Below are 288358 nucleotides of genomic sequence, written 5' to 3' on the forward strand. Positions count from 1 at the left end.
TTAAAATGAGTGAGCCTAATTATGAACATGTATATATTTTAATTATGTAAAAATAATAATTGTGCTTTTATTGTCATTGCACAAAGAAGAATGACATTTTTGTCCTTGAAATTAATGCATCTGTTGCAGTGAACACACATATACACACACACGCATACACACCAGTGCACTATGTTTACTTTCATTCAGTCAGTGGTCTACTTAATTTAGAGTGGATTCCACCTTAAGTAAAATATGGCAAATATAAGACATTATTACCCACCTATGGAGCAGGAATGAAGCAATATCCTCATCACTTTTTATGATTTTTACCGCTATCTGTCGGCTATCTGTCATTTCTATGCCATGAGCAGAGAAAGGAAGCATGTCAGGTCAGACACTGGGGCTTTGTAAATATATTAAACCAGTTTCCAGACAGAGACCAGACAGGAGAGCTAGCAAATGTTGAGGAAACATCTTCTGAATTTTATAAAAAGTGTTTTTTGATTACAGTCATGAATGCTACCTGCATTTCAGCTGTGGACGTTGAATGAGGAGACAGTGTTGTTTCTTCACTCCCCCCACACTCATTTTGCTGCCAGCCATGGGATTCAAACCAGTGACCTTCTGGTCCCAAACCTGCTTTTCTAACTATTAGGCCAATATTTGAAACAATGTAATCTTTGAACAGACCAGTAAAAGCGAAGATATCATATGCAGGTTAAACTAACTGAATCTTATTGACAATTTGAACTTCATTTATTCATTATCTGTAAGCACTTATCCAGTTCAGGGTTGCGGTGGTTCCGGAGCCTACCTGGAATCACTGGACGCAAGGCAGGAATACACCCTGGAGGGGGCACCAGTCCTTCACAGGGGAACACACACATGTACGGATACTTTTAAGAAGCCGATCCACCTGTTTTTGGACTGTGAGAGGAAACCCATATGGACACAGAGAGAACACACCAAACTCCTCACAGACAGTCACCCAGAGTGGGACTTGAACCCACAAGCTCCAGGTCCTGTGTGACTGCGACACTACCTGCTGCGCCACTGTGCCACCTTACAATTTGAACCTTGAGCAAAATGTGAAGTGCATCATGTGAATCCCTCTTGATTGAGTCTATCTGACACTGTTGGTCAGCTTGATGCTCTGCTGGACCGCTATAACTGAAGCATTTTCAGTGTTAAGAAAGTGATTGCATCTCCTTTTTACTCCTTGATGTAAGTTGCTTTTGACAATATTGGTCATAACGTTCTTATAGATTTATTCGGCCCTGTCCCCAAATGACTCTGGTCCCACTGACACACAAGTGCCTTGAGCACATGACTAACAGGATGAGACAGAACTCTCTACCGTTGAAAAAAAGATTTTTCTATTGGGGATTTCTGGCTGGTTTGTAAAAACTGAAAGCGACTTTGTTTAAAACACCCAGTATAATGGATTTATAACAGGTTAATTCATAAGTGGGTTTATACACTGCTTAAAAAATCATCAAAATGTCTTACCAAGTCAGTTCAACTTCAGGGATCTCAGTCTGTCCAGTTAGGAAGCATCAGGTATTGCTTTTGGATGTCAGGCAACATCCAAAAAGGGACTTGTTTTGCAGGGAGTGGCCACAGACATTTAATCTCTCCTTATCCTTCCTGAGTGATTCTTATTTAATTTTACATTTTAGAAGAAGACAAAACACCTTTATAAAGGCTGTAGATCCATGGGTTCATTGACATAGGGAATTGTGGTAAACGGAGATGCTGGTGCTGTTGTCTCACTGCTCACACATGATCTCTCAGGTTTGTTGATGTTGGAACAGGGGGGATGCCCTCATACCTGTTACCTACTGTACTACTTCTCTCCTCGTAGTTTGGCTGTTGTAGTTAGACCTGCTGGAGTCACTCGCCATACTCACATAATATTCATATTCTGTGTAATCCATAAATACAAACTGAACTAATGCCACCTCTCTAGCCCCTTCAAGTTAATGACCCCCCTCCTGTTTGAGGGACACTGATGGAAGACTGGCTGCAGGAGGCTCCTGCTCACCTGCCTTGAGAACAGTTCTCTGCCCTCTATTCACAGTATCTGCTACACTCTGTACCTTCACACCACGTCTGTGGCACCTGTCGTCACCATGCAGCTGCTCCTGGATATTGGATGGGACTGATTCAGCTCACACCCCCCCCTAAAGACCTCCATGATTTATACAGACTCCAAGGCTGCTTCTACCTGCAGTTTTAAATTAAAACTCTATTGTTTATAATTTGTTTGACCAGAGGAGGATGGGTCCCCCTTGTGTGTCTTGGTTTCTTTAGATAAATAGACGTAATAAAATTAGACTTAACACTAATTCAAACAAGCTTAAGGTCAAACCCTTTAAAATGTTAAAGCTATAATTTTAAGGTACTATAATATGGTATATTCCTTTAAATACACTATAAAGTCCTGCAATTTTACCTTCATCTGCAGAGATAAAACCTAACACTAAACTAATCCCTAACCCTAACCCTAATCTCCCACTTGCTCGTATCTATTTACTACAGACATCTCTCCCACTTGCTCCCAAATATATGCACTTGGGGGCTGCTGTTGCATAATTCTCTCTTTCCCATGGTATCACATGACACACACCCCACCAAACGTACACACACACACACACACACACACGTTACATTGGGATTGGTTTGTAGTGACCAGCCTCCTGCACTGGGGTTGGCTAGAATCGACCAGCCTCTCGCTGCTGAGTACTGTTCGCTGTGATTGGTAGTTATACAGTGATGATGAATAGGAAGGAATACAACTCTTTGCGCTCGAGCACCTGTCCTGTGCTCAGAATGCTCACTAATTACCACTGCAATTTAGCATGTTTTTGCACATCACTCAGAATTCACTGCAATGCGATTTGTCTATTCTAGTTCATGTTATTCATTTGCAAACTAGAATGAGCTTGAATACTCTGTTACCGATGGGGCGTCAGTGGTGTGAAAGTGATTGGTTTTGATCTGTGTGGAGAACGTGAGGAGGATACTGGACTTGGCCACTGTGTGGGGAGAATTATACCAGTGCTTGGAAGTAAACACTAGGCGGCGGTGTTCTGCAATTTCATAAAGGTACCCAACGAATTTGATGTGCCAGCATTATTGATTTATTCATAAATATGAAAATAAAAATAAAAATAAATAGAAATGTTTTAATTCATTTATTTATAAACAAATACTTTTTAGCGGGCCGGACTGATTATTTTGCCGGACCGTGTGCTCTGCGCTCCTGTCCACCGATTTTTTTAATATTCTGTCTTATACGATAATGGCTATGTAAGTCCCTGAGAGTGGCTTAATGTATAATAATATACGGTAGATATTTAAATTGCTTTACAGTGGTGGAGATAGCACGCTCGGATTGGTTAGGCATAAGTTATATTAGAAAATCGTTGGGCCGCTTATGAATCCGAATTGCTATCCAATAATAGTACGAAACGCAGGACACTACACCCAATCGTAGCCTAGGAGGCAGGACACTAGCAACCAATCCAGGCACAGAAAGCTGGACATTCCCAGCCAGTCCTAGCAGTAGGAGGCGGGATTTCGCCGGAATACGGATGAGGGAAATAAAAAAGGAATAGAAAAACTAATAGCCCCTGAAGAACAACGCCGCTTGTGAAGAAAGAAGCCGGCCCTTCAGGGTTTTTAACCGTTGCAAATCCCTTCACCTAGCGTGTGAGAGAGGATGTGTTCAGTCCGCGAAAGGCGAAAGGAACCGGGAGATGATGTTGGCAGCATCAGCATCAACGGGGCGCTAGGCTAACCGCCCCCTCCCCTCAACCCTCACTACTACCACCACTATTCCCACCACTTTCTCCACAAGCACCTCGCTATTTTTCGTTTTTTACCCTCCCTCGCGGAAAAAAGCAATGCTCGCGTGAGGGATGAGGCTGGAGAGAGGCACGCCAGGCCAGAGCCGCGGCCTACATCTTTTTCCCTTTGCCGGGCTCACCACCGCTAGAGCAAGAGAAGCATCCGCCAACGCTTTGCCACCATCACACCAGCATCTTTGGTAGGGGCACATTCTCTTCCTCCTTTTTTAGTCTTCTCTCTTTTCTTTCTTCTCTCTTTCGCCCTCTCTACCTCTCTCTCTCCTTGCATGAGAAATACGGGCCTGTCATGGCCATTCTCTTACCCCCCATCCGTAGTCATGGCAACCACATCCTGTTAATATCCCCCACACACATACAGACACCTCTACCGTCACCATGTCTCTTTCTCTGTCTCATTTTCCTCTTTTGCTGTTTAAATCAATGGCTTTATTTTTAATGACACATTGCATTGTGGTCGAGTGGCGTTCCTTTTGTTTCCTCCAGCATGATGGAGATTTTTTTTGTTTGACTCTAGTATGGTATGTCAGATTTTTTTTCTTACAAGGCCTTTGCTTATTTTGGACACTTAGCCCTTTTTTTCTTTTCCTTTTTTTCTTTTTGGACACAAGATTGGTTCATTTTGGTGAAAAGGCATTGCTATTATGGATTTCATAGTTTGGGTGTTATAAGGTTGATTTATTAGTAGTATTGGCATATAATGCATTAGAATTTAAATTAAAATATTCTATAATGAAAAGATGTGAGGGATGCATGCCCTTGCCAAGGTTATAGCAAAGCAGAGGAGGTGATAGACAGCTGCAATACTGTATGTTAAAAATCTTTGTTCCATTCAAGTTAGATAGCATTACATTTATTTTATTATCATCCCAAACACTGCAGATATGTATGGATCTATCTTCTGCCTTTTTTTTATCTGAATGCTTTGTGCCAGTGTTTCCAAATACTGATCCCAGAGACCCAATGCATTGTACATTTTACTATTTTCCTCTGCTTCTAACACACCTGACTAACTGATTAGTTCATTAACAGTCCTTTACTGATTTGAAGTGGGTCTGCTAAAGCTGGGAAACACAGAGCAATGGGCCTCCAGCTTTCTCATGTATGTGCTTCTGATCATCAAGTTTAGATTCACCATTCACCATGTACTCATTCTCTTAATACTGGTTCATCTTGACATAGTGGATGAATTGGAACAATTAAAATTCAGCCATGCTTAAAATACTTTATATGTTAATAAAACAACAGGATATAATAAAGCTAACAAAATAAAATCCAGAGATCAATACATCTGCAATAAATGTGCACTTAAATTTAAGGTACGTATCACACTTTATTATAAGGAAGTAACTTACAGAGCAGGTTTTAATCATACCAATGGTAGCTCGTGGACAAGTTAGAATAAGGTTTAATTGCTCTGTGTTTGCTTGAGGGGCAGGTCCAGCAAGGCTTTAACACATTGACTTCACTAACAAAACTTTGTTAGGCTTTATTTTTTTAGTCTTCCTGTCAGTTGTGTGACATCACCCAACAGTGAAGACAAAGTCCAGTGTGGGCATTTCTGTCTTACTTTAAGCCAATAGAAAAGGGCAGGATTCTGTTGGCATGTTCTTGTCTGAAGGAATGTCTCACTCACTGAAATTTGATTCGGCTTGTTATTTTGTTAGTTTACTAGATAGCAGTAATTTATCACATTTTCATTTTTATATAAGTCATTGTTTTAAAATACAGGAAACATTTTCTGTTACTGCTGCAGATATGCATTTTCATTTCAATCAGTGCAGAGCAAACTTTGCTTGATAATTATATAGTTAAATAGTCAGGAAAACAATAGACAGCTTATATAACAGGCTGTGGCAATGTATGATGGTAATGACATATTTTAGTTACATAGTAAATAATATAGTAAAATTGTATTATCAATTCATATTCAAACTTTATTCCTACTGACAAATAAAAAGATAGCAACTGAGTATATCACTAATGTTGGGACAAATCTCATATCTCCATTTATTCATGTTTTGATATAATTTGGAAATTCTAGGTGCTCTAAACATTTGTACATTGTACATAACTAACACTGAAAAATGATTTTCCTTCCCTAAAAAGTTACATATCAGTAAGACAAAGATTTGCTCTGTCAGTGACACTATGCTTAGTCACATTGTGTAACAATGACAAAAGACTTTATACGTTTTTCTGTCATAGTTATACATTTAAACAAAAAGTAAGTTTCACTTGCTGACGTCCTGCAGGTCAGTGAGGAGATCCAGGAGCATGAGCAGGACTCTGTGTGTCGGGAGCAGATGTCAGGGTACAAGCGCATGCGGCGGCAGCATCAGAAGCAGCTGATCGCCCTGGAGAACAGGCTGAAGGCCGAGATGGATGAGCATAAGCTCCGGCTGCAGAAGGAAGTGGAGACCCAGGCTAACAACACCTACATTGAACTGGAGCGGCTGGCAAAGAAACAGGCAGTCCAGATGGAGAAAGAGGTAAAGAAAGCTTTAGTTTTGACAGAGGAGAACATAAGCAGTTATTGATACAAAGCTACTGTATTCATTAGGATCTTTTAATGCCAAACAGCCACTATGGTTACGGAATAGTGTATCTGGCCATGTTCCTGGAAGGTATATTAAAGAATATTAAAATAGTCCCTAAAAATTTAGTCAGATGACAAAAATCTTCCCAGTCTCTGTTTCCCCCTGTCCCAATACTCGCACTTGCACCCTCACACTCCTCATTTGCGCATTTCAGACAAAGTGTGCAAGGCTCTGGGGTGGCCCAGTTCTTTCATTTTCCTCCACAAGGGTGCTCATGAGTGTCCCCTAAGTGTGCATCAGATGACAATTTAGTGAAGGGAATTACCCATGTTCCACTTCGAGCCTGTGATGTTCCTTACAGCAACCAATAGCAAGTCAAGAAAAAAAACCTTTAAGTGTAACAAAACTTTTTTACCTTTAATAAAACAGGTGTGGTTAGAGTCATCCTAAAAATGGCAGTTAAGTTAAGGGAAAAGCCCTGTTAAACATGCCTTAGTGATATAAATATATACCTCCCCATTTCCAGAAAAGTTAGGAAGCTGAGCATAATGTAAATAAAAACAATGCAATGATTTGCATATAAATTACATAATCTTTTTTAATGGTTTCCACATTCTGTTTTAGTTATGTCTTGCACAGCATCCTAGTGTATGTATATACCCACAAAAAATTTTGTCACATGGAATATTCACTCACATGTCAATTTGCATGTAATTGATATAACCTGGGGTTATTTTTACTGGTCGTATTACAGTAGGTAAATGGCTCTGAAATGGGAGCGCACATTCTGGAAACAAATGACTGAAATGGTCTATTCAGACCACCACAGAAAACTAGTGAGAAATCAATATTGAGATAATGTTTTATCATGAAATTCTTACTCTGATTGGCTTAAAGTTGAATAAAGTAGTTCTTCGTGTCTGAAAATATGAAATGATTAATGATATTTCCATACCACCGTGAATCCAAGGCTGAATCATAAATGCCTCTTTACACCCTATGTAGGGCAAAGGGTATGTCATAAAGTTTCAGACAGCGCGTTGTATGTAGGACTTTATATGTAGATACACCCACTTGTATCTACTCTCATTGTCCATTTTTTTGGCTCCAAAGCCCATAGAGGAGGTTACCCTGCATACACTTTAACCCCATTTCACCCTGCTCTTCAATGGTCAGGACCACCACAGAGCAGGTATGATTTGGGTGGTGGATCTTTCTCAGTGCTGCGGTAACAGTGACATGGTTGTGTTAGTGTGTGTTGCACTGGTATGAGTAAATCAGACAAGAGTCCACTGTCCACTCTGTTAGACACACCTACCTCATTGGTAGATGTAAAGTCAGAAACAGTAGTTAATCTGATTGCTGCACAGTTTGCGTTGGTTGTCTTCTAGTCCTACATCAGTGGACACAGGATGATGTTGGCTGGATATTTTTGCCTGTTGGATTATTCTCAGTCCAGCAGTGACACTGAGGGCTTTAAAAATCTTAGCAGCTCTGCTGTGTCTGATCCAGTGTCACTGCAGCACTGAGAATAATCTACCACCCAAGTCATACCTGCTCGGTGGTGGTCCTGACCTTTGAAGTGGGGCAAACACAGTATGCAGAGAATTTGTTAGCCACACTTTGTAATTGTAGAACTACAAAGTGCTCCTATATGGTCAGTGGAGCTGATACATGAGTATAGATACAAGGTAGGTGTTCCTAATCCTGTGATTATTCAGTGTATATGTTTGGCTGTAGGTTGTGTTTCTAGTTGATAGCACTGATGTTGCACAAATAGCAGTGAGAGGAACACATGTATTAATAAATTGTTCATTCATTAATTGTTTGAATTCTACCATTTTCAAAAATAAGCAAAGGAAAGTTTCTGGGGCTTTTTCTGGATCTACATAAAATCAGCTGGAGTAACTTATTTATGTGAGCAGTACCTGTGGTGGAGCGTAACATATTGTCGCTGTCCAATGAAAAACATTTATCTCCAAAGTAGCAACTTAACAGGAGTGGGAAAATAACATCTTAAGAAAGGAAGTCAATATAAAAATGTTACTTTAAGTAATTTTGGAGCATTTCTATTGGCCCATTGATCATTACGTTTTCACACAGTGTGAAGGACAGCTGCTGTTTTTAAATGATACAGTAAACTAAAAACATAAATATGTAGAAACATGTATTTCATTGAACAGTGACGATATACAAATGTTTCTTTCAGTATTTGAATATTGGTATTCAATAACCATAATCGGTTAGCCAAGTGCAGACCTGCTTGTTCACGTCCCTATGAGCCAATGTTGTATTTTTCATTTCAATATGCGCATAATGTAGCAAGCTCTAGTCTTAAAATGAAAAATCCCTCAATTTTGTGCCAACTGCTCTGGAACCGTTGAGGATTTTTAATCTTATTGTTGATTTTTGCCACCTCTCAGTGTGGGCCCGTCTTCCTCCTTGTTTAAGTCTTGTTTTGTGCCTGAGTTTGTTTCTGTCTTGGTTATTTGGTTTATTTTCTCCTTTTTTGTATTTCTGTGTTTTCTCTGTCCCAGTTATCTACTTGTTTCCTGTTTATTGATTCTGCATGCTTTCTCCTCGTGCCCTAGCCACCCCCCTTTCCTCATGTGACTGCTCCAGGGCTTTCTCAATGTGTTCTTGTGTGTTCTTACGTTCTCGTGTTCTTGCTAGACGTCAGTGTCCATTGCCAAAGGTACATTCCAATACTCAAGGACACAAATGCAAAGATCGGTTAAAGCATGTATATGTTTTTCTCGCTTCACCCAGAATTACGAGGATGCATCAGTTCATGACTTGCCAACGAGAATGACCTGAAGATCACCTGTGGCGTCACAAAGTTGCCCTTGCGAGGTGACCTCTCAAGGATATTCTCCTCAAGAAGTCCATTCTTTGTGTTCTTGGTGCTGAGAGACACTTAAGAGGCTTAGGTGTTCCTCGTTTGTTAATGTTTAAAAGCCTGATCGTTCGGTCGGTTAGACACTTGTTTGTTTTACTTTTCTCTCTGCTGCCCCCCCACACCTATGTCTCTTTCTTTGTTACTCTTATTTTCCTTTCATGTTTCTGTCTCTTCTACTTAATCCCACTCTCTCAGTTTCTATAGTATCCCTTTAGTTCAGATTTTACTCTCTGTCCTAGTCTGTTGTAACTTTATGTATATCTTTTTGTCCATTCTTTTGTCTTTGTTTAGAATCCCTATATTTAGGTATTCTTCTGTTTCTCGGTGTGGCTAGGTCTATTCTTCTATAATGCCTTTATTTATCACTAGCCTTGTTTGTTAATTTCATCCATACTTAGATTCTTTTTCTTAGTTTTAGGCCCCATCCACATAGATCCATTTATTTTTAAAACCAGATTTCCCTCTCTCATTTGTGAAAATATCCCTGTCCAGACAGATACGAAAACGGCTGCGTTATCACGTACCTCTTAAAGAGAACATCAAAACACCCACGAAGCACAAGAGCAGCACAGAGGTTTAATCACAAATCACTCCATGCTCCTTATGTATTGCACTAAAAAAGTTATGGAGTTACTAAATGTAGATCAGGGGTGTCAAACCAAATCCATGGAGGGCCTAAACACCATTTTTCATGTGGGCAGGAGGCTAAAACGCAGAGAAAAAAAAATGTTTTTAAAAATAAATGGATCTATTTGGACGGGGACTTTGTGTAGTACCCTTTTAGTTTTCTCTTTCTGTTTATTACATTGTTTCATTGTGTTCGATTGTGCTCGTTTGTTTTTCCAGTTTATTTTGCCTAGTCTTCTTCAGTGTAGTTTCCTGTATCCTCCCAATTACATCCTCCTCTTTACACACCCTGATCTCCCAAAAAGAAAACATCCTGAGCGTCTTTTGAACTTTCTGAACATGCAGCCACATAGTGTTTACTGACATACGCTGTCTCAATAATTAATTCATTCAGGATCTATGACCACTTCATCCTGTTAATGATTGCGGTGGGTCCAGAGTAACATAATTGATACTTGGGGAAGCTTTGACCAAATTGTTAGCGAAATGACTTTGGGACCAGAAGGTTCTCGGTTCAGTCCCTTGACTGTCAGGAAAACAGTTCAAATTTGAACTAATTTAAAGTAAATAATAATAAGGTATATTTTCCCTCCATAGATGAAGGCAACGGCTGCAGAGGAGAAAAGAATACAGCAACAAATCTTGGTCCAACAGAAGAAGGAACTGACCACCTTCTTGGACACACAGAAAAAGCAGTACAGGTTATGCAGAGAGAGAATGAAAGAGGTGGGTGCTCTCTAGGCCTAAATCAGTGCACAAAGGCAGTGAGAGTTTCAGGTTTTAGCCACCATCAGCTACATTCAGTGGACAAAGTACACTGCAGAAAGAGGAGAATCTTGATTCTATACATACTTGTGATCTTGGTTAGACTAAAGCCCCACATAGAAAGACCTTTTCACAGATTATTCAGTGCTTCTTCATTGTTAGTCCTCAAAGTCCCCACACTACACAATCGGCCCTGAATTAAACACCACACGCTTTCTGATCACACGCTCCTCAGAACCTCACAGGAGTTTCAATGCTACATCCCGAGAGCAGGCGTGAGTTTCTCACAACCTTGGGCTGTGTCCGAAAAAGACAGCAGCTGGTAACTTGCATTATTTTTGCCCCACAGGGCAGTATTTTGAAATGAAGGTGTTTGTAACCAAGTCACAGAGAGTTCCATATTTCAGCACATTGCCCGGGCACCTGTACACTAACGCTCCTTCGCCAGAATAAATACCACTTTGGAACAAACACAGGCAGCATTTTAAACGAGCTTTAAATACTGTCACGACTCTGCATCTCCCTCCCTCAGAAAACTGCTTCAGTATCATCACTCTGCTCTTTCAGGCATGACATTCACATGGTGTTTCACACCCAAGAATCGGGGTCCCCCTCACACTACAGGATTCTGAATCCAAAATATTGAACATGTTACATATTTATGATTTATAATCGGGGCAGCCCTGAATGGACAGGGAGAATAGCGGAGGAGTAAAATTGGGATTTTGACTCCTCACGCTACAGGATAATCTGGAAAGATAATTTATGATCACCCTAAAATCAGGGACCTCTTATGATTGTCAGGAGGACTGAATTAGCCTCAAAATCAGCCCGATTATCCGGAAGGGTGAGCCAGGCTTAAGTCAGAATTATCATCCCAGTATTCTGGAGTTTGTATATTGAACTTGAACCTGAAAAATGCACCAATGTATTTAAACCATAATATGTGTTGTGAAAATGCCATAGTTCCTATTAAATTTCAATTTCCAAAATTCTCTTTCAGTTTCAGAATTTGTTTGAAATGTGTTCATAAAGTGTATTTCAGTGCTTCATGCGCAATGATTGCCTTATGTAAAAAATAACAACAGTGAGAAACATGCTTAAACTGCTGTTTCAACAGGAAATGAACGAGGACTCCATCACACCAAAGGAGGAAAAGCTGGAGCGCTTGTCCCGCCACAAGGAGACAGTGCAGCGTTCTCAGGCCGAGGAGGAGGCACAGCTGCTGAATCAGCAGAGGCTGGTTTATGAAAGGAGCTGTCGCGCTCTAAAGAGACGAAGCCTCATCAAAAAGCATGAGTTTGAGCAGGAGCAGATGCGGGAGGCAAGTCATATCATCTGTGGCTGGAATACTTTAACAGACATCTAACATTAGTCACTGATATATTTCATAGATTTTTCTGTGTCTGACACAAGTGCCTCTGTTTATCTCATTTATCTAACTTCTTACACTATATATGTCATTTGTTCTGCTATCTGGTAATTGTCAGTGGAAGATGGCTTAGTTTTTATTCTGTTAATACTCTCTGCATTTCTTCATGTGTTTAAAGAGATTTTTTCCTGTCACTGTCATCATCAACTTGCTCAATATGAATCTGGGCCTCTATAAATCTAACTTGTGACATAATTCTGCTGTTAAAAACTGTAAAACAAAATAAAAAGGCAGATATTTTAGTGAAATGGGGCATGAAGAGGAAATGTGTAATTTTGGTAAAAGTATTGATTAATAAATTGATGAGCTAATGTAATTATTTTTGAATAATTAATAATTTTGAAACTAATGCTATGTTAATATGATGATACCAAAGGTTTAGTCTACCAAAGTTTATTTAAGTCTCGATTTTTAATGGTTTTTAGATGTTTTTGGTTTTAGTTTGTAGATGACAAGTTTGCCTGGTTTTGAACCGTTCAATTCCAGTAACACCCTAAAATAATCTGGTTTCCAAATAAATAATTAAAACAAAAATTTTAATATCTCATCTCAACTTACACACACACACACACACACACACACAGAGACACACACTCACACGCCTATCCATGTTATTTTCATGAAGTCTGTGGAAGACCTCTGGTTCACCATGTCCAGTTATTTTAACTGTTAATAATGTGATAATACAGGCCAGATTAAAATCTCAAATCGATACCTCCAAAATTGTTCATTGGATCATTGGCACAAACAAAACATTTTTTGTACAAGCTCCATCTGCTTTGAACAGTGAAGAAGCCAATCAGCTTTGGTTAAAAAAAATATATATAAAATCAATATATGTATAAATATATTTATATTCATTACATATCATTTTATATTCAATAATACATTTTAACACCTTTTTCATAATCGATAACCAATATATTAATGTGTGTGGGTATGTATGTATGTATATATATATATATATATATATATATATATATATATATATATATATATATATATATATATATATATATATATATATATATATATATATACATACAGGGGTTGGATAATGAAACTGAAACACCTGGTTTTAGTATGGTGTAGGGCCTCCTTTTGCGGCCAATACAGCGTCAATTCGTCTTGGGAATGACATATACAAGTCCTGCACAGTGGTCAGAGGGATTTTAAGCTATTCTTCTTGCAGGATAGTGGCCAGGTAACTATGTGATGTACCCCAAAGTGGCTCAATAATATTTAGATCTGGTGAATGTTCATCAAACACTTTCATGTTCATCTTTCACCAGTCTTGCTGTGTGTATTGGTGCATTGTCATCCTGATACACGTCACCACCTTCAGGATACAATGATTGAACCATTGGATGCACATGGTCTTAATGGTGCAATGTGCAATTAATGAAGATTGGCCACCAGGCTGGTCCAATATAGCCATGAAACCTCCCACACTAAAATGACAGGTGTTTCAGTTTTTATATATATTTATATATATATATATATATAATAAATGATGTAAATATATGTATATTAGTCTCCCACTCACTCCAGAAGACATCATTAAAGTGCGCTGGGTGTGTTATGTCCGGCCACTTTTTTGTGTCCTCCAAACTCTGGATGATAACTCTGAGGAGACTCAGAGTGTAGTATAATGAGAACTTTCTTACTCCTCTTAACTCTGACCAACAGCTAACACAGTGAACATGTAAGAGCCAGTAAATATTTCTGTGTTTCAAAATAAGGTGGATAGCAACATCCTTAACAACGGACTAGCAACAACATCTGTACCATAGCAACATTTGGCAACCAACACCTATACAATAGCAAACCCTTAGCCACTTCCTAGCAACATTTTAGCAACCAACTAGCAACAGCCCCACAGGAAATGGGAACAATTTATGCTGTTTGGGACATGCACTTTTCTAGTTTCTCCATGCTCTCTGTTTGTTCTGCTCTTTTTAACTTCATCTTTACACTGTCACACTGAGGCAGGACAACTCTGAGGTGTCTACACTCTACATAGTATGGAGCACACGATCAGAACCACGTGTTTAGTTAACTAACATAGGCAGCCCAAAAATTGACTCAATTATTTTACTTTTTTTCAGTCACGGTTTGTGGGCTGGTAGGGACCCCAGACACACACATTAATATTAAACTTTATGCAAATTAAGTGTTTTTTTAATTTAATTCACTCTAAACTTAGCTGTTTTAACTGACTAAAATACAAAGAAAAATTGTCTAATGTTTTTAAAGATTAAAAAGATTACTTTTTAAATATAAGCAACTTTAAAAATCACTTCATGGACCACCCTACAAAATAGTTAGGGAATTTCTTTTTCTTGACAGATGTTACAATTTACTGGGAATATTTGCCCATTATTACTACATTTAATACATCAGCTGCTCAGCGGTCACACTGAATATAATTAATAAACAAACCCACACCAGTACAGACCAGAGGCTAGCACAAAAACCAGTCAGACGGAACTTGTATATTTAAACAATAATAATACATTAATAATATAGTTAAAGCATTTTGAATGATGGCCATTTTGAGGAAATCTTAATCCAGCAGGACATGCCTAACTATTCCGTAGAGGTCAGAGGCTGCCAGTTTGTCAAATTCCATAACCTTGGCGGAGGTCACTGAGTTAGTTGAAAAGCCCCAAGGGATTGACCTGGAGTTGATGAAGGCCCTGAATGTTGGGGGATCTTGTGTTTTCACAGATAAAAGACTGGATCGAGGTCTGAACCAAGTTTTGTGTTTTGTTACAATGTATGATTTAGTTTCACTCTGATATTTAGAGAGCGGCTAAAGAATTTCCTACATTATGCCGTTATCGTATACGTCTCCTCATACTTGATATTTTGCCTTTCATTAAGGCAGCATGGTATCGAGTGAAGACATTGAATAAAGTACTTGTTCACTATATAAATCTGTCATAAATATCACCAATGTCCTGTAGTAAAATAATATTACCCCACTTATCCAGGTAAAACTAATCCTGTCTGAAGAGGTCTTAAGATTTTATATGGGTAATCCAGAAGCGCAAAGTGATAGAAAATAACAAGATGATATTGTTGTTTACTGGGTGATGACAACCTGAATCAACTTCCTGTAATTGGTCAGTACCATTCAAAAATAGTGTTTTCACACTGCAAACAATTGGGACCATGGTTCAGTTTGTCTGCACTGAGACCACCACTTTTTGTTGGACCATATTTTCGGGCTTTGGTCCAGACCATTTTCTGAGGCACCTTTCTTGCCTGCTATCTGTGTGGACCAAAGGTCTGGACCAAAGAAGGTATGTTTATAAGCACTCTGCTTATTATCTGCATATTAACATTTTAACATTTAAATAACATTTACAAATACAAAAGTCAGTTCTGTTGGTACGTGAAAATATTAGAAATCTATTGATTTTTATTACATTTTACAGAATGTCCCAAGTTTTCTCGAAATGGTTTTGTAGTCATTAGTGTCTTTAGAGAAATACTGTATTCAACATATTTCTTTAAAAAAATCACTTTTTTAAAGTGATTCTGTATCAGGAATTTGTCTTGTAGTAAGTTTCCTTGGGGAAAAAAGCAGAGAAGGATTAAAGGCCAGTTGTCATTTTAAATGATGATAAATTTGATTGGTCTCTTGCCCTTGCACTTGTCCCAGGAGCTGAACAAAAAGAAAAACCAGAAGGAGATGGAGCACGCTTTGATGATTCGACAGGATGAGTCCACCCAGGACCTTGAGCGCCGGCAGCTGGAGAGCTTGCAGAGGTTGCGCATGGAACTCATCCGTCTGCAGCACCAAACAGAACTTGAGAACCAAGAAGAGTACAACAACCGCCGGCAGAGGGAGCTGCACAGGAAACACGCTTTGGAGCGCCGGCAGCAGCCCAGGAATCTTAAGGTATGTGTTGCAAATTCAGACATAAGCAAAGAAGGTAGGAAACATACCAGTCCATTTCAAAGAAAAACGTTTCTCCATTTTAGTTCATTTTTAGTTTCCTACATCATTTGAACACGAAAAGAGTTACATAATATTACATCTTCGATTGGATACTGCTCCTTTCTACATACACCACAGGTTTTCAATTTAGTTCATTTTTGGAGACTGTGAGGGGCTTTGCAACACTTGCAAACATTTCTCGGCTGATTTTGTTGTGTTTCTGCTCATTCTCATGCTGAACTGTTCACTCACATCCAGGCAGACTGGGGGATTGGTATTTTAATGGAATCCATTATACCATTGATTTTGACAATTGGCCCTTGGGCCACTAGCAGTGAAACAGCCCTCAAGTATCAAAGAACCACCATCATATTTTACAGTGGGCATCACTGAGTCAATTTACAGGCAGTCAATATAGTATATATAAAATAATAATAATCATGCCATGATTAGAATGAATAATTAACATAAGGTAAAACAGCTAAATAATTAATGAAAAGTATCTCATTCTAATTATTTGTAATCAAGTGAACAGCATAAGAATTGTGTGCCGTTGTGTTGCAGAAGTGGTGGTGCCTGTGGCTTTAATGGGAAAAGAAATATCACACCATATTCAGGATTCATCTGGTGAACTTATGTTTATAGGCTGTGTATTCGTTAAATATACTTCTTTATTAATAATTATTTGGAGTAAGCTTATATGCTGCAACTTTGTTTATAATTGTCTGGTTAATTTAGCTTACTGCATCTTTTTATATGTAGGTGTATGTATACTGAGGCTGTTTACTTTTTCTTATGTTGTCTCATAATCATAACCTACCAAAATAAACTTGCTATACTTTAATTCTTACTCTGTGTTTATTTAAAAACACAGCTTAGTGTTGTGAGTTTGAGTCCCACTCCGGGTGACCATCTGTGAGGAGTTTGGTGTGTTCTTCCTGTGTCCATGTTGGTTTCCTTCGGGTGCTCCGGTTTCCTCACACGGTCCACAAAACACACACTCGTAGGTGGATTGGCAATTCAAAGTTGTGAGTGTGTGAGTGAATGTGTGAGTGTGTGTGTTGCCCTGTGAAGGAGTGGGTGTATTCCCGCCTTGCGCCCAATGATTCCAGGTAGGCTCTGGACCCACCACGACCCTGAACTGGATAAGTGGTTACACATAATGAATGAATGGTTAGTGTTGTAGCCCAAATTGGCCAATGCCCACTCTGCCACTGCTAATTCACAGCATGCAAGTTCATGAGTGCAGGCACACTCTCCTTCTTGATTGTACAACTCCATTTTCATTTAACTTACTCACAGTATTTAATGAACAGAGGCTTTCCTTTTTGTCTAGGTGAGCTTTTCTATAACTGTCTTGGAGAGATGGAATCTTTCTTTATCCGTGTCCATGGAGACTGGTCTTATGCAGCGACTACCTTAAGTTGTTTTTACCAGAATTGCTCTTGTTTCAACAAGATGGCTTAGGTGGTGGCCCTTGGTCCTCTTGGCATCTCACACTAACATTCTTATCAGCATATGGTTCACTCTAGCTCTCTACCACAGCATTTGAGATTTTTTGAGCATTTAACACCTTGTAGACATTAGCGCATACATATGGCTGGTGTGCAAGCTGAGATTTTCACTAAGCACTTTGGTTTAAATCATGACTTTGTACGGACTAATAATTAACTCAGCTCCTGCACCAGCTGTTCATGCTCTAGAACATGGTAGAAATGACCAGGACCATTTGGAGCAGTATAGAATCATTTTCTTAAAAATCTGACATAATTTCTAAGGACATGAATACATTTGGCATGGCAGATATGAGTCCAGCCCTTCAGATTATTGAATATGCCTGAAATGACTTGTATAATAAGAAGCAGTTATATTGAAAACAGATCGTTGAATATGTGAAGCATATGTTTTTGATTACTGTGAAGTTGAATGCAAGTATTTTGAAAAGACAAAAATGTGAACATTAAAGTGACCCAAAACATTAAAATTGATTGATTCATTGATTTCATTGATTCAAAATGAAATAAAGGTTTCTGTTTGTGAACAGTAGTATAGATGCAAAAGTGTGTATCATTGCATATATGCTCGATTTACTTTTTAAATTAAAATACATCAATACATTTCATTGATTTTTATATGTTTTTTGTGTTTTGGCATTGAGGTTGATTTTAGAAACTGCAGCAGCTCTTGAGTGATGCGTTTTGAATAGGACCTTCCTAATTCCTTGTGACAGAATTTTTTTTTTTTCTTTTTCACAAAACAGGCTTTGGAGATGCAAATCAAAAAGCAGTTCCAGGACACCTGTAAGGTTCAGAATAAGCAGTATAAAGCTCTGAGGAATCATCAGCTTGAGGTTTCCCCCAAGAGTGACCACAAAGCCTTGCTGAAATCTCTAAAAGAAGAGCAGACCCGCAAACTTGCAGTGCTGGCAGAACAATATGAGCAGAGCATAAATGAAATGATGGCCTCACAGTTGGTAAGAGACTCATGCATATTTATATACTGACAAGAAAGAAGGTCCTCAAATATGTCACATGTACATGATCTGTAGGAAATCCCAAAGTATTCCTTACATCATGTTTTATTTTTTTTTTTTAATTTGGACCATCAGATTTGTTTGCTGGTCAGAGTAAGTAAAGCAAAACATATGCTTCACACCAGTGCGTCACCCGTGATGATCACCTCTCAGCTTTTTGTGCTTAATAATTACTGCTTGGTCACCTCTCAGTTACGTCTGGATGCCGAGCAAGAGGCAGAATGTCAGGCCTTGAAGCGACAGTTACAGCAAGAGATGGAGCTTCTGGATGCCTACCAAAGTAAGACGAAGGCGCAGACTGAGGCCCAGCATGAGCGGGAGGTTCAGAAGTTGGAGCAGAAGGTGTCCTTGCGCAGGGCACACTTGGAGCAGAAAGTAAGTTGTTTAAAGTTAGCTGCTGAAATACGTAAATAATAGTAATATAAGAGCAGTATTTATTACAAAGACATATTGGTATAGCATGAAGTACAATATAACTGTAAATCATAGGATCCCTTCAGTTAAATTTATAGTGTTTTTCCACTGCATGGCATTGGCTCGGCTTGGCTTGGCTTGGCACGGCTCGACACACTTTTTCCTGGTCAGTTTTCCACTAGCACAGCTCCCCCATGAAATGTAACCAGGGGCATTACAAAACCAAGTCTCTTACAGGAACCATGGGCTTTGAAAAGCACAACAATGTCGGCAAAAACATTAACAGCTGTTTACGTGTCATGTATTCACATGTTGTTTTTGTTTTTTGGACTGAACACAGCTCCACACCTCAGTTCTTACAGCAGAGTTGTTGCAGCTCTCGCTGGAGTTTTTCATCATTCGCCAATCCAAGGAGACTTTGAACCTCTTCAAGACACCATGGTATAATATTTGGAGCTGCCATTGTGAGTTAAATAGAAACAAACGTGATTGCTACTGTAACCTGGAGATTTTACAAGCAAGGTCTGTATTTTGTGGTGATTGACAGGTCTCACTTGGCCAATCAGCGATCTGCAAAGTTTACACATCTCATTTAGTACCTTTTTGGCTCGCCTCGTACAAGGTGTGAGCAGGGACAAAAAGTACTCCGTTCCAGGGTCCAGGTACCCGATTTCTAGTGGAAAAGCAAAAAGAGCAGAGTCAAGTCGAGTAGGTTCCATGCAGTGGAAACGTGCCATTAGTGAGTGTTTTTGAGAACTTTTCAAGTGAATGGAGACATGTGCTGCACAGCTGATAAATGATGAATTGGAGAGTGGTTAGAAGTAATATTTTACAGTATGTGATAGACGCTCTTATCCAAAATAACACTAAGTATATCAGCAATTTTGCAGAATTAAGGGCCGCCTTATTGGTATTGCTTGGTTCTCTTACCTAGCAGGGAGATGGATAATAAAATAGTGAAACAAGGTTGTAAATTGCTGCCTTCCAAAATGCTGTTAAGGTAGATCTTATCTCGGAATGTAGCTCAAGGTTTTCACTCAGTGATATCTGGGCTTTTGTTGTGGAAGGTGAGGGATGATATTATTGATGAATATTAATATTCCTGATTATGTTGTAAACACAAATCAGAAGTTATCTAAAGCTAATTTATTATGACTTCACATTTGCATTTTGAAAAAATGTAATTTAGGTTTAATGAGGGGTTTCTCCATATGTTGCCATTGCAATTAAAGCCAGAAAAAAAATAATTATAAAAAATGAAAAATAATACTATTTTTATGTAGATTGAAGAGGAGCTGGCATCACTTCAGAAAGAACGGATGGAAAAAATCAAGCATTTATTTGAGCGCCAAGAGCGGGAGTTGGAGATGTTTGATGCAGAGAGTGCCCGACTAGGATTTGGAAGCTTGGCGTCATTTGACTTTCCCAAGGAGGAAGACAGATGATTGAACCCAGGCTGGCGTGACTATTCAGTGCTGAAGTCTGTGGACACATTGTGCCTGTACTGTCCCTGACTGTTGGATTAACCAAGACCACCTTTACAGTGAGCACGCTGAAATGTCTTCATTCATACTGGCTGGAGCGAAGCTGTAAGGATTTGTTAAGAACGTAACCAGCTACACAAACATGAATGACTTAACAGAGTGCAGTAAGCAAAAGGGATCAATCCAGAAAAACGGACCTTTTCTCCATACCGTCGACACACTTTTGGTATTAAATCAGTAATTCAGAATATTTTAGTACAAGTAAGCACTTTGATATGTTTAAGTATGAACCCAACATGTACAGTAATATATTGTGCGAAAAACGCCTTTGTTGTTCTCAAAGGACATTGCGACTGTAGAATGTGTCTGTCTTCACCGTGGCTATTAGCTGTTTTGTCTTTGTTTATCACAGCGAATGTGAATACTGTTGACAAAAGCTGTAAGCAAAAGCAGATTTTGAAACAGTGTCTGATTTTAAAATAGTGAATATATTGAGAGCATTCAGTTACTTTCATATCGTTGTAAAACATACCTCTTTTTTGAAACAGTAAAAAAATCGAAATGATATAATTTATTCGTTGTTCAGTATCCTAAATTAATTGGCATTAGTTTTATCAGGGTGTGACTTTATTAAAATTAATCAATTCTGTCAGACTCCTTACTGGTATTATTGCATGCACTTTAAAAGACAAATTCAGGTTGTGAAGTGAAGCATGGATCTGTCAGAGATTTTAGCTGTCTGTAAATAAAAGTGGTCCATAGCAGTTTTGTTTTCATGGCTATTGATACTGAACATAAGCTTTATCTTTGATATGAAATTTTGCCAAAATTGCCAAATGCCTTTAAGTTATGTTAATGAATGTTTTGTTTATTTATATATTTTCTTTCTTTTGCCTAGGCAACATCATTGTTTGTTGAATTCTGATTCATTCAATGTAGAGTTCTCACGCTCTTGTACAGGGAAAATGGTGCAATTTGTGTTGTAATGATTTTATATTAATATTTGTATATGATAACCTAAATAGGGGTTTACACATGTATCGGTCAGTCAGAAATATAGGGAAGTCTTATTCAGTGGAGGCCAAGGAAGTTAAACTATTTTTGTAAGCAAAACACTGAGAATTGCCAGTATCACTTGTAATGTGACAACATAATGTGTTCTAATGTGGATGAAGGATTCTGTCTGGCAGGACTCATGGCCAGCTGGCATTTAAGTGATTTAAAAAATATATTAATTAAAAAGTAATTTCTCAAAAGCGGTACTTTTACAAGCAGATCTTAGTCTTAAAAAAAGGATTATGGGGGGCTGGGTCAATTCATCTTTTTAAACCCTTGGGGGGAAAAAAAATCATCTTTTTTAAATTCACTTGCATTACACTATGCATACTTGGCACATAGCGTTGTCTAACTCAAACTAAGGGACACCATTCAGTCAAGTATTTTGTGATTGTCATTACAGGCCTCTTTTTTGAACAAAGCCATTGTTGAAACTGCCATTGCACAAGTGAAATGATATTTTAACGAATAAAACTCAATGAAGTTTTGGTTTACTAATGATATGTGCTGAAAATATAAATACAATTTTGTTTTATTTATTTATGTATTTATTTCCTCTTGCCATTATGGCAAGCCATAACAAGGCTGACAAGATCATTTGTAAATGCAGAGTACTCAGGATATATGTAACTGGGTTAAACAGGAAATGGGCCTATAACGAATAATGTTCGGTTAGAAACAGAGCCGTTGTGTAATGCCATATCCAATATGGCGGATCACATTTTATACTCACTTATTACCCTATATATCCATTGTCTTTGCTGTTAATTATATAAAGTATATGCTTACATGCACATGCCTACACATTATCTGCCAGAAGACCAATTTGTTCATATTATTTTCAGAAAAAAAACTTTTACGTACACTGACAAGATTGGTTTGTACCTTAAAAGGCCCACTGGGCTCCAAAAATAGATACGATAGTCAGGCAGGGTTTTTTTCCATGGTAAACTTGAGCATATGTCTTCAGAATGTTACCTAATACATTAGGAATCGAGTTATTCTTTAATTACAGGATCACTGAGCGTTGGGCCTGCTAATTTGTCATTGATTCAAATTTGCATATAGTACAGACCAGTTGTGATAGTTAGCACAGCTACTACTGATGTTACAAGCATAAGAGATTCTGTTAGTGTCTCCACTTTGAGACATCACACTTTTAAATGAGTCTTAAAAAATACTTTTTATTTTCTTAATACATATTGAAAAAAATCTGAATGACTGCCAGTGGGAAAAATGTTTAAGCTACAGATGCAGCAGATAAAGGTAACATTAAAAAAAACTTGTGTCCTTTTAAAGGATTATCCATTGAAAGTTTGCACTTGCACACCAAAGGTGGTTCTTCCACAGCATTATAGAACTTTCCTTTTAACTGGAAGTTAAAGTTCTGACAGAGAAGACAGATGAAAAGGAAAACAAAAGTAGGCAACATACATTGCATAATAAAATACCGATTAAATACATGGCTAACAAAATAGCTTTCAACTTGTAATGAATAAATTATCTGGGATCTCACCTTAACTGATTTAAAAGCCCAGTGATGCTAGAAGGCCTTTTAGCAGAAAGTTTAGAGGGTGTGGGAAAAGCAAAATCAACAGCTATAGGGGCAGCTTTGGCCTAATGTTTAGAGAAGTAACTTGGGCCCGATTTGATCCAACAAGAAAAATGGGGGCATGGGGAGTGAAGGAACAGCTCTTTCTCCTCCCTCAATATCCGCAACCAAAATGCAACAATAAATATCTAAACCCCAGCTGCTGCCAAGGCGCCATGGCTGGAATCCTACCGCCTCAGGTCTGTGTGTGTTCACATGTCTGTGTCTGTCTATGAGTGTATGTTCACTGCCATGGATGTGTTAAATATGTTGTCCACCAAGAGGAATAATAAATTCTCTCTTCTACTTATTAAATAAGGCAAAAAAGAACAATCCCCTAACTCCTAAACATATTATAACCCACACAACAAGTAGGCAACTTGAGTGCAGACGCTTCTGATCAGGTGAACTGAATGATATAATTAATTAATATTAAACTATGCTCTGTGGCAAATACTAAAAAAATAATAATAATAAAAAAACGCAGGCTCAGCAAATATTGAATCAAGATGGCAGGAATAAACTAGATATGCGTGAAGATACTACCACTGCTTGAAAAAAAAAATTGTGGAAAGTGTTTTCTATGGTAATCTGAGTGGTTGATAAAGTGTTGCCGTGATATCATTAAGCTGTTGCTACCACTGTCTTAATTTAACATCTGTGTTCTCTTTTGTTCAAAATACTACAAGGACCAAACAGCTTTTTCAGAACGATTGAATTCAGTGTCCGTTTCTTTAAATGTCAGCAGAGTTGACAAAGTGAAGAACACGGACGGTACACTTCCTTTTCCTCTCGTGTTTTCACTCACATAAACATAGATCTGATACGTTGATTGGAGATACTCAGATAATGGGGCAATACAATTTGAATGTCCCCCATTGATGTTGTTGCACTGACACCTTGTGGTGAAATTAATTAATGCTTTGTGCTACAGAAAACATTTTATTTTGGAGATTTATACTGGAAGTGCAGAAGTGCATCCATATCCATCTTTTGTTTTCACTCTTGATAAAGCAAAATCTGTAGTTTTTTACAGTATCCTAATCCTGTTTTAGAGTAATTTGGTAGTTCTAGGCTAAGTCTGACCATGTAATACACTTGGATTTCTAGAATGTAGACCTGAAAAAGTCATATTGTGTTGTTGTAGACCTTACATTGTAATTTAATGCAGTCACTGTTTTGCATTTTTGTGGGCATATGTTGATATTCCCTGAATGAATATATTTTTGGTTGTATGCTGCAGTTCCCCTGGCGTAATCTCTCCAGCTCAGCTGAGGGAAATGCATTGAGAAGAGTGCTGGGCCATGGCTGTGCCAGCACATCCATCACCAGGGGTTGGTTATGATGCGGCTAATGTAGCACAAAACATAGTTATAGAAAAAAGGTTGGAAGCATCCTCCCCACTTCAGCAGCCAGGATTGGTGATATCATTTCTTCATCAAATTCCACAATCTGTGCACTTGCACATACAATTCCAAACCTGTTTAAAGAAGTACTACCAGCTATAATCAAACTTCTTCTAAAAACAGTAAACTCTTCTCTTGGTCTAGGTAACACACCTAGAATGAGCAGATATTAGATATTTAGCTAAGAAACAAAATCTTGACCCCAGTGAACTGTCAAATTATAGACTTATTTCTAACCTGTCATTAATATCTAAGACCCTAGAAAAAGCTGTAGCCCAACAGCTCCATTCATATTTACATAGAAATCACATCTATGAAAAAATTAAATCTGGATTCAGGTCATATTATGAGACAAAGACAGCACTTGTTAAATAACAAATTATCGTTTTCTTGCTTCTGTTACTATTTGACCTAACTGCAGCTTTTGATACCATAGACCACACTATCCTCTTAGAAACATTAGAAATCATGGTTGTTATCAAAGGAAAAGCTCTGGTTCAAATCTTCATTCATTCATTGTCTGTAACCACTCATCCAGTTCAGGGTTGCGGTGGGTCCAGAGCCTACCTGGAAACATTGGGTGCAAGGCGGGAATACACCCTGGAGGGGGCGCCAGCCCTTCACAGGGCAACACACACACTTGGTTCAAATCTTATCAAACTTTAAAATTTTAACAGTTTATAAAGGTAAAAGATGTACCATCCCGTTATACAAAAGTGAAATACGGAGTTCCACAAGGTTCTCTTTTAGGACCATTGTTATTCATAATATATAGGCTGCCACTGGGCACTGATATGACATGAGTTTCCACTGTTATGGTAATGATATGCAGCTTTACATATCAGCCAAACAGAACGATAAAAGATAAATAAGTCCAATGACTGTTTAAAAGATGTGAAAAACTGGATGTAAAATAATTTCCTTCTACTGCACCCTGTCAAAACAGATGTTCTGAATTAAGAAATGCCCTATCCTTTCATGACACAGAAACATTAGTTCAGGCGTTTATTATTTCTGTGTAGTAGAAGTAAGACATGACTTTGTAAAGTTAACAGACTTTTTTGATTAAAGAATGTGCAATTCCAGACAATACACTGCTAAGACAGCAAGACCTGGGCTTAGAGAAAGACATTGTTTTGCGGAGCTGCAGAGTCTGTGAAAACACAAGCCAAAGAACTGATCTGTGGAGGCACCTGTACTGTTGAAATGTTAAATAAAAGGACAATAAGAGGCAAACAGAAATAATTTACATGTCAAAAAAGTCAGAGAGATGGTGAAAACTAAATGGGTGATTCCTGGGATTCGGTGCCATTTGGACCTTAAAACTACCAACATGTGTTTTTGGACCATGGGAGGAAACCCACACAGACACAGAGAGAACACGCCAAACTCCTCACAGTCACCCGGAGCAGGACTTGAACCCACAACCTCCAGGTCCTTGGGGCTGTGAGCCTGCGACACTACCGGCTGCGCCACCATGCAGCCCAGAAATGCACATTTAACATCAATGTTTATATAATTATTCTTACTATAGCAAAACACACATGCACTTTATAGAAACACTATGATGTTATGGCACAATGAGGTCTTAGGTGGTAACAGGGTGGACATTTTGACATAAAGTTAGCCATTATCCAGTGCGTGAGCAATACCCGGCTACCACAAAAGTGAAAGTAGACAAAGAATTGTATGCTTTTTAATAGGATTATTTTGAAAGTATTAAATATTACTGCTTTTTCTCATATTTCTCCTAACAGGGTGGACATGTTGTGGTTGACCATGTCAGACTGAGGGGATAAAATGAGGACGAACAAAAAATTATATTTTTTTTCTCTTCAAAAAATATGTTGTAAATTCCAGAAAATTATGTCAGTATGCAAAACAGCACTTCATTTAAAGAGACAATAAAAGGGTGGACAGTAATTTGAGGGACATGCAAAAAACTCTTATAATTGTTGATAAAATAAAACTAATTGAGGAAAACAATATATAGTTTAGAGAGGACTTAAGAAAACTTTAACAATAATAAAAGACTGAAAGATACCTTATATTTCCATCACAAAAACAGAATGCACAACACCAGTGACATGGGAAAATCCATCAGATAAATAAAAAGATAAATAAAAAACGTGTAAAATGTATAAAATAATTTTTTTGGGGGTAGACTGCATTATGTTTAACATTTAATAAGTGTTAATTATTTCAATAGGATTTACAGAAATTATATTGTTTACATTTTTACATAATAAATACAGAGATCAGTACTGGCGACGCAAAAGGCACCGAATTGTAGGAATGACCCAAACATGAGACAGCAGCACCATCATGTGGCCGATATGGGACACTGCGTCCTCCACAATGTCCTGCACGTCGAAAACTGCAATAATTTCTACAACAGCGGTCACTATGCGCGATGCTGCAGGAATAAGTACAAAACACAAAAGAAAGAAAAAGCACTCAGTGAAAGTGAAGAGTTTTATGATGATGCAATATCACAGGGAACACAAACAACAAAAAGAATGGACTCTTCTAAAGACTGTAAATAACAAGTAAATTATGCAGATTTTAACTTAAAATGGCTGCATATGGAGGTGGAGAAAAGAAAATGTGTTGCCAAGGTAACCTACATAAACAAAGACTACACACTGTCTGAACTGATTTAAAAGAGGCCTTATTTTCTGTTTTATATTTTAAAAAATCCTGTTTTATTTACTCCTAAAAGATAGCAAATTATCAACAAATAAAAAAAAATCGGAAAGACTAAATTAGAAGACTACATTTTTTCGCGGTTCTCGCAGAAGAATTTGTGCGGGTATACGCAGACATTATCACTGAATTGTTATTTGAAATTGTTTGAGAATAGGGGCTAGCTATGTTTTATTTTTACAAACAACAAAAGCAAGCTAATTTGCTATACTTTACCTCTCTACGACAGTGTTACAACCTACCAGTGCCCTCTGCTGTTGTTTTTTTTTTAGAATGACCAATAGGTTTTGCAGGGGTGGTCCCTCCTCCACATTCAGGGATACTACTGCTTTCAAAAAAAAAAAAAAATTATGGAATGCAGCTTTTCCTTTTTGCAGGAAATATTTTTTCTTAAAATAATAAAGTTAATAAAGAATATATGCAGAAAGTTATTAATAATTTTGGCATATACATAATGTTAATAATTTCTGCTTGAATTTAGAATTACCCAGTTATTCCATTGTGTCAAAACTTATTTAAAGCAAAAAGTAAACAGTATAAAAATGAAAAACCAATCTTGGGATTTTATTGCGTCTGAATGGGAATAACAGTCTCAAGTGGGAAAGGGATGGAAGAGGCACCAAGAGGTGCCTCCAATAAAAGAGCCCCTTCTGGAGAAAGAGTAGCGCTCATCTGGTTCAGATCCACTTCCGCTGGCAACCTGGAGAATTAAAGACAAATGTGTCAAGCTATGACAATGATGGACAAAATATTTAGAGATTCTGACACTTGGAGCAAGCCTGTGTAAAGCAATCATAAATACTAAAAGATTATGTATAAGTGTGTTGTTCTTACTTGTACTTCCTTGTAAAGCTTCTGGAAATGGTCCCATGTTCACCTTGTATTTCCTTGTGTTTTCCTTTTCCAGAAAAACATAAGATGACTTTAAAATAATGACTGGATTGTACTTCAGCTTAATAACAACTTTATGGAGTTTAAAGCACAGGAGCACCATGCAACAGTCACGTTTTTAACGTTTCCGTTTTATCATCACTGAGATGGATTGGCACCCAGAGATTTCAGGTGGGTTCTTGATTAGGATGAAGAGGTTATAGAAGATGAATAAATTCATTTCATTGCTTCATTAACATGTGAAAAAGTTGCCTGATGTCAGTTGTTCCATTCTAAAGAAAGTTACAGATTAATGATTGTTCATAACTGTAGTGATCAAAGGGTTAATACGTATTTTTAAAAAAAGGTAACTCACAAAGTTTAGATATAATGTCAGATGAATGCTCTTCTGACTCATAACTCATAGCTGCTTCCCTTGCTATAGATGTTGAGGGTCGTGTGCTGAGCCATGCGCATATGGCAGGCTGTTTTGACATTACGTTGTCTAACCCAATTTACATTCCAGATATCTGTAAATCATTTATGAGTAAACATTTATTCATGGTCTGTGAACGCTTGTCCATTTCAGGGTCATGGTGGGTCCACACTCTGTCCTTCGCAGGGCACAACACAGTCACACATTCACACTTATGTACAATTTTGAATGGCCAATCAACCTACCAATGTGTGTTTCTGGACTGTGGGAAGAAACTGGAGCACCTTGAAGAAACCCACGCAGACACTGAGGCCTGAGGCGGTGCTTGAACCCACAGCCCCAGGACCCGCTGTGTGACAGCGTCACTACCTGTTTTACTAAATTCTAAATTAAAACATCTAATTATATATTGAGTGGGTGAACTGCCAGCCTCTAATTAGATTCTTACTAATCAGAATGGCAGTTCAAGATGTCTATGGTTACATTATTCATTCATGTAACCACTTATCCGGTTCAGGGTCACAGTGGGTCTGGAGCCTACCGGGAATCACTGGGCGCAAGGCAGATCTGAATATGTGATTGGCTGATCTTTGTGGTCTTGATCTACATTTCCGTCCAAACAAGAAACGAAGCTAAGAGACCTTGAGATAATATGGGAGACATTTCTGAGGCCCTGAAAGTTAACAGGATGATTTTCTAAGGATGAGATATTAACTGGTATATTGTAGAAAAGATAACGGTTTCACATGTGTTGAAACATGAAGATTGAAAAGTTAGCTAACAGTGTTTACTCTTATTGTTCACAAGGGTCAAGCTAAAGACGTTCATTGTATACTGGGTTCCTAAAAATATCGTTTTGTTCTTAACCTGTTTGTTATTGACTGAAAATATTGAATCACATTTGTTCCAATCCTTAAAAAGGAGTAAATTATTGAGGATCATCCAATCACAACATCCTGCACATGCTGATGTATCTTATAAATGATATTAAATGTTGAACACTTATCCTACTTAGTCCACTCCCACATCATAAGCCCTCAACATTCTTCAGAGGTATAGAGTAAATATAACCCTTACCTGTTATCTCCAAGTAGCAGTCATTAGTTTTGACGGCGATCTCCTCAGCAGTAAAATGACTGACATTCAGTGATATCTTCCAGGTTTTATCATCACACTCAGCTTGTGAGATCTGCATTTGCTCTCCATTTGAAATGGGGATCTCTGGGCAAACAGATGTTACCAGAGGGAAATACAAGAAACCAGGCCAAGGAGATGTTGCAAGGGTTTTCTTGGCTGTATCCAGCTGGGTAACTTCACCTGGTTCAAGGAAAAAGGATGGTCCAGGGCACTGGTCTAAAAGGCTTGACTTAAGGCAGTCTCTGCTCCAGTCCCAGATGCCATCACGTTTGAAGAGAGGACGATGCATGTTTGAAGTCATCTTCTCAAATGAATCCTTTGTTTTAGTCTGACTTAATATTAAACTACAGAAGGAGATTGTTAGGAGACGTTAGCTGTGCTGCTCAGAAAGTCTAGATTATTCAAGTTCTTCTAAGACATGCCCATTCTTTTTATACTGTGGTCATCGTTGTTTTTTTCCCGTCACAAACTTCCCGTTATCCAAGCCATGAACATAAACAAAAGGATGAGGTAGAGATTTCACCCTAATGTTACAATCCGATACACGCACAGAGCAGTGCCTTCTACTGCGTATTAATAGTTCCGACAGCTTAATGGCAAATTCTTGGCAGATGAGAATAGATGCGCCAGAGTTGTTCTCTGGATGGCCTTTGTAATCTGGTCACATCTCATTGCTTTTCACCTCACCACAGTAACTGCAAGCTTGCTGGTAAGGCTGGAACGGTATGTGCATCCTCAAGTCAGCCAAAGAAAATGCTGTTACCTCGTAAACAACCTCAAGAGCCAAACAAAGGCTGCACAGTAAGCAGGGAAGGCACTTACGTAATTCTCATACACTGACACTTATTTGTTAAACCCAATTCTATGTTGTTTACACAGTGTATGGTCAAAGTGTCTATGTAATGCCTATCCAAAGCATGTATAAAAATATTTCTTTAATTGCTATGCTGCCACAAAACGGGACTGACCCTTAATAATCCTTTAAGGAATGACACATTTTGCTGTGTTTTCAAGAAAAGATTTTTTATTTTTAAGTAAAATTGTTTAAAATCCTGAGTTTTGAGTGGGGGATAAAAACAAAGGTATAATAGGAAAAGGAGACAAGCATCAATTCAAGCTTTCTTTAATGTCAGACAGTTACAATAAAGTGTCTCACATCACATACAAGCACATAATACAGGAGAAACTCATCTTATTTGTCCCCTCACACACCCTGCCAAATCTCACACTCAATTTGCATTTGATTCAAGTGATTGTGACAGGCACTTTGCAAAACACATAAGAGCTAGGCAGAACTGAGATCAGTTACAAAAAGGATATAAGAGAAAGTGAAACATATGCAGACATAGTGGGGGCAGTGAAGTGCAGACTACAGAAGCTCGTCCATTGTCCATTGTTTCCAGTTCATGGCACTGCAGGATTTTTTTTCCAGTCCCTGTCTGGGTAAACAGGAACAAGGTATCAGTAAAATCAGTTCAAAAGTAATGCAAAGAAAGTATTAATAAAATTATAAATATATTAACCCTATACATTCAGGGTAAAAATCTAATGTTTACTAGAAACCCTACATATACCCCTAATTTGTTTTGAAATTAAGGGTATAATTATTACAAATTGTAAGGTTTGGACCTTACTGTTTAAAGATTCTGGGTGGCACATGCTTGTAAAATCAAAATATTTACCTTTACCTAATAATCAGAATGGAGAATACCATGTATACTCCTTGAACCAAACCCTGACCAAACTGGCTCAGTATGAATACATTTACACCTCTTTAAAATATATCAATATTACTGCCAGGTGATAAGTCATAAAAACACTTCCTATTCTGAAGAATCATTTCAACTGTCTGTTTATTTTTCCAAATTATACGACCAAATGTATTTAATCTACTTCCTGAATCCTGTTTATGACTGGAAGTGAACTACTTTTCCTGGTGAAGGAGTGGATAAAAGCAGGAAACACACGGCATCATGGTGGCTAGCACGTTAGCCTCTTGGGTTCAAGTCCCATCTGGTTGAAGATTCCATGTTCTCCTCATATCTGTGTGGGTTTTCCTCCAGGGACTACTCCAGTCCAAAAACATGAAATGGCTACTACTAAAACTGCCTTGGTGTGTGTATGAATGAATGCCTGTATGATTGTATGCCTAGATATGGATTGGCACTCTTTCCTGGGTGAACCCCCTAGTGCCAGATTGTTCCTAGTTGAGAGTATGCTGTGCAAGTTTGGCTGCCACTTCTCACAAGTGTGTGTGGATTGAGTGTTGAATGAAATGTGGTTCTGTGAAGAGTTGATTGTAAAGTGTCCTTGGTTATCTAGAAAAAGGTGCTATATAAAAATGACTACAAATAAAATAAATAATCAACAAACAGGAAACTAGAAATGTAATACAGATCAGGTTTTGTTCATAATTGATGAACCAAGTCTCTCTTTTGTCTAAACCAAGAGAAATATTAAAACCCTATAGTGTCATCTAAAGATTAATATTTAAAAGAAAAAAAAAAAAAAAAAAAAAAAAAAAAAAAAAAAAAACACAACACACACCACAGCACAGCTGACCTACCAATGATCATGTTTGCACCATCAGAGCAATAAGGTATACAGAATATAAAGAGAAATAATTTTCTATATATTATTAAACTATTAAATAAACTAGGACTGGCATGTTTAATAAATAATCCAACTAATGTATTCCTCAATTGGAACAGAATAGTCTGAAGTTATTTTGAATATGATTTCTGTGTAATTAAACAATTTGGTAACTGTGGTAAACAACCTGTTAGAAGAAAAGCCATTTAAATGCATGCATCTGTGAATGTCCTATGGGGGCCCAGATAAGGTTCATCTAGATTGCATAAAGCAAATAATTTTTTTTAATTTTTAAACCCACTTGCACTGAAATCATGGGTACCCTACTTGTCATAGTAAATAATACACCAAGTTGTGCTATACACAGGCATGTAGTTTTAGATCTGTTACTTGCAGTGTGCATTGAAAGGAAGATTTTAAATCACATTTTATTGTAGTGTGATAATATAAACAGCTCAGAGTATGTCTACAATAGGAAATAATTCAATTGGCTGGGCAAATAATGTTTGTGAGGATGGGTGGGTCAAAGCAGGTGAGCACCTTAACAGTAGTGACTCAAGACGATCTTTAAACAAAGGGGTTCCCACCAAAGGGGTCTCCAAAAGGATCTGATTTTGCAGTGGTCTGTGCGGCTGGAGCAACCTGCAAGAGGATGTAATGTACCACAATACTCAAGTTACCACAGCATACTTAACATAACTACTTTCATTAACAAAGTACCTCAGTTAAACCAAATAATGCAGTTGTTTATTGAGCTACAGGCCAACTAATTTCTGACTTGGGACAGCCAGGAATAATGGACACAATGCAGCAACCTTACATTTGACAGTCCCTTCTCACCATAATTGTAGGTTGTACTCCAAAAGGGTCACTTCCAAAGGTTTCATCAAAAAGTTTGGCATTTGGTGCAGCAGCTGACTGTGATGGGACTGGGGCTGGATTGGGAGTAAAAGCAGCATCCAGGCTTGGAGCTTGAGCTGGGAGAGCACCTGCAGAGACCTTGTGAAACATGGGATTACCAAGGTCTGGAAAGAAGAGAGTAAATATAATGGAGTTTGCAGTTCACAATTAGAGCATTTCATAACATTTAAGATCACTTCAGTTATTTGCAAATACCAGTATTTTTTGATGAGAGTTGGCTGATGTCAAAGTCATCATGGTCTGCAGCTTCCTGGGGTACACCAACTTTGCTTGAGAAGTATTGATCAAATGAACCATTGGTGCTTGACCCAGAGGCACTTCCAGGTTTAGCCATCTGAAAATCTTTAAACATGTCTTTCCCAGTCTTCTGCTCCTTCTCACCAAGAGGGTCCAAGGCTGTAAAGGCACTTTTAACATGAGGCGGCTCTTCTTTCACTGGGGGCTTTGGTGGAGGTCTTGGAGCGAACAATGAAGGCTGTTGGCCTGCCGTCATTCCTCCTGGAGGGGGGGACATCATGGGTGGAAACTGAGCTGGTTGAAACGGGTTAGTCATGGGACCAGGTGGAGGCCAGTTGCCCAAAGGTGTGGCGGTTGCAGCTAGTTGACCCCAGGGTTGGAGCGCAGGTGTGTGGCTGAATGGAGAAGCTGTCTGTTGTCCCCATTGAGGTACTGAAGGTGCTCCGTATGCAGAGGGCTGTGGAAAGGAGTTGGGCGGTATTCTAGGGACATGGCCTTGGGAGGTCATTGAGGGTGCTGGCTGACCCCATGAATTTGTCCCAGGGATATGAGGAACTGATGGTGATTCCAAGGTCATTGATCCTAAAATGCAGAAATAGAACATTGTTTCTAAGACCACACAACACAAAATTACTAGAGTACTACTGTACGTTGACTATGAATATTTTAGTACATTTACCATTAATCTGGATGTTCCTAATATTAACCAGAGTTCAGTAGAGTTTTAAAATAAAACAACTTTTAATCTTATATTTTCAAAAAACAGAACTATTTAGGTATTTAAATAACTAAACCGCATTACTAGCATTTCCAAGAACCGGTTGTTTCAGAAAAGAAACGTAGATGTAAGAATAGAAACGTGTCAAAAATGTTCTTACTAAACTGATAGGAAACGATCACTGACCAAGAGCAGTTATTGAGGAGGTGTTAGCAGGACTGAACAGATCTTCTGGAATGGAGGATTTGGACTGAGTTGTGGATGCACCATTACTCTGGGAGGATGGAACAAATGGGTTGGTTCCAAACAGGTCATTTCCAGAAGTCTGCAGAAGCATTTGGATATAAATGGGCATGCATATTATTATATATTTAAAAAACACACACACATACAAACACGATCTTGCATTGTGCAGATGGTACTCACCGTACAGTCTTTCTGAAGCATGCAAATTTGGTTGACACACAGTAGATGTTAAATGCATAAGTTTTTCTATGTAAAGAACTTACCTCGTGTTAAAATTTGTTTCTAAAATATATTTTTTTGAATGGACGTTGTCATAGTGCAGATACCTTAATCACTTATGCTAGACTATTAAAAAACTCCCACCACATCATCCCTAGCAGTGAAGCACCACCCATCACCAAGAACATCTAGCAAACACTGAACTACACAATACAACTTCAGCATATTAATTTGCTTTCAATTAATTATTTTGATCACATCAGACATGGTGTGGCCCTGTGGGTGGGGCCCTTTTCCTCAGATAGACCACCATTATTTTGGGACGGCTTGTGTGCAATGTCTCCAAATAAATCAGAGGGTGTAATGTATTTTTGCATTATTATTAATATTTCCATTTTTAAGATAGGGACTGAAACTGCTCAACATCAGCTATAGTTACATGAAGAATAAATATAAAAAAAGACAGGACACTCCATTCAACCATAACTTTACTCTTGCTAAGAACTTGATTGGTAGATGTTATCAGGTAGTTACTTTCATCTGAATTTTACTGAATTGGGCATGCCAAGTTATATTTTAAAAATAAACTTGATTAAAAGAGGCATTACAAATTAAGCTTAAATGCATACTTATGCTACACCTTCAAAAGTCAAATCAAACCTGGAAGATAGTTACCTGTCGGGGGAGGAAAAAAAAAAAAAAAAAAAAAAACACATTCTAAAAAACTCTTGGGGGCTAACAATTCTGGTGTTAGCAGTTACAGGTCAATGCTTCATAGCGGTGTGGAAGTACTTTAATTTGTATTTCAGCATAGCTTTACCTATTTGTATAATGTTACCGGAGTGCTCAAGTTTGATTAGCAGGATGTTTCCCCAAATGCGCTGACATTAACATCTACCACTTGCCAGTATTTTTTACTACCATTTTTCTCCTTTCATTAATAATGTGGGGAGTTGTCTTGTGGATTATACTAGTTGCATGATCTATGCTACTCCTACTACAAACTACTATGAAAGATACAGCCAAATGAGCTCAGGAGTAGAGCACCCCAACACCCGCCCCATAGGAAAGACACAAGTAAACAAAATCCAAATTAAATAATATTAACAGATACAAAATGTAAGTTGTTATAAAGCCTCCAGAAATATTTACATAAAATGACACCCTTTGATTTAATATTTTGTAAATTGTGTCTCCTGTGAAAAGTGCTTGTGTCTATTAGCTATATAATTATAACTTCACTGTGTGGTGTCTTACACATTTGTAGAAATTGCACAAAAGCCACATCGTGCATATCCTTGTTACTCCTCTAGATGGAATAGGCTATGCCCCAATGTTTACTGTAATGCACTTACCCTAGCCATTTAAAAAGTGTTCTCTCAACAGAATCAAACCATGATGTCAAAATATGTATAAAAGTTGCATTGTGTAATTCCAGCCTGGACCCATTATGGAGTTTTACCAACTTGTAAACATTCACCTTTTCTCTCTTACGTATGTGATCACTTTTAGAGTTTGGAGGTGAGAGGATAATGGTTCCATTATTACACACGGGAGAAGTTTGAAACACTGAAAGCTCTGATTGGCTGAGGCTGTTAGAAAGAACAGAGGGGGGCTGCATTGACAGATTCATGAAGGGATTGTTGCCAGGAACCTTAAAGGGGTCATTCATGTTCTTCTGCAAGCTAGGCCCTATTGGCCCATTAAAGAGGCAGTCAGGAAGGTCTGTTCCTTTACTGGATGTTATATCAGACTGGACACCAATAGACAAGAGGGCAGAAAGGGATGCGTCAACTTGGCCAATATCTAGAGCAAATTGTCCATTATCAAGTTGGTCTTGACTGGAATTGGGAACCAGATCTAAAGAGGACAAAGGGGTGTCATTGGGTGTGTTGCAAGGAACAGTGGGATAACAAATGAAAGGGTTTCCTTTAAGGTGGTTCTGATTGGCATCAATCACATCAGCAAGCTCCAGCAACATAACACTGTTGAGCTAAAATTGAAAGAGGACAAAAAGGTAGAAGTATTGGAAAAATGGGAGATCAGTAGGAAAAACGGCAACAGATAAACCATCACTGCTTTTTCCACCATTCTGAGGTAAGAATTAATTAAAAATGGCATAAGCTTAGACACTTCTAGATTGATTAATAAACAAACAAAACACATTAAAATGTACATTTATATAATATGTTCTGGCTATAATTGTTACCGCGGGAGAGGTGATGTCAGGGGGTGTAGACATGTCTCCAAAAATGTCCATCTGATCCACAGTCTAAACACACACACACTGAATGTCAAACTGATAATATTAATAGTTTAGAGCAACTATAAAAAGGACCTTCAAGTTAAAACTTACTTTTAAAGTGCTTACTTCACCATCCAAACTCAATAAGGCATCACCACCATTCTTTAAAACAGAGAAAGTGTTTCAAACATGAAAATAAAAATAAATATTTGAAATACTCAAATGTACATACATACCTCCACCGCTTCATTACTGACATCATTCTGTAAGAAAAGTAATTAGGCATTAACATTAACAATGGAGAAGTGCAACTCCTGCAATTTCACTCAGAGGACAAATTTAGATTTAATCAATGTGGTTAATACTGCGTTAATCTGAATGAAATATGAAAGCATATGAAGAAAATAGTTGAGTAAACGGAAAAATCACAGACAAGAATTTTATTTTTGCCGTAATTGGAGGTAAAAGGAAGCAAAAGAAAAGAATATTCAAAGATGTTAAGCACTGGGGAATAATTTATATCCTTGTCTAAATATTGATTCATCCACAGGGCTGTAAAATATAATCTACAAGTTATATTAATATTCAGCATAAAGAAATGATTCCTACCTTCTCTGCACCCTCTGCTTCCTTATTCCTCGTGTTAAAGATCACCTGGAACAGGTCTTTAAGATCCATAACCAACGGCTCTGCCTAGAAATTTGATGAGAATAAAGAACTTTAAATGTAGATTATATTTTTATTTCTGGGAGAAATTCAATGACCCTTTAAATAACTACTTTGCAATTATTTGTGCACATGGAAAAAATTTGTTTTGACAAAGAAACAAAAAGAGTTTAACATTACTCAATGTAATTCCATAAATATCAATGTGTGTACTTGGACAATTCCAAACTTTGAGGGTGCCCAGTAAAATAACAAAACTCAACTCTATATAGTACACTGGGTGTGTCACGAAATGCTGGCTTTTCATCAAAAAGGAGTAAGAAATGTACATTAGCAAATGCACAAATAGCTGAATTTCATATGATTATGTGTTAAACCAATGTGCACCATTTCTGTGCAGGATCCATTATTAAAACCATGTAGTGCAATATATAAGGAGGAGGGAGTCTTACAAGACTCCCGTTATGAATATTAAAAATGATCCCGATAAGAAGCTGAGTGACAGTGCTATTCACAAGAGAGTAAATTGTTTGAAGCAATTTTCCTCAGATTGCTCAGCAATCTCAGCATCTCGTCTGTCTGTACCTGTTGAGCTGTCTTGATGGCAAAAAACTGGTGCTGGCCCTCTGCTCCACACACATATCCAAAAGCACGATTATCTGTGATATCTCGAGCGATAAAGGAGATCTTGTTAACTGCATGTTCATGTTCAATCACCTGCAGGAAAGAAAGTTACGTCAATCAATATACAGAGGGATGTACGTCAGGAGACTAGATATAGCTGTGAAATATTAAGAAAGCTGTGCTTCTTACACCAGTCTTCTCATCAATAATTTTAATCCCAGTTAGAGAGATATTAAGCCAGATTTTCTGCTTGTGTTTGCCTTGGGAACGAGCAGCTCCTGCCATACCCTACAACACAGTTTGTACTATGGTGTTAGAAGAAATAAGACCACGTAAGTGCAACTTCAGCCAATTATTCAAACACATAGCTACAGTGGGCTAGAGAATATTAAATATCAAATATTAAAAGCAAACAGGTCTGGATTTTCTTAAATCATTAGTATTTGATTTGTACTTTTAGCTTCATCATGGAGTCCTGGCTCATTTTGTCTCCTCTGGCTTCAGGCACATCATCAACACCAATCAGCTTGGCTTTATATCGGACACCATCTCCCTGAAACCTGGCCAGCAGGTACTCATCTGTCTTCTCTGGACCTGAGGTTTAAATAAACACACACTAAGGGTCATTCAAAATTTACATTTACTTTAGAAATGCTAGTATCTCAAACATTACACTTGCACCTCTAGTGTTAAAGCTTGCCTTATATTCTTGTAAAATTGTGGGTAAAACTGCCACAAAACTGACAGATATTTAAAAAAATAAATACATTTAAAAAAGGACCTTTCTTCTTGTCCCTGGAAAAGAACGGGGTCTTATTGGTAGCTGCGGGTTGAGCTGTGGTTGCTCCAGGAGCTACTGTTGTGACCCCAGGGGCAGCAGCAGGCTCTGCAGGCTCAGCAGCAGCTCCCTCAGGGGCTGCAGAAACCACAGCAGTGGGCTCTACGTCTGTGGACATAGTCAGGGTTGCACAAGAAGGAAAGCAAAAGACGAAGGAGACTAAAGGTGTACAGGGCTCCTCAGAACAAGGCGACAAATGCAGTCAGTATTCAGCAAGCACACATTCTCAGGACTTTGCCTACAGGAGAAATGAGGGGAGAAGAGAAATATTTTATTATTATTATTAATAATAAAAAATGCTAGCTGAAAAATAGAAAAATCTCTAAAATGCTTTTCTTCTATGCCATTGTTTAAAAAAAAAAAAAAAAAAAAAAAAAAGTGTAAATATATATAAAAAAGTACAACAGTGGTTTTAAAGTCCAGTCATTCATGTTCCATAAAGATTACATGCTTTTGAATATTTGTAAGACTTCATTAAAAATTGTGTAAAACAAAAAGATAAGAACTGGAGATAAAATGGGATGCATGATCAACAAGTTTAAAATATGTTGCAGTTGCAATCATGTTCCTTCACTAAAAAGCACTGAATACATTCCAGGGGACACCAAAAGGTACTACCACTGACATTTTGAGCGTACACTGTCAGCAAGAAGAGGTTTCCTGCATTCTTGTCAAAAAGGAAGGAAGAAAGTAGGTAAACAATTCCTGAAAAAAGCTGATGTTGTCAGTTTCATGCAGCACTGATGATGTTTTTCTACCCTCATGTCTCCACCTTGTGGGCAACAACTGCATGTTCAGGCAAGTACAAACATGCACATTATAAGTTTTCCCTTGACTGCATATTTATTCTAATCCCCTCCACACAGATCATTCAGAAATGTAAGAAGATGGAGGTCATGTAACTACGTTTAATCCCGACTCATTTCAAATCCCTAGTTTCTATATTTCACAAATAATCTGGGCCTGTTTAACAGATACGCACCAGGCTTTGTGTGAGGGCCTCCCTCTCAGTATTGGGATACTGATTCTCAAGATCTGGTTTAAAGACAACGTCTATGATTGTTCTCGGGTTTGTTTATGTTCAGAAGCTCCACATCCTTCAAAAGGTGGAATGAACTATTTAAGTCTAATCTGCGCATTTTTAATTCATGGCTTGAACTACCACAAACCCATTTGTTACTCATGTTGAGGTTTATAGCTCATTAGACCAATTATGAGCGTGCAAAAAGACCAGAGGACTAGCAAATTGAGGAAACATCCTCAGAAATATTTTTATTTTTAAATAAGTGTTTGATTAAACTGAGAACATCTTTTAAACCTAGTCTTGGAGCAAACAGAATTAAAAATATTGTTTTACAGTTACTGCTCCAACCAAATTTTTTTCAGTCAAATGATTAGATTTAATACATATTTTTCCTAATTGGCAATGGAGTTTAAAATTATGTTACAGTCTAAACATTTTACTGTGTTCATTACCCTGTCCCATGAATGGTTTATTCTTCAAGGTGATCGGGTGAGGAACTACAAAATGGGAAAGGAATTTAAAGCCACATGTACTGCCCAGTCCTGCCTCTGAATAATTATAGTCCATTCAGGATCAAGTTGTGTTCCATTCAGTACCACCTCTTTTGGGGCAAATTCTCTATGGTCTGAAAATTGCCTAGATTGCTCTGATAGATTCATATATAGGCATTTGTTTGTTTTCAAAGTGTAGAGGCTGCAGGGCAATCTCCATGGGTCCTGGGAGGGCCATCCCTATAATGTGCTTTAACAACATGTAACGAGTCATGTTCAAACTGACCCCATACTCGCTGCAATCCATTCCACAGGGTCCCTGTGGGAGTGCCCATGGGAAGCCATTCATGCATTGTCTGAAACCACATATCCAGTTCAGGGTCGCAGTGGGTCTGGAGCCTACCCGGAATTACTGGGCACAAGGCAGGAACACAATCTGGAGGGGGTGCCAGTCCTTCACAGGGCGACACACACCTACGAACAGTTGAGTCGCCACTCCACCTACCAACGTTTGTTTTTCGGACCATGGGAGGAAACCAGAACACCCAGAGGAAACCCACGCGGACACAAGGAGAACACATGAACTCCTCACAGACAGTCACCCAGAACAGGACTGGAACCCACAACCTCCATGTCCCTGGAGCTGTGTGACTGCAACACTACATGCTGTGCCACCATGCTACCTCACTTTGGGAACTTTAGTTTGTTAAATCCCTTCATTCTGAAACATTATGAGGTAAAAGAACACAAATGCTCCAACTTAAACTATTTAATGAAACTCAGAGTTTAACTAGGCGTATTTAGACGCAGAAAAGCCACTAAATGCTGCTGGTCACTAAAACCCAGGGCCAGGTCAGAGAACAAAAACTGAGAATCACTGAGTTGAACTGAAGATTTGTTGTGGAAAGACATTTTCAAAAATAGGCTGTTGTCAGTGACAAACAAAAAAACAAACCCTCTGTGTGCACACTGGAATTCATTTAGGGATGGACTCAGTTATAATAGGCTACAACAAGAATCCCCCTCAGTAGCACATATGCCACAAAACATGATTATGATGGAATGATTAATCAGACCAGGAAACATGAGTCAGAAACATTTCACTAATATACAAAGACCACACACAGCTCAAGTCTAAAATATAAAGAAAAAAACTACAAAATTCTGGAAAGGAAGACATACCTCCAAACGATGTGCCTGGCTGTTCACTGCATTCAAGAAATGCTAAGAACACATGAACCAAGTTTGCCAAAGATCAAAGGTTGGGCAATAAAAAGCAGTTAATTTCATTCCAACAGGTTTTTCTGTTCACTTCTCAGGTGCCACCATATGATTCTCAAGCTCAGTGAACAAAATGAGTATATGTTAGTGATAAATTTCACACACACACTACAGTCATTTTTTGTAACTAAATATGTTCCCTTTGATATACATTTAAAAATAATTTAATGGAATTATTCCACTCATTTGATGAGTCATGAGTGATGCAGTTAAATCACTACACTCGGTTCAGGCCAGTGATTCGTGATTTGACATGCATTTTAATTGCCCACTACAATCCAGCAAACATCCATAGTAAAATATTAAGTCAAATATGACACTTCCTTAGAAAATATAGCAAAATAATGACAATTAAACCCAGTCCATGTCTTTATATCTACCTAGGTTCCTCTACCAAATCTTGTGACTTGTTCATTTATTATGGTTTTAACATTAACTCAATCATCCACCTGATCACATGAGAGACAGCAATGTTCAGTGGCAAGTTTTTTTTTAAAGCTCATCCTGCAAAAGATTTGTAGAATTATATAATATAAATATAATAAAAGCCAAGGGATGGCTTCCAAGATAGGAATTAAGCCTAGTCCTGGACTACACAGCATTTTGAATAGTAATTTTCCATTGAAAGGAGGATATAGTCAAGGACTAAGCCTATTCCCTGTTTATATCACTCCAGTCTGACAGCTACTGTATCACTGCTTTAAAAAAAAAAAAAAAAAAAAAAATTTATAAAATAAAATCAATCAATTAATTTAAAATGGCTGACAATTGTGCTTAGCAAATATACATCATACTTTTGCCCATTATGGATTTACACAATGACCAGCGGTGAGAATAGATGAATGACCATAATGTATCAAAAGTTAAGAACAGTTAATCATCACAGGAATGGCAAAACATCATTAAAAACAATAAAACTTCTAGAAGAGCACATACACACAAGGGGCATGGACTTAGTACTTAGTAATATACGATTATATATATATATATATATATATATATATATATATATATATATATATATATATATATATATATATATAATGTGAATCTTAAAATGTGAGCACTCTGCAGAGGAGGAATGAAAAAGAAAAGTAAGCCACATCAGTCCTATTAATCTACTAAAGAATATGGAAGCAAACAGGAGCAGTTAATCATTCCAGTTTTGGAAATGCATTCAGCATTTTCATATTTCAGGTATGTATTAAAATTAAAATGTATAGTCTATACGTTTAAACCCGTTTATCTCAGTTGGTATAATTGTACATGAAGCCAAACTCTCCCAGTAGGAATACTGTTAACAAAATTAAATCAGTGTTATTGACCTAGCCAATGTTTTTGTAAAAATATTTTCCAGATGTCAAAATTGGTGATTTAAAAAAAGGATCTGGTACATGACTTTGCTTACAAATCTACCTCCATGGCCCACCTTAAGAAAGTTCTGGATAAACATGCAATTACTCTTTCAGGATGACATCAGGCTGTTCAGTAACTAAGCTGCAGATGAATTCCATTAAAATGCAGGTGTCAGCAAGAATTGACTGCACTCAAAAAAACACACTGCTACATCAACTAAGTGTCTAATTTGGTAAAGAAGGTTACATGTTAACTAATTTAACCATTTTAAAGTTGTTGATACATCTTTTTTTCCACTACCTTAGGGGCAAAGCTACTTGAAAGCAAATGGGAAATACTATAATGAGTAGTCATACAATTCCAGTATTATCATTAACAATCTTACAAAGAACACTTAACTGAACTCTTTATTATAGTATTACAGGGGTCTTCATTAAAAAAATCCTTTTAAGAGGATTCCACTTGACATGGAGAGAAAGCGTTGGCCTTTTTTGAAACTATTTCAATTAGATCTATTATATTTCAACGCTAAAATGAGAAATAAAAACTGTTTAAGACTTGTAGCACGTCGCAAGTTTAAAAGGGTTGTTTAAAAAGTCGATTAGCTTCGTATTACCAAGCTATTGGAGATGAACTGCTGAATTAAGATGGCTTTCCACATTTTAAATAATGTTTTAAAATGTCCTTCCAATAGCATCAGAGGACAGAGCTATAGTGACCACCAAACAAAGTCTTAAACGCAGACCCATCAATTTAAAATCGTTTAAAATAAACAAATAAATCAAAAAAATAAGCGTGTATTCACAGAAAAAAGTCAATATTCATATTTTTAAAAACGGAGTAAATAACAGGCAAATTTTAAATACAAATACTGCAACATTTATTGCGCATGCGCTCCACCGCAATCACCTGCAGTCAATTTAGCTGTAAAAACATTTAATAATCTAACGCTACGATCATATAAGCAATTGAAGAGTAGGAAAACTTAAAACTGACAACACGAGGAGTGTTCACAGTTACCTACATATATCTAGACGGCACTGAATTCCATATCCAAGAGAATGACCACAGCAAACGACAGACGGAGATGCTGCACGGACCCTGTCTTTGAGGAGTTAATGAGGGTCAAACCAAAGCTCGGGACCTAACGCAGGTCAAGACGTCTTACCTCACTGCCCCACAGTGAACCACTCGAACACACAGCAGTTTTCAACCCTTGGGCGCCTCCCACTGAACTTTCACAGTCAATAAAGGGTGGGAACAGGAAATTGGGGGGAAAGGCAATAAATATAGGGTTATTTCAGAAAATGATTGTGATTAAAGAATTATTGCATGAACACAAATTAAAAATGGTTCTTTCATTTTCTCTAAATAACACTTTTAGATGTATAGAAGCTCAAAGTCAGAATTGAACCACAAAGGAGTGTTGTGATTCGCATCAATTAAAGTTTTTTTTTCTTGTTTTAATGATTGACCTGCTTTTTCGGTTTCACTGAATTTAATTTAATTTAATTTAATTTAATTTAATTTAATTTAATTAATGTATTTATTTTATTTAAGAAATGCACCCCACTGGTATTAGTTATCTCCACCCCTAGTTTGAAAAAAAAATATTTAAACATTTGATGGATGATATGTAGATCAAACAATACAAAAGAGCTCTAAAATACTCTCTTGTTGAAGGCTCATGTGCTTCTCATATTTTGAGCTTTTTTTCCAGTAACTTTGGACTTGCTGAATGTGATGTGTCGGCAAACTGGGAATATGGCACGGTATCCGAGCCTATAGCACAGTTGAACCAGAGGGGCGCTGTGGTGAAACTGGCCAAAATAATGTTATTTTGGTAATTTGGAAAAAATTTTCAAATTTAAGGCAGCGCTGGTATATTTAATTATTACAGTGTAATGCATTTCAGCTGTTAATTACAAATTATGGTATTATAACTCTTAAGGTCTTCAATAGACCTTTAATGTTTTGTCACATTGTTCTGTATTTTCATGTTTTTTATTGACTTATTTTATTGATATATATATTTAAATAACAAAAGACACAAAAGGTAAAATAGGTTTTTTGAAGTAGAATATAAGTCACACTAATAAACTGTGAAAAATGTCCAGATCTCACCCAAACAATCTGCCCTTCCTCTTACAACATCAGATGTGGTATTGATGCAACTTCTTTTTGGAGAAGGACAGTGAGTCACAACATCTCAGCTCCAGAGAACACTTTCCACACTCACGCTAGTAATGTGTGTAAAGAAAACAATAAATTTAAAAGCACAGTATGATTTGACAATTAACATATGGCAAATATTTTGGGAACAGTGACATTTTTATAGTAAAATAAACAAGTTTTTTCTTTCTTTATTTCTAGCACTTTATTACATTTGTATATACAATCCTTGCTTTTCTTGAGTCTGTGTAAATCAACTGATTCTGATTCCCGGACATTAGCGTGTGGATGGTCCAAGTCACACTGTGTGGGAAGCTCAAGAGAACCCAAGGCTCACATAAATGAAGATCAACTGTGGATGTAAAATATTACTTTTATGTATACGTAAGTGAACACAAACAAATCAAACTGAAAATACAGTCTATCAGGTCTAGGCTCACATGCTGATTGAAGCTTCAGTAATGTTCAGAAGTTCCGGTCTTTTATATTGGAATGGTAAAGCTGAAATTTGTATTTTTTATTCCCTGTTTGATTTACCACAGAAATTCATACCAGAGAAATTCATTTGTAACTTGATTTTTTTTAGCACTTTCTGTGCTATACGATTTGTCTTTATTTTCATACAGTGAGCACTCTCCTGAATATGCCACCAGTTCCACCGTAAGTAACATAAAACTGCAAAAATATATCATATTACCCACCTGTGGAGCAGGAATATAACAATGTTGTCATCTCAGTTTGTACTTTTCAGCATTCTCTCTGTTGTCTAAAACTCCTGATGCCTTTTCTGTGCCGTGAGCAGGGAGATAGCTTAACATATCTGAGACACGTTTCTTTTTTTTTTTTTCTTTTTTTTACTGAAAATGGGGCATTGTAAAAATATTCGACTGGTTTAATCTGAGTTCAGGGTACAGATAATGTTGACATGTTTTTTTTTTGTTTCAGATTACTTGGAACTGACTCTAAATTCAGGAGACCGCTAATTGCATGAAAGTAAACAAAATAATTGAAAATAAAGTTACAAATGAGGGGCAGCACGGTGGTGCAGCAGGTAGCGTACACAGCTACAGGGACCTGGAGGTTGTGGGTTCGATTCCCGCTCCGGGTGACTGTCTGTGAGGAGTCGGTGTGTTCTCCCCATGTCCGCGTGGGTTTCCTCCTGGTGCTACGGTTTCCTCCCACAGTCCAAAAACACACGTTGGTAGGTTGATTGGCGACTTAAAAAGTGACCATAGGTGTGAGTGAATGTGTGTGTGTGTGTTGCCCTGTGAAGGACTGGTGTCCCTGCCAGGGTGTATTCCTGCCTTGCGCCCAATGATTCTAGGTAGGCTCTGGACCCACCATGACCTTGAATTGGATAAGTGGTTACAGACAATGGATGGATGGATGGATGGAAGTTACAAATGAGTTCTTTTGGTAATTCAAATAGTGAATCAAACTTACAGACAAACAAACTTCAGCCACGTATAAACAGTCAGAGCTTCTGAACGTAACCAGACCAGAGACCTTAAAACATTAAAAACCAACAATCATAGACATACATTTTTATCCACTTCCACTGTTTGAAGAATGTTCTTCAGTGATAAACATTCCTGCTGTTTTAAAACCCTGTCCCAATTCCAGTCAGACGTTGCAGCAAATTCATACAACAGTATAAACAGATGGATACAGAAAAATGTTTTTTTTTTCTCTAGAGAAATCCAAGCCTCACAGACTCCAAGCCTGCGAAGGAGCAACTAAGATCTTTTGTGAAAGAATCCTACATTTTTTCCATAACACTGAATGATTCCATATTTTCCTCTACTTGCCCTGGAAAAAAAATATTCAGTTAATCCAAATAATTTAATTTTGATTTGTTTGAGGTATGTTTCACAAAGTCAGACTGTTTAGCTATTAAACAGGCATTGGTTTCTGTCATATATCTGCTACACAGTAACAAACTGTGTGAACACCTTAGTTTGGAGATTCTACAACTTTGTACCACAGGTAATTTAGAGAAACCTTGCAAAAGTAAGAAAGAGTGCAAAAAGAAGCTGAAAAACAGGAAATTTCTCTTTAAAAGAGTCAGTCCAGGGCAACTCATGTCCCTTCACACTTCCTGAGAGGGCCGAGGGGAAGTTGCTCAAAGCAGGGAGGAATAGGAGAAAAAAAGGCTGAAAAGTGTTGTCCTCAGCAGAAGTCATTGGTATAAATGACAGGATCTGTGTCCACAGCCCTCAGCTTGAGCAGGCCTGACCCCATTTACAAGCAGAGTCAGAGTCACATTGCTGCAAATGCCCTGTGTTTCTGAATGCTGACCTGGCAGAAATGAAGTACAGGGTCCCAGCCAGCAGTGTACTATTGGGGGCACGGGACATCTGGCACACTGTTACATTTGAGTGACGTCATCAAGGCCAAGAATGGGCTAATACCTACAGTAAAAGATGTGGCTAAGTGCTCGACAGCCAAAGTCAGACCACATTCAGCATGACGTATGTAACCCACATTTAGAAACAAGAGATTTGGGCTGATTCATGCAGTGCTGGACGACAACCTGGAACTGTGCCTAATATAATTCCTAGTCGTTTTCACTGTCATAGCATGTGATGCGAAGGGACGCTGCCGATCTCTGCTGCCACTGTTCTCCCGGCAGTGTTGTGGTATCAGCTGTAGGCCAATGTCTTCCAGGTGCCATTGACTCCCTTGCGTAGCACCACTGGAGTTATTCTGATCAGTGTGCTCCAGTCCTGTCAGCTTCTTTTTCCTACATCTCTTTCCAGTCACGTGTTCACCATTTCGTTACAGGAAATCTTTCATTTCTGTGGCCGTATCCCTCGCCTAACACCACTGTGACATCCCCTGTGGTGGTAAACTGGGACACAGCCACACTGCTGTTCACTGCTCTTTACTAAAAAAGGACATAGGGAACAAGTGTCCAAATCCATATTTGCGCTTGGTGTATGACAATGGCTCCGGTTTCCTCCCACAGTCCAAAAAAAACACACATTGGCAGGTGGATTGGCGACTCAAAAGTGTCCGTAGGTGTAAGTGTGTGAGTGAATGTGTGTGTGTGTCTGTGTTGCCCTGTGAAGGACTGGCGCCCCCTCTAGGGTGTATTCCTGCCTTGCGCCCAATGATTCTAGGTAGGCTCTGGACCCACCGCGACCCTGAACTGGATAGGCGGTTACAGATAATGAATGAATGAATGAATGTATGACAATGACAAACTGTAGTGCATGCTAAGATTCTACCCCACAACTTCCCAGCCCAGTCCAATGTCACTCAAGCTTCTATGTACTTGTTGGCCCCAAAACACACACAACAAAAGTCCTCAAACAGTTAAGCTCTCTCTGGCAGCAATCTTGCTCCGGTCTGCCCTCGTTGCTGCGTGAGACCCTCACACCCAGTGCATCTCCTATTCACGGGAGACTATTTCCCAGTCAGACCGCTGCGTCCATAGCCACAGCATGCCCTCTGACATCCCAGAGATATGGCTATGACTCACAAATTCTAATGCCCTTTCTACTTAGGGGAGATTATGGATTTGTGACCCATCCCTTCTTATTTAATAAAAGAGCAGTCATTTTTACATGTAACCTGATTCTATCATATTCTTTGCATAAAGTTGCAGAAGTTTAGACAGGAGGATGGAATGGAGCAAAAGTGGTGTGAAAGTGATGTGAAAGTAAAAAAAAAAAGACATTCTGGCACAAGGTTGGAACACTCTGGCAATGATATTGTGGTCTTATTAATTTGTATGAATTTTATGGCTGAGTATATTGTGCAACATTAATAGTTACTGTCAGTCCCTTAACTATCTGTACCTTTGGGAAAGATGGGTAAAATCTAACACAGGAATAAATAATAAGATTTGGCTTTTAATTAAAGGACTGTGAAACAAAATCCCTTACAAGTACAATTGTAATGAAACCACAATTTCACAATGTCCTGCCGTGCCAAGAAATTCTTAAGAACTGAAGCATGTTCCCAACTGTATTTGCGTAGTGCTCAGAAATTAAGACTATCCATTACTTCCCCTTTCACTCGGGTATATGTTGTAACACACAGGTCAAATCCCCAATCATACAACAACAACAGAAGACAAGAGAATACTCTATTGAAATAAAACAAAAGTAAATCTGTCTAAGACTATAAAAATAGCTAATAATACATGAACACACTCAGATCCACTGCCACCAGTGCAATAATAAAGCATCCAATCCACCATAACATGAGTACAGTACATACTCTCCTCTCCACTGACCAGACTGGAGCACTTTGTAGTTCTACAATTACAGACTCAAGTCCATCTTTTGCTCTGCATAAATTATTAGCCTCCTACCACCTTGTTCTTCAATAGTCAGGACCTATACAGAGAAGGTATGATTTGGATGGTGGATCATTCGAAGGCCTGCAGTGACACTGGTGTGGTGGTGTTGTGTTAGTGTGTGCTGCATTGGTAAGAGTGGATAAGACTAATTCACTGCTGGACTGCCCACCAACCGAAAATATATATCCAACAGGATCCTGTGGGCAGCATCCTGTGTCCACTGATGAAGGACTAGAGGACGACCAACACAAACTGTTCCGCAACTGATCAGCTACTGTCTTCAACTTAATATCTACAAGTTGGACCAATGAGATGAGGTGTGTCTAACAGAGTAGACAGTGAGTAGACACAGTGTTTAAAAACTCAAGCAACATTGATGTGTCTGATCCACTTGTACCAGCACAACACACTACCCTCCCACCAGACACACGTCAGTGTCACAGCAGCGCTGATAATGATCCACCACCCAAATCATTATAATAGAAAAATATAACAGTTTATTGACAGTGTACAATAATAAAGAGTTAATAAAACACCAGGAATGTTGGGCCAGACTTCTCTGGAAGCTGGGGCGTAGTTGGGGGTTAGGTGTCTTGCTCTAGGGCACTTCAGCCATGAATGGAAGGAAAGGAAAGCACTGTCTCTTCACTCCCAATATTCTTGCCAGTCATGGGACATGAACCAATAACCTTACAGTCCCAAGTTGCTTCTTTAACCATTAGGCCACACCTGTAACATATAACATCTGTTACCAGACTCATACAGTGATTATCTTTTCACAAAACTCTTTTTACAGACAGCCTCTGATTTAAAGCAAACTGACTTCAAACAAGACATTCAAACACACCTACTTCACATTTAACCAATCATTAATAATCAATCATCATTACCCCCTCCTGGTTTTAATCATGAATACATCATCAGATAATTCCTTGAACTGGATGCACATCATTTACTTGTACTGTGCTGCCACCTATTGCACAGTGCATGCATAATAATTTTGCCAGTGAAAATGATCACAAATATGTAATTATGTAATCATGGGACCAAAATATACTTTTTCAATATCGATTCCCATTTTCCAGTTTCTGTCCTATATTGGTATATGAAAAGTGGTTCACTAATTTTAAACATAACCTCAGCCCCAGTGGAATACTAACCATAGTATTTTTATAAAAAAAATATGCCAAGAGGTATCTTGAGAGGAAATGCCATAAAATACTAATCTATTTCATTTTCAGGAGTAAAAATGATCAAGTACCGCGACCATGAAATGGAAAAGCGGAAAAGAAAATGAATGAATGAATGAAAATGATCAAGTTTAAAAATGAAATGTATTAGCTGAAATTTGTTGGAAAAAAGTGTCCCAGCAAAGATCTTTAAATCTTTAAAACCTTAATTTTATGTAAAATTTAAACCTTATACCTTTTGCTAGCATTAATAAATACGGTCTTCACAACAAAGGAAAACTCACATTCACACACAAACCAAGCAAACATCAAAATTGGGCAATTGAAAATATCTGGCTTTGGACTTTTGTCCAGTTGATATACTTGTTTGTAGTATTGCACCATATCTGTGTAGGTAAGCAAATGCAATATTTGCTTTAGACCTTTCCGAAAAATTACGGCAGCTGATGGACAACTGGGAAAATCCTAGCTTTAGTTAGCTTTTTTTTTTTTATTAATAATTGCTGTACATAGAATCATGTTTTAATTGTATTGTACCCTTCTATAATAAACATTTTAACCAATTCCTAATAAGTACTTACTAGGACATATTAAGTCAATTTATTTAGCAAATCACAAGATCTGACCAGATGAACACAGTCTATCCTGACTACTAAAATATCACATTACAAACATCACTCACAAATCCACATAGTAATATAAATGTAATCTAGATCAGTCATTTGTTATTTATTTACAACATTATAAACAACACTTATGGGGCATATATATATATATATATATCAGAGAGAGAGAGAGAGAGAGAGAGAGAGAGAGAGAGAGAAAGAAATAGATAGATAGATATAAATCCAGTATAGTCAGAAAGAAACCAGATAACCATGAGGTGATTATGTCTGCATTAGTCTTCATGACGCATTAACTCTTTTGACTCTACCTCTTTAAAAAGGTAAATTATTAACGCAGTCCAATGACCAGACATTAAAAGACAAACAAATCCAAACAGACACCAATCATCCAGTTGTAGTCCGGGCCATCCACTCTCACAATGAGGGCTTTAGCCATTCTGTTTTTATTTTGCTTGCTTCAACAAGCTGTTGGAATGGGTTTTGGAGATTTTATGTAAGTATGCTTTCTCTTCAAAAATAAACTAATAGACAAATGTGTATTGATTAAATCATATATTTATCTTATTTAGGTGAATAATAGTGATTACTATCATTACAATGAAAGTTACATAATTGATGCATTTGAATCACATCCTTCAGATTTACACATGCGCTGTGTGCATGCTATAAAGTGGTATACAATTATTTTTCTTGTATCTACGGTTCCATGACCCAACTGTTTAACTGTAGGTCAGGATAATTGCCTTGTTATTATAGCTGTGTTTGCAGTATTTTGCTTTTTTGAAAGACTACTGAATCACAGTTCCATTGGAATGACTTTATGCTGAGTGTGAAAGAAACTGTTTGAATGAATAAAAGTGCAAAAATCTTTATTAATAAAACTGATTTTGTTCTAAGGCAAAGAACCAGAAGGAAGACCAGAGAGGCTGATTCTCCAGCACCCATTGACTGCAAAATGACTGCTTGGTCTCAGTGGGGACCCTGTGACCCTTGCACTAAAACAAAGGTAAAGGAACTACACCAGGTTCTGATCCCAAAATTGGACTGGCAGAGCTCTATTCAAATAGTTTGGTGCTCCATTTGGACTGCGGTCTGCAATTAATTTCAGTGTTCTGAGTGGAGATCATTAAAAACCCAGGTATAAAGCTTTATCGATCACTGCCCACATTCCACATTTCCACATGCCTGTGTAAAACTATTCGCAATCCTATGAAAGCTGTTTTAAAGTCCAAGCTGAAGTATGACTGTTGGAAATGATCAGCAGTGGATCCATCTGGGGCTCAAGACTGAAAGTGTTTTATGGTAGAGCTGGTGTATGATTAGGTGCAGCCGATGCCTGGAGACTATATTCTTGAGCTTCTACTGCTTGGGTGGCATACTGCCAACATTATATATTAAAGAACAAGGCCAACAGTTTCATCCAAGTGCCATTTTCCTTCATGGTTTACATGAATCCTGAGTCCTAGTTGATTGCATTCCGTAGTTTGTTTGTGCAACACGACGTGCACTCAGTGTCGGTGCTTAGGGGTGGGCACTAAAAGATGGGGCCGGTTGCACAAAACACCTTAAGTTTTCCCTTTTAGCCCTTACCCAGTAAACATTTTGTCATTGATTCAACGTTGAAATAACGCACTTGGCTGCCGTGTAATCAACGTTTTCTTAAGATTAAAAATGAAAGTTGAAAAGACATCCAGCCCTGTGAAGGTGCACACTCACACAATCTCGAGTCGCCAATCCACCTACCAACGTGTTTTTGGACTGTGGAAGGAAACCCAAGTGGAGAAGAGGAGAACGAATCTCCTCACAGACAGTCACACCGAGCAGGACTTGAACCCACAACCTCCAGGATGTGACGCTACCTGCTGCGCCACCGCGCTACCCGCACTGTTGAGCTGTGGACATGAAATACCTCATCTGACTGGAAGGATACTGCAGCATAAAATCGGAGAGCAATCATTAACTGCGTTGTAGCAGCAAGACCACAGTTGCAGAAAGCAGCGTGATCCAACATAAGACGGTTAAACAAATCTTTTTAAAATTTAAAATCAACTGCTCGTCATTAGGCGCATCCAGTGGGTTTCACTCTCCTCGGGATACGTTCATTTATCGCCATAAACTCAGCCACGTTGCGGTATCAGAGGTACCTTCATATGTTTTCCTTAATTTTGGTTGCTAAAGTGTTTTGTGCAATGGTTTATAATAATAATAATAATAATAATAATAATAAATAGGGTGGGGCGGCAAGGTGGCGCAGTCACACAGCTCCAGGGACCTGGAGGTTGTGGGTTCGATTCCCGCTGCAGGTGACTGTCTGTGAGGAGTTGGTGTGTTCTCCCCGTGTCCGCGTGGGTTTCCTCCGGGTGCTCCGGTTTCCTCCCACAGTCCAAAAATACACGTTGCAGGTGGATTGGCGACTCAAAAGTGACCGTAGGTGTGAGTGAATGTGTGTCTGTGTTGCCCTGTGAAGGACTGGCGCCCCCTCCAGGGGGTATTCCCGCCTTGCGCCCAATGATTCCAGGTAGGCTCTGGACCCACCGCGACCCTGAATTGGATAAGCGGTTACAGATAATGAATGAATATATAGGGTGACCAGATCTGAGATGGTAAAAAAGAGGACATGTCTCGGGAGGAGGGATGAGCTCTCGTCCCTCGCTTTTCGCCGTTTCGGCATGAGCTTTGCCTAACGTAAACAAGGACTACTGACTACCAATTAAATGTTTACAGAGAAGGTTATCGACCAATAACGGTAGCTCTACAGTCAGACCGTCCAATCGGAAGATTTTAGGCTACTTCACCATGCCCCCTTCTCACTCAAGCGAACCAATCGGAGTAGGGGAGGGCGGGACTAGTTTGTGAACGAAACGCTTCTCGAAGTTCTATGTAAGCTCTAGAAAAACAAAATCCCGGACGTTTGTGTAATTCCACCCGGACATTTTTTAAGTCTAAAAAAGAGGACATGTCCGGGTAAAAGAGGACGTCTGGTCACTCTATAATATACAACCCTTATCAGTGCTTTCTGTAGTGTAGTATGTAAAGTTCCATAGTGTGTTGTTTGGGACAAAGCTTTATTGTCTAACCTTATGTTAATCAAATGCTGTTCCACATAGTTATACATACAATATTTTACTGCCTTAACCACATAGGAATCATTTGGGTATATCGAGGGCTTTCCTTGTGGAAAAAGAGTGTACTTAAAATGTACTATTTTTGGAACATCTAATTTGAACTAAATTAAATTATATTAAATTCCACTGAATATATATTGAGTGTACTAGTCATGTGTTATTTCAGCAACTCTGTAAGTACACTTTAAGTATATTTATAAAGCTTAGTGGGAGGCACTGGAGCCCACTGAAATAACACTATTATGTCCATGTCCAAGATTTGGAGCATCAACAAAACAGTTGATTGATATAGATAGCGATCTGTTTTTTTTTTTTTTTTTTTGTAAACCCATGTAGTGCAAAGATCATATGTGTTATTGTATAATTACTTCAGCATCATTAACAATATTTGTTTGCTCAAGTTCATTTTGAGTTGTATTGGTGATAACACCAAGGGAAGTTGCTGTGTTTTGAGACATGTTGAGGTTTTCTTGAAAAATGGGCTTCGATGCATTTTATTTTTCACAACTCCAACAAAGGATGCATTTTAACATCTGTCTTATTGTGTGTGTGTGTGTGTGTGTGTAGCATCGTTCCAGGGGTATTGAAGTGTTTGGGCAATTTGGAGGCCAAAAATGTATAGAGTCCATTGCAGAAAAAATGCTCTGTACACCAACGACTGAGTGTGTTGAAGATCCTCCACCTGTCTGCAAAGGCCTTCAGTTCCAGTGTGGATCAGGTCAGTAATACTAATGCTTCTTTTTTGATAATTTATATAAAGACAATAAACACTATTAACTCAGAATGCATATATGAAGGGCTGATGCAAAGATCATTCTTATGCAAGGAGTCTTTCTGGACTCCCTTCTACATTTCCAAGCTATAACCAAGTACATCAATGTATCAGTGCCTTCAGAGGATGTGTAGTATCCACCATCCTGCTAGTAGCCCTGGACATTGCTCTTTATCTGTCAGGACTTGAATAAGCAGTCTCTGGAGCACTAAGTAGCAATTTACTTGGGACTGGACCTTAATTATTGATTGAAGTTAATTTTACCCTCTGGATTCCATGAGTTTACCCAATCTGTGACTTTTGGTCTCACTAAATTGACTGGCAGAGTTGGCTAGCATGTGGATTTAAAGTGGCTACAAAATTAGGCACAATTAAGAATAATATATATATATATATATATATATATATATATATATATTTAAAAGAAGCACACACACACACTTACTAATTTTTTTATTAAATTTTACCTCTTTAATTATGCAACATGGAATTTTGGCACGGTGGCGCAGCAGGTAGCGTCGCAGTCACACAGCTCCAGGAACCTGGAGATTGTGGGTTCGATTCCCGCTCCGGGTGACTGTCTGTGAGGAGTTGGTGTGTTCTCCCTGTGTCCGCGTGGGTTTCCTCCGGGTGCTCCGGCTTCCTCCCACAGTCCAAAAACACACGTTGCAGGTGGATTGGCGACTCGAAAGTGTCCGTAGGTGTGTGTGTGTCTGTGTTGCCCTGTGAAGGACTGGTGCCCCCTCCAGGGTGTATACCCGCCTTGCGCCCGATGATTCCAGGTAGGCTCTGGACCCCCCGCGACCCTAACTTGGATAAGCGGTTACAGATAATGGATGGATGGATGGATTATTTTTCCTTCTCTTTCTCTGCCTGTAGGTTTGTGTATTAACAAACGTCTGCAATGCAACGGAGACGATGATTGTGGGGACTTTTCTGATGAGGAAGATTGTGAAAAGGTCCGTCCTGCATGTGGCGACATCCCTGTGAGAGAGTCGGACATTGGCCGGGTTGCTGGATATGGGTCAGTAAATCCAACTTCACTTTTAAAGAAGCATATATGGGAGAGAGCAACAGAATATAATATTGCATACAGTGGCATTGGGAAGAAGGGTGAAAATGTTAAATAATAATAATCTTCCACTAAGGATCTTCCAGAAATAATAAAAGGTCAGTTATTATTTAAAAGGAAGCCAGAGCAACACAAGAATAATGATGGAACTCAAGACTCACATCAAAAGACAAACATTTTATATTATAAAACTGGAAATTTCTCAGGTACACTTATGAAAAAAGCCTGGCACAAAGAGATGGACTGCCACCATCTCCAGAGTGTGTTCCTGCCTTTCACCCTGTGATTTTGCTCACAATATATCAGCCCACTTTAACTTGATCAACAACAAAAAGGGACCATCAAAGGACCACTTCTGACCAAATACTATTATTGTCTTGTGTTTGTTTGAGTGCATCAGACTCAGGAACAATTAGTACACTTACCCACTTAACCAAGACCAAGCTTGATATTTTTGGTTTGATTGATTGATTCCTTTATTAATCTCAAAGCTGGGACATTTACAGTGATACAGCAGCAAAGGGAAAGCAAAAAAGATAATAAATTAAGCTTAAACATTTTGAGTTCTAAAAACTAAGAAGGTGCTTGTAAATAACAATTACAGTAGAAGATGAGCAGCTGTAACTGGCTGCCACTTGTGGAATGCTCTTAAAACTGCAGCCAACATTAGCATAAACTCCAGTCAATGTCATAAGTTTATGCACTAAAGTTAGTGCAGGTGTAATGGCACTAACTTGACTACTGTTATAATTGTACATCTGTTTTTCACGAACAGCATCAACATTCTGGGTTCTGGTCCTCGCATGAACCCATTTAATAACAAAGTTTATAACGGAATGTGTGACCGTGTCAAAGACCCATCCACTCTAGAGTACAACAGAGTACCATGGAACGTAGCGGTCCTGCACTTTGAAGTGAGTGGTTTTTTTTGGCATGTGGAAATCAAAATTCTGTTTTAGCTAATGGAAGTATTGCCAAATATTAATTGATTAATTCATTATCTGTAATGTCTTATCCAATTCAGGGTTGAGTTAAATCACTAAAATGAAAATGTAATTAAATATCAACAGTAAACAGATCACTGGGTTATTCTGTAATAACTCACTTGAGACTTGAATTCCTCCTAGGTTTATTACACATATAGTTGTTCCTCTTAAAATTTTAAGTCTGAAAGCATTAATAAAGTTGATCATTTTAAAATTTATAATATTACATTTTGGGGCAGGGCGGCATGGTGGCGCAGCAAGTAGTAGGAGGTGTTGCAGTCACACAGCTCCAGGGACCTGGAGGTTGTGGGTTTGAGTCTCGCTCCAGGTGACTGTCTGTGAGGAGTGTGGTGTGTTCTCCCTGTGTCCAGTGGGTTTCCTCCAGATGCTCCAGTTTCCTCCCACTGTCCAAAAATGCATGTTGGTAGGTGGATTGGTAACTCAAAAGTGTCTGTAGGTTTGAGTGAATGTGTGTGTGTTGCCCTGTGAAGGACTGGCGCCCCCTCCAGGGTTTATTCCTGCTTTGTGTCCAATGACTTCGGATAGGCTCTGGACCTGGATAAGGGTTACGGACAATGAATGAATGAACACAAAAACACTCAAACAAATTAATCCCATAATCTGGGTTTTTTTTAAAAGAAGTTAGTTTGTTTAAAAGGAAATGTTAGCAATAGGACCGATGAGATATCAACACACTAATAAAGACAAATCCTTTTAGAAATTTGCTGAAAAAGGTTCCAGATGGAAAGTGCTGTGGTAGGAAAGTTTGAATGTAATAATCCAAATGAAAGTCCTGCAAGTCAACCGTAACTCACCTTTGTTATGGCAAAGCAAGTCAAAGCTGACTCTGATTCTTTTACCTTCAGACTCTAGTAGAGGAGTCCAGTTCTAAAGAGGTCTATCAAGACACTCACTCCTTGATTAGAGAGCTGACAAAGGAAACCACTTCCAAATTCTCGCTTGGACTGTCCTTCAAGTTCACACCCACAGAGTCATCTACTCAGTCATCTACTCAGTCATCTAGTCCGAGTAAAGTATCTGTCTCGGGTGCCTCAGGTGGTTTCAATGTGGACACTGAGAAGACAGACATGGTCAAAACCATCTCAGAATACAGCCAAACTAAGGTAAGTATGATGTTGAGGATGTTGTCTTATTTTGAATATTCTTAAGTAAAATATACTGGATTTTAACAATTGTGGTGCTTTTAGTGTCATTAGTACAAATCACAGCTGTTACAAGTTACCAAAAGTTAGTAGAATGCTCTTAGCTCATCTCTTCAGTCTGCTATATGAGAGTGAGTAAGTCAGGTCCAACATGTCTTTTGTAAATATGAACAAATCTTGATTGTTTAAGCTTAGTTGTGATTTCTTGGTTATTCTGCCCACGTTGCCAAACTCTCCCAAGGAATCCCTTTACCATTGCTTTTCTCACTGTGTTGGTTTCAATTGCTCCTCTTTGACTCGGTTAGGGGTCACTGGATTTGCCACAATTACGTATGACTTGAATGAGAGCTGAGCAAACTTAAACCCCTCTCTGCTATCATGGCAGAGTGAATGTCAATTCACCTCTGCTGTGCAGGCCATATGAACCGCTTATAGCATTGGTCATGGGTGCCTGGATCCCTGTAAATATGCCTACCAACCTGGATCCACTGCTGATGCACCAGGCTGGCGAGTCTGAAATCACGCCATCACAGGGCAGTTACTAATTAACAGTATTTTTACAGTACTCAAGTACTTTCTGGACCTGCACATCTCTATAGCTATAGGGTGTGTAACAAGAAATTGCACAATTATATGTTCACCATAAGTTGGGGGGTCAATTTGTCGAATGGGATGGGGTTTGTTTATAAGTGTTACAAAAAGCAGCAGTGTCTCACTTGCCTCGTGCTCTCCAGCTCCAATTCTGACTCTAGGAAATGTTAGCAGAGCGAACCAAAGCCGTGGACTCTGTGGGCCTTAGTCTGGTACCTTTGCCATTGTTGAACCCTTTATCATTTCATTCTTCCCCTACAGACATATTATATGCCGCTTCACTCTGAACTTCTACTGGTGTGAGAATGACATCCAAATTTATCTCAGAATTTAATCTGTTTAACATTCTCCTTGGAAAAATTGGGACATTTGCTTGCCAGAATTCAAGCACTGTATAAAACATAATATTAACTTGTGACTCTCTGACAAGGTCAAAATCATTCTTCAAAAGATCAAATATCTTTTTTCTATCATTGGACTGCCAAATGCCTAAAATGGCATACAAACTGTCATGCTGCTGCGAAAATTAGAGTCCCATGGGCTCAGGAGTACTTCAGAAAACCATTGTCACTTAAAGGAGTAATCTGTTATAGCAAGTGTTTAAAATTGGAACTGCAATATAGATTCAAAACAGTAGAGAGAGCTGTCTGCCCAGTTTGAGGAAAACTGAACCTACACAAATGAGTGCAATACGAGTTTAATTTCTTTAAAACACACAAACCATGGTATTTACACCTTTCAGTTGTCACTTTGTTTAGTTGAAACTCACAAACTATGAAGTTTACACTATACATAAGCGTCTATACTTTAAAAAAAATAGTTTGGAAATGATTTGCTTACCTATTCAGGAGAACATTTCCCAATGCTGTCTTATCTTGTTGCTTCTATGCTGGCTCCATCTTTCAACCACATGGCCAGTATTTAATCTTGTTTTACTACATCTCTGGATATGGATACTTTTAGAATGACACTGAAGATATTTAGGTGTGGTAAAATCTATCATTATCTTTGTTTATTTTGTCATTTCATGGCTACAGGACAAAATGTTTGTATCAGCTGTTGTGTGTACCTGGCAACCCAGTTAGGTGTGAACTGTACTGTGATAGGACAGAGGGTGGGATCTTAGGCAGAAATACGAATATATCCAAAATGGGCTCTTCTCTAAGAGAATATACTGGCTTCAGCACTGCTCTTAGAGACACCAGTGCTTCGACCTAGCCTGTTTCCTTGATCTATGATGACGCACCCTGGACATTTTATGACTGAGAACAGTAAATATATTAAAGATTGCCCCTTTAGTATCAAGACATGCAACATGAAACTATTTTAACAGGGTTCATTTGTGAATGCTGCACAAGTGTTTTCATTTAAAAAGTAATGAACTTATATATTTCTGTTTTCTACAATGCATCCTTCCAATGTAGGGTAAATCATTTGTCAGGGTAAAGGGCAAAGTGCAACTAGGCACCTACAGGATGAGGTCACGAAACTTGGAGGTCTCAGAGATATTCCTTGATGATGTGGATGCACTGCCTGTTGCATACGAAAAAGGCCAGTATTATGGCTTCCTGGAGGACTATGGAACACATTACACCAAAAATGGAAGAGCTGGGGGAGAATATGACCTTGTATATGTGCTCAACAATGATGTAATTACTGAAAAGCGTGAGTATAAATTCCTGACTGGTTTTGCTTCCAGAAGCCTGAAGATGAAATTCATCATGTATCATTTCGATTCAGTGTTTTCCTCATTTGCCTTCCGTAATCACCAAGACATAAATGCAAATAAATGTCAAGCTAAGTATTAATACATTAAGAAATTAAGGAAGGTATTAATATATTAAGGAATACTGCTTCACAATTAAAGATCATTTTAAGAGAATGCTTTGAAAAATTAACACATTTTCACATCTGAGCCTTTGATAAATTATACTTCTTTTGTGCTCTTGTGATTTATGTGCTCTTCTAATTTAATTTAATTTCTCAGACAGTCATTTTTAAAAAAGCATTTGTTAGTTTTTTCTGATTCATACATCATACATTTGCATAAATATGATGCACCTGTATTATTAATGACTCTTTCTTTGGGCTTTCAGAGGTGACAGAGGTCATGCTGAAGGATTGCTTAAAATTTGGTATTAATGCTAAATTTGAGATTGATAGTACTATTGGAAAGTTTGAGCCAGATATAAATACTACGCCAAAAGACAAATGTGAAACAATTACAGACAAGACTACAGGTATGTAAGTGTGGAAAAGTCTACTTCCTAAACAAATAATTACCAAAGTAACAAATAATTCTTGATTAAAGTTACTCTGTAAAAAAGCAATAAGTCTTTTCTGTCCATAGATGGTGGTGGTGAAAAGAAAGCTGTGATTGATAAGGTATTAAGCTCAGTGAAGGGAGGCTCTCCACAGTCAGCTGCAGCCATGAAGTCCCAGCTCAGTAAAGATGGCATTCTGGACTGGCAACACTATGCGGAGTGGGCAAGGACATTGGGACAGCTGCCTGCCCTCATTTACAGCGATGTAAATACCTCACCAGAGTAGCACTTTAAAGTTTATTGCAAATTTGTTTCTTTGATTATAGCTAATCTTCAAATTAGTAGCACTTCTTTTGACTTGAACATTGCTTTCTGGATCTGAGCAGTGGTCCACAACCCTAGCTTTTTATATTTAAAAAAAATGTCCAAAGCAGCTTATGATATTTTAATCATGTCACAATTTTAAAGCTTGCCATTGCAATGTTGAGCTAACGATTTTGGATGTGTTGGCAGCCTGAACCAATCTACAACGCAATTCCTCTGAGTTTCCCGGAGGCTCAGCCCAGGAGAGAGAACCTGATGAGAGCACTGAATGAGTATATAGCAGAGTACAGTGTGTGTAAATGCCAGCCTTGCCATAATGGAGGGACAGTGGCCCTGATAGATGGAGAGTGTGTCTGCTTATGTCCACTGCAATATGAAGGCATTGCGTGCCAAATCATACGTAGTGACCTAATGAAAGGTATGTGTATTGAAGACCACTCAGTTTTTACATGTCATTTTAGATATACACTGTTTAACCATTGCTGCTTTATGGCCTCTGTTTTATATTACCTGACCAACAGTAAAAACCTCTAATATTCTGGGAAAGTTTTATACTTGGGAAGAGTTGGATTGATCATAAAAATAATAATACATACTTAAATTGGTTAAGTGCAATCAAATCCGTATAGAAATATTCCCATGGATTCCTACTGTTATAGTGTGATGGTCCTCATATTATTGGACCTGTAAATGCTTTAAATCATTCCAGAGAATGAGAATTACTCCACAATCTAATGCGGGGGATTTATGTCCTTCTAGCAGCACTGACTGGTGACTATAGGCTCATTTACAGCTGCTCCCAAGTGTCTCATTGCATTTATGCTTTACATTAGTGGTCATACAAGCTGTGCACAATTGATTGTCTGTGGTCATATAGGCTGCACCTTGAAGTTGTGGAATTCCCTAAATTCACAAAGCATGTCTACAAATCTCGAGCTTTGTGCATGTGGGAACACTCTGACAAGCAGCAGCCTTCTGAAATTTCCATAATCTGAATGAATTTAGAATTTGAAATGCTAGTTATGTTTCAGAATAATAATGTTTCTGATAATTTACATATACAGGAAATTACCTTGTGAGTCCAAAGATTTGTAGCAATTAATGTTTTTTGATTCAATAACAATAATGTAAATATTTGCAAAAGTACTAGCATCAAAATTGTCCCTTAACTCACTTTTGTACCCTTTATTGTGATGTAGTAACTAGCCAACCTTAGAGGTGTGTGCAAACTCCTTTGGTCCAAGTGTGATATGTGCTTTAAATGAAATGATGATACTTAAATGAAAATGAACTATCCATTTATGAGTGTTGCAAAATATGCTCAAGGATTCCAATTGTCATCACTCTTCTAGGAACAGTAAATATTGTAAACGAATGCCTTACTGTAAATTGGTGATAAAAATCAGGCTGTACTAATTTTGTATAAGCTTCACTCTCACCAGTCACAGGTCTGATGTAGCTTTCCCCACTCACACAACGTTTCATCAAAACTGGCTCTGTGCACAAAATGAAGCAAAAGCTAGTATCTTCTGTTTTGTCTTTCTGAATATCTTTCTCTGTTGCTTTTCTAGATAAGAGCAAACCAGTTCAACAGGAGGGCAGCTGGTCCTGCTGGTCAGCCTGGTCCAGCTGCAATACTGGACGTATCACTCGTAATCGCACCTGCAATACTGGTGGCATTGAAGGAGCCATATGCAAAGGAGACACCACAAACGAGGACTACTGTTAAATAATGGACGCAAACACACATTGCATACCCTGTGTTCACATTTCACTGTTTCTTGATAAAGCAATTCTTTGTACGGAATGAAATATTTTTTTAAACAACTAAAAAATGTTGAATTTTTACTGTCACCTTTTATAAGCCACAAATTACACCAAACGTCAGTGTGACTGCAGCACTGAGAAGGATCAACCATACAAATCATACCTGCCTGTGGCGGCACTGTCTAGGTCCTGACTATTGGAGAATAAGGTGAAAGGGGAAAAAAGAGCAACCCTGAACACAACCTCATGGAACACTGAGAATAAACACAAGCAAGACCTGTAAGGACAGGTGAACATATTGAACATCAAGGAAACAAAGTACATAAAGGTGACAAGGCACAGGGTACATCTGTAAAATCAGCAAAAGAGAAGGCCAGTACAGAACAAGCAACTATACCAAACAGGAAAGGAGCCCTAAATTATAAGACGGCAAGACATAAGGATCACAACACATGGCAAAACCATAGTCAGTACAAAAGACAGAACAAGCAGAAACAGGGACTGTATAAGGACAAGACACAGGAACATACAGAAGGAAGACCCATAGTAAACATGACAGAACATATGAGGAAAGAAAAACAAAAATCAATACATCTGAGGAAATACAGAACAAATATAATGATCAGACAAATGTAATAAACAGACTTGAAGTTAAATACTTGAGTTGTGTTTTCATTTTCTGCAATAAGTCAGGCTTGTTCAGGCTCTGGGCTCTGTCAGGGATGTGCCGTGTCTCAATTACTGTTCAAGATGTTCATGAACAGAGTGGCGAGGCATAGTCTGGGACAGGAGGTCTTCTATTTGAGTTTAGAAGTGTCATCTCTGCTATTAGTATATGAATTCTTCATACTGGGGCCTTCAGTGTACACTTGAATGATTTGCAGGGCTGAGTGTGAAGTGGTCAGTATGACCTTCAGTCAGAGCCCATGGTTATATCCCAGAAACAAATGGGGTTCTATTACGGGGTGAGAGCCTACCCCAAGTGAAGGAAGTCAAGAATCTTTGAGTCCTGTTAAATGCTGGGTTAAATATGCACTAGCCTAAATAAGTCATAGGAGGAGGGAATTTGAGATTGACTGTAGTTTAGGTACAGAACCTGCTGTGAAGCGGTCTCTGTAAAGGACTGCAATGGTGAAGTTACAGTGGTGAAGAGATACGGCTGGCTGTGTCACCAACAGGCTTGAGTAGTCTCTTAATCTCTTGCAAATTTCTGAAGCAAGAACCATTGCTGATTATAAAGCTCTAGTAAATGTTAGAGTACTGAAAATATTTGGATTTCTCATGGTTTTTATTTATTTGTTTATTTTATGTATTATTATTATTTTTTCTTAGATTATATTTTTACTCTCTTCAAAATAAAAGTCTACAGGAAATGCCTACCGTCCAGTTCCAGGGGCCTTTGCCCTTCAGATTAATCAGAAACAGTGGCTAACTGCTATCAGATCCTTGTTCCAACATCTGGCATAAACCTTCTTCAGAAAATGCTGTTACTACAGGAAAAGGACAAGTGACTATATTATATAAGGTTTATATAGCACTTTTCAAGAACCCTAATATTTTAAAAAGACATCTACAACCATTTGGACTTGTAGTATATGCTAAAGTTTAAAATGTGTAGTTTTTCTCTTTGCTGATTCAGACTACTAAGGGTAGCTACTACTACCCTTATTAGCTGGTGTTGACTTTATAGTGAAGTTTGACTCTGATACCAGTTAGCTAGTGGCCAGTGAGAAGGTAGATGTTGCAAAATTGCACTGCAGCAAACAGCACAGTACAAAATCCAGTCTAATCAAAAAATCAAAAAGATCTAATAGACCCTAGTTCTCTGAGGTCATGGCACAGTCATTGAAGCTTCCAAGATCTGTCATGTCACATTATCTTTCCAAACAGCCCTAGCATCGTGAAAAATATGCTATGCCCTGTGTCAACCATTTTTTTTCCTCTCTTCTCCACTTCACTCTTCTGACTTCTCTCCAGCTCTTTTTCACGTTCTGTTCCCAACCCCATTACACAGAAAAAAAGGCAAAATTTGTGGCTGAGAAGACAAGTTTGGCTGAGCTTCAAATTTTAAGATAAGATAGAATACGATAAGCGCAGCAGGTAGTGTTGCAGTCACACAGCTTCAGGGGCCTTGAGGTTGTGGGCTCAATTCCCGCCCTGGGTGACTGTCTGTGAGGAGTTGGTGTGTTCTCCTCGTGTCCGCGTGGGTTTCATCCGGGTGCTCCGGTTTCCTCCCACAGTCCAAAAACACATGTTGTTAGGTGGATTGGCGACTCAAAAAGTGTCCATAGGTGTGAGTGAGTGGCGCCTCCTCCAGGGTGTATTCCTGCCTTGCGCCCAATGATTCCAGGTAGGCTCTGGACCCACTGTGACCCTGAATTGGATAAGCGGTTACAGACAATGAATGAAGATGCAACTTTATTGACGCCCTGTGAAGAACTGGCGCCCTCTTCAGGGTTTGTGCCTGCCTTGCACCCAGGCTCCAGACCCACCGCGACCCTGAACTGGATAAGGTTTAGAGACAATGAATGAACGAATTAACAACTTTATTGATCCCAAAGGAAATTTTTGTTTCACAGTGGCATACATGTTGCGAAAAAGCAGATATACATTAGTTAAAAATAAGGAGGTCGGGGGTCACAGAAGTACTATCTAACATTTACTCTCTTCATCCGGCTATCTCTATCCGGCTATTTTTGCCTCAAACTGTAGATCAAACAGCTGATGTCATGTGAATAGTTCTTTTTACAAATATATAGAATGTAATAAATATATTCATAATTTGTTTTGTACAAATGGCTGCTTGACACTTCAAGTCATAAATAATTTTCTGCTGAAGGAGTGTGACTTAAGACAGCATCCTATGAGAATGGTACTATGATAAATATTCCCACATAGGCTTGGGAGCACTATAGAAAAATGTCATCATAGTCAGTCCACCTCTGCTTCAAGGAACACAACCTGGCCCTTAATAGTCATAGAATTCTGTCATGAGCAGCATGCAAAATTTGCTGCTGGGATGCACTCGCATAAATTAACCACATTAAATATATGCAAAAATAAACACTGAAACAGGCGAACCACAGAACAACGAGAAATACAAAGACTAAATGAACACTGCCAGATTCTTCTCTGCTGAGTCCCTCCCTCACCAGCAGTTATAAACTTTCCCAAGCCTGCTGATCAAATCGTATTCCATAACTTACTGCTAACCTCCAAATGAATCCTTATACATCAACACTCCTCTTCCAGTTCCCTCCCTTTCTCACTGGCTGTTTACATGCTGGGCTGGTTTGTGGTCCGGTCTGTTTATCCTCTGACCCTTGGCTGAATGCTGTTTGGAGGAGGCACTGTGCCCATATTTTGTGGCGTCTTGTTTATAGGTTTCCCACAGAGATATGAATCTCTTGCCCAACAGGTGTTTAAAATGTCCGAAAAAAAACACCACTGCAAACTCTGATAGCCTTAAGCTGTAAAGACAGCTATCAACATTTATGTGGAGTTCCTGAAATTTTACAGGCCTTCAGTTAGATTTTTGACATTTCCTGCTGATATTTGAAATACATGTTAGCTTTAATTCATGTTTAAATTCTGCCCAAGCAGGAGCAGGTTTAGTCAACACTCGTACATATATAACTTACAATTTTCATTCATTCATCATTGTCTGTAACCGTTTATCCAGTCCAGGGTCTCGGTGGGTCCGGAGCCTACCCGGAATCACTGGGTGCAGGACAACTTATAATTTTGTTGTTGTTTTTTTTTTAGATAGAAATAATAGCCTTCAGCATCCACAGCCTGTCCCTTCAGTAACTCAAAAATTTTTAAGGTCTTTTTATTAACGAGAGCCACATCCTCAGAAAATGCATTTTTTAAACGTATCCATCTGAAGGAAAAGAGAAAGCTGTAATAATACCAACAAAACCATGAATTTTGATTGAAAAAATGGTAAGTAAATTATAATGGTTCACACAGGAGATGTGGTTATGTGGATTTAACAAAAATATGTGGACTCTTCTGTATTTAATAAGCTCTCAGCAAGCATTCGAAGGAAGCCATTCCTGAGCTTGTGATCAAGAAGGTAAAAAGCTTCAATGTCTGAAAACAAAATGAATTGAAGGCTCTTTGAAAAAAACCTAAGAATTTTCATAAATTTTAAATAGTTTGTTTGAACACCATTAATTTTTTAGAAAGAAAGCTATTTCTACTTTAACCTTTTGACCTTGTAAGTAGTGGATGATGCATTGGGAAGAATAAAAGATAATGTGTAACAGGTTGGACTGTGATTTTGAATTTTATAATATTCCTATAAAGTTAAGCATCACAAGCTAATCACATTTAACCATCCTCTTCTATGTATTTAATCAAAATAAAAGCTTGCCTTCCTACATATAAAAATCCTCACACTGAAGTAAATAATAGCCTGTCTTCAGATATTCAGCAACTTTTCCTGCCGTCTTTGTAGAGGAGCCGTAGGCATGAATGAAGTGCCAGGTCATTGTGCGGTGCTGCTATTGTGTGTTTATCATTAGCATAACACAAGTGCCACTCAACTTCTACTCTATTCATTGAGGCTGAGGGCTCTTGTCCTGCCTCTCTCACTTTCAGTGGGCCAAAAAATCATGGGTGCCATCTTGGATCTCTGCTCAACTCTCATGACATGAGAAGCAAACACAGGCTGAATGGCTAAACTTTCCAAGAGGCCCAACACCCCCCCAAATTTCAAAGGAAGAAATACCTACATTTTGTTCTGGCGGGCTAAAAACAGTTTGAGGTATGGATTGCATTAAAAGTAACATTTTAAGTAGACCATAAATTGTTTTAAATCCTTTTAAGTACAATGGCCCACACTTCATCTATACAACGACTCCAAGGCCGTTTTACCTGCAGTTTTAAATGAAAACTCTATTGTTTATAATTTGACCAGAAGAGAATGGGTCCTCCTTGTGAGTCTTCGTTCCTTCCTCTGATTAGGTTTTCCTTGCCACTATCGTCTTTGACTTTCTCACCTGGGGATATTCTTTTAAATGTTGCTTTAATTTTCAACTTCTGTAAAACTGCTTTGTCACAGCATCACTTTGTAAAAAGCAACATTCGCGGTGGGTCCAGAGCCTACCTGGAATCATTGGGCAGGAATACACCCTGGAGGGGGCGCCAGTCCTTCACAGGGCAACACAGACACACATTCACTTTTGAGTCGCCAATCCACCTACCAACGTGTGTTTTTGGACTGTGGGAGGAAACCGGAGCACCCGGAGGAAACCCACGCGGACACGGGGAGAACACACCAACTCCTCACAGACAGTCACCCGGAGCGGGATTCGAACCCACAACCTCAAGGTCCCTGGAGCTTTGTGATTGCGACACTACCTGCTGCGCCACCGTGCCGCCGAAAAAGCAACATACAAATAAAAAAATAAATACTTGACGTCAGCTCTTCAGTATCATTGTGTTAAAATGGTATTCTCAATGGTACTTAATACATTTATTGCAGTGGACCTTCCAGATCATTAGTCTGAATATTTATGACATACTGAACATAAGGATATATTTTAATGAGTTATTTTAAATTTTTTTTTGCTTTGCTTCCACTCTTAAAGGAGCAATCTGTAATATGGTGTCACAGTTGGTCAGGGATGAAGGGGAGGGCATAAACACAAGTAGCGTTTTTAATGTAAACAAACAAAATCAATCAAAAAACAAAGCATAACCTGAAAATAAACACAGCAAACACTAACTAGAATGAACTTGGACAGAAACAAACAGAAAACAACCATGAACTGATGTGAAGGGAAGCAAACACCCACACACGCACATTCAAGACCAGACAACGGAACACTGAAACCAAGGGGGTGTATATATAAACACGGGAATACAGATAAGGAACACCTGGGAACACACTGAGAGGGCCAGACCACAAAGGAGGAACAGGTGGGAACACTAATGACAAGGGCTAGGGCAGAGACAAGGGAGGAGTTAAGAACAAAACAAAACAGAGCCATGTGCTAAAGGAGTATTTGACAGACAACAAGGAAACTCAGAAATTTGGGTTCCCACTTATGGACATTTCTTCCTACATTAGACCAACCTCCCCCTACTCTTTTTAGTTAACCAAGGGCCCTTCTGCTTCTAAAAGGGAAGCTGAATGGACCATATGTCCTTCAGAAACCCTACCCGAGAATGAGAGAAACCACCTGTAAATATATTAACAGAAGTACTGTACAATATCCAATACAGGTTTAATGATATTGTGGTGAACAATGGTTTTGTTTGTTTTAATTTTTTTGTAAAAGAGCAGAAAGTTTCAGATTTGTGGGCCACAGCCTCATTGCTGAGTTCGGTTCTTTGGAGTTTCAGTTCCACCTTAAATCTACCACTGTATTCACACTTGTTTGATGTTCTGGAATACAGAATTCAGGTAGGAGGGCCTCACCGGAGTTTTGCTTAGGGTCCCATTGAAATCTGGACTGGCTCTAAATAAATGTATATATTTTTTTTTCTTTCATTCATTGTCTGTATCCACTCAGAGTCATGGTGGGTCCGGAACCTACGTGGAATCACTAAGCACAAGGCAGGAACACACCCTTAAGGTGGAGATGTCTCCAAATTTGGGAGACAGCTAACTGCATTACCAAAAGTGCTACAAAACCTGAACATTGTGAGTTACAAATGAGTTTCTGTGGCAATTCAAACAGTGAATAAAAATCATAGACATTAATTACAAAGACCTCAAACCTTTCTAGAAATAAACACTAAAAAATGTCAAACAACTCTGTCAGTTGGCAACTTCATTACTAGAAGCAAAGGTAGATGACACAATGCTTGCTCCTGATCCAACTATGTTGCATGCATTAATATTGAAATGAGCATCAGATGAATCCAGTTAGTTTTCATTATTCATAACTGATAAACAGAATTCAATGAATGCAAATTTATTATATACTAACCCAATTTTGTAACTGGTTTTGTAGAAACCTACAAATCAGAAAAACCCTAAAATAATGTTTTGTTGGATGTGGGGAAGTCAATGAGAGCAAACACACCTTCAGTTGGTTTTTAGTTTATTACATTTTATATATTATTAAAACCAATTTACGGTGCTTCTGAACGGTGCAGCAGTATAAACCCTATCATCACAAGATCCCTGGGATTAGCTCAGTCATTGAAGGGCAGGAGTCCTGGAGATCACATCTGCTCTTGCTGAGTTGATGTGCCCACGTCCAACCCCCTATCTCTCTGCTCATGGGCATTTGTTAGCTGATGTGACAAATTCTGCGTATTATCTGTCTTTCTATGTTTGTACATTGTGATATGAAAATTAAAAAGAAATGAACTCGAAAGCAATGTTTCATAATCTGTACTTAAATTATAGATTTAAAACACTTTGCACATTTCATTTTTTAAAAGTACAATGTTTACATAGGACGAATAATAAGGGGGAAAAATTTTCTGTCAACACATCTGCATCTATGGCATAGAAAAATAAACTGTACATTTCATCTTGAATGATAGTGTATAAATCCATGTTATAACTGGTTTATGTATAGCTCCAAACCAGGGTCCTGAACGTCCCTTTTCACAGTCTCACAGAAATGAGCTCAGAGTTCAGCCAAAATTGAGTTCAACAAGAACAAACCCTCGCTCCATCATCCACACTTAGGAAAATCGTGTGAGAACAGAAGCAACGCATGTCGCCAACAAAACCAAGTTTTCTCCGTCAGCTTTCGCATAGTTCTCTGCCACATAATCCTCATCGTCCTCGTCATCGATACCCCGCAGGTGGTCATCATAGTCCGAGAAGAATCCACTGCCCGCGTCCGTCGCGCCGAAGCACAGAGTTCTCATGCTGGCCTTCACGGACTCACAGATGGTTCTCTCAGCGCCGTCGCACACACACGTATCCAGCGGCCGTGCTTTGGGCATGGCGCGCATGCGCGCTATAGCGACCCGGCAGCCTTCCGTGCACGCGCCCTCGTCCTCGCGCCCACGAGCAGCGGAGGCGAATAGCCCGCGGCACTGCTGCAGAAAGTCGTGCGCCGCTGCAGCGCACTGTAGATCGCGCTGGCACTCGCGGCGCGCTTCCGTGCAGCCGCCCGCGCCCGCGACGCTCGTCCTCGGGACGCACGGTTCAATGGCGCGCTTGGCTTCGTTGCATACTGCGTCGTCGTGTGCGCAGTGGCAGCGCTCGAGCGTGGGCCCGATCGCAGTCAGGTTCAGCTGCACGAGTGACGATACGCAGTGGCTCGGACACGAACGCCGGCGACCGAGCAACACTGAGCCGCACGCCTGCGCGTATTGAGCATACGCGTAACGGCACTCGGGCTCGGACTGACAGAGCAGTATGGCCTGCCAACAGAGCGGAGCATGCACTGAAGTGGCGGCGACAACAGCCGTGAACGTGACGCTAAACGCCAACAACAAGACCACATCCCGGTGGCCGCGTGCATAACACATCTTATATATCAGACTTTCTTTAGCAGACTGAGTAATATTCCATGTTCATCCTTCCTATCCATATATAGCTAGAGTGGAGAGAGAGAGAGAGAGAGAGAGAGAGAGAGTGGAGAGAGGGAGAGCATGAACGGGGGGCAATATTGCCGCTTCCGTCCTTTAGAATAACACTCAGGGTTAGGTTTAAGGTTGCGTTTTCACACTGGGCACATGTTACTAAAGTAACGGTCTATCCACGGGTGGACTACATTTTGTAGACGTTTGTTCAAACCCTAGGTATGACCTGCACAAATGAACACTCAGACCTGTGAAGGCTGCATGGATATGTTTCATTTTCTAGTTGAACACGGCCCAAAATGTAAAAAAGTAAGACTAAGTTTCACTTGAAGTTGTTTTATGTGAGAGGTCACATGTCCGCTGCCAGTTTGACGGCTGCTGGACGGAGCTTTGAAGCTACGAATTGTGTTTCCCCTCAGAAAAGTTGAAGCATTTTAGACTTCTACGGTGTAATCCTCGTTTGTCCACGTTGGAATTCCACAAGTGAAAATGCCTCTGGATTCCCATGAAAAAAAAAACAACACATCTCAAACTACTCGCTTTTCTCGTCTACCCCCGTCAACTCTCATCAATTTTGCAGTCAATGTCCTGCTGTTTCTTTCCACTTTGTCCCCTCCGCCCTCGTTCTCTAGCGAGGGTTCAACTTCTGAAACTACACGACGAAGACGTTCGTCCTCTTCCCGTCCACAGCGACACGCCTCGCATTATTCAAACGTCCAAAATCCATTGTTTTACAAGTGAAGGTAGCTCCGTAGCGGCTATCGTTGTTTTTTGTTCTCTTTTGTGAGTTAAGTCTCATTTTCCCCAGTTTGTCCCTCCACGTTTCTCGATGGAATATTTCCAAATGTTTCCACTTCTTGAAGGAAGGTTTCCTCATGCGAGTTCGAGGCTATAACATGTTAAACTGGAAGGGACCGTTTTCCAAAGTGCGGTTAGATGCGGCGATATCTCTGTGGAAGACTCCTCATTTCTCCGGATCTTTGTGACTGATGCTTTGCTATGGGTCTGCTGCGTTGTTGTGATTCTCTACGTCACAACATGGGCGGGAACAGGAACGTGACATATAGGGTTTTAGTGGGTTTGAAGTGGGGGTAGTAAGTAGTGGGGATGACAAAAAAAGGAGCATATATCGGGTATGAGGTACTAGGGAGTAGGGTTCATTATCATACTTTACATACTTTCAACCACAATCTGTCATCTGTTTTATATTTGACCCATAGGTGTTTCATTGAGTGGATCTGACACAGCAGGAGTTTTTAAAGCCCTCAGAGTCAATGCTGGACTAAGAAAATAGTCCACCAACCAAAAATATTCAGCCAACAGCGCCCTGTGTCCAGTGATGAAGGACTAGAGGACGACCAACATGAATTGTGCAGCAACAGATGAGTTACTGTCTCTGACTTCACATCTATGAGGTGGAGGTAGGTGTGTCTCAGTGAGTGGACAGTGAGTGGACACAGTGCTTAAAAACTCCAGCAGCACTGCTTTGTCTGATCCACTCGTACCAGCACAACACAAATGAACACTTCACCATCACGTCAGTGTCACTGCAGCGCTGAGAATGATCCACCACCCAAATCACTCGGCACTGAGGTGGTCCTGAGTGGATCTTTTATGTAGCTGAGACTGTCTCAATAGCATCAGTGTTGACCACAAGCCAGAGTAGTGCTGAGCACACAGCTCTCTGTCTTTGCAAAAAATCTGAACGCTTGACCAGACCCCCATCTTATTTTGCCTTAGACTGCACTAAAACCGAGCTCAGTATCAGCATGTTTCTTACTTTCTCTCGTGTGAATGGACACTCTTCATACTTCTCTTCATAACTTCAGTTTCTTGGCTAATATTCACAGTTACAACTTTACTCAAGTCACTAGCAACATTTTGGAACAAGCAGTTAGACATTTATTCTGCAGCTAGGACTGAAAATTAACACCCAAATTTATCACATTTCTTAGAGTTGCTATGATGGAACATGGCATAGAAGGTAAAAGAAAAAATATCTATCTATCTATCTATCTATCTATCTATCTATCTATAAGTATGTACAAGAACCCGTTTGTTCAGAAGAGGACAGGTAGTTTCATAGGACACCATTAGAATGAACATGAAAATGATCGATCCAGGAGTAACTCCTGGACCCATGGTCTGTGCAGCAGGCTCCATCTTATTATGAGTTATGGACACATACAATAAACTATCAGCTGTATGTATCGCAGTCAGTGGCTGCATTGACAGGTTTATTTGTCAAGTTGTATGAATCATAAATGTAAGGAAGCGTAAATAATTCTGTTCACTGGCTCCTCACTTCACTACCTCTTCCACAACTCACTCCTTGCTCTCTCTTCTTGGAGCTAGGAGATTTGTGCCATAAAGCGTTAACCATTTCTCGCTAGAGTCCTTCACTCTGTGATTCAGAAGTTGCTTATTCCAGTAAAGCAGTAGCCGACCCGGCATAGCAGCCACAGAGGCTCTATTCTCCTGATTACAGCTCAGTGGAACATCACAATCACTTAGAGGCTGTAATTTTAAGGTAGAAAAACTACTTAGTGTTCCTTTAATGGAGTTTGAGGCAAGTGTGTGATAATTTCAATAATTTACACAGTGCTAATTGTTGTATAAGCTTCCAAAACTTGGTAGTTACATTAGTCTTGTAGCTCCAAAGCATTATAAAGAAGCAAAATACAGATGCCAGACTGACTGTGCAAAAATGTTCTAAATGCTTTAAAGTTGCTAACGTAGAAGAACAGAGAGAACATTAACATTTGCTGAATGAAAAGAGAACCAACATTATTTAGATGGTAACTGATATGGCGTTTCTCATTTCTTCTGTTTTTTTTTCTTTTTGTTTTTTTTGAACCCACAAATGACATTTAACAGAGTTTCCAAAATGGGATAAGCTAACATTTCTGGAAAAGAAAATGATCAGGCAGCCAGGCCGACAGTCTCCAGCTTTGTCACAACTGATTAAACACACAGGGATGAAACTGCCAAAAACATTTCACAGCACTGTGCCTTTGCCAAAAAGCTCTCAAATGGCACAGATGTAGAAAACAGAGTCTCATACCTCCTGTCCCTCTCTTTCCACATTAATGGAAACAGCTGTTGACCATCTCCATATTCCCCTCAAACCCTGTGCTTTCTTTAAGTGTATTGTGTTTGTTTAACCGCCTGCTTTCCTTTTCATATCCTAAGCAAATGTTTCTAAACGATTTGTTGTGACTGGCCTCAGTCTGCATAGTAAGGATCAAACTTAAGCTCTGAATATGAAAAACATATGTTGAATTGGACAGGGGGGATGTTTGGAATTCCTTCTGCTTTAAAGCAGAGCTCATGAGCTTGTGGTTCTGAGGGCATCGTCAGTCATGCCCTATTTTCTTGGTTTATATAGAGGTATTGCTAATCAAATGGGCAAGTGTGCACTAATTCATATTTATAGCTTTTATTTATTTATTTATTTATTGCTACATAATTTTATTAACAAGAGCTTACATTTTAAGAAAACTAAAATTTATTTGAATTTGTAAAGACTCAAAAGTGTCTGTTGGTGTGAGTGTGTGTTGGCCTGTGAAGGACTGGCGCCCCCTCCAGAGTGTATTCCCGCCTTGCGCCCAGTGATTCTAGCTAGGCTTCGGACCCACCATGAACCTGAACTGAATAAGTGGTTACAGACAATGAATGAATGAAAGAAAAAATGCATTTGTATATTCATTTATTATCAGACTTAGCTACTGAATATGTGCCTGCCGCCCACATTCTCCCCTCAGACAACATGTCTGCATAGTTCAGGTTCTTCGTTTCAGAAGTTTCAACTACTGCATCCTCAAATGGAATTGTAAATCTACAACAGGGGTCTTCATCTACCCACTGTCCACTGTTTTCTGGAGCTGGAACCATGTTATAAGTTATTCATTGCTCACAAATCTTACGAAGTGATCTTCACTTATCTAGACATTCCCAAGAAGCCACTGGCTACTGTTGTGCATAGTGCCTCCTCTTTCTGCTCACTAATAATACTAGACATCATTTGCCATATCTCTGGTGATATGGCCTTATTAAACACTTTGCACGACTCACCTGACTTAAGGCCTGCTCTTCTGCATTGCACTTCATGGCAAAACATGTGCCTTAATTCTAACAAGCTCTTGGCTACCTGCACCACCACTTGCGGATCCAACTTGTAATTAGAACATCATAAACTTTCACTGGCCATCTGAGGCTGCAAGCCAAACTGTAGACACCACATTTTAAACTTTCCTGGCAAACATGGTCTATCAATGCTATTATATAATTTAGTTCTGCCCTGTACCATCTTTCTAAACTCCAGCACAGAAGACATCGGTTCTCCTTCCATCAAAATATTTTCCTGCCTACCAAAATTATCACTGAACTTCTCCAGCAACTACCAGGTGCATGGCACAGCGGTCATAAACGTCATCATCTCACATACACAAGTCATGCCATGGTCACTGATGCCCCCCACGTGCCATGAAAGATTTTGGCTTTTGTGTTATCACAGATAACACAATGTTCAATTTTGATGAACGCGAGCTGAAACATGGACAACAGCATACATTTCTATTGATGTGAGATAAGCTTTGACCAATCACATGAAATTGATGTATGTGTAGGAGTGTGTTGCAGGCACCAAATACAAAATTTGTGTACAAAATAAAACCAAGATGGTCAGAGATAACAAGGAATTGATTTATTTTGATTTATTAGTCATTTGTTTAAATTTGTCAGTTAAACGTTCAAGACACAAATTTGTGTTATTGCAGTTTTAAAAATGCCGCTACTTTTCTGGAAATGAGGTTTGTTTGAGATTGGGTTTGGGATTATTAGTTATTGTCTCTTTTTTTGTTGATAATATTAATGTGTGCAAATATGCATATTCATGCAAATTCAATTATTTTAGCAATAAAATGATTTTAGGGAAAACATTCCAGACTATAAGAAATATTTCTGTGCATAATCACATTGGAGACTTTTCACTTTAATGATGCAAATGTATAGTGACCTCTGCTGCTTCAAGCAGGAAGATCACCAAGAAATGGCTTCTATGGAAGCAGGCTGAACCTCAAAATTCACATCATACCCCTTGTCCACATGTTAATATTTTAACCCTCTGATCTTGTTTTGAGTTTTTGCTTGTTTATTTTTTTTAATTCCCTTTTTTCTGACAAAAACTGACTGGTTTAGCTTTCACGGTTTGTTGGTTAGTACATCAGAAACCCAAAAATGATATTTAAAATGAGATAATATTGTGTATAATATTCTCGTTAAAAAGAAAATATAATTAAAAGGTGGCGATGTAAACAAAACATTAACACTTCTTTATGGTGTATGTTTGATCCCAAAATTAAATAAAAATCCAATAATTACATTTGCACACTGTTGAATTCTTATGTACATAGACATTCAGAAACATTTATCTCAAAATGTATCTGTTTTAACGACGTAATTAGAATTTACACAAACTCACCACATCATCAGAGTGCCAGCAACTCCCACATTACGCGTAGGCGGTTAATATACTGTCTCTAGTGTTATGGAGGAAATGGACACAACCCGCCAGTCCCTGAGAGAGAGTAACAGTTTCCCTGTCTTAAATACATCATCTGCCTTAATAATCTTACACTTAAGATACCAAGTAAACACCTAACAGCAGCTTTTGTCCTGTTTAATACATCTCTACACATCTCTATTGTATTATCCAGACACAAGAACCACTTAGCATTTTGCTGCATTGCCAAGCTGAGCGATCCTGATTTAGGGTGAGTTTAGGACCGCCCACATGATTAACATAGAGACAGAGAAATACAGAACTAAATAAATGAATAAATAATGTTGAAATGTGAAAATAAATATATATGAATACATAAAAAATGAAGACAACAATAGCCCAAATTAACTGTGATGTATGAAAATATAAAAATATATTTGAAACATTTCTTGAAGTATGTTCGTTTTCATAACAAAAATAAATTTATTTATACTTATATCAATTAGGCCCTCTCTCTTTCTACACATTTATCTATATATTTCCATCCACTTTGCAACACATTACTTTGCATCCACATACTTTTGCAACTGCCTAGCAACACCTTAGCAACCACCTGGAATACACTGGCAACAAACCAGGTTTACACACTGTAGCAATCACATTTTAAAAACCACTTGGAATACCACAGTAATCACCTAATGACATCATATTAAGAATATAGCAACCACTTCAGATACCATAGCCACCACCTGGGATAAAATAGCAACCACCTAAAAATCATATACTAACACCTTAGCAACCACCTGGGATAACATAATAGGTGCCTAGCAGATAAAAGATCACTTGCCTAGCAGCCACACCGTAGATCCTACAGTGAATAACCTAACAACTACTTAACAACCCCTTAGCAACCATGTGAAAACCCCTGGTAAACACCGAGATACCACAGCAACCACTCGGGATGCCAACTGCCTAGCAACACCTTAGCACCTACCTGGGACACCATACCGACCACTTATGTACACCTTAGGATTGGGATAACAAAGCAGCTGCTTAGCAGCAACTTTCAACTACTCTTACATCCTCCAAAAAATGCATATTTAGTTAAATTTTAAGTGTCATGTTAATACCAAATTTGCACATTAAGGGGAATTTAATTCAAATATAAAATTAAATAATACATTTTGGAATAAATTTAGGTGAATTTTACTGTTCTGGCTTATACAAATATTATGATATGTTAACAAATAAATAGAAATTGCATATTATAATTTGCAGATTGTTAATATTGAACAAGAGGGTGAAACATTGAAAGATGCCAAGTCTTAAAAAGGGCACTCTTTCTCTTCTGGTCGAACACCTCAGAAAAACAGCAAAAATCAGATAAAATTTTACAGGATAAACTGTGCATCACCCCACAAATGATAATCACTTCAAATTTTTTGTTTTTGTGATTTTCAGCCTCGTGTGCTTCACAGATTTTTTGCTCAATTAAAATGGATATTATGCAACATAGACATGAAATACCTAAATTATTGTAATCACTAACTTTATTTAATTTGCCTATTTATTTATTTTTCTTGAGCAAAGTAGAGCGTGAACCTTGACCCATCCTTGCTCCTGAAGAACAAGCCTTTCCTGAATGGAAACTCAAGAATGACTCCATCTATTTAATTTCATATTTACAGCATTTCTGGTGTTAAATTGCCAGACAACTTTTGAATGTGATACAGGCTTCATTATGTTCAGAATGAGCATGTTTTTTATATATATAAAAAATATATATCTATCAATTAATCACATCAAAATAGATTTATGAATCACTACATATTTATTTACATTTCCCATCATGTGCAAAACTAATGGAACCAACGTGTTTTTTTAACTAGCTGCAATCTGATATTTTATTCATACTCAAGAAAAAAAAAATAGTGACATCTACCCTTTGCTACTTTCATTTATTTGAAAGACAGCATATAATATACAAACAAAAAACTAAAATTTGCTAATTGTGGAAGGGCAACATTACTGTCTACAGTGGCATGAGTGACTATTACAGTAAGGTATATATTTGAAAGAAGTAATGCATCAACAGTTTAGTTAAAGGTCAAAACCCAGATTCCAGAGTTAAAGCCCTGATGACACCAGCGAACTGTACCTATGCACAGGCACTCACGTGGCACCCATGGCATGGTTTATAGGTTCCCTCTTAACAGTATAATAATAAAATTATATAAACTTCATATATTTGCAAGCAGATTTTATGAGATCTATGTCAATGTTATATCAATACCAAGACACAGAAAAAGCTGTAGACAAGGGTTTGTTTTCTTATTTTGATCATTTAAGTAAAAAAAAAAAAACTAAAACTAAACTTGGATAAATTATGTTTTAAATGACAATAGTTGCTTTTTAAATTTTACTTCTAAATTAGAACAGCCTTTAAAAATTAAGATTAAAAAAAGAATATTGAAGAATATTCATGTGAATTAATTTCAACTGAATTAGTCTGTGTAAATGGTATAGTAAATAGCACGTGTTGCGGTGTTGATTACATTGGGCTAAAAAATATTTAAAGTGTAAAAAACAAGCATATTTTTCTCACTGACTTTACAGTTTGCAACAACGGATTTCAAGATTTGTCACATACATGTTAAAAGTAAAAGGCACATGACTAATTTCAAGTGAAAATTTAAAACAGAGTCATGTTTCTGAAATTTAAATGATGCTGATAAACCAGGCTTATGCTGTATATCATTCCCATGTAAACACCTAAGAAAAAAACCAAAATAATTTTAGATGCAAGCTAGAGCACGTGTTTATGGCCATCTGCAAAAAAATCTCTTCTCCAAAACAAAGGAAACATTCTCCTGTATTCTGAATGTAAATTTGTGACCTATAAATGAACACATACATTTGTTTAATGAAAACAGTGATACTCAAAACAAATTCTTTATTATTATTTTTTTCTTTGCAAGAATTTGAGTGACTACTGCGGCAGGACATGTTATTTTCAAACAAGTGCTTGATCCACTGTTGTCTTTATGTTTCTTTTGCTCTCTGAATCCCTTTTATGTAAATGCAAGCTCATAACAGTTTAAAAATAACAAGTCAAGCATTCAGTCTACTGCAGTTTCCAGAAACCTCTGCCAGATGCATGATGTTTAAATGTGCACGTATGATTCTGTACATGAGAGAGAGTGTTTGTTCTTGACCCTAAAAGCAATCAGAGCAGAAAGAAGAGAAAACAAAAGAAAGAAGACTTTGGTGCATGCAATATCTAACGTAGTTGGTTGCGAGTTTCAGAAATCAAAAGCACCCTTTAACGTTCATAATGTCAGTCATATCTGCGGTGTACTCAATTCCCGTTTCTAGCCATTCTCCTTCCACAGAACCAGATGAATGCTATGGTCAGGCATGCTGGTGGCAAAAACCAAGCCTGCATCATTCTTGCCATCAAATCCATTGAGCCACGAGGTGATTCCTGGCAAGAAGCTGGAGCCTCTTTTGGATTTACGATATGCTGGCAGTGGCCAGCGGCCAGCGATGACCTCAGTCCTTAGGTCCATGACATACAAGTGATGATTATCAAAGAGGAGGGCAAAAATCTCACCGAAGCTGAGCAGGGAAGGATTGGCTGGGTCTTGCTGAGGTCTGATGACTCTGTGAGTGACAAGACAGACATTATATACTGAACTAATCAAAATGACAATCTTGTACTTGGGCGTGTTAACAATGTTAAACCATGCAATAGAATACCAGACTTTATCTGAAGGAGTGACTAGCAGGCTTCTATATAGTGTACTGAGCAATGATGAAGTGCAAAATCCAGTGCTAGATCTCAGTTAAATTTGTTTTGAATGCAATTTTGTTTTGTCATGTCCACCGGAAAGGTATTTCATAACCAAGAGGTGTGTTATACATTATAAATATGTTACAATACAACCTAATTGAAAAAGTGTAAATACCTGTGGTATTCTGAAGAATTTCAAGAACTCTATAAATCGGTGGCAGACAAAAATAAAATCCAGCGAGAGCTGGAAGCAGGGAAAAAAGTGCCAGGACTGTATTTGTTGCTTTCCTGACACCACATATAAGTAGTGCTCTGTCCGAATTAGAACCCTACTCCTTATATACTCCCTGCACTTTAAAGATTTGTACAACTATACTACTATACTGAATAGTGTAGAGGAAGGGACTTGCGATTAAGCCCTAGGGGTGTAACTGCAGAGTAATGCAGACACCAACAGACAAAAATATAAATGCTCACAACCACATAAGATATTTGCACAGGCTTCAGCGTACGCTCTGTGTAGACTCAACACAGAAGCATAAATCAGCCGTCAAGTTTAACCTACAGCCTCTTGCTTACACTCTAACTGCTACACTGTCATCTAATTGCAAAAACGGACAGAATTACATTACACATTCCTGAAAATTGCAGCGAAGAATGTGTTCCCAAAAACCAAACCAATTTTATTTTTTGCTGTTTTCTTTGAACAAATTACCTTAGGACATCAAAACTGGCAAAGTCCCACTGGTAGACTCCTAGGTCTGAACTGCAGACAATGTAGCGTCCATCGAACTGTAACCTGGGCTGCAGGCAGACGCTACGGTCCTCTGACACAGACAGGGTCTTTAAACATTTGCAGTTGATCTCTCTTCCTATGGGCCACACCTGTTTTGAGGACAGAGAATGAGTGTGGTCATGCCCAGTGCTAGGTGATATTACATAACCATTTCTCAAACTATGTAGAGTTATAGAAAATAAAAAAAAAACCTGAAACATTTAGCCACAATAATTGTGAATATATTGTCATTTTGAGCAAACAGACTTCAATGCCAAAAATCCCAATAAAAGGTATTTACCTTGATTTCATATTTATCAGCACTCAATAAAATATAGTCACCAGGACAGTGCATCATAGACTCCACCTGGCTTTTTTGTAGGATTACCTAGGACAGAGTAAACAAAATAAGGTATTTACACAGTTATTTGTAAGGGTCTGCACTGATATAGCCTCTCGTATCAGTTTATTCCAGAAGCATGATATTTATATTGTTTACTATGTAATATTATTTAATAACATTGTTATTATAAGTAGTTTAAATATCTATAGCTAAGAATAACATTAAAGTCTTAATTAAAAGCAAAAGGCGTTGTCTACACTGGGTAAAAAAAGGCAAAAATATATATCTGAAGGCAACAAATTATTATGGATAATTTGGCTGTAAACAGGGATGCATAGATTTGTAATATTTGTAAGAATGCTAAAGTGTGTGTCAGACGGACTGAAGCATGACTGAAATAAATGTTGCAATAAGCCTTTGCAAGTGTGGGAATAATATAATATAAAAAAGAAAGAAAGAAAAAAAAAAAAAAAAAAAAAAGAAGAAGAATAAGAGCACAGTCTAAACACTGGATATAGATGGACCTTGGAATTGACAAGATGACACTGCTAATACGAATCTTACCTTAGTGACCCACTCTGTGTGTCCAGTGAGGGTGTTGAGACAGGCTCCAGCCGACAGGGCCCACACTTTGACGGTGAAATCTGCTGATCCGCTGACCAGTGTGTCCAACTCATCATTGTAGTCAACACTGAACACTACAAACATAGAGACCCTTTAGAAACACTACCCACACTACAAAAAATTGAATAAACTTCAAGATACTGCAGTAGTTTACATGAACTGTGTTAACTAAAAAATTTTTTTAAATGAACATTAATTTAAATAGAATCCTTTGCAATTTACATAATGATGCATGGTTTAAATAGTAAACTTCACTGCAGGGTTTTTGATTTATCTTCTTTTTATTAATATTTTGAAATCCTTTATCAGTTCTTGATTTGTTGTGGTTTAGTTTACTCCACTTTACTGTTATGACATTTCAGACTTTTTTTATCTGACAGATCATCAAATAAATGCATAGGTTATTTGTGACAAATATAACCAACAAGTGATTTTAAACACTTTTTATCCAAGTGAGTTTCTAGCAAGATTTATTATTTACCACAAAACTGAAATTAAATGTGTCTGCTGATCTGATGGCAAACAGATGAGAATACTGCTTGACACTAACCTGCTCCAGTGTGTCCACGAAACTGTTGGATTTTGGCACCTGTACTCCACTCCCAGCATGCAATGGTGTTGTCAAAAGACCCTGTCACTAGTTTCTGCTCATCAAACTTTACAGCTGCACAAGTGTGTGTCTGAATGCCATAGATGCACTGCCCAGTACGTACATCCCATAGTTTAGCTGACAGGTCATCTGAACCTGAAGACAAATATAAAATTGTCACAGATGCGACAAAGTGCTAAAAGCATCAATTGATAACAAGTGTTAGCAACTGTCACCTGGAGCAGGACTCTCCAGCAGGGAACCTCCAGGTCCCTGGAGCTGTGGGACTGCGACACTACCTGCTGCACCACTGTGCTGCCCCATTCTCATAATATTAGCTTAAATTATTATTAAATAAACAGCTTAAAAGTATACTACAGGATTTGCAGGGTTTATGATGTGAAGTTGTGAATTTAACATAAATACATTAAAGAATGCAAGGAGCACATTACATGGACACATGAATAAAATAAACACACACATACCTGTGCAGAGGAGACCGTCTTTGTAGTATAACGCATACACTCGAGCACTGTGTCCAATCAGGGAGCTCGTCTCAAAGGCATTTTCCTCTCTGAGCTGCTTCATGCGTCGCTTAGCCTTCAGGTAAACCCGTTTCCAGTATGCCGCGTCCTGGATGGAGTCGTCAATTCGCCAGCCTAGGTCTTGGCACACACCCTGCCATACTTCTGTACAGGTATTAATGACTTTATTCCACTGCTTGCACACCAAACAGCAGGTAAGCAGGGTCTCTGGGTCTAGACAGCGGAGGATGTAGAAGGCCAGTTCCAGCGGTAGAAGGCGCAAGAAGTCCCGCTTCAGTAGGGTCTCCAGTCCATTTGACAGGTGTTGAAGTTGAGCGGCACCGCTCAGTGAAATCAGATGGTCTAGAGATTGATTGCGCTGTTGGTCATTTAATGCCAGGAAGGAGGAGGAGACTGACTCCAGCCATCCCTCAAAGGCTTCCTTCTCCATGGGCACATGAGGGCACCTACCTGTAAAGAGGAATGTTCTGGGTACTGAAAAAAGTATATAAGGGTATATAGGGCAGCAGACAGCAACTTAACTTGAAAACAACTGTTACACAATTAACAAAGCATTACACAAGATGTCCCTCTTTACCTGAGGAAAACATTTCTCAGCAAAGATTAATGAAATGGAATATAGTGCACTCGGTTAGGCATTGTTTAAAATAAGGCAGCTTTGAAAGTTGCACTGTTGCATTTTCAGTGAAAGAGATCATCGATTAACTTTCAATCTAATACTGCCAAACTTAACACTAAAGAACTTACTGATGACTGTAATCAAGTTAATTCATTCGGGTGCAAGGCAGGAACACACCCTGGACACGGTGTCAGTAAGTATTTTGGCTAAGTGATATTACTTCAAAGTAGTCGTCCAATCAGTCCAATGATTCTTCCAAATTCATACAAACTTTAATCATTCATTGTTCTGGTTTGAAATTCTCCATTCTACATTGATCTACCAGGTCAAAATTATACAGATGCATACATGATTAATAGATAAGTATCACATGACTTAGGCATTTAATGTTTCTTAAATACTACCTCAGGAGGAAAAAAAAGATTTATGTTGCTTTTCCCGATTCCTGAGAGGCAATTTTATGAAAGGTCTTCAATAAAGTTTTGACAAAAATGTATAACGTTTAAAAACTAAATATAATGTAGAGTTAACAAAAGGGAATTGTATGTCCAGACTGACACAAATAAATATTTTCTTTTTAAATGCACCCCCACACACCCCTTAAATTTAAAGTTATAGATTATTCATCAAAACGGAGGTGAGAGTTATTAGATGGTAATACAACTGTATTCACATATTTGACAGCACATGTCAGCAAGCATCTTTTAAATGCACATTCACATCCAAGAACAATGAATAGCTTTGTTTATGAATGAATGATACATGTCATCATTCTGTAAATTAAAAAATTAATGTTAATAATAATCACACACACACACATATACATATATATATATACACAAATCCTGTCTTGGCTTAAGTGGCTTTTGGGCTAGTGCTACAACATATAAACAGTAGTACTTGGTATAGCAATATGGTAGCAACACATTCAATTAAATCAGTTAACGACAGCTAGTGCAGTTACTGCTAGCTCATATTTAGACTCTAAAAACGTTAGCTGACATATTTTGGAAGTTGTAAACTTAGCCAACTGGCGCTAACATGGACTGTGGTGCTAGAATATATACAAAACTGGCAACGGAAATGTTTAACACACAGCTATGTCATAAAGATTAAAAGCCATTATGTTCCAGTTCATTAATGAGTCCTAAAATAAGTGTAATTCACCAACACCTTTTATAACACCAGAAGTTACACAAACGACTTACCATTTCCAGTAGAATCCGATGGTTAGCGGGAAGCTAGCTAGGTGGAAAACTAGCTGTTTGAAAACCTCTTTCATTAAACATCGAACCAGCGGTGTCTTATGGAGCTGTTACCGTGGCTTTCCTATGAAAATCTAAGGTTATAAATTGTACGCTGGAAACAAGAAGAATCAGTATACCTATTCTGCCCGGTAAAGTCTGACTAGCTAGCTGAGCTAACGTTAACTGAGCTAGAACCCTTGAATCTGTGGCTAGCCCGACAGCATCGCTCATATAACGCATGACCAAAACTAAAATAAAACCGAATGATTGTTATTCAACTACATTCATATATAAATACACTATGCGCTCATCTGTGGTGTTATGCATTAAGCACACATGTTAAATGTTTTAAAAGCGCCGCTATAGACACTGTGCTAACAGCTACAGCGAAGAGAACCCGTTATACTCCGAGCAGTGGCGAGTTCCGCCTCAGGAGCGGAGCGGAGGAACCGGGGCGGGACCGGAACGAGGGTGGGGTCTTAAAAATCTCTCTCTCCACTCAATGTAAACTTGAGCTAATTTATTCATTTATAAAAATGGTTTGAACTTTTGAGATAGTCTGCAGTATTTAAAAACATATACATTCACACACACGCACATACTGCATCCTCTCTCGTTCTAACAGACCGTTTTTTAATTGAGGTAAACCTGCATTACATATTTATTATACGCCGTCCATTGTAAACGTCGCTGGAAATTTTTGTCTTCCATTTAAATTGAAGAATTGAGTGCTGTTAGCGGTGTTTTGAAGCATTATATTTTTCTGGTTTTATAATTAGATTAAATAAAAAAACATGCAATGAAACACTGAATACACAAGTTATCATTTGTCAACCACTTTTATTTAATTTATTATAAACAGCACATATAGGCAAACAACAGAAAAGATGTTCAAATCAATATTCTTTCCTTAAAACACCATTGTTACTCGAGTATTTATATGAAGTGTAGAGCTGCAGGAATTAGAGAAAAAATGTTTCCAACAGAATTGTTTTATTCTTGTAAACCACAGCGGTTAAATCCTGGCACTTGCAGTATTTACGTTGGAAAGAAGCCTGCAAATTTGAAGCTAACTTGTAAATTCTACAAGCTTCTTATTCCAATTTTCCATTACATTACCTTTTAAATAAATGAACTCACACAGAAGCTCTTTGGCAGTGAGCTATATATGCATGTTTTGGTTTGCTTTTTAAATTGTATTTATTTATTTTATTATATTTATTTTTTGTCAATGTACATAAGGCCACTATTAATGAAATAAAAGACAAAGTAGGACAAAATCCTGAAAAGCAATCCCAATTCCTCTTGTTTATTTAAGTTTTGTACAGTTGTGCTCCTGCTGTTATTTTGTTGGAAAACACGGTCACACCAGCCATTGCAGATTTACTGTACACCTATAGTATTGCTGGCATACTGATGTTACTTTATTCCAGACAATAGTGACTCTTCAGTTCTCATTCTCGTCAGCAGATGGTGCACATGCATGGCCAGAGAGGTTGCCGGGCGGAGCGTCTGTGGCTGAGATTAGGAAACCCACGAAATTGCAGGATGGCAATAGGCCAACCAGCTGCTGCTCACATAGTTGAAAAAAGGTCGCTATATTACCCTCTTCAGTGCTGAAAACAATCAGAAGTGCCCTACTGGCTGCACTTCACATGTGAAAAACTGATTGCATGCAATCATTTTTGCAATAAATTATGGTGTACCCTTTAGAGCAAGAACATTTGGTGAGTATCATTCTAAAGAAGAAATCATGATTCAGAGCCCTATAAATATATTTATTAATGAATAAAAATTTGACATTGTGCGTGTATGCAGACTTGTGCACTAATTTCATTAATTTATTAGATAAATGAAATGCAGATATAAACTATATATATATAATATTATATATATACATACACAGTCCAGTCATAAAATTAGGACCAGCTCCTTGCTTCTACACTCACTCTTCATTCTTTCAGTGCCACTGACCCTAGAGGAGAGAGCACCGTGTAGCTCTACAATTACAGACTGTAGTTCACCTGTTTCTTTGCATGCTTTGTCCTTCCCCTTTCACCTTGTGCTTCAATGGTCAGAACCCCCGCAGAGCAGAAGTGATTTGGGTGGTGGATCATTCTCAGCACTGCTGTGACACTGACATATTTTGGTGTGTTAGTGTGTGTTGTGCTAACCAAGAACATCCAGCCAACAGTGTCCAGTTGGCAACATTCCGTGTCCACTGACAAAGGACTAGAAGACAACCAGCACAAACTGTATGGTGACAGATGAGTTACTGCCTCAGACTTTACAACTGCACGGTGGATCAATGAGGTAGGTGTGTCTAGTAGAGTGGGCAGTGAGCGGACACTGAGTTTAAGACCAAGAGCAGCACTGATGTGTCTGATCCACCCGTACCAGCACAACACACACTAATACACCACCGCCTCTGTGGTGAGAACCGAAGAACATGGTGAAAGGTGGCTAACAAAGTATTCAGAGCAATAGATGGACTACAGACTGTAGTTGTAGAACTACAAAGTGCTCCTGTAGGGTCAGTGGAGCTGAGAGAATGGACAATGAGCGTAGAAACAATGATGTGGTCATAATACTATGACTGGAATGTGTAGAGTTTTAATATAAATCTGGTCATACAAATTTTAAATGGGTTTTTATGGAAGCCCCATTCTGAAGTAATGGCATTTAGCAAGTCATAATAACAAGCATGTTTCCTATAATTATGGCTTGCCATCTCATAATATCTAGATTTTAATCCTGACAGCTAATAATTATGACTTGAGCATTTTATAATATTTGGATCATATAATCAGGGCCAACCACATTTCTAGGCTGCTTTGACTCTGTTGGCAGTAAAACGTAATGGGCGGGTATATCTATAGCCAGCTTGCAAAAAGCAGAACTATATTCATGGATTGAACCCAATCTGTTAAAAGAAAAGACAACCATAACTCTTTAAAAACATAGCTTCCTTTCACAGCCTTACTGTAATATAATTTTGGATGTAGGTGGCAGGGTGGTGCAGCAGGTAGCGTCGCAGTCCCACAGCTCCAGGGACCTGGAGCTTGTGGATTCAAGTCCCACTGCGGGTGACCGTCTGTGAGGAGTTTGGTGTGTTCTCCCTGTGTCCAAAACCACATGTTGGTAGGTGGATCGGCGACTCAAGTGTACATAGGTGTATGTGTGTGTCACCTTGTGAAGGACTGATGCCCCCCCTGGGGTCTGTTCCTGCCTTGCACCCGGTTCTGGGTTGGCTCCGGGCCCACTGCGACCCTGGACTGGCTGAGCGGTTGCAGACAATGAATGAATGAATTTAGGATGTATATTATAAATATTTTTACATACTCGTTTATTTAATAATTTGGCATTTTCAAAAACGTTTCATACACTCTCAATAATGATGGTTCTACAGTGGTTATTATTAAAGGAAATGGTTCTATATAAAACTCTGAACACTTAAAGAACCTAATGCATAATTAAAGTGTTCCTAGCAACATGAAGATTGTGATATAGAGCGTTTTGTATACCACATTTTAGAAAAGAATTCTATATGGCACCAAAATAGATTAACCCAGTAGAGGGTTCAATAGAGTGAGTGCACTCACCTTGGATTACACTAGAATTACAGAAAGATCTGTCTTTTCTTTAAAAAGAATAACAAATGTAGTCATTAGTTACAACCAGTGAAAGAGGTTTAGAGTTAATTAAAATCAAAATCTGTTCTCATAAATTTAAAGGAATGTCATAAAATGTATAAAGGGTCATATAAAAAGTTACACTGTAAACTGACCTCCAAAATAAGAATTCCTAAGCCAGTTCTGTACACTAATATAGCAACTATATTTTGTGACTAGTTTAGTACAACCTTTAAAAAAAGTACATTTACTACATATAAACAACAAGTTTGCATTAGCCCTATTAAAGTAACCAAAAATGTATAAATTAATAATAAACAGAATGACAATATCATACCGATTGTCCTCTGGTCCTGTCCCTGAGGGTAGCATCGACTCCAGTTCTCAGGATCCTCCAGTAAGTCACAAGAGTCTGAGTGACATTAATTGCACCAATCATAGACAGCGATATCGCTCTCCTTCTCCTGAGTACTGATGTGTTTTTCTTGTTCAGGTGTTACTTAAATGCAATGGCATGATCAGAGCTTGACAGGCCTATATACTCCGTATGCATGCTGAGTAGGGCCCCGCAAATTAAAGTGTCATCAGAAAATGAAGTGAACCTATTCTTCAGGATATGAAAAAAAGAAAAAGCTGCGGGAACAGCAGTGAGGTAAACCTGTGACTGTTCTTCTCGAGGTTGGATTGTTAACAAATTATAATCTATGAACATAGCCGTGGGAATATATTTAGAGGTGGAGTGCACTGCGCAGCTGCTCTTCACAATGTTAAAAGCTTCGGCGGCACCGTAGTATCATGAACCAAACTTTGAAGCAGAAAATATACTTTTGTATTATACTGTCTAGTACTCGTATAAATTTCCCCAAACACACCAGTACACAAAAGTTAGTAGCTAAAGTTAGTAGCTGCAAAGCCTGGCTCAATGCTCAGTAACTCTCAAAAATTGACTATAACACTTTTGTCAACAAAACTATCACTAACTAGCACCGCAACACATGAAAAAAGGGCAACAAATACTTACTGCTCCAACTTGTGTCCTCAGGTCTGTTTCAGTTCACTGTGTGTAAATTCAGTCCAGTATTAACTCTTCTACAGCTGCTCATTCTCTCTCTCTCTCTCTTTCTCCTCCTTGCTCTGTCTGCCATATAATGACCGTATCGGGAATACGGAGATAGCTAGATTCTTCTTGTAGCTAGGCAACCATCCACCTGTGAGCTATGTGCCATTAAGCGTTACACATTTCTTGCGAGAGCCCTCCGCTTAGTGCAGTAAACCAGAACAGGACCCGGCGTAGCAGCAACAGAGGATCTATTCTTCCTATTACAGCTCCGTGGAACATTACAGTAATTTAGAAACTGTATTTTTAAGTGTTCCTTTAAAATACCTTGTCAACGAGTGATTCAGGAGTGGGCGTGATATGTTTAAAATGTCTTTCATTTCTATCTGTTAAAACTACAAAATATATATCCACATGTATTATTTGACTACCAATTTAAAACGGTAATTACAGAGCCATAAATGTAAAAATAATGGGTGCTGTAAATGAGGTGAAGTTTTGGATTGTTTTTTATAAGCTACAACGTTCAAAACTATGCTCAACATTTTTTATTTTTACAAACTGGAGATACCAAATAAAAAAATGTGCATACAAGTGTCATGAAAACAATGAGCACCAAGTAATGAGAATCTAATTATTTCTTGGCATGTTAACAGGACAACTTGAACAATTCAAGCATATTACACTTCAGGGTTTCATGCTGTACAATGGGTTGTAGGCAAAGAACACTTCTAAACAGGCTCATTAGTTCAAGCATGAGAACTAATACAGCAAATAGGGCTCTGATTTGCCATAGAATTGTTAAACAGATGTTAAAAACACTGGCAAATATGATCACAATAGCATCACAAAACTCATATTTTACAACATAAAATATATCATTGATATATCGTTGTGCAAGAAAATGCCCTAAAACTCAAAATGTTCAAATAAATAGACAAATAAATACTAAATGTTTTGAACGTAAATATAGTACACCACTTCGTCACATCTTTACAAAGATAGACTTGCCATTTCCAGTCACGTACAGGCTTTAATACCATCGAGTTGATTGTCCTTAACTCTTTATCCTATATCATATTTTATTATGTAACGGCTGTGTCATATATAGTTTATTTGTGTGGTTGTTGTAATGTGGTATATGTACAATACTGTAGCTTGTAGTCATGAAGGATTATTTGGAGCTTCATGGTGTATGATGCAACTTACCGCCCTCATTGTATTTTACTGAACACAATCAAAACCAAGCAGGTCCATTAGTGTTCTTTATACATGTGCACTGCATTTACTGAAGGCAACAAGTTCAAGAACTGCTGTTGTCTGGGTTTTCCTCTCTCCTTCAAAGCAATTCATTCAGTTAACTAGATTATCTGACAACAGTTTTACAGAATTGGGAGGAATTTGTTTGGTCTTAAACTGTGTTTTTCCCCCCTTAAATATGGAAATAAGTGGTTGAGCAGAGCCTTTCCACAAATGACTCCCATAATGCAAGAGTGCAGTGCTTTATCCAAGCAATGTGGGAAATAGAGGGTCATATCAGCTTCCCGCCCACACAGCAAGCAGCATGGCAAGATGGACTGTCATGATGGCCTATCATTTGGAAAAAAAAAAGGGTTGTTAGAAAAAAGCACAGGAAATGAAAATATGGATAAAAAATAATGTATTACACTGAGTTACACAATAACACAAGGCTACATGAACACAAGTGTCACATTTTGTGTTGTTAAACAAGCTCATGTTCTCGCAATTTTAACACAGATTAATAAACAGTATTAGTAGTTTTGATAAAAATTAAAACAAAATACTGATTGATATCAAAGTTTATTCCTTTAATGAAAAATGAACCATTAAACAGTTCATATGCTGGTGGCTTTAATTAGGCCACATGTAAATATATGGTGGGGTGATGCTTAAAAATATTTTAATAATTGTAGTATTGGGAGAGAGCGAGAGACACTCATAGCATGCCTCCCACTCATCCTTTCACTTCTAGTGCTTGAGTATGCTTGCACTTGTCTGAAAAGCATCAATCCTGTAAGGAAAGAATTACACCAGTCTCCTGTTCCTGTCAATTTTCGTCCATTCTTTCACAATCTGGTGTATATTTCAGCCGGAATTTGTGTGTGCCTATTACATGTGATATTTCAAATAAGGACCGAGACTGAGAAGTTTCAATGCTGGTCAGAGGATTTTTACTCAGCTGTTGTCAGGATCCTTGTGATCCTGACAATAGCAGAAGCATCACATCTACTCACTGTGCACCAAGGCATGGCTACACTAGGCCATCGTAGAGTGACAGTGCTTGTACAATAGAGGGATCTGCTTTGGAGCCTTCCTGAAATTCCTGCAGTGTCAGCATCCCATCCGCATTCTGGTGAAATCAATGTGAAAGAAGTAAATCTTAAAATTCCATGTCAGAGATGTTTTTTTTTTAATCAAAACAACGCTGACCTTGCTTTCAACTAACAGGCAAATAGACAAATATTATTGTTTTTTAGCCCAAGCATTTGTGTTTTCAGACATACTACACAATGTGCATCTATGGTCCTATATTACTAATGGTTATTGCTTTTATTGCACTATTGGTTATATATCCTATAATAGTGTAGTGGAGTATGAGCCAAATATGAATATCGGACAATCAAGAAATGAAAAGTTTTGAATTAAAACTTTTCCAGTCTGCAGAAGACTTTTCGTCTGCAACATAGCAGCCCCCACACACACAACCAATCTAAAGACATCAAAAGAACCCTTTTAAGTAACACATGGCCCCAACACCCCCCTTCTCTCTTTTAACTAACAGGAACTGTCGAGATAACTAACTTAAAGAGACAGGAACCTCAAACAAAGAAGAGAGCTTTTACGGCCCGTTTTTATGACAATGGCACCTAAATGTCTAATCCTTATCTTTCACGGAGATCAACAGATGTTCAAACCAAAGTGACCTCGAGTGAACTCCCGTGAACCAACAGCTGAAACACGGATTAACAACGACACCAAATGGACACTGGCGGAACTACACCTCGCCCGGAGTCGCCGCAAGACAATAGCGAAAATAGTCGTTCTCTGAGTTATTTGTGTATAAACGAACGTATGAATGTCACTTTCTGTACCCTCAGATGAATGCCTACCTTCTAATGAAATGATGTATAATGCCGATTGTTTCTATTACAAAGATCAGTTTTGTCTCTGAATGAGAGAAAATGGATTAATGTTTTATTTTTCAGCGTATCATCACGAATTGGACGTGAACAATGTACTCAAGATGGGACCTTATGTAAATGTCTGATATTAATAGTCCAATGTACTCATTGTTATAGGTTGATAACAGGTATAAGAATTTTGATACGAGAAACTCATATTCCTTATGTATGAATCACAGAGTCAAAACCCCCTCCTCCTACTCTCTCTCTCTCTCTCTCTCCCTCACGAGAGTCACGTGAGTCTGGACTCGCGTCCAATCAGAAAGAGGACGCCTCCCATTAGGGCGTGACCGCGCCAGCCTTGAAAAGGCCAAACAGCAAGACAGACAAGGAGTTCGAAGTTTGAAGAGTCGCGAGGACTCTGCAGAAGTAACGGACCACGAAAGGAACTGGAAAATAGAGGACGCCGACAACAAACAAAGAAAAACCTCTCAGACTTCAGAAAAGCTTACGAGAGACGTCTCGAAATTAGCTAAGAGTATGAAGTTTTACTAATACGTCGAGTAATTTGAATATCTTTCTTTTCCTTTAATCTTGTTTATGTTTATTACCTATCGAAGTGTGATCTCACGAATGATCAAGGCGGGTGAAACTTATTTGTGGCCAAAGTAAGGTATCAACCGTTTGAGTAATCGATAACAGATATATTAACGTTATAAGCTGATTCCTGAAGACATCAATCCTGGAAAGCTGGACAACGAGACTAGCTAATACTCTGAAAAAGCCTCCCCACTACGGTGGAAAACCAGCCACGCCTGTGAAAAACCGAAGAAGGGAAATCTCGATCAACGCAGCTCAGCTCGGAATCGAGGGTCTTCAAATCGACTGTAAAGAGATCCTCCATAAGCGGGCCTGCTTCTCACCACGTGGGAACGACGAGAACACCCCGGGACACGGAGATTAAACAACAGGACGCGACGGCTCGGTGAAACGGCGAACGAGTAAGCTAGCGTATTTAACACCTTTTCAGTAGCTGATGTCCAAACAAACCCTCTTTATAATTTACCATTTATTAACCTTAGTTAGCAACAATTTAGTCACAAGTTAGAAGTGTCTAGCTCACCTTAAGGTCAAAATCAGTTCCCCCTGCCGGACACCGTGAGATTACAAGGTTGTGCTATGTTAACTAAATATCTTCTTTTTATTAATAAAACTCTCATTATTTGAAGTCACAGTGTTTGCAATTTATTCATTAGAATTTCTGAAAATCCTGAAGAACTCATTTAGCATGATTATTATTCATTCTCAAACTAATTATTAATGTTTTAATTGCTTAAACCAATTATAAATCTTAATTAATATCATTAAGTCAAATATCAGAGGTTGGAGGAGTTTGAATAAGGTCAAGGCTATAAAACAAATTATAAAATTATATATATATGTATCGGGGTGTATGACCAACATCCACTACATATAAAATATATATTTTATTGGCGCCCACGCGAGGCCAGGAAAAAGGCTTTTTAATGAGCAAACTGCAAAACACTGAATATCAGCTTGGGTTTATGAAATACTTTCCGCTGTTTGTGTTGCTGAATAACGATTGAGATTCAAAGCTTGATGTGGGTAATTTCGTGTTGTGTTTGTTACTGCTGAAAAACTGTTCTGTGATATATACCGGTTAGAAAATAAGCTTGGTTGTTTTTGAAAGAGCGCGGCTCTGCGCCATTTTGCATGCATTAAATTGAGGTCTGGGCACGTCTGAACTGCGCGAAATTCCGCTGTGAGACTTTGCCGTCGGATTCGACCTCCCGCCGCGAAATCCCGGCGAAGAGAGACCACCGAACCGAATACCCCCGTTCGTTTTAAACTGGGTCGCTACCAGCGTTAATAACGAGATCGCGCGCTAGGCGATTGGGAGGTTATTAAACAGCCGAAAATACGGCTTGTATGAAGAGCAGTCTGCTCTCGTCAGCTGTTCCTGTTAAACTGAAATCATATTCAGAAAGGAACGAACCCCTTTGAAGGGGCGGAGCTGAAACTAAGGAGGGAAATTCAAAACGCCCCCAAAACAGAGGAAGACAAATTCCCTCTTGTGGTATAAGTGCGTAATTGCAGGGAAAAATACTTCATAACTAGCGTCTATTGAAGCGTGTCCTCCCTTGCTCCTCCTTGTGGTCAAGCGGTGCTACCCTTGACGTTTGATTCCCGTACACCCTCTAGTGGTTGGGAGGTTGTCCGCCGAGACAACATAAGTGTTTAGCAGCCCTCTGGTGTTTAAAAGTTGTCATTACAGATGAAATTCTTTTAAAAATACCTTAGTGTAAAATCTCTGTTCCCCTTTTAAAATTTTAATTTTTATTTTTTTGATAGAGTATCTGAGCGTTTAAAATCTTTATTCCATTTTAGATTTTAATCTGATAACACCCTCTAGTGTTGAAACTTCCCGCTACAGTGGAAATTCCCATTTGTGTTAGTGTATCTGCTGGTACCGTGTCTATTGGGACTCTCACCAGCGCCGACTGGTGTCCATTGCTGCTATTGCATTGTAACTTGCTTGTCGCCCTCTGGTGTCCTAGTCTGGTATTACAATTTAAGTTCAACTTAAATACTGAAGCTCGCTGTTGCCATTCAGACTTACCTTCAGTACCCTCTGGTGGAGAAAACTTACTATCGCAATTGAAATTGTCGACCAGTTCACACTGATAAGACCTGGTATCACAGCTCTAGTGGCTGTCTCTAAACTCTGCACATCTGAATAATTACAAGTAAAGGCTTGGAAGCATAATAAGTTGATACAACTACAGCAGACAGCGTGCAATAATTAGAGATTGACACTTTAACTTGATACCAGATCACAAACGCAGTTAAAAGAGAGAGTCTTTTAATCTTGCTATTCTTAATAATTCTTTCATTTGGAAAATTCTTTTACTTTCATAATTCCTTAATTGGAAATTATATGTAGTAATAAATTTCACTTAATTTAAAATTCTTTAATCCAAATTTTTCGACAATTCTTTAATTCAAAATTTTAATAATTTTAATTATTGAAAATTTTTTCGTTAATTTTTTCTCTCTTCTTGTATTCACTTGCGCATAGCAACTTTCACTCCACCCTCTCATACTAACAGACTTCCCTTAGAGATTCACAAGTGAACTCTAACACCATACATACTAGCAGTTACTCTTAGAGCACTCGGTACAGGTGAATTTAGTTCAGATTTAGTTAGAAAAGGGATTAACGGAATTAATCCTAACTAAATAGAAGTAAGTTACACCTCGCAGTTAAAACACAGCTAACATGGCCGAAGGGACTTTTTCTTCGGAAGTATATGTAGAAGGTTTGTGGGATGAGGCATTCTCTGTTCTGACCAGCATCACCAGCGATGTGATGCCTGGACTCGCAGAAACCGTGCAGAAAACCTCACAGGCCCATCGTGACCACATGGTGGCTAAGTGGGTAGAGAACCACTTAACCGACATCCTCAAGGGCAAGCCCCTAACTGAGGCATTAGGTCAGATAGCCCTCCTCGCTGTAGTACAGCTCAGAGCCAGCGAACGTGAGCTTGAGGTATCAAGGCGACAGCAGGCAAAGGTAGAAGCAGAGCTAAGTCGACTTCAAAGCGAAATAGCTGAAGGGAACACGCTGCCCCAGGTCACACCCGATGTGCCACCTAGTGCCGCTATAGGAAGACAGGACCAGCAGGAAGATAGTGAGGATCAGGAACCAGACTCAGGGACCGTAACCTTTAGAGCTGCTGCAGCACCTCCTCTGGTATCAACGGGTATTTCCCCCTCCCCTGTGTCTCCTGTCAGTCGTCCCTTACAACGCCCTGCTAGACCCAGAGCACTGCAACCCAGTGTCTGGTCCCCTCAACCTTTACCCTCTCATGGTCCCTCATACAAGGACCTAGATAAAATCGCGCGTAATATAACCCGCTTTGATCCCAAACCTGACGGTTCTAATGATATCTTTTCCTACCTAAAAGATATTGACTTCTACCTCCAAAGGTTCCCCGGGATCACCATAGATGACAGACTATATGTGATTAAACTGACCTCCAACCGAGACGTCAGTAACTTCATTGAACGTCAGCCAGACTATGTAAAAGCGCGATATGATGTGCTGTGCCAAGCATTGGAGGAAGAATTCTCCAATCACCTGTCACAGACCGGACTGGCCGCTGCTTTGAACATAAAACAGCAACGCCAGGAATCCCCTCAGCAATATTATAATCGACTCAGACAGGCGTACTTCGGACCTAGAAATGACTCCGGAATGGAGGAAGAGTTAAATTTCAAATCACTATTTATCCAAAACCTCCATCCCCACACCAGTCATCAGTTGGGAGTCTCAGCTTGCCCTCGCACCCTGTCTAGCAGGCAGCTGCGTGATTTAGCACTCAGAGGTTTCCTCAAAACCCAACAAATTCCCAACAGGCGGTCCGAAACACCCCAAGTCTTCAATGTCGACTCCAGTTCCCCACATTTAGAGTTAGAAGGTGCCACCCAGGCCGATCCACAAAGATCCGCCCTGGACCCTTCCTCCACTCCGTGGACCAGTGAGGGCCCGAAACCTCATCCGCCCTCACACCAATACAAGCGCTACCCTCCTCGCAGGCCAGACAGAAATCACGACAAAGATTTCTGGAACCCTCGGGACAGGGCTGGGTATGGTCGTGACTATCACCCTATAGAAAACCGCGGTGCGGGCCGTGGAAAACCATCACATCCCCATAAGGGATATGAGCGAACAGCTCCGAACCAGCTTTCTAATTCCTATAGAGAAAAGAAAGAGAAATACTGGTATCAAAATAAAGAAAATCACACTAAAGACAAGCTTAAAGGCACGGAACCCAGCTCTAAGGAGTTAGAGGACATCCGCCGAATGCTTGCAATGATTTGCAAAGAGAAAAAGAAAAAACCTGACGTTCTTTCTATCACCTCTTCGCGGTCTAACCCAAAGCCATCCTCTAACACCCCAAAGATGTTAGAGAGTTATGTAGGAGAAGTGACAAGCGAAGCTCCGTCTTCTAGCGCACCGCGCAATCTCCTAGTGACCCAAACAAACACTGAAAACCCGATGATACAGGGGGGTGACTTGCAACCACCCTCCAGTGCTGTTTTGGTTGTTCAGTTAGACGGTAAAGAAGGTTTAACGCCAAATGACCCCTCAGTCATTGAAGGCGACACACCCGTCCGACAATTCATGGGACACCTAACGGAAAAAGGGGTTGCACGCAAATTCTACTTGTCCACCATTGTGGAAAGAAGGCTAGTACATGAGGCCCTATTGGACACTGCATCAGATGTCACGCTCATGTCTTCCGCCTTATTCCACCAGGTTCGAGCCATTGCGCGGCGTGAAAATCGCGAGATACAGCTCCAAAACTGCCCTCTTAAAATTCAGCCGTATTCACATGCAGGCCTCACTATCCAGTCTATGGCACTAATACACTTAGCCATTGGACCAATGACCTTAGTGCATCCAGTCCATGTGTCTCCTCTCGAAACAATTCCCTTCCTCATCGGCAAAGATCTCCTTAATCGCTTCGAACCACTGATTGACTTCAAAAGGTCAAAGATCTGGGCACAAGTGCGTGAGCCGTTACCCATCTGCACCCCATACCACCGGGAAGCTCAGTGTTGCCGCCTCGAAATCCGGCCTGAATCAATAGGAGATCCACCCAGTCAGATCCCTCACTTCGAGGAAGAGGAAACTGAGCCCATGGCAGCCACACCAGAGACAGCAGTCTCTCCCTGGCCCCCTAGTGCCATGTTAGAACAACGGAACACATTCCTGTGCACTTTCACACAGCCGTCCACAACAGACGCTCCAGGCCTTCCCATCGTGAATGGTCTCACAATGCAGGACTATCGTGTAGACAATGCAGTTCTGGCTCTATGGGCCGACCAGTCCGCCATAAGCCAAACCCTCTTTAACACTCTGCGCCTCACTCAACCAAATATTCCTTTGGTGAGCAGTCCTTGTCGCTTTCCTCTTAACCTGGCATCAAAAGCAATGTCACCCACTGATGGAATTTGCGCTTTAACCGTCCAGTGGAACAAAAGGGTAATCACCCATTATTTCTTAGTCGTCCCTAACTTGCCGCACGACGTTTACATTGGTAGTGACTTCTTGGTGCGCCTCGACGTCCACGTAGACACCCTCAATAGTGTACTGTGGTCTTTGACTGATGTTTCAACGGAAACCTGGTCCTCCGATCTCAGCAACCTAGGCTCAGGACAAACTATTCCCGAGGTATGTCAGGTCACTAACCAAGGTTCACTTGTGGTACCTGCGAACGCAGCAAATGTACCCATCCGCTTAGTCATGCGACCTGGCCAACACTTAAGCCACGCGCATGCACTTTTCCAACCGTCACCTCAGTTCTTCGAACTAGGCCTCACCCTCGAAGCCACACCTTTGGTGGAGACGCGAGCAAGATCCACCTATCTATTCGTACGGAACGAAACCACTCAACCCTTGACGATCCCTCACTCATCTCCTCTGGGTTGGTTAGTCAGTACGAAATTCCATGACTTCGAGTTGCGAATTCCGATCATAGGACCAATGCCTGAATCCCTGCTTCTTGATCATGCAGAATCAAAGGTGTTCTACACTCATCCGACACGAGCTGTTGCTCTCTTCTCAGCTCTGGACATGAGTAATGATGCCATTTGCAGGATAGATCTCGCTGACGACAATCAAATGACGATCACGGTCCTTTCCATAGATTCATCCCCGGAATCCTCCCGGGAACCATCTCTTCTTCCCGAAGCGGGAGAAAACACTTCAAATCCGCGTACTTCGAAAGAACTATCTGACTCCGAATTTCGTATCCAAGTCGAACAAGTTCTAAAGGAGGCCGACGCCCTCCAAAGCAAAGAAGAACGTGAGAAACTCTGTGAAGTGCTCCTTAAATATCAAAAATCTTTTTCCAAAGATTCAACGGACTGTGGTCTCACTGACATTCATTCAGTACGTATTCCCACTCGTCCGGGAGCACCACCCACGTTTGTCCGCCAATACAAAATTCCGTTGGCATCCTATGAACCGGTACAAGAAATCATTAATGACTTGCTGGAAAAGGGCATAATTCGACCCTGTAACAGCACGTACTCGGCACCATTATGGCCCGTCATAAAACCAAATGGTAAATGGCGCTTAACCATCGACTATCGGAAACTAAATCAACAGGTTCCCTTGTCTCGATGGCCGATGACACAATTGGAGCAAGAGCTTCCCTCGGTCCGAAACGCTAAATACTTTTCCACCATCGATGTAGCCTCTGGCTTCTGGACCATCCCGGTGCAAGCAGAAGACCAACACAAGCTCGCTTTCACTTTCGCAAACCGACAGTACACATTCACTAGGTGCCCTTTTGGATATGCCAACTCACCCGCGGAGTTTAATATTTTCTTAAACAAAGCATGCCCTGATGCCCGCGAGCGAGGCACCCTCATATATGTGGACGACATACTCATGCGTAACCACTCCCTACAAGCACACATTGACGAGATTGATCATGTTCTTGACCAGCTTACAACAGCAGGTGCGAAAATATCACTCTCCAAATGTCAGTGGTGCAGAACAAAAGTGAATTACGTCGGTCTGCTCGTAAGCACTGATGGTGTTGAACCACAAGTGAGTCGAGTGCAAGGGGTAACAAACCTCGCAGCACCCACCAACCTTAAGGAACTCCGCAGTTTCTTAGGAGTATGCAACTACTCACGACAATTCATAGAGAACTATGCGGACCTAGCTCGTCCACTTTATGACCTCCTGAAAAAGGACACTCCGTTCACCTGGGGCGAAGCCCAGGAACACGCCATGCAGGCACTAAAATCGAAACTGTGCACGGCCCCATGCCTTGCCTATCCTGACAGTAGCAAAGAATTCTACCTAGAAGTAGGGTTCTCGAACCACTGTCTCAGCTCCGGTCTGTATCAATTACACGATAGAGACAAACGTGTCATAGCCTATGCTAGTAAAACTATGCTGGCTGCCGAAAACAAATACAGTGACTGCGAAAAAGCACTACTAGCAACAGTGTGGGCAGTCAAACATTTCTCCAACTACCTAGGTGGTCAGAAGGTGATTGTTGAAACTCATCATCAACCAGTCACTTTCCTAAACAGCCAACGAATTCGAGAGGGTGTAGTAACTAACGCTCGAGTAGCGTCATGGCTAATGGCTCTCCAAAGCTTTGACTTAGAGGTGCGTTACGCGCAAAACTACAAGAGCCCCCTAGGCACAGGCCTTGCTTCCTGCAGGCGATGCGAAGGAAACATTCCTTCCCAAGTGCCACAAACTCCAGAAACCCTCTTACCCACCGTGGCTAACCACCACTATTTTGATCCTAACACATGCAAAGACCTTGTCACTGCATATGTAGATGGCTGTTCGTTCCGCCGAGAACACACCCTGATGGCAGGGGTGGGTATTATCGGAATAAACGGATGGCCTCACGAACCCCTAAGTTTCAAATTGGGTGCTCAGTCCTCCCAATATGCTGAAATAGCAGGAATTCTTATCACAATCCAGTCTGCAGTCCAGAAAAGCATAAAAACGTTGGTGATCTGCACAGACTCCAACTACGCGCGCCTAAGCTTCACATGCCACTTGAGACTGTGGAAAACCAACAACTACACCACGTCAAACAAAAAGCCAGTTAAACACAAAGAGCTTTTCGCGGCATGCGAACACTTGGTAGACACACATGACCTGCAGATCTACTGGAAGAAAGTGAAGGGTCACTCCCGAGTCCCGGGAGATGACAAAGAATTCAATGATCAAGCAGATAGCTTAGCCAAGCAAGGGGCCCGCGAAGGCACATCGTGGACATTCGATCCCTCCCTTTTTCCAAACCCACCCGACATCGAAGTCCTAGCTGTCACACGGTCTCGAACTATAACAAAGGCGTCGCCTGACAATGCCAAAACTACCATTGTCTCTATTAACCCTGCTTTTTCGGACGCTGACTTAGTTACTCTCCAAGCTCGAGACCCATCCATTTCTAAAATGCTTAGCCATGTCTCTGACCCTTCTACTAATCCCATCGCAGCACAAGATCTTGACACCATACCAGGCCTTAAAGACCTATACGGCGCCAAAGCGTCCCTCCAAGTCGTCAAAGGCTTGCTAGTTCATGCCACTGACTCGCACACTTCACCTACGTTCGTGGTTCCTCAGTGCCACAGGGGGGTGATGCTGATGCACGCCCATGACTCCCCATCTGCGGGACACAAAGGGGTCAAAGCAACACACCATGCGCTCAAGCAGGTGGCATATTGGCCCCACATGGTAAAAGATGTGGCTGACTACATTAAAGGCTGTCTGGTATGTTGCCAATTTCAACCCTCGAATCCTCTTCATAGAGCCCCCTTGCAAAAGAAAGGAGTATCCTTCCCTTGGTCAAACCTCCAGATAGACTGGGTTGGACCACTCACTCGAACAGTAAGAGGTAACAAGTACTTCCTCACAGTCACGTGTGCATTCACTAAATGGGTAGAATGCCTCCCCGCACCGAATGACACAGCACTAACCACTGCATACTTACTGATGAACCATGTCTTCTCACGGTTTGGCCTACCCAGCCGTGTCGACTCTGACAGAGGGACACATTTCACAGCTGAGGTCATGCAGCAGCTCTGGCAACTCTTAGGAGTAAAAGCCAGCCTTCACATTAGCTACCATCCTCAAAGCTCAGGTCAGGTAGAGCGAGCCAACCGAACTGTTGTTAGCATACTGAAAAAGTACGTAACAGCAAACCAACGAGACTGGGATGTCAAACTCCCCCTCGTACTGATGGCCATACGGGCGACCCCACACGACGCGGTCGGGGTCTCACCCTTTGAGTTGATGACAGGGAGACAAATGACTCTGCCTCTACATCTGTTATATCAGCCAGGTGAAGCTAGCATAGCCGTAGCCTACACCACTCATCAGTATATGGAGGACCTGCAGAAACACCTCAAAGCTACTTTCGCCTTTGCCCAGCAGAAACTGGAAAGAAGTGCAGAAGGTCGCAAAGCGTACTATGATCACAAAGCATCCCACGATGAACTCCAAATAGGGGACAAAGTATGGTACTACATCTTTATCCAACCTGTTGGAAGGTCGCGAAAAACAGGGGGGAATTTGGCCCGCAAATTCCTACCCCGATGGTCCGGTCCCTACAAGATAACAGACAAACTGTCCCCCGTTGTTTACAGGATCAAAATAAACAAAGCTCGGGGCAGTACTGAATTCAAATGGGTCCACCGCAACCAAATCCGACCACACACAACCCCCATGGGACTTGTAGGGGATACTAACGCTTGTGTTAGATCATAAACGGCAGAACCAAAGGCAGGGAGAGTGTTAGTTAACAAACAACTATAACCTTCTACTCACACCTTAGTTCTCCTATCCCTTTTCCCTTTTTCTCTCACTCTTTAGCAGGCAACGAGCTTCTAACCAGACTGAGGACACTCAGGGTGCAAGACCCTAGTCCCTCATCGTCAATTATTGTAGAGTGCTTACCCTAGGAAATTTTTATCAAAAAGGGGGGTATCGTGAAAATTTCTTATAATTTATCTAAACGACTCGCCGTAAATACCCTAAATCTAACCATGAGCATCTCTTCCGGTAGGATGGCCCCGCTGCTCATTCTCCTGATCGTCGGCTCCCTAGGAACCGCTGTGCTCCCTGAAGTGATTGAACCAGGTCCTGACTCAGGAATAATACTGAAAGACCAGCCGGGACTGCTAATCACTAATTGCCGCCTCCATACCCAGAGAGTATTTGTACGGTTGAATCCCGCCGAAGCGTGTAGCAAAAACCTACCGATAACCACGCTGCAGACTGGCCGGAATGGAGTTAGATGGACTGAGGAAGCTATCAGCCATGCTGAAGCCGACGTAACTCACATGCTCCGCCAGTTACAAAAGTTTACCGTAACGCAATCAGAACTAAATGGTTTTAATAAACGACCTAAACGCTTCATAGGCGGATTGTTAATGGCAGCTGCAACTGTGGGATCACTACTGAGTCTCGGAACGTCCGCCGTCAATGCCGTCAATGTAGCCACTGTTAAACGTCAAGTAGGGGAATTGCAAGCGGAAATTCCGAACATTAAAACCCAATTAGACAAACAACAGCAGCACCTGCAAACCATTGGGCAAACCCTACGTGGCACCGTCGTAGTGCTCAACGCTCACAGTGTCGCTTTGAACAAAACGCTCCAGACGGTTAACTCCATGCTTTCAGTAGTACAACTCGACCTTGCCCACATCCAGCTTGTGAATATGTTATTGTCTGATATGCTACAAGAAATCAGCTCCTCTGTAGATAGCCTAGCCATGGGGAGAATCCCTCCCTACTTGGTGCCCCTATCCTTAGTACAGGAGATTTTATCCACAGCAACTCGAGAAGTAGTTACTGATCTCCAGGCCCACCTAGCCTATACCTTAGGTAGCGCCATCCCAATTTATGTTAATCCTCAAGACCGAGAATTAGCATTCATTATTAACCTTCCCATAATGGCGCCTGAGAACATATACCGTTTGAAAGATGTTGTCAACGTTGGTTTCTGGCAAGATTCTGCCTACGTTCGTGTGAAAACAACATCTCTTGTAGCATACCAAGACGATAACCCTGACCTATATCTGGTACCCAATTTGCTTATGTGCACACTCACTAAAGACATTCACTACTTGTGCCCTAGCAAACCTTTCATTCGTGACAGCGCAAATGGGATCTGTGGCCTTAAGCCTATGATGAGTAATACTCAATGCCCGGTAGTCGTCACGCCCCGACGTTTGGTAACCAGTACTCAAGCTGAAATTGTTGGAAATCGTTGGTTGGTTAACACCCCCTTTAGAGAGGCCCTACTAACCTATGATCAACATGACACCTCAGAAAGGGTACTCCTTCCTAGCCAAACCTTCTGGGTAGACGTCCCCGTAAACGCAATCTTACATGTAGGAGACCTGGCCCTGTATCACCTAAACCCTGACCAATATGAGAGCGACATAGAAATCTCAGAGTTCTTCTCCAAACACACCATCGAGCTAGATACTAAAACACTAACTCGCCTAGAATATGAGGGAACCCAAGTCATTGACCTAACCCCCATAGATAACACTCTTAGAGAACTATCGTCTCAACCCCTATGGCCAGTTCAGCCTGTCACCTATGCATGGTCCACCCCGGACACCTTACTAGTTACCCTGGTAGGATTAGGATATCTTTTGACCTTTGGTATAGCTTGGTTCTATTTCAAACGCACTCGAGCCCTCCAGAGCAGGTTAGAAACTTGGTCTAATAAAATGGTCAAATTCGTTAGACATAAGAGAGCCCAGAGAGGTGAACCCCCAAGTTTTAGATATGAAGCCGAAGGCCATGTCGAAGAATCAGCTCTCGAGGTTGCGTTTGAACAAGACCTGCCCCTAAATAATTAGGATCCCTTCAACATGCAAACATACACATTCCATATACACCCATACACTAATAGGAATACATCAGCTCTGGAAATGTGTTTGAATATGCTTGCTGACCTCACCTTCCTCCACAGCAAAAGTTCTTTTCAGCTCCATGATCCCTGACGAACCATAAAACTGAAAAGAAAGGGGGGAATGTAGTGGAGTATGAGCCAAATATGAATATCGGACAATCAAGAAATGAAAAGTTTTGAATTAAAACTTTTCCAGTCTGCAGAAGACTTTTCGTCTGCAACATAGCAGCCCCCACACACACAACCAATCTAAAGACATCAAAAGAACCCTTTTAAGTAACACATGGCCCCAACACCCCCCTTCTCTCTTTTAACTAACAGGAACTGTCGAGATAACTAACTTAAAGAGACAGGAACCTCAAACAAAGAAGAGAGCTTTTACGGCCCGTTTTTATGACAATGGCACCTAAATGTCTAATCCTTATCTTTCACGGAGATCAACAGATGTTCAAACCAAAGTGACCTCGAGTGAACTCCCGTGAACCAACAGCTGAAACACGGATTAACAACGACACCAAATGGACACTGGCGGAACTACACCTCGCCCGGAGTCGCCGCAAGACAATAGCGAAAATAGTCGTTCTCTGAGTTATTTGTGTATAAACGAACGTATGAATGTCACTTTCTGTACCCTCAGATGAATGCCTACCTTCTAATGAAATGATGTATAATGCCGATTGTTTCTATTACAAAGATCAGTTTTGTCTCTGAATGAGAGAAAATGGATTAATGTTTTATTTTTCAGCGTATCATCACGAATTGGACGTGAACAATGTACTCAAGATGGGACCTTATGTAAATGTCTGATATTAATAGTCCAATGTACTCATTGTTATAGGTTGATAACAGGTATAAGAATTTTGATACGAGAAACTCATATTCCTTATGTATGAATCACAGAGTCAAAACCCCCTCCTCCTACTCTCTCTCTCTCTCTCTCTCCCTCACGAGAGTCACGTGAGTCTGGACTCGCGTCCAATCAGAAAGAGGACGCCTCCCATTAGGGCGTGACCGCGCCAGCCTTGAAAAGGCCAAACAGCAAGACAGACAAGGAGTTCGAAGTTTGAAGAGTCGCGAGGACTCTGCAGAAGTAACGGACCACGAAAGGAACTGGAAAATAGAGGACGCCGACAACAAACAAAGAAAAACCTCTCAGACTTCAGAAAAGCTTACGAGAGACGTCTCGAAATTAGCTAAGAGTATGAAGTTTTACTAATACGTCGAGTAATTTGAATATCTTTCTTTTCCTTTAATCTTGTTTATGTTTATTACCTATCGAAGTGTGATCTCACGAATGATCAAGGCGGGTGAAACTTATTTGTGGCCAAAGTAAGGTATCAACCGTTTGAGTAATCGATAACAGATATATTAACGTTATAAGCTGATTCCTGAAGACATCAATCCTGGAAAGCTGGACAACGAGACTAGCTAATACTCTGAAAAAGCCTCCCCACTACGGTGGAAAACCAGCCACGCCTGTGAAAAACCGAAGAAGGGAAATCTCGATCAACGCAGCTCAGCTCGGAATCGAGGGTCTTCAAATCGACTGTAAAGAGATCCTCCATAAGCGGGCCTGCTTCTCACCACGTGGGAACGACGAGAACACCCCGGGACACGGAGATTAAACAACAGGACGCGACGGCTCGGTGAAACGGCGAACGAGTAAGCTAGCGTATTTAACACCTTTTCAGTAGCTGATGTCCAAACAAACCCTCTTTATAATTTACCATTTATTAACCTTAGTTAGCAACAATTTAGTCACAAGTTAGAAGTGTCTAGCTCACCTTAAGGTCAAAATCAGTTCCCCCTGCCGGACACCGTGAGATTACAAGGTTGTGCTATGTTAACTAAATATCTTCTTTTTATTAATAAAACTCTCATTATTTGAAGTCACAGTGTTTGCAATTTATTCATTAGAATTTCTGAAAATCCTGAAGAACTCATTTAGCATGATTATTATTCATTCTCAAACTAATTATTAATGTTTTAATTGCTTAAACCAATTATAAATCTTAATTAATATCATTAAGTCAAATATCAGAGGTTGGAGGAGTTTGAATAAGGTCAAGGCTATAAAACAAATTATAAAATTATATATATATGTATCGGGGTGTATGACCAACATCCACTACAATAGAATTAGCCTAATTTTGTGACTTTATCTATCCATGTTAATGTTTTAGACTTAAAGCTCTCATGGAAATTGTAAGGGACATGCAACTGTTTCACAGGAAATATATATATACTTGGGATGTAAGCTTTTTTTATATATAAATATGTAAGTTAGCAACTTTAAAAATGAAGTATACGTAAGTCAACGTTATCTTCATATTTATGTGCAGCTCACCCCATCCTTGGACACTGAATCAAGCACATTATGGATGCTGGCTTTTGCACCAATCACTGATAATAGCAAGGATGGTCCCTTTTGTCTTTGGCACAGGTCACCTGACATACGTTTTTCCCTAAAACAAGCTGAAACATGGACTCTATGGCTTTTTCCTTTTTTAACAGAGTTGCATATTTCTGTGTTACTGTGTTAAGTAACAACTTTTTTTGCTCTGTGAGGGAAGTGCCATTTCAGAGCCTCACATTTTTAACAATTAAACATTAGTATATACGGAATGCTGAGGGGAAACTTTTTTTTAATCAATTACAGAGGATTTCATTTATGATAATGAGGATGGACAGATCCATTCAATTATTCATTTAACTCTGGGTAACTTTTATTAGCTTATATTTTATCACATGTATCACATTTTCATTTACACTTTTTGAAATCTGAAAGAATAAGATGCATTTGCTGCTGTCTGAGTTCGATTTGAGACACACATTTTTTTTCCACTTTTTCCTCAGCAACCGCTATTCTGGCAAGACTTTAGACTAAATGCTTGGACATTTGAAGGGATTCAACCACATGATCATCAGTCAGATAGGTACTGATATTTTGAATGATTACTTCTGGTTTTGACCATGTCCCAAAGGTATTCAGTGGTCTTAATCACTCCAGCGAATGAAATTCCACTGCCCCACAAACCAATGCTGGGGGCTTTATTCCCCTCTAATGTCAAAGCTTTTCTAAGGAGAGTATACAAACTCTGTGCAACTGAAGCTTGTGTAAGTAAAAGATGAACAATAATGGAGCTGAATTTATAAATTATAACGGATCTATGCACACATGTATTACATGCTGTTCATTTAAATTAATAATGATGAAATAAAAAGAACATATAAGAACTCCTGAATGCTTTTACACTCTAAGTGAAGTTAAACCTGAAGTCATTTTTTCCTTCATGTAAAATTCATAACTGCATGGTAACACATTCCTGTGGTATCTGTCATCATCTCAGGAGATTCCAGAGGAGAATAAAAATGCAAAGCAAAAGTGTAAATGGAATGTGGATGAAAGTTATCCAGACATTTTCTGGATATATGTTGCATGAAATGGTACTAATAAAAAGGGTTTATGCGTATATGGGCCTCACCTTGTCCATCAGAGCAAATATGCGATCCACTCGTTTTTCTGGTGTATTTTCTTCTTCTGGTAACTCCACTGTGTTTCCCTACAAACAAAAGACATGGAAGCCTAAGAATCAAACTGTCGTTGTTCAATAAAGTACATTCATTCATTCATTCATTCATTCATTCATTCATTCATTCATTCATTCATCCGTCCATCCATTCATTCATTCATTCATCCATCCATCCATCCATTCATTCATTCATTCATTGTCTGTAAGCGCTTATCCAGTTCAGGGTCACGGTGGGTCCGGAGCCTACCCAGAATCACTGGGCACAAGCCAAAAACACACACTGGAGGGGGCGCCAGTCCTATGCAGGGCGACACGCACTCACTCGCACATTCAGACCTATGGATACATTTTGAGTCGCCAATCCACCTACCAATGTGTGTGTTTGGACCAGGGGAGAAAACCCGAGTGCCCAGAGGAAACCCACGCAGACACGGGGAGAACACACCAAACTCTTCATAGACAGTCACCTGGAGCAAGGCTCAAACCCACAGCCCCAGGAACCTGGAGCAGTGTGAGAGTAACACTACCTGTTGCACCACCGTACTGCCACAATTTAAAACATATATCTCCCAAAATAGTAACTTTACAGGGACGGAAAATAACCTTCTTAACTTTCAAAAGATTTTATTCCAGGTAATTTTGGAGCATTTCTATTGGTTCATTCCTTATGAAATTTTCACACAATGTGAAGGACAGCTGCTGTGTTCAAATGATGTAGTAAACTAAAATCCACAAAAATGGAGCTTTAAATGGACAGCTACAAAATCTAATAAAGCTGTACTTTATATGTATGTGCACTTGTACTCCAAGATTCAACAACTCCAAGCAACATTCAATGCCTGGCAAGCATGATTTTACAACCACACACACACACACACACACACACACACACACACAAACAAAAAAAAACAAATAAAGTGTAATATTCACACGTGATTGTTTGGAACCTCTTAAAGGCTAAGTCTAGAACTGCAGTTCTCTCTGATTTGTTTACATTCAGAAGTTCAGAAGTAAGGTGGAATGGTATGTTTGAGGGTAAAAAAAAACAACTTTTGGTTTTATGATTGAAGTTTTTAACCTTTTTAACTTGTCTGTATGTTTTTATTTACTGAATTACCACAGAAACCGACATGTAACTCCAGATTTTCAGTTTTCTAGCAATTCTGGTCTGTGTTGACTTGCAGTGAGCGCCCTCCTGAGTTTAGAGTCAATTCCAACCTATATAATCTGAAACAGCAACATTATTTACCTATAGAGCAGGAACAGCACCATAGGTCATAAGACCCAGTCTCCTTTTTTTTTACTCGTTTAGTGACACTAGAGTTTTGTAAACACATTAGACCAGTTTTCAGATCGTAAACAGACCAGAGAGCTAGCAAATGGTAAGAAAACATTTTCTGAAGCTTATATTAATTTTTTTAAAACTGCAACAGAAATTACAGTAACACATAAATGAACTCACCACCATTTGATAGATAGCATCCACAATATTTAGCATTTCATCTCGGGTTATGTAGCCATCATTGTCAAGATCATAAAGTTTAAAGGCCCCTGCAACAAACACACACACACACACACACACACACACACACAAAACAAAAAAACACAGTCCAGTAAAAATCAAGTTTTTATCTTGTTAACATGTCAGTGTGGTATTTATATATGTGAAATGACATATCAGGAGTAGGGCTGGGCATCGCTCATATCTGAACCGATATCAGAACCGGAACCCAGAATTCAGTATCAATAATTAAGTATTTATTTATAAAGCACATTTTAACCTAAAGAACTGTTCAAGCAAAAATACATTTAAAATAACAATATAGGACAACATCTAATGTACAGATAAAACAAAGAATACAACAACATGATTGGTACTCTTAAAAATACCAACTTTGGTAACCCACCCTAATCATGAGCAACTTCCTCAATGTCATGGCTGACAATTATTGCTTTGAAAACGCAGTGTTCCTAAGATATTTTCAAATGGGACAATTCTAACACCCAGAGTTTCACTTACCGAAGGAGTCCATCTTGTTAACTTGCAGGGTGGAGCTTTCGAGTTGCTTATTGCTTATTCATAAATCAAGACATACTGAATTAAGGCCAAATTCACTGTTAAAACATTTGTTAAAACAAAGCCTCTTGGCAGTGGTTCCCAAACCTTTTTCTGTCAAGCCCTCCTTTTGTAGATGAGAATAATTTCGAACCCCCTCCTATTGACACATGTACATATCTTTTACTTCCAAGCTGCACTGGAATTTATTTATACATTCATACAAAACTGCAACTACTTAAAGAAAAAACAAAAATAGTGATTGTGCTTAAAAGTCATTGTTAAACATATTTGCTCCTAATTGCTTCCCTGCACAAGCAATAAATTAAAAAACAGCTTCCTGAGGAAAAAAAGCCTAAAACCCACACATTTGTTCTGAAAAAATGGCACATTTAATCCCCTCGTCTCTTCAGTGACTGGTATGAGCTTGCTTTGAGATATGCCTCATCATATTTTCATGTTTTCCCTGTGAAAGTTGTGGCTTGAGAAAACCATCATCTGCTGCACATTTACCTCTCACAAACTTGTCCATCTTTTACTAGCTGTGCTCAAACATGCATAGCTCATTTGCCTTGCCGTGCCCCCTGCACTAACCCCTTAGGTGATTCACACCCCCAACCCCCATCCACACACACACTTTGGGAACCACTGCATTAGGGGATTTTCTTGGAAATAACTTTTAAATACTGAATTCTGATGAACAGTGATGAGTTTTAGGGGTTTAAAAGAGTATTTTTAGTTTATCTCATCTGCCTTTTTAAGCTGCTTCCTCACCCATGCCAAAATATATGATATTATTTATGACCCACACCAGTTCCTTTTTAATTGGTAAGGTAGGCAACAGATATTTAACTTACAAATATACCATGCCAGTTTGTCGATTAAAGAGCATTGCCAGTAATTGTTAAAATGCCCATTTCTAATTTAAATAAAGGCTGCTGTTGCAGGATTAAGGTCTTACATCTGAGTTTCTCATCCAGCGTTCCTCTGGAAGTGACAGACAAAGCTTGTATGAATTCAGAGAATTCAATGCGTCCATCCTGCACAGAGACAGAGAGAGAGAAAGAGACAGAGAAAAGAGATGATCATCATCATTATTCATTCATTTATTGTCTGTAATCATCATCATCATTTTAGGCTTAATCCATTTCAGGCTCACACAGGCAAAATGGTGAGCAAAGAAGTCCTATCATCCCTGTCCCCTGCAGCTTCCACCAGCTGCTCCTGGGGGGTCTCCAGGCAATCAAAGACCTGCTTGGAAATATAATACCTCCAGTAGGTCTCCTCTAAGCTGGCTATTCCTTGTATACCTCCAATGGGTGGTGTCCAAGGGCAGCTTTGTCAGATGCCCCAACCACCTCACTTGGCTTCTCTCAATCTGAAGGAGCAGCGGTTCTACTACTCCCAGAGTGCTCAAATGCATGCTGGAGGCATCCATGCCAAGAACCCAGAAAGACATATGAAAGATGAGAGGATGAAGGGTTCTTCCACTGCTCCATGGCCAGGGCAATATCTGCATTGTTCTACCTGAATCTGATGTTTAACTGTTGACCAGATTCTCCTTTCCAGAATCATGGCATTTGTATTAGCTTGAGGCAGATAAATGTTGAATATAAAAACTGCTACCCAGAGAGAGTTTATTAATATTTACTATGTCAGTATAACTTTACGATATGGAGGTGTGAACGAAGATTTGACTTTCACAGAACAAATCTCAGATTTCTGAAGAGAACTTTTAAATTGCTAATGTGTCATCAAACATGAAAGCACACTCCACATACACAAACACACTGTAGGGGTTGGAAAGGTTATGAACTGTTCTGACATATATTCCATACAGCAAAGCCCAATAAGATTAATAACCCATTTAATTCAGTTTTTTATGTAATTTAATTGGTGCACAAAACTAAAACTAACAAACAATATCTAGTACTCAGTGTGTTTTTAACTGGGTAAATGCCCTGTTTTTTGGTCACAGTAAACAGATTTTCTTGCCCTTCTCATTAAAAAAAAAAAGAACAGATCTGGACTTGACCTCTTGTTACCTTGTTCTCGTCAAAAACATTGAAGACGAACATGGCGAACTTGGTGGGGTCACCGAAGGGGAAGAACTGCTTGTAGATCTTTTGAAAGCCAGCTGAGTCCAGCTGCCCACTGGGGCAGTCCTTAATAAAGCCTTTATACCTAAAAACATAGACGCAATACACATGGTGTTGGGGAAACATGAAGAAAATAACTAATAATTAATTCACATAACTAATACAGTCGAATAATCTTAGAGCTTTTCCAGCTAATTCTTGTCAGAGTGTATCTTTCATTTGATTGCTTGTACTAAAAACTGCAGACTGAAAAAAATACAACGGAAAAATAAATAGGAAATTCCTAAGCATTATAGTAACTTGAGTGGAATTTTTACAGGTTCCTGAGAGATGTATGAAAATGTTATCATGTGTTCAAATGTTGAAACAACTTAAAGGAACCAGCTCCCGATTAGTGCAGTACTTTATCGTAAGGAGATTTCCCTTCAATGCCCAGTGATGTCTCAGCTGTCTGAGGCTAGGAATCTAGGAAGCACAATTTGTTTTGCTTTTTGTGTGGGTAGGATGGTGCTCCTCTACCACCGATATCTCTGCTCACAGTTCCAGCAATCATGGATGTCTAGCTGATGTGACAGATCTGTGCAGTTTGTGTTCCACTCTGGTCCGTATTACCATTTAGTGGCATTGCCCAAGTAGCTGTTTGAAAAAAAAAAAAAAAAATCGAGGTGGCTTTATGTCTCATAGTAAACGTGTTTGCCCTACCCCTTACAGTTAATAGAAATATTAAGTTATTTCAGTCAATCTACACTTCCATTCAAGTATCTGTGTATACTAAGCTTTTAAAAATTTAAAACCTGGTCTTTGCAAAAGCCTGCAAAAAAGCTGAAAGATGTTCTAACTGTGGAACACCAATTATACACAGAATTAGGATACAGTGGGTTAACGATGATGTTCATGATTTTAATCAAAAAAGATTTTTTATATAACACTGAGGATGTTTCCTCGTCATCTGCTAGCTCTCCAGTCTGTTTGCACACTGGAAACCAGTCTAATGTGGTTACAACAAAGTCTCAGTGTTTGTAAATGGAAAAATGAAATGGAAAAAAAAAGGGTCTCAGTCCTGAATGCTAGGCTTTCTCTCTCTGCGTACGGCAGAAAATGTTTTTCTTTTTGGGGGTTTTAAATAATGCAGAGCCTTTCAAATGTAGTAGAGTATACACCCAGATGAGAATGTTCCACTTTAAAAGACAAAGAGTTTATGAATTTAAGCAAACCAGAACAGCATTTCCCCACATCATAGATGTTCCCTGTGAATGTTTGACATTTTCATTGATCCTGAACTGAATAAAGCTGTTACAGTTAATGTAGAAAATTAATACAATTATTCTGACACAGTGTAATTGACAATATTTACTATGTACTGACCATGTGCAAATGTGAATTAAATGTAAAATTCAATGCATTATGCCTTTTCATTGTACTTAATTATCTAGTAGCGCACAAGGTCAAACCTAAATGAAAAAAGCAGGATAACAGTCTTTCAGTAAAACACATGCAAAAGGTTGGGCACTCATTGTGATTCTCAGCCAATTATGGAGCCAACAACCATATATTGGGATATTATTGTGTATTTTTGTGTACACACTGCATTTATCATCCATAACCAACCAAATTTATGAAAACTGTTATTTATGAGTAGGCTTCAACCGCGACCCTGAAATGGAGAAGCGGAAAAGAAGAAGATGATGATGATGAGTAGGCTTCAGTCATCCTCAATGGGGCTATTTCTTTTTCCATTATGATGAATATATCCACTTGCATCATTTACTTGCACAAGTGTTTTTAGCTTTAGTGATGAAGCTGGCATACTCAATGAACAAGCAGGCTTTTTTAATCAGGGCCACCGTCTATTGTAATCAGAAGAGGAGACAGGCGAAGAGGTGGTGGGAGGAGATGCTCTTCAGACAGAAGACACGTTTATAGGCAGCTGATTGTCTCATCTAATAAACAGTGTGGGGGCAGGAGCTGAACTCTAAGTGCTTGAGACAGATAAAATATGTTTCAAGTGTCTGTGTGTGACACTAGTAAAATTTAGAGTGGAATAGGGAATGCTTGGTGATTAAAAAAAAACAAAACAAAAGATGCTAGATATTTGATAGAAAGTATAGTGAGAAGTTCAAAAAAGTGTTAATTACAAATGCCATCTATATGTTGCAAGAAAGTATGTCCATTTAACTTAATATATTATAGATTTGCTATCCCAGTTATTCAAAAATGATCAGCAATTGAACCTACAACCCATTCATATTGAAGTGATAAAAAATGTTGCTATTTACTAAGTACATTCTGGTCATTCATTCATTATCTGTAACCGCTTATCCAGTTCAGGGTCGCGGTGGGTCCAGAGCCTACCTGGAATCATTGGGCGCAAGGCAGGAATACACCCTGGAGGGGGCGCCAATCCTTCACAGTGCAACACGGACACACATTCACTAACACACTCACGGACACTTTTAAGTCGCCAATCAACCTACCAATGTGTGTTTTTGGACTGTCGGAGGAAACTGGAGCACCTGGAGGAAACCCACGCGGACACGGGGAGAACACACCAACTCCTCACAGACAGTCACCCGGAGCGGGAATCGAACCCACAACCTCCAGGTCCCTGGAGCTGTGTGACTGCAACACTACCTGCTGCGCCACCGTGCCGCCCACATTCTGGTCATTGGTCATAAATTTATACAGTACTTCATTTAATTTAAAACATTATTTAAGAATGAAGGACAAAGATTTTCAGTATTTACATTAATTATTTTAATTCTACTTGTTAAATATATATAAAAATAGTGCTGTTAATAACACGTTGATGTAGGAATTTAACGTGTTAATGTATTTATGCGAATTAACAATTTTACCAAATTTGGCCAAGTTTACCAAACTTCCTTCAATAATTAATAATTAAATTTTTACAGAGCCTAATGACGTATTATTGGTTGTATCAAGCAAAGTAAATTATTGATTTCAAAATTGATTTCAAAATTATATTTTATTTATGCTGAAATGTAATAAATGTAGCCCTCAATCTAATGTTTCTTCCTCCTCCACCTCTCTCTTCCACACACACAGACACACAGCTCCTGTTCCCACATTTGAGCCACGGGCTGCACTGTAGCATTACTTTTCTTCATTAAAGCTTCTGTGTCCAAGGCTAAAGCTCTCCCTAAAATTTTACTCTGAAAATTAAAATATTTTAATTCAAAACTACACTCAGGTATTATAATTAAGTAAAAAAACAGTTTCCTCTAGCTATGTCATGAAAATTACACTGCACACCTAACCAACAAGCTTTTGACTACAGGTGTAAATAAAGCTGCTACCACAATTGAGGCCTTGAAAAAGGTCCATACAGAGTCCATGTCCCCTACATCCTCTAGAATGTGTGGGGACTTTGTTTGGGGAGGTGAGAGTTGAAATTCCTATAGACAGAGTCCGCTGCCAGCTTTTCCCAGCAAACACTTACTACACATTTGGGCCTACCAAGTTTGTCTGGCAGTTTTCCCTGCCATCTGATCAAACTCACCACTAGATGGTGGTCAGTTGACAGCTCAGCCTGTTTCAGCTCACAGAGAGGAAACTTCCAACTGTTGTGTGTGCGCATATGCATTTTTCATTTACATTTACAGCATGCAGCAGGTGCTTTTATCCAGAGCAACTCACAAAAGTGCTAGGCTTTCAGACAGGATGTGTATCCTAGCTAGTACAAACAGGTTTGAGATATGCACCCAGCAGCAGTTCAAAGTATTCAACCTTCTTGGAGACAATGAGTGGAGTCTTGGAGAGGATTGGTGGGGGACTTCAGTGCAATTGGAAATTGCCGGGAAAATCTGGAAAGGATTGACTGGGCGGAGCAGCCTGTCTGATCTGAACCTGAGCTGTGTAAAATAATTGGACTTCAAGGTTTGTCCATAATGAACATCATGTTCTAACATATGAATGCTCGAAAGCATACTTTGTACCAGACACCTTGAGCAAAAGGTCTAATTTGGTCGACTTTGTGACAGAGTCTTCTGATCTAAGGCTGTATATTTTGGTCACATTGGTAAAGAGAGGTGTAACCCTAACCCCAAGCCCCCTGCTCTATTCATGTCTACATACAAATCACAAATGAAAAATTCCCATATGGATTCAGGACCCATCACACACAAGCACTTGTTAAATTAACAAATGATTTCTTGCTTCCAATCAAGGCTGTTTATCTTTGCTGGAGCTACTGGATCTAAGTGTGGCATTTGATACTATCCATAGGTGGCAGCTACAGTGTAGAGTAGCCGCAATATTGGGGACGTACTCATTGATGGAACACACAACGCAAATAAAAACTGTGATATTTAATTAGTTTTATTGTTTCAGTCAACACATTAGTCTTCATTTAGACATTAAAATTAATAAAATATAAATATGGATCCCTGACACATTTATCTGCATCACATTGGTAAAGAGAGCTCTGTTCATCTGTCAGTCAGCAGGGGGTGTGTCCCAAAATAGCACCATACTCCCTACATAGTGCACATCACAGATAATAAAATTAATAACATGTAATTAAAAGGATAGGTGATGTAACACATAGTAAACATGCTTCAGTCCCAATGTATGTGAAGTGTGTTGAAAGCATCTGTTTGTAAATGTTTGTATTTTTACAAAATTCTATTCAGTTGTTCAGTGAAAACACTGGGAATGTTTTCTTTGTGCTTTTGTAAGAAAAATAAAACAAATCACAAATTCTTGTTTTTATTGCAAAATAGTAACTTTATAGAAAAAAGAAGAGTCATGAAATCTTCACAAAGTGTGAAGGAGCGCTGCTGTGTTCAAATGATCCAGTAAATGAAATATACAGAAAATGGAGATACATGTTTTTCATTGAACAGCAATGAAATACCATCCTAAAAGACACTCACCCTGATAGAGATTTACATTATTTTGACCACTGGAGCAGTTTGTGACTATACTTTGGTTTAATAACCAAAGCCTTTAATGAATTACACTGCTTGGCAGAAGAACCATTGTAATTATTAATAATTAAATCATGTATTGAAGACTGCACTATAAAAACGGACATAGAGATTAACAAAAGGTTGACATTAGAGAATTAAATTGAAATACTATCTTAAAACAATAAGTTAACAAAATGCTGAACACAATATTTAAAATTCAATGAACCCAAAACATTAAGAGAGTTTACATTTTTAAATTAAATAGCAAACACGTTTCCCAATGTTTTGCATCTGAACAAAGTGTATTGGCTTTGATTATTATAAAGGCTTGGCTTTGTGTTACGCCCAAACAGCACTGTTAGACATGGCCTCTTGTGGCTTACTGCTTTCTTACAAACAATATTCAAGCATGTTCCTGTGAGTCTTCAGCAGGAAACATCAGAATCAGCCATGTGTGTCCCAACTGAGTAGCTTATGGCTTTTCTATACCAGAGAACAACTTGTCTCTCTACTGTCGTGGGAATCTGGGGACATCTGAAGAACAAATGTGCGATCTCTACTTTTCCTTTCACTCATAAAAAACAGAGCGAGGCTTTGGTACAGAACCCTCCCTGGACTGGTGAACAAGCCCCTCAAGGTTGTTTCAGCTTTCACTTTTATTGTTCCATTGTTTTTATGTCCCGTATTCCTTGTTCGACTCCTCAAACACTAGTTTTAATGCTGTTTTAGGCCATTCAAATCTTTCTTTCTTTCTCCCTTCTCTTCTCTCTCTATCCCCCTTCTCACTTTCTCCCCAAGGCACTCAGTCCAGTGTCAATCGCTCTCCATCTGCCATGTGTGGCATACAGCAGGCAGGCAAAGCATGGCTCTTGGCACATGCTATAATGGATTCAGTGAAGGAAAAAGGGGGAGAGAGAGAGAGAGAGAGAGAGAGAGAGAGAGAGAGAGAGAGAGAGAGGACAATGACTCAACATAGTCTAAATTTGCAGGCTGAGGAAGCACAGCAAGGGATGTACAGATGTGAGCTTATTGCGCATATCCAAAATCACTAAAAATCTCAGTTTGCTTTCTGTTCAGAGGTAAAAAATTTTGCTTCCTTAATTTTGCACTATGGCTTTGAGATCAATGTAGCAAGTGAATAACAAAAGCTTATGTAAGCGTCATAGTAATGCATAAATTCTTACTCTGCATCAAATATCAAAACGAGAAGATGATTAGATTTTTGACACTATGTGACATAATTGTTAGGTAAAAAACTGAAAATATAAAAGTTTTATATTATTCTTGTAGCTTTAGTGAAAAAACTCTGGTCAGCAAGTTTATTAATATTTAGATACATCTCAGTCTTACTCACTTGAAACAACAAACACAACTGTTCCAGCAATCATTAATTCAATCATTGCCTGCAACTGCTTATCCAATTCAGGGTCTACCAGGAATCACTGGGCGCAAGTCCTTCACATGACAACACACACACACACACATTTACTCACACCTATGGACACTTTTGAGTAGCCAAGCCACCTGCCACCACTACTTGTTGTGGCACAGTGCTGCCCTGTTCCAGCAATGCCTTTTATTAATCTGAGCTTGATGGGGTGTAAATAGTACGATGAGAAGTGAAATAGAAATGACTGGAGAATAATGATTAGGGAGAATGAAAACAGAGATTGTGTAACTTACCACTGCTGTACTTCTTTTTCAGTGACTGTGGAGAAAGGACAAGACAGAAAAGAGAGATAATGAGGGCAAAAATATAAGTGAATCCTGAATCCTTATTAGCTATCAATATACCAGTTATCCATCCTCACTATGTGATAAAAGCTTCCACTGTGATCAACAGAGCTGTTTTGCACCATATATGTATTTCATAATAAAAAATGAAGTTAAACCCATCCCTTTCCCACAAAACACAAGTAAACTAGCCAAAAATAGAGAAGCAGAAAATAGCCCAAAAAGAGGACAAAACTGAGCTATAGGTACTTTGCTACTAATCATTATAAAGACAGCCTAGTCAAGTTTCCCAGACAAGGATTAAGCCATGTCTGGGAAACCACCCCAGCATCCAATACCCCCTGGGATGAGTTGGAGTGGATTTGTGATTTTAGAATAATGTTGGATAAGCAGGTGTCTTTATATGGAAATCTTATGATGAACTAAAGAATGGAAATTCCAAAACTACGTGAAATATAATATCTTTATTTGAACTTACAATAAAAGGTAAATTCATTGTCAAATCCTTTCTAAGCATATCGGTTATATGTTTGACATCCTACAATTACGCCACACAATAAGTATTTAACCATGTTATATTGAACATATATATAAACTTCCTTTTTTTTCAAATCTTTACAGACTTTCAGATGTTTTCTTCCCTCAATGGTAAAGAATTCTTGTGAAAGGATCCGTATGTGAAAGGTGCTGTATAAACATGACTTATTATTATTAGTAATTAGTAATAGAAATAGCAGCAGCAGTAATAGTAGTTGTAGTTTTAGTAGTTGAAGTAAATACAGTAGTTTTTAAAAGCCCAAAAATCCCCTGCCTGCTCTGAACTCTGAAGGTTGGTAAAATCACAGAATGATTGACAGTGGTATCACCATGGCAACATAAACAACACAGTGTCAATAGTAGACCAGAACACTAATGAGAACCTCAATGAAAAACCAGAGTTAAGTTTGGTTACCCTGGGTTTGGACACACCCACTGCAGAAGAGAGCTAAGAGGGTGCCAGAAACGAAACTGTAGTCTATAATATGTAGAATACAGACACACTCTGTCTTCACTGCTCCATGCACCAAACACTTGGTGGCCAGCCAAAAGAAACCCATCAGTGGAGGGCGGGCAAGAGCAACACATGCCACTATTAGAACCCTGAATGAGCCATTTGTGGCTTGTTCCGGAAGACTCGCTCCTCCTGCTGTATTACTAGTTACATAGGGATGTATGAGTTTAATCACTGAGAAGTGTAAAAATATTTCATTTACAACCATCCTCTGAGAAACTACTCCAATTCCAATAGTCCTTTAAAGGCTGAATTTACTGAAAGGTAGTGTCTTCATTGTAAACATATTGCTAACTAATATTTGTTCTGTTGCAGACCTGATTTCACGTAAGCCAATCCTCCCACCCAAGTCAAATCCAACAAAAGAAACCTAGAAAATGTATTTTAAAAAAGATCTATAAAGGGACGAACCTGTGTCATTCTCTCAGAAAATAATAATTTGTCTTTACTGGAATTCTGTGAAGCTGCTTTGTGACAACATCAGTTATAAAAAGCACTATACAAATAAATTTGATTTGATTTGATATTCCATATATATATATATATATATATATATATATATATATATATTTATATATATTGTTATGATATCAAAACATGTCTTGGCTTATAGACTACGTTTTGGGGCAATTCCTTAAAATTAAATTTGGTAAATGATTGGTAATTAGCAATGATTGGCATTAGCAAATCAACAGCCATGTTAATAATTTCTAATTTCCTTTATCCCTGTGAAAACAACCGGTCTTAACCTCATGCATTTTACAAATGTAATATTAAACGTAACAAATGGTTAAATAATTACTGAACACAAATATAGGTAACAGGAATAACACATCACATGTGGTAGAAAACAGCCAGTACAGCTCGTCTGTGAATGATCAGCTCTACTATATGAATAACTGTGCTCTATGAAGACAAAGTATCAGTAAGCCACTCGAGTCTGTGTTCTGTGGCCTATTATCTTAATGCTTTGCATTACTATGGGAACTATGCTTCTCTGGCTGTGTCCGTGGTAACCCCTCTGTGTTATTACTGATACTCATTCTCTCTCACGCTCACTTTCTCTCTCTCTCTCTCTAACTTACACATGCACACGCACAAACACACATGCACACACACACACTCATGTGGAGCCCTTTGTCTTGGGCAGTGGCTTAGTAATTACAAAGGTCAGTGGTGTGTATCCTAGCGAACAGAATGGAGAGAGCTGAAGAAGGGATGAAGGGAATAAGTGTTATGAGTAGTAGAGGATAAAGGGTGAGACCAGTGGAGGACATGAGATAATATGTGTGAGACAGTAAAAAAATTATATATATATATATATATATATATATATATATATATATATATATATATATATATATATATATATATATATACACTATTAGTGTTGATTCAACACTGGTGAATTTGCTGTGTATATATGGCCTGTCTTTTGTAATTGAAAAAAATAAATCTCAAAATATGTTTTGTATTAACATCATTTATACAAATCCTTAACACTATTACATAGAAATAAGGGCCCATTAATACTATAGACGCGCAAACTTGTGGAAAAAACAAATTGGGAATACTATTGGTAATGTTACACTATTTTAAAATAGCCTTAACTGTTTGGAAAAGCCTGGCCTCGGCACGGAAGGAAACTTTGAAACGCTGTCCAGGCCATGGAAGGTTAACAGTAAGCCTTTCACTTCTGGATGATGATCCCAACACTTGAGACAGGTAGGCCCAACTCTTTGGAAAGGGTTTTGTACTCCTTGCCAACCTTGTGAGCCTCCACAATTTTGTCTCTGATGGCCTTGGAATGCTCCTCAGTTTTTGCCATGTTGGCCATTTATGAGTTCTGTTCACTTGTTTGGGGAGGGGCTTTTATATTCAGAAAAGGCAGGAAAAAACAGATAATTAATCCAAGCATGTGAAGCTCATTGTTCTTAATACCTTAATTACTTCTTAATAATTGAGGGAACCACACAACATCCTGGTGGTTTGAGGGGCTGAATAATAAATGACCCTGATAAATGTTGCAATTTTATAAAAATTAATAAACAGAGAAATAACATGATTTTTTTTTGCTGTAGTGCATTTGACATGTCCAGGCCCATCCACAGTCCAAAATTCACAATGGTAAATAAACTCCAAATGTAAACCTGCAAAATCTACAGGGGGTTGAATACTACCTGGAGGCACTTCAAGTGGCCCCACTGTAAAGATTCTGCAAGTTGCATTCTGTCCATCTGTACATCCACATATATGTGAAGTTGCTTGTTAATTATAAAATTCTCCTATTGACATATAAAACTTTGCATGTGTCATGCCCTTGTCTCGTCTGTTTTCCTGTTCTCAGCACATGGCTTTGTTTTATTGTTGTTCCTAGCTCCGCCCTGGTTCCACCCTAGCCCCACCTTAGTCCTGCCTCTGTCTCGTTATTGTCTTCAGGTGTTTCTCGTTTGTTATTGTATTTAAAGCCCTTTCCCTCACTTCCTGGTGTCGTTCATTGTTCCTTGCTCGTATGGTTCATTTGTTCTTCGTGTTCTTTGTAGTGTTGCTCGTTTCTCTTGCTCGTTTCATGCCCCAGTCGTGTTGTGTTTGTTTCGTTAAGTTTTGTTAAATAAAGTCAGTGTTCTTAGCGTTTGCGTCCGCCCTCAGTCTGTCCGCACCCCTCATCCCTAACAGCATGGTTTTTCTACGTTACCTCAGTTCTTATTACAAACCACCACGGTCACTTAGATCACAGCATACTGGCTTCTTACCATCTACAGCAATTCATGTTCGCACCATGTCTGAGGATATCTCTCACTATGAATTTGTTTTTGTCTGCAGCCTTTGTAGTGTGGAGGAGAGAAATTGATGTTCCTGTGCTTCTTTGGTTCAACAAAAACTATGTCCATCCAACTACTGACCAATCACAGTTGTTGTGGTCTGGTCTGCACTCTGGAGAGTATGTCGTGACTACGTTGTAGGGTTCTTGACGATTCTTTGCCTACGGCGTAGGTTTGACGCAGAAGTATAAATTGGGCATAAAGGCTGGAAGAGAATTAACTGTTTAGCCTTTCAGTGGGGAGTAATAGTCTATTCTCATTACAATGAATGGGGAAAGCCTGATCCAGCCAAAGAACACTTTGTTGATGGTTTTATAGCAGTTTAAAACATAAAAATTTTGCAAAAGCCTTTGCTCACACACAAAAGATATAATTGAACTGTATGGAGCAACATACTCTTCTTTGTGCCAAATGCTTATACCTCGAAAAATCTACTGTGAAACGATTTAAAGTTTGAATTATGTTTTTGGAAAAGGTGCTGATATCTCAAAAACTATAGAACTGTAGCTGTTCCAAAAATCAGGTAGAATAAAATAGCCCTTTATAAATGATTTCTTATGGAAAAAGCTTTCAAAATGCAACACCGTTTGGCTGGTTAACAAAATAGTGGCCTATATATTAATTTATTTACAAAACAAACAAACAACAAAAAATCGCTAGTTGTAGGCCCATATTAAAGCAGCAGCATGGCTAGCTTATGACCTGCTTATGAGAGTACAATCAGTGCAGAAACAGGAGGAAACTGATCCAGGAACTGCCCTCACACCACAAGGCTGAGAATGAACCCAAGCTGATGAAGCTAACAGCCGTGCTCCTAAGACAAGCCCACGCACAGAAACACAAACACAAAGCCACTCAACGTGGGTGAGAACAGCATGGGGGAGAGGACAGGAGAGATGGAATTAGAACTTACAAGACTGATGGTGAAATTTATTAAGAATTGTAGCATTTATTCCTGCCGCTACAAGAAAGTCACTTAGAATACTGTTTTTATAAACCTAAAGTCAGTATTTACACTTTCATGATTGTGATATTTTTGCCTAAATTTTAATTTTATTATAAATGATATACATGTGTTTGCATTAGAATGAGGCCACTTAAAATCTATCACATAATGTCACCCAGTTTGGTTACAAGATGTGTACATTTTTTTACAGCTCTCAAACTGCTATAACTTAAATGCTTGTGTAATCCACTGAAATAAGATATCAGTGTTCCAGAGAGTTTCTCATAAATAAAGCTTTTTATAAGGACTGTGTGGATCGAGTGCATTTGTCAGTTTACCTCTAGATAGGTTACATTTGTAAATGAGGGAGAAGGGAAGATGAATGGAACAAAGACTTAAAGAAGGTGAGAGAGAGAGAGAGAGTAGGAAATGAGACAAAGGAAGAGGCGAGGTAAGCAAACCAAACAGATAGAAAACACAGTACATGGAGATAGTGAAAGACAAGAAAATACAAATGGCAGTCAGGTTCAAACACGAAATAAGGGAAAGGAGGAGGGAATAATAACGACTGATTAAGAATTGAGAGTGTAATCAGAGAGGAAGCAAAAAGGCACAGAGAGACAAACTGCACTGTGAATAAAGCTGCCACAGATCAGATATGCAGTATTAGGACTGACCCAAAACCTTTAGAAAATAAGAAAAAAATATTGGAGAAAATGTATGAAGGATCAAAACTGGCTAGTGGCTACATTCAAAATCTAGCCTTAAACATCCAAACAATATTTGTATTGCAAGCCTTAAGGTCATGTAATAACAACAGTAATCATATGTGTTATAATGCTAAGTTAATAATGAGTAGCTAGCAAGTATTTAAATATAAAATTCTACTCAAACTATATTATACTTAGCCAACATTAAACATGTCAGGGACAAGATCAAGAGGATAAGGCTAAATAGGTTTAAGTGGCTTTCACTAGAGCAGTAGGTATCAATATTTTTGCCTTTGTTTAAAATGAGAACAACAAACTATATTACATCATACACCAATACATGGTCATTTGTGTAAATTAGAAGGGTTGGGATACAGCTAATAAACACCTCATATGAAAATGTCGATTTTTAATAGCTTCAATTTTACATAACTTGGATGAAATATACAAATAAAAGGGATATTATGAAAAATTAACAATGTTTATTTACTAAATAAGATGCTTAATACACAAGGCAAATTCAGTTTTCCAAACATACATGCATACGTATATACATGCAAGTACAAACAGGTATATACAGGTATATTAAACAGAGGGTTTTCCCAAAACGTCGAAATGTAAGCTGGGCAATACTTACAGTCTTTGGTATTATATACCAACAAACCTCATTTCCAGAAAAATTCAGACATTTTATAAAATGCAGAATGTGTTGTCAGTGATGACTTTGTAAGAGAACTGTCAGACAGTTCAATGTTCAATGTAAGATTTCAATGTACTTCACCATTTACCGTACATCGTATTGTAAAAAAGATTGATTTAAACCAGAGAAAGCTCAGTCTGTGTAGGGCAGTAGTCACAAAACTTTTTAGGTATAAGATCACCTTTTGAAATCCAAACAAATAAAAGACCTACCAGCCTAAATGCCAGACTTAGACCTACCTAAAACAACAAAGGTTTTTGTCCCCATCGCCTCCAATGACATAAAATGACTTGGCTGTACACTGCCTGCCAAGTGTTTTGTAGTCCGAGGAATGAAACAGCCAGTCTAAAGCAGTCAGTCAGATGAGTATCAGTTAGATGAGTGAGATTCTTGGACTTGATGATTTCATACAGCGGAAATTAGGAGCTCTCACAGAAGAGTTTTGTTAGCTCCTTTTACTGTGACTCACATATAAAGTATATATATATATACTCTCCGGTTTTGAAACTGCCACCGTCAGTGCTGCCACCATGTCGTCTCAGGCAGAGGAGAGGCAGTACAGAGTGTGCCAGTGGTCAGAGTCAGAGCAATAGCACTATTGGTCAGGGATGAGAATTTGCATGTCAAAATTTATATGTTTATATATTTATATATTTAAATGTTGCTGCTTAACTAGCTTCGACTTCCATGATCTTGGAGATCAGTCTGTTGGTTGCAATCTACAGGCTGGCACCCACTTGTGTGGGGCATCACTTTTGAAAGCATGACCTTTGAGCCCACAGACAGCTCTGCATGAGAAATTATCATGCTACCATGATAAATACAACAAAATTGACTTAATACAATAACACAACACAATCCACCACTGCATCAAGAAATGCAACCTGAAACTATTACACAAAGAGAAATCCACACATCAAATCTATGTGGAAATGCTAATTAGTTCTCTGGGTCCAAGCTCAACTCAGATGGTCTAAAAGACAGCAAAAATGTGCTGTGGTCAAAGGAGTAAACGCTTCAGACTGTTTTAATAAAAAATGAATGTTATGTTTTCCATGCTAATGACAAAAGGGATCATCCAGCAATAGGTGCAAAACAAATATTGGCCAAACACTGGGTTTTAAAGAGACATATTCTGGTGTCAAGACAGTATCTTATTCTGAGAAGTCCATGGATATTTTAGCAAGAAAAAGACTCATTCTCTAGCGTTCTTTGATATAGTGTATTTTTTGCTATCGACTTGGACTATATTTCCACTTCGTGCTTGGTTTAGTCCTTTGGGTCTGATTAATGTTTCATTTATCAGTTTTGACCTTGCATAAATCATTTACTATTAAACAGATATATGCTTTACTCTGCATTTATCTGGAACCACTGAATCATTTATCATTACAGAAGTTTAGGTCAGGGTTTTGTATTGTAGTTCTTTGAATTTTTTGGGGGTTTTTTTCTTGTCTTTTGAGGTCTTGGATGTTACAAGTACAAGTACTTTATTTGAACCTAAATGTAGTAAATAATCTGATAAAACACAGCAAAATGATAGCTAAAAAGGAGTAAATAACATTTTAGCAGAAAACTCACTTCTCTGGTGCTGACATTAGTTGATATACTAAAAATATATAGGGTTAAACAATGATGCTATAAGAAAAGGAGCTGCCAATTTGATTTTTAAATTAGATTTGGATTGAATACATATCTGAAATAAATGACAGAGTGAGGATTTGTTCTGGTAAAAACAAAAAATAGACACAAAAAATGTTGAATTAATTCGATGTTTCTGCCATGCCTAGGAGCAATATTTTCTTTTGCTTTTTTTAGTATTGACAGTTTTTCATTTGATCTAATTAGAAACGCACAAGATTTATCTGGGCAGGATTTTTAATGTGGTCCTTTATTAGATAACAAAGGAAGAAGGATGAGCCCTATTGAAATAGATATAAATAAGATTTAAAGACCTGAAACTGACTGACGCATGGACTTTATCCAGGATACAAATTTTAATACACACAACATACAGTCCACTCAAGAACTCATTATTTCTTTACTTACACCAAAGATCTACATAGACTGAAAGATTGTAGAGTAGGCCAGAGGGACCACTCAGACTTCATTTAACTGTAAATATAGTAGCTGGTAGACTGTGCTGTACACTGTGGAGTTTAAACATTGGTGTGTTTAATACTCCCTCCGTTAAAAGCTATATGGGGACAGATTTACAAGTATATTTATGAGACAATGAAAATGGGGATGTAAACCCTTGTATCTTATGTGATGCAGCTAAAGCCATCTTCAGGGGTAAGATGAAAGCCAGGATGGCCTTTTTGAAAAAGATAAAAATGCAAACTGTCAAATCTAAAGGAAAAGCTGAGTTCTATAACAAGGGCATCTTGTTACTAAAGAGTCCTTTATCACATGCCAAATTAGAAACGTAAAGAAGGAAATAAAAAATATATTAAGTGATGAAAAACATAAGGCTCCTGAAACAAATGTAGTATGAGACAGACCCCAAGGTGACAAAATTGCAAGCTCGGAGGCTTATAAAAAAAACAAGTAGAAAACTACATTCATAAATAACCTCACTACAAATAAGACATAGTTTTCTGGATGGTACATAAACATTTGAAGTGTATATATATTTCCAGTTGGACTCATTTTAATAAACAAACATCTCTTTCATTTTTTAATTCCTTAGACCTCCACACACTTGGCAAAAGTTATAAGAAATGTATTTTACCAATAACAAAGGAAAGTAGGTTAAGGCTATTTCAAACTTAAAAATAAGAAGTCACTAAGTATGAATGTGTTCCCACCCTCAGTGGTAAAAACCCATGAAAGAACATCTCCCTTTGCCAGAAATTAGTTGTCAGTTATAATCATCAAATTAAAAGAAATAAAAACAAAAAATATATCAGTCTTTGTTTAATGAATGAGTATATATACAAGTTTCACTTTTTGAATTAATTGAACTTTTTCCTATTCTAATTTTATGAACAGCACCTGTATATTATAAAAGAGGGTTCTCAACCCACATCTAGGAGAGAGGCCTTTATATCAGTTATTCTTAAGGAAGGAAAAGACCTGTTTGAATGAAAACGCCTATTAGTGTTTTAAACACAGACTATATGCCGCCATGTGAACAAATGGATAGACACTATATTGCAATTATTAATAGGTGAGGACCAGTTAGGATTCATAAAAAATAAACAAACCCAAGAAAATTAAAGGGGAATCTTATATATTATTAAGCAAATTAGTAAAATATTAGCTTGTCCTCAGTTTAAATGTCGAAAAAGCCTTTGACTTTATATTTAATACATTGCATTCAGGTACAGTATTCTTCTACTATGGCAAGAATAAAGATTAATGTTAGTGTTACTAACATCAGAATATTATAATAGTCTTTTCAACTTATTCATAGAGCATCTAGCCCAAGCCATACATCATAAAATAAGTTTTTATGCAGATGATATATTGGACATAATTACGGATCCAGGCCTGTCTCTAATTCTGAAATTGTTGGAAATATATGGGGTATATTCAAGGTATGTCCTTAATAGTCATAAAACTAAAAGGATAAAAGGATATAACATTCAATTACAATCTCACCCAAAAACTCATGGCAAAGATTAACATCAACTGGCATTCATCCCATATCAAGTATCTGGGCATACATTTACCTAAAGATTTAACATCTATTTGATATTAACTACAACTGCTAAAAACAAAGCATAAAAGGTCCTGAAGAGATGGGGCCTGTTCCCTCTCAACTTTGGCAACTGTATCAGAATAATTAAGATAAATATTCTTCCTAGATTATTATAGCTTTTTTTCCAATCCCTTCCAGTAGAAAAAGAATGGAAAAAGCATATTTAAATATTCATTTGGGGTAAAATAGAGACCAAGGGTATGTTGCAGACAGCAAGCCTGTGGGTGAATTTTTCATTGAAAGCATGGAAAAATGTGGCTAAATATTTTCAACTCAAAAAAGATTTCTTAGATTGTGGCCATTGCAAGCATTGCAAATTTTTATTCATAGACAAATTAAAGACTATGTGAGGAAAGTCCTCTAATAATGTCCTTATAATGTGAGAGGGCAGCACATGCCTATTCAGATATCCATGAAGTGGCTCCTTTAAAGCACACAGCATGTTACTTATGAGCATTCATGTTTGAATGAGTTCCCTACACAAACACATGTAATACCTTAACAGCAGACAATGTCTGTTTAAAATATTGCTCAATTTTTTTATTGGCCCTGAAGTAATTGGTGCATATGTGATGTCATGTTTTCTTAAACACAACAATTGTATCACAACATCACACACTCCACCCACCCCCCTTTCTATTGGAATTTAGTTTTGTAATCCGTAGTGAGAAAGTACCACATAACATTGTGATATAATAATACTAGCCTACATATGAAGCCTCCATCATTTCTCCTGCGTCTCTGTAATGAAGCCACCTCCATGTGTGCGTTGTTTACTGTAATGAGCAAAGGCCAGGACGTTCTTTGAGCAATGCCAGTCTCAACCTAATTATAGGCCACTCGATTCACTAGCCCACCAGCTGCATTTACAAGCTAAGGATAAGATGGGACAGAGACTGGAAGCAGCACATGTAATAATGCTGTAGATTCCTTCCGCCATACACAAAAATAAGACATCTCGGTTCAACATGTTCAGAGCCTTTCCAGACAATCTAAGGGCAGTTTCAGAATCAGAGATGATGTGACTGAGAATAGCTTATTTTATAATATTTTAGCTGATGTTGTCATATATAAACACACACACACACATACACACACACACACACACATACACACACACACAGTGATCAACCATAACTTTATTATCACCTCCTTATTCCACTGACTAGCTCTACAAATTACAAACTTTACAATCTGTTGTTCTGCATACTTTGTTTGCCCCCTTTCACCCTGTTCTTTAATGGTCAGGACCCCAGATGACCACCACAGAGCAGGTATGATTTTCAGGATGGATCATTCTCAGTGCTGCAGGGATTGATATGTTGGCGGTGTGTTAGTTTGTGTTAGTGGATCAGACACAGCAGGGCTGTCCACCAATCAAATATATCCTGCCAACAGCGCCCTGTGGGCAGCATCCAGAGCAACTGTCTCTGTCTGACTTTACATCTACAATGTGGACCAGCAAGGTAGGTGTGTAGAGAGGACAATGAATGGACACAATGTTTAAAAACTCCAACAGCTCTTCTGTGTCTGATCCCCTTGTAATAGCACAACACACATTAACACTGTGTCAAGGCATCACTTTCAAGTATTTAATTTATTTTTATTGGTATTTATTTATGAATAATATTAGTAAATTATGTTAAGTACATAGTTATAGGTAAATACATTATATACATAATACATAATAACATATTAAATAATAAGAATAAAAATATAGCTGCAAGCAACAATGAGTGAGCTTCAAACACAACTAAGCACAATAACAAACTAGTAAGGGTCATTCTTTGCAGACAAAATTGGCAGTCAAATTTCTCTAAAAGGCATCAAATTTTAACAATCGTAGATCTTCAAATTACTCTTTAGTTTCTGGTTGTTATATCTGTAGATCATAACTACAAATATTTTTAAGTCAATGGTTTTCTGTGGTTAATCTAAATGTATGTTTCAATGAGTATGGTGAGTTCACTGGTTAATTAATTAATTAAAGCCCATGGGAACCTGTTTTGAAATGTTGGGTTTTTTGTATAATGATATACTTGGGTGTTATGTGAAACGATCCGCAAAGTTTTAACAAATAACACAAAACATAAATATGATAAATCTCTCCTGAAAAATGACCAGTACTGCTCTCCTCTCTATGTAGAATGGGTAGTCCTAAAAGTGGGTAATGCTTATGTCAGTATTACCCTGACCAATCACAAGGCTACCATAGCCATGCATCCTCTCTGAGTCAAAGAGACTGGTGAGCTAAAGCTTACCTAGGCTTATTAGCCAGTTCCTAGACCTCCTGAAACCTAGGGGGCTGTAGGGCTGTACAATAATTCAATGTCAATATATTTCACAATATAAAATTAATGTGCTAGTAACAAAGATTTTTGATAAGATTTAATTATTAAACCCATTTTCCATATTTCAATATCATGCCTGGTGACCTGTCAGTCGACATATCCTAGGAAAGCTTAGACCAAAAGGACAACATGGGAGAATCATGTGGACACTTGAAAGGGTGCAGTTTAATGCTCACCAGACACAGGGTAGGGGCAAAGAGCCCCTGGCAACATGGACCTTGGCAGCAGAATCTGGCTCTTGGCACATGGAATTTGACCTCACAGTGGGGAAAGGAGCTGTAGCTTCTGTGGGAGTTTTAGAGATGGAGCGAAGAGAGCTCAACTCTACACAGAGCTCTGGAAGCAAATACCTCAGTAGAGAATGGTAAATCTCCTACTCAGAGGCTTCACATGGTGTGAGGCCACGTGTGTGTGGGGATGCACACAATTTGCCAGATGTTGGCCATACAGTTGGCGTTTGTCCCCGTAAATAAGAGTGTCACTTCTGTGACTTCAGCTGACAGAGAAGAAAACTCAGACTGTTGTGTGTGAATGTGCGCCCAACAGCAGTTCCAAGTATTCAGCCTCCTAGTAATTGGGAGAAATGGTCTGCCCTATCTGAACCTGAGTAGTGGGATGTTATTGAAATTGCTTGGACTGCACTCATTGTTTGTCCATAACGAACACTACGTTCATATGTGAATTTGGCACCTTGGGCCAAATGTCTATTATCGACATTGACATTGCATCACCTGACATGAGGCCATATGTTTTGGATTACTGGGTTAATGTAGGGACTGAGCTGTCAGCTGATCAGCATCGGGTAATGAGCTGGGTCAGACAACAGGGCAAATGGCTGCTCATACTTGGTAAACTCAAATGTATAGTGAAAGAAAACAGACATAGGTTTCTGCCTAGAGGGATTCCAACTCTCATCTTCAAGGAAGCTTTTCACATATCCTGGAGGAAAGTGCAGACAAGGAGTCTGAATGGACCCTGTTAAAGACCTCCAGTGTGGAAGCGGCTGCATATTGCTGTGGCCAAAAACTTGTTAATGCCTGTTATGGCAACAGCCCAGAAACCTGGTGTTGGACACCAGAGGCAAGGGAAGCAGAAGAAGAAGCTTGGCTCTCGCAGGACAATTCTGGTACAGTGGCAGCAGTGGCAGAAGAAAAATCCAGAGCATGGGAGGAGTCTGGAGAGGCCATGGAACATTACTTATGGGTAGTTCCAAAGAGAGGTACACTGTCCAAGCTCTGCTCAGCAAGAGTGGCAAAACTCTGAACTCAAATGAGGATATTGTCAGACGTTGGAAGGGGCATGTTGAAGAACTCCTAAACCAGAGGGACATGCCTATTATGCAGGAGGAGGCTGCCAGAATGTCAGATTCCATATACATGGCTGAGATCATGGAGGCAGTTGGAAAGCTCTGCAGTGGCAAGTCTCCATGAGTGGATAAGATTCACCCAGAACTGCTGAAAGCCCTGGATGTCAGGCAGATGTCATAGCTGACTTGCCTTTTCAATATCACATGTACCTCAGAAACTGTGCTCTACATTGGCAAACTGGGGTGGTAGTCCTCATTTTTTGTTATGCCACTTATTGAGGCATAACACTTCTCAGCCTTCGTGGGAAATGGTACCAGAAAGGAGAATCTCCCTGTTAGTCAAAACTGAGATTCTGAAGGAACAATGCCAAATATGTCTAGGCCATGGGACCGCAGGCCAGCTCTTTACACTCTCACACATAACAGGAGGCTTGGGTTCAGGAGGTGTCAGATTGTCTTGTCCTTTCTGACTTCTTTGTACACAGGCCTTCAGTGTGCACTTGAGAGGTTTGCAGTCAAGTGTGAAGCAGTCTGTATGCAGATCAGCACCAAGAAATCTAATTTCTCCTTGAAGAAAATGACATACCCGAAGTGGAGTAGCGCAGGGTCTTCTTCCTCGCTGACGGGAAGGGAGATCGTGACATCAACCTTATGTTAGGTGCAACAGGTGCAATAATGCGGTCAAGGTACAAGACTGTGGTGGTGAAGACTGAGCTGAGTTACAAAGCAAAGCTGTCAAATGATCAGCCAATCTACATTCTCACCCTAACCTATGATCTTGAGCACTGGGTACTGACAGAAAGAAATATGGTCTTTCTACTGGTCTTTGTTTATAAGCAGCTGTGGAAATAAATCTTCTCAGGAGGGTTGCTGGGCACACTCTCTGTACTTGGGTGACGAGCTCTGCAAATCTGGGAAGAGCTTGGATGAGAGGCGCTCTCTAACAAAAAAAATTAACACTTTTATAACAGATCTGATTTAACAATGTCTATGCCCACAGAGAACAAGCAGCACAGAAAAGGGCAGCACTTACTAAACTAATCATTTTAGAAATCCTTATAGTTTGAAAAGAAAATGATTCTAAGTATTTACTGGTGTTTTATTTTTATATGAGATTTTTTAAAAATAAGTGGTGTAAGGATAAATATGATTTCAGTATGGGACAAATCACCATGTCCTACAGCAGGATACAGAACAAACAAGCTCAAGTAAGAATATGCCCATGTGTGCCTTATTTTAAAGAAAACATTTTTTAAATATTTTCCTCCTCAAACACAACATCACAGCAGAAGAAAATCAAAATCAATGCCTTATGATGGAGTCAGACATGTTGCATAGCTTAATAACTATTAAAAGGCTTGTTACAGAAACATGATGACAGCAAGGAGCCTTTGAAGTCTGTGTGTTTTTAAGCACAGTCCCCAGCTCTGTTGCATGCTAGAACACACACACAATGAATGAGCTTCACAGCATGTGAAAGTGGTAATTTAGACTCCATGCTGACAGCTTCAACTGCCCCCTCCAACGCAATTGGCACAAACTGAGCACGACCTCCATGTTCCTGGGATCTCTCAAAACACACACACAAATACACACATAAACACACACACCATCAGGTAGTGTGCATTTACATATCTCTGGAAGCTGGTATTATGTAGAAATATTAGAGAAATAGACTTTCATGCCTATTTTTGCCACCCATTTTTATTCACATTTCCATATCATTTAATTCTGAATTGTGCAGAGCAGTGGATGTCTGAAGATATCAGCATATCAGTGCCAAACTTAAAATGAAAATATAATATGCAAAATGGCAATGTAATTGTAAGTTTGGATTTAAATGGTCCACATATACATGCATGATGAACTCAAAATTAATGTTCAAATTTAATTTAAAAGTCCATTTACCACAATCTGGTAGATTTCTAATGATATTTCATTTAAACAAATATTTGGATGCTTTATTTAAATTAACATTTATTTCCGAATCTGATTTAACATTTCAGTTAAATCCTTATTAGAAGAATAACATTTCAATTATAATTTTGACACAGTTGTTGCATGATGAAGACTGATATGATGATGACTTATTTCATGAGGAATAATAAACCCAAATAATTAATCAGTTAGTGAAGTGAGTCAATATGATGCTCTTGAAGAAAACCTTCAGGGTTTTTCTATCTAATATGCTGCATCTTTAAAACAAATAATTCATCAGGTGACTCAGAAAACACTATAACAGAAGTCAATGGGCAGTAAATGAAGCTGTACCATTAAAAGTGTGTTTTGTGTCAATGGATTATGAATAAGTTATTTTGATTAGTGAATAATAAATAAGTGAATAATTATTTCAACACATGAATAATAAATAAATGATGTGATAAACATGTACATGTCTTCTGCTTTCGGGCTCCACTGGAAACAATTTTAAACACTGTAATTAATATAAAACTGTAACTTATTTTAAAAAATTAAAAAAAATAATCACATAGCACTCTTGATATGTTTTATTTCCGCTTGCAATGGCCCTTAATTACATTATAGTTATACACAGGATAAGATGTAAATATCCAATGGCAGTCCATTAGAGCTTCAAATAGGGCCCAGCCCACTCTATTCCTACCAGCTACCACAACATTTCTGTTATCTATCATTGAACATTTAAATTAAATATTATCCTACACTTAACCTCTAAGGCTGTTGTTTATTATCCGACCAATTATCATCCAACCAACATTGAAACTCTTAAATACTTTACCACAGCTATAATTACAGAATCCATTTTTTTCTTGCAGACTATTCTGTTTGTGAGTTGTGGGAGGTTCTCCCCGTGTCCGCGTGGGTTTCCTCCGGGTGCTCCGGTTTCCACCCACAGTCCAAAAAACACTCGTTTGTAGGTGGATTGGCGACTCAAAAGTGTCCGTAGGTGTGAGTGTGTGAGTGAATGTGTGTGTGTCTGTGTTGCCCTGTGAAGGACTGGCACCCCCTCCAGGGTGTATTCCCAATTCCCCAATGACTCCAGATAGGCTCTGGACCCACCGTAACCCTGAACTGGATAAGCGGTTACAGATAATGAATGAATGAATGAATGAATGAATGAATCTCCAAAGTTCAGTCTAAGATATTGGTGCCATTTTCTGCTTCTCAAAATCCTTGTAATCCTAAAACATATTCATTAATAATGAAATCTGGGCTGGAAGGGAACATTAGTTATGTATTAACAACATCTTGACATGCCATAAAAACCATTTGAAATAACACAACCAGTAAGTTTTCTTCTCTCAGTGAAAAATCTAATATCCTCAGAAGTATCTCTGAAAATAATAAATTTTAATTATTGATCATTGTGACTGGAAATTAAATAAAGGAGTTCCTTGACTTTTGCTTAGTACTGTAGATACTGGACATACGTTCCCTGAAGCTGCAAATATTTTTCAGTAGTTTGAATTAACCTATCCTATCACTAGGTATCAGAACAAAAACATGCTCAAATTTAAAAGCTTTTTTGTGTTTAAACTAAAACTTTAGCTGTGGCCACCCATGAATATAAACATACATTTTCCCTGCAAGACTAAGGCTTTCAAATGACTATTCTTAATTAAATCTTGACTTGTTTTTGAGGCCAACTGCCTATTTGAAATGTCAATTGTTTTTCTTAATCAAGATCTAGAAAGCTGATCTCATGTGAATCATTTAACTTGATCTGTGATCTGCAGTCATGTTATTTATTTTCTGTTAAGGGGGAGAATTGTTATAAATCGTGAAGCACAATGTTTAATGGCAAAGCATTATTTGTTTAGGAAGAGATTTTGATTTCTTATAAAGGATCAATATCTAATTATAACAAAAATGCAATCCAAAAAAGCAATTAAAATGGTCATTTAAAGAGCGGTGGTGTGTGCAACTTACTAAAAACTTTCAGAGATATAGGCTATTCTCACATATTAAGACACAATTAAAGGGCCCATAACATGAAACAACAAATTTTAATATAAAATAGCAGCACCTCTGGGATGTCTGCCAGTCCTTCCCTTGTGAAGTCCAATTAGGGAAATGTGATGAGTTACTTTACTCATGAAAGATAAAACCAACCATTATTTGTATGCTTGTATGATTTCCAACTGACTTTAGACAAGGTGCAGAAGGTTCTAGGGTGTGGAGGGAAAGGACAGCCCTAAACCATAAGATCGCCAGGTGTCTCCTTGGCCAAAGCTTGGTCCAGACAAGGGAGTACTAAAAAGGCTCACTGATACAATGCTGTCCAGATAGAGGTTATTGAAAATAGCCCTTTGCTCACAAGTCCATGGCCAAAGCTGTCTTGACTGAGGAAAATAACCCAAAATCTTAAGTTCATACGTGGAAAAGTCTAAGGTTAATAACATCTATTCATCAAAGTTAGAAGATGAATAGAGCTCATACTAAGGACCACATAGGCCATGGGCTCTCTGACATCCAACCAACAGAATCTGACAAATGTGTGGCACGGCCCATTCAAATCCTATAAGGACAACCCATTGAAGATGGTTTATGAAGTAGCCTTTTCCAAGGTGTAAAGCAGTTAAAGACCTCTTAGGGGCTGCAAACCCATGGCGGCACTAGCTATAACAAAGGGCAGTTGAAAAACAGATTGAAAAAAGAGAAAAACAGACTACTAAAACAGCGAACAGGTACAAAGTGTAAGGCAAGTAGGGTTGGGAATTAACAGAAATTAACAGGTAATTATGGGAATTAATGGGAACAAAATTGGAATATTCAAAGTTAAAGGTGAGAAACTTACATATAGTTGGTAAAAAATATACTGAAGCATAATTATGGCTAAAATAATTAGATATGACACGAAAACAGTTGAATAGCAGAGCTGCGCCTCAATCCCAGGCACATGGCACATTGCACACCCCCTGCACTGTTCATTCTTCCATCACGTGTACAGCATATGTCCAGATGATTTCTAGAAACCTGACACTCATCACTATTGAAAGCACACATTTGGACCAAAGGATGAACTAAAGTCAGCCAAATTTTGACGAAGTTCATATATTTATTGACAGTAATAGCACTGAAACATTTAAGCAATTATTAAATCAAGGTGTAATCACAGTTGCTTGCTATCTGTCACTCCTTCTAGTGAACACTCTATATCCTGAACCCAAAAACTCCACTCTCAGAACTCTTCTGTCTATCACATGACTCCTCCAAGCACCTGGTCGACCTATCACAACTGTAACTCTCCAACTCTCCTTTGTTGGATTGCCCTTATTGTTAATAAACAATTTAGCCTCTTCTGCGAGCGTCTGTTCTAGTCTGAGAGTGTTACACTATCACTGATAAATCAGAAAAGCTTAATGAGATATTTCATTTAAGAAACTAATTTACCAAGACTAGCAGGCTAGCAAGAGGTTAGTTTACCATGGGTTTCTGTAACCAAGAATTAATACTTGTTAATTATTTATTTAACATTTTGAAGACCATTAACTTTAGTGTTTTTACACTTTGTCATTTTATTCAAAAGAAGAATGCCAATGCAATTATTATTTGTATTGTTATGCCTTCACGTCTGCTGTAGACAAAATAAATGGTACATTGATGATAGTGTATGATTTGGTTCATTTAAACAATATTCCCATACATTTCCAAAGTTCCCCAAATGTCCATGGAAAGTATACATTTTTGAAAATTTCCAAAGTTCCTGAGCTAAAGTTACCATGAAAAATTACTGGTAATTTACTGGAAATTTATCAGAAAATGTCCACGCCTTTGCAACCCTAAAGGCAAAAGTAGTCAAGTTAGACCGTGAAAAGCACGATAAGCAATAACAAAAAAAACTTAAAATGGCAGACAGACTAGTGGCAATAATATGCAACAAGTCAAAGAAAACATGCTATGTAAATAGTCCCTCTGCCAGGTTTAGAAGATCAGTGCTCAGCGCACTCCCTTTCTGATTGGTGGAAGGGAGGAGTTCCAGGTCCTGTTGATCTCCCAGGGGATCCTGGGAATTTGAGTCCATGTGGAGGTCTGAAGCAAAATAGGAGCACGATGCAACATCGGGAGCATGTGACATGACAAGCTAATTTCTGAAGCTCCTTGTTTGTTCAGTGTAAGCACCAAAGCACAAGCGCACACGTAACCAAACTCTATTCTTTATACAAAGAGAAGAGTAAGGCATGAATAAAAGTTTGCATCAGGGCTGTGCAGGCATAGGCAAAGCCACTAACTTTAGGCACAAAGGCTGGTTTAGGATATAACATGACCTTTGTGTGCTTCAAAGTGAAGGTACACAGGGTACACTGAGAACATTACCAGCTCGCTGATTCACCTGGAAGAGTCCATGGTAAACACAATCTCTAGCAGCTCCAATGAAGGCTGAGAGGGAGCATCCAGGACCAAGGAGATATCCCATGATGGGACCAAAGCTTTAGAAACTGGGAGCAGCCTGCACACACCACTCATAAACCCATAGATCAGCAGATGTTTACCAGTGTGGCGAAACGTGTGCTGCTCCACTATTGAATTAGTTTGCATGCTAGTCTGTCTAACTTGAATGTGCATTTCCCATGGCTATTTATGTAAGAAATGAATGGTGCACACCCTTGTCTTATTTAAGGACAATCAGAAGTAGATAGACTGAGGGGGGGCAGACCAGCAGTCCAAGCAACTGGGGCTTGCGCTTTGCTAATTTGATAGCCCACACTATTGTGCTACCTACCAACGTAAGCTCAAAGTAATTTTAACTATACCTAGTGTACCTGGCGAGTAAGTCCTCTGTGAACAGGTAAGTGGAGCTAAATGGAGTGAGTGCCAGATGTGGTGCCATTGTTGCTTCCACATTCTGTTAGATGAACTCTCCAATAGTGGCTTACTGAAGGAAATTATACACGAAAACCACCTGTTCATCAAGCTGTTTAGCCCCATCCATTCATGCTAATATTCTATGAAGTGAGAGCTTTTCTGAATTATAGTAGGCAGTATAGTATTAAAAAGTGGATTAGAAATATTCATTGTTATTTAATATAAATATAATCATATACATTTCACATTTTGTTACATATATACACATTAAGCTCCTATTGTTATGTATGTTATGTCTATAAAGAGACAAATGACACTCAAAGCAGAGAAAAGCAAAGGAAATGCATCTCATTCATTAAAGCGTAGGGCACACTAGCTCTAGCTAACAAGCACTTGACATTAAGTGCGTGTGTATGAGTGTGTGTGTGTGTGGGGGGGGTGTTAGTGAATGAGAGAGAAAGAGAGAGAGAGAGAGAGAGAGAGAGAGAGAACGGGCGGGGGGTTTAGTACTCACAATAGGTTTTTCTGGTCAATTCCTCCACCACCTCAGGCTTGAGTTTGCTGTTGGATTTGCCCATCTCTCCTCTCTCTCGTCCTCCCTAAATGTATCCCCCGCCCCCGCTGCCCCTCTTTCCCTCACATTGAACGTAGGAGACGAAGGAAAGAAAGAAAGAAAATGAAAGAAAAATATATATATACAACGCCAGAAAGAGGGACAGAGAAATGAGAGTGATGAAAAGCGGTTTAAAAGGGCAGTGCCTGTCCTCGGGCAAAGAGGAAAAAAGAAAGCGAGGCTGAATTATTTTCACTCGTGTCCCATGCCCCAGTGTCTCTGATGCCGAGCTAGCGAGCTCGGGAAGTGTCGGGTCGCTCTTAGGCTAAATGCTGCCTCTGTCCTTGTGTGTGTGTGTGTGTGTGTGTGTGTGTGAGAGACAGAGAGAGAGCGAGCGTGTGGTGTGGGAGGGTGATGGTGGGTGTGGCTACCCGCCACGCGCTGTGTTAGTGGCGTCGTCCCTAACAACGCTTTCTGTGCCCCATTCCTTAAGCCACACCCAATTCAATTCAAAGTAGCTTTATTGGCATGACTGTGTTAGTACATTGTAACCAAAGCACATAAACATTAACGAAAATTTTGGCGGGGTGTGAAACGAGCAGTATTCCCAGGAAGTAAGTTGTAATTGTTGTTGGCGAGCACCATAGGTGTACCAGTGTCCTGGAAACGTGTTGAAAATGTTCTGCCTTTAAAGACTATAATGTGATTCAGTTACAAACAGCTTAATTTCAAAATACTGCCTTAAAATACTGTCATTTCTTAATTATTTTATTTTTTCATCATTGTTTGTGTGTGTTCGCCATATAGTGGACCAGTTATATGGTTTCAGAGTGCAGCACTGATGTAAACGGATGGGAAAGAAGGAGATATTTATCTCATAAACAGCTCCTTTTTTGCCTCTTTCCGTCAAGGGGTAAAAGATCCCACAGAGTAGCATTATAAAAAGAAAAAGCCAAAATATATTTGGTTAGACATGTTTTGTCTCATTATATTCACCTTGTTTACAGGATAAATAATCTGATCCTGCTTTCATGTTTTTGGAGAATAATGTTTTATTGCAACTGCCTGCCTAAACTTTTTCTCTGGTTTGGTTTAAAATTTAATAAAGTAGTTCTTTTTGTCTGAAAAGGAGTGATCAGTGAGAGGCTATTAAATGCCACAGCAAAGCTGAGAGAGTGGTGGTCATAAAACAATAGTTTCTGCACTCAAGTAGTATGTTCATTCATTCATTCATTGCCTGTAACTGCTTATCCATTTCAGGGTTGTGATGGGTCCAGAGCCTACCCAGAATCACTGGGCGCAAAGAGGGAACACAACCCGGAGGGGGCACCAATCCATTGCAGGGTGACACACACTCACACACTCACAACCGCAGCACCCCTGGCACATCCACAGGCATTTCAAGTCCAATGAGGAAGCATTTAACCCTGCTGTAATCTAGTACCATCATTTTGGCTATACATTACCATTCATCTTTGATGTCACATGTGGTGGTTTAAGTGTTTGATCTTGATCAGGGAATAAATAATTTTACCTTTACATATTGATCCAGGGTAAATATGTCATAGAGTATTACATTTTCCTACAAGAAAGTGTTAATATTATGAATTTCTTCATCAACATCAGCTTATATCTTGTACATATGTCTAACAACTTTGCAAACACCCATTCTCAAGGAAATTCAATGAAGTAAGTTATATCTTAACTTGATTTTGTCTTCCAAGTTATTGACTGATTTATAAATGTTTGTTTTGAATGTATTATACGTGTTGTAATGAATGATTTATGCCTGTTCATTTTGAATGATTAACTTTCAAACTCTAAATAAAACAAGCAATACCAGATAAATATGATTTTCTTCTTTATCCAGGAACATGTTATTGTCCATCCATCTATCCATTGTCCACCGCTTATCCGGGTCCAGGTCACGGGGGAAGCAGTTCGAGTAAAGAAACCCAGACCTCCCTCTCCCTAGCCACTACTTCCAGCTCTTCCGGGGGGATACAGAGGCATTCCCAAGCCAGTGGAGACAAATAATCTCTCCTCCCAGATGGACATGCCCGAAACACCTCAACAGGAAGTAAGTGATAAAACCTAATTAATTATAACATACATTCATTCATTCATTATCTGTAATCGGGATTACACCCTGGAGGGGGCGCCAGTCCTTCACAGGGCAACACATACACATTCACTCACACCTACAGACACTTTTGAGACGCCAATCCACCTACCAACGTGTGTTTTTGGACTGTGGGAGGAAACCGGAGCACCCGGAGGAAACCCACGCGGACACGGGGAGAACACACCAACTCCTCACAGACAGTCACCCAGCGGGAATCGAACCCACAACCTCCAGGCCCCTAGAGCTGTGTGACTGCGACACTACCTGCTGCGCCACCGTGCCGCCCTATAACATACAACTGCATGTTAATGTAATACTGTGAGAGAAGGTGGGGTAGGAAATATTCTTTAAAAAAAGTTTCCAGAGTGTCAGTGTGGGTCTTTGAGCACTGACAAAATGACCAGGTAAAGGGGAATCTAAGCGAATGGCAACAATTATCTTTGATCAGGTGTAGATTGCCTTGGATTTGATGCCAATATTGGTGAGTTTAGTCTGAGGGAACCAATCACTTTATCCATCTCTAGAAACAAAAGGCCTTATTCTCAGCTGCCTGCAGGACAATATTGCTTCTGACAGACCATTGACATTTCACCTCAATTATGCAATCACCAGATGCTGTCTCCTCTGGAAGTCCACCAAACAGGCTGCTGCCAGACAGAACAGTCCCCTCGCCTGAATGATGAGGCCAGTAGGCTCTATGTACTGCTGCTTTTCCCCAATTTCATGCCTTTAATAAAAACACATACATCACTTAGTCGTAAGTGTATTCTTAGATATACAAGTAGATTAAATTTAAATAATCATGTATTACACATAACTTACTTTACATTCTTCTGTGGAGGTTGTACTATCCAAACAGGGCTTTTAAATTAGGGGATTAAGACTTGACTGCTGCTAAGACCAAACCAGTTTCCTGTGGTGCTTCCTTTATTGCGATATGCTGACCAGTTAAAGAAAAGCACTGGTCATGAAATGAATTCACATTACCAGTTAATATGACATGTAGTGACATATCAAATCCCAGCGTTTTCATTTGGGCATGTGACACCAATGTGAATGATTACATCACATTTCATCAGTCTTTTTGCCTGTAAGCATGCACTTAGTGCTGTCATTAGCCAAATCCCTTCTGAGCCAAAATAAATAAATAAATAATCAAGTGAGCCGATCAATGTGGCTTGTAATGCCAGAGAGAGATAGTCCAGCTAGACGGTTCTTTCTTAAGTCATTAGATTTAAATGTAAAACTGATCTGAACTGTAATAACCTTGTATTAATCTGAACAACATTTCAGAAACACTGAGGAGTTGTAATTCCTAGTTTTAGATTAGAACTCAACACAAACAAATAAAGAAACATCATTTTGCCCACAACCCATGCTGACAATTAAAAAAAAAAGTGCTGGAAATTCATATACATAGAGTCACCTTTATTGACCCCATAGGGAAATTGCCTCTCTGCCTTCAAACCATCCATAGCAGTGGAAACACACACACACACAGTAGAGGTGTGAACACACACACACACAGCCAACTTGGTGCCCAGGGAGCAGTTTGGGATTTAGGTGCCTTGCTCAAAGGCACTTCAGCTGTATTTGATCGATCGATTTATTTATTTATTTATTTATTTATTTATTTTCTTACTTATTTCTTTCCCCACCTTGCCGGTCCAGGGACCCTGCGGCCTCAAGCTCGCTTTTCTACCCTCAAGGCCACGGCTGCCCCCAAAGGAACTGTTCCCTGACCATGAATCAAAACCAGGGATGTCTGTTAGTATGGATGATTGACCATTGATTCCACTGATTATCAGTCAGGATGGATTGGTTAAGGTTAGTTAAGGATGATTAAGGTTGCTGGAGGGAGGGGGGAAAACCGAGTGTGTCCAGGGTGAGTAGTGTCCATCGAAATGCATTGATAGCCTTTTTCTGGAGTCGGCTGTTGTAAATGTCACTGAGGTGGGGTAGTGAAGTTCCTATGATTTTTTCTGCCTCTCTCACCACTTGCTGCAGGTCTCTTCTGTCCTGTGCTGTGCAACTAGTGAACCAAACTGTGCAGCAGTAGGTCAGGAGGTTTTCGATGGTGGCTCTGTAAAAGTTCATCCGCAAATGTTGAGGGAAGTGGGAGTGCTTCAGCTTTCTGAGGAGGTAGAGTCTCTGTTGTACCTTCCCCACTTGGTATCGGGTGTTGAAGGCCCATGTGAGGTCAGCAGAGATGTGTATTCCAAGGAAATTAAAGTTCTCCACTCTCTCAACCTCCACTCCATTGATGAGTAAGGCTATGGTGCGGTGCGAGTGGATCTTCTAAAATCCACGACCAGCTCCTTGGTTTTATTGGGGTTCAACTCCAGGTTATTATTCCTACACCATACTGTCAGATGCTGGACCTCCTCCCTGTAGGCTGACTCGTTGTTGTTCGCAGTCAGTCCTACAATGGTGGTGTCATCAGCAAACTTGATGATGTTTTTGAAGGTGTGAATGGGGGAGCAGTCATATGTGAAGAGTGAGTCGAAGAGGGGGCTGAGGACATATCCCTGTGAGGTGCCTGTGTTCAAGATGAGAGTTGAGGATGTGCGGTTTCCCATTCTGTCGAATTGGGGTCTGTTGCTCAGGAAGTCCAATATCCATGAACATAGTGAATTGCCCAGGCCCAGATCGCCCAGTTTTTTGACCAGGCTTTGTGGAATAACTGTATTAAAAGCTTAACTAAAGTCCACGAACAGCTTCCTTATATGAATTTTTCTGTTCTAAAAGAATGAGGGCTGAGTGGAGAGCTGTGATGACAACATTCTCTGTCGACCTGTTCGTCCTGTAGGCAAAACTGTAGGCAATTATCTTGATGGGGAGAGTCTAGATTTAAAGTTAAGCAAACTATCAGATATTTACAAAAAATGCTAATTTCCTTGTATGGTAAAAAGGCATCCACACATTTTTATAAACACAAATACCTTCAGTTTGAAGTAGATCTGATTATCTGATTACCTGATATCTGATTTACAAGGGTTTGTCTGTGTAGTGTACATGGGCTAAAACTATGCCCTGTTTCTTTTTTAACTACAGATTACACCACATATACATCTCTGGTTCAAATAACATTTTTCTGACATTGTGCAACACTGTGTAATGACTTTACACAAGCCGAACTGTTAGTATTGTAAAGTAGTGTAATATTGATGATGATGGCATATCAAAGTACTATAGACCTAAGTTTACCCTCAAAATCCAGCCCATGGCTGTACAATGCCTGTAAAAAAGTCTTGACAAAGATGCAGTCGCTCAATCCGTGTCCTCCTGGGTGACAGGTCTTTTGATTTCAGCTGAAATATAAACTTAGTTATAACCTCAACAGTCTTGTTCAACAGTCTATTCACTGTTTATTCATATTTTTCCCCCCAAAAAAAAGATTAAAATAATTTTTTAAAGCTATACTACATTTTCCAGGTTCAGAGGACTGGCGCCCCTCCAGAGTGTGTTCTCACCTTGTACCTGGTGATTCTGGGTATGCTCTGGACGCACCGTGACCCTGAACTTCGTAAATAGTTACAGACAACCAATAATCAACAATTCTGAGAGGACCCTCAAGACAATTACATGGTTAAGTGCGTGCCTGAGTTTTTACACATATTAATAAATTTAAAATTAAACACCACAAAATAATTTAAGTTCTTAAATAACCGTTAACTGTTATTAGTTACTTGATATAATATGATTAATGTGAATGACTGAAAATCCCAGAACCATAAACCAGAAGGGAACCTGCAACTTCAACTCAAAATCTGTAGAATGATAAGTGAAATGGCTGCAATTATTGTCTGCGAAACATAACACAATTTAGACTAATATTATAGGATTTAATTGTAGCTTATATCTCTCTTTATGAATCCTTTATTATTTAAATTCAGTATGGGGTTTATGTGGTTGTTTACATTTTTCATCTATGATTTGTGCATGGACATTACTCATGATTAGCACGTCCATTACTGACATTCTGACACATGCATTTCTTTCATACAAATGAAAATGGGAAGGATTCCCAAATATGCAGTGATCCTCCTTCTTCCATACTTCCTGAAACACTTTTAACCTAAATCTTTCTGTACTGAAATCTATAATAAAAATTTGAATAGAACAGAAGTTGGAGTAGATTTTAAATGCACACTGAAAGCCAGGGGAAGCTGAAAATCTAGGCACGTTTTGCAAATTCAATCAATTTTGGCAAAATGTTATATTTCTTTGGTCATTTCCCTTGTAAAAAACATTATCAGCCTCAAATTGTGCCTGCATATGAATAACACATCCCTAACTGTTTTAATGTCGCAATTATAAGTCAAACGTGCGATCCACGCAAAACAGTGGTGTTCTGCTTCAGAACTGTGGACAGCGCCTCGCTCTTGGTAATGGACAGTGCGTGGTGTGAGGTGCAATGGTCATTGGCCTGAGAAACGTTAAAGGAGGACTGATAGAATGTCTATTTTACTGTTTATTTTTTGTAGTTTTCATGGTAGAAGCTTTTGCTGCAACAAAAAAAGACAAAAAATAGCCATTCCTTTTAGAAGAAATGTTGGATGAGCAAGTGTCCCCAAACATTTGACCACAACGTGCACATATCAGTTAATGCATATTTACGACAATTAAAAAAAAATTCTAACTTGGCTGCTGCCAACAGCGTCCAGTTGGCAGCCTCCTGTGTCCATGTTTGAGAAACTAGAGGACAACCAACACAAACTGTGCAGCAACCGAAGAGCTACTGTCTCTGACTTTAAATCTACAAGGTGGACCCACGAGGGAGGTGTGCCTAACAGAATGGACAGTGAGTGTTTAACATCTCGAGCAGCACTGCTGTGTCTGATCCATTCATACCAGCGCAACACACACTACTACCACGCAAGTGTCATTGCAGCGCTGAGAATGATCCACCACCCAAATTATACCTGGTCTGTGGGGATTCCTGACCATTTAAGAACAGGGTGAAAGGGAGCTGAAAGAATGGACCGTGAATGTAGATACAAGGAGGTGGTCATAATGTTATTGCTGATTGGTTTATGTTTTAGCACAGTGGCACAACAGGTACTTGGTATGTTGTCCAGGCAAAAAGTGTCCATTGATGTTAATGTGAGAGAGAGGGAGAGAGAGAGAGAGAACTAAATGACCACAAACAGAAAGAGAGACAGTTAAAAAATAACAATATTCAGATAGAATATTGCTAGAAAAGAAAAGTTAAAAAGCAAATCTGTGTTGAATATTGCTGAGTCAGTGCCATGCTGCCCCAGAAGCAGCCTGCAGGATTTTGCCAGCAGCGTCACCTGCTGTGTCACTCTATACCCACTCCCCCCCTCCCCTCAGAGAACACACCATATTGAGCTCACAGACCATGGCTACCCTAGATTAGAATAGCTCATACTCAGGCCAGTTTAAAAGTAGGCTACATCTCCTGATATGCCCCCTTTTTCCCTCCTATGGAAGATTTTATTTTTCTTAATATTATCCTCAAACTAGCTCAGAAATATGTGCTGTTTAATACCATCCTGTCAGGACACTACATGCCATTCATACAACTTTCAGTCTCTGAAGTTATTGTCATTTTGTGACTATTTAGATAAAAAAAATAAAGAAGTAACGAGTATCATTTTCCTTTTGACTGTCCTGAAGCCAATAAACAGGCCATGTTTTTCCTTATATGGATTTTTTTACACATTTCCTTTATGCCTTAGAACTATAGAGTTCATTTTTGTTACTATGCCTTTAAGAATGATGCGCTGGACAGAAGTATGTAAACACCTGTTCATTCCCTTTTAAATGAATGGTACTGGGGTGCTTTGGCCCAGTTTACTGCATAACAACTTCTACTCTTCTGTGAAGGCTTCACACAACATCTTAAAATGTTTCTGTGAGGATTTGATGGCATTCAGCCACAAGAGCATTAACGAGGCCAGTTACTGATAGATCAATTACTGATTCATGAAGGCCTCCATATCTTCCCAGTTTTACTGCTTCACAGACAAGTGCTGGGAGGCTTTATATAACCCTAAAGAGTGCTTGCCATTGAGCATGGTGAGCTTAATCTAAAGAGCATACCATTTTAGTGCATGCTTTTTGAGGGAGATTATATATATATCAGTTACGTGTGCATGACTGACAATTTGTTTCCACAGTGGGTTCAACATAGAGCCTCCTCCACTTTTTCTATTTTCTATAATTATCTTCTAAAAATGAGCTTTACATTTTGTGAAACATTTGCTCTGGCACAGAAAGATAAATATTATTTTTCTTTTGCAGTTTTCTCTGTTGGATTATAGTTGCGCAGGATTGCATTTGGCTTATGTGCTGTTGATGGAGAAATGATTCAAAATAAACGAGACACAGTCATGCACCTGTGAGGAGAGAGTTGGGGGGGGGGGGGTTATTCAGTGAGGATTTATGGAGAGGGTGAATCTCAAGTGTCAAATAGCACTCTGATGGATCATGAAGGGTAACCCTTGAGAGAGATACTTGTTCCTGAGAAACATGGTTTGCATGAAATATGTGGTTGTGTGTGGATGACCTTTTCCCACATAGAATCTATAGACCAGGACTAAAATGTAACAATGTATCATTTTCTTGTTTGGTCTGGACCAAGGGACCTGAACTACAGCTCTGAACACACCCTAAGTAAGTGTCACACAGGGGAATCATACGAGTAAAAAGATGGATGCATGTGCTGAGGTGAGTTAATGGATTTAATAATAAAAATAACAATAAAGAAAAACAATAAAACATTTATTAACAATAAAAAAAACAACAGCTCTGAAACAAAGCCGACAAACTGACAGCACAAACACAAAGATGACTAGGAGAACAATGGACCATGACAAGAGACTACAAGGACTGAGCTTATTAAATGAGACCTAAAGGGATGCACCTGTGAGCTGCAGTCACATGACAGCGTAAACAGCCCACAGGATCTGTTTATTTTTAAAAACACATTTTCCACACTCCATATTTGAAAATATCCCGATATCAAAATACCAGGAAGCATGAGATAAACACAGTGGTTTAATTCCAAATCACTCCATACTCCCTGTGTAGTGCAATGTACTGAAACCAATGGGGAGGTTTCCTGCCCTCCTCCAAAAGTTACAGAGTGCAGTTTCTGCAGACAGACGCTCTGTTCTCCCTATTACATGTCAGTGAAGATAATTTTAAGATAAAAATTTTTACGTGGTTTTGTGCATTATTTCTATCTATACGTACCTTAGTGGGTTGGTGCAAGATACTAGTTCATTTAAATGTAACTAGATGTAGCTGGGTCACACAGCTCCAGGGGCCTGGAGGTTGTGGGTTCGATTCCCGCTCTGGGTGACTGTCTGTGAGGAGTTGGTGTGTTCTCCCCGTGTCCGCGTGGGTTTCCTCCGGGTGCTCCGGTTTCCTCCCACAGTCCAAAAACACACGTTGCAGGTGGATTGGCGACTCGAAAGTGTCCGTAGGTGTGAATGTGTGAGTGAATGTGTCTGTGTCTGTGTTGCCCTGTGAAGGACTGGCGTCCCCTCCAGGGTGTATTCCCGCCTTGCGCCCGATGATTCCAGGTAGGCTCTGGACCCCCCGCGACCCTAAATTGGATAAGCGGTTACAGATAATGGATGGATGGATAGATGTTGCTGGTAGCTGATCAGATCACAAATGACCACAACAACCTTAGGCTTTAGGTTTAGGTTTTAAACAACATATTTTGTGGCTGCAGGAAGGAAAAGAGTGGGGTGGGCCCTAATGGATTGGCATAGGGTATTTTACTTTTCCTGTTTTTCTTATCCTGTGTATGAATATAAATATAATTCTAATACAGCATTTATATTTGTTCACATGTGGGAATCTGAAACCTAGAGCTATCTGAGTGCATGCATTTTAGTTTTAGTGAGGAACTATATGAATTTCTCCGCTTGGAGAGGGTTTTCGAAAACCTCAGTTTTCAGTGACGTTAAACGCCGCGTGGACGTGAGGCCGAAACGCAGACAAAAACCATCATCCCTTAAAAAGATCTGTATTCGTTTGAACAGGGTCCGAGAGACACAGTAGGGAACAAGACAATGGGTGGATGTTCTGTTTACTACATCATTTAAACACAGCAGTTGTTCTCCACATTGTGTCACTGCAGCACTAAGACTGACCCACCACCTGAATCACTTCGGTGGACTTGTGGGGGTCATGACCATCAAAGAACTGGTTGAAAAAGAGGAAACAATATATACAAGATGGACTCCAGTCTGTAATTGTAGAACTACGCATTTCTACTCTGCACAGTGGAGATGAGAGAAGAAACAAGGAGGTGAGTATAATGTTATTGTTGATAGACATAGATCAAACAATCGTTTGAATGCTCCAACTGCTTTTATGTTCATTTGCATGGATAAATGGTTCTTTTCTGTGCTGGAGAGTTTCTTGTGAACAGTTATTCTACTGCTATAATTTAAAGAAAAACATTTTTTGAGACTACATAAAGCTATTTTGTAGATGACCATTTGGGGTTGAAGCAGAAATGGCACCATTATTACGGCAGGATTTAGATCCTCTGTGTATCTTCTCTGGTAAGGTATGTAGGAAGAATCCCACATGTCTGCAGTATGGGTGTGTGTTTCCGCCTGAAATACGCTTCTGAAACCTCCATCTGTCACATGGGCCATGAGATTGGGGAAAGTTTTAGCGCTAACATGGAGAGAGTTATTTTTAGAGACACACTGTTTGGCAGCACAGGTCCTTCATTAGTTGCTTGTTGATATTTTGTCAACATCAGAAGCTTTCTAAAGGGCATCTGAGCTGCAGAAAAAGAAAAAAGGCTGAGGACTTGAAAATGATTTACTCTGCATGAGTGTCAAATACAAGGACACAGCCTGTGATAATAAATCCACTTTTTCATATGCCACAATAAGCATTCAAGATTTTCAGAATATTTGCACACTTGGAAAAAAAATACTCATGTGGGGAATGCCAGACACAAACCAATCTGTTTAGAGACAAAGGACCTCTCTCCTATGTACTGGGTGATAGTGACATCAAGTATAGCTCTCTTGGTAATTTTTCACAACTCACTAACAGATTTCCTCTTTTTTTCCCATTAATAAGTTTGAATGACAAAAATTTTACACGGCATCATCAGTAAATTCTGGCTCAGATATTGCAGGATAAGATAGAAACAAACATGATGCCAGCAGTCACAGCGTCTGAACACCAGAACAAGTAAATCCACTGAAGCCAAGCAGGTTTGAGCTTGGCTAAATGAAGTACTCCTAAGAAAGCTAGCTAAGGTAGCTACTGAAAGGGGTGTTTGTAGGGCCAACAAGGAGCACTTACCCTGTGATCAATGTAGATCTCACTGCTTAACTGCTGTAGCAAGGACACTTCTAAATAAATGCCGCTATCCTTTGGGGATCAGTCCCAAGTTTGCTTTACTAAGCATTAGGCTGTCTGCCCTGTATGAAAGGTTGACTATAGGTAGTATGTTTAACCAGTGATACAAATGATGGCCTGTAGATGGCACACATTACATGGGCATAGTGGCGTGATCTCATCTAACAGTGTCTTAATGGAGAACCATCATGAAGATAAACAGTAGGACAAACTGGCACCTGTGCAAAATGACTTCTCAAAATGGTTGTGGAAGTAGTGCTGCCTTTGAGACAGAAAAATGTAAACGGTTACCGGCCAACAGGTGGAGGTGAATGTGATTTTACCATGCCATAAGCTCCAGCTGAACCCTTGTGTTTGCCTGTTCTGACAGCCAGAAATGACCCTGGAAGAATAATATTTGTTGTTGTAATCTTAAATAGTAAGATCGCTCCTGGAGACTTAAATCGACCATTGTTTACATTCAGAAGCGCCACATCTTTTAAGGAGGGATGGTGTGTTTGAAAGAAAAAAAAACCCTCCAATATTACCCACCTATGAAGCAGAAATAAAGTAATAGCCTCATCTCGCTATTCAATGTTTGGAGTACTCCATTGTCTTAAAAAACTCAGAGGGTTTGTTTGTGGCGGAGAGCAAGACAGAAGAAGCCTAGCACACCTACCATATTTTAGCTGTTTCTGATTAATTAAAGCGGGTGTCTACAAGTGTGGAGAAACACAACTCTCTCTGCTGTGTTCAGAAGCTCTGCGTCTTTTAAAGTGGAACTGTATGTTTGAAAATTTGTATGTGGCTGAAATTGAACTTGACTGTAAATTTTTATTTTCTTTTTTTTTATTCACTGTTTGAATTGCCACAGAAACTCATTTGTAACTCAGGATATTTAGTTTTGTAACACTTTCAGTAATGCGGTTAGCTGTCTCCCAAATTTGGAGACATAGAGCAATATCCTCATCTCAGTTTGTGCTTTGAAATGTTTGGAGTTCTCTCCATTGTCTAAAAAAGGACAGATGCATTTTGAGAGAGAGAGAGAGAGGAGAGACTAGCATACTGGACCGAGACTGTTTGGTTTTATACAGACACTGGGGCTTCGTAAACACATTAGACCGGTTTCCAGCACCCAAACAGACTTGAGAGCTAGTGAGAGCAAATCGCGAGGAAACATCATCTGAATTTTATAAAAAATTATATGTATACGTATATAAGTAAATATCACACAGGAGTGTAATCAAACCACTGCACAATTTAATACTGAGGAAAAAATGTAATCAATTCTTTAATTTATTTAGCTTGCCCAGAGATTTCTCAAAATAAGCAAAAAATAAGCATCAAAATGAAAAAATCCTATGTGTGGTACCCAAAAAATACCCAACCAACCAAACCAAACACACAAACAACAAAAGAAAATAATCAAAACATAATGATTTGTATCAGTCAGTCATATCATTATTAAAATGGATGTCTCTATAACATACAGTCCTGCAACATCCACTTTGGAATTGCGTAGACTTACCCATATACACCATTATTAAATGAAATATGAGAAAGAGGGAAAAACTGCCACTAAAAACATGACAAGTTCAGAACTACATATGCTTTGTTTTGTTCTTTAAAGTAGGAATCTTGCTGTACAATTGTCACACAATATGTACATTTATACAAAGAATACAGGTATCTTCTATGTGACTCTAAATTAAATATGTAAGAAATCAAAACTCAAGAAAGAATCGGCTGTTTTGCAGTAAATTAGGTATGTCTGGAGTGTCTTACAGAAAGTGCCTAAGTATATGTCAGATAAAGGAGGTATTAAAAAAAAAAATAATAAAATAAATAAATAATAATAATAAAAAAAAAAAAGACAAACAAAGGTCAAACAAACCTGTGATATTTGAGGACAAAGCACAGCACCAAGCTCTTCCATTAGAACTACAGTGAAGGAAGGTAAATCGCAAAGCGGCATGTAGTGTCCTCATACTACTGTCTGTGAAATTTACAAAAATATACAAATGAGTTTTGGACCGCCAATATCTTAGTACAGGATAATCATGGAAGGTCCATTCAAAACAGGCCATTAGCCACAAACAATAACAAGTGGAAGTGGCCATGAAGCTCTGGTTAAAAGAAAGTCCAACATTTCAGTAGCAAGTCACAAAGTTCAGAAACACCCTGAGCTCAGGTGACCATATTTCCATCAGGCAACGCTCTCCCGCTCCTCTGATGGGCCATTTGATACCTTTTTCACCTTCTTAACTGCCTCCCCTATGGCTGTGGATGTAGTTACCCTGTAGAAAGATCAGATAAAGTATATTTATTAATTATACATGGACATATTTCTTAACTGTCAATTATTTTAAATCTGAAAATAGCCATCTTCTGTCTTCTAAATTACGAGTCACCCATCTTATCTACAAAAGGGCCAGTGTGGCTGCAGGTTTTCATTCCAACCCCACAGAAGCACACCCTGTATAACTGTTTAGTGACTGAGACTAGTGAATTAAACAAGTAAAATCAATTTTGCTCCTGCTTCGTGAGAAGAAAAACCTGCAGCCACACTGGCCCTGTGTGGATAAGATTGGTGATCTATAATTTAGAAGATAGAAGTTAGCTAAGATTGGTGACCCATGTTCTAAATCACGTCTGCCTTTGTGACTAGCAGGAAAAGACAAAAAAATAAAAAATAAAAACCTAGAATAATGCAGTGAAAAAATAGCAATTATTCACAGCATAAATCAAGAAATCTGATGCTTCAAAAAGAAAGTAAGTTTTACAAGCCTTATCCAGTGACTCTTATAGCCAGCCAAAAATGCTGGAATTTCTTCCCTAGCAGAGGGAAATAGAATCATTTGATCAAAAATACCACAATATAATGAATTTCAAACAAAATTATTTTGATAATTGTCATTTAATTTTTCAACTATAAACATTCTTGTTATGCTCTTATAGTGTCTTCAAATAAGGAACAAAATTTGGGTTTGAGAACCAAATTTTATAAGCCTTCCGGATAACAGCAGTGTCTCTCTGGTGATCAGCATTCCTAGTTTGAAAAAGTTTAATTACACAAGCCTCTGTGTGTAAAATATTCACATTCGCTCTGTTTCTCTAGGAATAGCCCTGAGCTATGCCACAAACCTATGGTTAATTGATCAAGCATGACATTTTCTTTTCTGAGGGAACGTCAAAGAGACCATAACAGCCTCAGAAATACTGTTTTGTAGCCATTTGTTTTTGAGAAACTGAAACAAAATGAAACAGACACATGCACAAACATATAAAACACTGACTCTGGTCCCTTCTGTTACTGATAATTGTTTATGATTCAACACAGATTGGGTGTGGAGGAGCTACTGGCAGCAGCTGATGTGTTACATTAGCCCCATCATGCATGCCAGATTATATATATAAAAAAACAAACAAATAAATAAACAAACAAAAAAACCTGGCCTGTATTCAACATCTGGGAGCCAAGCAAAACGTGTAAATGTATGCAGAATTCAATGAAATGGACAAACGACTATTGTTTTACGGTGGTCATGCTGTATCACTTGAATGCAACTTAAACCAAATATATATTCTTCTTGCTTGTATTTCAAGCTGCATATAAAAATAGAACAGCTTGAGGGGGGGGGGGGGGCAAAAAAAACAACATATAACCAGTAACATTTATTAATTCATGGTCTTTAACTGTAACTGGATTCAGGGACGCTGTAGGTCCTGACCCAACATGGGACCACTAAGCGCAAAGCAGGAACACGCCCATCACTCCAGTCCATCACAGGGCAACACATACTCACACTCACTCACACACACAGACAAATCCACATCGTGGATACAGCATTATCTAGTTCTACTGCTATAATCAGTGTATGGAATTATTTTGAGGGTCATAACTGCCTCGGGGCTGCTATGATTCCGTGCTTATCTGTGCAGCTATAGTGAAGGGAACCTACCACTGCTGAGCTGAAATCACACTTGCAGTTTTACTATTACTGTCTCTTTTTTCTCTACCTGGGTTAACTCAGTCCACAACTTATTCAATATCGACCGCATTCCAACTTAGTTTTGTTCATCAAAATAATTGTTCCTTGTGCGAGTAATCACTTGTGTTTTTAAAGTGCTAAAAATCAAATCATATTGGATGCTTCCTTCTCTTTGGTAAATTAGAGCTCTGTATCTTTAGAAAAACTTCAGAGGATTTCACCTTCATGGAAATGAGTCCAAAACAAGTCCAAGACCAAGTTTTCCATCAGAAAAACGCTTGTAAAATCTGGTCTCAAACACAGTCCTCGCTACAGGTTATGTGAAAAGTTTATGGTTACCTTACAACTGTGATCTTTATATTGGGGTTAATATACTGCACTGTATCAAATGGTAAATGGTAGAAATATACAAATAATAGGAAGGAAGAAGAGAACAGATCCCTACTGAGGCATGAGGTACTTGACATACATTATTTTAGAAAACAATACGCTTTCTGCTCAGAATTGATATATTGTTGTCAGTGGGCTTGAAGGTCACATTCAAGCCTTACCCTGCACGGATTAAGATTTCTCTGGAGAGGCACAACCAATTGAGGATGCAACAACACACCACTTTACACAGCCATTGCCCAACAAAAAAAGGAATAAGGGGGAGAAAATAGGCTGTAGGGTCATTTAACACTCTGTTTAATTTACGATGAAGGACTGAGAAAGTGAATGAGTGTGAGGAACAGGAGTGAAGGCATGATTGAGTTTGTCCACAAGGAGGTGGGAAAAACAGCATGGAGAAAGGAGGAGTGGAGAAATTGCGCAGGTGAAGAACAAGGACACTATGGTGTCACTAAGCTATTTCTGGTTGGGTTTGGGAGGCAGGGACAAAATGAAAGCGACAAGGAGAGGGCCAGGGAGAGATAGAGAGGGAATAAAGTGCCTGAAGTGGTACTAATAGAGGAGCAGTAGGTATTTTATATACGCGTGTGTGTGAGAGAGATATTCTAATATTGTCTGTCACAAATAAATACAAAAAACAAAATCGCATAACTTTTACTATGCATTTTTAATATGCAGTTGTTAAATGTGACTTGGGTTGTGTCTGAGTCACAGTAATCTTACTCACTGCATTATATCTGGAGTTGGAAATGGCCAGGTTCTACTGTGATAATACCCAAGCCCCTTCTTTGCTGAATAAAATCTATGTCCTTCATGCATTTTCTTGGCAAATCTTACATTGGCTTCATTATGCTTCTATCTAGTATATTTTCTGCTTAAAAATAAGAAGAGCTGAAGGCTTTTTTTCTTCATAGGTTATCTTTAAAAAATTGTATATTAAAATAAATAAATAAATAAAATCTTTGTTGCAGCTAAAATTACACTATTAATTAGTATTTTTAAAAAATGAATTTGTAAATGAATATAAATTAACTTAAGTCTCTGTTCAACACAGACATATTCATTAGTATATAAGATAACAGTAATATAATTTATAGAGAACATTTAAAAATCAACTGCTGTTAGGCAATGGCCTTTATGAATTAATAATTTAAATCATAAATAACATGGCATCGGAACTCATAAAATAAGGAAAGCACCAACATTTGCAGAAAATAACTGCAACTAGCAACAGAAGTTAAATATGAGTAAATAGCATAAAATTGAATTCAACATTGAATTCTTTTCAGCAATGAAAAGAAGATCCCTCACAAGTATGGAGAGAGATTAGCCTTTACAATACTTTACAAATGCATAAATGTTAACCCACAAATATGTTTCACTGTTCACAAATGAATACATCACAATCTGTCTCACGTGGTTTTGGTTTTCATAGATAAATCATCCCTTCCTGGATCAGGGCCTTGTTGTGGCGGAAAGGCTTGTGTGGTCTCATGACCTCCAGGGCTATGTCGTCGGGAGCTGTTAGCTTCCAGTAGGGTCTCCCATGGCGAACAGGTCTGGAGTGAAGATCCAGACAAACATGATCCAAAAGCATCCCTATGACTACACCTAATAAAACTCAGTGCACCCTGCCCAGGAGAGGGTTACCGGGACCTACCCCTGGAGCCAGGCCTGGGGGGTAGTTTCTGACGGCGCGCGCCTGGTGGCCGGGCAGCCCACGTAACCCGACCGGGCTCAGCTCGAAAGGGCAAGGTGGGAGGATCATGTGGGCTCACCCCCCGCAAGATCCAGAGTAGGGGTGCAGTGCAATGCCCATTGGGCACAGAGCGGGGGGCGAAGGGGCCCCTGGCGTTGTGGAACTTGTCAGCAGAAACTGGTTCTTGGTATACGGAACATAACTTCACTGGGGGGAAAGAGCCAGAGCTGGTGCGTGAGGTTGAGAGATACCAGCTAGATATAGTTGGGCTCACCTCTACACATAGTGTGGGCTCTGGAACCAAACTCCTCGATAAGGGTTGGTCTCTCTCCTACTCAGGGGTTGCACAGGGTGAGAGGCGCCAGGCGGATGTGGGGATACTGACAAGTCCCAGGCTGGCGGCTGTATAGCTGGAGTTGTCCCAGTAAACGAGAGGGTCACCTCAATGCGGCTCCGGCTTGCAGAGAAGAATACTTTGACTGTTGTGGGTGCGTATGTACCGAACAGCAGCTCAGAGTATTCAGCCTTCCTGTAGGCAGTGGGGGAAGTTCTAGAGGGGATTCCATGCACTGACTTTATTGTTTTGCTGGGGGACTTCAATGCTCATGTTGGCAATGACTGGGTAACCTGGAGAGGAGTGACTGGGAGGAACGGCCTGCCTGATCTAAACCCGAGTGGTGTGATGTTGTTGGACTTCTGTGCTAGTCGTGGTTTGTCCATAACGAACACCATGTTCGAACATAAGCTTGCTCATAAGTTTACTTGGCACCAGAGCACCCTGGGCCAAAGGTCAGTGATCGATTTTTTGGTCGTGTCTTCTGACCTGAGGCCATATGTTTTGGACACTTGGGTAAACAGAGGGCCTGAGCTGTCAACCGATCACTATCAGGTGGTGAGTTGGATCCGATGGCGGGGAAAGCTGCTGGACAGACCTGGTAAACCCAAACATATAGTGAGGGTGTGCTGGGAAAAGCTGGCAGATGATTCTGTCCGGGGGCTGTGCCTTACCTAGATTCCTGTTCCTGATATTTATGGACAGGGTGGCGAAGCGTAGCCTGGGACAGGAGGGCTTTTGTCGAGGAGCTCAGGAGGTGGCATCTCTGCTTTTTGCGGACGATGTTGTTTTCTGGCTTCTTCGCACGGAGGCCTCCAGTGTTCACTTGAGCAGTTTGCAGCTGAGTGTGAAGCGGTCGGTATGCGGATCAGCACCTCCAAGTCTGAGGCCATGGTTATCTCCCAGAAACAGATGGCATGCTCTCTTCAGGTAAGGGGTGAGAACCTGCCCCAAGTGATGGAGTTCAAGTATCTCGGGTTCTTGTTCATGAGTGATGGGAAGAGGGATAGTGAGATTGACCGTAGGTTAGGTGCAGCGTCTGCAGTAATGCAGTCGCTGTACCGCACCGTTGTGGTGAAGAGAGAGCTGATAAAGCAAAGCTCTTAATTTACCGGTCAGTCTGCATCCCCACTCTCACCTACGGTCATGAGCTCTGGGTAATGACCGAAAGAACGAGATCGCAGATACAAGCGGCCGAAATCAGATTTCTCCGACGGTTCGCTGGGCGTACTCTCCGTGATCGGGTGAGGAGCTCATTGACTAGGGAGGAGCTAGGAGTAGAGTCGCTGCTCCTTCGCGTTGAGAGGAGTCAGTTGAGGTTGTTCGGGCATCAGATCAGGATGCCTCCTGGATGCCTCCCACTGGAGGTATACCAGGCATGTCCAACTGGAAGGAGGCCCCGGGTCAGACCCAGGACACGCTGGAGGGATTATATCTCCCAGCTGGCCTGGGAATGCCTTGGGATCCCCCAGGAGGAGGTGGATGTACGAGGGACAGAGATGTCTGGGCTTCTTTGCTCGCCCTGTTGCCACCATGACCCTGAAATGGAAAAGCGGAAAAGATGATGATGATAGATATATCATAATTTTATGTGAAAATTAATAAATGTTTAAATTTACATTGCATATATTTGTAAAATCAAAGTCTCGATTTTAAAATGTATTTGTAAATTTTTTAATCTGCATTTGTGGATCAAGTCACAAGTGTTTTCCGTGACTTGTATTTGTTCATTTCCTGACGGGGTTGTTTTGCTGTGGCCCTGAGAGCAAAAGGTAAGCCCTGAAACACTGGGGGAAACAACAGTGTGCCTGCTGGCCACATTTATGGATCAGGTTGCATTTGTATTTGGATCGGGTGAAATGCAAAAGGAAAGTCTCAAAATCCAAAAACCCGCAAGAGGAAATGAACGGATATATGTCATGGAAAACATGCAAGTGACTTGATCCACAAATGCAGATTCAACAATTTAAAATATATTTTAAATTCAAGACTTCGATTTTACAAACATACAAAAATCAAAACAAATGTATTGATTTTCGCATAGAATTATGATATCTATGAAAACCTAAAACATGTATTTATGAATGTAACTGTACAAACTGCAGACCACGAGACACAGATTGGGATTTATTCATTTGTGAACAATGAAACATATTTGTGACTTTTGTTTAATTTAAGTGATTTCAAAAGCAAAGGAGTAAAAGATTTTAAGTTTGTATTTAAAATCTGATATGGAGGGTGCATATCTAATATTGAATAGTAGGTTGTTCCATAGTCTTTGGGCAGGTTCAGTAAAGGCTTTATTTGAGACTGTGGAACATCTACAGTGGGAGTTACTGATTTGAGGATCTGAGAGATCTTGTGTTGGAAACCAGGGAGAGTTTATTTTAAAAACAAACCTTAAGTAAATAACTTTAAGTAAGACCTTAAAATTAATGGAATTGTACAGTGGAGGCTGGCTAGGACTGTTCCCTTTTTCAGGTGCCTGTCAGGAGTCTAGCAGCTGTGTTTTGAACCAGTCATGGACGTCTCAGAGAGGACAGATTACTCCTATAAAACATGCGTTACAATAGTCATAAACAAACTAGGATGACATCAAATAAACAAACTAGGATGACATAAAAGCATGGATAACTTTTTCAGTGAAAAATGTCATTAAAAGACAGGGTTGGTTTTATTTGGGCAATTTTTCTTAGCTGAAAGAAACCACTTTTACTAAGAGTATATCTGTTAATCGAAATAGAGGTCTGACTTGAAAATTTCTTCCTTTAAAAATTTTTTTAACCTGGAATTTCACAGTAATAAATGGCCTAGATTTCTGGAGGCGGAGTCAATGGAATTTCCAGGGCAAAATAAAATGACTTCAGAGTTGTTATTGTTCAAAACAAGAACATTGTTTTTAAACATTTTATACCCTATGCACAGTATTTATTTATTTATATATTTATTTATTTATATCTGTCATTGAATTTTAGTGTTAAGTAAGCCTTCTGCATAATAACGGAAAATAGAATGAACTCAAAATTGACCTGTGAGGGACTTCATATGTCATAATGGCTAAGGAGGAGAAAAGATGTCAAATGTTGATTAAGTTGCTTAAATATATGTTTAAATAAATATGAACCAGTCAATGGTGCAAGCTATGCAGGGGTATATTATGGTTAACTCTGTCAAATGCTGCTCTAATATCCAGAGGACTTATGATGACCCTGTCACCAGAATCAACAGTAAGTAATAAATCATTAGTTGATCTCGAGAGAGCAGAGTCAGTACCATCGAGTGTTGTAAAACCAGAGTGAAATACCCCCCCCACTTCCCTTGTCCAACAGTTTTATGAAAGGGCTTTACTTGCCAACCAGCCAATTCTCTGTAAAAAGTCCTGTTCTTGGAATATAAACATTTCTTTTAGAATAAATTTTTTATTGGTGAGCAATCTTGTGTTGACCAGGGCCATTGTTGCAGAAGTATAGGCAGTATCTAAATAGTGCATATATTCCAGTTTTTGTAAATTGTGGTGATTTGCACCACCACTGCAGATGAAATGTCTCGCTGAGAAGTAGCCACCGCAGTATGGTCTGGGGGAAAAAGGGCTGTGGACAAACATAGCTTGGCTTCAGAGAGCGCTGACAGATAAGATACGTTAACACAAACAGCAGGAAAAACATTCAAGTGCTAGTGCACCAATGTTTTCTAATCTTCACTCTCTTTCCCTGCTTTTGTAGCATGGTGCAACACTGCAGACAAACATCTGTGGGGATCCACAAGATAAAAGGATGCGTAAAACACTTCTTGCCCTCAAGCTACCACTTAGACAAGTCCACAACAGTAACCTAACAATATTAATAATAATAATGCAGCATATTTATAAAGTGCTTTTCAAGAACCCAATGCACTAGCAAAGATATCACAAAGAGCAAAGAACACACACACAAAAAACAACACACTGAAACACGGTTAAAACAGGCTTATGATTTGACAGTCACAATCAATACTTATCATTTTAGCAGGCCACTAGATGGAGATGGGCTCCCTCAGTTAACATTAGCAGCAACTACCAGCAGAGTTAGCAGGCTGCTAGCCATCAGTTAGCAGCAATGAGGAGTTGCAGTGTTAGCAGACCGCTTGCTTGCTGAAGAGCAGCAGTGAAAACATGCTCCCTCGGTTGATATCAGCAATAGCCAGCAGAATCCCTTTGTCAACAGTTCCAGCTGATAGAAGCGGCAAGAGCAAACAGGCCGTTGTCCAAAAGCAGCAACATAAGGCGCATTCCCACTGCATGGTATCAGCTCTAGTCGGGTCAACATGACCATAGCTCCTCCGCGGTGATGTCACCTGGTCTCTTATTGGAACAACGGACTTTGAAAACCACAACGGCAGCAGTGATAATGTTAGGTTTATTTGTGTGTGGCTTTTTTTTTTGGACTGAACACATTCAAGTTCATGTTGATTAAGGAGAGCTTGATCATAAACCAGGATGGGGAGATGTAGGCAAACAAGCACACAGTAACAAGTAACAGTTAGAGAGTGAAGGATTGTCGAAAAGCACCCAAGGTTGAACTTTAATTTACATTAATTTAATACTATTTTTATGGAAAGCAGGGAAATATAAATAGTGCAGCAGCTGGGCATCCAAATGTGAGTACAGCACCATTTAAAGGTGGAATGTACACTTTTTAACATAATAAATATAAAGGTAAACAAATTAATATAAATGCTATCAAGGGATCTTTGAGTGATACCATAGACAAACCACTTTTGGTCCCATGGAGAACCATGTTTATTTAAGAGATGTGTATGAGTGGGAAGAATTTTTAAAAGGTTAAAAACCCATCACTCAATCTTAATGTACTTAATGTACATTGTACTTTACCCATTTAAATGTATTAGCATTAAATTAGCATTAGAGTAGTTATGTTTCTGTTATTTACAGATTACATAATGAATATTTGTTATTCATATAATATTATACATGTGGAAATATCTTACACATCATCCATTTCCATGTCCTCCTCATCCTCCACAGAGAGCAGCAGATAAGGATTGTAAGAGGCTGGCCTGAACTTGTGTCCCGTCAGGATGAAGAAGGTCAAAGTAGCTAACTCATCCAGTAGCTGAAGAGAGCACAGGAGAGGCAAGTTTATAGTGTGAATTGGCCATTACTGAAAGACATCTGCTTTCAGAAAAAAAATTAAACAAAATGCACAGCAACATTGAATGAAAATGTAATTAAAAGATTTAATTAAAAGTTAAGCTGACAATGGCTAAATGGCAAAAGAAGTTGATGTCACTGGTACAAAAGGAATCATACAAAGAAAAACAAAGACCTGGTTCTTTGTAGGGTTTCTGCTATAGCTTTACTACTCTTATTTCCTGTTAAATGTTTTATGTTAAAATAATTTTAAGTAAAAGAAAATGTTCTTCACTCACCTGATAAAGCCATTTCCACTGGAAAGGCACAATAACCTTAATGAGAATGGCTATGATACGTGTGAAATAAATGTAGCAAACAATCTGCAAAAAATAAAAAATAAAAAAATGAAATAAATAATACAAACAGTTGATAATATTGATTAGATAAAACAACAACAAAAAAGTAATTTCTCTTCTCAATACTGAACTGATAAAATTGTACTTTAGTAAAGTGAAGTATTTGGTCTTTTTGTTCAACCTTACATTTTGCAGTTGCCATGGATCCTAGAATGTAATTGCATCGCCATTTAAGGTTGAAAAGGAAATTTGCAACACCTGCAATATGTTAGTGAAGTTTTATGCTTGTTTCTCATAATTTATTAAAGTGAAAATATGAAAATACTGATATTTGTTTCTTGCGCCACCACCTTCCCAGTGATTCACGAAGCATTCATAGCTCTTTGTTTAAGTGTGCTGCTGAAAAATCTGTTTCAAGGGGTATACAGCCCTCCCCCTCTGCCTTACCCCTCATTCCCAACAAGAATTGAGACACCCCTACTTCTAGGTAAAATGGAGGGATAGAGCTAAGGGGTGAAACTTTTTTTCAGTAAATCCTATGAAACTGCATGAGTTTTTAAACAAATTTTCCAAAAACTGCATTTTGCACTGCCTGACCGATTTTTTAAATGGAGTATGACTAAATGAGTGAGAGATGGAGAGATGTGTCACATCAGCTTAGTAAAAGTGTAATTTAACAAATTAATGTATAAAGCACCAACATTTCAAATGCTCACTCTAGTGTGTGCTACAGAGTAAAACAAATGTTTTCTATTTAAATAAACAGGGATGCACAGCAATCTCACACAGGAAATAAAGATTTCTTTAAAAAAGCAAAGTTAATGCAATAAGAAAGTTAGTGAGGTAGAAAGTAAAGAATGTTTGCACTTACCATCACATAGTAGTGCCTGAAAAGTTTCAGCTGAGCCAGATTGATGGCTGCTATAAAAGAAATAACAAGACAGGACAAAAAGCATTAACTATCAATACAGTGAGAGAAATGTGTCCTCTTACTTTGCCTATAAAATTACTACCCTGCATCTAAAATAAATTAACCATATTTAATGAGGACACACCCTAAATTTTTCATTTTAGAAGTCCACTTACAATATTTTGTTTACCTGTGTTTTGTCTCATTCTCAGCTAAAGCCCTGTTCAATTTCAAATGTGTAAAAGAAGGGATAAATCTCTGCAGGATGAATTTGCAGGTAATATGTAAATCATGAATTTAAAACGCGCAGCTTGTACAACATAAACTAAAGACCATAAGGATGAACTATTGAGACAGATTAAGCTAAATGAGAGCAAATAATATTTAAACCTGGAACAAAAGGTGGAAATATAATATTTTAAAACTTTTATTCTTGTGAGTATTTTTTTTTTTGATAAATGAAAACTTTTTGGGAGTGGAACAACGTGGGACAGTGGAGCTTAGGAAATTACTTAACTTGTTTCAACAGAACTATTCTCCCATGCACACGGGCATGCATTCAAACACTTCTGTCCCTCTGATAATATTAAAATACTAACTCAAAGCCTGCCTCCTGTCACTAAGCCTATGCTGACCAACTGGCTCCCTTCTTCACACAGATCTTCAATAGGTCCCTGGAGCTGTGTAAAGTCCCCTGCTGTTTTAAAAATCCCGCTATCACAGGCCTGTGGCCATGAAGTCTATTGAATAACTGATGTTGGCCCATCTGAAGATAAGAGATAAAATAGCCTTGATTTTCCTTGCACAGTCATCGAAACCACAAAATTAAAATATCCTTTTTTTCTCCCCTTAAAAGGAATACTATGAAAGAAACGTTTTTACATGTACAGTGCTGTCATAAAATCAAGTCACACACACAGCTTCTGAGCTGAGGGATATTCGCATTTGTCACAACGGGGAGTCCGGGAAGTGATAAACACACACACACACCCTCTCTCTCTCTCACATAGACAGAGATGTGCACGCCTCTCTCTCTCATTCACACACACACTCTGAGCCAAGGAATATTCACATCGGTCACGACCAGCTCTCAGGGCTTCTAGTCATAAACACAATCTGTCTTCTAGTCATGTTAACAAACAATATACACTGGACTGTGTTATTACAAGCATAAAGTGTAACTTTTGTGGTACTGTAGACATTTCTACCACACAGCAACCAACAGAATAGCACTTATTACCAGAAAATTGATGTCTAATGCTAAAACATCTACTAATCAGTATGAGTTAGCAGTCTCAAACCATGGCTCACTGTTCAGTAACTCTCAAAAACCTGATTATAACACTTTCATCAACAGGACTTTCACTATCACAGCAACACATCAAGAAAGTGCAACTTACTTACTAGTCCAACAAGGAGGCAACTGTCTTGTGAAAGGTCTCTCTCAGCTCCCTCCACTAAGTAAAGTCTGTCCAATACTAACTTGTGTATGGTGACCTGTCCCTCTCACTCTTTCCTTCTTGCTCCATCCTCTGCCATAAAGTCCATACAGAGAAAACTGAGCTAGATTCATCTTGCAGCGAGCTAAACCCCAATGATATGTGCCATATAGTGTTATGCTGTTCTCATGAGAGCTCTCTGCCTCATGATTCGGAAGTTGTATAGCCAAGTTTTTAATGGAGTAGCCGAGCACAGTTGTGAGAGAGATGGTATTCTCACTATTACAGGTTGGAGGAGCATCACAGTCATTTTGAAGCTCTCATTTTAAGGTACAGTTATGACAGTTGTTGTACAGTGATGTTCAGAGAATATCACAGGACACCTGCTTTTGTTTAAATACGCAGCATGGGATTGCATTTCATCCTGCAATCACCTTAGTCAATTTCAAACATACACAGTAAACCAGAAATGAGTTTACCCAGAGGAGCTTTATGTGTGAACGCAAACACCCACAACATTCGTCCCGGACATCATCCTACTTGCCCCTTGGTAAAGATTCCAGATAAAGTCAGAGTCAGCGCATGTGTAAACTAATTTCTTAAACAGCAACATCTTCTGAGACATAGATAGATAATACTGTCTTTAAACTGTTATTACAAACTGTGTCTAAAAATGTATTTATTTATTTATTTTTAATACAATGTACATATGTTGCTCCAACAGCTAGAAACAAATTTTTTGTGTGTCGCCAATAAATATGATTCTGATGAAGCCTAACATATAGGAAATACATACATCACATATATTAATATTTTTAATTGATACACTGTATCCCTGATTAGGATTAAGCGGATGTGAAACACTATTTATCATCCACAGCACTGCAATAGAGTGAATGCTCTGTCCATTATTGGGCAGTTCCAGTCTCGGGGGCTGCATCCTGAATAGCACTGCAGAAACAACACAGAGAGAACAGCCTAGGATTACAGCTGCTCCTTTTGTGTGGTGTTAAAATATATCTTTTGCGCCCTCAAATATAATGTTGTTATAAGCAATATGTTTCTTTCCTTATGTATGCATTGTTTTCCATGTTAAGTACCATTTTCTATAATGTTTAAAGAAATGTAAAAAAGCATAGCTAAAATAATTTATCACAGCCATTCTGGACTGATACCCTAAGAAATATAGCAGTGACTAAAACTTCTTATTCTTATTAGGCAGTATTTTTCAATTTAAACTCATGCTCATGTTTGAAAACGGTTTATGTCTTTCCTGGACATGCTAAGACTGGACAAGGAAGGAGTGCTACTAAAAATGGGAATGGCTTATGTGGTTCTTTGTTGCAAGAGCACAATTCTATTGAAATGTACAGTATAATTGAAAATATTTATTCAGAAGTTCTGTGGGTGTGCAAGACATGCTCAATCAATTTTTAGTCCAGTGGTTCCCAGTGTTGGAGGGGCAGCCGAAAAACTGCAGTGGTGAGGCAGCCAGGCCACTGAATGAGAATGAATGTGGGGACAGCTCAAATGTTCTCATCTACAAAATGGGGGCACTGCCGAAAAGTTTGCGGAACCACTGATTTAGTGAACTGGTAATTTTTCAAAAGTAAAATGACCATCAAAATCAGATAGTGAAAGATTGTGATTGAAAGATTGTGAAGGAATTTTAGGGACGGAGGATACCAACAGCTAAGGTGACAAGGAAACTAAAAACAAATTGAAGGCATCCTTTTTTGACATCCACTAAAACATGTGATCTATTATTAAAAACACCATTTCAGCATTTTATGTCTGATTAAACTAATATCAGTTTAAAGTTCAAGGAAAACCTGGTAGGGTCCCCTACTTAGATTAACCTCCACTTCTAGTTGAGGGTGTAGCTCTGTTAATGCTCTTAATTAAGTGTCAACTTAAATATTTAAGAAGGAATTTTCAGTACTCTGAGACCAATGGCATCTATCAACTCAGCTTGCAAATATTTTGGTGTATGACTGAAACTGTTAACTTAGATATGAATTATTCATTCATTCATTCATTGTCGCAAGTCCGGAGCCCACCCGGAATGACTAGGCACAAGCTGGGAACACACCCCGGAGGGGGCAGCAGTCCCCCGCAAGGTGACACACCCACACATTTACTCAACACACTATAAATATGAATTAATATACTATATATAGTTGTAAGAAAGAAAAAGTGTACTGCTAAAAAGGCTAGTTTGAGTCTTAGTCATTCATAATAACGGAAACAACATGGTCCTTACTACAGGTAAGAATCTGTTGCAATATCTGTTCCAATAAAGACACTGCCTAAGACACACGCTCTGCACAGTGACATTTACAGGCTTTCAAGCATCTGCTCTCTCCACAGGCTCTAGGGTTAGGTGGTCTGGCCATTTCCAGTTATTCCACTGTTGGCACAAGATAGTTTTTTCCCCTCCCAAAGTCATCATGGCATTAGATGATTCTGTATTTAGTGACATGTTGCTAGAAAGCTACACAACACAAATTCCATGTTGTGATATTGAGGGCTAAAATGTATGTATTGGTTGTTGTATCAGCCCTTCTTACAGCGTATAGTATATTACCTCATTATCTATGCGAAATAAACCGATAATATCAAGGCAAAATAAGTCAAACCTGTTAAATTTCTGCTAGTTAAAATTAAAAGTCCTTTTAAATCATAGAAAATTATTCATGCTGTATGAACAATTATTATATATTTTTATGCATTATGGTCAAGTCCAAGAGACTATAAAACTATTGTGATAAAGGAGCATCCCTAATCCTTAATATTCATTAAAAATGTAAAGGTTTCTTAATGTAAGGTAATACAAATTGTGAATGCCTATTTGCCAATTTTCTGAAGTGGTATTAAAGAAATAAGCTTCAACCAAACTCCACTTTTCACCACTAACATTACCAAAGAATCATCATGATCAAACATAATCATTTCTACACCGGTCAAGTATAACACAATAACCACCTCCTAGTTTCAACACTCACTGTCCATTCTATGAGTTCCATACAGGAGCTCTACTATGGTCCATTTGTTGCTCTGTAATCTTTAGCAGCACAACTGTGTCTGATCCACTCTTACCAGCCCAGCACACTCTAACACACCACCGCGTCAGTTTCATACATAGCAACAAATGGACTATAGGCTGTAACTATAAAACTGCAGAGTACTCCTGTATGGACAGTGGATCTCAGGGAATGGACAGTGAGTCTAGAAATAAGAAGAGGTCATAATGTTATGGTTGATCAGTGTATAGTACTTGTCACAACTAATGTCATCACAAATCAGCTTTACAGAGATACGTTTCCAAGTCTCCTATGAGGAATACAAGGGTGATAACAGCAAGGAAAAACTCCCTCAGCTAATCTAGGATTACCTCATGACTGATCTAGGAGCTAGACTGCCTAGTATAACACACCTGACCTCCAGAGAGAAGTGGGAAGAGATTTCCCTGACAGTTTATTACTTCATTCACCTGTAACCTAATGCAAGGTGGCTGGGTATAGATAGAGAAAGACAGAGAGAGCAAAAGTTCTTGCTCTAAAAACCAAAGCTTTAGAATATGTAACAGAGGACAGTCCACAATGACAGTTATAAAACTTGGCTTTGAAATAGGTGGAAAAATAAACACGTGACCTGGCTAAATTCTCTAAAATATACTCCCAAAATCTTCTCTTGTGGAGAACTTAGTATGATCATTTATAATGAGTACACATATATTGATACACAATGTGTCTCTTTGTTTTGAAGGAAGACGTTTATGATAACATAAGCAAGGTTGGGATTTAATCATTACTTTGCAGTCTGGTACTGTGTAATGGTCAAGCCAAAACAAATTAAAGTATTTTCTCAGATAAATAAAGGTTAAAGAGTATGAGCAAATTAGATTTCTGTTTTTTTTCTGCATCTTAAACAAAATCCAAACATTGCTGGAAATGGGATGTGTACATTTAAATATGAAGTGAAGGCTAAATAAACCCAGCCCCTTAAAATTATTACACAAATTAGAAATCCACTGAAAAATATTGTCCTCTAAAAATGGGATAAATTAACAGAGAGCGTACCTTTACCATCAGTTGCTGATGCCTCTTGCAAATGCCTGATGGACCTGAAAGCAAAATATTGCACTCAAAATCAGCCCCTTTTCCCAAATGCATACAAACATGAACACTTAATGATTTCATGCAAAGCAAAATCATCCATATTTCATCAGTGTACCCATTAATATTTAAAAGTAACCAAAAGGCTCAAATAAGATCCATGTGAAATATCTGGAAGCTTCCAAGTGCAATGGGTCGCTTACCACACAACAGGAAAGAGAATGGCTCCACAGCAAAGCAGGTCAACCAGGAACAGGATCTCCATCCACAGGCCATACTCACTGGAGCCTTCCTCTGTGGATTCGATGATAATGTACGCCACATTTGCTAGCACCTGGAACCAAAGGCAAATATCCTCTCATCAGAAACATACAGACCTTCCACTAAAAACATGATAAATACGCTTGAATTGCCATTGTACAACGCATTACCCTCTGCATATAGTCCATGAATGGCAGTGAACACACACACACATTCGTGAACTGCCTTGACTTATATTCATACACACAACATACAATTAATTTTTCCTTAAGTACTTATTTAACCCTAAGCATATCCCTAACCCGAACATGGTAAATGTAAGTGTACTAGGCAATGTGAACACACACACACACGCACCTCCGCAATCTAGTATCTATGAATTGTGGGGACATGCCATGAACATCCATTCATATATACAAAATACCATTAACTTTTCCATGAGAGTGTGTAAACCGGTTTTTGTCCCCACAGTGTAATACATTCCCAGTACACAGACACACGCGCACACACACACACCCAAGCAAAGAGCCATCCCAGTGCCCGGCGAGCGGTTGGGTATAAAATGCCTTGCTCAAGGGCACCTCAGTTGTGGATACTGAGAGAAGGCAGCATTGTTCATTCACTCAGCCAACTGTCCAGCATGGGGCTGGGTTCATCTTGTTTTTTCGTTGTGTGACTTCCACTGTTACAAGAGACAATGTATAAGTAGACGGAAGAACGTATTCCACTAAATGTCATAAAGTCTGAATGCAAATGGGGCAGAGTCAATCAGGAAAATGAAGCTGATATGAAGATAATTTCAACAACAGGACAAATATCCACTGAAAACAGATCTGCAGGCTTTTAATATGTGCAAAATGGCATGTTATTGATTTGGTCAAAACAGGGATCAAAACTTGGTTTATGTCTTAATAACCATTTTACCATACTATAGCTTTATCTAAGTTAATCAAACAAAGCACTAAACACACACTCTGATGGCTGAGGTGAGAAGAAACTCAGTTGGGAAAGACACTTGCCGCAGTGAACAGACTTAACAGACGAGAACGTCCATCAATGTAGAGGTTATACAGTGCTCCTCGTACAGTTCAGAGAGTGCACCATTCAGTTTTAATACTTCCTTGAATATATGAGTCATAGCTTATTCAAGCTTATTCCTAATTTTGACTAATGTAGATTCAAAAGCCCTCTCATTACCATATTACTAGTGTGCTTATAAAGGTGTTGAATTGATGATTATCCATTATCATTTTATTTTTGAAGTTATGAGATTAATGTTTGCATGTAAACATAATCAGTGAGGGTAGATACCTGTAGGGGGATGACAATCATGAAGATCTTCTTCTCTTTATCAGAGAGGATGTGTTTAACAAAAGCCCACCCAGTTCCTATTAAAGCTATAGTGATGAACAACAGTGCCCCCTTCAGCCTGCAAAGAAAGCAAAAAAATCTCACTACACTGAACGTGTATCCAAAAGTGACGCACTTCCACTTTGCAATGGAAGAACTTACAAGTGTGTGATATAATAGACCACAGCCCAGCCTTCAATGGGAAAGCCCTGGTTTGAAATATAGTAGTAGTCAATCTGGTAAAAGAAAAAAAAAGTATTAGCCAAATGACGAAAAGTGAGCCACCTTCAATCATTCTTATATTTGAAAATGTCATCTACAATATAATTTGTGAAACATAACTTAGTTTCTCACATGAAGAACTGGAATGATTGTGCACCAAGTTAAATGATGATCATTATGCACATACAGGCTCATAACTCAACTTACTGCATGGAATATAAGGGACAGTGACTTGGTGAATGGGAGAGCTGCCATGAGCCAGTGGATTTTGTAGACATCAGTACTATAAAATACATAAACAAATAGTTTGAAAAGTTTGTAAACAGTTATATATAGTTAATAATATTATATATAAATACATTTAGGCTGCAACATGCATTATCTAATATTTTAAAACTAAATGAATACTCAGAATTTCTGAGTAGTAGTAATTTCTGAACCTAGTATATATGATTAAACTAAATATTAATAAATAAAAATATAAATAAACACAGACACGTGATCACATATACAAACACACAATTCATATTACACAAGTACATTACATTATTTTGTATATTCTGGCTAATATCATAAGGATTAAAAAACATTAGGCATTTAAACTTAAAGCCCTTACACAATGATGGTGAGGGTGGAGTTTCTAGTCTTAAGCTTACATTAATGTTTAAGGATGTCAGCATTTTGATAACTTTTAAACCTGACTTACTTTGAAAAATTCATGTTTCCCCTTCTTTTTTATTGCATAGATACCCCTAGCTTTGTGCAGTTTGGCTCCTAAATAGTGAAAGCAGTCTATGACTTTAAACAGGATTACTATATGCTGCACATAAATCTAAATTCCATGTATATTCCCTACTCTCTGGTTATATTTCTTGTTCTGGCTGTACTGATTGCTTTCATCACTGCTTATTTTCTGTTTTGTTAGGATTAAAGTCTATTTTATCAAAGACACTTATTCAGGTAAACACATATTTGAGGTCAGTTCTACTGTGTTTATTTGAAGAAGCTTGTAGCTGTGTGTGCAGGATTATAACATTTTGATTACTCAATATTATTGATACCTTAATTCATCATTGCACCTAAATAAAATCTGTAATTTGTCAGAATACTCACACCACACAGCAAAACCTTTCACAAATTGTTTTGTGTTATGGGTTGACCTGTACATTGCAGGGTTTTGCAACATCATTACTGCAAAGATAGTACTGCATTGCAATATTGTGTAACCCTAACAATGTTCTAAAAAGTGTGTGCGTACTGCACTCTACTGGTAGTTATGTGCAATATTTTTGCTTCCATTTTAATGTGAATACAGAGAATTTTGTTGCTGTACCTGCGAGTGCGTAGAATGTGGAGCCAGAGTGTACCACTGAGAAAGAAAAGCACAGACATGCAGATGTAGAGTTTAGGAAGAGGAATCTCTCCAGCAGATAAGTAGCTGTCAGGATTCTTCTCTGTTATGCTGATCTGAAACCAAACAGATGCGTCAATTCACATAACAAAGAAGCATCAACACAAATGTTACTATTACTTGAGTAAAAGAAAATATGCATAAATAAATAAACACAGCAATTTGTATGCATTTATTATTTGCCTCATCATTTTAAGCATGATTTTCATTATCATTTAAAAGATAAAATTATTTTTTCAGCTTGATGGATTTGCCAAGCTTTGTGCCACTTTCCAGTGCCTCTATCCCTCCATTTGACCTAGTGGTAGGGTGTCTCAATTCTTGTTGGGAAAGAGGGATAGAGTGAAATGTTAAGGCTACTTGGCCTATAAAACTGATTTTTCAGAAGCATACTCTAAATGGAGTGTTATGAATGCCTCACCAGCAAAATGGCTGTGTAAATTTATCCTTTATAAACTCTCATAATAATTGTATTATCTTAGTTTAATGTACTTTCAATATATGACCTATTACTTCATAGCAAACATGAAAACTGCTAGTAGTATTCTGATGTCTCAGTAGTTAGCTAGTAAATTTCTAATTCCACCTTAAATTGTGAAGCCATTACATTCTCACACCTGAGGCTATTGCAACATTTAAGGTGGAGTATTTAAACAAAAAGATTCCAACTAAGAAGCTGAATTCAGTTTCATATCACAGAAGAGTTAGGAGTGGGGCGTAAGTATATTATTGTTCATTGTTTATGAAGGCATTTGAGGCCCTAAATTTAAGTCAAGCAGTGCAATTGCTGCACTATACTGCTCCTCTGATACCACTGGTAGCCAATCAGTGACATCTTGGGCTCTTATAGCATTGTCCCATTTTAACCACTAAACCTTGTAACTCAGTTCCTAGGGACAAGGTGACACTTGAAAACAAGGGGTATGGGTAAAAATAAGAAATGAGATTGGGCCTTTTAAAAGGCAAAAGAAGGCAGGGGGGGGGGGTGTGTGAAAAAAAAATTATATATATATATATATCATATTTCACATTTCACCTAAACCTTCTACACCCTCCTATCTACACAATCTTAGTCACAAGCAAAAAAGATGCATAATTTGATAATGCTCCTCTTTGGCCTTGTTTTTCTCTAAATCTTACTAACAGTGAGAGGTCTGCTTAGAAATTGTTGGGTTACCAATTATTTTCTATGCAAATCTTTAACTTACTGACTTTCACATACAGAACCAAAACTTATATCTGCAATATACGCAATCTGACAGCTTCACATGTTAACTTCCTCCATCAAAAGGGGAATGTTTTTAGGAGACATGAAATAATTTATTCTGATGAATCTAGGTTTCAGAAACAAAACAAACAAACAAACAAAAAAGAGCACTCACATCGATACTGAAACTGAGGGTTCTCACTGAAGGTGCATCTGATTTTGCGGCCATAGAGGAGTAGCAGTTGTGAAAGTAGACGTTGTAGAGGCCTTCCTGCTCATCTGTTGTTATGTTGAAGTAAAACTAAAATGAGCAAACACAATCAGTGTTTTTCTTTTTTTGGGGGGAACACTTAAATTCCTTACAACTGTGTGTTCAAATCTCAGTTCATGATTCAACTGAATTTTGAATCAATGTGGCATGGCATGCATTTGGTAAAGTCAATACATAAATACAATATAATTACTGAAGCCTCTTATATAGTACATCTCTGATTTTGTATATTATTGATTATTATTATTATAACTGAGCACTTGCAACAAATAGCCATTTATCAGCAATTTCCATATCACATATATGGTTGATAATTTCAGTTATTATTTATTAACCCTGGTTTCCTTGGAGGCTACATGAAATTCATTTATAAAACACGAGAATGAAATCGCACTTATAAAACACTGCCTGAATTTTATTAATGCGTTCAGTCTCAAAATGTTTGTAAGTACAAACAAAACACTTAAATGATTATTTGATATGACTGCACCATCTCTGGCCATCCCCAGACCTGAATATTCCTGAAAATCTGTGGTGTGATTTAAAGTGGGTTGTCAAATGCTTGGAAACCATTAAACTTGACTGAACTGGAGATGTTTTTGTAAAGACAAATGGTCCAGAATGGACCTTCAACCAGAATCTAGACTGGAAGCTATAGGAAGCGTTTAGAGGCTGTTATTTCTGTGAAAGGAGGATCTACTAAATATTGATATAATTTTTCTGTTGGGGTGCCCAAATTTATGCATCTGTTTAATTTTGTTTAAATAATTATTGCAAACTTTCTGTAAATCCTATAAACTTAAATTTCACTTCTCAAATATCACTGTGGTCTTCTGCTATATGACATATTTAACTGAAATTGCTGATCCGAACAACCAAATATTTATAAAGGAAAATCATGATGATTAGAAATGCAAATTTCTGTTCTGAATATTTATTTTCTTGGGGTTATTTTTTTGTAGATTAATTAAAGGCTTCTTGCTGTGGTTCCTCACTTCATTACTTAGTGGTTATTTGTAACTCATAGATGTGGATTATGTTAATGGTATAATAATTGTAAAGAAACCTGCATACCTCGTCCAATTTGCAAACCGATTGTACTCACCAGTTCTACTAAATTTGGTGTTTAGACAGCATTCTTTAATCTGGTTGAATGTTTTTAAGACGGTTCATTTTAGTCTTGTAATTTATTCAGAGTTTGCTTATGTTTTTAATAAAGGATTCATGAAAAAAGCTACAGCACAGATGTTTGCTCTTGCAAAAGTTTAAGATAATTTAGCAACAAAACAAATGTTCAGATATACTGCATTTTCAGATGGAAAAAATGGATCTCTGTAATAGTTGTAGGCATTATTAATGTTTGAGGGCAGGGTACAGGGAAAAGGGGGTTTATCTGTTTGCACACTGTTGTACAACTCAACACAGAGAGATATGGTCTAGCCTTGTGGTTAACATGCTACAAACATGAGCAAAAATGTGATAAACCTCTGTCATTCTAAGAAATGTTTTCAAAGTAAAACCAAGCATTCCAGTTCCACCACTACCTAGAATAGCTCACAGGGACAAATAAACCAAGAAAGGCGGAAGAACAGAAACTGGAATAAAGAACAATGCTTATTGTTAATTAAGGAAGTGTTAGGATATTCAAATATTAAGTCATGTAATTTATAAATCTCAACTCACTATGAAATTAATATTTTAAGAATTTAAACTAGCTTCTCTCTGAAGTAATTTACTCTCTTATTGAAAAAACAAGTTTAAAATCTATCCCCCACCAAAGGAAACTGATGGAATATTTGAATAAGGATTGAATATTTACATAAGAATCAAGAGCAACAGGCTAGTCCACATAGACAAGCATATTAATCAAATAATGCCTAACAAACTAAAAAATATTTAATTGATATTTACTCTGTATTAGCACATCTGAATATAATGGCACAAAAACTAACAATGGGGATAGGAGAGTAAGGCTTTCTGCAAAGGTAAATTTATCCAGCTTGGTAGGTGTGACCCAATGTGCTTGTGATAACAAATCTAGAAATAATGTACTGTGTACATGTGTTTTGTGAGCTAGGCTGTAAATGGAACACTATCTAGAAGGGCTATTTAAATTAAAACATAATCACATAATATACTGTCCCCAAAAACACTACACTATGAATGTTTTCATCAATATTGCTGTGTCGTGTTTAGTTCACTTATTGACCTCTAATGTTATTTTAAACTAAATACACTAACACTTACCTGGAATGAGTAAGTGGAATTATCTTTGCATTGCAGGGAGGAAATGACATCTGCCTTGTTCTACAAGAAAATCAATATATTACAAAAGCAGTATACAGTAAAAAAATGAAAGAAAGAAAGAAAGAAAGAATAAAAAACATCATGTGACTGCCATGACAGTCAAGTTATAAGCAGCCAAAATAAAGTGTTCCTACCAGAGTCTCATCCCGTTTTGAGTTACTCTCATCTATAAGGGACAGAAAAGATACATAAAAAGTTTACATTTATATAATTTATATTAAAAAATTGCATACAATATAAAGTGTGGATAAATGATACTACCATCATATAATGACGTTTGACACTCCTATATTAAGTTAAAATAATTATATAATATAGTTAAATTAATATAGTAATATATAATTAATATAATATAATCTGAGTTTCAGAAAAGAAAAAAAAGTGTGTTGCCTATATTTTTATATTTAAACTTTGAAGAAAAGACTAGACCTACTGGAAAGAAACAATTCTAAATTGACTAAATATCTAAAATGATCTGTATCTGGCAACTGGAGCAAATCAAAGAAACAAACAGAATCCACATCCAGTCAAACAATCTGTGAACTGTAACAGGATGAATGGAAATGAGATGAGAGAGCGGTACCTTCAGACTGAGTTTCTTTTACTTTCTTCTCATCTGCTTTAACTGTAGCCTTTGGCACCATAGGAACAATGTGAGGGAAGACTACATTTGCAGAAGTCTTCATCTTCACTCTTTGAGGTGCAAAAAATATATCTATATGAATTCTCTCTTTTGGGAAGATGTACGTTATCGGAATGTTAATTGATTTAACCATTTAAAAATGTGGTTGTGCTGTTTATATAGAAGGGTACACCCAGATTATAATATACAAGCACTAAAGATCAACATTCCCTAAACTACACACTAAGTCTGTGCGAAGTGTAAATTATACATTTTTTATTAACTATTTTAAGAGTTAAGAGTTCAACTTACAGGTTATTTTTGAAGTCCAGCATAAGAAGCACTACAGCAAACTCATTGCTAGGCACCTTTTTCAAAACACAGTACTCTAGACCATCATCCTGCAAATGTATAAAGAATGCTGTTTGATCAAAATCATAAACCTTTTTGGTTCATTTTAATTATTAGATGTAAATAATGAAATATTTTCTTTGATCCAGTATAGTATTCTAGTAAGTGGACCTCTGCTGATTGCACAGTGTCACCAGTCTCTCTGAGATGTGTGCAGCCAAACCAGTGCTATTACTGCAACACTTAACAAGCTGGAAGAGAACTCAAACGGCCAAGATCTTTCCCAATAGCTAACAGAAGCCCATGCTAACTAGCACCAAGCACAGAGAGATCAGGGAGGGGCCAAACCTACTCACACAGAGAGCAAGACCCACTGTGGTCTCTAGGACTCCCAGCCTCAAGCTGCTGAGGCATCACAGGGGACCCATCTAGCATTATCCTAAGGATAGGGCCAATACTTAAAATATATAAGATCTTCTGATAGGCTAACTACCTGAATATTTTGGTAACTGCCAGAATACAGAACAGGTACATCATTTAAAAGCAATGCCAGTGATTATGAATGTTACACATACTGGTAGTTAATTAATGTTAATTTCCTACGTAATCTCTGTTTAGTGTTAGGTCAAAGTCATGTTCCATCATGTCAGCAGGTCCTTGGGGCATGATTAAGAACAAACAAGGAGACAAACCAACAAAAAGTTATTTTGCCTCCTTATTTGGATTATAATTTTCCCCTTAACTATGCTATCCCATGAAATGTCAGTTAAAATTTCAATACAAACCTCACAAAAAAAATCAGCACCAATCAATAACTCAATCTAGCACTCTGACTGTCAAAACTAAGGTGTACAACAAGATAATTATAATAAATATTTATTCTTTTCAACGTTGTTAAATATATTGTGAGAATATTGAATGATGTATTCCGTTTGGCAAATTGAATAATGTTATAGGTTCAGTGTATCCTTTTTTATCATATAATTAAAGCTCATGTAAACACTCATTGTTTTATTAAATTCATCAGGTTTTTTTTTTTTAATCTAAAGCAATTTCCCTGTGTCCTGTAGATCCCATATGCACAAACCAAGCTTTTTGGTTTCAAATCTCCATTTTACAGTTAATACATTACAGAAGTCTAAAACAGCAATGAGTTTCTGGTGGCACACTACAGTTATTATATTTCTTCTAACAGCATAGCAAAGAATAATCAAATAATCTGAGGACCAGAAAATGCACTTACCAGATAAGTAGAGAAGCCATTGCTACTTGTGCGGTCCAGGCTGAAACCAATCTGTTGAAAAGCCACAACTAAGATGTTAATTACAACAGAAAAATGGAAAAATCTTTCCAATTGAATTGTAACAAACATCAATGCCCAGCAATGGCATTTCTGAATTCTATTAATGTTTTTAAATTATTATTGTAATATTAGACTTGCAATATTACTGTCACAGATGCAGTACATAAATAAGCCCTCTAATCAATCACTATATATTTTTGTTTGCTGTCAGAATTCTAAGATATTTACTCATAATTTAAGGGTCTGGATTCTCAAAGCACTTAAAAGCAATGTCTACAGTTGTGAGGAAATGCTGTTCTCTCATTTGTTTAAGTTTAGAACCTTTCATAAACACATTAGTTTTCATGAACACATTACACATGAGCATGCAAGCTGACTGGAGCAATAGCTAATGGTGAGAAAAAAAAAAAAAGTGTTTTTTTTTTTTTCTTTCTTAAAAGCATGGACGTTATAATCCGATAAGACTACCATATCCTTCTAGTCTCAGTCATAACTGCCTGCTCTAGCATTTATCATATCAGTAGTCATTTTTCATATCACCTGTCTAATTTATGTGCATGACTGTAGTAAGGGCATATTTATAACATACATAACATGTAAAAGGAGCAATCCCACTTTTGTAAAACAACACTGAAAGAACCTGAAAAGCCATTCAACTTCTTAATTTTGCTTACAATAACACCAATATTACTTAATAGTTAAGAAAAAAAAGATGAAGCACATTTTTTCCTGCTAATCCTTTGGTTTAATAGAGTACACGTAAAGCCCTTTAAAGGCAGAAGCGATTCAAACAGCATAATAAATGGTTTGTTTTTATTTCATTTGTATTATGCACCTACACATATTCTTATTTTCATTTAATAAACAAAACAATTATTTCATGTTAAGTGTTCTGGCTAGTGTTTACAGTAGACCAAGGACAAAAACAGACTATGCTGACCTACAAACTCCTTTCCATTGGCAGACAAGGCAGCGATCAAAACAAACAAGCAAACAAAACCAACAGTTTTCCACCTTTCCTTTTATGGCATAGATGTAACCCACTCTTACAGTATGACCAACGCAAGTTTTTCACATCAAAATTCATTTGTATTTTCAAATATTGTAAAGCATACTGAAACATGTCAAATTTTATATCACAATATATTTCTTAATTTTAGTCGATTACGATATAATTTCGATATCAATACAAACAATAAAAAAGCGACAGGAAATGTGCCAAGAACTGAAAGCAAAATGACACCACCATCAAACAACAACCTCCTGGCTTTGTCAATATTAATATTTTTAAACTAACTTTAAAACTGATTGCAATGAACTGATGGCAGCGCCCTGTAATGACCATCAGTCATAAATAATATATATTGAAATATGTTAATATTTTACGTGTATAAAAATCATATAATTGTTATTGAAAATTTTATATTGAAATATATATTGATATTGAATTATTGTCCAGCCCTAATATATATAGCCATAGATATGTAATCTAGTATTTTTTCCACATTGTCTAACCATAGTTTATAAGCCCTAAATTCCACAAATTGCTTGGATAGATTTAGTATATAATCATGAATCATAATCGTAATCATAAAATTGAAAATAAAGAACGTTCTATACAGATTCTAACAGCTGAACCACTGTAGAGAAATCTTACCGTGGAGCTGTCGATATCCTTGATTGGTGCTCCGCTCACACTGAGTGCAGTCATGTTCACAGTCATGAAACCATTTTTATAAAAACCAAATGTATTGAGATGGACCCTCTCACGGACATCATCCTGAGGTAGAAGAATTGGTTTTAGAGGCATTGTCTCATTCACCAGCATCCAAGGCACTACTTTTATTATTGAAATTATAAAGCAAAAGTTATATAAAGAAAATAACTAAGCACTTTCTCAGAGAGCATTTCATTATTATAGTAACTATAGTAAGTGATGGGTAGAGTAACTTATGTTCATATTCTTGAATAAATACAATGATTCACATAAAAGTAACTTCCTAAAAACAAGTTCATGACACGAGTACACTTGTACTACCTTGTAATTAAGTAGTCATGTAATGTACGTAGTAAGTTTAAGAACTAAAGTGAACCTTGTCGATACATACAGCATCTAGCAGTACATCAACTAAGGTTTGTACATCTCTGTTCATACAAGTTTGGATTCTTCTGGTATAAAATAACAATTAATAAGTTAATTGTGTAGCAAATTACATGAAAATTATTTATTTATTAACTTTTTTCATCATCTCACAAAAGATCACAAAAAAAGCCTTAGTCAATGAATGAACCAGTTTGTTCCATAGGACCAGTTCCCCAGATGGTTACAGCCATAGGTCAAATTAATTTATTACACCATTTCTGATTGTGGCTGTAAGATGTCAGTATGATTCCTGATGGCGCAGCAGGTAGTGTCGCAGTCACACAGCTCCAGGGACCTGGAGGTTGTGGGTTCGATTCCCGCTCCGGGTGACTGTCTGTGAGGAGTTGGTGTGTTCTCTCCGGGTGCTCCGGTTTCCTCCCACAGTCCATAAACACACGTTGCAGGTGGATTGGCGACTCAAAAGTGTCCGTAGGTGTGAATGTGTGTGTGTCTGTGTTGCCCTGTGAAGGACTGGCGCCCCCTCCAGGGTGTATTCCCGCCTTGCGCCCGATGATTCCAGGTAGGCTCTGGACCCACCGCGACCCTGAATTGGATAAGCGGTTACAGATAATGGATGGATGGATGGACTTTAAGCTGTATTAGTCTTTAAGCTTTTAATGATTGTTCCTTTAAACAATGGTACTCAGTGAATGTACTACTGATACCTCAAAACATGTACATGGACCACGAATACTTCTCCAAAAAAAAAATAAAAAATTAATTGCAATAAATGTTGACCAGTTCAAAATAAAATTATATTGAATGGCATTAAAAATAATAATTCAAAAACAAAACAAAAAACTCACTCCTTGTCCATTTGTAGTTCTACAAACACAGACTTTCACTCTGTTCTTAAATGGGGTCCTGACCGTTAAAAACAGACTCCGGTAAAGTTGGTTTCATATTCGCATATTCAGATTTCTTTCTTCAATAGCTCTCAAACGGTGCATGCAAATGACTTAATACTTGCAAAGTATTGTTTTTGGGATGCAAGACAAGCAACTACAACTCAGTTTATGTCAGAAATGTTTGCCATTTAAAAAACACGAAATATATTGTTTTCTATGGGCTGCCGCCATCTCCGCGAGAGCTAAGGGACCGTTTACAAACTACACTACACAGTAAAAACGAAGGTGACGAACCTCACACATGATGTATACTACATCTCCTACCTTCATAAATTTAACCATTACTGGCCCGTGGTGATACATTTTTCATTACAAATTTCAATAGATTTTGAACCTTTGATGATATTGTTTTTAAACAAATTGTATGTGATCAAGTGCCACCCACATGACGTACTACACCTGTTATTTTGGCAAATTTAACCCTTACTGGCCCGTGGTGATACATTTTTCATTACAAATTTCAATAGCTTTTGAACCTTTGATGATATTGTTTCAAAACAAGTTGTATTTGATAAAGTGCCACCCACATGACATACTACACCTCTTATTTTGGCAAATTTAACCCTTACTGGCCCGTGGTGATACATTTTTCATTATACATTTCAATAGCTTTTGAACCTTTTATGATATTGTTTCAAAACAAGTTGTATTTGATAAAGTGCCACCCACATGACATACTACACCTGTTATTTTGGTAAATTTAACCCTTACTGGCCCGTGGTGATACATTTTTCATTATACATTTCAATAGCTTTTGAACCTTTGATGATATTGTTTCAAAACAAGTTGTATTTGATAAAGTGCCACCCACATGACATACTACACCTGTTATTTTGGTAAATTTAACCCTTGCTGGCCCGTGGTGATACATTTTTCATTATACATTTCAATAGCTTTTGAACCTTTTATGATATGGTTTCAAAACAAGTTGTATTTGATAAAATGCCACCCACATGACACACTACACCTGTTATTTTGGTCAATTTAACCCTTACTGGCCCGTGGTGATACATTTTTCATTATAAATTTCAATAGCTTTTGAACCTTTGATGATATGGTTTCTAAACAAATTGTATTTGATCAAGTGCAACCCACATGACATACTACACCTGTTATTTTGGTCAATTTAACCCTTACTGGCCCGTGGTGATACATTTTTCATTATAAATTTCAATAGCTTTTGAACCTTTGATGATATGGTTTCAAAACAAATTTTATTTGATCAAGTGCCACCCACATGACATACTACACCTCTTATTTTGGCAAATTTAACTATTTCTGGCCCGTGGTGATACATTTATCATTACAAATTTCAATAGCTTTTGAACCTTTTATGAAATTGTTTCAAAACAAGTTGTATTTGATAAAGTGCAACCCACATGACATACTACACCTTTTATTTTGGTCAATTTAACCATTGCTGGGCAGTGGTGATGAGTTTTTGAAAATAAATTTCAATAGCTTTTTAACCTTTTATGATATTGTTTCTAAACAAGTTTTATTTGAACAAGTGCCACCCACATGACATACTACACCTCTTATTTTGGTCAATTTAACAATTAATGGCCCATGATGATGCATTTTTGAGAATACATTTCAATAGCTTTTGAATGTTTATTGAAATTGCTCAGAAAGAACATGTAGCTGTTTGAATGAAGTAATGGTGGGGTAGGCAATAATTTGAGCAGCTTTTTTAACAGGTTTTAAAATATTTTTATTGACCAACTGTCAATATTTTGCAGAATGTAAGTATATACACACAAAACAACAGCAATAGTTATAATCCAAAAAAATTACTTTCAATGTAAAAATTAAGTTGTCTGACTCATGAGAGACATAACTTTTGCCAGAGGTGTACATACAGTAGGTGTATGCAAAATGTTGGTGTTTCCACAGGATTCATTTAAAGAAAGCTGGAGCAGACATTCCCAGAAACAGAGACTACCTTATGTAATGCATAACATGAGATGTGTTGCTACTTGTCTTGGACAATGTCCTAGATCCACAATGGCCCTTTACAGACAAACAGTCTCTGTTTCTGGGAATGTCTGCTCCATCTTTCTTTAAATGTATCCTGTGGATACACCAACATTTTGCATACACCTACTGTATGTACACCTCTGGCAAAAGTTATGTCTCTCATGAGTCAGACAACTTAATTTTTACATTGAAAGTAATTTTTTTGGATTATAACTATTGCTGTTGTTTTGTGTGTATATACTTACATTCTGCAAAATATTGACAGTTGGTCAATAAAAATATTTTAAAACCTGTTAAAAAAGCTGCTCAAATTATTGCCTACCCCACCATTACTTCATTCAAACAGCTACATGTTCTTTCTGAGCAATTTCAATAAACATTCAAAAGCTATTGAAATGTATTCTCAAAAATGCATCATCATGGGCCATTAATTGTTAAATTGACCAAAATAAGAGGTGTAGTATGTCATGTGGGTGGCACTTGTTCAAATAAAACTTGTTTAGAAACAATATCATAAAAGGTTAAAAAGCTATTGAAATTTATTTTCAAAAACCCATCACCACTGCCCAGCAATGGTTAAATTGACCAAAATAAAAGGTGTAGTATGTCATGTGGGTTGCACTTTATCAAATACAACTTGTTTTGAAACAATTTCATAAAAGGTTCAAAAGCTATTGAAATTTGTAATGATAAATGTATCACCACGGGTCAGAAATAGTTAAATTTGCCAAAATAAGAGGTGTAGTATGTCATGTGGGTGGCACTTGATCAAATAAAATTTGTTTTGAAACCATATCATCAAAGGTTCAAAAGCTATTGAAATTTATAATGAAAAATGTATCACCACGGGCCAGTAAGGGTTAAATTGACCAAAATAACAGGTGTAGTATGTCATGTGGGTTGCACTTGATCAAATACAATTTGTTTAGAAACCATATCATCAAAGGTTCAAAAGCTATTGAAATTTATAATGAAAAATGTATCACCACGGGCCAGTAAGGGTTAAATTGACCAAAATAACAGGTGTAGTGTGTCATGTGGGTGGCATTTTATCAAATACAACTTGTTTTGAAACAATATCATAAAAGGTTCAAAAGCTATTGAAATTTGTAATGAAAAATGTATCACCACGGGCCAGTAAGGGTTAAATTTACCAAAATAACAGGTGTAGTATGTCATGTGGGTGGCACTTTATCAAATACAACTTGTTTTGAAACAATATCATAAAAGGTTCAAAAGCTATTGAAATTTGTAATGAAAAATGTATCACCGCGGGCCAGTAAGGGTTAAATTTACCAAAATAACAGGTGTAGTACGTCATGTGGGTGGCACTTTATCAAATACAACTTGTTTTGAAACAATATCATAAAAGGTTCAAAAGCTATTGAAATGTATAATGAAAAATGTATCACCACGGGCCAGTAAGGGTTAAATTTACCAAAATAACAGGTGTAGTACGTCATGTGGGTGGCACTTTATCAAATACAACTTGTTTTGAAACAATATCATCAAAGGTTCAAAAGCTATTGAAATGTATAATGAAAAATGTATCACCACGGGCCAGTAAGGGTTAAATTGACCAAAATAACAGGTGTAGTACGTCATGTGGGTGGCACTTTATCAAATACAACTTGTTTTGAAACAATATCATCAAAGGTTCAAAAGCTATTGAAATGTATAATGAAAAATGTATCACCACGGGCCAGTAAGGGTTAAATTGACCAAAATAACAGGTGTAGTATGTCATGTGGGTGGCACTTTATCAAATACAACTTGTTTTGAAACAATATCATCAAAGGTTCAAAAGCTATTGAAATGTATAATGAAAAATGTATCACCACGGGCCAGTAAGGGTTAAATTTGCCAAAATAAGAGGTGTAGTACGTCATGTGGGTGGCACTTTATCAAATACAACTTGTTTTAAAACAATATCATCAAAGGTTCAAAAGCTATTGAAATTTGTAATGAAAAATGTATCACCACGGGCCAGTAAGGGTTAAATTTGCCAAAATAACAGGTGTAGTACGTCATGTGGGTGGCACTTGATCACATACAATTTGTTTAAAAACAATATCATAAAAGGTTCAAAATCTATTGAAATTTGTAATGAAAAATGTATCACCACGGGCCAGTAATGGTTAAATTTATGAAGGTAGGAGATGTAGTATACATCATGTGTGAGGTTCGTCACCTTCGTTTTTACTGTGTAGTGTAGTTTGTAAACGGTCCCTTAGCTCTCGCGGAGATGGCGGCAGCCCATAGAAAACAATATATTTCGTGTTTTTTAAATGGCAAACATTTCTGACATAAACTGAGTTGTAGTTGCTTGTCTTGCATCCCAAAAACAATACTTTGCAAGTATTAAGTCATTTGCATGCACCGTTTGAGAGCTATTGAAGAAAGAAATCTGAATATGCGAATATGAAACCAACTTTACCGGAGTTAAAAACAGGCCGGAAGGGTGCTGATTTTTTAAGCAGAGCAGTCTGTTATTGAAGAGAGCTACAAAGGCCACCGACAGTGTACATGGCAAGTCGAGCTGATTAAAATGGTCAAAGAGTGTAGAATATAGTTTTTTGGGGTTTTTTTGTCCAGGGAGTGTATTCAACGTCTCATATTACACTGGTTTACGTTATCTACTAAATCCGGTTTTTCATTCTCCACACCAAATACGCAAAATAAAAAATAAACACATTTGGACTCCAATTCATAAGCGTTATCACTTCTGAAGCACAAAGCTTAAAGTGCTTAAAGTATACTGTGTCACTACATAAGGGTACATATTAAACTGTAAGGTAGCCAAATCTCTCCGTTAACGAAGAAGAGACCATGGGCCGTTGTGCCAACTGTAAAATGAACCGAGCGCATTTCTACGTTAGCCCACTGACCGCTGTCACAGTCGGATAATAAAATACAGACTAAACCTCGTGTCTAATTATCTGACAGTGTTTGCGAGTTAATGCTATTCCTCAGCTCATTCCTCAGGCCAACAACCTATGCTACAGCTGACACCCAAAAACGTCTAAAGAATGTAATCCATTTGACACTTACTTTCAGTACAAGGTGATGGATCCGACACTCGCTGCCTACAACGAAAAAAACGAAAAACAACTTAACACCCGTAAACACATATTCTTTGTCGATCGCCATTTTTTAAAATGAAGGGAAAAATACAGCTGCTGACAGTAGCCAAGCACTTCCAGGTCAGATAGAGGTGCAAGCAGTGTTAGGAATTGAGGAGAACTGCCACTTGATAACAATATCCTCTTGCCTGCACAAACGCTAGAGGGCGCTGAAGAAGAAGCCTAAAATGAGTAAGGACATGTTGAGCCTTTGTGGAAAGTTAAGCTTAAATAGTTAAACATTTGTACAGAAAATGCTCGTTTTTTCCCACATAGTAGGCCAGCAAAACATATTTAACACTATAGTAATATTTTAACGCTTTCCAACTCCAGTTGGATTTCATTACAGTCTCCTCAGTACTAATGCCAACGGCTTGTCACAAAATATCTAGTGCTATATGCTGTAGAATAAAGAAAGAACTTTGGTCCCTTTTCTTCGACATTCATACAGCGATACATCCTTGTAATTTCTGAAAATTACATTCCATTTTTGGCATTAGGGTTAAGGAACTGTTTGTTCCACGTTTTTAGCCGTTTAGCTTAATTACCTCCCATTCAAATAAGACTTACTAAAGCGCGCCCTCTAGCGTTTCCCGAATAGGGAGTTGACAGTCTCCCTTTAATAAACTCTCTGTTTCAGCCGGAGAGCGGATATGTCCCATTTCGTTTGATGCACTCCAATCTGTGTTAACAATTTTTTACCTGCCACGGGACATCCCTGGGAGTTCCATTCTTGGGTCTTATTTAAGCCCAAGAACGTAGAAATATATTCAACACTTAAATATATATATATATATATATATATATATATATATATATATATATATATATATATATATATATATATATATATACACACATATGCCCTTTACCATGACAAAAATATTTTTTATTTGATTGTAAATTTGTCAAACATTGTCCTGTTGAACTGAATTCGTGTTTTAAAAGTATCCAACACTGAGAGTATGTCTCCAATTTTCTTCCTCATACTGTCTGCTGATGTTCTACGGTGTTCAGTATATATTTCGAGTTAGTTTGTTAAAACTGAAATGCCTTTAGAATCCTCCCAGTTTAAGAAATGATACATAAAAACGTAATAAATCCCAAAAGCTGTAATTTTGTTACCGGCGTCGCATTTTTATTGAGCGTCTGCCATTATTCAACGTAGGGATTAGAGAGTAGGGAGCGAGGGTTCCACTATCGGGACGTACCCGCGGTGCGGAGGGAGGTTGGGTCATGTGGTTATTGTATGTTTGAGTGCTGCTACCTGTGATCTAACTCTGGTCTAGTCTATGGACAAGGTAGGCTGTTATTTTTCAGCTATTCACAGATATATGGTCCTCGAGATTTGAATTCTTGATTATATGTGAAAAAATGAGAGTAGCTGTTACACTGACAAGTGTTTTGTTTCCAGTCACATTGATAAAGTTAACTTAAACCATGTTTTCAAACCGTGTGTGTGTGTGAGGAGACAGAGAGAGAGAGAGAGAGAGAGAGAGAGAGAGAGAGAGAGAAAGAAAGAAAGGAAGAGTGTTAGCTTTCACGGTACCGCAATATTAGGAAATGTATACTCCACTACTATTTGGTAAACCGTCAAACAAACGAGCCAGATCAAGTAGCTGAGAGACAGGATCACCTCCTTTGTTATTGGCTCATATGGGTGGGAACACACCCTGGAGGGGGCGCCAATCCTTCACAGGACGATACACACTCACACATTCACACTTATAGACACTTTTGAATCGCCAATCCACCTAAAAACGTATGTTTTTGGACCGTGGGAGGAAACCAGACCACCCAGAGGAAACCCCAGTGGACATGAGGAGAACACACCTCACAGATGGTCACCCTGAGCAGGGCTCGAACCCACAACCCCAGGACCCTGGAGCTGTGTGACAGCGACACTACCTGTTGCACTAGTGTGCCACCCATGTTTAATGCAGCCTACCTTATTATATGAGGTTTTGAATGCTGTGTCTGTGCTGTTAACTGTCAGACTGTATTATTGTTTGTTTTTCTCATCAGTTTCTACCTCTTATTACAGAGCTGCCCTGTGTGACAGAATGTCAACCAATACGCTTCTGGTTTTATATGGGAGTCAGACAGGCACAGCCCAGGACGCAGCAGAGAGAATTGGACGGCAAGCTCAGAGGAGGCGAATGGAAGTCGTGGTGCAGGCTCTGGACAGTTACAATGTAGTCAGTACCGTATATGAATCTTTAAACGATAGTAGTCTATGAATTCAATTTAGAAAATTGTGGAGTTCTGACTAATGCAACTTCCTAATTGTTAGCCTTTCTGGGGATTGAAGAGTCTAACCTCGGTGCCCTACTTCTCTCCCATTTACAGACAGTGATGCCAGGCAATATAGTTGTCTATTAGCTAATATTTTAGCTAACTAATATACATTTCTTCTCTAAGTGCATTGAGCTGTCCAGTGTGGTCATGATAGAAGCAGATGAACAGATGCAGTTTTGAAGAATTAACAAAACAGTTGCATAGACTATAGAGAAAATGTCTATTGTTCAAAAAGTTTGATTGGCTTTAATACCTTAATGCATATCAGCTGTTGCATTGTTATTTGGATTTACAGGTTTGAATTTTTGATGCTCAAGTGTGTCTCTGTGTGCTTGTGTTTCAGGCAAACCTGATCTCAGAGTCTCTTGTGGTGTTTGTTTGTGCCACTACAGGGCAGGGTGACCCTCCAGACAACATGAAGGTATAAGGGAATGTTATGTTAACAGTTTGTTATGGATATATGGACACTACGTTTTGAAACAATCTGTTTTGTCGCAGTGGTGAAGTCCCAGGTACACAGTAAATTGTTGATTTAGCACGGGTAAATTTACTGTGTACCCGTATTTACACTTGCTCAGTAATGACATCATTCTGACATCAGAAGGGGAAACAAACATTTCATTTAGAACCCAGGGAACTGTCTTAACTTGTGGAAAGAGGTATAATATGCCACATTAATAACAGTTATAATTATTTAATAATATATTATTATTTTATTAGAATTTTGTTCTGCGTATGCAGAAATTGATGTTAAAACAGTCTGATATTGTTACGCTCTCTAAAGCTTAACTCCACTTTATGAAACTGGCTGTTAGACTGAAGGTCATTATTTACTTATTGGTGAGACACATTTCAGTAACCTCACTTAGGTGACAAATATAACTGAAGTAATGCACTTTTATTGTAAAATTGCATTTGCTAGATCTCCCAGGTCCATGGCATTTGTGTTTGTGTCAGTTAAAGACAAAAATGACTATTTTCTCATAAATAAAATCCACAAAATAAATGTAAAAAAATTAGAATATATTCATTGTAAGTCTGTGGCTGTCTTGCAGAATTTCTGGAGGTTTCTATTCAGAAAGTCTTTGCCTGCTGGGTCTCTTTGTCGCCTGGACTGTGCAGTTCTGGGCCTGGGGGACTCCTCTTACCCAAAGTAAGATTTTCCAGGAAAGTAATCTTGGCATTGGTCTGTACTGATATTTTCTGACACCATTAGCAAGATATTCAGTTGCAAAGGCCTCATATTTTTGGATTTTAAATAAAGCATAAACAAACCAACCACATTAAAAATTACTAAATTCCTTTTTGTCTTGTAAAACCTGTTATGTTTGTATGTATGTTATTACATTCACATTCCAAATTAATTAGTGTTTGAATGTTATGTTCTGATAACTCACTTTTTTTAAGGTTCAACTTCGTGGCAAAGAAACTCTGTAAGCGTTTGCTGCAGCTTGGTGCTAATGCCCTGCTCCCTGTTGGACTAGCGGATGACCAGCATGATTTAGGGTAAGAATCTTTGGTATCACCGATACTTACTCTTCAGTTGAGGTCAGCGACTAAACTGCTGCAGTAGATCTAATACATGACAATGATCATAATGGTTTTTCTTTACATACCATGATACGTTTCTTGATATATGGAGCATGATAGAAAGGGCTGCTGAGTTTAATAGGATTTTTTAGTGTATTTGCTTTTTCCTTTCCACAGGAACATATAAATATGTAATCAGTATATTGTTTGTTTTATATCTTTTAGGCCAGATGGTGTGATTGACCCATGGCTAATTTCATTTTGGGAGAAAGTTCTGTCTCTGTATCCTCCGCCTGCAGGATTAAGCCCACTTCCAGAGGAAGAGCCGTGAGTTCTAAAGCACTAACATCTCAATGCAAAGCATAGGTGATAGTCGTAGGGCTATCTTGATTCTTCTCAGCTTTTTTATAGATAGTTTAAATTTTTTTGTTGACATTACATTTTAATTACGTGCCCTGATCTCCATGACACAAGAGAGTAGTGAAGTAGTGGTAACTGTCAAAACTCTGCCTACCCACACAATGCTATATTTAACTTTCAGATGAGTTGTTGTTTTAAAAGGACTAACACCTGACACTAAAATGGCCATGACTAGCAGTGTTATTCTTTCACATTTTGCGTGCTGCCCTTGCTGTTTCCTAATGAAAATATATAGGGATTCTAATTTAAAAAGCAGTCTGGGCTGAGACCGTCCTTATAACATCAGCATGAGAATGAGTGGGCCTAGAATTGTTACAAGTCCACAAGCTTTTTGTTTATATCTGTGCCTCTATGACACAGCTGATGTCCCGGCATGTGTTTTATGCCTAAATATATATATTTTAATGTTGTAGCTCTGACCAGCAAGACTTTTATTATAAAGGGTTTTATGCAAAAGCGAAAATAAAATATTTTGTTTATGCCTGGTTCTTGGCAGATGGAAATAGTATCCTCACTTATTGAAACTGCTTCACAGAAGTACAACGTTATACTGTACGCAAAGACAAAAACTGGTGTGGATTAGCAGCTGTTTTTATTGACTAGCAGCTGTTCTTAACTGCAAAACTTTACCGTTTTAGATATACACTTTTGTTGTTAATTTTATTGTCAACACTTTGAGCTGCTTTTTCATGTATGAATATTATGTATAAAACTCCTTGTAAAAGAAACTTTTCCCCACTCAACCGACATATGATCAAAAGAGTAAATATCAGATTATTTTTCTGAATTTTATACATGGATTTGCTGTCTGAAACCATATATATATATATATATATATATATATATATATATATATATATATATATATATATACCATAATGCCAGTTTTTATGCTGAAAAATGGAACATCAGTGCTAATTTACCTTAGGTTACATGAATAAATGTTGATATTGGTGCACATTTTTGACAGTTTGACTGTGTGTATAATTTACACAGGCTTCCTCCTCGCTATGTTTTACACTTCTTGGATGACATGACAGAGAAGCCGCTCACAAAACCACTGCCACCTGACAACCAGGCCTTACCCTCTGCCAGTCGACCCTTTCTGGCAAGATTGGTGTCCAATCAGAGAGTGACAGACCCTGCTCATTTTCAGAGTGTGAGACATATCGAGTTTGACATCACAGGCTCAAACATCCAGTGAGTAGCAATAATAATGAAGATTTAAACACGTTCAAGCACCACTCAGTTATTTTCTTCAATCATTCTTTATGTTATGCAAAAGATATTATGTTGTCACATAGTGCCCCTTAATGTGTCAAGAGATTTCTAACTAAACCTATTATAAAGATGGCCTCCTTAGTGTGAGGCACTCTCTCCATGGAGCATAAGGTGATTCATGGAGAGCCTACAAAGTTATTAGATTCTGTGCATCGTATTAGATTCTGTGCATCGAGTCACACGGAATAGAAAAATATATTAATAACATTTTAATTAATATACTTTGCTACATTTTGATGGTAAAATTGACCTCCTAAAATTATTCATTCTTATTATTTTAGCGTGGGTGCTTATTGCGTGTGGATGTGTATTGAGACCCACATTTTGATGGGTCAACATGTTTTTATGACTTATTTTCCCATTGTCTGTGTACTGTACATATGTTTGATAATAAAGTTAATTTCATATACCTACTGTGTGTTTGACAGGTACAGTGCAGGTGATGTTGTAATGTTCAGACCGTGCAATTCTATAGATGATGTGGAGCAGTTTTGTCAGCTACTAAGACTGGACACTGAACGCTACTTTATACTTACCCCAAGTGATGGCAGCAGAGGTATGTGCATGTAATCTGTGCATTGTTGTATATACAGGGATTACAGTGGGGCTGATGCTGCAAGGGAAATGTTTGGAAGGGTAAGCACTGAGAGGAGTGACCAGTAAGAGACATAACAGTTACAAGTAAAAAATGAATTACATTTTCTTATTTTACAATTTAATTGAAACCCATTTTCGTAAATTGGGGAATTTATTTCTTTAACTGGGTTAATAATATAGACACTGTCCTTGAATATTACCTATATAGCTTCCTATATTACAGAGCTCTGGAACAGATCTCTGTCAGGAAGACTGGCAGATGATATGTATTTGGTAAAGTGAATGAACAGTTTTTTTGCCATAAATTGTTCTGTTGATTTTCCGATTTAAATGATGTGACTAGAAAATTTTAGCATGCACTATGTCAAATATTATTTAAGCTAGTTATCCTTCAATGGTTTAACTATGTATGTAACAGAAATTGGAGCAGTCTCATATTCCGTCTTTTCTATATATCTCCTAATTTTCAACCCCAATTCCAAGATAGTTGGGATCCTGTGTAAAATGTAAATAAAACAGAATTCAATGATTTGCAAACCTCATAGACCCATAGACCCTCATAGACATTTTGGTATTTCGTGAAAAATATTAACTAATTTCAAACTTGATTGTAGCAAAATTACAAGACTGAGCTAAACTCATATGAGCAGATTTGAACCTTTTTGTTGTATTTAGTTGCTATAGTTTAAACACAAATAAATAGAAAGGCTAAAATTTGCAGAAGTACAACATTTATGTTTCCTGTAGGGAATGTTGTTGCCTTTTAAATGAGCAAAATCTGCTATTTGACCAGAGGTATTTAATCGTGTGCATTTGAATCTACAGCCAACAGAATATTACAGTGTGAGCATATGTAATGTGTCTTAACCCCTCCTCCCTCAGCTCCAGTTCCCGTGCGCCTGCCTCAGCCCTGTTCAGTCAAGTATCTAATAGAGCAATATTTGGACATTGCTGCTGTTCCTCGCCGCTCCTTCTTCGAACTGCTCACCACCTTTGCCACTAATGAACTGGAGAGAGAGAAACTAGCCGAGTTTAGCTCAGCACAGGGTCAGGATGATCTGCACAGCTACTGCAATAGACCACGCCGCACAGCCCTGGAGGTGAGTGCTTTCTGAAGACCGTTAGTGTTAACAGGTCTTTGCTGATAAATTCAGGAGCCAGTAGTGGTGTAAAAGTGTCTGTGCACAATGAGAAATTAATTAGAAAACTTTTGATTATCACACTGTACTTTCCTGTTCAGAATGGGTTGACGATTCAACATGTTGGTTCAACTTCAATTCTGGAATGTTACACTTACATTTATGATATTTGGCAGACATTCTTATCCAGAGTTCTTACATAACTTACAATTTAAATTATGTTACTGACATAAGCAGAAAGAGTGTTATGCATGGACTAGCAGCGCACCAGTGAGAGGGTTGTGGGTGATTAAGAAGAAAGCCTAAAAAAGTATCTTATCTGGTTGAACCAGTGACTGTCCAATGTCAAAATCGTCCTCATTGTGTAAGCAACAGCACTGGACCTATGGAAATTTGTTGCGACTACTATAAGCCAGTGTATGATTGCTTTGGGTCATGTTTGACTGGACATTTATGTACAGCCCCAGTGTTGGAACAGTATGGTAAAAGCATGTAAAAAAGAAAGTAGTGATTTGTTAATTATTTTTTACCTGTAATATATTTGGAAAAAAAAGCAATCATTCAACATCATATTTTTTTTTAACTAAACAACTACATTTATTTTCTATCTTGCATAAAAATCTTGTATAAACATGTATGTTCTCAGTTACATGTTGAAAAAAAAAACGAAATTATGATTTAGCATCTCTTAGCAATTTCTGAAACAGAAAGATGTGTTAATTATTTAGCTAGAGTGTGGTTTTGGGTATGAGCTTGTAAAAGAAGTCTCTTGTTCTGTCTTGCCTATGCCATAAATATTTTGTTTCAATTTGTATATATATTCATATATATTTCATTTCAAATAATACCTTATAATTAGGAGATTGAAGATGATAATCAGATTTTCCATTGAAAAATGGCTAGCTCCAGAAATTCTTAGAGGTGCTTTGAAATGGAAGATTACAAACCTACCACGACCCTGAAATGGAGAAGCGGAGAAGAAAATGATGATGAAATGATGATGATGATGATTACAAACCTTAAAATAACATATACCAGTATTCCCTCATCTTTAATTACTGTTTCTTTCCATTAGGTTCTGGCCGACTTCCCTCATACTACGGCTAATCTCGATGTAAACTATCTTCTAGATTTGTTCCCTGAAATTCAGCCTCGCTCCTTCTCCATAGCATCTTCTCTGCTGGTAAAGCATGTTTTAACATTGTATCAACAATCTGCAATGGCTCAATTTTTAAAATAATATTCCAGTTATGTATTACTCATGTTCAATAACTTACAAAAAAGCTGGAGTACTGTTTTCACTGAGTGTGTAATATGTTTAATTCCCACCTAAACATCCCCAGGCACACCCTAACCGGCTCCAGATCTTAGTAGCTGTGGTGAGGTATAAAACCAGACTTCATAAGCCACGTAAAGGCCTGTGCTCCTCCTGGCTGGCATCCTTAGACCCCTCTCAGGGTAATCACTCTTACATTGTACTCCTGAATAAAAAGTTATTCACAATGCATGCATAGATTGCAAGCAGGTTAATGCAAGGTTTTGTGCTTCAGCAGTGATCCAAAGGTGTTTAACACATTTAAGATTATACTTCACTAATAATCATTCATAAAAATGATGCTACCAAATAATCCTCAAACAATCCTTATTAGTATAAGAGATGAATGACACGGGTCAACATACTGTCATGTATAAAAATGTACAAAATGACAGTATATTGCAAACATTTTGTGGCCACATAATCATTTAAAATTGGCTTTGAAATTAAAGGCTTTTAATTGTTTTAATTTATGTAACAGACTCTTATTTTGTAAGGGCTTTATACAGGAGGATTTATTGAGGATTGGATGGTATTCAGCCACAAGACTAGTGAGGTCAGCTATTAAGGTTTTATGATTTGTTTTGGAATATAAAAGACACTACAACAAATCCCAGTGGTACTGGATGGTGCTCAGTCTTTCCAGAGAATGCACTTCCACTATTCTGCAGACCAATAAATTATACCCCTCTAGCCAACATTTAGCACTAAGTGTTGAACAATTAATTATCTGTGTCCATCTGTGTACCTTACACAAGCTGAATTAATTAATTACTAACTTTTGAACATACAATGTATGTATAGAATATGAACAGCCATCTTAAATAAGAGTTGGCCCTACCTTTGTGAGATTGCTGGCCTTGCTGTCTTGTGGGTAAGACGCCCCCCCTCCATCCCATCACACAATAGAACGTACTGGCCAGCTCAGGTATCTGCTGGCTGATGTGACAGATCTGGGCAGTTGCCATTCTCCTCCAGTGCATTAAGCTGTCCAAAGAGAATGAGTTGGCTAAAGCTCGCAAAGAGATGGAGGCTGGCTTTACGTGTCTCAGAGGAAGCATGTAACCCTCTCAGGTTAGTGGGTCGGGAGCCCTTGCTTGCTATTGAGTGGAACTGGGGAGATCCACAGATCAACCATAACATTGACCACCTCTTTGTTTCTACATTCATTGTCCTTTCTCTCAGCTCCATTGACCCTACACGAAGGCCATGTTGTTCTCCAATCACAAACTGAAGTCCATCTCTGCATACTTTGTTTTCCCCCCTTCACCTTGCTCTTCAAATGTGAATCCACAGAGCAGGTATAATTTAGGTGGTGGACCATACTTGGTAGTGCTCTGTTCACTCTTTTAGACACACCTATCTTGTTGGTCCACTTTGTAGATGTAAAGTCTGAGACAGTGGCTCATCTATTGCTGCACAATTTGTGTTGGTCATCCTTCATCAGTGGACACTGCTTTGTCTGATACACTTAATAGCAGGACAACACACACAAACACCACCACAACATCAATCACTGCAGCGCTGAGAATTATCTATCGTGAAGATCATACCTGTTCTGTGGTGGCCATCTGTGGGATGACTGAACATTGAAGAACAGGGTGACAAGGGGCAATCAAAGCATAATTGTAGAACTACAAAGTGGTCACAATAAGGAGTTGTAATTAGGTGGAAATAATGAACAAGAAAGAAATGTGTCATTTGCATTAGTTTTTGAAGCTCCAGCTGTACTTTGTATGAGGTTGAAATATTTTTTGTCTTTCCTTTAAAAAAATATTATTCTAAATTGTGTTTTTAAGGTGAGATCTATGTACCATTATGGGTCAAGAAGGGTAGCCTAAAGTTTCCCCAGGACCTTGACACACCTGCTATAATGGTTGGGCCTGGTACAGGTGTTGCTCCATTCAGAGCTGCCATACAGGAGAGAATTGCTCAAGATAAAACTGGTAAGTGTTGTGCCATAGCTGTCAATTTTGAAGTTTTGTGTGTTTGTGTATGTGTATACCAGACTGTCATCCCATTTATTAAAAACATACTTTTGCCACTCACATATGTAATATATATTTTCCTCAATTTCTCATTTGTTTGCTTCGTTTCTTTCTATCTACTTTAAGGACTTCTAAGGAAGACTTCTAAGGAAAACCTGTTCAAGTTTACATCACATGCAGAAATACTAAAGGGTTCACACGTTTTCATGGGCCACCTTTAGTGAGATTTTAGCCAAAGGGCTAAGGTTCCACAGGAATATGTAACAGTAAAGGATGTAGTTTTCAACTGATGTGATCCTTGTGTATTTGAACATGTTGGAGAGTGGCTCAGCCAATCAGATTTTGGAGACTGAATACTGAATTGTTTTCCATTTTTCCCCCCCATGTCTCAGCTAATGTATTGTTTTTTGGCTGCCGCTCCAAAGCCAAAGACTTCTATTTTCACACAGAGTGGGAGGAAAATATTCAGGCTGGTCACTTGACCCTATTCACAGCCTTCTCCAGAGATCAGGTCAGTAGGGCCTAGAAAACACTGATATGGTAAATACCACATTCTGTGTCATTGGAAATGGGGATTTGGGGACACCAGAACTGAATTAGCAGCATTTAAATAAGCCATAATTCATTTTCAGCATTAAAACCAGCACAAAAGTAACCCACATATTGGGCTGGCCATCGTTGCAGTTTTTATTACAGAATCTCTAATACATTCAGGAGAAAATGGGGGATTGGTTTTTTATTAATAAAAAAAAATTAGCAGGTGAAATAAGGTATTTTTGAATTGCTGGAAGTAACCAAATTAATTTCTTGACATAAGACAAATTCTTTGACATGAGAAGTAACTGGAAAAGTTATATTTATTTTTTTTAAATTAGTAAATATATTAATAATTATTTTTTTTAATGTTTTTATTTTTTCAGGACGAAAAAATTTATGTTCAGCATAGAGTAAAGCAGCAAGCCAAACTATTATGGGACCTGATCGCAAACAAGAATGCAGTCTTCTACATTGCAGGGTAGGTGTGGCCCAGGATTGCCTTCAAAGATTTAGTAATATCTGGTTTAGATTTTCCAGAAATGCCACTGATACATTTATGTATTTACCCGAAAGTATTCACTCATCTGCCTTTTCAAGCATATGACATCCCATTGTTAGTCCATAGGGTTTAATATGATGTCGGCCCACCCTTTGCAGTTATAATAGCTTCAACTCTTCTGGGAAGGCTTTCCACAAGATTTAGCAGCGGGCTTTGTGTTTACGGGATTTTTTGTGACCATTCTTCCAGAAGCGCATTTGTGAGGTCAGACACTGGTGTTGGACGAGGCCTGGCTCGCAGTCTCTGCTCTAATTCTTCTCAAAGATGTTCTACTAGGTTGAGGCCAGGACTCTGAGCAGGCCAGTCAAGTTCTTCCACACCAGACTAGCTTGTCTGAGTGTCTTTATGAACCTTGCTTTGTGCACTGGTGCACAGTCATGTTGGGACAGGAAGGGGCCATCCCCAAACTGTTCCCACAAAGTTGGGAGCATGAAATTCTCCAATAAAGCATTAAGAGTTCCTTTCACTTGAACTACAGGGCCCAACTCCTGAAAAACAACCCCACACAATTACACCCCCTTCACTTGGTACAATACAGTCAGACAAGTACCGTTCTCCTGGCAACTGCCAAACCCAGACTTGTCCATCGGACTTCCAGACATATGCAATGTGCCTCAGCATCCACTGACCCAGCTCTGTAATTTAAAGTAGCTGAGTTACTGTCTTTCCCAGTCGCTTCCACTTTGTTATAATACCACTGACAGTTTAGAATATTTAGTACAGTGAAAATTACATAATTGGACTTGTTGCACGTGTGGCATCCTATCACAGTACAGTGGAATTCACTGAGCACCTGAGAGCGACCCATACTTTCACAAATATTTGTAGAAGCAGTGAATACTTTTGGCAAAATAGTGTATGTAGAAGTATAGAATTTTCTTTTCATAATGTTTTCAGGATGATATTGTGAATATGCATCTCTGACTCATTTGTGTGACAGAGGTCCTTCATTTAGCTCTCACACTAATGGCTAATTTTCCATTTATTAATTCTAACATTTGCATTTTTGGAGACATTTTAACACAAGCTACCAAAAAAGATATCTTAACACTGTCTGCATTTATATACAGCTTAAATATGTACATCTTTTGCACAGAAATTCCAAGCAGATGCCTTCAAGTGTATGTGATGCACTGAAAGAGGTTTTCCAAAAAGAGGGATGTATGACAGAGAGCCAAGCTCAGGAAATGTTGGATGCCATGGAGAAAGCTGGTCGTTTCCAAAGCGAGACCTGGTCTTGATTTACTTCCTTGTGCTTACTTAATATTTAATTCTTAAAGCCCAAGTCAAACTTGTAATGTTGCTATGCAGCTGAAGATAGTACATATGCTTCTTTACTTTAGTTATAGGTTTCATGTACATTTCCAGCCATCAGATGTCCCCCAATTTGCATTTACCTTAACCATGCATATCTACATGTACAATATTACAGATAAGGACCAACAATTCTGCATTCTGTAATATATTTTAATATACTTCATTCCAACTGGTGCCAAGCTGTGAGCCTTTATGATTTGCTTTTTATTAGAATAATTTGAAACCAAGCTGTTTCATATTTAGACCTATCAACCTTTAGTAGTTTTTCCATTTATGTCAAACATGTATTATTTCACACCCAAACATGACAAAAGGCCAAGTAGTGCGAATCATATTTAAATATGCACACATTGCACTGAAATGAGCTATGAATAAACTATGATAATAATTGTGCTGAATCTTGTATTTTTTTCCTCTCTCAAGTGTATTAAAAACACAATTTTACTTGTGTTTTTAGGTATATACAGACTAATGCAATTCTAAGCAGATATCGGCTTAAAGGAGTAATATTCTACATGTCCTAATATTCTCATTTACCCCGGGGGCCACATTTTAAAGGTGGTGTTTACAAAAAACATTTTATTCTTTAAAAAGTAAACATATTTTGTTTTTCCTCATGATACAGGCCTTTTCAAATGGAACTGCTCAAATTTCTCTACAAAGTCCTTTATTTTATACAAGTACACCAATAGTAAACATACATGCATACAAGAGTCTTTAAATAACTTATGCACAAACATACACCCAGGCAACTTAATCCATTTCAAGTACAAGGATGGGACTAAATCTGGGCGGGCTTAAATATCAGCTCATATTTCAATCGTTACACAAAACAGAACATATATTCATGTGAATTTTGCCTCTGAAGCCTCTTGTGAGAAACCATATACCAAAGATGTTAAGATTTCTTTGAGGCTTATAGGAGCAACTATTGTGCACTGACACTGTCTTTAAATCCCTCCGCAGCAGTTTCAATGACAAAAAGACAAACTCAACTTCAAAAGCCTCAATAGCTTTGTCTATCCTCAAGCATCACTGGAAACATCAATGACACAGGCATCAAGGAACAATCTTGCACAGATTTAACATGGTTCATACAGTATTTTTCTTCATAAATCATTGACTCTGCTTACTTACAGGGCTCCTATCTAATAGCCAAGATGTGAACCTGGTAGATCTCTTCAGGAAAGTTCTGCTGCTGTTCTTCATGAACAAGGCTGAGTCCAGCTTGGGCCACTATGCGATGCAGTACCTTGAGGTCTCTACACACACTGCTGTCCACCTCATCAGGCACTACACCCTCACACGCCACGTTATCCTTTATGACAATAAGGCCATCAGGTCGCAGAGCACCACGACAACGTCTCAGGAACTCTACTAGGTGGTCATCGGTTAAGTGACCTGGAGAGAAAGGGCAGTTAGTTCTCATTCATTCAGCACCAAATCCATTTATTATCATTACTGTTAAGATGACTGAGGAAAAGGCAATGATCAAGGTTAACTTTCTAAAGTGCACAGTTGTGCAGGTTAATATTAGAGCTCCTTTTCCCCCACTGTTTAAGATTATATCCAAACATGCTGAAATTTCACCAAAAGACGTTAAGGGTTAATTTAAAAACATAATAGTCTTATTAAAATACAAACTCAAGGTTTGTAGGACCTTAACCTTATTAAAATTAGAGGCTTGTGAATAACGCCAATATTAGCCTTCAATACAAAACCAACACTGTGCTGCTCTCCTTTACGTCAACGTCTCCTCCACCTCCTGTGCTTCTCTCCTTTCGAAGTGCAGCAATTACAACTGCAACCGTTACTGCAGGCTTCTGTGCCTGTGTTTGTGCCTCCGTCGCCCTCGTGCGGTTTACAAGTGTAAATGTGACCGGCGCAGGATCAGATATATCAACCAATTCCGGTCACAATTATTACATTATCAGCTTATCGTGCGATATATGAACATTAACTCAGTAATAGTTGCTGACCTCAATATCGCCCATTGTGTTTACTGCTTGTTTCCATAACAATGTATGACCCCAATATTACAGCCACAAAATCTGATCTGTTCTCTGGTTTTCTTTGGTCTCTCTGTTATATGGATTTGTATAATAATATACAATATGAATAAAAAAATATATTTTTAAAATGTATTTAGGCTATTAAAACATTTTATATTCCAAAAATATTGTCTGAATGTTCTCTTTAAAAGAACTAAATACGACTATCATGACAGTGCTATCGTCTGGTGCACTTCTAATTAAAAGTGTAACAAAATGTCCATGCCATACCAATAACCCACTGGATCCAGATGACATCATAACGTTCTGACAGAGGGTTGAAATCCTGCAGGCCACAGCAAAAGTAGTTTTCCACTCTTTTCCCTTCTTCGCCCAGGTAGGAGCGGGCTTTGTCAAGAAACTCCTGGGTCACATCCACCAAATCCACGGTGCGGAAGAGGGGCAGGAGCAGACGCTTAGTGATGCGGCCAATTCCTGCCCCGCAGTCCAGAGCACAACCTGGTCTGGTCTTACCCTTCCCCTCCTGGAAAAAGGGAACAGGAGGTACATCTAACTTGTTAAAAAAAAAAAAAAGAACAGCTTAAAGAAATTGTAATCAATGATGTAACACAAGGAAGTGTATTCCTATCCTCTTCCAAAAGTTATGTAGTGCAGTTTCTGCAGTGGTAAGCCAAGGGTAGCAAATTACAGGGAAGCTGTATATAATAGTGTGTGTTGCACTGATTTGAGTGGATCAGACACAGCAGGGCCGCTCGAGGCTAGATCAGTGTATTCCAAAAAACAACCATGCATATAAACAACTCACCCCGAGGAATTTCTGCAGGAACTTCTTGGAACCGTTGATGTCAATGTTAGAAATGCTGCCGTAACCTCCAAGCATGCCATCCACTGTTGGTGGGACGGCTTTCCAGTAATGTTCCGCCTTAGAGTAAAAAGTGGCTTTATCTTCAACCAGGTGGTCCTCCATCCTCTCTGGACTCCTGGGTTTAAATATCATTTAAAATTATTAAAAAATAAAAATAAAAAAAATCATACCACATTGCTAAGAATTTTTTCTACATTAAAGCTACATTACAGCATATTGACACTCATCCAACATTTCTTCTGAAATTAAAAAGGTAATAAAAACAAAGTTTTTCATTACAAACTTAGCTTCATTAACAAGTTCTACTCCTCTGAGAAGGTTTTAGACCGGACTTTAAAAGGAACATGTAATAACTTACTTATTATAAAGGGGTCTTTATAAATATTTGCACACGTTGTGAACATAACAGTTCACATGAAATTTTCTGTCTTGGCAAATTGGGGATTATATTGATATTTTAGAGTAGAATAAATAGAATTTAAATGGAGTTGGATAAAACGAATTTATTCATATCAATACAACCTGATGTTGAATTAAAATATGTAGCATATGAAATATACTTTTCTTGCATAAAGCGGACATTGTTTACACTTCTCCCATTCCCTCCGAGTGTAACACAGGTCTTTTCAGTTTATATTTCACTGTGATATATTTTGCATTAAACAAAAACAAAATATACACATTCATTATCTGTACTTATTCATTTTCTGTAATCTCCCAATCCGGAACTGGGTTGTGGTGGGTCTGGAGCCCACATGGAGTCACTCGGCACAATGCAGTAAAACACACTTGCCAGGGCATCGAATTACCTTACACATTCACTAAATATATACATTCATTTCCAACACTCAGCACCTGCTTTCAGAGCTCTTTTAGAGCAGAACGTTGGAGGCTCCATGGGAAACCCAAGTAGGCAGCATGTAACCATACATCAAAAACATGCTGTCACTTAACGCCTTACTTGGCATCTACGACAAGGGTTAAAGAGCAATGTGACATAAGAAAGTAACTAAACCATTTACGCCAGCACATGATTCAAGCAGAATGTAATTACTATCACAACTTAAGACTAAAATGAATGTACTGTTACATTGGGGGGGGGAAATAGGACACCTTTATTGGTGAATCCAGAGATACTAAAAGTGATGGGGCATTATATCCTTTTTGATCTGTCAGAACATTGACGTAACTATCTGTGTCCAAGGAGTTGAATGCAGCGCCATTTAAACTCTGCTGCTCATTCTTTAGCCCAGTCTGTTCCCACTGTTGCAGCCTCTGTTTACTAAATACATAAGAGTGAATGTCCAGCATTTTAGCCTTAAAGATGAAGTAATATATTGATGCACTTGTCTTAATTACTAAGCTACTGTACATAGCAGTGACTTAATACCCCTTCCTGCCACTGACTAAACGCCTAAAAACTCAACTTTGTTCATCAACGTTATATTTCTATAAGTTCCAATAAAAATATCCTCAAAACTTTACAAATATGTTAGACATAACCCTACCCCTTAAACTTCATTCAGTACATACAGAGCTACAAATCTCCTCCTACCCCCGTATTGTTCACCTGAGGTTTGAACTTACCTGGAACCCCCCGACTCTGCAATCTGATGGGAAGGTTTCCTTGGGTTTGTGACGTATGAGACCGTGGCTGCGTGAATCCATTTCTGAATTAGAACTACACTTTCAAAAAAGTTTCAAAGCGCAAATTCTCAGCCATTGTATTGCCTGTCTGTTTCACTCATGATACGTCTTCCAAAAACACCACATGGACAAGTTAACAAGTTAAAAAATAGATTTTTAACTGGAAGGAGTTTTAAAGAACTGAGAAGACTTAGCATACATAATTATCACCGCTGTCTTTTAGGTGATAAACATGTCCTGTATACTACAACTACAACAACCACAGGCAACAAATACTTTTCAATGGAAGATGCTATATTTAGGACTCTGACGTTAAGGTTACAGATCCAGAGTTACACGTGCTCTAAAACTGACTTACCGCCGACTGAGGAGTTTAATTCGCTGCGCTTTTTGCAAGACGTGGTTCCAGTGAATAAATCAATATTCTACAACAACACCATTGACTCTAAAAAAAACACCCACCTTTATCTCCTCTAACGTTCAGCTCCAAAATTAACCCATGCCCAAACTCAGCACCCACATCGACCTCCACGACAGGCTCTTTCCTCTACGACATTTCCTCGGGTGGGCGCGTCCCTTTTCACCCCTTCTGCCCTGCTCCCTAGCTGCCTCGATGCCTAGTTATGATTTGTTTTTATCTGTATAGAATGTTACCAATAGGGCACAGCAGGTTAGTGTCACAGTTACACAGCTCCAGGGACCTGGAGGTTGTGGGTTCGAGTCCCGCTCCGGGTGTCTGTCGGAGAGGAGTTTGGTGTGTTCTCCCCGTGTCCGCGTGGGTTTCCTCCGGGTGCTCCGGATTCATCTCACGGTCCAATAACACACGTTGGTAGGTGGATTGGCGACTCAAAGGTGTGTGTGTGTCCGCCTTGCTTGGTTGATTCCGGGTAGGCACTGGACTTATGAACTTAATCGATAGTATAATATACAAAATTGTCTTCACCTCGAGGTAACAATTGCTGCCACTATGTTAGGGTGTAAATAAGGTGACGTTCACGGTTTTAATCAAAAATGCTTTTGCTCCCCAGTCTTTGTCAATGTGTTTAGGAAGCCCCATTATCAGTAATGGAGTAAAAAAGAGTTATCTAGAGTTCAGTATGCTAGTTTCTCTCTCTTTCTCTCTCTCTCCCCCTCCCTCCTTCCTGATGGCAGAGAAATGGCATCTGGAGTTTTTTACACTACAGAGAGAAATCCAAATGTTGAAATATATATATATATATATATATAAACGCTTTGTAATCATTTAAGGTGGAAATATCTCCAAATTCAAGAGATGGCTTATCAAAAGTGCTACAAAACTAAACAACTCGATTTACAAATGAGTTTCTGTGGTAATTCAGTTAGTGAATTAAAAACTTACAGACAAGTTCAACTTCAGTCATGTACAAACAAAAGTTGTTTTTCTCCTCAAACATATCATTCCACCCTAAAAGACATGAAGGTTCTGAACATAAACAAACCAGAGTGAACAGTAGCTAAAATATATCCATTTATAACAGAATAATATATTTTTGTGTATTGCATTCATTTGTATACCGTGTACTGTATATGTAACCCCCATTCAAAAATGTTGTACATCAAACTGTAACTGGATATCATTTTTACTCTAATAACTCATTTGCTGTGTAATAATTCTTTTTTTTATTTTTCTCTCTATCTGCAGGCTCTGGTTTGTGCAACTTGCTCATTATAAACGATTGATTGATATAAATTATCAATTTTATCTTTACTTAGATAAATGATACAAACCCTATCTCCACACAAAGTGAGGATGCTTTGCAAAATGTAAATAAAAACAAAATGCAGTGATGTGGAAATCATTTAAACCATATATTTAACTGAAGATAGTATAAAGACATTTTAAATGTTGAAGCATTTTGCCCATTTATCATTTCATGCAGCAACATGTTCCAAAAAAGCTGGCACAGGGTCATGTTTAACTCTGAGTTGCATCACCTTTTCTTTAAACCGCATTCTGTAAGTGTTCTGAACCTGAAGAGAACAGCTGATGTAGCTGAAAGTTAAATGTTTTCCTATTGTTGCTTGTTTTAAGATTTTACCTGCTCAACAGCTCAGGGTCTTCATTACAGTGTTTTTTTCTTTCATAATGCACCAATTATTTTCAATGTGTGACAGGTCTGGATTAGTTTAGTACCCAGTCTTCTTTACTGTAATCCATGCAGTATGTGGGTTGCCATTGTCTTATTGAAATAAAAAAAGGCCTTCTTAGGAAAACAAGAAAAAAGAAAACTGCAAGCCTAGTTTTACCGGACCGCCATTAGCCATATAGCCACTCTCACTGAGGTGTTTCAGGCATTTCAGAATCAGGAAAGCCCATAATACATACCCTTGTCATTGTAAGGTCTGAAGAAGCTTTGGTGCTTCATATCAGTGTCTACATGTGGTTTTTATTATGTGATTATGTCGTACAGAAAACAGAAAATAAAAGCAGAAATGAAAAAACGAGCACAGCCCCAGAAACACACAAATAGAGCGTGTTCCTGTCTTATTTCTTATTATTTATTTATATGAAACTTTGTAAATGACCCTGTCCAACTCCACTGGGCGATAACACCGTGTTTGAGGCTTTGAGCTCTTTCTTAAGTTACTAAACTTCATTGGTGGAAAAGCGCTAACATAGAATGACAAATGAAATATGGCTGAACTAACAACAGACTGTAGTTGCGCCACATTAAGTACTCTCTGTGAAATATGGATGAACTAACAGTAGAATGTGAAATAACATTCCTACTCGTGCATGCACATTTCAACATTAGGAGTCAGTCAATAAGAGAAAACACCTTTTCTAGGCCTGGCCTGGTAGGTGGTCCAGCAAAAACATTGTCTGAATGGCATCATGTAGCAAAAGAAGCTGTATATATTATTCAGCATTAACAGTGCCTTCACAGATGTGCAAGTCACACATGCCATGAGCATTAATGCACCTCCATATAATTACAGATGCTGACTTTAGAACTGTGTGCCTGTAACAATTCAATTACTTAAATTTAACTTAAATAAGCTCCGGCCCAGAGAAAGAAGCAGTGGACCCTGTTTATATATTGTTTCTTATTTGTAGGATAGAGGTTTAGCTTGCTTTCGTGAATGTGATTTTGGTTCTATAGAATCATGTCTGTGTTTAATGCAGTGCAATATATAAAATAATATATTGTAGATCATGTTATCCCTAAGTTCTTCACTATTTAAAGTTGAGAAAGATTATTTTTGAATTGTTGCACTATTTGTCTGCACAAGCTTTCACAGAGTGGTGAAACCCTGCCAATACTTATTTCTGAAAGACTTAGCCTCTCTGGGATGCTCTTTTAAACCCAATCATGTGACTGACCTGGGGCCAATTAACCTCATTAGATTGTTTTTGCAGCAGTACACCACTTTCAGCCTTTTGTTACCCATCCCATCTTTTTTGAAACCTGTTGTGGACAATAAATTCAAAATGCTTCCTGTAAATATTAAGTTGCAGTGAATGTTTTAAGTACTTTGCAACCTTCGCCACAGAAAGCTAACGTAAGCTTTTGTGTTACATTTTGTGCCTCTCTTTTGTTTTCTTCTGTGCATTCTCTACCACACACACACACACACACACACCCTCCATCCCTTTCTTCCTCCTCCCCCTGGCTCTGTCTTTCCTTTTACCAATGCTGGCACAGCTCACTGATGATGAGTCTGTGCACTGCTGCTAGTCTGCACTGGACAGCCTGAAGTCAGTCGATATTTAATCTGATCTGTTCTCTCTCTCACTCTCTCTCTCTCTCTCTCTCTCTCTCTCCCTCTCTCTCCTCCATCCCTCTGAAACCCCTGCCAGTCTCATTAGAATTACAAAACAGCCAGAGAAATGGAGTGGAAATCAACACTTTTCCGTAATAGGCCTGAGTCAGCAACGTCAGAGAATCCTCCACCTTCTCTTCACCTCTTGTACTCTGTCATCCCCCCCCCCCCTCTCTCTTTCTCTCTCTCTCTGACACTGCTTAACTCTCTATCAACCTTTTTTCATCCTCCTTGCTCTCCAGCCCTGCTTATTCTACATTTACTTCATTACATTTCCTCTCTGGATTGGTTGCATTGTCCGTAGAGCTCAGACCACTAGTATTCACATACAGATATGCAGAGGAATTTATATATGATCACAATGATGAGGAAAAGCAATACCCAAGATGGTCCTCAGCCAAAGAATACCAAGATTAGTTATTCAACTACACTGCAAATACATTCTGTTTTTAAAAGTTTGCTGATTTTCATATTCAACATCTACATACAATAAACAAAATGGAATTACCTTTGTGACCTATGTCTCTGTGAAACAACAATGTGTATTAGCTGTCTATTATTTTAACACTGGGTACAACTTCATCTGAGGGGCAGATAGATTTTCAGTAGAAACTTTGAAATTGCAACTCTCCTTTAAGTATCAGACTTCTCAAACAAACATCAGTTGAGTGATCAGCTGCTTTTGGTGTAAGGGTAAAATTGTTTTTAAACTTATTATCTCATGTAAATGTAAATACGGAGAGTAGATTAGGGCTTGAAATAGGGCCAAAATTTATATCAGGATATATTTCTTTATTTTGGTTTATAAAATATAATTCTGATAACAATATGAAACCTATAAAAGCCACAAAAATATTTCCATAAACCCTTGGCTTTGTCAATATTTTTAAACTAACATAAAATATGAGTGCCATGAACTGAGGGCAGCTCCCTATAACGAACAACAGTCAGTAACAGAAGCAGTAAACAACGTATACTGAAATACTGAAAATGTGTTTGAAAATCATATCATAGTAATTGAAACATATATATACTGAATTATCGTCCAGCCCCAGGGTATATTATCAATGGCAAAAGCAATCTTTGTGAAATCAGAATTCAACTTAGCACTGAAGGCATCACTATGCTGCTATAATGAATAAAGAAAAAAATGATATCCAGTATTTGACCTTGGCTATTCACAGTTTACACATTATTTACAGTCAGTTTAAATGTAGATTACATATGTTTGTTTTAATGCCTTCTGGGCACAATACATTGTCTTTGATTCATTTTTAGAGGCTTACCCGTATCCATAAGTATAAACTAACTCTAACCCTAACCTGTCTTTACTGTATACATTAATGACTTATGTTGAGGGGACCAGCTTCCAGTATTAGCAGACTCGTTTAGTTCCAAAAATGTTATATATATCTGGCACACGCACACACACAATCTATGAAACTGCCTTTCCACACGTTGTCCCCAAGTTGTTTGGCTTGTCGTCATAGCAACAGTTTCACCTCGGTCTTGATATAGGTTAGACAGCTGGTTGTCACCTCTCCGGGTCAGCTGGTGCATTTGTACAGTAAATATAGATACACAGATACTGAGATTTTAGGCAGATGCTGAAATACAGTCCTGTGCATGTACATATACACTGATAAATTTAATTTGTTTAAGCTACTTTGTCACAATGTGCTACCATAATGTACATTTATAGGTAATGTTACAGCTGTCTAAATTAAGCAGTAGGTAGAATATTCCGAAAGGCTAAAAAATAACATCCCACAGAAGAACCATTACTGAGCCCAATACTGGATAAGGAACACCTACCTTGTGTTACCATTCATTGTCCATTTTTTCAACTCCACTGACCACACAGGAGTACTCTGTAGCTCTATCAATACAGACTGCAGTCCACCTCTTTCTAATACTTTCCCCATTTCTCCCTGCTCTTCAATGGTCAGGACCCCCACAGAGTAGGAAAGATTTGGGTTGTGGATCATTCTCAGTGCTTCAGTGACACTGACATGGTGGTGATGTTTTAGTGTGATGTTCTGGTGCAAGTGGATCAGGTACAGCAAGGCTCCTATAGTTTATAAAACACTTCAGTGTCACTGCTGGATTGAGAATAATCCAACAAGCCAAAACATCCAGCCAGCAGTGTCCTGTGTCCACTGATGTAGGGCTAGAGCATAACCAACACAAACTGTGCAGCAATAGATGAGCTACTGTTTCTGACTTTACACCTACAGGGTGCATCAACTATGTAGGTGTGTCTAACAGAGTGGACAGTGTAGGTGTTCCTAATCCAGTTATTGTTCAGTGTTTAAGCATGTGTATGTGTATAACCCAAATCCCTGTATGAGGAAAAAGAGATGGTAATTATGGTAATGAGACGTTGTTTTATTCATTCATTCATTATCTGTAAGCGCTTATCCAGTTCAGGGTCGCATTATTGAGCGCAAGGCGGGAATACACCCTGGACAACATACACAGGGCAACCACACACTCACACATTCACTCACACACTCACACCTACGGACATTTTTGAGTCGCCAATCCACCTACCAACGTGTGTTTTTGGACTGTTGGAGGAAACCGGAGCACCCAGAGGAAACCCACGCGGACACAGGGAGAACACACCAACTCCTCACAGACAGTCACCTGGAGCGACATTGTTTTATTATTATTATTTATTTATTTATTTATATATATTTTTTATATTTAATTGACCATAAATAGTTTTGGAACAATGAAGCAAATAATAACCGTAAAGTCAGATTGTGTAATGCTCCTGAGAACAGAATTAACATGAAAAACCCAAGAAAACATTACCAATTGTGGCTCTGAACAGGCAAAGAGCTGTAAAGTAGCACATATAAATTAGTAGAACATACCAAAAGATTACTGGCCCTACTGTGTCCAAAACAGTGCCATATTCCCTACATTGTGCACTACTTTGGGGTTCTGCCTTTTTGTAGCTAGGTCTGAAAACATGTATAATTTTCAGGGCTCTCAAACAATCACATAATGTACCGCAGTGAGTAGTGTGAAAATGTACTGTAGTGGATAGCCATAATACACTGCATTGTTTGGTTTGTTTTACTGTATTATCTGACTACAAAGAGCACTGTATGTGTGAGTGTGAGTGTGTGTGTGTGTGTGTGTGTCTATTTACCTCTTTGTGAGGACCAAGCAAGCTATTTTTATGATAGGAAAGTTTAACAATATTGTGCTTTTCAACAAGGCAGATGTGCGGTCCTAATGAGTTCTTCTGGGAAAATCCCTTAATAAAGCCATACAGATCACCACACAAAAAGTAAACTTCCTATATCCGCTCTAGCCATATACTATACACTGCATGCAGTGTGTGGACACAATTGACCAATTTTTTTTTCTTTATTTATTTATTTAATTAATTTTTTACGATCAAGACAGCAGAACCTAAAGAGACTGATCAAAACCAGACCTAGTGTCCCAGGCAGCAAGTTTATTCGGTCCACTGGCTTAAAAAGTTAGTCTGACAATAGGCCACTGCTGGTCCATCATTGAACTGCTCAGATTACTGTTTTGTGTACATGGTCTAACTAGTTTAACCGACTTACAGACTTTTATACTGAACCATAAACTAATACAAAATGTTACCAACAACTGTGAGATATAAAAGAAAAAAAACAATGAGGAGGGAATGTCCGTCTATGCATTTTCATTCCGAGGCACTGGATGGCACTGTTGCACTGTAGAGCGCTTCTCTAGGCCAAGTGTTGTGGTGCAAGTCTGTTTTATTCCTTTCTGTAACTAGAACCTATTTTCTGTGGATGTACATAGCCTCTAACTGCCCTCAACGCGATGCCACTCAGTGGCCAGAGGTTGGAACTGATATTAAGTTAGTCTTGTAAATCATATGATTTGGATACATGTGCCACTACTACATCTGCACATATGTCATGTCATATATGACTGTAATCAGTTGTAAAGAATTCAGAGTTTTCACATTAAGGTTTTACATATGGTCTGTTTTGGTTCACTGAGTAATTAGTTAAATGTTTTAATATGTATTCATTTTATTGTATACATTGTCGTAACATTTTTGGTCCATTGGACTAGACATTGGACATTAGCATTAAGCTACAGTCAATTTCATCTGATATTTATTTGTGAAATAATGATGTAATTTATGTACTGATGTTAATATATGCGATTTAGGATAATAAAGCCAATGTTAGCATGGTTCCAAATTCTACAAAACTGTCATTTACAACTTATTGTACAGTCCATGTGAGTAGAGGCCATTTGGACATTCTCTCTGTTAAACTGGCCATCATAGAATGTACATGAATTAATCAGATACCACTATTAAAAATGTAATATATACTAACTCTTTGTAATACAATAAAACAGCATACCAAGCATTTAATATTTATGTGTGTTCATGCACACTTTTAAAATAGTAATGCAGGCTGGTAAACTAGATATCAATATAAGAGTAAAGAGATATTAATAAAAAACAACAAAATCATAATGAATGCTAAGGGAAATAAAAAATCTAATTTACTCAATTTATATTGTAGTTAAAGGTAACGTATAATATTTTAATCAAATAACCCTTTTTATAATATTTAGAAGTTGTTTCCTCAACCGTTTGCTAGATTTCCAGTCTGCTTGCGTGCTGGAAACTGATCTGTGGTGTTTACGAGGCCCTAGTGTTAATAAATGGGTAAAAAAAATCAAAGGGTCTTGGTTCAATATGCTAGGCTTTTTTCACTCCAAACATAGAAAATCATGAAAAAGAATGCTGAGGATATTGCCTTATGCCTTTTGCAAATATTCACTCATTTTGAATTTGAGGCCTGCAACACGTTCCAGAAGAGTTGGGACAAGGGCATGTTTACCACTGTGTTACATCACCTTTTCTTTTAACAACACTCAATAAGCATTTGGGAACTGAGGACACTAATTTTTGAAGCTTTGTAGCTGGAATTCTGTTGTAACACGTGCAGAATGTGGCCTGGCATTGTCTTGCTGAAATAAGCAGGGACGTCCCTGAACAATACTTTGCTTGGATGGCAGCATATGTTGCTCCAAAACCTGGATGTACCTTTTAGCATTAATACAGATATGCAAGTTACCCCAATGGGCACTAACACACCCCCATACCATCAGAGATGCTGGTTTTGAACTTTGCGCTGATAACAATCCGGACAGTCCTTTTCCTCTATGGCCCGGAGGTCACGACGTCCATGATTTCCAAAAACAACATCAAATGTAGACTCTCATCAGACCACAGGACATTTTTCCACTTTGCGTCAGTCCATCTCAGATGAACTCGGGTACAGAGAAGCCGGCGGCATTTCTGGGTGTTGTTGATATATGGCTTTCGCTTTGCATGGTAGAGTTTTAACTGTGTTCACTGACAGTGGTTTTCTGAAGTGTTCCTGAGCCCATGTGGTAATATCCGTTACAGAATGATGTTGATTTTTAATGCAGTGCCACCTGAGGGATTGAAGGTCATGGGCATTCAATGTTGGTTTTTCGGCCTTGCCGCTTACTTGCAGCGATTTCTCCAGATTCTCTGAATCTTTTGATGATATTATGGACTGTAGTTGATGAAATCCCTAAATTCCTTTCAATTGTATGTTGAGAAACGTTGTTCTTAAACTCTTGGACAATGTGCTCACTCAGTTGTTCACAAAATGCTTAACCTCGCCCCATCCTTGGTTGTGAACGACTTTCCAGTAAACCTGTTCACCTGTGGAATGTTCCAAACAGGTGCTTCTTGAGCATTCCTCAACTTTGCCAGCTTTTTCTTGCCCCTGTCCCAACTCTTTTGGAACGTGTTGCAGGCCACAAATTCAAAATGAGTGAATATTTGCAAAAAAAAAACAATAAAGTTTGTCAGTTTAAACCTTAAATATCTTGACTTTATAGTGTATTAAATTGAATATAGGATGAAAGGATTTGCAAATCATCGTATTCTGTTTTAATTTATGTTTTACAAAACATCCCAACTTCATTGGAATTGGGGTTGTACATATTTTGGGTAATATTGACTTATTTTTGCTTTTTCAGATTACTTAAGATGGAACTTACTCCAAATTCGTGAGACTGCTAACTTCATGAAAGTAAACACACACTGAAAGTGCTACAAAACTATACAAATGAGACTGTGTAGTAATTCAAATGGTGAATAAAAAACAGTTAAACTTAAGCCACTTTTACAAAAAAAAAAAAAACAGCCCTTTTTATTCTGCAAGCATACCATTTCACCTTAAAAGTAGAGCTTCTGAATGTAAACACACCTGAGAAAACAGCACTTCCCCAGAATTATCAACGTTGTTTTAACAGAATATAGAGAATTAAAAACAAGACTAGACCAAGGTGTCAAGGCGACCAGGCCCAATGCAAAGCATTGACTAGAAGTATAAAGTATAAAGAAGTATAGAGAAGTTTAAAGCCACCCAAACCCTGGATTAGTTCTGGGATCCAAAAATAATAGTTATGCCGCGATCACACTACACGAATTTAGACTGATTTTGACATATCCGACAAATTTCCCATGTTGAAATAGAATATAAGTAACGGTTGTGTAGTGTGACATAATTAAAAACAGCAGTGTGGTGTCTGGGACATCCCACGACAACTCGACAAAAAAGTCTAGCATGTTAGAATTTTTGGATATCTTTGCTTAGTTTGAAATATCCTACGAAATTTTCCTTAACAACGACCAATAGGAGGACAGGGTGCTCTCTGGTGCCCATAAGTAAACACAGAGAAGAGAAAAAGGGAAGAACTGACAATTTCTTGATTTGCCTCAATAACGAAAGAAAGTGAAAGATGATTGGACTGTGTCACTACTGTAGTGTTGTCAGTCTCCTGACCAAGACACAACATGGATAAATTGATTTAATGTCTGAATAAAACTGATTTAAGCATACAGCCTCTCTGGTTAAAGGGAACATATATGACTGTAATTGTCATAAACACATTAGACAGGTTTCCAGCACCCAGACAGACTGGAGAACTAGCAAATGTTTTGGAAATCTTCTGAATTATTTAAAAATTGTCTTTTTGATTACAAGGTCGTGTGAAGTTCAGGGTTGCGGTAAATGTTTGAAAGCGGTCATTGGTAGTATACAGTAAATTATATTAAAAAAAAAAAAAAAAAAAAGATATATCTGAGCAGAAACATGTACTTCAGCTTTTAGCATACATGCTAATACATGTTCATAATATTAGCATTATCGTTTACATTAAAACTGTCAGAATTTTTACACAGTGACTATTCTAAAAATAGTATTTACTACATCAATATATTATTACACTAAACAATTACTGTATTAGGAAAACCTACCTTATATCAGCACTCATTTTATCAGCTCCACTGTCCATACAGGGCCACATTATACTTTTCCACCTGTTTCTCTGCATACTTTCTTATCCCTATTTCACCCTACTCTTCAATGATCAGGAACACCATAAATAATAACAAGCTCAAAAAGAGATGTTCTCACAGATTTATTATTTCTTCTGTTTTGTTTTCATAAAACCCATGATATGTTTCATCATTTTTTCAATTGCTACATTGTAAAACTTGATATAATAACTTGATAACGTTTGAAGCCTAATGTTAATTGTGTATAGCACCACCTGCTGCACATGTCAGGTAAAGCTTTATAAAAGTAAGTTTCAAGAACAGGAGTTAGTTTGGGACTCAGAAACATTGACTCATAAGTTGGGGCATTGGATGGTTAAGCAATAATATGTGTAAGTGTTTGACAACATGCATTAACATAATTTAATTTTACTGTATAAAAGAGTATTGGATTAAAGATAGACTAGTTGTATTTGCTATTTCATTTTTTATTATTAATTAATTTGATCACAAGTGTTGATACCTCCGTTTGGTTTAATTTCTGTGTGTGTGTATGGGGGGTGTGGGATATCATTCCCCTTTAGTGTGCGGAAAGGTCATGCCGTTCCACGATGCCAAACAACAAAGAGTCTAAAGGCTAAAGACAAACACAAGTGGTTCACCATCAGTACTTTATTCTTTTAAAAATGAATGCTATCTTTCCCCAGACTGATGCTCAGGGCCAACTTTTTAGCCTCACGCTTGCGCACTCTGATGCAAAGAGATGCCAAAGGCTTTGAAGTGTGTGTTTCTGAAACATGACGACTGCACGGCCGTTTGATGTTTGCCATTACAATTGAATTACATCATGCTGGAGCGTGAAGAAGCACCTGTAGTTTGAAAGGAGAGATGCTGAATAAATAACATAAAAGAGGGGATTTAGGAACTTAGAAGAAGGAAGGGATAAAACAAAATAAGGAGCAATAAGATCTTTTTTTTAGATGATGCTAAAAGTTAGAATATCCTCCAAGAATAAAAATTTGTGTGTGTCTGTGCTTGTATAAGAGTTTTAAGTGCCTATGTCTGTTGCATCAGGCAGCTGCCCTGTTCTAATCCTCTAATGATGCAAATGTTTAGAATATATTCGTTTTGCAGCATATGTAGAAAAGCATAAATACCTCATGCACAATTTATGCTTTATCTTCTCATGCCTCAGAACATAAATGTAGTGGACAATAACAAATGGCTTGGTTATTCCATTGAGAGAGATTTGGATAGCTCTACAGCTGGGTCTAAATTCTAACATCAGCGAGATCTAACAACAGCAGGCTCTTAAATCTGCTTTGTACACACACAATATGATAGTTAACGAGAATAATGTGTACACTCAAAAAAGAGGGTTCTTATAAGGTTCTTTAGTTAATCATCGATTGATGAAGAATGTGTTCGTCATGTAGCACCTTTTTGAAAATGGTTCTGTATACAACCAAAAAAGATTTCTACTATTGTTATGAAGTCTGACTTGTTCCACAGGAGATGTTTCTGGGTTGTATAGAACCATATACACCACATTCTCCATTAATTTGAAGAACCATTTTACCATGCAGCTGGTTGTACACAGAACGTATGATTCTAAGTAGAACCCTTGAATAACCTTCTTTTAAAAAAATGCAGAAAAAGCAAATTTGCTTGTTTTCTTGAGAGTGTAAATAAATCTCTTGTTGGGAAAATAAAATGAGAGGAACTATTGCACATTATGTTTAGGATCACAATATCCAATGTCAAGTGTCAAAGAGGCAAAATTATCCATCTCCCGAACTTATTTTATTTTTTTGCTGAATGCCATCCACTCTTCACATAAACATTCCAATATGTAGTATAATGCCCTCACAGGAGACAGCAGCATAGGCTTACAAACTATCTATTAATACCTCTAATTTCAGAGATATGTAGCACTCTTAAAAACAAAGGTGCTACACAGGTTTTTCTGAGCAATGCCATAGAAAGATCACTTTTGCTAATAAATATTAAATTGGCAATGAACCTTTAAATCAAGTGAAGGCCTTTTAAACCTTTAAAAGGTTTTTATACTCACATCTCTTTAACTAACATGGTGCTTTATGGAACAAAAGCGGGTTCTTATTTGGCATTGTTCAATGATTGTGTGGATGAGCAGGTATTTTTATCCTTACAGGGATTTTCTCTTGAACAAGATTTTAGAGGGGATTTCAGTAAAGTCATACACTGTGCTCAGATTTGACAACATAACAGTTCTAATGTATATCTGCAACGGAATGAACAAAACTAAGAGCCTTTTCAGGTTTGAATTTATATATATATATATATGGACTTGAAGTGTCTTTCTGCTTTTTGCCTAATGCCATTTTTCAAAAGGAATTTTAGGAAAATCACCATTCTCTTAAAAGGTATAAATGGGGTAAAATAGAGCAACAAAGTGTGTGTACTTTGAGGCTCCTGAGCTATAAAATAGCATCATTTTAGCAATAAAACCATTCTCTCGGGGAACAAGCACATCTGTTCTGAGGTATATGGCTAAGGTAACAGTTAGCTATGTAATGCTATAAAAATTGCTATCTAAAAAAAAAAAAAAAGAATATATTGATGTAAAGCTTTGAAGCCATGTATATTCACAGGCAATAGACCTTCAGAGTGCAACTGGACATTGTATTGTCAGTGGGGCCATGATGGAAAATACTAATAAAAACACAGTAAAATCACTATTACAGTGGCAACCCATGCCATCGTTAGACTCAAATGAGGCGTGGAATGGTAGTTTTTTAATGCAACATATATATGCAGCAAAAGACTTTCACAGTCTGATTTGTCACCTATGGCGGTTTCAATGGCACAGTTGTCATATGATGGTCAATAGCTTGTCAGGCATAGCTACTGTAACCATGGAGACGGTCTCATCAGCGAAGGGTCAGTTTGCTGATTTGTTTAACTAGGATATACTTGTACTCAAGTACAGGATTTATGTACTTTGTCTACCACCCCATAACAACAACAACAACAAAAAACAAACAAACCATTCAAACTCATTATGTAATCCATATATTGATTTATGTGTCTTTTTTTTTACATGCTACCTTACTGAAGTTAGGTTTTACAACTGTAATATTTCCTGAATGATTCTGTGCAAAGCTGCTCTTTGTTAAGGTCCAGACTGAGGGTGTACTTGTTAAAAATATTGTATGCATTAGGTAATATATAACATATTAGGTTATCATTGTTGGTATGTGTTCTACTGTTATTATTTTAATTCTAGGCAAATAGCTTTAAATATAATTTTTTTGTGTAGTCCAAGATCCTATAAATTGACAATTATATTAAAATTGGTCCATGGTTGTGGAGGTTGGAAGATACTCCAGTGTAAAGCAGTGTAGCATTTCTGCAGCACAGGCTTACACCAAAGCTCTTCATGTGATCCATTGAAGCAGCATTGCGCAGTGTGGCTGTGAATTCCCAATGACTGAATTAGCATCGGCTGTAAGCGCAAGCAAGATTAGCTCTGCCTTTGAAGAGCTGGGAGTTTGGTGTGGGTTTTTTTTTCTCCCCTACAATGTAAGAGCCTCTTGCATACAGAGAGCAAGAGTTATGTGCAGTTGTGTTTGTTTTAATACCTTTTCAGAAGACACCAGAGAAAAAATAAGAAAACCTACTAATTTAAAACCAACAAAATAGTCTAAATTAGGTTTAGGAATAGGCATGATACAAACAAACCTCATTCCCAGAACCACTGGGATTTATTAAGTGACAGAATATGTGATTTACTATTCTCTTGTACATTTATTTCATTAATGAATGTACAAAGAAAATATTTGCTATGTTTTCACTGACCAAATTATGCTGTGTTTTTAAATTATTAATGAATTTTGAATGTGATAGTCATAACAAACATTTATTCATTCAATATCTGTAACTGGTTACCCAGTTTAGGGTCACGGTGGGTCCGGATCCCCACTCCTGGTGACTGTCTTTTAGGGGTTTGGTGTGTTCGCAAAAACACAGGTGGATTGGTGACTCATAAGTGTCCATAGGTGGGAGTGAATGTGTGATTATGTGTCACCCTGCGAAGGACTGGCGCCCCCTCCAGGGTGTGGACCCGCTGCGACCTTGAACTGGATTAGCGGTTCGTAAATAATGACACAAGGTCTTGACATTCTGATATATATATATATATATATATATATATATATATATCCGGGTGACTGTCTGTGAGAAGTTTGGTGTGTTCTCCTAGTGTCAACGTGGGTTTTCTCCTGGTGCTCTGGTTTCCTCCCACGGTCCAAAAACACGTTGGTATGTGGATTGGTGACTCAAAAGTGTCCATAAGTGTGAATGAATTTGTGTTTTAACCTGTGAAGGACTGGCGCCCCCTCCAGGGTGTATTCCCAACTTGCACCCAATGATTCCAGGTAGGCTCCGGACCCACCGCGACCCCGAACTAGATAAGTGGTTACAGATAATGAATGAATGAATGAATTAATATATATTTATGTCCCCCTCATTGGCTACTGATGGTATGACTAGAAAATTAAAACTCTTCAATGTTATATAACAGTGTCAAGTTAGTTTCTTGATTAATTTGTACAATGCAATGTACCAACTGTCTAGATTGCTAGTATCTCCACAATGGGATATTTGGCATTTTTTATTTGGCATATTTTCAGGTACTCTGTGAATAATACACAAATGTTACAAACAAACATATGTTATTATTACACATGACTACCTACCTGGACAAATAATAATAATAATAATAAATCAGTAGGATTTACAGTATTTGCAAACATTAATGCACACACCAGTGATTTTATATTTATTACTGCATTCTCATAACCATTGTCAGACCCTTCCACATATTTTTTAAATACCTTCAGTAATGCTGCTCTATACTGATATTGAATGATTAGTGCTGATTCACAATCACCACTTCATCTCATCCATATAGTATTGACTGTTGCTTCATCGTCCATTGAACACAGTTCCACTACTCCACTGACCCTGGGCTGTGCTGGGGGGCTACAGACCACTGTATGTGATATTTGGCATTAGGCATGGAGACCTTAGGCTTTAGAGCAAGCCACCACATATCATGTTTTTATGTGAAGATTACACAATTCAAGTAAAAATTCAACATCCATATCCAAGCATATGATAACGTAGCTGAATTCTTGTATGAAGTATTAGAGGTTTCCACAAACTTAAAACATATAGTGTACATAAAGCATTAGGGGCATTTGTATATTTCCACACATATGTGTGTGTGTGTGTTCTCAGCCCTAGGACTCCACATTCAGTGTAAATTGTATATAAACACATATAAATAAAAACCTCTTTTGTTCTGTAACATAATGGAGTAGTAACTGCAGAGTAATTTGGGTGATATAATACATTTATCCTGCTGATACCTATTCTCAGTGTAATCAAATATACTACATAAATATGAGAGTATTAGAGTATTGCGTGTGTGTTTACTGAAAGAAATAGGACAGTGTTACACAATCCCACTAGCTTCCTATACTCCGCCCTCAGCCCATGCTATGCTTGCCTAACCCATTTCTCTCTCTCACTGTCTTTCTCTCTCTCTTTTCAGCACTCTCCTTTTTACCTCATACATTTCTTTTTCTCTTCCTGTCTCTACATCTTTCTGCCTTTTCTTTTTTGATTTTTCTAGCTTTCTTCTCCTTTGTGTGTTTCTCCTTCTCTCTTTTTTGCTCTCTCTCTCTCTGTATTGTCTGAGGTTGGGATCAGCTTTGGCTGGGCAGATTGAAGCAGACAGCAGAGAGAGGCGCACACTCAAACCTGACCTAGAAACGAGAGGGAGAGAGAGAGAGAGAGAGAGAGAGAGAGCACAAAGAAACAGAGAAGGTTACTGGGAGGACAACACTGTCCTGTCCTTAGAAGAATGTGTGTGTAGGTGTGTGTGTGTGTGGGTTTCATGTATTATAGTAATACTCAGCAGTCTGCCTAATTTTTATACACACTGTGGTGCAAAGCTGCAGGGGTCCACAGAGAGTTCACTCTAATATCATCTTTGTGTGTGTGTGTGTGTGTGTGTGTGTGTTTGTGTGTGTGTGTGTGTGAGTGTGTGTGGTGTGTGTGAGTGTGCGTGCGTGCATATAGGCTCACCCATGGTTTATGTGACTTGACTGTCTCTTAACCCTTTCATCCTTCAGGAAACCAGTTCCTCACCCTCATAGCTACATAATATACATTAGTTTCATAGACTTTGCTAAATAATTTAGTTTAGTTACTGTATAATAAGTCTTAACATAAATTAACCAGTGATTTAAGTGTTTAAGGTTTCCATAAAACAGCCCTTTTGTCGATGCACAATTTGTGTTAGCCCATCTGTAGCCTTTCACCTGTGGTCAGTTTCTTGGCTGTACATTTAAAGACTGTGGAGTGGAGAGATGGTCTGCTACCATTCAGTGTGTAGTAAATACATCAGCCAATGCAAGAACCTTTTAGGCAGCATAAATATAAATGAGGAGTTGTACTACATATGTGTTAAACTGCTCAAAAGTGCTGTAGGTGAAAACACACCAGTGCTGAAAAATGATTTGGAAGATATGCCATAATTGAAATATCTAAGATAAATCTATAAAAATTAATAAATGTTTTTTAGCCTTCAAAAAATAAACTACCATGCTTGAAAAATAATAATAATAATAAAAGAAATCATCCACAATCACATATAATTTTTCAGTTCACTCTAAATATAGTTGAACAGTCAATACATGTTTGTTGATTTGTGATTTTACAGAGCCTCAGTCTTTAGAATTTCAGGGATGATTTTATAAAGCATGCTTAATTATCTACTTGTTTTTAGCTGTAGTGCTACAAAGGAAAACAATAGAATTAAAACATTACTTGGCTGATTGAATAGACTGTGCTCTAAAGGGAAATTTGGCAGAACTGAATCATGAAAGCTTAATTTACTTTACTTAAATTGCAGACAATTGGTCTGGACATGTGTCTAATTTGACCCACTAGGCTTAGGGCAGCGACCCCTCTGGGCAGGATGTGAACATGTGTCCTGACTCTATATAGCCAGCGTTTATGGCTGATATCACTCCACTGCAGGTGTGCTGAGAGCCTGGGTGGCTGCTGGGTGGTTAAAAATGCATTAGCCATTTTCCTATTAATATTTCACACAGGCAAACTCCCCATCGCCTGTACAGCAGCCAACAAGAACCGCAGAGTGAGAGCGACTGAGGGAGGAGGGGGGAGGGGGGAGTAGAGGGTAAAATAGCCTACTGTAAAAAGATATGAAGGGGAATAAATAATGAATGAATAGAAAGAACCCTGTTTTTCATGTGACATGACTCTTGCCCCAAACCTAGTTGTTAGCAATATCAGGTCAAAGGAACAAAAGCTAAAGCTGTATCTACATGATCAGAGAGTCAGAATCAACAAATGTTTTATTGCTGATTCCACCGATGTAAACTGGTTCATGGAACCAAAGAAGAGTGGGTTCTTCAGTCCAAACCGTGGCTTTGTCCGTGTTAAGGTTCAATATCCCAGGAAAGAGCTCAGAGCTTTAAATAGAGCATTAATAGAGCAATTTACAAAGTTTCATGTAAATAATTTATAGGAAATAAGACAGGAACGCGCTCAGTTTGTGTGTGTTTCTGGGGCTGGGTTGGGCACGACACCATGCACATTGGCCTGAGCCTCGTCTGGGCATTGGTTATGTTTCTCTGCTGTTCACAAGCTTGGAACTCAGCAACATTGCTGACTGCTGATTTTGTTTTATTTCATGTGAGTGTGTGTCTTTGACTGAAATATTGTAAAGGGAAATGGTGGGGAGACATTTTGTGGTGTTAGTTTTTAAAACTACATATAGCTGCGCACAGCCACCTTAAACTTCATGAGCTTTACTCTAACCTGTTACATTGAATAAATAAGTAATTGTAAATCTTAAAATCAACAAAATTTTCTTGGTCTTTTTTCTTAGGTGTTAGATCATTCATTCATTCATTCAGTATCTGTAACTGCTTATCCAGTTTAGGGGCACGGTGGGTCCTGAGCCTACCTGGAATCATTGGGCGCAAGGCAGGAATACACCCTGGAGGGGGCGCCAGTCCTTTACAGGGCAACACACACACTCACACATTCACAACTACGGACACTTTTGAGTCACCAATCCACCAATCCTATGAACGAGTGTTTTTGGACCTTGGGAGGAAACCGGAGCACCAGGAGGAAACCCACGTTGACACTAGGAGAACACACTAAATTCCTCACAGACAGTCACCCGGAGAATTAAACCCAGAACCTCCAGGTCCCTGGAGCTGTGTGACTGCGACACTACCTGCTGCGCCACTGTTCCGCCCTGGTGTTAGATCATCTGTTTTTTAAATAAAATGAACAAAACACTGATGTCTGTGTTGTATTCATATGAACAAAATGTGTGCTGCTTTTCTCATTTCTGCCCTCCATATTTTCAGTAAAACACACTCACATAATAAAAACCACATGTAAACTAAGACATTGATATGAACCACCACAGCTTCTGAATCACACCAGCAAACAGAGTTATATTGCTTCACAGCCCAGTGCTGGGGTCTTATACCCCTCTGGCCACGAGCCTTGGTTGAGTTACTAGCAATTCTGCAATATTCAATATTAATCAGCCCATCACTAGTTATCGGATGAGAAATATCTACTTATAGCATCAATAATTTTATTAATGTAGGTGATTCACTGTGTTAAGATCAATGCCAAAATGCCTTTTACACCCCTTAATGCTGACCTCCTGCTTAAGGGGGCCCTAACAGTTTTATTTGGCTAAATAAATGTGGTAAGGATATTTTAATTCAGAGAAATGTCATATAAGGTCTCTGAGGCTGTCCCAGCCCCTGAGATTGTTTTCTTTAGGGGTATCTGTTGACAACTACACACCAAAAATGTTCTCACACAGAGTGAGTGTGTGTTTGTGTTTGTTGGTTAGCTGCCCTTAAAACAAAACAAACAATAAATAAACAAACAAATAAATAAATATAACTTAAAATAGTGTATAAAATAATAAGAAAATTGTGTCTATGCCTCATAAAGAGGTGAAGGGTGTAGTAAGGACTAAATGTTGAGGACTATATGTTTTCAACAAGAATAAAACTTAAAAGCATGATAACCTCATCTTTTACTTAAATAGAATCCAAAACTGATCTTCTAGGTCCTAAAGATTAGGTTAGGTATGAATGTTTGTTTGTTTATTTGCATGTGTGTGTGTGTTTGTGCGTCAGAGACCATGTATTGGCTGATTTGGGACCATCTGCTGGTGGAACGGTGGAGTAGCATTTTGCTACAGGTTCTGGAAGTTTCTGCAAATGAGGGAACAGTGTACAAACAGTGTGTTTATAAATAACAGGAGTACGGAATGAAACTAGCAGAAACAACTGTTAATATAAACAATCTACTGTTAATATAACCACTTTACATATTACATTCACACATTATCACACAGGGTTAGAATATGAAGAAAACAAATCTATCATTATGTATTTTGTCCCTCGTGGTAGCAGTAACAACCTTCACTTTTCTGTGAAGGATTTATAAAAGATTTTGGAATATTTCTTTTAGGATTTGATGCCATTCAAACACTATTACTTTAGTAAGGTCAAGTACTGGTAAGAGATGTTTGATTCTGGACCAAGGACACATCTCCAACTCAGGCCAACGTACTTGACAGAGCTTCATTCTTTGTTTCACATCCAATTCTAGGGAGTTTTATACACCTTTGGTCCATACTTAGCACTGAGCACGGTGATCCATTTAGTGTTATACAATATTGAATATTTGTATCAATAGTGGCTTTAATGTCACTTAAGTCACAAATAATATGGGGTGGTGTGCCCTCTTAATTTGGTAGAGATCTCAAGCATGTCACACACTGAACTTCTGCCTAAATAATCATGGTCATGTTTATTTATTCCCAATGTATTTTCCCTTGGATTATATATAACACCCACATAAAAAAAAAAACATTCATTCATTATCTGTAACCACTTATCCAGTTCAGGGACGCAGTGGGTCTGGAGCCTACCCGGAATTACTGGGCGCAAGGCAGGAACACACCCTGGAGGGGGAGTCTAAAAAAAACAAAAAACAAAAAAAACAAAACCAAAAAAAATCCATCTCATTTAAAAACTTTTCCAACATTACCTTATTTAGTTGTCTTTTAGATGTGTTTTGAATAGCACAGGGGACAACAACTATGCTCTGAAAATCTTGGTTTCTTTAGTCATGAACACCACTAGATGAACTAATAAGAGTCCTTGGCCATGACTCATTAAACTTAATTCTCCAACCTGGAAGTAAATAAACAATGCAATGAAAAATTCAATAATAGACCTTTTAATACTGTAAATGAATCAAATAATAATTAATGAATGAATAACTAAGAAAATTAAGATAATTTCAACTCATTCAGAACATCTATTGCAGCTCATAAGGGAAAAGCCAATTAGTCAGATTATAGATTTAACAAGCTATTAATACCTCTTCTGAGGTCTGTAAAGAAATTTATGTAACTTTATGTTCACTTTATAACACAGTGGTCTATGAAAGCTTATAAACAGCAATTGTTTAGAAGCAAAATATTTCTTCTGGCTTGAGTTTTTCAAATGGTTCCGTTCAGTGTTAAACTGGTTGCATTTAATGGCTTCCTCAGATCTATTCACTGACGTTGAGGTGTGTGCTCTGGAGTGCCCAGTCCACTCTTCTGCCAGCAATATTTAAATTTTATTATTATCATCATTATTTTTTTTTTTTATATTATTTATTTATCTATTTTTTTGACGGACCGCTTGCTGGGCCGGCCTAGAAGTCATAGCAGTCATATGCCCTTACTGATTGACTGTCTGACTGACACCTAATGTTGAAACTTGCACGCAAGAATATGAACTGTTAGTTCAGCCATATTTCACGTTCCAGTTTGTGAACTAAATTTGGCGGTGACCAAAGGTCCTCTTTTCCCTGGACAAGTACTCTTTTTGAGACCTAAAAAATGCATACTCAAGTGTTCAAGGGGTCAGAGAGTTGAGAGCTGATTTGGGAGACGCTCACGCTGTTTCAGCGCTGTAGGTCCACCATCCACCGTGGTGCAGCTTAGTGTTTTACTGGAAATGTGCTGAACGTTGTTGAGGTAATATTTATCATAGTTTCTTTTTTATGTTTGGAGAATGTTTCTGTGACCCAGCCTTTTGTTTTCTACTATATATTTAACAAACAGAAAGTCATCTTGTCTGTCCCTATAACGACACGAATACATGGACACATCTCACCGTTACTGACTTTCTGACGAGTAAATTACATCTGCACAGCTTTTGTTGACCTTTACACGAAAACGGACAAAATCTGAGGATTATTAAAGCACACAAGAGTGAGGTGTTTCTCAAAATAAACGAGGCTTTGAATTAGTGACGGCACCATTTTATCAGTCAGACCCTTATAGAAATATAGGTCAGTAATAAATATCTAGTCCCCAGTGATGCCCTGCTTCTTTATCAAGTGTAGAGTACTTGGTTGATAAAATGTTTAGGTGCTTAGGTGCTTCAAAAACTTTAAGTGCTAAAGGAGTTGCTTTAATGCCATCTCAACACTGTGCTTCAGTTTTGTAGCTTTTTATGAACAGAAAATAACAGGCTTTCTATGATTATACACACACTGTCAGCAACGGACAAGATAAACTATTTTATAGTTTGTTATTATTTTAGACAAAGACATTGATATGAAGCACCAATGCTTCTCCAGACCTTCTAATGACGAGGGTATGTATTTTGGGCTTTACTGTTTTTGAAATGCCAGAAAAACCTCTCTGACAATGGCTATATGGCTAATGTTGGTCCGGCTAATCTAGGCTTGCCTAGTTTCTCTTTGCTCGTTTTTTTTTTTGGGTTTGATTTTCTTGTTGATATCCCCCCGAATGTATTTATAAATTAATCTTTACTGTAGGTCATTGTTAATAAGATGTTTGATACTTACATAAGCCTTTCATGACCAGTGACATAAACACACTTAATCCAACATTATATAGAGTCAATTGGATGGAGAGAGGCAGGTCAACGTTTTCTCCAGGACATAAATGGAAACCAGTATAATAATGAAGGCAATCTTGGTTACTGTGGTACTTGGTTACTTGGTTACTGTGGCAATCTTGGTTACTTGGTTACTTGGTTACTGTAAGTCTCTTACAGTAAACTAACTGATGGGAGCATTCATCCATTCTGCAGCTGACACTTTCTTTCAGAAACTCTCAAGTCAAGCATTAATAAAGCTCAATAGTTAGCTACTCATATTAACATACAGTGCCTGCTCTGGTTTGCACAACAGCAACCATAATGGAAAATTTGGTATTTTTGCTCCTGCAGTTGCAGAGTGTAATTCAGTAATGCAGTGCTGAGCCCAGAGTAGCAATGACAGAGGCTCTATTCTCCCTGTTACAGCTCAGTGGAAATCACAGTGATTTTGAAGCTGTAATTTTATAGTAAATATACTACCTGGTGTTCCTTTAACGAAGGCACAAGGAATGGTGGGAATGTGGTAGGCAGACGAATCATGAAATGATACGCTCCATTTTAAGGATGTCTGAAATCATATTGCAGAATTCTTTCTGGCATAAATATTGTCACTGTCTAAATAAAACATTTCCAAAACAGTCATTTATAGGAGAAGGAAATGCTTTAACTTTCAATTATGGAAATTATGGAAATCAATGAAAAGATTTCAGAGCATTTCTACTGGTCCATTCATCATAAAACTTTCACACAATGTGAAGGACAGCTGCTGTGTTGAAATGATGAAGTAAACTAAAAAATCTACAAAAATGGAGATACGTGTTTGTTTGGAGAATCCAAAAGGTGTGTGAGATGCACCACTAAACTATAAACCTTCAGAGACAAAACTGTGAAAAAGCCTTCAGTGTCACAAGACATGTTCAATAACTGCTGAACTTTTTGACTAAATACGACTCACAAGCCTCAACTCTCTCTCGACACACTCCACCAAACACACTGCACTCATCATGATATTATTATTAAGAAGCAATCCATTACAGCAAGCTGTAATACAGCTCAGCACAAATATACACAACTCTGGTATTACGTTTACCTCAACAGGGCCTAAAGCGCACTGGGTTAGCCAGGCATCTCATTTAAGATCCTGGGCTTGTGTGTGTGTGTGTTTCCATCCGATCGATCCAGCCATTGCTAGCACCACAGCCCAGAGAGACAACAGAGGCAGAGAGAATGAGAGAGAGAGAGAGAGATAGAGAGCACAGCTATTCAAGCTAACTCGTTATGTCCAGGGCTTATTGGAAAACAGTCCGGCTAAGGCTCGGTACTGAAATTAGTTATTGATCTCTCTCTCTCCCTTCCCCAGCCTTCCTCTATCCCTCCATCCACCGCCTCCACTGTGTTTTGGGACTGCAACACCCTCCCCCCCACCACCTTCCCTTCTTGCTGATTCCTACTCTTTTTCATTTGTTCCCCCTTTCTATTTCTCTCTAGCTATATATACACACACCTTCCATGCAGACATTCCCTGGCATTGTTGGTGGAGGCCCTTTGTTTTCTACAACCAGCCTCTGTGTTCTGATCAGATCTCTCTCTCTCTCTCTCTCTCACCCTCTCCATGTATCTCTTTCCATCATTAACCCTCTTTTCATTCCTCTCTCTCAACCTACCTGTCATTCTTTCTCTTTAATTCTGTTTTCTCTTTCCCCTTCCCCCCTCTATTTCTCGCTCCCTGTCTCTCACTCCCTTCCATCGTCTCTCTCTCCCTTTCTCTCTCATCTCATTTTTCTCTCATTGTCTCTTCTGCATCAACACTGCAACTATAACTCAAAGGACAGAGGGCGAGACAGTGTGAGTGAGATGGAGAAAGATGGAAAGTTATATTATGAGAGACATTAAATGCAGCAAAATACAGAGAAAACACTACGCAAGAATGTGTTGTTCACGTTTTTATACAAAGAAACATGCATATCATATTTACTACATACACATGCATACAAATCAATCATAGCTCTGGAACAAGTGGTGACAGCAACACTCTTCAATAAAAAATCAATAGTGATTTTAAAAAATACACATGAAAATGCAGTCAAAATTTTGGACACAATTGCTTGAAAATAAAGAACATGGAAACCTGAAATTTCTATAACTGGATCACTAACACCTACCTTGTATCTACATTCACTGTTTCCATTATATCAGCTCCACTGATCACACAAGAGCAATTTCTAGTTCTGCAATTACTGGCTTTAGTCCAACGGTTTCTCTGCATACTGTTCCATCTCCATTTTACCCTGCTCTTCGCTCGTCAGGACCACCACAGAGTAGGTATGACTTGGTGGTGGTGGTGGTGTGTCAGTGTGTGTCAGGGTATGAATGGATCAGACACAGCATTGCTGCTTGAGCTTTTAAACAATGTCCACTCTGTTAGACACACTTATCCTCTTAAAACTAAAGGACGCTGCCCACAGGATGCTGTTGGCTGGATACTTTTTGGTTGATAAAATATTCTCAGTCCAGCAGTGACACTGATGGCTATAAAAACTCAGCAGTGCTGCTGTGTCTGATTCAACCATGGGGTCCTGACCATTGAAGACATAAGTTCCAATAAAAGTTTCCCAATGTTTATATTTACCAAGTTTATTGTAGATTATATTGCACATAAAAATTATTTTTCATTAAATCATTGTCTGTAACAGATAATGCTAGTTCCACCCAGGACCACTTTGAGTCGCCAATCCACCTACCAACATGTGTTTTTGGACCGTGGGAGGAAACCCACGGCGACATGGGAAGAGCACACCAAACTCCTCACAGTCACCTGGATCAGGACTTGAACCCACAACCTCCAGGTCCCTGGAGCTGTGTGACTATGGCATTACCTGCTGTGCCACCGTGACGCCCACCTGTACAATATGAAGAGTTATATTGAAAAAGGTTGGAACAGAGGCATGCTAATCATTGGGGAGCTTTGCTGAAAACATTTGTTAAGTTTTGCTTAAGCTGCCCATCCTTCTCTGGACACCATTGTCTATAAAGCAGCCTACAACACTATTCTTGCCTATACCTCCTAGTCTATATTTACACCTGAAAAACTACTAGCAGAGCTAAACCCAGTCTTTGGGTAATTTATCAATTAGTCCTTTTTTAAATGCAAATAAACTCAGGAAATATTATGAAAGAGTAATGTTTTTAGAAATGATCTCAGCTCACTTGTTCATGTCTTTAGAACACAGCCTTCACGTGTATATTGAATTTTGAGTAATATTTTCCAGGTGGTAAAGCAACACTAGGTAGTATTTGTTTTACCTTACAATTACAGCTGCAAAATCATTATGATACTGTACTTGGTGGGGTGGGGGTGGGGTTCTGGATACGTGTGAAGCATGAGATTGACAGGTGCTCCATCCAGGGTGCATTCCAGCCTTGTACCCAATGATTCTGGGTAGGCCTACCCCACTAAAATAACTCAATGAATCAAGCCAAAGGTTGTCTGAAGAGCAAAAGACAATGTTTACAAATATGAAATGAGGAAAATAAATACAGCACATCAGATGAATATTTTTTTAATTTTGAAATTATACTAGCCTTAGTTTTAATGATAAATTATATAACATTTAACATTGTTTGCAGTCTTACTTGAAAATACAGCATTTATGTGGCAACTGCACTCCTAATTTTTTAAGTCAACTTTGAACTCTCCTCACACTGAAACATGTTCTGGCTGAGGTTGAATAAGCAGAGCTTGATTCATTTTAATTAATATGAATTTGCTTCTTATGCTGCTGCTGTAACACTGAGAGATGTTTTCCTATGAGATTACAGAACACAAGATTAAAAGCACAAAACCTATTTTGGTATCGAGCATGTTTAGACCAGGGGAAAGTATCTTGAAGGTGGTTGTTAAAATAAGTTGAAAAGAAGGGGACACTAAAAACAGAGATAGACTTTTAAGGTCTTTTAAAAGAAGCTAGGTTTAGTTTAATTAACACAGGCTCTATAATGACATGGAGCAGAGGATCACATTTCTGTAAAGAGCTGTGGCTTTCCTTTGCTGCTTCTTTCCATCTGTCTCTCTCTTTTTCCCCCTGCGCTGCCGTTCTATTTGTTATGCAGAGGCGAGCAGCCCGCGTGACTCACATTCCACGTGGTCACGTGAGAAACAGCACATGGAAAACAGCAGCGTTCTCACAGCATCTATTTCGCAAGAACATCCACAAAAACCACGAGCCACGAAACAGTGGTCTGACAGTTATCTAGGATCAAATTTTCAAGATTTGGAAACTGAGTTAGAATAAAAATTTGTGGATGCCCCTTTTAATGAGAAAATTCACCAAATTTTAACTCACTGTGCACACAGATGTTCAGTTCAGTGCAACCACAGCTTGTATAACCTCCACAGAAAAGTATAAAATGTAATAGACGACTCTGGAACATGTCATCATGGCCGGTGCCATGTGAGCTAGAGGAGCTTAGAGCCCCAAATACTGTTGTGGATCTGTGAAATTGAAGTATTATAAAGTTTATAAGGCAAAACATTCATATACATATGTATAGATTAAAACTGAATTACAAATGGGACATAAATTTTTATTTTGCACTAAAAATGCTCATTTATTATTGAGTCAGTATTATTTCAGTCCATGTAATATTCAGTCAAATGTTTGCCATAAAAATTATATATATATATATATATATATATATATATATAGCACCGCGACCCTGAAATGGAGAAGCGGAGAAGAAAATGATGATGATGATGATGATATATATATATAGAACTGCGACCCTGAAATGGAAAAGAAGATGAATTAATGAATGAATGAAAGAAAAAAAAAAAATATATATATATATATATATATATATATATATATATATATTGGTCCAGGCAAAAATAGACTGTGTGTATGTTCATAATTTGGTGTTATACTATTATTTTGCCACATATTTACTATTTAATTTACTAATATACTATATGTACTACATGTGCATATATGCCTTTTTTTATATTGCTATAAAAATATAGTAAAATGCAGACTGACTACTAGTATCTTATTTGGTAATTATGTTTTTTCCAGATCTGTTTCATTTTTCCCAATGACAGATTATTATTAGTTCACAGTTCCCCCATTTACTTGTTTTGGTTTACAGACGAGTTTTGCCCGGACCAATATGGCGGATGCGTTGACATATCTTAGCAACAAGCAGAAGTGGCCAGTGCGGTGTCTATGTAGATATGTCAATGCTGACACAGACTTCTTCAAAACTTTCCATCATTGTGATGCTGTTGATCCCCTGCACTGCCCCTACCATTTACGCATGTACAGCAACTTGCGTATGTGTACCATTTACTTTTTCAGCCAATGCACCATGATGACTGTGTGAACACGTAATTAACAACAAGTATATCTCTACCCTTAAGCCTCTGACCCTCTCCCTACCTAGTTAACTTTGTCCTCTCCTAAAGTACTGCAAAAGTCACAAGACAAAAAAAGACAAGCACATTAGCATTAGAAAAATGAAGTGGTAATTTTGCTCTTGAATGTGATGTCAGTGTGATACTCACTGTAATCACACAGAGGCAAAAGGTTCACTCTCATGTACCGCTGAGGTGCTAGAAGTGTTTTTCTAAGATATTTTGTAAAATTTGGGACTATGTACCTTTGACAGTCGTACTCCGGGACGATACATTTCGGGATGATACCAGGCCAAGTGTGACTACACCCCTAAATTCAACAAAATCCCCAATTTTAAAGAAGATATGACTCAATTTTACTGTTATTTGAAATAGGTCTGTTATTGGATTACTATTATAAATATATAAATGTGGAGAGACAGTCCGTTTGACAGATGTAGCCCTTTTTATTGATAGAGAGGAAATTTGGGATATCAGAATACAAGGTCAAGGTCAGTGATTAAACGACTGATCTCTATCTAAATCTAAAACCACATACTTAGAAATTTACCTGCATATTCTGAATTTTCAGTTTTAATTTGCCCCATCCCAGATTTTCTGGAATGTGTTACTGAATTATTTTTTTATAGGAAACAGGATGAAGCTATTATAGACGTGAACAAATGAATGAATTAAAGAATGAAAAAATTGCGTTAAATCAGTGTCTCACACTTTGTAGTTGTACAATTACATACTGTAGTCCATATGTTGGCGTGGCACTTTGGAACTTTAGGTAGTGTAACACATTGTCCATTTGTGAAAGGAGCTACTGTCACACAGCTCCATTGTCCTGTGTTTGTGGGTTCAGACACTGCCTTCAACCAATCAATCAATCAAAAAGTGCTTTACAAGTGATTGACAAAACATTCCAATGAGTAAAAGAACAAAATAAGGAAGTAATAAATGATAAAAATAATCACCCTGCGAAGGACTGGCGCCCCCTCCAGGTTGTGTTCCCGCTTTATGCCCAGTAATTCCAGGTAGGCTCAGAAGGACAAATGTATAGGTCTGTGTGGGTTATCTCCAGGTGCTCCAGTGTCATCCCACACTGCTAAAAAACATACTGGAAGTGACTGCATGAGTGCGATGCCCTGTGATGCACTAGTTCCCGATTATGCCCATTGCTTATAGGTAGGTTCACAATAGAATAATGTGGTTACAGAAAATGAATGAATGAACAAGTGAGTCCATATGCTGGTCTGTGTATGTTGTTAGCCCCCTGTGTGTTGGGTGATCCTCTGCACTGAAGTGACACAGTGACACAGGTATGGCAGTGGCAGGTTTGCAGTGTTTTGTGGTGGTAGGAGTGGATCAGACACAGCAGTGCTGCTGGAACTTTTAACACCTCATTGTCACTTCTGAACTGAGAAAAGAACATCAACCAAAAATGTCCTGCTCACAGCATCCAGTGGGTAGTGTCCTGTAATCACTGGAGAAGGACACTACAGTGCTGATTCTTACCTGCCCAAGACTAGTTTTCTACTGCCCAAAAGGTACAATCAGGACAATACTAGAGTGTTTTTCACCTTTCCAAAACTGAAGGAAACTCATATGTGAAAGACTAAAGTATTAAATGATTAAATGATTTCATCCAATTAGCTTCATTCACCTAAACTCTGGCTGTTTCCTGTCCTGATCCTGGTATAACATGTGGTAGAAATGTCCCCATTTCTGCTTTTACTCCCTTTTATATAAAACTGTAGTACTCCCAGGCTGCCTGCTCTTTGATTGAGCAACCAATCCGTGGTTGAGCCATAATTCATGCTTCATCTAATAATTCTACAAGGAGAAAAGGTGAATGAATGACCAGGACGTTGTGATGTTCTTTCCAGACCAGTCTTCTGACAAGGTTTTAATAACGCCGAGACTACAACTGGGTAGAAACACCGGGGCAACAAAGGCCACATTCTCCAGGCAGACGGGAAGTAGCAGCCCAAGTGCCGTCAGCCCAATCCCCTCCTTCTCTTTCCCTCCTCCACTCCTCCCTCCCCCATCTCTTCCCTAACCGCCTGCCTGTTTGTGTTCTCTCCTCACAAGGCTGGGAACAGAGGCTTCACTAGGAGAGAGAAGGAACGGGGGATGGGAAATGGGAGGATGGGGAGTTAGGAACAAAGGAGGAATTTAAATAGTACACCCTCTCCCCCTCGCCCCCCATAAACCCAATTACTCATAAGCCCCCCCTTTCATGCGTCTGATAGGGTGGTGCAGTGTGGGGGTTGCTCCCCAGACTAGCCCTCACAGCGATGGTCTTTAGATAAGGGTCTACACTCAGTTTGTGCGTGTGTGTGTTGGGGTGGGGAAGCTGATGTTTGGGGTTTAAGTGAGTGCCAAAAGGTGTAGAGAATGGGGAGAGTTTACAGTATCACATCGGCAGAAGGGGATCTCCGATTGCTCCCCATCCAGAAAAAGAAAACACACCCTAAACTGCTTCTCAGACCATGTGGCTCAACACCTGGCCCTGAGTTACAGCTTGGTGTGTGAGTTACCTTTTGTTTTTATATGGGTTTTACCTCTGAGGCCCATGTAAATAGTTCTCAACCCTGACTTTTGCACTTCATTTACTAAGCAGATTTTTATGTTTTACCAACTCTTCCAATCAAACTATTCACTTAATTATTGGGTCAATACAAGTGAAAAATTATTAGGAAATTGGCTAGCCTGGAATGTGTAGGCCTAGGGCTGATGTAGAAAACAATGATATCTGCTCTTGGCCTTTTAAAACAGGACTACAAGCTCTAGAATAGACTGCTTGGTTCTACGGGAGTCTATATCACATCCAAATGTGTAATGGAACCAGGCTTTTAAGTTGGTAACACACAAGAGTGGAACTAGTGGAAAACATTAAAATGAGCTAAAATGTATGTCCTAGTGCTAGTGATAATCTAAAAATGAACATTAGATTCGGTGATGCTGATGAGTTATATTTGTCCCATCCACGTATTGCTATTGTTCAGTGATCCATCGCCTTCTACGTCTTTAAAACGCCCAACAGAACGATTTTAGAGCCTGTCAGGAAAGCAGTCACCTCCTTCTCCTCCCAGGAGCCAGCCCCCGCTTCCCCTGCAGGAAGTATGTCTTAAGTGAGGAAGCACTTCCAGGAAATTGACAAAGTGTACAAAAAAATAAAAATAAAGCAAGGGCAGAGGATGTGAGCTAGACCTCTGAAAGGATGTTCAACGTCCCTGTTGGGCATCCAGCATCTCCACCCTTACTCAACTTTTTTAGCTGAAGAGATGAAAATGAACATTAGAAATGCAGCCAGTATCACCAATTTTATAAAAAAATTATTTTATGTTCTGATACCTACTCAGAACTCTGACTAACACTAACTACACCAAAACTTTTATAGTTATATAGTGTGCAGTTACACCAACTTTCCTGTAGCGAAGTCAAAAAGCATGTCATGTGACTCGTGTAGTAATGACCCTCATCCACCAGGTGGCACTGTTAGGAAGGGCACTTGTCAGTGTTTCTATCTCATACCAAGCATGAGAAGCTTGACTCCCCCTAGCCCACAAAATGCAGGAGAGTGAGACAGAGTGTGGCCCATCAACAGTACACGGCCTGAGTTCAGTGACTGGAAAAGCAAGTTGGAGATAGGGGGAGAACGGAGCTGAGTCAGCCTCATCTACCTCATCTCTGTTCAGGCTTTTATCACCAAGTGGATCACAACATGCTGTCTGGCTCATTTCAGTTCAGGAACTGCGTGACTCTACCTCTTTGCCAACCAAACAGCATAAACCACTATAGACTTAAGATTAGAGTTATTTGGACAAATTGTACCTCAGTTAAAAGTGTATTTATGAAAAAAAAAACTGTAAAAAAAATACTGAGAAAAGTGTCTGATGTTGTGTTATGCTTTATTTAAGTTTCTATAGTGGTGTTTGGGGCTTCAAATATAAATATCAGAAAATAATAATAATCTCTTTTTTTGTTGTTGTTTTATTAACACCTTCCAAAATGTGGCAACAGGATATAGCTAGCTAGTGAAAACCCTTTGTTTCAGCCCAAGATCATATAGACCTTCCTCACAAGGACAACTGGTTCAAGGTGCCCTTGATTAACAAAGAGACAACAGAGAAGCTTCTTTAACTTCACTCTTAACAAAGTTAACTGTAATGGAATTATGAGTTTGGCTTGTGTGTGTCCTCTTTGAGATTGTGTTTACTAGCGCAAGCATGACGCTAATAGTTATATAACCCTTTTTTGTTGAAAATAACTGTGAGGCAGTCTCTGGGACTTGCTTGCCATATGCCTACTAGGCTAAACCAAGTGGAGGCCCAGTCTCAGCTGGCAATTTTGGGTGGGACACAATAGGTTGTCAGGGCAAATGGTTCTCCTGGGTGTGGCTGGAAGTGTGAAGTTGGTATGTGTAAGCGTACATGCTAATAGCTTAGCTATAGTTCACTGTGGAGTCTTCAGTGCTAACGTTCTCATTTCAGTTAGCTAGTGAACATGACTCTTTCTCGTTCACTCTCCGCTTTTCTCTCTTTTTCTCTTTCTTTACTCCTCCCTCCTTCCTGCTGGTGTTTGTGGCTGCAACATTTCCTTCTCTGCTTCACCTCCGCTCTCTCTCTCTCTTTCTCTCTGTTTGGAGATTAAATGGGCATCCTGCCAGTTTTTCATATTTCCTGGCAGCAAAGGGGCCAGCAAACTTCCTGGAGGGGAGGGGCTTACTGAAAGGTTACATTTGCACAATGTGCCTATGGAAAAACACAGAGTAGAAGAGGAGAGAGAGAGAGAAGGGAGGGGAGACGGGTGAACAGATAGGGTGAGAGAAAGGGAGAGAAAAGGAGGGGGATGTTTGAGGCTTGAGAGAGAGAGAGAGAGGGAGAGAGAGAGAGAGAGAGAGGGAGAGAGAGAGAGAGAGAGAGGGAGAGAGAGAGAGAGGCAGCTCAGGCTGAACCAAACGACTCCACCATTCTGCTGTGCTCGGGTAATGGAAAAAGCCCTCCAGGGGAATATTCAGCATGCAAGAGTATCGAGTAACTCTCCATCATTACAATGCTGCCTAACCCCCACCTCCTGCTCTCTCTCTCTCTCTCTCTCTCTCTCTCTCTTTCTCTCTCCCTTCCCTGCAATAGTCCCTCCTCCTCTTCCCCCATGCTCAGTTTTTCCCTCCACTTCTCCACTCTGTGCCTCTGTAAGAAATGAAAAGGCTTTCTGGGAGGCTAGCTATGGGCCACGGGAGGGTGTTTGAATTGGGCCAGTTTGAAATGGGCACATAGGTGTGCATGGGACGTGTGTGTATGTGTGTGTGGTTGGGTTGGTTTTCATATATTTTCAGTACAAAAATTCCCTGACCATAGGAAAACCAGTGAAAGAACTAATTTAAGGTTCTTTAATTTAAGGTTTAGGTTAAGATTACTGCCAGACTATGAAAATGGTTTAAAACTAGCCTTGGCAATATTTGTTTCAATAAAACTTTATTTTAATAACTTTTAACAACTTACAAAGATCACCTATAACATTATGACCACCTCCTTGTTTCTACACTAACTGACCATTCTTTTAGCTTGACTGACCATACAGGAGCACTTTGTAATTATATAATTACAGGCTTTAGTCCATTTGTTGCTCTGTATAGTTTATTGTCCCACTTTCACCCCACAACATGATTTGGGTGGTGGATCATTCTCAACGCTGCAGTGACTCTGACGTGGTGGTACTGTGTGAATATGTGTTGTGCTGGTTTGAGTGGATTGGACACAGCGGTGCTGCTGAAGTTTTTAAACCCTGTCCACTCCGTTAGACACACCTAACAGGTCTGTCCCACTCATAGATGTAAAGTCAGAGACCGTAGCTCATTAGCTGCTGCACGGTTTGTGTTGATTGTCCTCTAGTCCTTCATCAGTGGACACAGGAAACAGTTGGCTGGATATTGTTGATTGGTGTATTATTCTCAGTCCGTCAGTCACACTGAGAGTGGACACAGTGTTTACAAACCAGACAATTTGCTGTGTCTGATCCACTTGTACCAGCACTACAAACAAACTATTGTGTGCAATTATAAACCTACAAGGTCCTTGTAAGGTCATTGGAACTCAGAGACTGGACAGTGAGTGTATAATCAAGCAGCTGGTCATAGTGTTATGGTGGATTGGTGTATTTAATAAACGATTTTAACAAAATTTATTTATTTATTTATTTAGGGTGCAAACAAAAAATCTTAAAATAAAACAGTAAGTGTATCATATACACAGGATTGGTGATTGGACCAGATCTTTCTGGTGAAGTTTCAAAACTTAATTAGGTCTTAATTGACATGTTAGGAAGGGTTAAGGAGGTCAAGAATATTCACTGGGAACGAATGATAATAAGGTCCATAGAATAAAAAATATCTCTCACTCATAAAACTGTGTGCTAGCAAACAACAGCCATAGATTCCTCTGTGCAGCTGGATGAGGATCTGAAATGTAACCTAGTGAATATTTACAAAGTGTGTGTATAGGTGGTGATAGTGTGATGTTGTGCTGGTATGAGTCGATCAGACACAGCAGTGCTTCTGGAGTTTTTAAACCCCTCAGTGTAACTGCAGCACTGAGAATAGTCCACCAATCAAAAATATCCAACCAACAGCGTCCTGTGTCCAATGATGGAGAACTAGAGGTTGACCAACACAAACTGCAGCAACAGATGAGCTACTGTCTCTGACTTTACATCTGCAAGGTGGACCAGATTACAATGTAGACTGACTGTGTAAAACTGTTCACAGTTATTTGGTGAGTTACTGGATGAGTGTGTGACGAGTTTGGTGTACACTCCCTGTGTCCGCGTGGGTTTCCTCCGAGTGCTCCAGTTATCTCCCCCGGTTCACAAACACAGGTAGGTGGATTGGCGACTCAAAAGTGTCCATATGTGTAAGTGAATGAGTGAGTGGCGCCTCTCCAGGGTGTGTTCCTGCCTTGCACCCAGTGATTCCGGGTAGGCATCGGACTCACCACGACCCTGAACTGGATAAGCGGTTACAGACAATGAATGAATGAAACATGATGGTGTCACAAAGCAGCTTTACAGGAATACAAAATGAAAGCAAATACAATATAGATAACCACATGTGTGTAAGACACAGGCGACCGTGGCAAGTAAATACTCCCTCTTAGCTGGAGGAAGAAATCCTGGGAGGAACCAAGGCTCACAAGGGGTACCCATACTCTTCTGATCAAACAACTCATAAATTAATGAACTGAAATTTAAACATGCACAGATAGAAGCAGGTCTGGGGTCTGTACGAGTTGTGGAAGACTTTAGTCTATGCTGAAGCAGCCCCACAGTATATGGTGCATTGAGATGACAGATGCCACAGATAGGAAGTTGTAAGGAGTGCAGTGGAGGTTGTGACAGTGGCAGATGCTGGGAATGGAGGGCAGATAACTGGTCTCAGAACAGGTGAACAGAAGATCCCATGGTCAGTGTCGTGCCAGACTGGAGGGCAATCGTTGACTCAGACCAAAGAGAGATGGCAGAAATTCTGGTTGGAGTATAGCGATCACAAGAAAGCGAGAAACAGACTATAGTCCATCTGTTTCTCCACATACTTTTTTAATCCCTATTTCACCCAGCTCTTTAATGGTCAAGACCACCACAGAGCAGGTAAGATTTAGGCGGTGGATCATCCTTAGCACTATAGCGACACTGACATTGTGGTGGTCTGTATTGAGCAGGTATGAGTGGATCAGACACAGCAGTGTTGCTAGAGTTTTTAAACAGTTTGTCCATTCACTGTCCACTCTGTTAGATACACCTACCTTGTTGGTCCACATTGTAGATGTAAAGTCAGAGACAGTAGCTCATCTGTTGCTGCAGAGTTTGTGTTGGATGTTCTCTAGACTTTAAAGACTCTAGCAACCATGCTGTGTCTGATCCACTCCTATCAGCTCAACGCCACGCAGATGTGTTTTTGAGCTTGCAGGTTGCAAGGTTGGAATTTGACAACTCACTAAGATCATGTTTTGTTTTTTTAATCATTGTGACCCAGGCTAAATGAGAAGTTTACTATTTTTTAAAAAGGTTTGATTATAACTGGTAGTACTTCTTTAAGCAGGTGTTTTGGATGCGTGTTGAGTGTGCATGTTATGGAGTTTGACAAAGAGAGATTTTTTCTCAGTTCTAGCTGCTGAAGTGTGGAGAATGATTCTGTAGCTAGGTGTTCTTCTATATCAGCCACATTAGTTGACAGACAGGTGGGAGTCAGTACTACTGGCTGAAATTTATTTTTTGTTATACGTTTTCAGATGATGATAAATAATATTCTCGAATGTGTTCCTGACTTGCACCCAGTGATTCTGGGTGGGCTCCAGAGCCACCACAACCCTCAACAGGAAAAAGAGGAATGATGAATGAATGAATTAATATATATGGGATATATGTGTGGTCTCGTGTCCTAAAACTGGCTGGTTTCAGCAGCAGAGGAGGAGGTCAATTGTTATGGTTTGCATGAGTTGCGCAAAAATGCTGGGAAAAAATACCTCAATGAATAGGTTATGTCAGAGAGAGAGAGAGAGAGAGAGAAAGAGAGAGAGAGGAAAAATGCTGCAGATGAGAGAGATTTAGAAGGAAGCTGTGGTTGTCAGATTTTGCCAGCCTGACTTACAAAATACTTGATGCATGAGGTTGCACACTAGGTGACACAGTGTACGTTTCAGTGCAAAGCTACTACAGTACCACTCTGAGGTAGATGTCAATGAAATACATAGACATGTTGATTTTAATTGGAATATGTTTGTTTACACACACAAACACACTTTTATTCATAAGTCTAGCTTTAAACAATAAAATATTATTCTGGAGGGATTTTTTAAATTTATTTTTTCTTTAGAAAATTGAACAAGGTACAGCAGTAGAGAAGCCATCAAATCCAACTTGTAATTAATATATTAATTGTCTATGAATGTCATTTTTCTAAAACTTTATAAATAGCTATGGAACTGCATGGCACATTATTGACATGTTATAACATATTTTAATAGAACAACACTGTATTAATAACTACTAAAAATTAATAGAGATTTATTAATAACTGATTAATACATATAAGTTCACAATGTCTTAGAGATAATAAACATGTTTATAATATGTATGTGACTGTAATGTCTTATAAGTGCCTTATAACATATTATAAATATTTTATTTATTGCAGTCTTTGAAAGTGGTATTTCTCTATTCCTGAATGTGATTCCACACACATCTCTAAGTTGTAGAGATGAGGTGATCAGGTGATAAGGCATGACACTGAGACTTCACAATGCAGAAAACTGTACATCAATAAATATTATAATAGTTATAATATAACTAGAGCTGTAGTGTTTCCAGTAATTAAAGTCTGTTGATTATTTGTTTAACTACAATTTACTTCCAATGTAGAGTTTGTAAGAAAACAAAAAGCAAAAACAAAAAACAAAACAAAAACAAAAAAAACCCACAATGATCAGCCAATAAATGGACCAGTAAATTAAGGCTTTTGTTAATCAAGAAAAGCCATGACGTCAAACAGAAAGAAGTGTAATTGCCATAAAAGGCACTTGTTGCACTGTTTATAGCCGGTACTCACAAGAGCCACTTTAAATGGATTAAACAAACTGATTCATAGCCATTTGGTAATCACCACCAGAGAGTAGGGTCAAGGACATGCTTCCTGGACAATAGAAAAGTGAGAGGCCTTTTTCAGTCAGGGCTAATCTGAACTTTTGTATGTTGCTAATGCAGTTTAACATTTTTGACCTCAGAATGTTGCATGAGTCTTATCTAAAATTGTTTATTTAACCAGCAGTATTTTGGGTGTCCCGTGTGTCACCCACATATGTTAAAGCACATTTCTAGGTTGTGATTGCAAAAGAAAAGCATACCTGCATATGAGCAGACTTTGAATTCTTCAGAAAATAAATATTACAAGCAAGTCAAATGTGCTCTCATTTTGTCAGTATTAATACTCCTTAAAGCCAATGTTCAAAGTTTTAATAATTAAAAAAAAGTATGTTTCTTCACCACTTGCTAGGTCTACAGTTTGTCAGAATGTTCAAAAGCATGCATTGAGATGAGAATATTGCTCTATTCCTGATCCACTTATGGGTAATATCGTTCCACCTTAAAAGACCCTGAGCTTCTGAACGTAATTGAACCAGAGAGAACAGCATTTCCCCACAACCATAAACGTCCCCTTTAAGAATGTTAGTAGATGTATACTTTTGCAAACATATTTAGGTATATATACAGCTAAGTGAGCTCACACATCACTTAGGATTTCAGCAACTGGGCAGATGGGTTTACATATTAGAATAACTGTGGGGGTGGTAGTAGAGTAGAGTTTGAGGAGTTAGTGTGGTTATGTACAGTGTGAGTTTATTTAGAAGTTTATTTGCTTTTTGCAAAATCATTTCAAAGTGCATAATTGGTAGCTTGTTTGTATGTAGCATTATTCATTTTTTGACTCATAAAGGCAATGTGGAGGATTCTAGAAAACTGCTGTTCTCACAGCAACCCTCCTACCATACCCCATTGTTTGTTAATTCACAAGTTCAGCATCTTTTAAGATGTAACGGTGTGTTTGACTAAGAAACATGGTTGACGTTTAACTTGTCTGTAAGGTTTTATTCACTGTTTAATTTACCACAGAAATTCATTTGTAACTGAAGCTGTTTAGTTTTGTAGCACTTTAGGTATGTGTTTCCTTTTTTGCTGTAAGTGGGTTTCAGAATCTGGAGTCAGTTCCAACTTGATCAATGAAGTCAATGTTAACCACCGACAGAGCAGGAACAGAGCAACATTCTCTGATGTGACATCTCTTTTCATGCCTTTTAAAATTCTATGGTCTTTCCACCGTCCAGATGCCTCCAGATGTTGTGTTTGCCATAGCAGACCAAGCAATATAGGGAGAGACCTCCGGAGCTGTTTTAGACTGAGACACTTAGTTTGTTTCCCAATCACTGAGCTGGGGCTAGGTATAAACACCAGATATTTTTCCCAGTGCACAAACAAACCAGAGAGCTAGCAAATGGAAACATACCCTGAATTTTACAATAAAATATTTATTGGTTTAAATTCATGAACATCACCTTTAGAAAACATATGAGGATCCAACAATATTCAGTGGACAAAAAGTCCATTTTCTTCTGAATCCTCATTCATTTCTTTCATTCAGAATCCTTAGCTATACCTGGAATTCCTAATGAAGGCATGACACCCACTTCAGAAACTCTTCAAAACCCATGCTATTAGGAAGAAAATTAGTTTAATCAACCTGTCACAATTTGATTGATGGGTAGGAGCATTTCATGAGTAAAAATATGTTACTCTCTTCCTTCTAAAACTCCTAGATATGTAACTGACTGTGAATGTGTCCATTAAACATATTTTTCATTTAATACATACATTTATAAATGTAATATGTAATGTGTGTTCCATGCATTTAACAAAAGAGACTTTTTTTTACAAAGTAATAACATCTAGAATGGGCAAGGAATGTTCATGTGCACCACTGATAGCTTAGTGCTAACATTTTACTGGATTTCCCACAGGGGCATGAGCAGAAATTATCCTAGAGGTGTTTTTATTTCCATTCTTTTTAATGGGATGAAAAAAAAATGGATTTGTAAGAAAATGGCATAACGTCCATGTTTAGTGTGTTAGTAACATTTTTAAAGGATTTTAACTGAGTGTCACATGGAAAGCCATTTTCAACTGTTTCCAGCAAGGGGTGGATCATCTGTTCCATTTTTGTTATTTTTTTCCCATTTTCGGAAAAAGAGGATGAAACAACCCAAAGTAAAGAGAAATTATTGCCCCTCAAATTCTTTTCATGTCTCTTTGAGTCTCTGCATTTAAGCCACCCACTGAGAAAGTGGCGTAGTTCAGCACAGCTATACATGAATAATCCAATACCACCTCTCTCTGTCTTGCTCTTTCTCTCTGTGTTTCACTGTGTAATTTGGTTTTATTCGATTATAGGTCTGAATATTATACACATGCTGCGAAGGTGTTTTGCAGTAAGTCAAGGCAAAGTTCAGAGGAACCAGAGCAAGTTAGATATGTTAGATATGTGCACAAGCCTTCAGAAGTATCTTCTGTTGTTGTAAAAAAACAACAACAAAAAAAAAAACATAATGTTTTTTTTGACACAGAAGTGTTTTCTTGTCACAGAAGTGACCTGAATGGACATAATCTACAACCTCTAGCAATGAGACACATTTACCAAAGTTAATGATGTTGTAACCATACACTTAAAGAATTTTAATAAACTAGAATCTGAAACCGTCTAACAAAAAGTAAGCATTTACATGAGCCAAGACAAACAAATAAATACATTTAAATAATATAATAATATAAAACTTTTTTATCATATTTTTGCACATATTAGGCGTTAAAATATTTTTTATTACACTGTATACATTGAGTTAACATAATGTATTATAATTGATAATGTTCATATTATGATATTTTAAACCAACTATTAAACTGAGGCACATTTTATACAAATATAAAGGAACTAAAGTTCCTTCTCTCTAGTGAGAATCAGGTTTGAATTTTATTTGTTAGAATACATATCATGAGCAACATAAACAGTCAGCACCATGGCTGAGCATTTCCTTTATGAAACCGCAGTATCTCCAAAAGCAGATTCTGACAGCCAGGTTTCTTTGGTCATAAACCTAAGAAACCAATTCTATCAGTTTGTGGGGCAGGACTTTTGTTCTGTCTGAGAAAGGAAAGTGAAGAGAGAGATGGTAAACAATTGCATATTAACAGATCTGCGCATACCAAAGGGAGGTGAAAGCTTAGAGTTGTATATAATTTATTTTAAAGGTTTTTTCCTGGACAAACTTCTAAATATGTCAAATTGATGAACAGAGATATGTTTTTAGTGGTTTAAAGTTTAAACAGTTAACAGAGTGGGACTTTAAAGCCAGAGATTTTTTATTGCTCCAACTCGAATACCCATTTACTTCACTTAATACAATTCAGAGGTCACCCAGAGCACAACAGTACAGTTAAATGAAGGCAAATGAAAGCTACAGCTAATTATACACAAATGTCAGTTTCTGATAGCACTTATAAGGGAGTAAATAGTGATGTATTTGTCTTTGCTACTCTGTCAATCACTCTTTACCGTAATATCAGAGGGAGTTTGTGGGGCTGATGAATACTTGGTTGTTGTAATATTATTTTTAAAGTGAAAGTGGTGCTAAGGAAAACCCAAAATGCATTTTACAGCACATTATTTTTAAAAATAAATATGTCAATCAATGATGTGTAGATTAGATGGAGGTTTGGGATTTCTGTGGATTTATTTCTGTCAAAAATATGGCTAATTTTGCTTAGATATCACAAATACAAAGTTTTCAAATCCATATAACTGTGTTAAATCATTCTGTAATATGTATATTATTCATAATGCATACTAAAAATATAAACTGTATTGAACTATAGATTTTATAGCCATGTTATATTATAAATATTATTTGCATTTGGTGGTGATTGACAAGTCTATATGTTCAGTCAGTGCTTTGCAAAGTTTACACATCATGTTTAGTCCCTACTCTGCTCTCTTGGAACCACACATGAGCAGGAACTAAAAATGTACCCGTTCCAAATACAAGGTACTATATTGACCTAGTGGAGAAGTAAAAAACAAAAAACAAAAGAGCTGAGCCGAGCAAAGCTGAATAGGTACCATGCAATGGAAAGCGGTTAAAAAAAGCCATTTTTTGTTGTATCAATTAATGTATAAAATTGGGATTCAACAGTTTATGCTTACGCCCTGTTTTCTGTATTTCACAGGTCTGAACCATTCATGGGCAAAAGATCCAAGAGAGAATGTTTGGCCTTTTTGTCTCTGGGTTTCTGTTAGTGTTCCCTGCAAGTTCACTGGGCTGTCCAATGACACTATGTTAGCAGCAGTTTAGAAAAGACAGTGGCTGGTTTCACATGTCTTGGATGAAGCATGTGCTAGTCTTCACCCTCCCAGGTTGGTAGCATCATGTGAGTGTGGAGAGATGCGGATTTAAATCTGTTGAACTGGCTTCAAATAAACTGAGGAAGCAAACTGATTACATTGTACAAATTTAAGAAAAATTTAACTTTAATGTGGAACACTATTACTTTAAATTAATGTGTAATGCGTGTGATTTATGAATGAACTTTACATTAAATTTACGAACATTACTACATACATTGCTTTTTCTTTTTTTAAAGACATAAAATGATTGTCTTTTCCTTTCTGGAGAACATGCCAATATATTGAACACTGACTCTGTATAACCATGAACACATATCAATTTCTACTTGATATAAACCCACACTTTTATTAAGTTTATTTTAGTTAGTTACACTGCTGATTTCTACACAGCATACTCTTATAAAAAAATAAAAAAGGTACTCTAAAGGTTCTACAAAGGGTTCTTTGAGCGATGCCATTTAAGAACCTTTTTTTGTTCCATAAAAAACATGTTTTTTAAGGGATGTGTGAGTGTAAAGAACCTTATGAAAGTTTCAAAATCCATCACACCATCTAGGTTCTTTACCCATTTAAACAAATTAGCAAAAAGAGTTCTTTATAGAACCAAAAGTGGCTCTTTTATGGCATCACTCAAAGAATCTGTTGCAGTAAACTAAGAGTGCACATTATTGTTCCTAAAGGTACAAACAATATAAACGTACCTTTAAAAGGTATTAAAATCCAGTTGTGTTTCTTGAAGTTACATTATATTCGTGAGAATTCATTATAAAACTGTGTAAATCACAACCACAGTGACAGCTAAACATACCACCAAAGTGCCAGTTCTGAGAGTCTAGGGTTCAAATCCATGCCCAGGTAACCAAACTACGCTACACCAATAAAGGACAGTGGGCAAGATTCCTCATATAAAATCAGCTACCTGTGTAACATGATTAGAATAGTAAGTTGCTGTGTTAATTGTGTCTGCCAAATGCTGTGAATGTAAATATGGGCATTTAGTATCGTATAGTATATACAGATAATAGTATTTAGATTGGGGCAGAGGGGTTTGGAACCCAAAAGAAAAAAAAAAAACGTAAGTGGAACACTGATATCAAACCACCCTCCAAGTCTACAAATAGAGTGTCCCAAAACAAGACCCTTACAAGTGTGCTCTGAAGTCCGAATCTGCACCAAATGCGTCTGTGCGTACCACCATACATCATCCATTCGCAGCAGTGTGACAGCTTTTCTTCCAGTGGAGGGACACAGGCTGTGTGCAACCTCATTTTAATCTCATTGCACTCCTTCTCTCCCTTCCTCCTCCCTCCATCCCTCACTCCCTCCCGCCCACCACTCAATGTGCGTGTCTGTTTCCCATACCAGACAGTGTCTAGACCGAAGCAATTATAGACAGGGCTTGAGCGCCTTACTGCGGCCTGACGTTTGAGGGCTCCAGTGCTGTCCTGGCAGCAAACAGCAGGAGAGAGTGAGTGAGCGAGAGAGAGAGAGAGAGAGTAAAGACCAAAGGGGTGGTCACTGGTGGCCTTATCATCAGTTGTCCTCTTTTCTCTTGGCTATGTTTAGAAGAACAGAACAGCTCCTGCTCTTCTCCGCATCCCCACCATTTTCGGAAAGTGGGACCTTCCCAAAACCCTAAAGCTGAAGAAGAAGTAGGGTTGTCAAAATAAGAGAATATAGTAGTTTGATACTAATAAGTTGTATAGAGAAGTACTGCATGTCAAAGGCTTCAAAACAAAGTAAATAGAGCTGTTGTAAAATATAATTTAATTTACTTAATCCATTATAAAATTAAAAAAAGTAACTAAAAGTGCAACCTGTTACACTTAATGCATTTTGATAATTCATTAATTTATTATCTGTAACCACTTATCCAGTTCAGGGTCACAGTGGGTCCAGACCCTACCTGGAATCATTGAGCGCAAGGCGGGAATACACCCTGGAGGGGGCGCCAGTCCTTCACAGGGCAACAAACGGACACTTTGAGTCGTCAATCCACCTACCAACGTGTGTTTTTGGACTGTGGGAGGAAACCGGAACACCCGGAGGAAACCCACGTGGACACAGGGAGAACACACCAACTCTTCACAGACAGTCACCCGGAGTGGGAAATCGAACCCACAACCCCCAGGTCCCTGGAGCTGTGTGACTGCGACACCAACCTGCTGCACCACCGTGCCACCTCACTTAGATACAAGATTTACAACGTATATGTTTTTTCTAGGGTGGCATGGTGGCGCAGCAGGTAGTGTCGCAGTCACACAGCGCCAGGAACGTAGGGTTTTGTCTGTGAGGAGTTTGGTGTGTTCTCCCAGTAAGCTCCAGGTGCTCCGGTTTCCTCCCACAGTTCAAAAACACACACATTGGAAGGTGGACTGGCGACTAAAAGGTGTCCATAGGTGTGAGTGTTTATTCCCCTGTGAAGGACATCTGGACCCACCACGACCCTGAACTGGCACTTACAGACAATCAATAACTGCAGAATTGATGAATGTACTTTCTAAATATGAACAAATTAAAAAATGTATGCCTGTCACACACACACACACACACGCACACAAACACACACACACACACACACACAATATTGGGACTGGGCAAGATATGAGTGAAAAATTTACAGAATATTAAAAATTCACTGTTTTGCAACGTTACACTATAAGAAGGTGATGTAATAATTTCAAAATGATGATCAACCAAAGGCTTAGTCTTTGCAAGCAATGATGATTTGTATCCCCTACAACGTTCATGGAAAAAAAAGTAAAATAGCTGAAAAATATATTTCTCAGTGCTAAATTGCAAAAATGTAGGTCTTTTACCATTTACATTAAGTGAAAATATCCAGAAATCTCCAGGACAAGGCAAGAAACCACAGTTGAATGTGCATGACCTCTGAGCCTTGAGATAGCAATGCATTAGTAACCTTCATACTATAAGTATATAGGTGTGTATTAGCTAGTAAACTAGAAACAGACAGTAAGTGCTCTCCTCCAAACATGCAAAGTTTGAAAAGATTCTCCTCTGGTCAAACAATTGATAAATAGCTAGTTTTAACTACAGGTAGTAACAGCCTTGGAGTCTGTACAGGTAATGGCTTAAAGATCTAAAGCAGTGTGTATCCACAATGAAGAATATTGCCACCCCAGTTTCCATGTTCCAAAACATGGATTTCAAAAGCAGGTAGACCATATAAAATTGGTGAAAAAGTCTGTTTACCACTTGCCAAAGAGATGACAACACCAAGACCAAATATTGTAACAAAATGGATGCTGAGTTTAAAGGTCACTGATATATTTCCTTCCACAGCATGGCTAGGCTCAGCCCTCTCACCAAAATGCTGTAGGGAAAAAACCTGTGTACACCTACTGTGTTGAAGTATTTTGTGTATGTGTGTGTGTTTCTGTGATATGAGTTCTAGGTGGCACTTTGGTTTGATAATGGGTGGTCTATAAAATTTGACAACCACTGGCTTAGTTCATATCAGGGATTTCATCAGTATGAAACCCTTAAATCAATGAAACCAATAACAGGACTTTTTCAGAAAACAGAAAATGCCTTCTAACTTGTTAACTAGCATGAACTGTCTTAGTGAAGTGTAGTTGTGGTATTGAATCTATCATGAGTACAGATTTCATGCTGTACTCATTCAGCACTTATTGTAGTATTGAAATTATACATTTAAACCATAGCACTGGGTTTGGTAGGCCTGAGAGTGCCGGGAATACACTCGTTGACCTGACTCAGCCCAGAGAACAATTCAGCTCTGTGTGGTGGTTGAAACTGAAAGAAAGAAATGTGCAACTCTGGAAAACCCCTGTCTCTCCCCAGTTCTGCCCTGCACTACCAGAAAGTAGGACTGGAGGAACTTTATTTTGTCAAGCAGAACATGTGACTGAGGCTTGAAGCACTTCCGAAAACAATTTTGAAATGGCGAGATTGAGAAAGTGTACAAATATATCACAAGTGCTTTAACATTGGGAGCGAACAGCCACCAAAAACTTGAGTGTTTCGTCATAGAATTTTGCATGACATTGTTGAGCAGTGAGTATTTATTTTGTGTACGTGTGTTTTTTAGCCCAATCTGTGACTCCAAATGTCTGTTATTTTCCACAAGGACATACTAAGCTTAACGTTTCATTTTTAGCCTTCTCTTAGTTAATGTGCGTCATTGTGAACACAGAAAAACAGGACATAAAATGGGACGCACTGGAGCAGCCACAGATGAACCTTGCCCAATGTCCACCAGGGACAATATGGGTATAAAATCTCCCAGCACTGGTACTGCATCTTCTGAAGTGATGAGGCGTCATCAAATACCAATGGGCACGTGCCAAGTCACTAATCAAAACTGTTCTGGAGGCAGTGCTGCCTTTGAGGCAGAAGGAATGTAAATGGTTACATGTAAGCCAGCAGACAGGGATGAATGTGATTGGGTGGAGATTTTCAAATTCTGCACCATGAACCCTAGACCCACATTTGCCTGCTCAGTGTGACAGAAATATTAAGAATAAATGAACAATATAATCTGCATCCAACTCGCTGCCCCAAAGGAAGCTGCAGAATGTTATAATGCTCTGCTGCCTCTGAGACAGATTCTGTAGAAGCACATTTTTGTTATACCCTGCTATAATGCCATGATGCCTTCTTCAGTGGCAGCTATCATAAATGAAGTGTGCAAAATGTACGTCTTTAGAACATGCCTCAGGCAGATGAATTTTATTATATAACATTATGCAGCTTCCTCTGAGGCAGCAGTTATAGCAGAAATGTACTTCTTCAGAATCTGCCACAGAGGCAGCACAGTATTCTGCAGCTTCCTCAGAGTCAGTTGCATTATCCTCCATTCAGGCAAAACAAAATATTGACGTTTTTGCAACACTTCTAACAAACTTTGATATAGAAATAAAGGTACAGTAAGTTGCACATTTATTCCTCCAAAATTATTTCTGTCAGGCAGAGCAGGCAAACATGAGGGTCTCGGTTGAGCTTTACTGGTTTATGATGAGGTATTTGAAAATCTCTGCCCAATCCCTTTTAACCAATCAAATTCATCCATGCCTGTTGGCTGGTAACCAATTACAATTATTTCCGCCTTGAAGGCAGCACTGCTTTTAGAACAAATTTGAGTAGTGGTTTTGCACACGTGTTACCACTGGGATGAGTTAGAGAAGTGTCTGTGATCCAGAACTAATCACCCAACATTACCATACCTCATTAAGGATCTTGTGGCATTAAATCATCACAGAAGTGGTTCAACATTGTGTGTGTATATATATTTGAAAGATATTTGCATTGGATATAATTGGCATGGCATTTCTGTTCAAAACTTGGCTAAATAAATGCCTAGAACTTCTATAGTTCTCCCACTCTCACGCTCCGCGTTTCTGCCTCCCTCTCCCTGCTCTCCATCGTTTTCTTTTTTTTTTTTGCAAAGCTGTGGTCAGCTTTACTCTCTCATTCTGCATCTCTCCCTCTCTATCTCTTCCTAGCCCTCATCCACATCTATTTTCTCTCAGTCTATTTCTCACCTGCACCCTTTTTAGCCCCCCCTCTCTCTCCATCTCCCTCCCTGCCACTATCTCTTGCTTTTCATTTCTGTTTCTCTCTTTTTACTGCCTCTCTCTCTCCCCCCTTCCTCTCTGTCTCTTCCAACCCTCTCCCTCCCCTCCCTCCCCACCCCTTTCACTCTAAAACCCCTGCGGTAGTGTACTCCCACCCACTCTCTCCGACACTGACACACAGAGACGGCTGTGTGTGTGTGTGTGTGTGTGTGTGTGTGTGTGTGTGTGTGTGCAGCACTGCTCTCCCATCGCCACAGACAGGGTGACTTCAGCGGGAAAGAATGCTCTCCCTCTATCTCTATCTCTCTCTTTCTCACTCAGTCTTTTTCCCAGAGCCTCTGCTCTCTCCCTCTCTACAAACACACACACACACACGCACGCACACACACTAAGATAAACAGAAATAGATACATGTTTCTTATCACACTCACAAACACATAAACAAATACACGCAGTGTAATTGTATATACATATTTTGTCTGCAACAAATACAATGGTGTGTGTGTGAAACAACCAAAAGTCAAACTTTAACTAAAGCTATCTTTTTTATCCAGGCTATATTTCTGGTTCTCGATTGTCCGCGTGGTCATTTTTCCATTACGTTCTGAGTAGTTTCCAGCATTTTAGACCCTACAGCACATTCCTCTTTGTAACTTATAATACTTTAAGGACTACTGACCCAACATAACTGCCTTAAAAACTTTACGTGGTACGTTCCATAAAACGAACAATCACCGGTTTTAACGTGGAGGTGTTTTTTGTCCACTAGAGGGAGAACTGATACTACAGTGAACAACTCCTTCGCTAACGAGGTCTAAAACGAACTTTGCACACCATAAACATTCCTGCTTTTTGAGTATGACTATTCAGAGGGAAAATCACTGGAGGAGTGCAGCACATATATTGGTACTGTATGATGGTGCAGCACTTTAAATTCAAACTGGATGATTTAATTTTGCTTTAAACGAACCCCTGCACACCTAGGTAATCCGAGCGATTTAATAAAGCTCATCAGGTGAAAGCCATCTTATGAATACGGGTCGGAGCCTACCTGCAATCACTGATAGCAAGGCAGACACACCCTGGATAGGCACCATACCCACTCACACATATGGACAATTTTACATAGCCAGTCCACCTATCAGTGTGTTTTTTGGGCTTTGGGAGGAAATTGGAGGACACCCAGGCAGACACAGGGAGAATTCGCCAAACTCCTCACATAGCGAATTTTCACCAAGAAGAACTGGAAGGGTCCCAGGTTGTGAACTAAATTTGGAACCATTCTGTGCATTTCTACCGACATAAACTGGTTCGCGAACCAGAAAATTAGTTTCCAGGTGGAACCAGAGAGGAGTTGGATATCCAGCGCAAAGCTTAATGTCGTTTGTGGGCGTTTCATAGTTCAGTGCCTTAAGAAAGACCTCAAAGCCTGAGATACAGCTTTATCGCCCAGTGGAACTGAATGGGGGTAATTAACAATGTTTCAAAAATAAACTGGATAAGCGGTTACAGACAATGAATGAAATTAAACAGGAATTTGTGTGTGTTTCTGGGGCTGTGTTTGGCTCAACACAATGCGTGTTGGCCAGAGCTGTGGCTCTGTCATTGTTATGTTTCTCCACCGTTCACAAGCTCAACAGGATGGCTCAGAACTCTGCAACATTTACACATAAAAAATAAATAAATAAAGACCTTATCATGACTTAGACAGTTTATCTGTGGCTCTGGTGCGGTATTCAGCCACAGTGACGGCCCCCACTGATGACGTATCCTTGGTTTCCCTCTAAACTTGTTGAAATGCGGGCTGGTTCCCTGGAAATAACCAAGGTTACGAGAATCAGGAAAATAACCAGAATTATTTTGGTGGAATAGCGCAATGGAACAGACAATGACACAAGACCGTGCACAATCCCAGGACCATTTTAAAGGTTTAGGTAACTTGTAATGTGATATGGTATGATGCTTAGTGGCATATGAAATATTATCTTTGTCAAATTACTTGTGTAAATGTGTAGGTGTGTTAATAATGCTGATAATTGCTGACAAAGGCACTGTCACAAGCGTTAAAATTGTGTCCTGTGCCTCATTTGTGTCTCATTCATTGTCTGTAACCGCTTATCCAGTACAGGGTTGCGGCAGGTCCGGAGCCTACTGGGAACACACCCTGGAGGAGGCACCAGTCCTTCACAGAGCGACACACACCCTCATATTCACTCACACAGTCACACTTTTGGACACTTTTGAGTCATCAATCCACCTACCAACGTGTGTTTTTAGACTGTGGGAGGAAATTGGAGCACCTGGAGGAAACCCACGCTGACATGGGGAGAGCACACCAAACTCCTCACAGACAGTCACCCGGAGAGGGAATCGAACCCACAACCTCCAGGTCCCTGGAGCTGTGTGACTGCAACACTACCTGCTGCAAACAACCCTTATAAAAACATATATACAGGGTGAGTCAAAAGTCTCAGGAAACCTTTTTATTACGTATCTGAATACCCCAGCAAATAAGGTGTGAAGGGGCCCACCTGCAGCGTATATGTCCAGAACATGGCCGCCATATTGAAAGCCGCCATACTAGATCAAGGGCAAGTTTTTCCAATGAGAAGGTGGTCATGTAGCATATCAAAGAAGACCAGAAAAGAAGACCAGCACTATACTCAATCCAGCAATGACACGGAGGACACACCACCACTGCCATATCAGTGTCATTGCAGTGCTGAGAATGATCCACAACCCAAATCATACCCGATCTATGGTGGTCTTGTGGCATGCAATGTATACAGAGCAAAATATGGATTCCGGTCTGTAATTGTAGAACTACAAAGTCCTCCAAAGTGCTACAAAAGCCCATGGCACCTACCATGTCACGGTAGTGCAACAAGAACTCCTGATACGGTTGTGGGTCCAAATTCTGTTACCAAACTGTCTTGAAAGTGTTTGGTGTGTTTTTCTTGTATCAGTGTAGGTTTCCTCAAGGTGCTCCGTTTTTCTCCCACAGTTCAAAAATACAAGGATATGTGGATTGCCTGTTCAGAAGTGTCCATAGCTGTGATCGTGTGAGTGTTGGCTACACTGAGATGGACAAGAGCCCCATCCAGTGTATGTTCCTGCCTTCTGCCGAATGATTCCAGGTATAGGCTCTGGACCCACTGTGACCTGAACAAGATAAAGCAGTTCCAGAAAATGAATGGATGAATAAGTTGATGATCTCATCTCATGTTCCCTTTCCTCATAAGTGTTTTCACCTCCTGTCTCTACCCTTCAGGTTCTTGTCTCTACTGTAAGCAATGGTGTTCCTAACTGCAGTCAAGGTAACCTTAATTTGACCTACCTCTCTCTCTCTCTCTCATACTTTTGGGCTAGCAGCAATTAAAGAAGTACCAAGAGGCCAAAGTCGCTGCCAGTCACTAATGAGGAGATCAGTGTATGGCCTAGTGGAGTCAAGTAAGAGAAAATGATCTTCACATGATCCTTATTGTGATGAGCTTGTCAGATTTTATCGTACATTTTCCAGTGTCGTCAGTGGAATTCTGAAATCAGGATCTGTTTACTGTTTGCATTTTTATGGTCCTTCATTAAGCTAATTTAATTCAGCACATGCAGACGTACATGTACAACACATGTAAAACCTTTGCTCTTAAAGAGATATGTCTTATATTACTTAAAGGAAAATAAGTTTTAAAAAATAACTTGAATGTCAAAATTAATATAAGAAAATGTATAAAGAGCAAAAATATTATACTAATATATAGACTTAGAATCCTAACAACCATGAAAGATGACCAAAACTGTCCTCATCCAATATTCAGTATGAAATATTTTAATTCATATAAGATATATAGAAGGGAGGCACGGTGGCGCAGCAGGTAGTGTCGCAGTCACACAGCTCCAGGGACCTGGAGGTTGTGGGTTCCATTCCCGCTCCGGGTGACTATCTGTGAGGAGTTGGTGTGTTCTCCCCGTGTCCGCGTGGGTTTCCTCCGGGTGCTCCGATTTCCACAGTCCAAAAACACACATTGGTAGGTGGATTGGTGACTCAAAAGTGTCCGTAGGTGTGAGTGAATGTGTGTCCGTGTTGCCCTGTGAAGGACTGGCGCCCCCTCCAGGGTGTATTCCTGTCTTGCGCCCAATGATTCCAGGTAGGCTCTGGACCCACCGTGACCCTGAATTGGATAAGCAGTTACAGATAATGAATGAATGAATGAATAAGATATATAGAGAGTCTCAAAGTTATAAAAAAGTAATAAGATGAGTTATAAAATAAGTAATAAGATGAGAAAAATATACATACTCATTCATTATCTGTAACCGCTTATCCAATTCAGGGTCGCGGTGGGTCCAGAGCCTACCTGGAATCATTGGGCGCAAGGCAGGAATACACCCTGGAGGGGGCGCCAGTCCTTCACAGGGCAACACAGACAGACACACACATTCACACCTACGGACACTTCTGAGTCGCCAATCCACCTACCAACGTGTGTTTTTGGACTGTGGGAGGAAACCGGAGCACCTGGAGGAAACCCACGCGGACACAGGGAGAACACACCAATTCCTCACAGACAGTTACCCGGAGCGGGAATCAAACCCACAACCTCCAGGTCCCTGGAGCTGTGTGACTGCGACACTACCTGCTGTGCCACAGTGCCGCCCGATAGTCATACTCCTATCATAAAAATAATCATATAATACCTGAAATAGACAGCTTTGTGAAACTGCATAAACACACTGAGAAGGTGTTCACCCAGATTTTAACTCTGTAGCAAATAAGATACATCCCTGAACAACTTTTGCTTAATAGCTGAAAATTCTGGCTGTGTTACACATACATCAAACTAACTGAATTATTTTAATAAATTACATATTTTTTCTCCATATGAAGTTAAGGATAATCATTCATATTTGAGGGAAAAATGATGGAATCGCCACGTTTTAATTTCCAGTACTGGCAAAAAATTAAGTTTAAGTTAAAATGGAGTGCTTACTGACTTACAGACAGAGCTCATATACATGGCAAACTGAAATAAAACAGGCCCCCAACAAGAGAGTTGTCAGTTGAAACAATGAAAATGATAATAGGACTCCTTCAAGAAGGAAAAACACACCACGTGCACTTTATGAACATTCATTCATGTCTACAATTTGGTGTATGTATAAACGAAATCTGACAGTTACAAAAGAAAAACATATGGGTAGACCAAGGAAGATGTCAAAGTGTCATGATAGAAAATGCAAGGCAGTCTGTCTTAAAAATGGAAACTGCACAACAAAACAAATGAAAAAAGGTAGAAAGGTAGAACTGTAAGGGATCAGATGAATAAATTGGAATTTACACACGTTAATCCATTAAACAAACCTAAAAACCCGACACCTAAATGGAATAAGACAAACTTACAGTGAGCTAAAATGAACAATCATGGATTGTGGATGACTGCATTGGTAAATGAGAACGTTGGAACCAAGTCAATGTACAATATTGTTTTTTCATTAGTGCAGTATATGCCTTATAAATATCAAGTACAAGAAGGTGCAACCAAGAGCTAATTGTATTTTTTGTTGATTATTGTATAATTCCTCATTTTTTCCTCAACCTTCATTCTTTAATTCATTCATTGGTATTCTATAACTGCTTTGTCCTAGTCAGGATTGCAATGAGTCTGAAGCCGATCTGGAATCATTGGGCACAAGGCAGGAACACACTCAGGACAGGGCACCAGTCCATCACAGGTCTTCACACACTCACTGTGCACAATTTCACCCAGCTCGTCCACCTACAAGAAACAGTTTTTTGATTGTGGGAGGAAACATAGCAGCTGGAGGAAACCCACGCAGGCATGGAGAGAAGTCACCAAACTCCTCACATTCAGTGAATTGAGCCATTTTGTACCCTAAAGGTACATTACATTCTGTTCTCCAGAAGGACAGGTGAATATTTTTAGGCTTTCATTATAGAACTCTGTAAAATATAAGTCTTGGAGATTAAATGGGGGCGGCACGGTGGCGCAGCAGGTAGTGTCACAGTTACACAGCTCCATAGACCTGGAGGTTGTGGGTTCAAGTCCTGCTCCAGGTGTCTGTCTGCGAGGAGTTTGGTGTGTTCTCCCTGTGTCAGCTTGGGTTTCCTCTGGGTGCTCTGGTTTCCTCTCACAGTCCAAAAACACATGTTAGTAGGTGGATTGGTGACTCAACGTGTCCATAGGTGTGAGTGAATGTGTGTGTGTGTTGCCCTGTGAAGGACTGGCGCCCCTTTCCAGGGTGTATTCCCCCCTTGCGCCCAATGCTTCCATGTAGGCTCTGGACCCACCGCAACCCTGAACTGGATAAGCAGTTACAGATAATGAATGAATGAGATTAAACGGGGCGTACAAAATCAACACGATTTTAAAATCTACAATTATAAGAGAATAAGGTACAGTTATGTTGCCTAACTAAAGGTACTGGAATGCACCCTTGATGGTACCACCACAGTGACAGCTTTTCTGGCAGTGTACTGTTGCCCCTGCCCTGGCTCTTAAACAGCCAATCATATCCTTTGAAATTGGATTGTGCTATGAGTGACAAGCAAACAGCCGATCATCTAACAGGGTTATCAGTTGGTTGTGTCTTGGATGTGACAACAACAGAAATAAAATGTGGGAATACAAGTGGAGATGCTGAGATAATAAATAATAAAAAAGGACAAGTCAGCTCAACATTATGGAAGTTTTTTTTGTTTAAAGTCTGACTGGGATCAGAACACGGTTGTATGTAAATCGTGCTGCACAGCTGTCCTAGGTACACAACACACCTTACTCAGCAACGTACCACCACAGACAATAATGAATGTCTACATCTGTATTGTTGTGGAACAAATCTGGAAAAAAAAATCGGACCCATGCAACACATGGGAAATGTCATAACCCAAGTCAAGCCCGGCTCATGATATTTGGCTCATATCTGGGCCACATAATATTTGCTAGTGCTGTAACTGAGTCTTAAGTGCCAGAAGTGACACAGATTAGTCCTAAACATGTCTGCTGTCCAGGACATTGCTAAGGATTTCCTACCACTTGGCGTGATCAGAAACATTCTCTGTGTGATTGACCCCACTATGTTTTCCTAGGCCACAAGCACTTTTCAAAGTCAGTTATTTTTATAAAAATCCTATGTACTAGGATGTTATTATCTTCTAATATAGTTTATTGCATTTTAATGTTGAGATCACTCTACTTCAAAGTTTACATTACATTTGATCTCATTTTTAAATTTTTTATCGATTTTTTTATTTTCTTCTCACAGTCCAAAAACACATGTTGGTAGGTGGACTGGTTGCTCAAAAGTGACCATAGGTGTGAGTGTATGAGTGAATGTGTTAGTGTGTGTCGCTCTGTGACGAACTGGCGCCCCCTCCAGGGTGTGTTCCCGCCTTGTGCCCAGTGATTCCAGGTAGGCTCTGGACACACCGCAACAATGAATGAATGAATGAATGTTGTGAAGCTGTTAAAATTACTACAGATGAGTTAAATTTACTATTTTACTACAGGCAAATATTAATTTACTTTTTTTTTTTACAATTTTTACATTTTTTTCAAATTTAAATTATTTTTAAATTATGTAAATGCCAGTAAATTTTAAATAACAAAAACTGAGATACAAGATTAAGTTGCTAAACTCTAGGATATATTGCGTTGCAGGATTATTTGGAAGCATTAGATTTGTCTGCCAATGTGAGATATATGATGTTGAGGTCTAAATCCACTTTCTGCAGGGTTAAAAGTTCATTGCACTGATGTGAAATGAGACACTACCCACAACCCCCTGCTGCTGTCATACAAAGCCCTCCCACACTTGCACACAAAGCCAAAATGTGTGAAGGTAAAAACAGATATTTCCAGAGAAAATAATCCATGTCTACACCATTTGTGTAATTTACAAGGCTGGAAGAAACGCTTCCTGGATGTATGTGTGCATCACAAAGCAAACAAAATTAAGCTCTTTAAAAAACATTAATTTCCTTCTTAATTGCACTTTTAGTGTTATCAGTAGTTGCTATTATTATTAACAGGACGGGCTACTAGCTGAATACATTTTCATATATAAATATGGAATTAAGCATCACTGAGTATAACAGCCACTCTGTCTAATACACACAGCACCATTATGTCTGTAGTGATTGACTTTTTTATACTGTAAAAATTGTATACTCCCCCCAGCAAAAATGATGGTATCTGTCATATTTATACAGATTCGGAGGATGTTCTGTCAGATTTTTACTTTTAACAAATAACCAAATCACAGATATGACACAAAACAAGTTTTGTTTAATAATTTAACAATCTGGCTTTGTACAACTTTCACAAATTTAATAAAATGTTTATAATTAATGACTTTTTTTCAGATCACATTGTGGAAACAAATAATGGAATAACTCATTGTTGAGAGAGCAACACGTTATGAGGCTGCCACATTGTTTCAAGGTCAGGGGTTTCTACACTGTCAGGAAGACTCTCACTGTGTCGGTACCTTTTGCTGTCACTATGGTGGTATCCTCTAGGGTACATAATCAGTATCTTCAGTTAGGGAACATAATTTCACCATACTCTAAATTATTTGCAGATTTTTAAGTTGTGCTGATTTCATACAACTCTTTTCATCACAAGGACAATTTTACTTGATTTTTTTTATTTAAATTTATTTTACACAGTTCTATTATGAAAACTATATATATATATATATATGTGTGTGTGTGTGTGTGTGTGTGTGTGTGTGTGAGTGTGTGTGTGTGTGTGTGTGTGTGTGTATTGCTATTGTTTTATCACCCTGACTTAGTTTATACTAACCTCATTTCTCTTGTTTCACACACATGATCACAGTGGACTGACCTTAACCCCAATGCTGAACTGGACTAGTCTCAGCTGACCGATTGCCCTGGTAGGCCCTCATTAAAATGAACTGAAGCAGCAGAGACAATTGGCACACTTTAAACAGCTGACTGGACCTTATTTTCCTCCTCTCTATTGCACCCTCTCTCTCTCTCTCTCTCTGTACTTGTCAGTCTTTTTTCACTATACCCATAGCAGCTTCTGTACATTAGTATTCATACAACAGGTTTATTCTGGGGTTTTTTTCTCTCTAATGCTATCTCAGTCTGTTTTTCTCTTGTTTGATCTCTTCTGAAAGTTGGTCTATAATTCATTCTATAATTCGTACATGCACGGAGCTAACAGTAGAACCACAGACATCATACATTTACATTTTTATCTCAAAGGGGGTATGGAGAAAAAAGGAGGAAAAGATAAGCATGTATGGAAAGGATAGAAACTCAAAAGTGACCAATAGAAAACAAACAGAGTTGGGCAAGACTTTCTGCCTTATTTTAGTGTGGTCTTCTGACTATACTTGTCTTACGCTTCACCCACAGTCTCCATTACACTCTATCTGCTAGCTAGCAAAACTGCTCATACTTTTCTGGATGCAATCATCTCCTCCTAACTTGCTCACTCCCCCCCCTCTCTCTCTCTCTCTCTCTCTTGCTTTTGGTTGAGTTTGGTTAAAGCACAACATTTGGAATCACTTCTGGTCTAGGGCATTTCACACTGAAACATTCTGTGCTTTTGCTTTTTCCATCCTCAGCACAGGCTGTTCTCTTCCCCCCTCTCTCTCTCCCTCTCTCTCTCTCTCTCTCCATCCCTCCCTCCCTTTCTTTTGCTCTATTCTCTGTCTCTCATACACATATTCACACAAACACATGCACGCGGCTGTTTCTTAGCAGCAGTCTGTGATGGTCATGCTTCAACTGGAAGTGAAGTAGACTTACACTTATATGATTAAAAATTAATCTTCCATAGAAAAATAATGAATAAATAAACAAAAAAAATGAAAAAATAATTATCTGTATAACCCCCACCAATAATCCGGTATGCCTTTACACAGCTACTAAGCCTGTAATAACAGTTAACTTAAATCTATTAATAAAATTTTCAAAAATCAGACACTATTTCCTGATCTTTTAAAGTAAGACCTTATATATGTTAACTGTCCTTTAACTTTAACCTTACATTGTGTCCAGGGACAAACTAAAAATGATTTATTATAAGACCTTGCAACATTTTCCTAAATTCGTTAAAAGATAGACTTTAAGCCTACTATTTCAAAGATATTATGTTTTCATACAGTGAGTTTACCCTTCAAATTTATCTGAGGCCCCAGTGCACTGTGGGTGATAAGCACTCTGTGTGTGGGGTAGGGGTTGGGGGGGCGGTCGGTAAAAACAGATGCTAAACTTTGGAATGCCTTTGGCAGCCTGAAACAATTTTAGTATGAGGAGAAATGAAGAAAGTACCTAGGTACCCCTTTAAATACAAAAATATGTTCTACCCTATGCTGAATATTTTCTTTTAGTTGAATGTGGTTAAAAAAATTCTACACATGCTTATGTATTTTGCTTAGGGATTATTTTTTTTATATGAAGCACCTCATGAACCTAGCTCAGTCAGTGACTAGCTCAGTCAGTAACACTCAGTCAGTGATTCGCATACATACTCATTCATGATTAGGAACTACTCCACAAAGGGGTCCTACTCTGTGTTTTGCACCAAAAACACTTTTCCACTGCATAGTACCTACTTGACTTGGCTTGACTCAGCTCTACGCATATTTGGGGATATGGTCCCTGCTAGCTTTCCCATAACTCCTCAACAGCCATCTCAAACAGGAACCAGGAGCTTTGGAAACGACAATGACAGAGGTAATATTAAGCATTGTTCACTCATTGTGTATTCGTGTATTGTTGTTCATATATATATATATATATATATATATATATATATATATATACAGGAGGTCTTCAGTTTACGTCAGTCCCGAGTTACGATGTTTCGTGGTTACGACACATCTCCCATTTACTGTAAAAAGCCTTGTTTCAACGTAAGTGGTTTTGCATCTTAAACCTCGTAACGTGAACTTCGAGTTTGGTGGCGGAAGGATACACGGTTACGTATGTTATTTATGTACAGTATGTACGTATGTTCCGACTTACACCGAAAATCGGTTTACGACGCGATGTAGGAACGGATCAACGTCGTAAGTCGAGGACCCCCTGTGTGTATAAATATATATATATATATATATATATATATGGACTGAACACAATTCCTGGTACAATTTCGTTCCTTGCTGCACTGTCCAGCTCTCACTGGAGTCTTTCGTCTGCAGCAAATGTAGGGAACGTTTGTACCACTTCAAAAGACCATGGTATAATTTTTTACGAGCTGCTGTTTTGAGTAGGATAAAAACATTTGTCTGCATTTCACCGTAACTGGCAAGTCTCTCTGGCCAATCTATAAGGTAATATAGTTCACTTAAACTAAATTGAATATGTCTTCAGCCGCTGCTTAAATGTTGCCAGTTGTATAGTTAAGCAAGCCATACTGTTGACACAACTAGCTAACGTATCCTAGCTACTTTGGATACTATTTAGCTTAACAACTAACAACTATTAAAGATTGCAGAAGATGAACTAGAACCACTTGGAATTTTTAGTAATTTCTTGTTTTTGAAAGTAGAGTGTAAATACGAGTGGGGGAACCATGTACGAAATTTACAAAACATTGTTTAAAACTTTTTTTTAAACTGGAGAGTAAATCCTAGTCAGAAACATTGGAAACACTCGAATAATGGAAAAGAACGCGAATCACAGCCGAGGGGTGTAAAAATAAACTCGTTCTGACTGGCCCGACCCCCGTTATTAGCAAGGCTAGCGCGATTATGTTAGCTTTAGCAGTGATTGAAATTACACTGTTGGGTCTTTATATCTTGGTTGGTAAATTGTAGCGCGAGACAGCCGCCGCGATTCGCCTGTGTGGCTTGGTGCCTTTGAAATAACAACCCTTTCTCTGCTCCACTCAATCACACACACACACACACACACACACTCACAAACCAAATCTCTCTCCCTCTCTCCCCTCCTTCTCGCCTTCTCTCTCCCCCACTCTCCCTCCCTTTCCCCCCTCTCTCTCGTTCTCTCTCTCTTCCCCCTCCCTCCCTCGCTTCTATAATTCAAATCCTGTCAGCCCTGTTCCAGACTGCTGGCGCCAGCCTCTCTCTCCAGGAAAAAAAGAGAGTAGAAAAAAAGCAAAAGGAAGAAAAAAAAAGCTCTTTGAGGGACAAAGCCGACGGAGCCACACACACACACACACACACACACACACACACACACGCACACGCACAGGGCCGGGAAAGAGAATGAAGTTTTTTTAAAGAGGCAGCTGTGGGTGGACTTTTCAGGACCCAATATTTTCTCTATTTTTTTTCTTTCTCGTTGCTTTCCATCGCCCTTTTTTCTTTTGTTTTACGCTCTCAGTTTCTCTTTCCTCTCTCTTTGATCTTTCCACTGGTCGATACTTTAAAAAATTCCCCAGCGATATTTTCGGCTGGTTTTATTGACCGTTTAAATTGACTTACAACGTTGACAAGTTTCAAACTTTTGTGAAGGTTCAAAATTTTTATGTCTCTTAATTTTTTTAACCCAAAACTCACCTAATTGAGGGGGAGAGGGGGAGAGAGAGAGAGAGAGAGAGCAAGTACAAAGGCAGGTTTCCAAGGTCTGTCAGCGTGGTAAAGCGATTGCAAGGCAACATTTTAAAAATAGCCCCGAGAACAAATCCGTCTATTTTCGTCTTAATGAGCAGCCAGTCATGTGACGCAGACGGACAGAAATGACAGGCAGTGTCCGCCAGTCCAGCGCTGACTCAACGCTGCTCTCACTCCTCATGAAACTCCTCATTTAGGAGAGAAAAACTCTCCACTCTTTTACTAGATTTTAGCCTCTCTCTCTCTCTCTCTCTCTCTCTCACACACACACACACACACACACACATACACTTAAGCCCTGTAACATTTTTGGCATCAAATCGATGACCTTATAGGTTCTGCTGCCCAGCTCTCCTTTTGCCTTTTCTATACACTCAGTGTTGCTATTAAATATAAGTTTGTGGTGAAATATATTATATTGTATGCATATTTTTTTTAATGGCAGGATAATATTATGATGATTTTCAAGTACACACATAGAGGACATTTTTAAATAATATATAGTCCCACTGCTGACTTTTTCTTGAATTTCCCCTGGGGATCAATAAAGTATCTATCTATCTATCTATCTATCTATCTAAGTCTGAGGATGTTACCCCAACATTTGCTATCTCTATGATCTGTCTCAAACATGTCAAAACATGTCTAATGTTTTGAAACCCCAGTGTCAGTAAATGGTTAAAAAAAAGGGTCTCTGTCCCATATGCTTATGTTTCTCTCACTGCTCACTGCAAAGGGAGTTGTTTAGACAATGGAGGTAACTCCAAATGCTTAAACGTACGAATCAAGATGACGATTTTGCTCTATTTGTGCTCCATAGGTGAATAATGTAGACTTATTTAAGCTGTTTGGGATTACTTAGGGTGGAGTCTACAAATTTGGGGGAGCACTAACTGCATGAAAGTGAACGCAGACCAAAAGTGCTTCAAAATGAACCAACTCAAGTTACAAATTAATTTCTGTGGAAATTCAAACAGTGAATAAAACCTTACAATTAAATTTTAGACATGTACAAACAACAATATTTATTTCAAACATACCAATCCACCTTAAACGATGCAGAGCTTCTGAACATCAATAAACCAGAGAGAACAGTGTTTCCCCACAATTGTAGATAATGCCTTTAAGCTCCTAAAACTCATCTCTGTATAACAGAATTACATATTTCGAAGGGGGTTTCTAAGAGAAAACTCAGCTAATGGCATAAAAGTAGCTAAGGATTAACCCCACAACTCAGTATAGAAGAATCTATAAATGTGCAATTATGAATGGGTTTTTATCCAATTTACAGCAGCCACTTGTAAAATTTTTCAAGAGGTTCAGACCTTCTTTGGATTGGTGGCTGAAAAACAATGCAGCCAGACCTGAAAAGTGCAGCTTGGAAGTTTTTTTATTTTTTTTAGAAAAACTCTTGTCTGAAATGATGCGTGGCAAAGCCATATTCAGTTCCAAAAATAACACATAATTACACAAATTGCGTCCTTTTCACAGGCAGCTTTTCTTGTTATTGGTGGTGTTTTGAAATGTCATCAACAACATTTTGGAGGCAGCTGTGGCAGTGGAAACCAAACCAGTTACCAAGTACCAGACAGAGAGTATAGTCGAGTAGTGTAGGTACCATGCTGTGGAAAAGCTCCAGTAGGTCCCCACATTTGGTGACTGACTGTGAAGGGTTCTTCCTGCACGTTTCAGTTTCCTCCAACATTCCAAAATATTTGCTGGTAGATTGATTGGCTGTTTAAAACTAACCATTGAGTGTGAGAGTGGAAGGGTGTGTGTGTGAGATGCCCTCTGATGAACTGGTCCCTGGGATGCGTTCCTACTTTGTGTTGAAAATTCCAGGTGGGTTCTGGACTCACTACAACTCTGATCAGGATGTAGTGGTTAAAATGAATAAACTAAATTAAGAAATTCAGTTTTGTTTGTATTACAACTTTTTTTTGAGTAAAGAATAAGAAGACATAAGTATAATAGTGCTGCATTGGAATGATCCAGCAAAGAGTCCATGAGAAATAAATAAAAAAAAAGGAATCCACAAATCTGAGGGCATGTCCTGAGGAACGTGTAGGAGGTCTCATGGTCTTAGTTTGCTGGATGCCAGTCAATCTCTTTTCAGCATCATATAAGACAGGATGAGCAGTTATTTCACCCAACAGATAAACAAAGATTGTTGGTTCTGATACGTGATTTATGATTAGTGAATCATTCATTTATCATCATTAGTGAGCTTGTAACCACATAATCGCACATTCAGTTCAGGGTCAAGGTGGGTCCAGAACCTACCTGGAATCAATGGGTGCAAAGCAGGAATACACCTTGGAACGGAAGCCTATCAACCACAGGGCATCAGACATTCACTCATTCACCTATCGGATTTTGACTGTGGGAGGAAACTCATGTTCATATGAGGAGACCCTGTTGCTCGGGATCCCCAGGACCCTGGGGCTGTGTGAAAGCTACACTACCTCTTTGCCACAGTGCTGCCAGAGTGCATTAATTGATCAAAAATATTTGGGTCTTTTATTATCTCATTACATATTTTGACAATATGACATTTTGTATTTGATGCAACTTTTCTCTAAAACTCTGAAAGAATGACATCACCTTTGCATGGCATCACTACATAATGCATATCCTCGCTGTCCAATTAAAAACGTCTCTATTTTTGTGTATTTTTAGTTTACTCTATCATTTGAACACAGCAGCTACCCTTCACACTGTGAACATTTCAAGATGAATGGACCAATAGAAATGCTCTAAAATTACATTAAATTCCATTGAAATTTAAGAAGTTGCTATTTTGGGAGAAAAATGTTTTTACTTGGAGACAGACAATATACTGATTTATAAATTTGTGCTCACAATTTAGAGCAGCTCTTCACATTCCTGGCTATATTTTTGCACTATGGGCGGCATGGTGGTGCAGCAGGTAGTGTTGCAGTCACACAGCTCCAGGTTGTGGGTTCGATTCCCGCTCCGGGTGACTGTCTGTGAGGAGTTTGGTGTGTTCTCTCTGTGTCCCCATGGGTTTCTTCCCAGGTGCTGCTGTTTCCTCCCACAGTCCAGGGTGTATTCCCGCCTTGTGCCCAATGATTCCAGGTAGGCTCTGGACCCACCGCGACCCTGAACTGGATAAGTGCTTACAGTGGATGGATGGTTGGACTTTTGCACTACTTGTTAATTACATTACCCTAGTAGCTAATGCTCAGAGGAATTTCAGCAAACTGCATATGCCTTTCCTTAATGCCTTAAATGACTGACTACACTGGGATTAAGGGAAAATAATGTGAATTTTATTTATTACTAAACCATTTCTTTAAAACAGTGTGAATACTAGAAGCAGCAGGCAGCAAAAGGCTTGCGAAACTCATAGTAGCTGAACATGAGCATCCCTTTTCTTTCTGTGTTCCACTACACAGTCTCCATGCTGAATCCACATACTGTACCCCAACTAGGGGACAGGATGACCCCTGTGTGTCCCTCTCAAAACACACATGGAAGCCTCTAGAGACACAACAGAGGATGAATACTCTCCTCCCTCCCTCCCTCCCTCCCTCCCACTCTTATTCCCTCTCTACCGCTACCTTACCCTGCCAGAGTGTGAGGCTGCCACGCACGTCGGCTGCAACGGTAATTGGAACATAATGGAACATTTTCGGCGGCTGAGCTGAACCCTTTGCCCTCATCACCTCCTGAACCACTCACAAAATAGGCCCACGCTCCATTGCAAAATAGGACCAGTCTCTCTCTCTCTCTCTCTCTCTCTCTCTCTCACACACACACACACAAACTCATATTTCCACTTAAGTCTCTGATTGACCATCTTGTCAAGCTTTGTTCAAATACACACACACACTTTTTTGTGATTTATTTTCTGCAATATAGACGTACACAAAAACACACGGCCCTGATGTTTATATAGCATTTTGCTATCTATGTAAAATTGGGTTTTTAAAAGATTTCCTTATAAAGGTGATTCCTAGATGCTTAAAAACTCAAAATGGAGGTGAAACATCTTGTGTAATTCTTTAAACATGAGCTTGTGTAAACTAGAAACTGACTTGAAAACAACATTTAAAATGTATTTTCTAACACTGTCTGTTCATATATGTTTCATTAACAGCATGTTCTACGCATGTATATCGGTATATTGTCACGCGTGCCTGTCTCTGTTGCCAGTCTGCAGCATCTTGTACTATCAATACATCAAGAAATAACTCATATTAGTCCCTCCCCTGTTCCCCCATGTGTCAATCAACTTCATCCTGTTGCTCAGCCTGAGACAGCCCACCCACTATCCTAACTCCAGAATCCCCTCCCAGATGTCCCATGGCAGGTGACTCTGGGGTGAATCTGGCAACCAAAATTGAATAGGCTCTGGCTATTGTCCCAAACTGTAGGCTCAGTATTGTTAAATTGGCTTTTTGCAAGAGCAGGCCTCCACCTGAGCCTCTGCCTGCCTCCCTAAAGACAGATGCTGGTCACTCTGCCGCTAGGTCAATCACTCTCACACAGACATACAGACAGTCTCCATTCACCATACAGCATCCCACATGGACAAAGCAAAGCGTCCCTTTACCATACGTATTTACAATTGTTGTATTTACATTTTGAAAACAAAATATAAAGCACCGTAGTAAGTTATTCTTAAAGTTAATTTTGCCCAGAGTCACAGATAAACAGTGAATCTGTGACATCTTGTACTATTGGAAACACTTAATATATAAAATAGTATCTAATAGTATAATAATATATAAAATAGTTGAGGAACAATCCTGTTAATAATACAGTTACAGGACAATACTTTTTTGCTACAGTATCTTCAAAATTCTTTATTTTTATTAAATACTTTACCAAAAAGGCACATCAGAAATTTGTGACATTTGTATATTTTGTTACCAGAGTAAAGTACAAAATTTAGTGTTTGTCATTGTATGGGGGCAGTATTAAATCTGTAAATGCATTCTTTCATTCATTCATTATCTGTAACCACTTATCCAGTTCAGGATCAGTGTGTCCAGTGCCTACCCGAAATCATTGGGTGTAAGGCAGGAACAAACCCTGGAGGGGGCGCCAGTCCTTCACAGGGCGACACACACTCACACATTCACTTACACTTGTGGACACAGACAGTCACCTGGAGAGGGACTCGAACCCACAACCTCCCTGGAGCTGTGTGACTGCGACACTACCTGCTGTGCCACCACGCAGCATGATTAATATTAAAAAACATATTTTGGAAGCAACAAATGCCTTTTAACATCTTTTTCAGTCTCCAGTCTGATGCCTAAAATCCAAATGTATGCCTCCAGATCAATGATACACATATACTATCACCCATGTCTTGGCCATTTATGCACCCCTTTCCCATATAATCAGAGATGTTGGGGATATATATATAGCAAGAATGTGGACTTATCTGACCATATATATTGCATATTGTCATGGTCTTTCTGTGACCATCTGAGATGGGTTTAGGCCCCAGAAAATTCAACAGAATGCATAGAATTGATATATGGCTTTTTTATGTGGTGGCATACTGTAGCTGCTTTCCGAAGCCTGGGCTGTGGCTGAGCTAGGATGCATTTCTCGGCCGCTACATCATAGAAGGCTGTTTCAATTTGAAGGACCCTTCATGTACAGCCCAGAAATGGCCTACGTTTAGATCGATTTTGAGGATGCAGCTGAAATATCTTTCATGGCCCTCAGTTACCCACAATTCTCCAAGACATACAGGGCAAAGAAGAAAATGAACAAGATATGGCAAAACAGAGCTTCAGAACTTTCAGGAGCAGTGTTTGTGCTTCATGTACTGGAATTCATCCTCCTTACCCTGTAATATGTAAAATAATGAATAAATTAAATAGATATCTAAATTTATTCAAATGGACCATATTTAATCAATAGTATTTCATACTACATTAGCATATTGGCATATAGCATACATTTTATTTAATAGTATTATTTACTTTTTTTACTTTTATCCCAGTTAAAATTTCGCAGTCACACAGCTCCAGGGACCTGGAGGTTGTGGGTTCAAGTCCCACTCCGGGTCACTGTCTGTGAGGAGTTTGGTGTGTTGTCCACGTGGGTTTCCTCCAGGTACTCCAGTTTCCTCCTACAGTCCAAAAACACACATTCGTAAATGGATTAGCCATAGGTGTGAGTAACTGTGTCACCCTGTGAAGGACTGGCGCCCCCTCCAGGGTGTGATCCTGTCTAGTGTCCAGTGATTCCAGGTAGGCTTCGAACCCACCATCACCCTGAACTGGAAAGTGGTTACAGACAATGAAGTTTCAGTGTTTAAGGTTGAAGTTTGCTTGTTTAAGCAGATGCAAACTGGGTGAGAATGTGCCAGTTAAATATTCACAAGCAAATGCAATCTATTTTAACTTCAAGTTAGTATTTTGAGACAGATAAGATCTTTCCAGTGACAACACAATGCAGCCTCCTTAGATTTTTCCATCTGTGTGATCTAGCTTACTAACAATGAGTCTTCATAGGACAGTTCTACCAAGGACACGCCCTACCTCGGCTGCAGCCTAGGCTTTGGAATGGAGCTTATGCTAAATGACAATGGTTTTCTGAAGTTCTATTTGGCAAATTACCATGACAGATTGTCATGCAGGTTCTCCACATTTTCACAATATTGATTAAGATAGGTGGTGAAACACCTAAACACTATTTTCCATCGTTGCATGAATGAATATGACATTTGTGGATGCCCCTTTTATAATATATATATATATATATATATATATATATATATATATACATATATATATATATATATATATATATACCTGTGACTAGTTCATCTGTTTATTGTAGAATGTTTCAAAATGGTGAAATTTGATTTGATAGTAACACACAGAAGTAGTGTCAAAAAAAGCTATTGTCAGAGAGATTCCAGTATTTGCTTTGATGCAATTTGGGACAAAACACTAACTGTTTCGTTCATATGCTAATTTTTTTGTTTCATTTTCAATGGCTTCATTATTATTAAGGTGTATTGAGGATTTGCCGATGGACCAAGCCATACAGTATGTACCTCCACCACTCTAGCCCCCACCGCCCTTCTTTCAAATTATCCACAGGCCTCTTAGGCGGCTGCTGAGTTTTAGAAACAGCTGCGCAGTCATAACAGTGTGTGTGTGTGTATGTGTGTGTGTATCCAGACTCAAAGCAGGACTCTCTCACACGTCTTTTGGTTCTTCAAAGGCAATCCGATACAGCAGACCCACACACACAGACACACATAGCACATGTGAGTGGTTTCCATACATGTGCACATGCTTAGTACGTACCTCTGCTCACACGCAAACGCACACATATACACACATCAAAATGTCTGATGTAAGTTGAAATGTTGAGATGTTTGGGATCCTGTCTTCTATCCTTTATTTTTAATGATCCCCAAGTTTTACAGGAAAACTTTAATTCCCAAATGAATCATGGTAGTGTTTGTTTAACAGAATGAGTTCAAAACACGAAGGAGCAAAGAGAAATTTACACAGAAAAGGTAAAAAGGAGTGGAATATGATCATCACATCATGTTCTGTCAATTGGCTTATTGACATATGAACTTAACACAGATAAATACTCTCATAGCTTCTGTTGCTAGGTTAGAACAGATTTACAGAATACAAAAATCTTTTTGAGAAAAAATGGAAACAAAACATACATATTGTTTAATACAACATTTCAATGAGGAGAATTGGATTTTTAGCAGCACTGCTTAAACTGAGTTCAATAACATAATTGTAAGTATGATGCAATTAAATGGGCAAATTATTAATTTTTCAAAGGCATGTTTTTATGGTTTTATTGGCAAATAAATTTTAGTTAAATCTGTATATGCATTTTATGTTCAAAAGTTTGTAGACACCCCTAATAATGCGTGCATTCAGCTTACAGGTGCACCCATAGCAAACAAAAGATATTCAGATATACACAGAATAGGATAAAATATGAGACACATCTGAGCAGCTGCACATGAGCCTAAGAGTGTGCTAGAGACATTTGGAATTTGATGCCTGCAACTGGTTTCAAAATAGTCAGGACATGGTCATATTTAACATTGTTCTACATCATCATTTTATTTAATAATGCAATGTAAATATATGAGGACACACAAAAAAAATGCTTCCAATTGCTGTAAATTGGAATGTTTTCAAACATTGGCTTAAAAATACAGCAATAAATATAACTATAAGTAAACACATACAGCCCTATTCAACTGCTTGTGGACAATAACCTCTGTGTATTTATATTTATTCATTGTCTGTAACCTTTTATACAGTTCAGGGTCACAGTGGGTCCGGAGCCTACCCGGAATCACAGGAACGCTCCCTGGAGAGAGCGCCAGTCCATCGCAGGGCACCACCCACTCACACGTTTCAGACATGTATAGAATGCTCCATAACTTCCAGAGGCCACATATTAACTTGTCCCTGTCCAATGAAAAATATGTATCTCCAAAATAGCAATTTTACAGGAGAATGAAAAAAATAACTTTGTAACTTTCTATAGAAGTCATTGTAAAAAGATTATTTTCAAGTAATTGTGGAGCATTTCTATCCATCCATTTACCCTGAATTTATCACAGTGTGAAGGACAACTGCTTTGTTCAAATGATGTAGCAAACTAAAAATTTATAAAAATGGAAATACATGTTTGCCATTGGACAGCAGTTAAATATTAAATCCACCAAATAGTACTGATATGGAATTCATTTAACCAAGTGTCATTAATTGTTCAATTGTGTTGGTGCTGTGTTGTTGGACCTTGTGGTATTTTGACCAAAGCATACCACAGACATTTCAAGACCCCAGAACTTAAAAGTAAGGTGTACCATAGGTGTACCCATCCTTTAATCTTACAGTATTGTTTTTGAATAACAAGTTTGATCAAACTCAGCTTGAACTTATGGATCATACGACTTGCCATTGTGACTTGTTTTGTTTGTATAGGTTCATTTTCAAAGACAGACACTGATTACTATTATATTACTATTATATAGACTTACTATTATATAGCCATACTATTATATAGACTTATTTGCTTCTACACTCACTGTACATTCTCCTGACTCCACTGGCCACAGTGGAGCAATCTTAAGTTCTACATTTATAGGTTCAAAAGCTCCATTAGCACTGCTGAGTAGTGGATGACTGATTAGGGTTTTTTAATGGCCGATGCCGATACTTAAAGAGCAGGGCGACAGATGGCCGATATATAATGCCGAAATCATAATGTTTTTTTTTTTTATTGTCTGTGCTGTTTGCACTCTGCAGTGTACTTATTAAAAAAACATATAAAATAAATGAATGTCCACAAGCAATAAAAACTAGAAAAAAATTTTGATTTCTGTCCAGCCATTGGTAATTATTAAAATAGAAAGAATTCTATTCTAGTTTTTGGACCATGGGAAGAAACCAGAGCACCCGGAGAAAATCCACACGGACACATGGAGAACACACCAAACTCCTCACAGACTCGAACATGGAGCTGTGTGACAGCGACACTACCTGCTGTGCCACCGTGCCGAGGTGACAATAATGTCCCTTGAATAGTTAAGCTAACTATTCCAAGCTGGTGTACAAGCAGAGGGAGATAGACGTGCACATACATACACGTGCACACACACACACGCACCCAAAATGCAGAAACTGTATGGAGAACGTTACATAATGCTGTTAGCAAGTTGATAATATTAATGCTAGCGTTTGGACTGTTAATGTAAGACAAAAACTTAAATCTACCTAAACTGACTGTAAGTAACTTTGAGAATCTTAAAAGTATCAGATCAATCACTTATGTTAGCAGACTGCTGAGTTAATCGGCCAACTGATTACTTGGTCGACCACTACTTTTGAAACTGATCCACTCGTACAAGAACAACACATTAACACACCACCACATCAGAGTCACTACAGTGCAGAGAATCAGATAAAAAATCTAATCATACCTGCTCTATGGGAGGTTTTACCATTTAAGAACATAGTGAAAGGGCTAACAGAATATGCAGAGCAACAGATGGACCATAATCTGTAATAGTGGAATGAAAAAGTTGTCACTGGAGTTGAGATAGTGGACAGTAAGTCTAGAAGCTAGTCCAGTTTTAATATTTTTTGTGCCAAAAGGAAAATCCTTAAAACTAGCTCAAAGTAAATGTGTAAATAGTTCTAAACACACAACATCTAACTTTTTCATAGTCCTTTTCCAAAATAATATTTCTACTGCAGAACATTTACTTAACTAGAATCTTTCATGGCTCATTCCACTTGTGTAGTTCACTTTTTCAAATGAAACTTTGTTACAATACGGTTAGACTTTTCATTTCCACTGCTCTGCAACATTGCATTATGAGTGTTTCAAGCTGGAACATTTCTCATGCACAAACAGAGGCATGTCTGAGTTTCTTGCAGCTGATGGGCTTGGTTTGTGAGTGAATAACACAACACATACAACATTTAGGTGTTTTTGGAGAGTTCATATCTAAACTTCTTTTCCATTTTAAGAGTGTGGGGCGTACAAACGCAGTGTTTTTCATAGAATTTTGCTTCCTATTGTAGGAGATGCAGAATTGGGGTGCCAAATTGCTGTCACCCCTTTTCAACCCGTAGATTCCCCCAGATTAAGTGTTTTAGCAAGGTGCCAGGCCACCAGAAACTTTCGCTACAACCTCAGCAAGCACTGGCTTAGAGACTAGAGAACTGTTCTTGGGGGATAGAACACCATTCTTCCAAAACACATCAGTGGTTAATCAACTTTTTAGTGTTGCATCAGCTTTCCTTGTAATAACGCTTTGTATTTGTTTGAGAACTGAGCATACTGGTTGTTGTAGTTTTGGAAGTGGAATTGTTGCAAGACTTCATGCATTGTAGGAGACAGACCTGAATTGCCTGTAGGCCAGTGAAGCACACATTTAGTGTCTACAAAGCCATGCTGTTGTAGTACATCTGGTATGAGGCCTTGAATGGTCAAGCTGAAATAACCATGAATTTCAGAGGAAAAAGTGTTTCCATGATTGCAGCATGTCTTCTAAAATCCCAATATCACCATCACACATAGGTAGCTCACCAATGTCATGTCATTTGCACTTTCCACTGAAACACTTTGGACATTCCCTTTTGTTATTTTCAGAGAGAATGTAATGTCAGTTTTTTTCCAAAAACAAGTTGTGGCTTCAATGTGGGCTCATCTAACGTCTTTCAGATAATCTGAGGTAAACTTGGGGCACAGAGAATGTATAGGCCTTTTCTACCAACATGGAACTGATTTGATTCCCATTAGCAAGCCTAATTTGGAACCATTTGCTGCATTTCCACCAACATTTTTATTCATTCATTGTCTGTAACCACTTATCCAGTTCAGGGTCGTGGTGCATCCACAGCTTACTCTGAATCAGTGGGCACAAGGCGGGAGCACACCCTGAAAAGGGCACAAGTCCTTCACAGGGCGACACACATTCACTCAGACCTATGGATGCTTTTAAGTAGCTAATCCACTTACCAGCGTAAGTTTTTGGACTGTGGGAGGAAACCGAAGCTCCCGGAAGGAAACCTACACAGCACAGGGAGAACACGCCAAACTCCTCCATGCCACCCAGAAAAGTTAATCCAATCCAAAGAATAGTAACTACTTCTGTGTAAACAGCGACGGTGTCCGAGCGCATACTGAGCTATAGAAGCTGCAGAAAGAACACACAGCCTAAAAATAAAGTGTTATCACATAGTGGAGCTGGATAACCAGCAAACATAACCAGTCTGTAGGAAAACTGAAAATAAGAACTGACCCATGTTTTTAAAAAAAAAGACAAACAAACAAAAAAAACAAAAACAAAGGAATACACATAGGAAAAACCTCTTTGTTTTCTGGGGCTGTGGTCAACACAATTTGGGGCATGTTGGCTACTTATATCTGCTGTTCTCACTGTATCATGTATCACTATGATCTGAACTCACTGTAGACAGTGGGTAAACCACAACTCTATTGTGACAGATTATCTAAGATTTTGGCACTATCCTGGTTAAAATAGACAGCAGTTCTGTGAACAGGAAGTCGATTGTGAATTGAAAATCATATAAAGAGCCATTTCCAGTCCTCCATTTTCCCCTGTTCAAAACAAATATGAAATGACCAAAAGTACGGGGACCCAGATGACCAGGGTCCCGAATTCAGCCACAGCAATGCTGGAACCGAGCAACCTCTCAATGCCCCCTGCTGATGACATATCTTTTGTTTCAATCACAATCACCTGTGCTGGATACACAGGTGAGTTTTCTGGATGTCACCAAGGTTTGAAGAATCCTTTTCAAGAACCAGAGTGGCTTTCTCCTTGTCTAAGAGGGTTTCAGGATGCATTTTGTAATTCAATGGTAGTGTGTGTTCAGATCCAAAATTTGACTAGAGCACTCTCCAGCCTATGTGGCTATATTTATAGTAGTAGCATAACGGGTTCTCATGCCATGCTGTCTGAGGTCTTGAAGGACATGCACTTTCAACAGTGGTTTCCATCCTTTCCCTGATTGATTGTTCCGCACACATTTACGTCACTCTGAGAGGGGAGCGCACATATAGTCGACGCTTTTTGTCAACTGGGTAAAGTGCACCCACCCATACACAAACCGTTTACAAAAATGAAACCAACCCTCACTGGTGGACACACAATTCTGCACACCCACTTTGCCAAAGCCCCCCCAACATTCAATTTCAGGATACACTCCTGGTATATTTACAAAACGCAATGTAGTTGGCGAGTGAAAACATTGGAAATCTTTTTTTGGTATATTTGTCGATAAAACTTAACAAATCACAACTATATTTTAATGAATTTTACAACTCATTCCAATTTTCCTGGAAATGGCATTAGACTATTTCTTCTCTTTACAGTTGTTTTTTCTGAATAATGCAAAATGTTCCCCCCTTATTGTAAGTCAATAAATGTGTCTACACATTCAAATCCTCTCATGTTTAAGCAAGGACTTATTACAATTTATTAAATCTACACATTTTGAAACCTTATTATATAAACATACACCTGAATAAATGTCAGCGATTAGCCCGCAAACATAGTTACCCTCAAAACCGAATACTGCAGCTTTCGGCTGAGCGCCTAGCATAGTAAGAGCACAAACACATCTGAGCTGTTGGCGGGAACTGTGGCGAAAAAAAAACGTCTAATTCAAACGGTAAAACCGCCGGTTTAGACAAAGAGAAGCGGGGAGAAAGCAGACTGCCAACGTTTCTTTTTCCCCCCACGCACTCCCCCCAGTTAGAAAGAGAGGGAATGAGAAGGAGAAATAGGGAGAAAGCAGCAACGTAAAGCCGGGCAATAGCTTTCCATCGCAGGCTTACTAATCGGCTCCTTTGTTGTGCTCCATGCGTGCCTGTCCCTGTCACATGACCGCGTTTCCATGGCGACCGAGGTCTGAGTAATCATTTGCGCAATGACCTTTATTCCCCCGAGGGAAGGGGAAGAGGGGGGGCTCGAATGAAAGCCGAGCCAGCAGAAGCAGAGAGAGAGAGAGAGCAGCAGAGCGAGGCAGAGGGGACTTGCACACACACACACACACACACACACTCTCACAAAACCGGAGGAAGGGGGAGGAAAAAACAGCAAACTGATTTTCTCTTAGCAGTGCTGAGAAGAATCCGTTGGGTTAGATAACGAACAGAGAGGAAGAAGAGGAAAAAGAGGAATGCAGCCGCACTGAAAAAGATAGTGGTGATAGAGGGAGGCCAACAGTGGGGAGTAGAAGACGGAAAAAATGGTGGTTTGAACCCCTCTGCTGGGGTGGAGGTTGTGCGTGAAACAGCCTTAAGAAAAGCAATGTCAGTTTGACTTTGGGCCAACGGACTCCACACTTAAAGAAAAACTAGCTGGATTGGTTACTCTGCAGTTCAGTTAAAGGTTTTACATCAGAGTGGTGTTGTTAAATAATGCCTTAACAACTCGTTTCTGACGTCAGGGCTGGTAATGACCTCTGAAGTTTAGGCATTTATTACATACTGCTACTACTACTGCTAAATCCCAATAGTAAAACACCTTTAACTGAGGCCCTGTCCACACATATCCAATTTTCCTCCCCTCATTCTTGAAAATATCCAAATCCAGACAGATATGAAAGCGGCTGCATTAGTAGCTCCTCTTTAAATGACATCAAAACACCACAATGACAGAAACACATAGATTTCGACAATCAGATTCTAGGATACCTTCTCTCTATTCATTCAGCGTTGTCTGTTTTTGAAGATGTTTAAGCTGTAAAATATTACCATAATCTAAACATGCTGTCTTTGTGTTTGCTTATAGTATTATTTATTTATAATTTTGAAAAAATGATTAAAAAAAACTTTTTGCCATTCTAGATTTAACTTTCTGTTTATATATTGGCCCTGTCCCCAAAAAAAAAAAAACGCATGTTAAAGGCAACATCTAAGGTGGGGAACTGCAGTTCTCTCTATGTGTACTTGTTTGTTACGTGCTTGAGATTGTTGCTCTGTGTCTTTTAAGGTGGGACGGTATATTTGAGGAAAAAAAGACTCTTGTTTGTATGTGGCAGAAGTTCAATTTGTAAATTTTTATTCACTGTTTGAATTACCACGGAAACTCCTTTGTAACTTGAACTTGTTTAGTTTTGTAGCACTCTCGGTATGTGCTTACTTTCATGAAGTTAGCACTCTCCCAAAAAAGTGGGTTCTAACCTAAGTAATCTGAAAAAAAGGTCAGTATTTCCCAGCTAGAGCAGGAATAAAGCAATAATATTGTTGTTTTTTCATGATTTTCATTATTTGGAGGGCTCTTTGTTCTGATGGATCTGTACAAATCTTTGGCTATACATTGTATGTCAAAGTAACATCAAGTCCAGCACATATTGCTGAGTTGCCAATTTTATTATTTGATTCTTTCCTCTAGCCATTGTATCAGGAATATTTTTTTTTCTCTTTTAATGTTTTATCTCATTTGTATCCCAGATCATTTGTTATAGCAAATTCCATCTGATAGCTAGCTAAAACACTCAAACACATACCATGCCACCAACCTGGGAGGATGAAAGCTAGCACATGCTTCCTCTGAGACATGTGAAGTCAACCTCTGCCTCGTTTTCAACTGCTGCTAATGCAACACCACTGGAAAGTTCAACTTGCAGGAGGAGAATGCCAGCTGCCCAGATCTTCCATGTCAGTAAACAGACACCAGTGCTGGCTAACTCTGTATGTGTGTGTGATGGGGAGAAGGGTCTTGGACCCTCAGTATTGAATGGCTGAGGCATCATCAAGGATGTCCTAATGATAGGCCCAAATGTAGACTGCTGCACCACACAGGAGTTTACTATCTTACAATCTTATTTTATTGTAAGGCATTTGGCAAATGATCTGATCCAAAGCAACAATTCTTCAATTTTGCCCGAGGATTCATCGGTTTAGCAAAGTGTTGAGAATTGGGAACTGAACTCTAGACTTGTGTGTAAAAAGCAGCAATAATATCCATAACACTACAACGAGCACTACATTTGTTTTTTGTTTTTTTCTTCTGGATGACTAGAGCCTATTGAGAAATACTGGCTGTATTTGCCATAGCTGTGCTCTTATTTTTTGTCATTATGTCAGTACAGATACTGACATGGTCCGTTTTAAACTCATGTTTGGAGTCATTTAAATCCTCATAATCTACAGTTAGTATTTCTAGATAACTCATTTCGATTTTATAAATATTTTTTACAATGTCATAAAATGTTCCATTATAATGAGAGAAACATTCAGTAATTTTAATGGGTTAGCCATTTTTATAAGAGAAATATAAGTATCCAATCACAGAACCCATCATTTAAATGACATGTCACTAATCACAACTTTTATATTCCCAGTAAAACCTGGTTCAGGTGTGTTAGAGCAAAATATGTGGACCTTTTTGTGGTCCTTAAAACTGTTCAGAAACACAGCCAAGATGCTGATGATTAGGATCTGTGCTTCAAATTGAGTGATTTAAACAGTGTAACACTAAATATGTATTTTATTATCTTACTCTAGTCACATTCCATTCATTCATTGTCTATAATTGCGTATTCAGTTCAGGGTCATGGTGGATACGGAGCATACTGGGTGCAAGGCAAGAACACATTCACTCACACCTATGGACACTTTTGAGTAGCCAATTCACCTACCAATGTGGGAGGAATCCGGAGCACATGGAGGAAACCCACGCAGACACAGGGAGAAAACACCAAACTCCTCATAGACAGTAACCCATGACCCCAGGACCATGGAGGTTTGTGACTGCAAAACTACCTGTTGCACTACTATTCCGCCCTGTCGCACTCCAGCCTCCTGAAAATCTCATTCCAGTCACATCACTATCATTAGAACCAACGTATAAAATAATTTAGCATAGATAGAGTTAGCATACTTTTCACTGTATGTTTCATAAAAACGTTTTTACCTTTCTAGGCTTTCTTTTTAAATTCTTCTGACTTCCTGCATTAATTTAGCTGTACAGCCCTGCATTTTGTAAAATGTGTTTTTAAAAGATGTTTTTATTTTGGAAAAAAAGTCAGTTAACAAGCAAGATAGCACCCTTGCTAGTATTCTAGCTTTCTTCAAATATTTAGGCTTGAGATTTGTCTTGCGCTGTAGTTTCAGCCAATATTTCCTAGCATTGGTAGAACTGTTTTTAAGTTCATACATTTTTTTTTGTCCTGCTATGGCCCATGATTTCTGCAGTGTGTAACTACACATGTAAGGTAACCATGTTTATTCAAACCTGAATAAATACAGAATGGAATACAGATACAAAAACCTATTCCCCACAAGAGATGACCACAACTATTTTGAACATACTAGAGTGCATTATACCTTACAAAATAACCAGCAACCCACCCACACAAATATAATAGCATTTCATTCTCAAGAGCTTCCTGCACATTTGTGAATGTAAAAATGGACACCGCTTTCCTGAAGCTGGGCCTTTTCCATCTCCAGAAGGATGTGGAAGCAGGTAGTAGCATTTGAGTGTGTTCAAGAATGTGTTGACTGCTAAAGGTAAGCAGTCCATTGTACCTTTCAGCCTACGGCAAGGACACCTTCGCAAAGACCATAGAGACATAAGCATTCTCTATGCAGACCACAAGAGAATGAATAGCATCTTCCTTGAGCACCAATCAGACACACACTATGTGTGCATGCAAGCACACACACACATACACGCAGTCCATCATGCTTTCTGACAAATACACTCATTTTCTGTACACAGTCACCCACTCCCCTACATACAAATCTCTTTCACACACACATACACACACAGGCTATCTAAAATGACACGCCAGCCAGCTGAGACACTCTCTGAGAGGGAATATTGGAGAGAGGGAGGAACATCGGGCAGGAAGTGGTGCGGCCGGGTGTTTGATGGGGTCGGTGAGACCGTTAATCATGAAAATGGTTCCGTTAGCCGTGGTAGCCGAATTCACAGCCAGACACATACACACACACACACACACACACACACACACACGTACGCAACGATGCTGACAGCAATCACGGATGACACACATGACGTCATCCTCCCTCCCAGCTCTTCTGGATGGCTTCTCCAATAATGAGAAGAAAGGGGGCTTGGCTAGGTTGAGGAAGCATCCACAAAGCATTTCTCACTTAACGTTTCACCACATGGGGCATGTGCAACCCGGTAACCTAGTCAATTCATTTCTGTATCCCCATGATGCTTTGTCTGGCAATATGCATACAAACAACATGCTGTATGATAATTCACTAATGTGCAGAAATATATACAAGGTCACTGGTGGATGCCTGCTCATCTCATATTTCTTCTGAAAATCAAGGATAATAGCATTGTCGTTTGTCACCATTTTCTGAAGTCACAGCTACTAATCTCTGAAAGCGTAAATGAAATGTTGAAATATATCTGTAAGATTTTACTGCATACAGCCATAACAGCATTACTGAGCTCAGGTACTGATGTTGGATCCTTGCATGTGATGTCACTGGTGAAAGTAGACTAAAATTAAAACTGGGATGCTAAATTGTTTTAAAGTTTTTTTAACAACATTAAGTTCTCATTTATAGGTCAGAATTAAAGAAATAAATGTGAGGAGCCCTGACCGATTTGTCTGTTTGTAAGCAGAGCCCTGTTCGGTCCAACTGTGCCAGTCAGTAGAGAGGCTCAGGCTCTGACCACAAATCACCATACTCACTACATAGCGAGTATACACTTCTTTTATCTTGCCAATAAAAAGAAACTAGTGCACCCATACATTGCACTAGTTTGACAAGAAGCTTATACCTGAAAATAAATTATTTTATAACATGATGTAAAATGTAGGGCGGCACAGTGGCGCACTCACACAGCTCCAGGGACCTGGAGGTTGTGGGTTCGAGTCCTGCTCCGGTTGACTGTCTGTGAGGAGTTTGGTGTTCTCCCAGTGTCCATGTGGGTTTCCTCCGGTTTCCTCCCAGAGTCCAAACACACACGTTGGTAGGTGGATTGGCGAGTCAAAAAAAAAAGTGTCCGTAGGTGTGAGTGAATGTGTGTGTGAGTGTGTGTTGCCCTGTGAAGGACTGGCGCCCCCTCCAGGGTGTATTCCCGCCTTGCGCCCAATGATTCCAAGTAGGCTCTGGACCCACCGTGACCCTGAACTGGATAAGCGGTTACAGATAACGGATGGAATGATATAAAATGTACTACACGAGAACCTGTTATTTTATGACCTACACTATGCACTACACAGGGTATAGCGAAACACATGATATTCTGCCTCAGTTTAGCTGTAGCATGGAAAGATCACCATTCATCTAACAATTTCATACAAGGTGGGTGGCTTTATTCAACCAAGATTCTGACCACTCAGTATGCAGGGTCAGCGTGGTCAGATTTTTTACCCTGTAAACAGTGAAAAGAACGTGATCCAAATTACATGGTTTGTCACTGTAGTCTCTTCCACGCTAAAACAAAACAGTAGTGAAGTTACACAATTACCAAAGCTTGTATTCTATCTATATACTGTATACATAATTCAAATATATTCTGTCACAAGAGCACAAAAATGCATTGGTTCCATCAGTGTTCCGTTAGATTCTATGATGAAAATGCTAATATGACTAAAAGAGAATAATGGCTTTTTCTTCATTATGAATCACAACAGGATAATTTTACCCCCCAAGATGTGAAGTGATGGTGGGATTCTGTGTTTTAAACACTGTGTGAGTCTCTTTGTCACAGAGAGAGGAGCTGTATATGAGATAAATATATCCTTGTTTCACATCTGTTTACATTAGTGATGCACTGTGAAGAAAGACAGTTTGTCCCCAAAATGGTGACTGCAACAAAAAGAAAATTATAAATAATAATAATAACAATAATAATCATGTGACTGAAACATAATTACTGGACAGCACTCCATCGGTCCAGAGAACACAGTTCCATGGATCTAGAGCCCAAAGCTGGAGCCTAAAGATATTAGAAAAGACTTTTCCTTCACCTAGAAATATATTTAGATTTTTTAATGACATAAGTAATATGTTTGTCCAATTAGCAATAGCATTATCATTGAAGCAACCTGCCATTTACCAAATCTGCAACTACTGATTTTATAGAGAATAATAAAGAAATGAAATGTCTTTTTTATTTATAGCATTTGGCAAACTGTTATTGAGAGTGACTTACACTCCTAATCACATTACAGAGGTAGATGGATGTAATGCTGGGTTTTTTCTCAAGGACTCTTATGTACAGTACTATGGTTGTACTGTACTATTCTAAATTAACAACAAGTAAATGCACAAGTACACCACATGTTTCTTTTTTATTTCACCCAAAAAAGCTAAATACTGAGTGAGATGCAGTTTGTTTTTATCAGTAAATGTATAGAGTCATCGTGTATTTTTGGTGCTCAGTCTATACTTAAGAATTCCTGCAAATGTCCACAAGGCCATAAGGCTTCATGAAGGTAAGCTCACCTGAATTACCTTCTGGTTTCCCCCTCCTCCAGCAGCAGGGATGATTTGCCTCCCCCACCAATTCCCCTGCAGCTGTCAGCCCCCCTGACCTCCTGCTCAAATCAATAGCTTTCCTCACAGGCCTTCAGCCAGCCCATCCTCCAGGCTTCAGCTAATATTCAGTCAAGGCTTCCTCCCCAAGACAAAGGATGGAGATGGTGAAAGCAGCCTCGATTAGAAATGCACTCATGGTTATGTTTGTTTGTTTGTTTTCACATTCTTTCATAATTATTTACATACAGTGTCTACAGATTACGTCAAAACCAATTTTGAGGTGACTAAATGATAATCCACCAACTAGCATGAAAAGAAATAAATTCACACACCTGCCCACAAGGAAACAGTGTTCATTTTTTAGGAACGTTTAAAATTGTGAAATGTTTAGACACTGTAGTTTATAACCTAGCTCAGATCTCATGTTTGCAGATTTCATTTAGAGTAAGATATTATTTTAATGTTCTAAAATCAGTATGTTCTCCCAGGCTTATGAAACTTCACAGGTTAATAGAAAGTAGACACAATGTTTAAGTTAAATTAATGTGTTCAGTAACCACTGACCATAAAATAGAGACTTTAGTCCCAGCAATTTCTTAGCTTTTTGTATGTTAGTTATAAACTATTCATACAATGTAAAAGTAGACTGGTATTTTAAAATGAAACATATCATAAGTATATAAACATTTCATAAGGTTAAAGAACTTTTTACTAGAAAAAAACAACAAGGATTTTTGAGGTGAATTGATAAAGAGTCTGAACTGGATGCTGGAATATACCTTTGTTCATCAAAAACCCTAATAACTTGAAGTTCAGGTACAATGGAGGATTTTTAATTAGATTTCTAACTGGGTTGCTAAGCACTGTTGACACTTGAAAAATCTATATAGTATAGGGGCAACAACAGAAAGAATCCTTCAAATTTTTGAGGTTATTTCTGACTGTTTAATACAACGTCCATGACCATGCTTCTACTTTAGAATGTCCCCATCGCTTTTGAAACCAAATCACACATACCACAAGTATGTTCCTTTTTGTGCTGTCAGGTTATCTACAGACATTAAGAAGATATCATAGTGTGTGAAATGACTTAATTCAAGGTACATATTTTACATATTTTCCATTTAAGAATTTGTGCTGTTATTTAGCTGAAGTATTCG

General features: G+C 38.6%; 10 protein-coding genes and 3 long non-coding RNA genes across 22 annotated transcripts; 5 read left to right on the forward strand and 8 right to left on the reverse strand.

The window, feature by feature from the left end:
- Positions 1-3361: 3361 nt before the first annotated feature.
- Positions 3362-22000, forward strand: taok3b (TAO kinase 3b). The gene is made up of 8 exons (XM_066661502.1): positions 3362-4033; positions 6107-6343; positions 10515-10643; positions 11803-12006; positions 15785-16024; positions 18324-18536; positions 18789-18971; positions 20294-22000. Exons 2-8 carry the CDS (start codon positions 6158-6160, stop codon positions 20453-20455), a joined length of 1317 nt encoding a protein of 438 aa, XP_066517599.1. The 5' UTR covers positions 3362-4033; positions 6107-6157; the 3' UTR covers positions 20456-22000.
- A 4829-nt stretch (positions 22001-26829) lies between these two features.
- On the reverse strand, positions 26830-30291 carry hspb15 (heat shock protein, alpha-crystallin-related, b15). Of its 2 annotated transcripts, XR_010800328.1 has the most exons (4): positions 29637-30291; positions 28088-28151; positions 27496-27953; positions 26830-26963 (listed from the first exon to the last, which is right to left on the reverse strand). XR_010800328.1 is itself a non-coding variant. In XM_066660312.1 (3 exons), exons 1-3 carry the CDS (start codon positions 29995-29997, stop codon positions 27818-27820), a joined length of 561 nt encoding a protein of 186 aa, XP_066516409.1. In that variant the 5' UTR covers positions 29998-30291; the 3' UTR covers positions 27159-27817. The 2 variants fall into 2 exon arrangements, 1 of the variants encoding a protein (XP_066516409.1); XM_066660312.1 differs by lacking the exon at positions 26830-26963 and having other exon boundaries at positions 27159-27953.
- Positions 27032-29579, forward strand: LOC136686499 (uncharacterized). The gene is made up of 3 exons (XR_010800329.1): positions 27032-27165; positions 28161-28315; positions 28713-29579. It is a non-coding gene; the product is annotated as an uncharacterized lncRNA (long non-coding RNA).
- Positions 30292-30741: 450 nt separating the features above from the next.
- dab2 (DAB adaptor protein 2) lies at positions 30742-44423 on the reverse strand. 4 transcript variants are annotated; one of them, XM_066660546.1, is made up of 15 exons: positions 44179-44377; positions 38946-39240; positions 38619-38758; positions 38354-38452; positions 38126-38257; positions 37484-37567; positions 37111-37137; positions 36986-37036; positions 36839-36901; positions 36110-36622; positions 34351-34489; positions 33405-34028; positions 33129-33313; positions 32829-32930; positions 30742-31131 (listed from the first exon to the last, which is right to left on the reverse strand). In XM_066660546.1, exons 2-14 carry the CDS (start codon positions 39118-39120, stop codon positions 32856-32858), a joined length of 2307 nt encoding a protein of 768 aa, XP_066516643.1. In that variant the 5' UTR covers positions 39121-39240; positions 44179-44377; the 3' UTR covers positions 30742-31131; positions 32829-32855. The 4 variants fall into 4 exon arrangements, with proteins under 4 accessions (XP_066516643.1, XP_066516642.1, XP_066516641.1 ...); XM_066660545.1 differs by having other exon boundaries at positions 30743-31135; positions 44323-44423; XM_066660544.1 differs by having other exon boundaries at positions 30743-31135; positions 44179-44376.
- Positions 44424-51832: 7409 nt separating this feature from the next.
- c9 (complement component 9) lies at positions 51833-64160 on the forward strand. Its single transcript, XM_066660631.1, has 11 exons — positions 51833-51944; positions 52349-52457; positions 55144-55294; positions 56228-56372; positions 57196-57334; positions 58273-58530; positions 60585-60825; positions 61257-61400; positions 61511-61689; positions 61938-62166; positions 63320-64160. Exons 1-11 carry the CDS (start codon positions 51871-51873, stop codon positions 63475-63477), a joined length of 1827 nt encoding a protein of 608 aa, XP_066516728.1. The 5' UTR covers positions 51833-51870; the 3' UTR covers positions 63478-64160.
- A 6483-nt stretch (positions 64161-70643) lies between these two features.
- gas1b (growth arrest-specific 1b) lies at positions 70644-72799 on the reverse strand. The gene has a single exon (XM_066662047.1). The coding sequence runs from the start codon at positions 71964-71966 to the stop codon at positions 71169-71171; it is 798 nt and encodes a 265-aa protein (XP_066518144.1). The 5' UTR covers positions 71967-72799; the 3' UTR covers positions 70644-71168.
- A 6573-nt stretch (positions 72800-79372) lies between these two features.
- Positions 79373-86477, reverse strand: fbxw2 (F-box and WD repeat domain containing 2). Its single transcript, XM_066659715.1, has 7 exons — positions 86020-86477; positions 84133-84642; positions 83609-83803; positions 82999-83132; positions 82393-82479; positions 82032-82201; positions 79373-81186 (listed from the first exon to the last, which is right to left on the reverse strand). The coding sequence occupies exons 2-7, from the start codon at positions 84620-84622 to the stop codon at positions 80895-80897; spliced, it is 1368 nt and encodes a 455-aa protein (XP_066515812.1). The 5' UTR covers positions 84623-84642; positions 86020-86477; the 3' UTR covers positions 79373-80894.
- Positions 86478-91289: 4812 nt separating this feature from the next.
- On the reverse strand, positions 91290-142078 carry ncs1a (neuronal calcium sensor 1a). The gene is made up of 8 exons (XM_066659788.1): positions 141636-142078; positions 120693-120717; positions 114025-114163; positions 112941-113019; positions 111386-111474; positions 109876-109953; positions 93003-93118; positions 91290-92337 (listed from the first exon to the last, which is right to left on the reverse strand). The coding sequence occupies exons 1-7, from the start codon at positions 141697-141699 to the stop codon at positions 93020-93022; spliced, it is 573 nt and encodes a 190-aa protein (XP_066515885.1). The 5' UTR covers positions 141700-142078; the 3' UTR covers positions 91290-92337; positions 93003-93019.
- A 125-nt stretch (positions 142079-142203) lies between these two features.
- Positions 142204-144540, forward strand: LOC136674782 (uncharacterized). Its single transcript, XR_010796095.1, has 4 exons — positions 142204-142288; positions 142935-143018; positions 143545-143754; positions 144412-144540. It is a non-coding gene; the product is annotated as an uncharacterized lncRNA (long non-coding RNA).
- Positions 144541-154407: 9867 nt separating this feature from the next.
- Positions 154408-189061, reverse strand: gpr107 (G protein-coupled receptor 107). Of its 2 annotated transcripts, none has more exons than XM_066658652.1 (18): positions 188907-189061; positions 182482-182604; positions 180765-180815; positions 179483-179571; positions 179132-179241; positions 178683-178714; positions 178489-178548; positions 176146-176271; positions 174686-174819; positions 173560-173635; positions 173293-173366; positions 173092-173209; positions 171723-171853; positions 171484-171527; positions 165924-165970; positions 164993-165076; positions 164552-164676; positions 154408-155447 (listed from the first exon to the last, which is right to left on the reverse strand). In XM_066658652.1, exons 1-18 carry the CDS (start codon positions 189003-189005, stop codon positions 155357-155359), a joined length of 1614 nt encoding a protein of 537 aa, XP_066514749.1. In that variant the 5' UTR covers positions 189006-189061; the 3' UTR covers positions 154408-155356. The 2 variants fall into 2 exon arrangements, with proteins under 2 accessions (XP_066514749.1, XP_066514748.1); XM_066658651.1 differs by having other exon boundaries at positions 165924-165973; positions 188907-189060.
- Positions 189062-190161: 1100 nt separating this feature from the next.
- ndor1 (NADPH dependent diflavin oxidoreductase 1) lies at positions 190162-202341 on the forward strand. The gene is made up of 15 exons (XM_066660059.1): positions 190162-190278; positions 191022-191175; positions 191619-191696; positions 192331-192428; positions 192683-192781; positions 193031-193132; positions 194222-194425; positions 194935-195062; positions 195986-196203; positions 197318-197425; positions 197586-197700; positions 199357-199503; positions 199938-200056; positions 200466-200560; positions 201738-202341. The coding sequence occupies exons 2-15, from the start codon at positions 191041-191043 to the stop codon at positions 201880-201882; spliced, it is 1791 nt and encodes a 596-aa protein (XP_066516156.1). The 5' UTR covers positions 190162-190278; positions 191022-191040; the 3' UTR covers positions 201883-202341.
- A 253-nt stretch (positions 202342-202594) lies between these two features.
- On the reverse strand, positions 202595-217682 carry ntmt1 (N-terminal Xaa-Pro-Lys N-methyltransferase 1). Of its 5 annotated transcripts, none has more exons than XM_066660765.1 (5): positions 206945-207023; positions 206423-206489; positions 204776-204950; positions 204241-204493; positions 202595-203359 (listed from the first exon to the last, which is right to left on the reverse strand). In XM_066660765.1, the coding sequence occupies exons 3-5, from the start codon at positions 204935-204937 to the stop codon at positions 203103-203105; spliced, it is 672 nt and encodes a 223-aa protein (XP_066516862.1). In that variant the 5' UTR covers positions 204938-204950; positions 206423-206489; positions 206945-207023; the 3' UTR covers positions 202595-203102. The 5 variants fall into 5 exon arrangements, with proteins under 5 accessions (XP_066516862.1, XP_066516861.1, XP_066516858.1 ...); XM_066660764.1 differs by having other exon boundaries at positions 206841-206979; XM_066660761.1 differs by lacking the exons at positions 206423-206489; positions 206945-207023 and adding an exon at positions 217605-217682.
- A 32722-nt stretch (positions 217683-250404) lies between these two features.
- On the reverse strand, positions 250405-267265 carry LOC136674700 (uncharacterized). Its single transcript, XR_010796087.1, has 3 exons — positions 267135-267265; positions 265224-265321; positions 250405-250695 (listed from the first exon to the last, which is right to left on the reverse strand). It is a non-coding gene; the product is annotated as an uncharacterized lncRNA (long non-coding RNA).
- Positions 267266-288358: the final 21093 nt, after the last annotated feature.

Source organism: Hoplias malabaricus, chromosome 2, assembly GCF_029633855.1.
Source record: "Hoplias malabaricus isolate fHopMal1 chromosome 2, fHopMal1.hap1, whole genome shotgun sequence".
In the NCBI taxonomy this organism is placed as follows: Eukaryota; Metazoa; Chordata; class Actinopteri; order Characiformes; family Erythrinidae; genus Hoplias; species Hoplias malabaricus.

Excerpts from the sequence above, each read along its gene's own strand:
- taok3b (XM_066661502.1), top strand. The coding sequence starts at position 6,158 with ATGTCAGGGTACAAGCGCATGCGGCGGCAGCATCAGAAGCAGCTGATC. Across the intron at positions 16,025-18,323 it reads AGCAGCCCAGGAATCTTAAG|GCTTTGGAGATGCAAATCAA; the intron begins GTATGTGTTGCA and ends TTCACAAAACAG. Across the intron at positions 18,972-20,293 it reads GGGCACACTTGGAGCAGAAA|ATTGAAGAGGAGCTGGCATC; the intron begins GTAAGTTGTTTA and ends ATTTTTATGTAG.
- hspb15 (XM_066660312.1), bottom strand. The coding sequence starts at position 29,997 with ATGACTTCAAACATGCATCGTCCTCTCTTCAAACGTGATGGCATCTGG. Across the intron at positions 28,152-29,636 it reads CTGCTACTTGGAGATAACAG|GAAAACACAAGGAAATACAA; the intron begins GTAAGGGTTATA and ends TTTCTGGAAAAG. Across the intron at positions 27,954-28,087 it reads AGCTTTACAAGGAAGTACAA|GTTGCCAGCGGAAGTGGATC; the intron begins GTAAGAACAACA and ends TTAATTCTCCAG.
- dab2 (XM_066660546.1), bottom strand. The coding sequence starts at position 39,120 with ATGTCCACAGACGTAGAGCCCACTGCTGTGGTTTCTGCAGCCCCTGAG. Across the intron at positions 38,258-38,353 it reads TTATTGATGAGAAGACTGGT|GTGATTGAACATGAACATGC; the intron begins GTAAGAAGCACA and ends TCTTTCCTGCAG. Across the intron at positions 37,568-38,125 it reads CCATCAAGACAGCTCAACAG|GCAGAGCCGTTGGTTATGGA; the intron begins GTACAGACAGAC and ends TCAAATTTCTAG.
- c9 (XM_066660631.1), top strand. The coding sequence starts at position 51,871 with ATGAGGGCTTTAGCCATTCTGTTTTTATTTTGCTTGCTTCAACAAGCT. Across the intron at positions 52,458-55,143 it reads ACCCTTGCACTAAAACAAAG|CATCGTTCCAGGGGTATTGA; the intron begins GTAAAGGAACTA and ends GTGTGTGTGTAG. Across the intron at positions 61,690-61,937 it reads CTGCCCTCATTTACAGCGAT|CCTGAACCAATCTACAACGC; the intron begins GTAAATACCTCA and ends ATGTGTTGGCAG.
- gas1b (XM_066662047.1), bottom strand. The coding sequence starts at position 71,966 with ATGTGTTATGCACGCGGCCACCGGGATGTGGTCTTGTTGTTGGCGTTT.
- fbxw2 (XM_066659715.1), bottom strand. The coding sequence starts at position 84,622 with ATGGAGAAGGAAGCCTTTGAGGGATGGCTGGAGTCAGTCTCCTCCTCC. Across the intron at positions 83,133-83,608 it reads TCGTGGACACACTGGAGCAG|TGTTCAGTGTTGACTACAAT; the intron begins GTTAGTGTCAAG and ends CTATGTTTGTAG. Across the intron at positions 82,202-82,392 it reads CTGATAAATATGAAATCAAG|GTGTGGCCCATAGGAAGAGA; the intron begins GTAAATACCTTT and ends TCCTCAAAACAG.
- ncs1a (XM_066659788.1), bottom strand. The coding sequence starts at position 141,699 with ATGGGCAAATCCAACAGCAAACTCAAGCCTGAGGTGGTGGAGGAATTG. Across the intron at positions 120,718-141,635 it reads ATTGACCAGAAAAACCTATT|TCACTGAAAAAGAAGTACAG; the intron begins GTGAGTACTAAA and ends CTTTCTCCACAG. Across the intron at positions 114,164-120,692 it reads GAAAAAGAAGTACAGCAGTG|GTATAAAGGCTTTATTAAGG; the intron begins GTAAGTTACACA and ends CTATGTTTTTAG.
- gpr107 (XM_066658651.1), bottom strand. The coding sequence starts at position 189,005 with ATGGCGATCGACAAAGAATATGTGTTTACGGGTGTTAAGTTGTTTTTC. Across the intron at positions 171,854-173,091 it reads TGATTGTCATCCCCCTACAG|GTGCTAGCAAATGTGGCGTA; the intron begins GTATCTACCCTC and ends CTTTGGTTCCAG. Across the intron at positions 155,448-164,551 it reads GACATGGAAATGGATGATGT|GGTAACTACATCCACAGCCA; the intron begins GTAAGATATTTC and ends ATCTTTCTACAG.
- ndor1 (XM_066660059.1), top strand. The coding sequence starts at position 191,041 with ATGTCAACCAATACGCTTCTGGTTTTATATGGGAGTCAGACAGGCACA. Across the intron at positions 195,063-195,985 it reads CCCAAGTGATGGCAGCAGAG|CTCCAGTTCCCGTGCGCCTG; the intron begins GTATGTGCATGT and ends CTCCTCCCTCAG. Across the intron at positions 199,504-199,937 it reads AATTGCTCAAGATAAAACTG|CTAATGTATTGTTTTTTGGC; the intron begins GTAAGTGTTGTG and ends CCCATGTCTCAG.
- ntmt1 (XM_066660761.1), bottom strand. The coding sequence starts at position 217,681 with ATGCAGAGAAACAGGTGGAAAAGTATAATGTGGCCCTGTATGGACAGT. Across the intron at positions 204,494-204,775 it reads TCCTGCAGAAATTCCTCGGG|GAGGGGAAGGGTAAGACCAG; the intron begins GTGAGTTGTTTA and ends CCCTTTTTCCAG. Across the intron at positions 203,360-204,240 it reads CTGGATCCAGTGGGTTATTG|GTCACTTAACCGATGACCAC; the intron begins GTATGGCATGGA and ends CTTTCTCTCCAG.